The sequence below is a fragment of the Leopardus geoffroyi genome, chromosome A3, assembly GCF_018350155.1.
Source record: "Leopardus geoffroyi isolate Oge1 chromosome A3, O.geoffroyi_Oge1_pat1.0, whole genome shotgun sequence".
Classification (NCBI taxonomy): domain Eukaryota; kingdom Metazoa; phylum Chordata; class Mammalia; order Carnivora; family Felidae; genus Leopardus; species Leopardus geoffroyi.
In genome coordinates this window covers 26,253,674-26,538,196 of record NC_059336.1, presented here as the reverse complement: position 1 = coordinate 26,538,196, position 284,523 = coordinate 26,253,674, and the positions used below count along the sequence as shown (strand labels likewise).

At 49.8% G+C, this 284,523-nt stretch overlaps 3 protein-coding genes and 1 long non-coding RNA gene across 15 annotated transcripts in view; 3 read left to right on the top strand and 1 right to left on the bottom strand.

Moving 5' to 3' along the window:
• KIF3B (kinesin family member 3B) overlaps positions 1–34,367 on the top strand; it is a 41,206-nt gene extending 6,839 nt beyond the window's left edge. The window contains exons 1-9 of one of the 2 annotated variants that reach the window (XM_045444922.1): positions 11,176–11,344; positions 15,840–17,308; positions 20,307–20,408; positions 20,624–20,746; positions 20,865–20,983; positions 26,844–26,957; positions 27,634–27,739; positions 29,859–30,037; positions 30,924–34,367. In XM_045444922.1, the coding sequence (XP_045300878.1) occupies positions 15,905–17,308; positions 20,307–20,408; positions 20,624–20,746; positions 20,865–20,983; positions 26,844–26,957; positions 27,634–27,739; positions 29,859–30,037; positions 30,924–31,020 (2,244 nt within the window). In that variant the 5' untranslated portion in view covers positions 11,176–11,344; positions 15,840–15,904 and the 3' untranslated portion in view covers positions 31,021–34,367. Of the gene's footprint in view, positions 1–11,175; positions 11,345–15,839; positions 17,309–20,306; positions 20,409–20,623; positions 20,747–20,864; positions 20,984–26,843; positions 26,958–27,633; positions 27,740–29,858; positions 30,038–30,923 lie in introns of those variants that run through there. The other variant, XM_045444921.1, reaches the window with a different exon arrangement.
• A 17,416-nt stretch (positions 34,368–51,783) lies between these two features.
• ASXL1 (ASXL transcriptional regulator 1) lies at positions 51,784–128,853 on the top strand. 5 transcript variants are annotated; one of them, XM_045444909.1, is made up of 13 exons: positions 52,360–52,492; positions 58,251–58,333; positions 59,398–59,400; positions 60,751–60,859; positions 117,827–117,947; positions 118,025–118,122; positions 118,711–118,804; positions 119,267–119,419; positions 120,660–120,823; positions 120,919–121,015; positions 122,384–122,489; positions 122,774–123,404; positions 123,930–128,853. In XM_045444909.1, exons 1-13 carry the CDS (start codon positions 52,436–52,438, stop codon positions 126,840–126,842), a joined length of 4,629 nt encoding a protein of 1,542 aa, XP_045300865.1. In that variant the 5' UTR covers positions 52,360–52,435; the 3' UTR covers positions 126,843–128,853. The 5 variants fall into 5 exon arrangements, with proteins under 5 accessions (XP_045300869.1, XP_045300866.1, XP_045300868.1 ...); XM_045444910.1 differs by lacking the exon at positions 59,398–59,400 and having other exon boundaries at positions 51,920–52,492; XM_045444911.1 differs by lacking the exon at positions 119,267–119,419.
• A 3,547-nt stretch (positions 128,854–132,400) lies between these two features.
• NOL4L (nucleolar protein 4 like) lies at positions 132,401–260,310 on the bottom strand. Of its 7 annotated transcripts, none has more exons than XM_045444914.1 (11): positions 259,932–260,310; positions 210,005–210,160; positions 204,124–204,235; positions 195,800–195,909; positions 160,931–161,072; positions 144,845–145,122; positions 142,635–142,820; positions 142,362–142,553; positions 141,955–142,077; positions 141,453–141,654; positions 132,401–137,048 (listed from the first exon to the last, which is right to left on the bottom strand). In XM_045444914.1, the coding sequence occupies exons 1-11, from the start codon at positions 260,250–260,252 to the stop codon at positions 136,828–136,830; spliced, it is 2,043 nt and encodes a 680-aa protein (XP_045300870.1). In that variant the 5' UTR covers positions 260,253–260,310; the 3' UTR covers positions 132,401–136,827. The 7 variants fall into 7 exon arrangements, with proteins under 7 accessions (XP_045300870.1, XP_045300872.1, XP_045300871.1 ...); XM_045444916.1 differs by lacking the exon at positions 259,932–260,310 and adding an exon at positions 216,618–217,311; XM_045444915.1 differs by lacking the exon at positions 259,932–260,310 and adding an exon at positions 212,318–212,418.
• On the top strand, positions 145,378–147,113 carry LOC123580318. The gene is made up of 2 exons (XR_006703245.1): positions 145,378–146,048; positions 146,507–147,113. It is a non-coding gene; the product is annotated as an uncharacterized LOC123580318 (long non-coding RNA).
• Positions 260,311–284,523: the final 24,213 nt, after the last annotated feature.

Sequence of the window (284,523 nt, the reverse complement as noted above, 5' to 3'; positions counted from 1 at the left end):
CTAAGCAAAAAAAAAAAAAAAAAAAAAAAAAAAAAATCTAGCTAGTAAATCACAAAAGATTCCATTCAGGTAAGATAAAATATCAGCTCAGGTTACTTAAGATAACCACAAGAAGATTGTTCTTGGTGGAAATAGTTACTGGTTTTGCAAGATGTGCAGTAACCAGATTCTAGCCTAAGAAATATATCGTGTTTTTCCTTCCTTATTTCTTCAGTTGGCAGCATTTTTTAATAGCATTTTTTTTCCTGTTTATAAAAATAATGAATTTCTGTTGAGGAAAAATGAGGAAAGTCCTGAAAAGATCAAACTTAAGATTCACTTTGGGGCACCTGGCCGGCTCAGTCGGTGGAACATGGGACTCTTGATCTCGGGGTTATGAGTTCAAGGCCCATGCTGGGCATGGAGATTGCTTAAAAATAAAATCTAAAAAAAAAAAAAAAAAATGCTTTGAAAGATTCACTTTAGGTGTGTCTGGGTGCCTCAGTTGGTTAAACGTCTGAGTTTGGCTCAGGTTAAACGTCTGAGTTTGGCTCAGGTCATGATCTCGTGGTTCGTGAATTCGAGCCCTGCATCAGGTTCTGTGCTGACAGCTCAGAGCCTAGAGCCTGCTTCAGATTCTGTGTCTCCCTCTGCACCTACCCTGCTCGTGTTCTCTCTCTCTCTCTCTCTCTCTCTCAAAGAATAAATAAACATTAAAAAAAAATTTTTTTTTTAAAGAGTCACTTTAAGTCCTACTGCCCAAAACTAGCCACTGTAACATCTTACTATCCAAAGGCAAAGATATCCCTAAATATATTTTATCTAGTGGATGTACAATTCTTACCTATTTCCCCTATTGTCATTTAGGCTAGTTTCCATGTTAAATATTATAAATAATGCTACAGAGAACATCTTGATGATTATCTTTGTGTAAACTTTTGTCTGCATTTCTGATGATTTCTTTAGATTATTTAATTAAAAAATTTTAATTACAAAGGCAGCCTCCTTAAATCACATTTTTAACAAGGCAATGTCTAAATAAAGTTGGAAAGGCAGACATTTTACTACAATTTGGTGGAGAGGAGTTGCCTATGAAAATGGTATTCTAACTCAATTTCGGCATTCTTGTCTACTTGCAGATATGTTCTTAGATAAATGTACACTCAAAGCGTTACCTTTCATGTTGCATCTGGAAATGTTCATTTCATATTTCAGAACCATGTTTCCGTGTTTAGTAGTTATAAACTAGTAAACTTTCCCTGGCATTGGGCATTTGTTTCCAGACTTTTACAATGACATAACGGGCTCTAATGAGCATCTTTGATTCTCTCTCTCAGCCTCATAAGAGAACAATTTTAATAAATAAATAGATGGTTTGGGGAAGGTTAGAATTTTCAAAGTTCTAAAGGAGAACCGTATGTTTTCCTTCTTAAAATTTTATTGGGATCCTCCAAAAGTGTTAAAAAAAAAAACCAACAACTTTATTGAGATATAATTCCCATACCATAAAGTATCTTTTCATAGTTTTTCTCAGCCTTCTTTGCTCCTTCTCCTGCATTTTCTTTTTGATACAGAATTCCCACTGTATAAGACCCAGAACACGGGCCTATGTAAACCCTCCGTTCCCTGAGCAGGCTGTTGGCTGGTGACATTGACTGGAAATACTGTACATACATTATCAGGTTTGTGCACTGCACGAGCTCTCACTATGAGAGCAAGCGTATCATTGTGGAATTGGACAGCGCACCATGACAACTGTGGACTTTTGGAGAGGGATTTTTAAAAAACATTTAACTCATCAATCACTGAAATAAGTTCTATGATTTATGGGAGATTCTGCTTCGTCAACTTTGGGAACCGTTTGCTATAGAGGTGGCACATGTAGGGCGAGCTTCTCCAACATGAGTATCCACGCAAATCATCAGAAGTCTCAATACAATGGGATTCTGATTTAGGGGGATCTAGATGGGGTTAGATTCTGCAGCGTTAAACCAGGTAGAACAGGAGAAGATTTTAGGTTGCACTCAATACAGCATCCAAAATTATATTGAATGACATGGATTAGGATGAGGTTGTTAGCGTTATTCCCTTTTAAACTTTCTTCTGGCTATGACAAGGAGAACATTTGTGTGGTTCCCATCTGTTTCTTAACACTTGCTAAGTTGGTTTTCTAACCATGAGAGATCAGACCGTCAGCCCTTAGGTAAGCCGTAGTATCTAGCTAGAATTTAGTGACGTTGGTGTGTGTCCTTATATTTATTTTCATAGTTACCTTCTGTGTATAGTAAGTGATACTGATTTTCTATTCATGCTAGTGATACAAAGTTTCTTTGTGTTAGAAGAAAGTAGATTTAAAGAAAAACCTTGAGTAAATAATAGTACAGGTGGTTCATGGAAATGGTAAAAATTGTGAAGAGACAATCAGATGACTGATATTTAGGGCTGGTGTAGGAAAAAGGCCATGAACTTTGGAGCCAGGCAGACCTGGTTTCTGCGTATTTTGCCACTTATTAACCCGGTGTGCCATGTTACTGCCCTCTCCCCTGCTCAGGGCTTTTCTCCTCCAGACTGGGTCACGGCAGAAGCACCTCCTGTGGGCCAGGCCCCGTAATGCTTGTCTTCTCTGATGCTCAGACAACTCCATGTGGCAGGGTATTGGTGGTCTTCCCATTCCACAGACAAGCAAATAGACTCAGAAGGAACTTGTGCCGGGTTCCAGAGCTAGAAATGGTAGCACTGGGTTTCAATCTCACGTGTACCTGAATGTCTCTTTTCATTACTCCAGGCCACTTCCCTCTTTTAAATGTCGATTTTGCTCTGGCTCTCTACCCAGCTGAATGGCAGTCTGATTAAAATGAAATGTCATTGAGGGGCGCTTGGGTGGCTCAGTCAGTTAAGCCTCTGACTCTTGATTTTGGCCCAGGTCATGATCTCATAACTCGTGAGTTCGAGCCCCACATGGGGCTCCGTGCTGGCAGTGTGGAGCCTGCTTGGGATTCTCTCTCTCTCTCTCTCTCTCTCTCTCTCTCTCTCTCTCTCTCTCAAAACAAATAAACTTCAAATAAAATAAACAGAAAATAAAATTGTTAAAAAAAGAAAAGTCATTGCGCACACCCATGTCCACTACAGCATTACTCACAATTGCCAAGAGGTGGGAGTTGCCCAAACGTCCATGGACAGACCAGAGGATAAAGAAAATGTGGCATATACACACAATAGGATATTATTTAGCCTCAAAAAAACAAGGTGATCTTGTCACATGCCACAACACAGAGGTAGAGTGGTGGTTTGCAGGGGCTGGGGAAAGGGGGAAATGGGGAGTTTCTGCTTGATAGGTATAGAGTTTCAGTTTGGCACGATGAAAAAGTTCTAGAGCTCTGTTACAATGTGGATGTAGTTGGCACTGGATTGTACACTTAAAAGTGGTTCAGAGGGTACATTTTGTATATAAGTGTAGGGTTTTTTTTAGCACAATTAAAAATTTCTTAAAAGTAGAAAAAAGAAAAAAAGCCATTGGTCAGAAGGCATTTTTTTTTTTCATTTTGGAAAATGTCAAGCGTACATAAAAATAGACTAATACAATGAACCATGAACCCATTACCCGCTTCCAGCAGTTGTCAACACACGGCACTTCTGTTCTATCTACAACCTCCCGTGCACCCCACCCCACTCTGGCACACAGTACGTAACTTTATCTGAAAACACTTTTATGTGTACGCCTAAAGTAAGAACTTTTTCTAAAGAGCATCATTTTCACACCTAAAAAAAGGTAACGATAATTCTTTAACCACCTAATATCTGGTGTGCAAATTTGCTCGATTGTCTCATACGTTTTGTAATAGTTGGTTCATTTGGCTCAAGATCCAAAAAGGGCCCCCATCAAGCACCAAATGTTATATTTGGTTGATTTAACTGTCTTACATCAAAAGAGTGTATACATTTTTATTTTCATTTATTTATTTAAAAAAAATTTTTTTTAACATTTATTTTTGAGACAGAGAGAGACAGAGCATGAACAGGGGAGGGTCAGAGAGAGGGAGACACAGAATCTGAAACAGGCTCCAGGCTCTGAGCAGTCCGCGGGGCTTGAACTCACGGACCGCGAGATCATGACCTGAGCCGAAGTCGGCCGCTTAACCGACTGAGCCACCCAGGCGCCCCAGAGTGTATACATTTTTAGCAGAGAAACAACTTCACTTCTTTCCTGGATGAGTACTTGGAATCAGAAGTTCCTGGAAGGAAGGCTGTTCTGGCTTCATAGTCTAGTGGTGGTTCAGAGTGTAAGTTCTGTGTGTTGGGCTGGTGTGGGCAACAGGGTGCACTGGCGGTGGGGGGATTAGTGAGACAGCCCGGGGAGGGGGTAGATGGCGCCCTCTGTCAAAAAGGAACCTGCATAGCTTTTACAGCTCTAGGAATGGATCCTGCTAATTACTCCTACCTGTAGCTAAAGGTGTATGTTCAGGATATTCACTATGGCATCGTTTGCAGTAGCAAAAGACCAGGAACCATGAGAAGACGTCCCGGTAGTGGAATAATCAAACACCTTAAAAATTTATTTTATTTATTTATTTTTTTAAGTAAAGTCTACACTCAACTTGGGGCTGGAACTCATGACCCTGAGATCAAGAGTCACATGCTCTACTGACTGAGCCAGCCAGGCGCCCCATCAAATACATTATAAAGCAACCACACAGTGACGTCTAGGCAGCTGTTTGAAGGAGGGGGGTGGTGGTAATGCAGAAATTGCTTCCAGGATCTATAAAGTAAGAAGGAGAATGGTACGTAGTATACTTCCACTTGAGTTACAAAAAAAAAAAAAAAAAAAAAAAAGATGGGCGAGCAATACAGATACATTAATGCTTAGGTATGCATTGAGTATTTCCCCAGGGGTCGGGGGAAGATTACTTGCTCATTACTGTACAGCCTGAATTGTTTTAATCTATGCATATATTGATGTACACATGTACATATGCATATATATGTGTGTATTAAGAATAAGTTTATAGGCAGGCCTTTAAATAAGATAAGCCTAGTTTTGAATCCTGATTGTTCCACTTAATTGCTCTGAGACCTTGGGCAAATTAATTTCTCTGAACCTCCCATCCTTATTTTTAAAATGAGGCTAATACCTATTCCTCATAAGGTGATGTTGAGGATTAGAAGAGGAATATACGTTAAGCTCTTGATATACTGTGAATTGCAAGTGTCGAATATGACAAAACCTCAGACCTACACTGATCCTAATAAGAAGTAGCCTCTAGATTTAACTATATTTTTATGAATGTATTTTCTGAATGTTTCACAACTGGATTAAAAAAAGAAAGGATTTCTTCCCCACCTTTTCCCTCTAAATAAATGCTTTCTTTGTCTGCCTGTTTGGGTTATCAAATGACAGGGCATGCATGGTGCCAGTTTGAATTCAGGGCAGGAATTAATTTGTTCAGGGTTCTTGTATGTAACCTTTGTAGGTTTCTTTCCAGATAAGTAGCCTATCTTCCTAAAACACTTAATCTGAAATCAAGTTGCTAGACTTTTTCCCCCCAAGGAAACAATAGCTCCATTGCCATCCCCCTTCTTGATTAGAAGAAACAAAATATATGCAGCTGTCAAAAAGGCCAAAGGAAGAAAAAAAAAAAAATCACTTGCAAGCTCAGTCCCAGAGTAAATTAACTTTACTAATCTTGAACTAGGCTAAGCACTGAGCATTAATTTATTAGTTTATTTAATCCTTAGAACAGTTCTTTAAGGTATGTGTTATTAGCTGCATTTTATGTAGGAAACTATGACTTGGGTAACTTTGTCAAGATTTTGTAGCTAAGTGGCAGTGCAGAAATTAAAACCCTGATGTGTTGGATGCTAAAGCTCATGCTTTTAGCGCAGAGCCTGCTTGGGATTCTCTCTCTTCCTCTTTCTCTTCCCCTCTCCAACTTGCACCGTCTCTGTCTCTCTCAAAATAGATAAATAAACTTAAAAAAAAATAATAAAGCTCATGTTTTTAACCATGACTTTACCCTGTTTCCCTCACATCTTTTTCTGTACATGTGCGTGTACACATGTAAACATAAATCACGTCACAGTAGCTCTTCTCTTTGGTAGCCTGCTTTTTTTTTCACTCGGCCAAATGTCACGAATATCTTCCTAGAAGTAAATACTTAGAGGTTTATTGCCATTCTTAATGACTGCATAATTTCCCATTGTAGAGATGTGTTGTAACTTAACCAGTCCTTTACCGATGAGTATTTAGGTGGTTATAGGTGGTGCTGTAATAAATATAAACATGTGTGTGCATCTTGCATATATATTCAGGGATTGATGTCCTCAATTAGATCCTTAAAATAATTCCAAGAAATGGAGTTGCTGTTTGAAGGGAGTGTTACATTTTGACTATTACACTTCAATGGATTGATTGACTGTTTGATTCAAGATATTGATTACTCAACTGTTAGCAAATAATCTGTGCCAGTTTGAGATGCTGTGGCTCTTATACGTACTGTAAGGGACAGTTTGAAAGTTTTTAGACAATTCACACAATTATGTGGTTATAAACAGTACCTGTAATAACAACAGACTGTATTTTATTAACCTTTGGTCTAAATGCCTTTAGGGCGGAGACTACATGACATGCTACAATGACATTAGAATGTTAAAGAGTCTAGTACTGTAGACCTCATGGAAGCTCTTTTAGACACTTCACCATAAAGTTGAGGTAAGTATTTTTACTCCTAGGGCCCTTTGTTCATCAGTTAAAACATTGCTTTTCCCTTCCTGCCTCTCTTTCTTCTTTCCTTCCTTCCATCTTGACACCCAGCCTGGCTCTCAGACCCACGACCCTGAGATCAAGAGTCACATGCTCCACTGACTGAGCCAGCCAGGCACCCCAAAACATTTTTACTACCTTATATTCACGGTGGTCAGTAAAACTGGGTAGATGAAAGGAAGAAAATAATGAGTTTTAACAATTGGATATTACTTTACTAATTAATTTCACAAAATTTTTCCATCTCCTTTTTCCCCTAATTTTATTTTTCTGACCACACAGTATATTCCCACTAGTCAAAACCCAAGAGGTCTAAAGGGTATACATGCAAAGTCTCCCTCCTGCTCTTACCCCACGCCGTATAGCTGTTTCCTTATAGGCAGCCAGTGTTGTTATCTGGCTCATGAACATCCCTTAAAATATATTTTATGCACATATAAGCAAATATAGAACTGTTCCCTCAACACAAATCCAATGTCATTTTTTTTTTTTTTTTTTTTAATTTTTGAGAGAGAGACAGACAGACAGACAGAGCGTGAGCTAGGGAGGGGCAGAGAGAGAGGGAGACACAGAGTCCAAAGCAGGCTCCAGGCTCGGAGCTGACAGCACAGAGCCTGACATGAGGCTCAAACTCGTGAACTGCGAGATCATGACCTGAGCTGAAGTCTGGCTTTCAACCAACTGAGCCACCCAGGTGCCCCAAATCCAATGTCCTTTTAAACATTTTTAAACTTTTTTTTTTTTTTTTTTAGAGGGGGAGAAAGAGAACTTGCACATGCATGTGAGCACAGGGGAAGGGCAGAGAGAAAGTGGGAGAGAATGAATCCCAAACAGGCTCTGTGCTGTCAGCGGAGAGCCTGACTCAGGGCTCAATGTCACAAACTGTGAGATCATGACCTGAGCCAAAATCAAGAGTTCGATGCTTAACTGACTGAGTCACCCAGGCACCCCCCAATGTCCTTTTAAAAGTTCCTCAGTGATGTTATTTTTCAACAAGAGATGAATAATCTTGTTTCAAAAATTGTGTAACTCCCATTAATGGGAGACCCAGAATTGGGCTTGCTCTCTGATACTTCAAAACAGCGCTGGTTGTGAGAGTAGTGTTGATGGTGATGAGGTAGATACAGAGTAGAAAACAGCCACTTCCCCTGAGAGAAACGTGCACAGGGAGTTGGCTTAAGCCTGGTTAATAGGGAGCTGCTTTATCTTCTTGCCCGAGAGTTGCAGTGTTTCTCAGATGGCCCACGTGATCTGTGGCTTCAGCTGCCTTTCAGATCCTCTGAGTCCTTGAACTCCAGGCCAGGGCGGTTGGCAGGTGGTTGCCTGGTCTGATCTTAGAGGACACTGCATTGGAATGCATTGATTAAAGATGCATTAGCATGCACTCTGTGCACCTGCAGATTGCTCCGCCTTGCAGGGCTGTTTCTGGTAAATTGTCAGACCTTTATTTTTTTTCCACTTTGAAGATACCACATGCTCACTAAAGAATAGATCACTATTGATGTTTTGATGGGATTTATTTTTATATAATTGTGATTGCATGGGTTCAGTTTTGTAAACTGCTTTTTCATTTGTGATAAGCATTTTCCATGCCATTACAGACCCTTGGTAAGTGTCATTTAAAAAGATAGATTAGGGGAGCCTGGGTGGCTCAGTTGGTTAAGCATCTGACTTCGGCTCAGGTCATGATCTCTCGGTTCGTGAGTTCGAGCCCTGCGTGGGGCTCTCCATTCTCAGCGCAGAGCCCACTTCAGATCCTCTGTCTCCCTCTCTTTCTTCTGCTACCCTGCTCGGGCACTCTCTCTCTCTCTCTCAAAAATGAATAAAAACATTAAAAAAAAAAAAAGATAAAGGTTTAGGGGCACCTGGTGGCTCAGTTGGTTAAGCATCCGACTTTGGCTTAGGTTATGATCTCGCAGTCTGTGTGTTCGAGCCCTGCGTTGGTCTCTGTGATGACAGCTCAGAGCCTGGAACCTGCTTCGGATTCTGTGTCTCCTTCTCTCTTTGCCACTCCCCCACTCACATTCTGTCTCTCTCTCTTTCAAAATTAAACATTTAAAAACAATTTAAAAAGATAAAGGTCTAAAGAAAGCCTCCTCTTAAAAAAAAAAAAAAAAGACTTGCATGGCAGGCCTTTCTTTTTTTTTTTAAGGTTTTTTTTTTTTTTAATTTTTTTTTTTAATGTTTATTTATTTTTGGGACAGAGAGAGACAGAGCATGAATGGGGGAGGGTCAGAGAGAGAGGGAGACACAGAATCCGAAGCAGGCTCCAGGCTCTGAGCTGTCAGCACGGAGCCCGACGTGGGGCTCGAACTCACAAACTGTGAGATCATGACCTGAGCTGAAGTTGGACGCCCAACCAACTGAGCCACCCAGGTGCCCCCAGGCCTTTCTTAATCAGATCATGTATACGTGAATTTGGTTATAGACAGAGATGCCTATAGGAGCTAGGCAGGAAATACAAATGGGCAAAGCATGCTGGGTGTGACTGTAGAGAACGGGGTTGGGGCAGATTGGAGAGGCTGGGCTCTCCAAAGTGGCAGGTGTTTTCTCAGTTCCCATTGCTACCATTTGGGTCATGGGCTAGGGGCTGTCAGATATTCCTATTCTTCAAGAGAAGCAGAAAACCTGTTTCTTTTTTTTTAATTTATTTTTATTTTTTATTATTAAAGAAATTTAAGTTTATTTATTTACTTTGAGAGAGAGAGTGTGAGCATGTGTGTGCAAGTGTGCACATGAGTGGGAGGGTGGGGTAGGGGAGGGAGGGGCAGAGAGAGAGGGAGAGAATCCCAAGCAGGCTTCACACCATCAGTGCAGAGCCCGACACAGGCCCGATCTCACAACCATGAGATCGTGACCTAAGCTGAAGTCAGGAGTTGCATGTTTAACTGACTGAGCCATTCAGGTGCCCCAAACCTGGTTTGTTTGTTTTTTAATGTGAAATTGGTGTTTTGTTTTTTTTTTTTTCTTTTTGAGAAAACAAATTTTTACATATTCAGAGAATAATATGGGAAACAATCAGGATTGACAGCAGTTAACATTTTCTCTTATTTTCTTCAAGCCTCATTTCCCTGGGGTTTTTGTTTGTTTGTTTGTTTGTTTTATTTTGTTTTTTGTTTGAAGTAAACTCACCTCCCAATGTGGGGCTTGAACTCATCACCCTTAGATCAAGAGTCGCATGCTCCACCACCCTGTTCTGTTTTTTTAAGAGGAATGATAAAATATTACAGATAAAATTGAAATATCCTTCCCATTATTTAAAAATTTTTTTCAATTTTAGAGAGAATGAGCACATGAGCAGGAGAAAGGGGCAGAAGGGGAGAGAGAGAGAGAGAGAGAGAGAGAGAGAGAGAGAGAGAGAGAGAGAGAGAGAGAGAATCCCAAGCAGGCTCCATGCTCCAAGCAGAGCCCTCTGTGGGGCTGACCCCACGACCCTGGGATCATGACCTGAGCAGAAATCAAGAGTCGGACGCTCAATTGACTGAGCCACCCAGGCGCTCCAAAATATCCTTCCCATTTTTAATCCCATTCTCCACCTCTCACCCTGCTCAGTTTGGGCAGCTGCTATCATAAATTGTTGTATATCTTTCTATCCCATTTTTTAATACTTACAAATGCAGTTCTATGAGCACCATATTATTTTATAAATTTTTTGTTGTTGTTTTATAAATTTTTAATCATAATTATCACTCTGTACTTGCTTTTTCACTCAGCCTGTTTATTTATCCATGTAAACATATATAAGTCTAATTCAGGCTTGGCAGACTTTTCTGTAAAAGTTCAGGCAGTAAATATTTTAGGTTTTCTGAGCCAGACTGTCTCTGTTACAGCTACTCAATTCTGATATTTTATAGCTAATGCAGCCATAGGTAATGTGTAAACAGAGGAGGTATGGCTATGTTCCAATAAAATTTTATTTACAAAAACAGGATGTGGGCCGGATTTGGCCCCTGGGCTAGAGCTTGCTAACCCCTGCTCTAATGTATTCCTTTTTCCTACTGAATAGTATAGTGTGTATGATATGATTACACCATATGCTATTTTTCAATTCCCCTGGTTTAGGTTGTTTCCAGCTTTTCTATTTTAACATGCTGCAGGAAGCATCCTTGTCCAGGTTTCCTTGTGTACACATTCAAAGGTTTTTCACTAGGACATACACATAAATAGAAGTGGAATTGCTGAGGCTTTTTTTTTTTATTTAAACAAATAAAATGGACCAAATAAAATGCTTCAGGTAGAAGAATGTAACCAGTTTGAGACCTCTGTCCTAGAATCTCTATAGGAAGCCAATAGTTAGTGAGAATCCAATCCACACTTACTTCTAGAATTTGAGGTAAGAATCCGTGACAACCAGCAAAGATGAGGGTGCATTCACCCAAGTATAAGAGCTGGAGAATGATCTGGAAGCATGTGACCGCCATGAGAAATGCGTAACTGACTTCCTCAGCGGACAAAAGTGGTGAAGTTAGGAAGAAACTCAGCTTTTCGTGGGTAGTGGCCATTCAGACGGTGGTTGTTAACGTCGGAATGATCAGTTCTAACAGAAAAGCTATTCAGGATGAAGGTGACGAGCTGCTGACCTGTGGTTGCTTCTTTCCTGGCAATGCTGTGAGTTCCTTTAAAGATTTATCACTGCAATTAGACCGGCTAGAAGAAGAGTAAGGAAGGTAATAAAGCAAAGAAAGAGCGTCAGGGCATCCTTCCAAGAAAACCCTCTCCTCTGAGGAGGACCCAGAGCAAGTTTTTAAGCCCTGGTGGCAGGAAATTAAATTAGCCCATCTTCCTGAAGCAGTATGGCAACAATACATGACTCGTGCAGTTGAGCTCAGCGAGCTCAGCAAAGAAATGGTATTATTCTGTGTTCTGAGTTGAGATTTAATTAAGAGGACTCGGGCTTTGAGAATTCCTTCTTTTTGAAACATTTTAAGCATGATTGTAGGTCATTATCATTCCTTTGTTTTTATCGTTTGGAAGAGCGCAAAAAATACACGGTCACCCTGCGGTGGACCTTTTCATTTTTTTAAACAGGCTCGGGGCCACCTTGTTTTGATAGGTAAAAGCTGGACAGCTCTGCCTCTTCTGTAATGCAGAAAAATTGGTCTCTCCTCTGACCCATTCTCCTCTTACCCCCCTTATGTTTCCTTTAAAAATTTTTTATTTTATTTTATTTAAAAATTTTTTTTAATATTTATTTATCTATTTATTTATTTTTTTTTTTAATTTTTTTCAACGTTTATTCATTTTTGGGACAGAGAGAGACAGAGCATGAACGGGGGAGGGGCAGAGAGAGAGGGAGACACAGAATCGGAAACAGGCTCCAGGCTCTGAGCCATCAGCCCAGAGCCTGATGCGGGGCTCGAACTCACGGACCGCGAGATCGTGACCTGGCTGAAGTCGGACGCTTAACCGACTGTGCCACCCAGGCGCCCCTTAATATTTATTTTTGAGAGAGAGAGAGAGAGAGTGAGAGAGAGAGAGAGGCAGAGCATGAGCAGGGGAGGGGCAGAGAGAGAGGGAGACACAGAATCCGAAGCAGGCTCCAGGCTCCGAGCTGTCAGCACAGAGCCCGACGTGGGGCCGAACCCACGAACTGTGAAATCATGACCTGGGCCGAAGTCGGACGCTTAACCGACTGAGCCACCCAGCCGTCCCTTTTCTTTCTTTCCTTTTTTTTTTTTTTTTTTTAAGTTTTATTTATTTAAGTACTCTCCACCCAACATGGGGCTCAAACTCATGACCCCGAGATCAAGAGCCACATGCTCCTCCCACTGAGCCGGCCAGCCTCCCTCCCTTACGTTTCTTACTCCAAGCCTATGGGATCTTGTCTAAACCATCCCATGTGCTGCAGCAGAGGCCTCCCCATGGGAGGCTCAGGGGCTTGGGGTTTGAGCTTGGCCCCTGACTTTTGCAGGTCTCTGCTGACATGGAGGTAGAGACAGGCAAGGGATCAGCTGCAGTGGTAGCTTGGGGGCCATTGCCCTGGAAAAGAAAGGGAGACCAGACCGGCCATTCTAACATCTAGTTCTTTCTTATCATCAGACAAAATTGTAATAGCGTATAGAAAGTGATGAACGAGGGGCTGTCTACATGCTTTTCTTTAAATGGCTGGAGCTTCACTTCTAATTGAACATGGATTAAGTATTTGGATCTCAGTTTAATCTGATTTTTTTCAGGGTGATAACTATAAAACTGAACAAGAGAATAAAAGTTAGGGCTCACTAGTCATCTCTGGAATGATCGTTTGACAAAGGTTTTGGATGAATCTGTATTAGTTAATTTTAATTCCGCTTTATGTTAGTTCATAAAGTGCTTCCACCTTTGTAAGTACTGCCTAGTGTCACGATCATCCACCAGGAAGGAGCATTATCCCTCTTTTACCAATTTTACAGAAAATGGGTTCAGAGAGGGTAAGAGGTTTTCTGGTTCTTCATTCTAGACATTATATTTTATTACGGCTAACAACTAGAGAAGTATGAAAAGTAAATTTTCATGTTTCCGTGTGCTTAGCAGCAGAAGAATCTTTTATAAAAGCTTAGTGGGGGAACACGTTGACTCTCTATTAACCTGCAGCACATTTGCCTAGAACGGCCCGTCACTGCTTCACATTCTGCCACTCCTTTGTTGGCAGGGAATAGGTCATCCTCACAACTAAAAAGAAATTGTTGTCACTGTTCTAAGTGTCTATTAAAATTACAAATGCATATATCCTGTGAGCTGGCAGGTGCACACCTAGAAATTTAACTTAGAGCTATACTTGGTCACACATGCAAGGATGTGGTTCCAGTTTTTTAACAATAATACCAGAAACAGCTTAATACTAGAACTTAAGCTGCCGTACGGTGGGATATTTTGCTGCTGTCATAAGGAATAAGGCAACTCTGTGTCTACTGAGCGAACAGACTCCAAGTTATGTTGTTATTGAGGAAGGCAAGGTGCTGGACACTGTTGTTCCTGTGTATAACCTTCTACGCTTGTGTTAAAAAGGAAGGGGGCAAGTGGGCGCCTGGCCGGCTCGGTTGGAGGAGCGCGTGACTCTTGATCGTCAGGCCCCATGTTGGGTGTGGAGATTTGCTTGAATAAAGAAACTTAAAAAAGGGGGGGGGGAGGGTAAGTATGTATTAAACATATTTGCTTGCTCTGCATAAACTGGCTCAGGAAGATTAAAAAGCTAATAATACTTGCTGTGTGGGCAGGGACTTGGGTGGCTAGAGAACACGTGAGGCGAAGGGACCTGTCACTGAAGAGCGATTTGAATCAAGAAGCATGAGAATTACCTATTAAAAAAACCCCAAAAACCCACACCAAGGTTTTTGGGAATTTGAGGTCCTCAATACATACCTCTTTACTCTGATCTGTTTGCTCTCTTCCCCTTCCCAGAGGACCCACTTAATCATCCTTTCTCTTGTTCCCTGAGTTTTCTGGCACCACCAGATGAAGTTACTTAAAAAACATTCTTTTCTTTTTTTTTTTTTTAAACGTTTATTTATTTTTGAGACAGAGAGAGACAGGGCATGAACAGGGGAGGGGCAGAGAGAGAGGGAGACACAGAATCTGAAACAGGCTGCAGGTTCTGAGCGGTCAGCACAGAGCCCGACGCGGGGCTCGAACTCACGGACCGCGAGATCGTGACCGGAGCCGAAGTCGGACACTTAACCGACCAAGCCACCCAGGCGCCCCTAAAAAACATTCTTAACATCTATTTTCTTATTTGCATTCAGATTGTATTAAGTTTGTTAATTGAATAAGTGCTTTCTCTGTTTGAATACATTTCGCACAAGCCATAGTTTATGATTTTAGAGTGGAAGAGAATTATGGGCACGAGATGGGAAATTCAAACAGCACAAACAAGTGCACAGTGAAGTTTTTTCTCTCTCTTGACCTGAGAGTCCTCTACGCCCACAGTCCCCCTGCTGAGGCTGCCACTGTTACCACTTTGTTGTTGTGGTCACCGCTTTTATGTGCATACTTCTAATAATATTGTTTTGCCTATCAGACATAAACATGCATCCACGTATCCCCATGCTTACACAGTGTTAACCATTCTGTACACACTGGTTCCCATCTCCTGTTTCCAGTTAGCAGCACATCTTAGTATAGGGTTACATTTAGATTAGCACATTCTTCTCAGTAACTGCATAGGATTCCCCTGTATATACTATTATATATGTTTAATTTATTTAATCAGCCCCTTCTTGATGGGCGGTCCCAGGCAGTCTGTAGCTGTAGTCTGTCGCTACCACAAATGATGCCACAATGAATATCCTTGTATCTGTGGGATAAATTCTTAGAAATACAACTGCTACATCAGAAGGTACTGCTAGATGGTTCCAAATTGCTCTCTGTAGATGCCATAGTAGTTCTGCAGGATGGAAGATCATCCAGGCTTTGAAAAGGTTTTGAGCTGCCACAACCTGTAGTCTGAGATAAAGTGCCAGGTGGAGGGAGGACGAGCTTGTGCACACTACTGGTGGACTAAAGTTTTTCCTTTCCCGCCGCAGCTCGTTAAGACCTGGTGAAGAACTACAGTGTGCATTCAAGTCATCAAAAAATAAAAAAAAAAATCTTTTTAATGTTTATTTTTGACAGAGAGAAACATAGTATGAGTAGGGGAGGGACAGAGAATGAGGGAGACAGAATCTGAAGCAGGCTCCAGGCTCTGCGCTGTCAGCACAGAGCCCGACGCGGGGCTTGAGCTCACAGACCACGAGATCATGACTTGAGCCGAAGTTGGACGCTCAACCGACTGAGCCACCCAGGCGCCCCTAAAAAAACTTTTTTTAATGTTTGTTTATTCTTGAGAAAGAGAGAGACAGAGCATGAGTGGGAGAGGGGCAGAGAGAGAGAGAGAGAGAGAGGGAGACACAAAATCTGACGCAGTTTCCAGGCTCTGAGCTATCGGCACAGAGCCTGACATGGGGCTCGGACCCACGAACCGTGAGATCATGACCTGAGCCTACTGAGCCACCCAGGCACCCCTTCAAGTCATTTAATGTAGCCATCAGAAGGTTGGTAAGACAAAGGTGATGTGGGTGTGTCAGGTGCTGTTGAGCAGCCCCCGGTGACAACTGTACTGTCCTTACTTACTTTTGCTTTTTTTTTCTAGGACCTTAGCCTCCTGAGACATTTTGGATTCATAGCCCTCAGGGGTTGACCCAGCCAGAGTTCATCATGTCAAAGCTAAAAAGCTCAGAGTCAGTCAGGGTGGTGGTTCGCTGTCGGCCCATGAATGGCAAGGAAAAGGCGGCTTCATATGATAAGGTGGTGGATGTGGACGTGAAGCTGGGGCAGGTATCAGTGAAGAACCCCAAAGGAGTGGCCCACGAAATGCCCAAGACCTTCACCTTCGACGCAGTCTATGACTGGAATGCCAAGCAGTTTGAACTCTATGATGAGACGTTCCGACCACTCGTGGACTCTGTCCTGCAGGGTTTCAATGGGACGATTTTTGCCTATGGACAAACCGGGACTGGGAAAACATACACGATGGAAGGAGTCCGTGGTGACCCTGAGAAAAGAGGGGTCATCCCTAACTCCTTTGATCATATCTTCACCCATATCTCTCGATCTCAGAATCAACAGTACCTGGTCCGGGCTTCTTACCTGGAGATCTATCAGGAGGAGATCCGAGATCTGCTCTCAAAGGATCAGACCAAAAGGCTTGAGCTCAAAGAGAGGCCTGACACTGGAGTGTATGTGAAAGACCTGTCTTCCTTCGTCACCAAGAGCGTGAAGGAAATAGAGCACGTGATGAATGTGGGGAACCAGAACCGCTCTGTCGGTGCTACCAACATGAACGAGCACAGTTCACGCTCTCATGCAATTTTTGTCATCACCATTGAATGCAGCGAAGTGGGCCTTGATGGAGAAAACCATATCCGCGTAGGGAAATTGAACCTTGTGGATCTTGCTGGCAGCGAACGGCAAGCCAAGACTGGTGCACAAGGAGAAAGATTGAAGGAAGCGACCAAGATCAACCTGTCCCTCTCAGCCTTAGGTAATGTCATCTCTGCCCTGGTAGACGGCAAGAGCACTCACATTCCGTATCGGGACTCAAAGCTTACCAGGCTCCTCCAAGATTCTCTTGGTGGCAATGCTAAAACTGTAATGGTGGCCAACGTGGGACCTGCCTCGTACAACGTAGAAGAGACTCTGACCACTCTGAGATACGCCAACCGTGCCAAAAACATTAAGAACAAGCCAAGGGTCAACGAGGACCCTAAAGATGCCCTCCTTCGAGAATTCCAGGAAGAGATTGCTCGGCTCAAGGCCCAGCTGGAAAAACGGTCCATTGGCAGAAGGAAGAGGCGAGAGAAGCGGAGGGAAGGTGGTGGCAGTGGTGGGGGTGGGGAAGAGGAGGAGGAGGAGGGAGAAGAGGGTGAGGAGGAAGGGGATGATAAGGATGATTACTGGCGGGAACAGCAAGAAAAACTGGAGATTGAGAAGCGGGCCATCGTAGAGGACCACAGCTTGGTTGCAGAGGAGAAGATGAGGCTGCTGAAGGAGAAGGAGAAAAAAATGGAGGACCTGCGACGGGAGAAGGATGCGGCTGAGATGCTGGGCGCCAAAATCAAGGTACCGGACCCTCCCTGAGGCCCTTTCCTCTTTCAGTGCGTTCTGTTTTAGCCAAAAAAATGAGATGAGGGATGATGTCCCTTTCAGTTTTACGTTCCCAACAGCTTCCGGTGTCCGGTGTCCAGTAAGGATTTGTGGAACTGAAATAAAAACAATTTCTTCAAATTTAAAACACGAAATATTGAATGCATAGGAAGAATAATTTTTATATATGTGCAGGGTATAGAAACCAGCAATAAAACCGACGCCCATGCCCCCCTCCCCGCCCCGCAGTGTGAGAAATAGAACATAACCTGCATCTTTACGAGTTCTTCGTGTCCCCCTCCCCCAGAGGTAAGCATTGTCTTAGGTTTGGTGTTTTATTATTTCCTTACTCTTCTTTATAGTTTTCCCATTTATGTATATATGTCTAAAAAAATAGTTTCGGTTTCACATAATTTTTTACCTTTATATAAATGGGATCTCACGGCTGCAATTTGCTTTTACTTGCTCAACCTTACGTAATGCGATTTGTCCGTATTGATGCCTGGAGCTGTGATTCATTCATTATTACCGCTCTGAGAATCATGTGGTATTCCATTCTCCTGATAGTGGGTTGTTTCCATTTTTTGCCACAAATGTTTTTGTACTTGGCTCCAGGAGAACGTGTATGAGCAAGAATTTCTTATCTGGCGCCATTAGGTCCTTGGGTATGTGCAGTCCTAATTTTACTAGATAATCACAAATCGTTCTCGGAGGTGGCCATGTGAATTGAAGCTTCTGCCAGCACATTATGAGCTTTGGTTGTGCCTCATCCTTACCGGCACTTGTGACTCTCCGACTTTTAATTTTTGTATGTCTGGTGTATATAAAATGGTATCTCATTGTGGCTTTAATATGCAGTGACCTTGTGACACAAGATACAGAACAATTCCTTATGCCCTTGTAGTCATCCCCTTCCCTCAACCTCCAACCTCTGTGAGTCACTGGCCAAGTAGCATTCTAGAACGCAGGGACTCCTGTGCATTTTCTTTCTGGTGCCAATGGGCTGGACTCTGGGCTGCCACGGGGCTTTAATGGCAGAGGAGGGGACAGAGCTAACCCTGGCAATCTGATGACCATTGCCTGACCACAAGCCAGAACTGCTCTGAGGTGTTGGGTTCTTTCTTAGTGAATTCACGCAAAATCTGGTTTCAACTCTCAAATGTATCCTTGTTTATTAATTTAAAAATGACAGTGACCTCTTCCTCTCCTCTCCTTTCCCCATCGCTGTATGAAGCCATGCTTTATCTGTGGCTTCACAGTAGCCATTTCACAGAGCTGGGTTCTGTTTTACTTCAGAAGCAGGGGTCTTTTCCAGAGCTTTCAAGACCTGATATGAACATGGAGTTCTATACAACACAAATAGAAGGTCACCTTGTCCTGTGGGTTCCTTCACTACAAATGCCACTTCATGCCTCTTCACTCCTGCACTTGAAGTGTTAACAGGATGTGCCCGTGTTTGGTTTGCATGCTGGGTTTTAGGATCACATCTATTAACCAAGCCCAGGAACACCTAGACGCTTTAAGCAACTTGGGTTATTTGGGCGACTCTCAGAGGCCAAGTGTGGCAAGACTCAATATAACCTCAAGGTCACATTTTGTTTATGGCAGAATGGTATTACTTCTGTCTCTTGAGATCTCTAGATGCTGTAAAATCATAGGACAAAAGTACTTTAGAGCTGGAAGGAGTGTGTGTGTGTGTGTGTGTGTGGCAAGGGGATGGTTGATTATCCAGTCCAGTCACTTCCAAACAGGCTCAAGGGCTCACTGAAAGATGGCTGTCATTAATGTTCATAAGTTTCTTTAAAACAAGGTTGTGGAGTTTGTGGATTCCATGCTTTTCAGGAGCAAATCATTCCCATGGCTTCAGGTACCACCTAAATGCTCAGGGTGTCCTATCTGTATAGCCAGCCCAGAGCTGTCTAACATCCAAGCCTGATGTCTCTGCCCGCTGGACATTTCCAGAGATGACCACGGCCACCCAGAGCCTATTCCTGCCTACCTTTTCTCAGTCAAGCCAGAGCCCTAGGAGTTGTCCCTGCTGGCTGTCCCTCAGTCTCCCTTAAGGCCCAGTCAGTCCCAAGGCCTCTGAGTCCTGTGCCATCGGCTCTCTTGGACCCATCATCCTCTTTGTTCTCTCCCACCACTGCTGCCCTAGCCCGGGCCTGGATCCTCAAAATAGCCTCCTGTTCTGGTCTCCCTCCACCAGGCCTGTCCTTTTCCAGTCACCCTTCCTGTGGTAGGGGAAGAATGTTTCTAAAACACAAATCTGACTGTGTAACGTTATGCTTAAAGAACAGTCAGTATGATTTGTGTGCTTTGCAGGATCAAGTTTAGTCTTTGAGGTTTTTGAACCGACCCGTAGTTGCTTTGCCAACTTCACGTATCAGTACTCCCTACCCTACCCTCTCACACACATAACATTTTTGTTTTCTTAGCTAATTCCTATTTTTACCTCAGCGCTCTTGAGACAGGAAGCTTTTCTTGACTCCCTCCAAAAGCCTGAATTCTCTCCCTCCCATGTGCCTCTCCCATTATTATTGTCTTTTCCTCATGATGGCGTCTGACTCCATAGGGTAAGAGCCTGCTTACTTGTCCGCGGCCCTCAGTGAACTCTTTAGCCTTGTGATTTGTATTCAGTTGCATCCCCGGTACCTAGCACGTAGGAGGTACTCAATATGTTTTAGGTAGGGTCAATGCTTGGTCCATACAAACCAAAAAAAAAAAAAAAAAAATTTTTTTTTTTCAAAGAAAGCTGAAATTCCTGTATGCCTGGGGAAGCTACATCTTCAGTGTTTCTAAGGTCAAGCTCCACAGCGGTGATAGTAAGGACACTGCCGAGCACAGTCTGTGTTCCCCCAGAGTTCACCCCTTTGGCTCAGTCCTGAGCTCGTTATGTTTTACAGGCTTCCCCAGGAGGAGATACGTTCTGAGGGAGATCGGTCACGAGACGGATTCTACTTTTTCTCTCACTCAGGCCATGGAGAGTAAGCTGCTTGTTGGAGGGAAAAATATAGTAGATCACACAAATGAACAGCAGAAAATCCTGGAGCAGAAACGGCAGGAAATCGCAGAGCAGGTGACTTCTCATTCCTTTCTGAGGAGAAGGGGGTGGGATACGGTGCATTAACGCTACAGAGAAAATGTCTCTTGTATTAGATTCTTCAGAAGGAGTGGAAACGAGGCGCTTAGCCCCTTCCTAGCGGGAGACTCTGATCTGGAGCCCCCCCAGCCCTGTGTTCTTGTACAGACATTGTCTCTAGGCAAGCTGATGAATTTTGTGATGTTGCTCAGAAACGTCGAGAAAGAGAAATCCAGCAACAGATGGAAAGTCGAGATGAGGAGACCTTGGAACTTAAAGAGACATACAGCTCATTGCAGCAAGAGGTGGACATCAAGACCAAAAAACTCAAGAAGGTATAAAGGAACGAGGCCGGGCAGAGGTGTCTTGAGACTTGGCGGTGGGGAGCGGGTAGGGAAGAACTCTGTTGTCTGGAGGGCTGCCCTCCTCACCGGCCTCTCGCCTCGCTTCCAGCTGTTCTCCAAGCTTCAGGCGGTGAAGGCAGAGATCCATGACCTCCAAGAAGAGCACATCAAGGAGCGTCAGGAGCTGGAGCAGACTCAGAATGAGCTCACCAGGGAGCTGAAACTCAAGTAAGTTCTGGGCCTTTCGTGGCACCCCCAGCCATTTGCTGGGTGGTTGCTTGTTCAGTACGAAACATGTCTCTGAGGACGGGGCCCCTGCCTACTTCTCTCTAGATGATCTCCTGCCACCTTGTCTGTTTTCTGTTTATTCTTGAGAAAGTCACTTTCTGTCTCTGAATCCCATCTGTTAAGTGAATGACTTCACCAGATGATCTCCAGGTTTCCTTCCACCCTACTTCTTGAAGCTTTTAAAGGCTCCAGCCTCTGTTGACAAGAGGGGATCTTTTATTAACTAGAATTGTCTGAATGGTATAATGAATACCCACCACCCAGATTCATTAATAAACAACCTTTTTTCATTTATCTTTTCATTGAAATATTCTAAAACCTCATGTAATGTTAACCTCATGTTATCTCACTCCTGCATGCTTACATATATGATCACAATGCTATTTTAAATTTTTTAAAAAGTTATTTATTTATTTATTTTGAGAGAAACAGTGACAGCATGAGAGGGGGTGGGGCAAGAGAGAGGGAGAGAGCGAATCCCAAGCAAGCTCTGCACCTGTCAGCACAGAGCCCACCGTGGGGCTCAAACTCACAAAACCATGAGATCATGACCTGAACCGAAAGAGAGAGTCAGACGCTTAACCTACTGAGCTACCCAGGTGCCCCCACAATGCTATTTTTAAAAATGCTTTATTGAGATGTAATTTACATACCATACAGTTCACCTATTTAAAGTATACAAGTCCGGGGGCACCTGGGTGGCTCAGTCGGTTAAGCGTCTGACTTCGGCTCAGGTCATGAGCTTACCATTTGTGAGTTCGAGACCTGTGTCAGGCTCTGTGCTGACACATCAGAGCCTGGAGCCTGCTTCAGATTCTGTGTCTCCCTCTCTCCACCCCTCCCCCACTTGCATTCTGTCTGTCTCTCTCTCAAAAATAAATAAATATTTAAAAAAATGTTTTTTAAAGTATACAAGTCGGGGTGCCTGGGTGGATCAGTTGGTTAAGCACCTGACTCTCGATCTTAGCTCAGATATTGGTCTCAGGGTTGTGAGTTCAAGCCCCATGTTGGGCTCTGTGCTGGATGTGAAGCCTACTTAAAAAAAAAAAAAAAAAAAAAAAGGTATATAAGTCTACAGGGTTGTAAAACCATCATCACAATCTGATTTCAGAACATTTTTGTGTCCCCCCTTCTCCCCAAGGAAACCCTGTATCAGCAGTCATTCCTTATTACCTGCCTCCCCCACCCTAGCCCTAAGTACCTACTCATCTACTATCTTATAAATTTGTCTATTCTGGACATTTCATATGAATGGAATCCTATAATATGTGGCCTTTTGTGACTGGTTTCTTTCACTTAACGTGTTTTCAAGGATCATCCTTGAATGTAACATGTCAGGACTTCCTTCTTTTTTATGGCTGAATGGTATTTCATTTATCAGTTGATGGACATTTGGGCTCCTTCCCTTCTTTGGCTATTATGGATGCTGCTGCTGTGAACATTCATGGACAAGTTTTTGTATGGACATGTTTTCATCTCTCTGGGATATTTACCTAGGAGTGGAATTGTTTATGTCGTACAGTAACTCTGTGTTTAACTGTTGGAGGAACTGCCAGACTGTTTTGAATGGCTGCATCGTTTTATATTTCCACCACCAATTTCTCCACATCCTTGTTGACACTTGTCACTGTCTGTCTTTCTGAGTGTAGCCATCCTAATGGGTGTGAAGTAGTATCTCTCTGTGATTTTGATTTGCATTTCTGTAATGACTAACCATGTGGAACATCTTTTCATGTGCTGTCTAGCCATTTGCATATCTTCTTTGGAGAAAAGCCTGTTCAAATCCTTCACCCATGTTAAAATTGGGTTATTTATTGGGTCTTTTTATTATTGAGCTACAAGAGTTCTTTATATATTCTGGCAAAAGTCCCTTATCAGATACGTGGTTTGCAGGTATTTTCGCCCATTCTGTGGGTTGCCTTTTCATTTTCTTTATGGTATTTTGTTTGCGGCACAAAAGACTCATCATGAAGTAGTCCAATCTATCTGTGTTTTCTTTTGTCGCTTTAACTTTGGTATTGTGTCTACATTTTCCTATTTTGGGCATTGTGTATAAATTTATAATGGAATAAGGTGGCCATTTGTTGTTGTTCTTGTTTTTTTAATTTTTTAAAATTTTTTTAAGATTTATTTATTTTTGAGAGATGGAGTGTGAGCTGGGGAGGGGCAGAGAGAGAGAGGGAGACACAGAATCTGAAGCAGGCTCCAGGCTCTGAGCTGTCAGCACAGAGCCCGACGTGAGGCTTGAACTCACAAACCGCGAGATCATGACCTGAGCTAAAGTCAGACGCTTAACTGGCTGAGCCAACCAGGCACCTCATGTTGTTGTTCTTGTTCTTGTTGTTGTTGTCATTGTTGTTGTTTTTTAATGTTTTTTTATTTTTGAGAGAGGGGGAGGGGGAGACACAATGTGAACAGGGGAGGGGCAGAAAGAGAGGGAGACACAGAATCCGAAGCAGGCTCTAGGCTCTGAGCTGTCAGCACAGAGCTGGATGCAGGGCTCAAACTTGAGAACCATGAGATCATGACCTGAGCCGAAGTCGGATGCTTAACCGACTGAGCCACCCAGGCGCCCCACATGTTGTTGTTTTTTTAATGTGGCCATTTGTGGCTGGCTTCTTTCACTTGGTATAGTGTTTTTAAGGATCATACGTGTTCTAGCACATACCAATATTTCATTCTTTTTTATGGTTGAATAATATTGTATGAATATATCACATTTTAGTTTTTCATTCACCAGTTGATAGACCTTTGGACTCTTTCTGTCTTTTAGCTATTAGGAATACTACTGTTACGAACATTTGTGTACAAGTTTTATTGTGGACTTATGTTTTCAATTCTCTTGGGTCATCTTAGAGTCCTAAAGTCTTAGGTCTTACATTTAAGTCTATGATCCATTTTGAGTTAGTTTTTGTGTATAGTCTGAAGTAGGGTTCCAAGTGCATTCTTTTGCATGTGGATATCCAGTTGTCCCAGCACCATTTATATAATTTTTTTTTAAGTTTGTTTATTTATTTTGAGGGAGCATGAGCAGGGGAGGGGCAGAGAGAGAGGGAAAGAGAGAGAATCCCAAGCAGGCTCCACACTGCCAGCGCAGAGCCCGACTTGGGGCTTGAACTCACAAAACGGTGAGATCATGACCTGAGCTGAAACCAAGAGTTGGACACTTAACTGACGGAGCCACCCAGGTGCCCCTCTAGCACCATTTATTGAAAGGGTCTTCATTCAGTGTCTTTGAACCCTTGTTGAAAATCAGTTGACCATAAATGTAAGGGTTTATTTCTGAACTCTCAATATTGTTCCATTGATCTTTTTGTATGTCTTTATGCCAATACCATGCTGCCTTGATTACTGTAGCTTTGTAGTAAGTTGTCCTCCGACTTTGTTGTTCTTTTTCAAGATTGTTTTGGCTATTCAGGGTTTCTTGCATTTCTATATATATTTTATGATCAGCTTGTCAATTTCTGTGAAAAAGCCAGCTGGGATTTTGATAGGGATTGTGTTGAATCTAGACATCCATTTGGAGAGTATTGTCATCTTAACAGTTAAGTCTTTTGATCCATGAATATGGGATGTCTTTTTATTTATTTAGATCTTCTTTACTTTCTCTGTTTAAATATAATTTTAATGTTTATTTGTTTTTGAGAGAGAGAGAGTGTGTATGTGTGTGAGCAAGGGAAGGGCAGAGAGAGAGGGGGGCAGAGGATCCGAAGCGAGCTCTGCTATGACAGCAGAGAGCCCTATGTGGGGCTCGAACTTATGAACTGTGAGATCATGACCTGAGCCGAAGTCAAAGCTTAACCAACTGAGCCACCCAGGCGCCCCAAAAAGATCGTCTTTTTCTGTTAAGAATGTTTTGTAGTTTTCAGTGCAAAAGTCTTTGTGCTTCTTTTTTTTTTTTTTTAATTTTTGTTTTAATCTTAATTTTTTTGTGAGAGAGAGAGACAGAGTGTGAGTGGGGAAGGAACAGAGAGAGAGGGAGACACAGAATCCAAAGCAGGCTCCAGGCTCTGAGCTGTCCGCACAGAGCCCTACCTGGGGCTCGAACTCACAAACCTCGAGTTCATGACCTGAGCCAAAGTCGGATGCTTAACTGACTGAGCCACCCAGGCCCCCCTGCACTTCTTTTGATAAATGTATACCTAAGTTTGTTTTTTTCTTTGTTATTGCATACGGAATTGTTTTCTTTAAAACCATTTTTTTAACATTTATTTATTTAAAAAAAAATTTTTTTTTTAACGTTTATTTATTTTTGAGACAGAGAGAGACACAGCATGAACGGGGGAGGGGCAGAGAGAGAGGGAGACACAAAATCCGAAGCAGGCTCCAGGCTCTGAGCCATCAGCCCAGAGCCCGACGCGGGGCTCGAACTCGTGGACCGTGAGATCGTGACCTGAGCTGAAGTCGGACACTTAACCGACTGAGCCACCCAGACGCCCCAACATTTATTTATTTTTGAGAGACAGAGACAGAGCATGAGTGGGGGAAGGGCAGAGAGAGAGGGAGACAAAGAATCTGAGGCAGGCTCTAGGCTCTGAGTTTCAGCACAGAGCCTGATGGGGGGCTTGAACCCACAAACAGTGAGATCATGACCTTAGCTGAGCCACCCAGGCACCCCGACCCCTGGGGTTTTTCTTTAAAGACCTCTTCAGAGGGATTCTTTTCATGACCAAGTTTTAAATTTGGAAGGAGCCCTTAAAATTAAGTGAGTCTGCCCTCTTTCTGGGTATGTACCCCTAGAAAAAAAAATCAGAACAGGATATGTCAAACTATTAATAATAGCTACCTCTGGATGGTGAAATTATATGTAATTGTATTTTTCACATTTTCTACCGTAAATAGAAGCTTTAAAATCAGAAAAAAATACAATATATGTCACGAAAAACAATTTCTTACATGTGTCAAATAAAACGAATAGAAAATTTAATCTCTCTGAAATATTTTTTCCCTAGGGAAGCCATTTTCATTGTTATTTCTCTTATTTATATCTTTTGAATAAACAGTGAGTCAGCCTCTTTCTCAAGGTCAGTACCCTCCACCTCCACCTCCACCTCAGTGGTGTTTGTTGTGTGTCTCTCCCAGTTAACACCCCTTTGGCATTGTTCTGTCCTGAGGTTTTGAAAGCCTGAATACAGAGATGTGGCAGGGGACAGTTATCACCATGGAGAGACACAACCCAGTGGGTTCCAGCTTCATTGTTTGCCATGTTCCCTGGCACTTCTGAGGCAAAGACTCTTCTCAGGAAGAGGTCTTTATTCTCAGTGGTCTAAGGGACTGAAATCCACTCAGTCTTGCTCTGTGTCCTAGTGATTGGAATAGAGAGCTTTCTAGCTTGGGCAACAACCCATGGGATTAGAAGAAGGCCGTTTAATTCCTAATCGGTTTTCCGTATTTTGGAAGTTAATGTGCTGGGTTGGCAGTCCCAGTGGCCCTCTAGAAGACACTTCAGATAGCACACGTTCCCTCCGATACGGCCCAGGCATGGTCACTTTTCTGCAGTCCTTTCACCTTCTCAAGCCCCGCTTCTCCTCGGGCAGAAGTGGCCTCCCTGTAGTCCTAGGGCAGCCCACTGTCGGGACCTGTCACAGCTAAGACGGCTGCACCATTATCTCACCGAGTGTCATTCGTGTCTGTATGCCAGCTCTCTGTATGATGGTGGGCCCATCGTGCCTGCCCAGTAAATGTTTGCTGAGTGGCTTGACTCTCATCTAATGACCTCCTACACATGGGACCAGGTAGCCAGTACTCCATCTGCATTCTTTCTCTACCTGTGTTCACTCATGTATGTGTGTTCTTACAGGCATCTTATTATAGAAAACTTTATCCCCCTGGAAGAAAAAAGTAAAATTATGAATAGATCCTTCTTTGACGAAGAGGAAGACCATTGGAAATTACATCCTATAACCAGACTGGAGTAAGTCCCTACTGACTTTAAGGTGGGGAGGAGGGGAAGAATGTTGGCAAGCTGGCCTTGGCCCAAGGGGTTTAGTGAGAACACAGTGTGAATCATTTGAATTGGAACCAGCCGCATCTCTGACTCTGTGACTGCCAAGGTCCCCGAAGTAAAAGACGGCAGAGTGGTGTTAGGAATTGGGAGACTATCACAGTGAACTCACACCCTTCCCAAACTCCTGAATTTCCACTTCCCGAGCTGTCAAGTGAAGTGTGCTAGGCCAGGTGAGGGGCAGTACCCAGGTGCCCTCTTGTGTGGCAGTCTGGCGGGGTGTTGAGGGGGATTTTCAGTCTGAGCCTGGGTCTTGCTGGAATCATGGGAGACTGTCTGCCGGGGACATGGGGGCGGGGAATATTGACAGCCATGTTTTACGCCTGCCATCTAAGAACTGGATGATGACTCATCCCTTCCAGCTTAAGAGATGCAGGACACTAAGCATTTGGATCGGAATGTGGCTCAAACAGAAAATAGCAGCAGCTCCTGCCCCATTCGCCTGGCAGCCTTCAGTCCAGGGCTTCACTTGGTTCAGGTTCTGTCTAAATAGGCTCAGTGTCTTCTGAGAGTTGGTTCCACAGGACGATCCTGGGACTGTGGGACACACTCCAGCCAGGCTTTAACTACTGCAGTCCATTTCCAGGAACCAGCAGATGATGAAGCGGCCAGTCTCAGCTGTGGGATATAAGAGGCCTTTGAGCCAACACGCAAGAATGTCCATGATGATTCGTCCAGAGGCCCGATACAGGGTGAGAAGATCATCCATGTGTTTCTCCCCTCTCTCTTTTCGAGGAGTTTAGATTTATGTAAACTCTTACACACCATTCTGCAAAGTTACAGAGTTTGTATCCTGACTCTTTGCAGAGGTTTCTGAGGACATTTATATTAACATAACAATGATGCCAAATAATAAAGCAATATACTAAATAAATAACAACTAAAAAGAACAAATTATTATGAATAAAAAGGTAAAATCAAACGAGATTTAGAAAACTAGGACTAGGGAAGGAGGAGAGTACAAGCACACTGTCCTAATGGCCGATAAACATCAACACTAAGCCTGCAAATGGTTCTGTGCGAATGCTGGAGGGAATGCAGGTGTGTAATGACTGGAGATGAGTTAAAGAACTTCTGGTACGTCCATTTAACGGAATGTGGCTCAGTCAGGTAGTCATTTCAAGTGACATAATTGAGGACTATTTAACGACCCAAACATACTTTACAATAATAATACTGTACGAGCTTCTATTTATAAGTGCTTGCTGTATGCCAGGCATGTACTCAGCATTTTAGTGGTTTCTCTCATTGAACCCTCCCACCTCCTCTATGCAGCATGTCCTGTGGATGAACCAGGAGACACAATGTATTGTTAAGCTGTAAAACAATTGGTGCTAGAGGTTTACATATGAATCAAACCAGCTGCAAAATATATCAAAATGTGAACTGATTACCTCTGGTTAATGGAAGTGCACTCAGTTTAAATTGCCTTCTTTTTGCTTATCTGTATTTTAAATTTTTTTTTTTTCAACGTTTATTTATTTTTGGGACAGAGAGAGACAGAGCATGAACGGGGGAGGGGCAGAGAGAGAGAGGGAGACACAGAATCGGAAACAGGCTCCAGGCTCTGAGCCATCAGCCCAGAGCCTGACGCGGGGCTCGAACTCACAGACCGCGAGATCGTGACCTGGCTGAAGTCGGACGCTTAACCGACTGCGCCACCCAGGCGCCCCTGTATTATTTTTTTTTAATGAAAGATTTTCACTTGAAAACTTTAAACTGTTTTTGAGTCCCTTGGCCGCCAGAGCAAAACAGGTGGGGATTAATTACTTCATCAGGTGCTGTTTTTCCTGGCATCGAGTTATTTAAAATAAAGGAAGCAAAAGCAGAAAAGATACATCTGGTGGAGTTTTCTATAGTGGAAGGTGAATGATGTATCAGGTGGAATCCTCAGAAGCTTTTTTTTTTTTTGTAGCAGTTTCAGAGGGTGTACACCTTGTCCATTATTTCATGTCTCAAAACAGCATGATTTCAAAGCCTACAAATCAAAACATGTGGGTTTCCAGGGGCCTAACCTGATCCAAAGGTAGAATCTGAGAGCAGTGGCTCTCAGATGTTGTTAGCAATGGACCCACTCCATTAAGAGAGATTTTAAGCAGCATCTCCATATATAAAGTGGATCGAGGGAGCCACTCCATCTCCCCACCCTCTCCCTGCAGTGGCAACCTCCTGCCCCCTCTGGGGCTCTGGGGCTTGGACTCCACTGGGTAGGAGGACCTGGAGGAGGAGATGTGTACCATAGGTGTTCTTCCCTCTACACACTCATCTCGGTGTGTGGGAGCCAGGGAAAGGCCTGCCACAGGATATCAGCTGAGGGAATCCAGCCATAAGGCCAGTTATGAGGCAGGACCCAGTACGACTTTTGAAATGTGGTTATATATGCCACACACTCTCCATATATGTGCTCCAGGCCTGTCTCCTCCCCAAAAGGTTCATCAAAGCTGCTGTGGGTGGTGAGATGATCAGTGATTATGATCTTCTTCTTTATATTTCCTTATATTTTCCCATTGTTTGCAGTAAATGGGTTCTACTTTTTTCCCTGATTATTCCCCTTAGGGTATAATATATGTTCATTGTTTAAAAAAATTATTTTTTAAGGAACTAAAGGAAAGCCTAGAGAAGAAGATAAAAATCATCTGTACCATCACCAGGAAAAAAAGTTATAAAACTGTGTGTCTACAGGCTCTTGGTAGGCCCTGAGTAGCAAGAAATGTGCAGTTCTGTTTTTTGGAAGGGGGGCGGTCTAGATTGCTTGTGTTCTCTATGTCTGATCGGAAGCCAGCCTCACTGGTTATGGCTCTGTTTCTGCAGGCAGAAAACATCGTGCTGTTAGAGCTGGACATGCCCAGCCGGACCACCAGAGACTATGAGGGCCCCGCCATCGCTCCCAAAGTCCAGGCTGCCCTGGACGCGGCTCTGCAGGACGAAGATGAGATACAGGTGGATGCATCATCCTTTGAAAGCACTACAAATAAGAAATCCAAGGCCAGGTGAGTGACTTTTGATGACCTGTGGTTAAACAGAACATGTTTGAACAAGGACAAACGAAGGCTGAGGTTTATCGTGGAAGGCTTCACAGAACACGCCAGAAAGTATTGCCATATTGCTCCTGTGTTTATTATTTGTTCCACAAATATTTATGGCTCAGGCATTATGCCAGGTGTTATGAATACCAGAATGCCCGATGTGCCCAGTTCCTGCCATAAGGATCGTGGGTTCTAGTGAAGCAGGGGGCAGTTCTTTGGTCCCCACCAGGTACTAGGCAGTTCTGAGTGCTTAAAAAAAAATTCTCTTCATGATTTCCTGCAAAGACTTAAAAGGGAAATATTATCATCAATCCCATTTTACAGTTTAGAAAACGGAGTCTTAGAGAGTTTGAGAAAGTAGCCACATTCAAGGATGTAAGTACAAAGCCAAGGTTTAAACCTCGGTGTGTCTGAATCCACCCAGGCTCTGAACCTCAGTGCTGAATTGACTTCATTTAAATAACCTGTTGAATAACCAAGTACTTAATTTGATGCTAAATTAGAAATTCTACCTTAATAAATTTTGGATTAGAAGTTTAAGGAAAACAAATGGGTAAAAAAGCAAAAATGGAAGAAATTCTACCTGCACACTTAATATTTTTTACCAATTCGGAGAAGACAGTCTAGATCTGATTTAAATGGAAGAACAGTTTCTGAGAACCAGGTCCCTTCCCTGAGCTGTCACACCCTGGCCACGCACCGAGGGTCAGGCGCTGCCTGACAGTTGAAAGTATACCGGCTCTCAGGCCATTAAGGAAAGGCTCAGGGTCCTTGATGAGGTAAGGCATCTGATCTGTGTCGAAGATAGAGGCAGGGACGTGAAATGTAAACATGTGCTTGACCTTTGCAGGCCCAAAAGCGGAAGGAAGTCGGGACCCTCCTCCTCTTCCTCAGGAACCCCCGCATCTCAGCTTTACCCACAGTCTCGAGGGCTGGTTCCAAAATAAAGCCGGTCCCTCCTCTCCCAGGGTGTAAGTAGCATTTGCCTTCTGAGAGAAGAGACAAGCAAAAACCCGCCGAGAGGACTCAAGCCCAAACTCAGAACCGTGCCCCTGGGGAGAAGCTATGGCCTCTTTGCAGATGAACCACCTGAATCTGGTTGAAATGTGCTGGTCCTCATCTGGCACTCAGCAACTCTGGGAAACGCCCTTTAATTAGCATCTCAGAAATGCATGGGTAAGGTAAAGTGTGATAGTCCAAGTGGAAAGCAAGAGAATGACCAGTGACCTTGCTTCCCCTCTCCCTTGCCTTCTCCTCTCCCTTTGCTTAACCTCCCTTCCTCTCACCTCTCCTTTTCTAGCTTATTCTTTGTACTGAGCTCCTTTCTTAGTGAACATCAGGGCAGAATCGGGAGTCACCTGATCAGGACCAAGTCTTTGGAGCCTCAGGATAAAATGACAGTGAGGTTGAAAAGTAAACGCCCTAGAACTTGAATAGGTGCTTGTTCCTGTAGGTGGAATGAGAATTCTCTTATGGATCCAAGCCCCCGATAGGCATGATCCGAGCACCTCAGTAAGAAGGGGATCTGTCGTTCAGGAACTGCTGAGTAAGGAAACGTTTTCCAAGAATGTTGGAAGCAATAGAAATAACATTCCCTTTGCCTCCTTGGAGAGTTTAGGGAAAACAGCTTCTTAAAAACCTTAAAACCACGACATCCCGTCAAAGATGTAAATCTGTAAGCTGATGCCACATCCATACACTATGTCACTTTACTCTTCATCTGTCACCATCTTTTCCCTTGCACGCATCCTCTGAGTGTCCCTGCCCAGGCCCATCCTCTGCCTCCAGAGCATGCTCAGCCGTGGGCCTGTTTTGTGGGAAAAGGGAGGTTGGCTCTGCTTTCTCTGGTGGGACAAGAACTGGGGGAACGAGACATACAGTGGCACTTTTGAATTCCCCATTTTGTTCCATATTTGCTTAAGGGTGACCAGGCAGTGCAGAGACAGAGACGTGAGACTCGGGGCAGTGGGAGAGGAAGATATAACGGACGGGAGCAAAGGAGTCCTGCCTGCCTGCAGCAGAACACCTAGAACTGTGGCTCCCTGCAGCCAGAGCCCAAGGTGGGGGCCAGGAGTGGCGGCGCGATTGAATAGGCTCAGAGGAGAGAGTTAGGAATTCCCCTTTACATATACTAGTTTGGTCTGTAAGTTTTAGTTCTTTGTATTATTGAAATTCAAAGCTTCATTTTTTGTTGGTCATTAGGTGAATGTTACTCATTTCTGCCCGCGCCCCGCCCCCCGCCCCCAGAGCAGCTCATAAGTGTGTGTGGGTGTGCAAGCACAGTGGTGCCTGTGTTCTTTGAGTGTGTCCATGTGTGTCTGTAAGAGAGAGACCAAGGACTTGTCCAGTTTTAGAAATACACTAATGTGCAGTTGTTGCCTTTGTCTGTATTAAAGGCCCAATGAATGACTAATCCAGGCTGGATGCGCTCCCATGTGAGTGTCTGAGTCCACGAGCCAAGCCTAAGGAGACAATAGGAGTCCCCAGGTTGGCCACCCTGGTGCACCTTGCTGGCACGGTGCCCCAGGAAAGTGGCGACTCAGGTGGGCCTTGAGTTCTATTTTAACTCTGCTGCTGAGTTCCCAGGGCACATTTCTGGATCAGAGCCTGTGGGAAAGAGGAGGTACCAAGTGCAATGTCTTAGCAGTCTACAAATGGAGATCTGGCATCTGGCAGCTTATCTCCTGTTTAGTTACCGTTCTTTCTGAACCTGGGGCCCTTGTCAGCAATTCCCAGAGCATAATGGAGCCTTCCCTCATCTTTCTCGGGATCAAACCCTGCTTCCTATTTATTAAGATTTACCTGTTTGAGTAGGAACCAAATGATGAGGTGGATAGTCTCAGATGGTTGTCTGCCAGTTGCACCTGTCTCTTGCACCACATTCCCTCACAGCTAGTCTGAATTCCATAGGCAGAAAATATTCATCTAGCAAATCTGAGAGCTGAACACCGCAGTTAACACTGTACCTTAATACTGATGTCTCAAGGTGGTTGTTCTGAGCAAGGGTGGTTGAGTGACCGTGGGACTCTTCTAAGAAGGTGAAAGAAGAAAGGCAAGTTGACAGGCAGGATTATTAAAACAAGCTTGCCTTACACGCAGCTGTGTTCGTCTGGCAGCCTGTGAAAACAAAGTAGAACACCTGTGAGGAGGCGAAGCTGTCCCTCCCCAAGCAGTCTCCGGTGCTTTTCTTCTCTCCAAATGGATCCGATAAATATTTGAATAGAGCAGACAGGAGAGTGTCTTATTGCTACCAGGAAGCTGCTGCTTTGGGCTCTCAACTGAGCCAGCTGTGTAGAGGACCGACCTGGTTTTTGTGTCTGTAGTCATGCTAGAATGTTCCCAGCCATCTGAGGGTCTTCACGCCAGCAGCAGCTAGTGAAGTGTGGAAGCAAGTCTGAACAGGATCTAAGAAGATCATCTGGGAGAAGGAGTTTGAGACTGTGTGTGCAACCCCCATCCAGCCCCCTTTTGCTCTGATCAATAGGAATGTATCTGGCTTCATATTTTCAAGTCCCATGTCTCCCAGGTCCCTGGATTCAGAGCCCACGGCCACAAATCATAGGCATGAAGCACTTTCTTCAGACTCTGACCTAATGTTGGATTGTTCCCCGTCGAATGCCTGCATGCTGCTTGAATTGTACCACCCACACCTCCATGACCAAGGGCGTCAGAGAGTTCTGCAGTTCAGGCCTGGGCCACTCTCTGCTTTTCCTGTCTGACTCTTGTAAGTCCTCCCTCACTGAATGTAGAATTGTCGCCAAGTTTTTGAGAAGTGTCGATTCCCTGTGAACATGGGATATCAGTTCTGCCTCACGTTTCCCACTCACGGTCGAGGCTCGCTGTAAACAACACCGTGGGCCATCGCAACACCATCAGTGGACAAAAATGGGGCTATTAATACACTCTAAAAGCCATAATCAAAATGCTCAGAAGGAACTGGATACGGACAGTGGGCCTGGCTATCGTCTACTGCGCAAGGTTTTGCCTGGCACTGTTTGGAAATCTGCCACCTTTCTCCCAGCCCTTGTTTTCTTGAATGAAATGCTTTTGAGATTATTTATGAAAAGAGTGATCCTGGAGCAGGCAGGAGGCAGTGGGCTTTATGGCTCTTTGGAGTTGCTATTGATCTTGACCTTCTCTTTGGCTACCTTTAGACAAAGAATATGCCAATACTTGGGGCTCTAAGTTTTACAATTGATATTTATTTGTATCATCTCTTTGTCTAGGAATGTAAAAGTGATTCTAAACTAAGATGTGTAATAAAAATCAATCAGATTTATTGTACCTACAAAAAGGTGTCCTCATAAATGACTAACACTTTTGAAAATGACAAGCCCTTGGCTGACACACTGCCACTTTCTTTAAACATTTAAAATTTTCCGGTGAAAGGAGGGTGGGAGTGGAAAATAAAGATTGAGTTGGAATGCTGGCATTACAAAAAAAATAGCAACAGGTAAAGGGACATAAAATGAAGAAAGAGCGACAAAGAAATGCCTCACATGGTTTTCCATGGAGGCTCCTGAGATAGGCCTGGGCAATAGGCATGACATTTCTTTTAACTTTTGTGTTTTGTGTTTAAAATTTTGTTAAGTTTGTTTCATATTATATTTTAAAATGTGTCCTTTTTTTTTTTTTTTTTTTAAACACAAACGTATTTTATGTTATTTACCATCAGGTAAAAAAAGAAATACCAGAAATGGGCCACGTGTCGGCTTGTGGTCCGTCATACACTCAGACCTCTTGGAGTGTCCCCCCAGAGGGTTGAGAAGAGGAAGCACAGAACCTGACTCTGAGCTGGGTTTGAGTTCTGGTTGTGTTTGCTTACTAGCTATGTGACTATGAGGAATTTAATTTACCTCTTGGGCTGCCTGGGGGCTCAACTGGTTGAGCGACCAATTCTTGGTTTCGGCTCAGGTCACGATCTCACGGTTCGTGAGTTCGAGCCCCGCCTCAGTTAGCCCCACATCAGGGTCTGTGCTGACAGTGTAGAGCCTGTTTGGGATTCTTTCTCTCTCCCTCTCTCTGCCCCTCCCCTGCTCCTGCTCTCTCTCTCTCTCTCTCTCTCTCTCAAAATAAATAAACTTTAAAAAAAGAAATTTAAAAATCCCGTTAAACAAATAATAATTTACCTCTCTGAACCTCGGTGTCCTTGTCTATAAAATGGGGTAGTAATACCCACCTGCCAGGGCCATTATGAAGATTAGCAGTGCATTTAAAGCAGCAGCACACAAGTATGTGGAGCAGAGCAGCCATTTTAAAATGTGGTTATTGCTGTGATGGGGTCCTGTGTTCAGAAGACACCATGAACAGTGTGTTCAGCAATGACTGGGCATGTTTAGAAAATCCTAGGCCTTTACAGAAAAACTGCTAACCATTTAACAAATATGTGTTAAGTACCTGCTATGTGCCACACTGTTCTGGGCCCTGGATATATAGATGTGAGCAAGACTGTCTTGGTCCCTGGCCACATAGAACTTGTACTTTGATGGAGAGGGAGGCAAGCTGAGTGTTAAAATGCACACAAGTGTACAATTACACATTACGACAGATGCCATGAAGTGATGTTATAGCATATTACAAGAGAGTGATAGGTTTCTAATTGGGGTTGGGTGGGTAAATAAGGGAAGGGCTTTCTGAAGAAATGGCACTTACAGAGAGATCTAAAGGATGAGAGATTTGGGGCGCCTGGCTGGCTCAGTCAGTAGAGCATGCGACTCTTGATCTTGGGATCGTGAGTTCAAGCCCCACGTTGGGTGTAGAGCTCACTTAAAAAAAAAGCGGGGAGGGGGGATGAGAGGTTAGCTGGGTCAGAGAGTTGGGGAGGGAATTTGTGAAGGTCTTGTGGAACAGAGAAGCCGAATTTCACAGGGAGGTATCTGCGTTCCTTTCTTACCCTCACCACAGGGAAGCCTGGGGAACTATTAGGGAAAAAAATTACAGCATGAGACTTTAGAAAAACCCAACAGATTTAAAGAGCATAGAGAGAATAGCGTCCTATGTGACTTATTAGGCAAAGGATTTGTAATTGTGTTTCTTCATGATGCCCTCAAACTATGTATAATGTTCCTGTAACACCCTTTCCCCCTTTTCTTCCAAAAAGCTAACCATAGTTTGGCTTGACCTAAATAATTATTAGTTTAGAATAATTCAAAATCCATTAGCCAGAAAGCAAGAGTTCAAAGTATGATTTGAAAAATTCTGAGTGGGGGCACCTGGATGGCTCCGTCAGTTAAGCGGCCAACTCTTGATTTTGGCTCAGGTCATGACCTCATGGCTGTGGGATTGAGCCCTGCATGGGGCTCTGCACTGGGCATGGACCTCGCTTAAGATTCTCTCTCTCTCTCTCTCTCTCTCTCTCTCTCTCAGATCTCTCTCTCTCTCTCTGCCCCTCTTCCCTGGCTCGCACTGTTTCAAAAAAAAGATGACGAAGAAGAAGAATTATGAGTGTGTTCTTGAAAGTGACAGGATTCTGGATAGACCGGGGCTAATTCATAGGGAGGCACAGGGCAGTGTGGCTGGGCAACTTGGAAATTCCTGTGACTCACCAGGTTGTCTTCTCATCTGCTGGGCTGTTTAAAAAAAAAAAAAATCAAGAAACTACACAAACCCTGTGTGATTCAGTAAGAAATACATGTTTGGTTTTTGTCCCTGAAGAGCTTCTACAACCCTTGGAATTTCTTGAGTGACAGAGGTGAGTGATAGGAGGATTTTGTGGTATTCCTAACAAGCTCCTTTCAGACCTGTCTGAGCCTATGCTGATAAAATGACTCTAAGTGGGCCCCTAGATAGCTTCCTAATGGGGGCTGGTTGCCAGAGGAACCAATCGTGTGTGACTGAGAGGGTGGGAACTTTCAGCCCCACCTGCTGACCTGGGGGGGGTGGGGGGGGGGAGAGGAGCTGGAAACTGAATTAATCACCAATAGACAATGATTTTAATCAATCGTGCCTATGTAATGAAGCCTCCGTAAAAGCCCCTATATGATGAGGGTTCTGAGGGCTTCCAGGTTGGTGAACACATCAAGGTGCTGGGAGGGTGGCGTATCCGAGGACAGCTCAGGGACACCACACCCCTCCCCCCATACTTTGCACTGTGCATCTCTTCCATTTGACCGTTCTTGAGTTGCATCCTGTATAAATTGGCGGTAGTAACTAAAACACTCTCTTGAGTTCTGTGAACTGTTCTAGCAATTATCAAACTTGAGAGGGTCATAGGAACCCCTGCTGTATAGCCAGTTTATAGTTGGGCAGAAGCATAAGTGGCAGCCTGGGACTTGGAACTGGCATCTGAAGTGGAGCAGTCTTGGACTGAGCCCTTAACTTGTGGGGTCTGTGCTGACACTGGGGAGTGTCATAATTACAGGACACCCAGTTGTTGTCCGGGGAATCAAAGATTTGGTCGTCGAATGGAGAGGAAGAAACCTGTCTTATTTGGTTGTCGGAAGTGCTGTGAATAATAAGAACGGTTAGCTCTGGAAACTGTATCTTGAACTTCACACTAATGGCTTAAGTCTTGGGCATGCAATTTTGGCAAGCCCTCTTGTACTAGAGTTGCCCTCTGGTTGAAGTTTACCTCGAGAACCTGGTTTCCAAGGACCACGTGGTGGTCACATCTGTCGACTGGGTTGTCAGTGGCATTTGTCAAGGACATAACTGTAGCTCTTGCAGCTGCTCCTGTTTTCTCCTCTTTTTCCGTCACCAGAATTGTGGTTAGCCATCGCCAGGTGCCTCAGTTAGGTGAGCCATCTGGAGACCTGCTTTTGGAGGTGGGGGAATGGGCAGAGAGGTGGTTCACCCGCATCTTCAGCGGGCAGTGGAGCCCTCGGGAACTTGTTGGGTGCCCATTTTTGTGCCGCGTGTCTTGCTCTGCACTGGAGAAAGGGAGTGGAGTGTACCTGGGCCCTTTGAGGACACAGTTAGGACGTACAAGAAGGCCCGCCTCCTCTCCTTGCACCGCTCTCCCAGCCCTCTGAAGCTGGAGCCACACAAGCCCTCCTTTTGGTTTCTTGACTGTGCCAACTGCTTCCATGCCTTGGCACCTTCACGTGTGCTGTGCCCTCTTTCTGGAGACTTCTCCCCGCTCTTTGGTTGACTGCCTCCTACTCATCTGTCGGGTACCAGTTTAATGACCCCTGTCCCAAGAGACCTTCCCCAAGCATCCATTCTGGTTTCTCCCCATCTTCACCTGGCTGTGTGGAAGCCTCTGTCTTGTTTCCCTCTTAGCCCTTTTCCCAACTTACAATTATGTATTTTTTTGCTTTGGTCTCCCCCCCCCCCACCCCTACTAGACAGTAAGTTCCCCGAGGGCATGTCCTATAGTCTTCTCAAGCTTGACGCTTCTATGAGTTGGATGGTTCAGTATGTACTGACACCTACAGCCGCTTTTCTGTCAGAGGAAGAGGTGATGTGGCACTCCAGGAAGGAGGGGTGGAGAAGGGCTTTGCAAAGGAGGCAGCATTTGAACTGCTCTGTGAAAACGGGTAGGGCTTCACCTGGGAAGGAGGGAGGAGCACGCCAGACAAAGGGAATAATATGAAGGAGCTGCTGGGGAGTTCCTGGTGATTGGGGAACCTGAGAGTGATGGGAGTGAGAATGAGAACTGGGCTGGGAAGGGTCTTGACTCCATGACACAGGCTGAAGACAGAATCCTCAAAAGCCTGTGTTTGTGTGTGTGTGTGTGTGTGTGTGTGTGCGCGCGCGCGCACGCATGCCCATGAATGTGTGTGAAACATGGCCCTATTTACACTTGAGCATTTTCTCCTTAAGCCAGCCTCACATGCTATTATTTCTCTTTGAGATAACAGAAAGCAATTTCACTAAGTGCTGCTTTAAGTTTGCCTGCTGTTCACAGGTTTTCTGGGCTCGGCTGGCAAATTCCATTCTGCAGGGAGCTTTCTCTGGCACAGCGACCCAAGGAATTCCAAGAAGCACTTGAACTTGACTTCAAGGTCTTAGTTTCCTAGGAATGGGACTGAGGCATTTTTCAGTGCGGTGGGCTCGAAGGTGGTCCCTTGGCTGCATTTGGGAACTGAGAAATTGCTGTTGGTTTTGAAATTTCTCCTTGTCCAGTCAACAAAAGATTTATGTCTGCTATTCACTCAAGTCTGCGCTCGGTGTCATGGGCTACAGCTCAGGACCTTGCCCTTCCAGAGCTGCCAGTCCGGTAGGGAATTGCTGCCATTTACAAATAAGTCCAATTCAAGGTGGTCAGTGGCCTCTCTGAGGGGATGCAGAGGGGGTCGAGGCATGAGTGGGGGGAGGGGCAGAGAGAGGGAAACACAGAATCCGAAGCAGGCTCCAGGCTCAGAGCTGTCAGCACAGAGCCCGACACGGGGCTCCAACTCAGGAACCTCGAGATCATGACCTGAGCCGAAGTCGGATGCTTAACTGACTGAGCCACCCAGGCGCCCCAAGTAAGGAGCATATTAAATTTTTTTTTTTTCAACGTTTATTTATTTTTGGGACAGAGAGAGACAGAGCATGAACGGGGGAGGGGCAGAGAGAGAGGGAGACACAGAATCGGAAACAGGCTCCAGGCTCTGAGCCATCAGCCCAGAGCCCGACGCGGGGCTCGAACTCACGGACTGCGAGATCGTGACCTGGCTGAAGTCGGACGCTTAACCGACTGCGCCACCCAGGCGCCCCAAGGAGCATATTAAATGCAGTGATCAGTCTCTTTGCTGGATTATCTGAGGGGTGGCGAAAGAAGCCAAAGGTTTGGTATTAGATTAATGTATTCATTTTTTGAGTATCTACTATGTTCTAGGCATTGTTCTCGTCCCAGGGATCCAGGATAAAGCCCGTGCACTCAGGAATGTCACATTCTAGTGGTGGAGACAGATGGTTAACAAAGAAGTATGTGTTGGGGCACCTGGCTGGCTCCATTGGTACAGCAATGTCTTGATTTCAGGGTGGTGAGTTCGAGCCCCACGTTGGGAGTAGAGCTTACTTAAACAAAAGAGAAGTATGTGTTATGTCAGGTGTCAGAGGTGCTCTGAAGGGAAACAAGGCAGGTCAGGGGTTAGAGCGTGCCAAGCTGAGGGAGATGGTGACTTAGATTGGGAAGTCAGGGAAGACTTCTCTGCAACAGTGACATTACATTTGAGCAGAGCCCTGAGTGAAATGAGGGAGCAAGCATGTGGGTATCTGCTCCGGGAGGAAGAGTATTCCAGAGAAAAGGAACCATGGTGCAGAGGCCCAGAGGTGGGAGTGTGTTTGAGGACAGCAAGGAGGCAAGACTGGCTGGTGGGCAGTGAGGTTGGGAAGGTGGCCATGGCTCAATTCTGAATTGTAAGTGAATTTTATTTTTTAGACCATTGGAAGCTTTTGAGCAAAAGAGAGAAATCTGACAAATGCTTTTAGAAGGCTCTCTCTGGCAGCGTTGTAGAGAACAGGTAGGGAGCAACGGGCAAGGTGAGGGACTGCTTGAAGGGGTCCGGTAGTTGGGGGGAGGGACCATGCCTGGGATGAGGCGCTGGGGGAGGAGAGGAGAGGAGAGGTTGACGCCTCAGGGTGTGGGTTGATTGCTGGTAACTGGATGTGAGCGGTGACAGTAGAGGCAGTGGTGGGACCAGCGGTTCCACGGGCGTTTGATCTGAAGCCAGTGGAAATTCCACCACTGCCACTTCCTTCCGTGTGTCCTCCCCCCTTTCAAAATAAAAGGCTTTATTAAGGTATAATTCACCTACCCATTTCACACAGTGCACCCATTTCACGTGTATAATTCACTGGTTTTTAGTGTATTCACAGAGCTGTGCAGCCATCACCACCATCAATTTTTTTTTAATGTTTATTTATTTTTGAGAGAGAGTGTACATGAGTAGGGGCGGGGCAGAGAGAGGGGGAGACAGAGGATCTGAGTCAGGCTCTGTGCGGTCAGCACAGAGCCCGACGCAGGGCTCGAACTCACAAACCTGAGCCAAAGTCGGACATTTAACTGACTGAGCCACCCAGGCATCCCACCACCATCAATTTTAAAACATTTTTCCTCACCCCCAAAAGTACCCATTAGCAGCTGCTCTGCATCTGTTCCCAACTGCAGAGCCTTAGGCAACCGCTAATCTATTTTCAGTCCAGGTCTGGCTCCTTCAGGGTCTCAGAACTCCATTTGGCTCATCTATAACTTCATGGGGCGATTGTGAGGTTTAAAGGAGAACATGAAGAGAAACATGAAGACATGCCTAACGGGCCAAGCCAACTGGTCTAGCTCTTGGTAAGTCCTCAGGAGATGCCAGTCCTCCCCGCTGCTCTGGCTCCTGGTTCATCACCTTATGGAAGCAACATGGGCAATGATGAACAAGGTGGGCCCTGGGCCCACGCTGCTGGATGGTGAATTCTGAACTCACCATTTACTAGCTTTGCTATAATGGCACAGTTTCTTAACCTCCTTGGGCTCTCAGATTGCTCAACAGTCAAAAAGGGGTCATTGCAAGTACTTTCTAGGTTGCTGTGAGTCACTGGGAACAGAACCTGGCACAGAGCAAGCGCTCAGCCAATGGTAATTGTTGCAGCGTTGTTACCATTGTTAGTCAATTCTAAAGTCAGGCCAGGAGTGGACATTTCTCTTTCTTTCTTTCTTTCTTTCTTTCTTTCTTTCTTTCTTTCTTTCTTTCTTTCGTTTATTTACTTTGAGAGAGAGAGAGAGAGAACCAGCAGGGAAGGGACAGAGAAAGAGGGTGACAGAGGATCCAAAGCCAGCTCTGCACTGACACTACAGAGCCCAATGTGGGGCTTAAACTCAGGAACCTTGAGATCATGATCTGAGTGGAAGTTGGACACTTAACCAACTGAGCCACCCAGGCACCCCTTTATTATTTTTTATTTTATTTTTTTTTATTTATTTATTTAAAAAAAATTTTTTTTTTCAACGTTTATTTATTTTTGGGACAGAGAGAGACAGAGCATGAATGGGGGAGGGGCAGAGACAGAGGGAGACACAGAATCGGAAACAGGCTCCAGGCTCTGAGCCATCAGCCCAGAGCCCGACGCGGGGCTCGAACTCATGGACCGCGAGATCGTGACCTGGCTGAAGTCGGACGCTTAACCGACTGCGCCACCCAGGCGCCCCCCCTTTATTATTTTTTAATATATTTTTTTGAGAGACAGAGAACTAGCGGGGAGGGGCAGAGAGAGAAGGGGACAGAGGATCTAAAGCAGGCTCAGTGCTAACAGCACAGAGCCCAAAGTGGGACTCAAACCCATGAACCGTGAGATCATGCCCCGAGCCGAAGTCCGATGCTTAACTGACTGAGCCACCGAGGCACCCCTTTAAAAAGTTTTTTTTTTTATCATGTTTATTTTGAGAGAGGGAGACAGAGACAGAGTGTGAGTGGGGGAGGAGCAGCGAGAGGGGGAGACAGAATCCAAAGCAGGCTCAGGCTCCGAGCTGTCAGTGCACAGCCCGACTCGAGGATCGAACCCACATGTGTGGGTGTGAGATCATGACCTGAGCCGAAGTTGGATGCTCAACCAACTGAGCCACCCAGGTGCCCCGGCACCCCCCCCCCTTTTCTTTTAGAGAGAGGGAAAGAGAGAGACAGAGAGAGACAGAGAATCCTAAGCAGGCTCCACGCTGTCAGTGCAGAGCCCAATACTGGACTCAAGCTCATGAACTGTGAGCTCATGACCAGAGCCAAAGTCAGATGCTTAACCAAAGGAGCCAATGGACATTTCTGAATCCAGATGGTTGCAGAGCTAATGGAGAGAGAGAGAATCCATGGGTCTATTTTTAATGTTGTCTTCTTGTTGGATCTGTACCTTTGCCAAAGTCACTTGTTTCGTCTAAGCCTCCAGTTGCTTATCTGTAAAGTGGGGGTAAAAGTCATTCTTACTTCACAGGGCTCTGTGGAGAATTTAGTGACCTACTGAGCACCTATTTGCCAAGCACTGTTGTGAACACAACAGGGAAAAAACCTTGCCCTCCTAGAGCTGTGTGGAGCTAGAGGAGAGACCCAGAAAGTAAGTAATAATCACAAGGGTCATAATAATCACAATAAATAAAATATACATGAAGAAGAGTATATGTAAACCACCCGGTGCCTGGCCTGTGGCGAGCACTCCGTGAATGGTAGCTATTACAATCACTAAGTGAAAGCACTTTGTAAAGCAGGGCAGCACAGCAGAGAGGTAGGTCTCCTTGTGACAGACTGCGTGAGCATGTTGCTTCATTTAAGCTTTACCTCATCTCTGCCCAATTAAGTTTCATTCGGCTCCAAGGCCCCTCTCGAATTGCCTGCTTGCCATCCTTGTCTCTTATGGCGTAGAGCTTTCTTCCCTCTTCTTTTCAGCCAGCATTTAGCGAACGCCACTTTTGCTGGATGCCGGGGCTGTGAAGCAGTAGGGGTGTGGTTAGGAGGGAGGTGGGGTGTGGTTGGGGGGAGCCCAGAGACCAGGCAGAGGAGAGCCAGGCTGTGTAAGAGTATGGCTGCCTCGGTTTTATGCTGCCAGGAGAGACCCTGAAGGCTTCTAAACTAGGTGATAAAGTTAGCAGATAGACTAAGACTTCACATTCTTGCTTAAATACATTTCAATAAAAGTAGACATTTGCATTATGGTCAAAAGCATAATCTGTATTTAAGCCCCATCAAGCGTGGAGATATGAGGACGTGTGGAAGTGCAAAGACCTCAGGGCAAATAATGTCTCAAAGTGAAGACGGTATGCTGCTAGATCAGCGAGAAATGCAGCAGAATGGAGCAGGGAGGTTTCGGAACTGGGTAAACCTGGGTTAGCACTTTTTACCAGCAGCAAGGCTATTCCACCTTGGTGAGAGGGTAAATATCAACCCCGCAGCTTTCAGAGTTGCTGAAAGGATTAAAGAAAACATCCACCAAGTGCCTGACACTTACTAGGTGCATGATAAGAGGCATACATTATTATTATTATTTTACATTTACTTATTTTTGAGAGACAGAGATAGAGCACGAGTGGGTGGGGGGCAGAGAGAGAGGGAGACGCAGAATCCCAAGCAGGCTCCGGGCTCTGAGCTGTCAGCACAGAGCTGGATGTGGGGCTCGAACTCACAGATCCTGACCTGAGCCGAAGTCAGCGGCTTAACCGACTGAGCCACCCAGGGGCCCCGAGTTTCTTTTGTTAACTGCCTGCTTAAGCCATTGTTATCTGACCATTTTCCTGTAGAGGTGTTTCCTATTGACTTTTTAAGAATTCGTTTATTAAGGGGGCACCTGGGTGGCTCAGTTGGCTAAGATCTGACTTTTGATCTTAACTCGGGTCCTGATCTCAGGGTGGTGAGTTCAAGCCTCACTGGGTGTGAAGCCTATTTAAAACAGAACAAAAGAAAACAATTCGATCAGGAATCTTAACTCTTTGTCGTATATGTGACAAATATTTTCCCCACTTCATTGTTTGTCTTTAACCTTGTGTGTGATATTTTGTTGCTGTTATATGCACTTTTAATTTTATGTAGTGAAATCTATCAGTTTTACCTGATGGGTCTTTTTTTTTTTTTTTAACTTTTATAACATGCTTAGAAATCGTTCCAGTTCCCGAATTATAAAAATAGCCACTTTTTTTTTTCTCTCTCTCTCAATACTTTCATTGTTTCTTTCATGACATATAAATCTTTGATTTAGATGGAAGGTAGATTTAAGAAGAGGGGCGGAGCTCCAGTTTCATTTTTCTCCAAATGGCCACCCAGTGGTCCTGTTCTGTTTATTGCCTTCCATCTTTTCTCCATCAATTTGAAATGTTACCTTTATTATGCACTGCAATTCCTTGTACACTTGGTTCTATTTCTGTAGTCTATTCAGTTTAGTTGGTCTATTTTTTTCTTTTGTAAAAATTGCACTTAGTTGGCATAGCTACTGAATGCATTTTAATATGTCCCAACTCATTAATCTTCTTCAAATTCTTTTTGGCAGTAGGGCCGAATGGCTAAATTCGTAGAGCTTGGTTTCATTCAGCCAGCCTGAACTTTAATCCCAGGCCAGCCGCTCACTAGCTGTGTGATCTTGGGCAAGTTATTTTTTTCTCTCTGAACCTGTGCTTCCTTATCTGTATAATGTTGATAGGAATGGTACTACCTTAGGGTGTTTTTGTGAAGACGGGCTGAAATGATGCATAGCAAGCTCTTGGGATAGGCTCTGGCACGTGGTAAATGGTCAGTAAATGTTGCGTCCTTTTTGTTATGAAAATGGTGCATCTGTTTTTCCAGTTGAATTTTAGGGCAGGGCGGTAAATAGGCCTACAATCCCTGACCTCATCTGCCTTACAGTCTAATTCAGGAGCAGACACTGAAGAAGTCATCGTCAGTGTCAAGAATGAGTTCTATTTTTCCCCATTATAATTTGAAAGAAGCATAGGGAGTATATCAGACTCCATGAGTTTAGGGCAGCAGGGAAAGCCTTGCTGAAGAAATAGGTAAGGGGGCATCCAGGATGACTCTGCACCCCTCTCTTGCTCCCCCTCCACTGCAGACCAGTGTTAGCACCCAATCCTGCTTGAATGAACCCATTCAACAACCTAAGAGCTCCCACTCTTGGGTCAGGCCCAGTGCTGTTGTGTCTGCGTACAATTTATCTGGAAAGAGGGTCCCCTGCTTTTCAGTGGACTTCACAAAATTTAAGAACCATTCAGAAGGAAGGTACTATGTCTGTATTAGTTATCTACTGCTGTGTAACAAATTGTCTCAAAACTTAGTGCCTTAAAACAGTAAGTATTTATTATCTCATACAGTTTCTGTGGGTCAGGAATCCAGGAGTACCATATTCGGGTGATTCTGGCCCTGGATCTTTCATGAGGTTGCAGTCAAGAAGATGTTGGCTAGGGCTGAAGTCATCTGAAAGCTTGTCTGGGGTTACTGCCATGTGGACCTCTCCATAGGGGCTGCCTGAGTCTCCTCATGACATGGTGGCTGGCTTCCCCCAGAGGGTGAAATCCAAGAGAATAAGGCGGAAGTTGCCATGTCTTTTATGACTTAGCCTCAGAAATCATACAGTTATTTCCAAATGTCCTTTTGGGTCTACAGTTCAGCCCTCTTCCAAGTGGGGACTAAAAAGGATGTGAATAATCAGGGTTGGGAATCATTGGGGGCTGTTTTGGAGGCTGGCTACCAGTGGAGTTTGGAATGAGGGGTTTGAGTCTAAGTCTTGACTCTAACACAGCTAACTATGGGATTTTGAGAAAGTTCCTTTGATTTATTGGCCCTGATACAGCCAAGGCTGTGAAAGCCACTTATCTAAGCCCTCAACTTCACATACAGACATTAGCAATTATTGAAGAAGGGGAGGAAGAATAGCCATTTGGGGCAGGGTGTAAACTGTTTTCATTATAAAACATTGAAAAGGAAGAAGCCATCTACCAATCATCACATTAGTACCAGCACTCTTAGAATTTTGGTGTTAAAATGCACTTTAAACTGACACAGAGACCAGAAAGATTTATAGTAGGAAGGAGTATAGCTCTCTGGCATTAAGAGAGATTAAAAATTGGGATGGGCTCCTTAATGAGGTCCTGAAATCTTCACTTAAAAACGTTGAAGAATCTGGCAGGTGGCTGATATTTCCCACAATTCTGGTTAAAAAAAAAAAAAAAAAAAAAAAACAACTAGGTCAGATCATCCTTTGAGGCCATTTGGTGGGGGGGGGGGGTCCCACTTTTGTTTTTTTGTTTTTTTTTATAGTTTATTTATTTTGAGAGAGAGAGAGAGCATGAGCAGGGCAGGGATGGAGAGAGAGGGAAAGAAAATCCCAAGCAGGTTCCATGCTGTCAGCGCAGAGCCTGACATGGGGCTTGATCCTGTGAACTGTGAGATCATGACCGAGCCAAAATCAAGAGTTAGACATTTAACCAACTGAGCCGCCCAGGTGCTCCCCACAAATCTTTTTAAAGTAAAATTAAAGGAGGAATTTTTATTGAAGATGTTCCCTCACAGGGCGCCTGGGTGGCTCAGTTGGTCAAGCATCTGATTCATGAGTTTGAGCCCCGTGTTGGGCTTTGTGCTGACAGCTCAGAGCCTGGAGCCTGCTTCAGGTTCTGTGTCTCCCTCTCTCTCTCTGCCCCTCCCCTGCTTACACTCTCTCTCTCTCTCTCTCTCTCTCTCTCTCTCAGAAATAAACAAACATTTTAAAAAATTAAAAAAAAATAAAGGTGTTGAGCATGAACATTTTAATATTTTCAACATACTTGTATATGAGTAGCACATATTCATTCTAGGAGATTTGGAAAATACAGACAAGTATAAAGAAGTGAAAAACATTACATCTGCCACCATAATCTAAATGCTTTGTTTTGTGGTTGAGTTAAAAAAAATACTTTTCAATTAAAAAAATGTAATACTGGGGCGCCTGGGTGGCTCAGTCGGTTGAGCGGCCGACTTCGGCCCAGGTCATGATCTCGCGGTCCGTGAGTTTGAGCCCCGCGTCGGGCTCTGTGCTGACAGCTCGGAGCCTGGAGCCTGTTTCAGATTCTGTGTCTCCCTCTCTCTGACCCTCCCCCGTTCATGCTTTGTCTCTCTCTGTCTCAAAAATAAATAAAAACGTTAAAAAAATTTTTTTTTAAATAAAAAAAAAATGTAATACTTCGTAGAAAAAAAAAAGATAGGAAGAAAACCAAAATCTGACCTCAGTCTTACAACACAGAAGTAATCATTATTAACATTTTGGCGGAATAAAATGGAATTTAAACACCTTTTTCAGCCTCATGGGAGACTGAAAAACAGGAGTGGATTTGAACGATGGTGAATGGCAGGTAAACTGAGTTAGGGCTGCCCATGATGTGGGCAGATTCTGTGCCTAAAAAATGCCAGTGAGGTCATGAAGTCTGATCTTTACAATTTGCATAAATACGTGTGGGTGAAATTTTGCCTGGGTCTTTCCCAATTCTGCTTGGCACATTCCAGATAACTGTTTAGGGGAAGCAGTTCAGTGGGAAATTAATCCTCAGGGATTTTGTCCAATAAAGTAATTATTGAGTAAGGTCATTTATTCAACAGACTGAGTGCCTACCATGTGCCAAGACTGTGCCAGATGTTGGGGGAGTGATGATGGACCCAAGAAGATGCTAAGAATACAGACAGTAAACCAAAAGTCATACAAATAAGTGAAATGTGGGAGGAACCAGAGAGATACACATTTGCTGATCATCTGTTACTCTGGAAGTTTAGTAAATGGGGTCTCACTTAATCATCTGGAACCTAGCAGAGGTAATTTGACCTCTGAACCTCAACTTCATTTGAAAATAGGGACAGAATTACTGGGAGAGAACGTTTGTTTGAGTGGAAAACTGTTCCAGAGCTTGGTTCACTGAAGTATAAAAAGGAGGCACTTTTTATACTTTAGGCTCTAAAGGTTTTGTGAGGCAAAGAGAGCTGGCATTTAGTGAGTCTCCTGTGTGCAATTCACTTTAGAAAGATCCTATTTAGGGGCACCTGGGTGGCTCAGTCGGTTAAGCGTCCGACTTTGGGCTCAGGTCATGATCTTGCCGTGTGTGAGTTCAAGCCCCACATCAGGCTCTGTGCTGACAGCTCAGAGCCTGGAGCCTGCTTCGGATTCTGTGTCTACCTCTCTCTCTGCCCCTCCCTCCATCATGCTCCGTCTCTCTCTCAAGAGTAAATAAACACTAAAACAATTAAAAAAAAAAAAAAAGAGAAAGATCCTATTTAATCCCAATTCCACCTTTTGAGTTAATGAGAAGTTTCAGAACTTGACCAAAGCCAGTCAGCTAGAGAGGAACTGCAAAAGAACATTCAGACCCAGGCCAGCTGATGTCCAAAGCTCATGGCAATGCATTATCTCACAGTGGGGTTCAGGGGTGTCCTTTTGGGAGTTCCTGAGTCTGCTGGTGCTGTGTGTTATTCAAAGTCCTGAATGTGTGCTTTGCTTGTAACTGTGCAGTTTGAAAACAGTGACTCATCCCCAAACAGAGCAGGGTTGAATACAGTCCTGTTTATCTTACACTGCCCTGTGGCACCTGTGTTGACTTAAAAGCTGATTTGTAATAAAAGCACTGTTATAAAATGGAAAACACACACACCAAAACCAAAATGTATAGGTTGTTTTTTGGTGCTTCTGACAACAGAATAAACGTGAGTCTCATTTGCTTTAAAAAAAAAAAAAATGACAGCTACTTAAGGTTTAGTGACTCACGTCCATTTTCAACACAGCATTTCATACAGTCCTCTGAACGTACTCTTTTCACACTTAACTATGATGCCATCAGTTTCTGTTTAATTCTGTAAGGGCAGAGACCTTGAAATAGTCACATCTGGATTCCCCCCCGTGGCTTGACCGAAATGTGGAGCCAGTCAGTATTGGCTGAAAGAATTAAAGTCATTTCCAGTGTATTAGCTTTTTTTTTTTTTTTTTTTTTTTTTTGGCCACTGTAAGAAGTTACCACAGGTTTAGTGGCTTAAAACAACATTCATTTATATCTCATGCTTTCTGTGGGCCAGAAGTCCGTGCATAGTGTGGTTCAGTTGGTTCTCTGATACAGCTAAAATTGAGATGTTGGCAGGACTACATTCCTTTCTGCAGACTTGGCAAGAGGGGGTTACTGCTTGTGAGCTTATTCAGGTTGTGAGAATTCTGTTCCATGACCTTATAGGACTGAGGTCCTGTTACTTGCTGGCAGGACTTGTTCTCAGCTTCTCGAGGCTGCCTACATTCCCTAGCTCATGGCCCCCTTTAAAGGCAGCAACACTGGGTTGAGTTCTCTCAAGCTTCAAATCTGATTCCTCTGCTGCCTTATCTTTCCAAAGCATCTCTTCTGCCTTCTTCTTCTGCTTTTAAGGGTATGTATGATTACACTGGACTCACCCAAATACTCTGGGGTAATCTTGTTGTTTTCCAGTCCTCAATTCTATCTTCAAAGTCAATTTTGTGGTGGAATGTAGCATATTCACAGGGGCCCGGGACCAGGGCATAGAGAGTTTGGGGGCTGTGTGTTGGGGTAGGCATTATTCTGCCTACCACAGGGCCTGTGATAAACATGTAAATTTTATGTTTTTAATGATTTTTAAAGTTTATTTATTTTGAGAGAGAGAGATAGAGAAAGCATGAGCAGGGGAGAAGCAGAGAGAGAGAGAGAGAGAGAGAGAGGGAGAATATCCCAGGCAGGCTCCACACTGTCCACACAGAGCCCGAAGGGGGGTTTGAACTCATGAACCACCATGACCTGGGCTGATATCAAGAGTCGGATGCTCAACCGAGCCACCCAGGCGCCCCTAAACATGTAAATCTTAGAGTGCATCTTCTCTAGTTACTCCTTGGAGATCAAAGGAGGGCGAAGCTACTCAAGAAGAAAACATTTGAAACAAGTCAAATGACTTGTCAAAGGTTACTGTTGTCAGCTGTAGATTAAAAAAAACCTTTGTTAAAAAAAAATCAGGTCAAACAATTTTTTGGTGGTGGTGGTAGGGGTTTGTTCTTCCTTGTCCCCTTCTTGGGGTGAAGTAAGAAGGGGAGAGATTTCATTTCACCTTCTATAGTCTATTCCCTTTGCAGTATTTCGTTTATTGGACACGAACATCTTCTGTGTGAGGAGCATTAAAGCAGGAGCACTGAATTCTGTGGTGCCTCTTAGCACCGGCTCTCCCATGTGCTAACATCAGGGGATGGAAGGTTATTTTGTTACCCAGGGAAACCTTTCAAATTGTGGGCATTGACCCCGCCTCCCTAATATTTAAGGCCTGGCTGCTCATTAATCCAGTTTAGGACTGATTTTAGGAACGTTTCCGGACAAACTGGTACAAAAACCCTATGTGCTGGGCACTCTGAACCAAATTTCATCTCATATTCAGCAACCAAGGCTCAGAGAGGCTACATACATTGCCCACTGTCTCTCAGCGTGTACTAATTATTAAACACTTGCTCTATGCTAGGAATCAAATTACATGGAAGTCTCCCTTCATACCTTCTTCCCAACTGCCATGTGTTTTATGCTCATTTTAATCCCAATAGTGCTCTGAGGTATTATTAGACTAATGTTGTAGATTAGAAAATTTGAAGCTCAGAGAGGTTGCGCCCCTACTTTTAGGTCGATACCCAGGGAGTGACCTAGCCAGAGTTCCAGCGTAGGAGTGTCTACTTTTGACTCCAGGGTCTGTGTTCTCTCCAGGGTACTGCCTCTAAGAAGGCCTCAAGTGCATTGCGGTCAGTATGGCCCCAAAGTCCAAGTTCTTTACCCCTCATTATCACGAAGTTCACCAAGTGGTAACATTCTAGGCTGCGGGTGCAGCTTCTGCAAATATAGCTTCTGCAAACACATAGCGGCATTAGGGGCATGAGAGCAGAGGAGGAAATGGGGAACTGCTTAGGTCCATCAAGCGTGGAATAACCGTTTTACTGGTATGAGTGTCTCATTGTCTCATTATTATGCGGCAGTGAGTCATTCAGGGAAGGACCAAAAGGGAAAGTCCTGCCCCTTGTCATCTTTTTGAAGTGTCAGTGAGAACCGTTTAGGCGGGGAGAGGCATAAAGTGGGCCCTGGGAGTCGAGCTACCAGTTCTCCATCCTCACCCTTAACCGCCCGGGGGCCCGGAGGCGAGAAGCGCCGAAGGGGTTAAGTGTGGCAGGGGAGCCCAGCCACCGCCCCTTCCCAGCATTGCCTCCCAGAATGCCTCAGGCTCGCATCCAGTTCCCGCACCTCGCGAGACTCCGCCCAGTCTCTTCCCCGAACGACTGCCCGTCCCCCTTCTTTACCGAGGTTTGCGCGAGGCGGAGGAAGGGAGGGGAGGGCGGAAAAGACGGGCCGCGAGAGGTACGCCGGGAAGTGTGGTCCAAGCGCTTCATGCAGCCATATTCTTCCGGAGCCGGGGAGGCCAGAGAGGCAGTCGGGACTACAATTCCCAGCCGCCTTTTCGGTTTGTTTTTGTTCAAAAAAAAAAAAAAAACCCCACACTCCCCCTCCTCACTCTTCACACACACTCACACACACACACACCCACGGCAGACACGCACACACCCGGGCGCCGAAGGGAAAGCCGCGTCTCGCTTTCCCGCCCCGCCGGCAGTCCTGTCTCGGCCCCTCAGCAGAGCGGGAAAGCGGAGGCTGGAGCCGTGACCTCTGACCCCGTGGTTATGCGGAGCCGCCGCATTCCTTAGCGATCGCGGGGCTGCCGCCGCCGCCGCCGCTGCTGCCGCCGCCGCCGCCGCCGCCGTGGGCGACTGACGCAGCGCGGGCGCGTGGAGCCGCCGCCACCCCTCCCCCATCGTCGCCCTCGCGCCGGGTCTCGCGCCAGCCGGTCCCCGCACGCCCGCCCCCTCTGCCCGGCCGCACCCGAGTCCTCGCGCGCCGCCGCCGCCACGCGCCCCCCGCCGCCGTCGGTGCCCCAGCCCCGCGCCGCCGCCACCCGCCCCGCCCGGAGGTCCCGCGTGGAGCCGCCGCCGCCGCCGCCGCCGGGGAGGAGGAGGATGAAGGACAAACAGAAGAGGAAGAAGGAGCGCACGTGGGCCGAGGCCGCGCGCCTGGTGAGGCGGGTCGCCGAGGGGGTTCAGTGGGGGACGTGGGGGGTGGGCTCGCCGAGCCCCCTCCACCGGGAGGGGGAGGGGCGAAGCCCTGCCCACTGCAGGAGGGGGCGGGGCCACCAATTCTCTAGGAACGGGACCCCCTCCCCCCACCCCCACCGCCCGGCGTTGGGTGGGGAGAGGTCCCCCGCCGGTTGGATGTGGCGCCTTTTTCTGCGGCTCCCCCCACCCCTTAAATTCCTGCGGAGGGGCGAGCTGGCAGGCCGACTCCTCCCCCTCTGGGCGGCGGGGCCCCAGCCTCCCCTCCCTCCCCTCCCCCACTATTTGGCAGCGTCTGGGGGTCTGGGGAAGCTTCGTTTACGCTCTCGGGGGAGTTAGGTTTCCGGGAAGGGTCGGAAGCTCCTCCCTCGCTTCCTGGTGGGCAATGGGGTGGTGCGTTTGACTCCAGGGGTGGGAAAACACCCCCAATTTTGAGGACGCGAGTGGCATTTTGAGCCTTCCCAATCTAAACCAGGTGTGTGGAGGGAAGCAAGTGCTTACTCCCTGCTGGAACCTTGAGTAGTGGTTCTCAAACTTTAGCGTCTTGGACATCTGGGAGGTTTTTAGGAATGCTCGTCCTAGGGCCCTACTTAAGATCCTCTGAGTCCGAGGTTCCGGAGTAGAGTCTTCATTTTAACCAGGTTCCTGTGTTGCCTGTAATGCAGGTGGCCCCGGACCACACTTTGAGAAACGCTGACTAGAGTGTTTTACTTCCTAAGCCAGACTGGAGCTAGATAGGCACTGTGCACAGAGTGCCTCTACTTTGCAAAGAATGTATGTGTGAGTCCACTCCTTAGCGTACTGGTGCATGTAGACACGAAGTGTTGGACAAAGACCAAGTACCTCTGTTTGAAGATACTGCTCGCTGAGAACTTAGCAAAGGAGAGAGTAATTTGAGTGTTGGAAGCTGCCTGGTGAGGAGGGTTGTGAGTTTTTTCACAGCGTCAGAGGACTTGTAAGTGAAATACCTTCCTTTTGGAATTGCACCCACAAAGCTGAGATACTGTGAGACGTGTTCTCATAAAATCTTGCGGATGACAATAGTAATAGTTCATACTTCTCCCAGAGATGTCACTTCCTCAAGTGTCACATAGCAGGGTTTTAGTGTGGATAGCATACATTCCTCTTGGCACCCTGTAGTTGATACGTAATTACTATAATTGACTTTTTAATGGTGAATGAAGCTTCATCTTGTAGTCTTTTGCTTTATTTTGGGAAGTGAGGTTCCTGCCTCAAAGCTGTTGTGCAGACAGAGATGGCTGTGTGTTGAGTGTTGTTACAGGTCTGTGGTAGGTACGCCTTTTTCTTACCTGGGGCGAATGAAACTTGGTTACTGACTTACAAGAACTAAAGCTGTTGGGCTTATAAGAGAGTTTTCACTGGTGTTCCTGGTTGTCTTCCCCAGGCACTTGTTGCCCAGTGAACAGAAATAGCAGTTGTTTGTGTGCTCAAGTTTCATGCTTCAGTTAATTTGTTTTGGTTTGGCATGTGAAAATTGGAGATTTTGAAGTTCCTAAATATTTTTTTGATTCGGTCAAAATTGAAAGCTGTGGCTGGCTTTGAGATCTCTTGGAAATTTTAGGATTTCTCCAGTGTTGCTTCACTTGGAAACAAATTTAGGCCTGAAGGAGAGTCGGGGAGAGCCAAAGGATGTGCTTGCTGTCTTTCTCCTCGAGGTTGACTCTTGGGTGTTCATTGGAATTCTCCTCCGAGTCCCTGTTATGTAGGTGTTTATGACTCTGGGCACCAAGAGGAAATTTGCTTGCCAGAGTTACTTGTTAGAGGTAGGTGAAAGTACCTTTAAATCCTGTGTTATTTATGTTCTGATGGAATTTTAAAGTTTGTCTCAAAGCTCTGTTGGCTCTTACTAGATGAAAGACTTCAGGAACTTGGGGTCCACTCTTCTGTTAAGCCTCTTTAGGTTCTTGAACTTAACTGTGATGTGATCTGAACTCCAGTATCCAGATTGCTGCTTCTGTTTTACCATTGGCTCAACCGCATGCCAGATTATCCAAGTTCTTTCTCTTTTTGTTCTCTTTTTGTTTTATGGCTCTTCGTTAAAGAATAATATGAATGGGAGTTACTTTGTAGTGCCCTTGAACATGTGAAAGAGGACTTTTGGAAACATGGTGCATAATTGTGCATATCTGTATTGTTTTTCTGTTAGAATTTTCTATCCCTTTGGATGGGACCACTTGGTGGGTGAGGGGTAACTTTTTAGCGTTCTCTCCCCACGTAAAGAAAATTTTTGCAACCTGGAGTGCTAGAGAGTTTGTGAGAGCTTATGCTGGACAGAGAGCATCTTGACTAGAGACAGCTGTAAGGGTAGGGAGGTTGATTAAATCTACTCTTTGGACAGGTGAATTTGGACTGCTTGCCATGGCAATCAGAGGCACTTGCTTTGGGGCGGTTTCATATTGCTCCTGACCTTGATTAGATTCGTGGCTAGAGTGATACTGGGAACTCTTTTAAAAACTATTTGGGTAGGAAAGAAGAGACTCCTGGAGAAGTTCAGTAGGGTAGTATACCTCAAGAGATTGATTTTTGCAGATGTTAGTAATGTTGTTGAGAAGTAGATACTCCTCTTTGAAACATTCTGTAGTATTGTCTTTTCTAGATACAAGAGGTAGACTTTAGACGGTTGGATAGTGTAAATCCTCTTGCTTGTTAGGAACAATTTGTTTGGGAGAAATAGCCAAGGGGATTTCCCTTTAAATTGAATGTCCTTAAATGGATTCTCCCTGGCTTTGAGACACTCTTCATTGTACGCTTTATCTTTCACTTTGATTCATGACTGACCATTCTTACATCAAACATTTTTTTTTCTCTTTGAAGTAGGAGAAGAGATACTTTTTTTTTTTTTAAGTGTGCTAGAAAGAGACTAGGAATAGAACACTGCTGAATTGTTCTTGTACTAAAAGCTGGAGGCATATACAATTATAATAAAAGTGAATACTTTGTATCTTTTGATGTAACTTCCTTTTAGAGATTTTGTTTTCTCTCAGATTCTCAGGCTCATCCTGACTGTTGCTTAAATAATTGGTAACTGATTTTTCAGAGTCATGCTTCTTTTTAAAAAAAATTATGGTACAGAAATTGACTAGCTCAACTCACATTTAGTATCAAAGAAGTGATACCTGTGGCAGTGAGCATTAGTAGCTTGTAACCAGGGTTTGTTGTGGATTTGTTCAAGTCAGCACTGCTTAACTTGGCTCTTAGTCAGGTTCTTAGAATACAGAGGTGAATAAGGTTTGCCCTTGGGGAGCTTATGGTCTTCTGGGAGTGGAGAAGGTCTAGACCCATGAGTAGCATTTTACTACTTGCTAAGTGCCATTGTAAATGTACAAATGATAAACAGACATCCTGGTTCATGCTTATTGTCCAGGCATAATTATGACTACTTTCTCTCTTTCACTCACAAGTGCCCTACTTTGGAAGGTAAATTATGTGTTGTGGACTAGGAGGACACTGAAAGCAGGCATTTAACTCTGCTTGGCAGGGATCAGAGAAGGCTTCCTGGAGGAAGGTGCTTTCCAAACTGAATCTTGAAGGGTGAGCGGAAGTTAGGGCCATCACAGATGATGTTAGCAGGAGCTAGTGACAAGAAATAGCAGTCGTGTGTGTGCGCTCGCACGTGTGCTTGTGCACAGGGTGGAGAGTGTGGGAATTGGGTAGAACTACACACAGTTGTTGGAACGTGAAGCTTGTGGATTATCAGTTTGGCAGTGAGGTAGAGAGACAGGCAGGCACCGGATTCTGAGGACCTCGTGTGCCAGGCACCATAGGCACTTACTTCCATTATCTCTAATCTGTTTAACAACTCTTACAGGAAGACATCAGTATCCTTCCATCACAAGTGAGGGAATTTAGGCTCAAGTTGGGTAGATAAGGTGCCCAAGTTTAGCAGGCAAGAATTTGAATCCAGGTCCGTCTGGTTCTATGCAGCCTGTACTTTTCCAGTGAGGTGGTGAACTCTTCAGAAGCTTCAGCTTTTCCTGTATATGATTAGGTTGCTTTTGAAGGAGTTTAAGGTGGGAAAGTGATGAGGGCAGATTTGTTTTGTGGGGTTGACCTCAGACTATAGCAGGTAGCTGGGATTTGGTCTTGTTTATGTTGAATTCCTAGAATTGTCCCTGGCACAAGTAAATATTTCGTGTATTTGTTAAGTGAAGGATGGCAGAGAAGGAAGAATGCATTTGAAGAAAGCGGGGCTGGTTATGGGAGTATTAGTGAAGGGCCTGTGTATCGGGTCAGGGAAGGAACTGGGGGACAGGCGAGAGTAGGAGTGCTGCCTAGGTTTCTGCATTAGGTGAGCAGACAGGTTGTCAATCAAGGGCAGAGATATGGAGGAAGAGGCACGATTAATTGGAGTTGCCAGTTAGATTAGAACAGATGATCAAGGGGGGAATGTCAGTTCAGACCTGAATGTTTGAGTCAGAAGCTGGGGGAGAAACCCAGGCCAGAGGTAAATATTTGGGAGTTAGCAGAATATAGGTAGTAGTTGAAGCTACCAGAGGTGCTAATGCTACCCGAAGAGAATGTAAAAATTGAAAAGAGAGGTTAACAATGGGACCATGGTAAATAGGGGCTTTATTTCAGCACCTGCTTCTCCAAAGCATGACTTACTTCCATTAGTGCTAGGGGCTCATGTTCTTCCATAGGGAGAACCTTTAGCAACAGTCCTGTCAGACTGCTTGGTTTTATTTGAGACAAAGTAGTACTTAGTTGTTACAGTTGTTACAGTGACTGCAAGGTATTGGTGTGGTTTGGAGTTACCTCAGCAGCTACTGGTAGAGACAGTACAAAGCTACTGGCAGCCTCTTTTTTCTCCCCGAGAAGGACAGCATTTCCAGAACTTCCCTGCACCTTCATGTGAGAGAGATGCGGTTGCTCACTAAGAAACTGCTGCCACGACCCTGTTGCAGATGATGCCAACGTAAATGGGATGCTCAGTTTCCCATTGCTTTGCCTGCCCCCATCATGCGGAATCAGAGCATCATGTTGCCAAATGGCAAAATGTACCGTGGCAGTTAACACCAGGATTTCACAACACAGTGGCAAAAACCATCACTTAAAAATACGGCTACTAGGGGCGCCTGGGTGGCTCAGTCGGTTAAGCGGCCGACTTCGGCTCAGGTCATGATCTCACACTCCGTGAGTTCGAGCCCCGCGTCGGGCTCTGTGCTGACAGCTCAGAGCCTGGAGCCTGCTTCACATTCTGTGTCTCCCTCTCTCTCTCTGCCCCTTTCCTGCTCATGCTCTGTCTCTCTCTGTCTCAGAAATAAATAATCATTAAAAAAAAATTTTTTTTAAATAAAAAAAAATACGGCTACTAAACAGACTTCCTTGGGAAAGAAAATCTGAATGCATTTCTGTCTTGTCATTTATTGTATAGCCCTACATATTCTGTGGTTTAGTCATGTGAACAACGTGAGGTTAGGCGGTAACCAGGGTTGCTGAGGCCCCACCCACGTACCAGAGCATGTATGCTAAGAAGATGTGTGTTTTTAGAATTAAGAATTAGACTGTTTATGCTAATTTCAGTGACTTTTAGCAACTAGATAGATATATACGTAATTTGGTTCCTGAAGCAGTTTTAACTATGGAGGGACCAAATTGTCAGCAGTGGTATCTCACAGCAGAACTGTAGCCAGTGATACAGACTGATGGATATAAATGGAAATTACACACTGAAATCAGAACATTTGTATTTCTTCTTCAGGTACTAGAAAACTACTCAGATGCTCCAATGACACCAAAACAGATTCTGCAGGTCATAGAAGCAGAAGGACTAAAGGAAATGAGGTTTGTATTGTTCTTTTTTTTTTTTTTTTTAACAGTAGCAGCCAACATTTCTTAAATAATGTATTGTTCTTGCTGCTCAGCATGACGATTTCATAGGACTTGTGTCTTTCTGTAGATACATAGGGACATGAGTAAGTGCACATATGCCTCCTCCCCCCCTCCTGCCCCACGCCTGGCGTGGTATGGAACTATCTCCCAGGCTGTGTCTCCTCTGAGTGGAGGGTGAGAGTGGGTGAACATCCATTTGTTTTCATTAGAGATGCAGCAGTTTCCCTATTCTTCTTGTTCTTCTTTAAATCTTGACACGGAATGTGTTCTTTGTGTAAGGAGTCTGCACATTTTCTTTTGTATTCTCTATTGCGCATTTTAGTAATAGAGAAGGGGCAGACCCTGATAGGCTCTGTCTTGTTTAAAACTTCCTTCTTTTTTTCCCTTCTGTATTTTTCTGCCCTTCTTTCTATATCTCTGAAGTCCTTTATTTTAGGATCAAAGAAGGGTGGTCTCATCACTGTAACAGCCACTGACCTTTTTTTCCTCCCTACTGATTCTAGCCATTTATCGTAGGGAATATACTAAATTTTAGAGTGACCTTGATTTTAGTCTCCTGTGATGTAGTTTTCCTAAAGCAGCAACAAGTTAGAAACCAGAGGAGTCGCAGGCATGCAAATCAGCAGCTGTCTTTAATCCTTTTCTCTCTTCACTCTCACCCCAACCTGTTTTTTTGATTGTTTGTTTGTTTTGTTTTTAATTTAAATGAAAGAGGAGAGCACAACACAGTGTCCCTTCTTGGGACTCAGAACAAACAACGTACGTTTTTGCTGGTTCAGCTTTATCTGCTTGAAATTGACCTTTTAGGGTCAAAAGATGCTCACTTTCCAGTCATCAGTTCAAATCTTCTCGAGTTGACAGTTTGTGGGGAGGGAAGACCAGGATTACCTAGATCACATTCATTTAAATAGTACCTGTGCACTGTGTAGCGTTATAATTGTGCTTTATTTTTGTTTTTACGGGCTATTTCCCATCATGCTGCCGTCTGCACTGCTGTTGGACCACTATACCTATAGAAGGTAAATTAGTCCCTTTGGGACAGATGGAACTGAGAACCTTAAATTGTTTCTGCTCCTTGCTCTTATAGGAATTAGGGAAGCAGTCATGGTAGCTCGTGATGAGTGAGCAGCTCTGTAATTTGTAGACAGAGGTCTAGTGTGTGGGAGTCACTGTTCTGCTGAAGGACTCTGCCGGCATGCCACGCCCCCTCGTAGCAGAGATGCTAGCACACCCACCGGATACTCCAGATTCTGCACAAGGTTCCTTTTAGAGATTGGTTCTTGGTGAATTTTTTTTTTTTTTTTTAGCATCCAGTGTGTTCCAAAGCAGAATAAGTAATAGGTTTTTTTTTTTTTAATGGCTTTTTTAGACTCAGAATTTATTTTTAACACTGCATAAATTAAGGCCTCTGGTTCCGAAAAATCTTAAGAGGCTTTACTTAAGATCTTTATATGTTTTCTGCATACTGGGGAGAGGGAAGAGAAGGTGCTCAGGTGAACCCTAGCACTAACGTGCAGGTGCCACACTCCGTTAGTATTAATAATGGACGTTTGTCTGTGTTTTTGACAGCTGTTCTATTTTAAGATTCAGTAAGTAGCCTCCAACTCAGTTATCATTGTTTTGGAAGCAACTGTTGTAGCAGGGCCTGTGAAATAGCTTAATAATTCTTTTTCCCTTTTTATCTTTCTTGGTTTAATGTTTGAACATTGTTGGGTACCAAGTCCATTTGACTTCCTTTTCTTTTTATGTTCCAACTTAAGTGATTGCTCCTGGGTAGATGTAGAATAAAACCCATCCTTTCCCCTTGAGAATAGAGGAAAAGCAAATGAAATATTCTTCTTTTGTGTGCTTATTAGAAAATATTTAACTGGGGATGAAAAGGTATGCTTATTTTCTTGGACGCTGGCATTGATTCTGTGGTCTTTGTGTTGATAATATGTGGCAGCTTCTGAGCATGATACAGGTTGGAATACAGAGGCAAGGAAACACAGATTTCTTTTTAATTAATATTAAAATTTAATAAAAATACTGGGTAATGTGTTTTTTAAAAAGACTCGTTGAACTTCAACAGTCATTGTGTGCTTTTTCTAAGTCTCTTGAGAACTTGGTTGGTATTGTCAAAAGGCACTAAGGAAGTGTCAGGTGTGGAACAAGGGAATCACATGACATGTCTTATCCGGGTGTGATTGATGGGAACTTCATTCGTTGCTGTTTTACTACTTTCAAAGTGGAATTGTTATGGGTCCTTTTCTGCTATATTTCTTGCTCTTTTCTTCTTGATTTAAGAACGAGTTAGAGGGTATTAGATCTTTGAGTAAGTAGGCATATAGATTTATATAGCCCTCATCCATCCTTGTATGTTTTCACAGTGGGACATCCCCTCTTGCATGTCTCAATGCCATGCTACATTCCAATTCAAGAGGAGGAGAGGGGCTATTTTATAAACTGCCCGGCCGAATCAGCCTTTTCACACTCAAGGTAAGTAATAGCAACTCTGTTCTTAAACTTTTAGTGTAAGTCACCTGGTAGGTCTGATATGAGGCCCATCAATTTACATTTCTAATAGGCAGGTGATTCTGATTCTGTTGGTGCTAAATGGCACCTTGAGATGTTCTAGGGTGAACAGGGTTTTAGGAATTATTTAGTCCTATCAGCTATTTTGTCTGTATTCATCTTTTCTTTGTCTATGTCTTTGCAGATTGTGTGCAATGGAGGGATAAGTATGTGTTAGGATAACTGCAAATGTGCTTTAATTAGGGTTTTGTTTGTAATAGTATTGTGAAAGATAAATTACCGGGCAGCTAAAATAAGACCTACTCTATGGAAAATAACTGACGTGTGAACATACTTGTGGAAATTCAAAAACTCATTAGTGTTTTCTAAGTGACGCTGATTACAAAGGAAGAGAAGTTAAGTCAGGTAGAGTTCATAATAAAGCTTAAATAGAGCTGAAATGAACAGGCTAATTATTTTCCTATTACTTGTGATATACATGGCTGTCATTTAGGAGACTGACATGCTGCCTGCTGCGCTAAGGAGGCTAGCTTATATGGCTATCATTTAAACCAGGGGTTGACCTACTTTCTGTAAAGCGCCAGATAATAAATCTTTCAGGTTTTGGGGATCATACTGTCTCTATCGTAGTTCTTCACCTCTGCCATTGTAGCAATAGAGCAGCCATAGACCATTCATAAAGGGATGGACAGGTTGTGTTCCAATAAAACTTTATTTTCAAAGACTATGAGAGGGTCAGATTTGGCTTGGGGCTGTAGTTTGCTGACCTGATTTAGTCATAAGATGACCTGTTGAGGAAGCTGAAAATTTGATGCTGACCCTTTTACTGCGTCCATAATGTGGTTATAAATTGCAATAGTCTATATACAGACTTTTCCCTTTTAGTTTCCTTTTCTTTCCTTTTTAAATGTTTATTCATTTTTGAGAGAGTGTGAACAGGGGAGGGGCAGAGAGAGGGAGACAGAGGACAGAAGTGGGCTCTGCGCTGACAGCAATGAGCCAGATGTGGGGCTCGAACTCACGGGCTGTGAGATTGTGACCTGAGCTGAAGTCAGACGCTCAATCGACTGAGCCACCCAGGCGCCCCTTGTTTTATTTTCTTGATGGACTTATTTTCTTTAATTCAAATTAAACACTTGAGCAAATACCAGTTACATCACCTGCTATCATATTTGATCTTTATGTATACTTTATGTATATTTCAGATGTATTTTATATTCAGATGTCTGTGCTGTTTTCTATATTATTTATAATATTTTGGCTTTTTTTTTTTTTTTTTTTTTTTTTTTTTGTTAAGAGGCAGCGTAATGTAGGGTCAGGAACCGAGCCTTGGTAGAGACAGAGCCCTGAGTTCAAAACCTAGGTTTATAACCTGGGACAGATTTAACTCTTCTTTATGGTAGTGTCTGCATCCCTGCTACAGAACCAGTCCTTAATAAATGCTAGCTTTTTTGGTGTTTCTTTAGGTTATCTTCAATTGCTCGTTAATGGCATTTTTCTATTATATATTGTTGTATATAACATAATGGTACATAGGTATGTATAATTATGATTGTATTGCATATATAACAAATATGCATGTTGATGGCATATTTCTATATTGGGAGGAGAAATACCTTTTTCTATGAACACCTTGAGGGTAAGAACTGAGTTTTGTCTTTATAACTTGACCACATTTGCTTTATCCCTCTCTACATATGCATGCCTTTCCCTTACCCCCCCCCCCCGCCCCCAAACTATTTGCAAGTATTAGCCAGAACTGGTACTTCATTATTCTACATAACCATAATTTTATTATCACATTCAAGAAAACTAACATTGATACAGTAGTATTTAATATGTAATCCATATTCAAATTGTTCCTACTTCCCCAAATATTCTTTTTATTTTTTTTACTTAAAAAATTTTTTTTCAACATTTTATTTATTTTTGAGAGATGGAGACAGCAGGAGCAGGGGAGGGGCAGAGAGAGAGGGAGACACAGAATCCAGAGCAGGCTCCAGAGCTATCAGCGCAGAGCCTGATGTGGGACTCGAACCCACGAGTAGTGAGATCATGATCTGAGCTGAAGTCAGATGCTTAACCGACTGAGCCACCCCGGCGCCCCTCCCAAATATTCTTTATAGCTTATATTTTCAGTCCACTATCCAGTCAAGAATCATGCATTTCAGTTGGTTGACATGTCTCTTTAATCTTTATTAATGTAGAACAGTTCCCTTGCCTTGTTTTGTCCTTTATGGCATTGATATTTTTGAGCAGTTCAGGTCACTTGTCTTGTGGAATTAAATACATTTTTGAAGGACTAATAAAAGTGTAGAAATCTTGGTTATTTCCAGAGCTTTTTGTTTGCACTGTCAGATCACGTCCACTGTTCCCAGGTTGTGGTACAGAGCCACTCAGCAATGGAGGGTGGAAGTGATGGGATGTGTGGTATACTAGTGATGGGTCTGGGTCTTGCCTGTAATAAGGGACAGGAAGGCCCAACTTATTTAATTACGTTTCCCATATTTTCTTTGGAAGATTTCTAGTGATACCTCTGAAATCCTGTGCCATTTACTTTGCCTAAGTTTTATGTGTCAAGAAAAAGCATGTGCAGAATGGCTTCTAGATTTTCTGCCCTCTGCTTGGAAATATCTTCTAGTGGGGCCGTCAAGGTCAGAATTCTATCCATCCATGTGATTTTGCTACTTCGTGGAAAACAGGAATTTTTTTCAGTTCTGGATACATTTGTGTGGCTGTATCTATGATTACCAAAGGTTTACTGATAAGCTGGAGTCCTTTTGGGTATGCCACAGGGTTTCTTGTCTGATAAAAGTTAGTTTTGTGTCATGTGATGGTACATTTGACACTTTATATATAGATGTTTACATCAGTCCCCAGAGCTAGTCCTCAAGGATGGATGGGATATGGATGGGATAGATGAAATCTATCCAGGCTTTGAATTCTTTTTTTTTTTTTTAATGCTCATTTATTTTTTTAGAGACACACACACACACACACAGTGCGAGTGGGGGAGGGGCAGAGAGAGGGAGACCCAGAATCCGAAGCAGACTCTAGGCTCTGAGCTGTCAGCACAGAGCTTGACACGGGGCTCGAACCCACAAACCATGAGATCATGACCTGAGCCCAAGTCGGATGCTCAACTGACTGAGCCACCCAGGTGCCCCATGTTTTGAATTCTTGATTTGAATTGCTTTCCTTAAGCCTTTCCTGAAGTCAGCTGTCAGTGTCCATTATTGGTTAGAGGTAGGATTCATACTGTTGTTTACACTTGGGATTCCCTGTTCTTATAAAGCCACTCTGAGCTTCTTTGTAGTATTCTACATTTTTGGACTTTGATGCTGAACTACTACTATGATTTTGTGACTTGGTGGTTGTGTCACTGGTGAGTGTTGCCTATATTGGACTTCACAGCACTTACTGTCAGGCATAACTGCAGTCACGTGAACATCGTTCAGTTTTGTTTTTTTTTTTTTTTCGTGGAATGATTCTCACATCGATACATCACTTTTGTTACTTAGGGCTATTTGCACTTTATTATACCTTGTGTAAGATATAGGGCTTACCCTTCAGGGTCTTTTAACCCAATTAACAAGCCCAGTTGGATCTTTATAATATGTAGAGCATTTTTTTTTTTTTTAAGTATAAAAAACATCTTTAGGAAATAGGTGACCGTACTTGAAGTATCCATCCATTAAAATCCACAGTTTGCAAATAAAAGAAAGGGAAAAGCAAATGGAGGAAGAGAGAGCAATGATTATTGCAGCCTCACAATGTTATTTATATAACTACAATTAAAATATTCAGGTACAACTCCACACTTACAGCAGTTTCAAAGCTATTTATGTTACTGTTAAATACCGAAAGAACAAATGAAGTAAGCCTAGACTTAGATACGGTGAAATCATGGAGACTGTCATTTGAAAGGCAGTATCAGGGGCGCCTGGGTGGCGCAGTCGGTTAAGCGTCTGACTTCAGCCAGGTCACGATCTCGCGGTCCGTGAGTTCGAACCCTGCGTCAGGCTCTGGGCTGATGGCTCAGAGCCTGGAGCCTGTTTCCGATTCTGTGTCTCCCTCTCTCTCTGCCCCTCCCCCGTTCATGCTCTGTCTCTCTCTGTCCCAAAAATAAATAAACGTTGAAAAAAAAAAAAAAAAGGCAGTATCAGAGAACATTTTGATTTGACTTTTGATACATGCACAGCAAGCAGAGTGGTCTCTTAAAAATGCAAATCACAGGGCATCTGGGTGGCGCATTTGGTTAAGCGTCAGACTCTTGATTTCTGATGAGTTCGTGAACCAGGGTTGTGGGATCGAGTCCCTTGTCAGCTTCTGTGCTGAGCCTGCTTAAGATTCTCTTTCCCTCTGTCCCCCGCCCCCTTGCACATGCATGCTTATGTGCTCTCTTTCAAAATAATAAGTATATATAAAGCAGATTACATCATGTCACTATCGTGTCTGGCTCTTGCCTATTCTGTGATGTGTTGTCCTGGTACTTTTCCCTTGGTCGTCACTAAAGCCGTCCTGGTCTTTGCTTTGTTTCTCAACCCCTCAGACTTGTGTCCACCATAGGGCCCTGCACTTGCTAGCCCTTCTACTATAAAGCTCTATGGTGACTTCTTGTCCTTTGTTTTTTTACTGTTTATTTATATTTGAGAGAGAAAGAGAGAGACAGTGTGAGAGCATGGGAGGGGCAGAGAGAGAGAGATGGAGACGGAATCTGAAGCAGGCTTCAGGCTCTGAGCTGTCAGCACAGAGCCCGATGCGGGGCTCAAACCCACAAGCTGTGAGATCATGACCTGAGCTGAAGTTGGACACATAACTGACTGAGCTACCCAGGCACCCCTTTGTCCTTTGGTTCTTAATCCAAAAATATCTGTTCAGTGAAGTTATCTCTACCCATCTAACGCTACAACATTAGGAGGGTTTTTGTTTGTTTCATAGCCCTATCAGTTTCAGAAATTACCTTGTTGGTTTGGTTACTTGGTTATTGTTAGTCTCTCCGTACTAGTGTATAAGTGCAGCGAATTTGTTTTCATGGTATCTCCTGTCTCTGGCACATAATAGGTACTTAGTAAGCATTGGCTAGATGAAAAGTAGATCATGGTATCATCAAAACCTTAGCTATCTAGTTCTCCCTGTAATTCACCTTTCTTTTATATCAGTTTTATAATAGAATATGCATGTTTTGGGTTATATTTTCTTTTGCTCAACAAGTCGACTTCTAAGAACCTTTTTTTCCCCCTTGCCCTCTTTAGAGCAGTTCTACATAAATCTGTGAAAGAATCTGCTGACACTAGAAATAAATCTGTCCCAGACAATGGCCATAATCTGGTTCCTCTTAATTGCGGAAGGCAGAAACTGAGCCATTAGAAACAGTTTAAACATTTTAGGTATGTTTTAGATACGATGTTATTATTCCTTTTAGAGTTTTGAACTTTGATCGTCTTGGCTTGTTACAAAAAAGAATTTCTACTTTCATTTAAAATGGTAGTGACATTTTAAGACCATGTCTTTGATAGTCTGTGTTAGTCTTATCAAATCTATGATCTTTTAAATGCTTAGAATCTTAGAATTTTAGTGTAGAAAAGACTGTCAAATCATCCAGTTCATTTTCATTTTGCGGATAGAAAACAGAGCATCTAACAAATTAAATAATTTATCCGTGATTATACATCTGTGTGACAAATTCTTGTGGCCAAGTTGGGAGTAGAACCCAGGGTCCCACCTTTTGAGTTTAAGTTCTTTTCATTATGCCAATTTAGAATAAAGAATTTTTCTACAGGTTTTTTGACCTTTGGTCATTTCATCTTTTTGGAGCAGTTTGTGAGTTCCTTGATACTTCTTGAAGTGTCAGTTTTAGTGTCTTTAGTGAAAATCCTTATAATTGTTTGCTTACTAAAGTAGCATTTCATGTTTGGAATGTGAATTTTTAGTTATGGCTGGTTGAATTTCTGCACTCTGCATTAATTACATTGGCATTTCTGATCATAGGTGTTCTTGTCTATGCTAGGATAAGTGATACATGGTGACAGTAAGAGCACCAGACTAGGAGTCAAGGTCTAGGTTCTAGTATAAAGCATCTCAGGTCTTACTGAACATGTCCATTTATCCTTCTTTGTCTCTAACACTCAGGAGTTGAAATGGATTGGTCGTTTAAATACTTCAGGTGTAAAACCCTTTGATGTCGTGAAATGGAGCTGCAAAATACAAATAGGTGGCTGTGAAACTGCTCTGGTTGAAACAAGCATGAGGGCCCATCTTCTCCGTCTCTTGTGGGTTGTAGTGTCCCCACCCATGCCCCAGGCACTTAAGGATCTTTCCCAGACCCTGGAACTCTGTTGAAAACTTCCTAGAGTAAAAAATCTGTCAAGATCCTTCCTGTGCTCACATTCTAGCATCTAGACTATTTTGTGTGAAAAGTAAGTCGGCATGGAATAATTTTTTTTCTTGTTCCTTTGTGATGCATTTGGTATTTACTGGAGGCAGACCGTTTTATTGCGAGCCTTGTTCCACTCTGAACTGTAGGAGGTCTGCACAGAAGGCCCAGTTGGTAGAGCAGTGCCATTTGCTCTGGTTGATAGTAGCAGCAGTTTGGTTTCGATGGAGGCTTTGACCCCTGAGTTGGTAAGAGGTTCCTTATTTGTTTGAGTAATTCTCAAGGGATGTCTGGATCTGCCTGTGGAACAGGGGGTATTCTGTTGTTAGGATTCCAAGCCAGCTCAGAGAGAAGAGAGAACTTGATTGTTTTTGGAGCCCTGGTCACACTCTGGTTTTATGTCTAAGAGATGAACTACCTTTTGTCCTTCTACTTCCTGAAGTTCAAAGCCCTGTAATAATAAAGTGTGGTAAAGGTCAGCTACCACAGGTTTCGAAAGCACTGCCACCGGAACGGTTTTGTGGTCGCTCAGCGGGTGGGCAGGATGATAATTTCAGGGTTGCTAAAGTGATGTGTATTTTTGAAACAAAAGAATTATACTTCTAAAGTGTGACTGTAAAGCACTGGGGTTCTAGGAACATGAGGAAATTGTGCATGCTCCAGACTTCCGTGGGACTGTGTTTGAAAATACACACTTTTCTTTGCGTCGGCCAGGATGAAAACTGGGAGTATGATCTCTTCTCTCAGTTGTTCAGATCAGACTTTTTGGGAGAGTTCTTTGAGGAGCTTGTTCAGGCTGACAAAGTAGCTGCTTCTAGTTTAGCGAAGTCTGGAAGAAAAGCTGGAAACTGACATTTGAGTGCTAATTGTATTGCCGACAGGCATCATACTTCTTGCATTGGCCTCTTGCATTGAAACGTAAATACTTGTATTCCTGTACTAATGGGGAAGCAGTCCGAGAGAGTTTAAGTAAATAGAACCAAGTCACCTTTGTGGTTATTTGAGAGATTTGTATCAACACGTGGGGGACAGGCTTAAGAGGTTTGAAGTTTTGACTAGATGAGTTGGTTCTCAAATGGGGAGAATCTTTAAATTCTTTGTGCATCACGAGGCGGGAAAGGAATGGGGAGCAAAAAAGGTCTGTGTTTCTGTTCTGGAAGGTGCTTTTTTGATTCAGTTCGACTAGATGTGCTTTCACATGTGTGCCTTTATGCGTCAGCGAATCCCTTCTGTTTTAGTCTTTGACTCTGTGTGCCAGTTTTTCTTGGGTAAATTAACTCGGGACAATTCTCCTTCTACTTCTAACCTCTTGTACTTTTTTTGGTGTCCATCCCCATTGCCCATCACCTGAATTTAAGCTATCCTCATATGCCGGATGCTGAAATCGCTCTTGCCTGGGCCCCTTGCTTTCACTGTTGTCCCCTCAGCGTCCACTTTGCTCCTTGATAATCCACACAGTAGCTGGAGAGACTTTTTATTTTATTTATTTATTTATTTTTTAATTTTTTTTTTTTTTTAATGTTTATTTTTGAGACAGAGAGAGACACAGCATGAGCAGGGAAGGGGCAGAGAGAGAGGGAGACACAGAATGTGAAGCAGGCTCCAGGCTCTGAGCTGTCAGCACAGAGCCCGACGCGGGCCTCAAACTCACGAACTGTGAGAGAGCCGAAGTTGGACGCTTAACCGACTGAGCCACCCAGGCGCCCCAGAGAGACTTTTTAAAAAACATAATTTGACCACGACATGTCTTTTTCGTGCCTGTCAGTGGTTTCCCATGGCATTTACCAAAAAATCCAAACCTTGCTCAGCCATACTCCCCTTCTTTCTGTTCTTTGATCTTCTTAAGTTCTTTCCAGTTTTATGGTCTCCCATTTGGAACTCTTTTCTGCTTTTCCCTGGTTGTAGATCTTAAATGTTTGTTCCTCAGGACCTGTATCTCTAAATTGGATTTTCCTCTTGGGCCCCGAATTTTATTTAACGCTTACACATCTATGATTCTATAATTATTTAGGTGATTGTTTACAGAGTGTCTCCTGACTAGGTGTTGAGGGTAGAGAATCTGCATTATTTTGTTCTTGGCCTCAAATATCTTCACCATCTATCATAGGAGGTGCTCAGTAAATGTTTGTTGGATAAATGTAGTGGAAAAACACATAGAAGGAGGTCATTACTACTTGACTGGTAGTAGTTCTCTATGCCAAACAGTCAAATTGGTTTAGGATAGTAAGTTTTAGTATCAAAATTGAAATATATAGTATGGAATGTTTATCAGGATCTCTTTTCCATGGAATGAAGGATTTGAAAATCTGTGAAATGTAAGCTTTCTTTTCTCAAAAAAAAAAGGCGCAATGTTGCTTTTTAAAAAATTTATTAAAAAAAATTTATTACATCTATTTGTTTTTGAGAGAGTGAGACTGAGCATGAGTGGGGGAGGGGCAGAGAGAGAAGGAGACATAGAATCCGAAGCGGGCTCCAGGCTCTGAGCAAGCGGTCAGCACAGAGCCTGATGTGGGGCTCGAACTCACGAACCGTGAGATCATCACCTGAGCCGAAGTCGGACACTTACCCGACTGAGCCACCCAGGTGCCCCAGCAGGCCCAGCGTTGCTTTTGAAAATTAGTGCCATATTTATTCCTGATCATCTGTATGTGCCTCCTCCCGCCACCCTTGTTCTACTGCCTGTCTCTGGAAGCTTTTAGGCTCTTGTCCATGGGTGTATACTTTAGTGTGTGTCATTTTTCACCCCATGTGGCTTACTCAAATGTCTGATGACATGGGTTGAGGGCTTATTCTTTATTTAAGAGCCAGGCTAGTGGGGAGTTCAGTGTGGTGGTTTTGTGGCTTCACTCGTCTCCTGCAGCAGTGGGAGCAGTTGTTGCTTAAATGCATGGTACCAGATTAAGGGTATCTGTCTCCTCCTAATGCAGACTTTTAACAGTTCCTCATCCTTGTCTGCCGTAGTACCTGGTTTAAAATCTGAGCACTCTGGAATTTAGAGGATGAGTCTGCTTGGTTCTTTTCAGTACCTCCCTCTGTAACACTTAGATTTCATCTTTCTTTGCTTTGCTGACTTGTTTCCTTTGCTTCTCTGTTTTTTTCTCACCAACAACTTCCAGATTATATCTCCACCCTGGGTATTTCCCCCTGAACATCAAATTTGTATCTATTAAATTGCTTATTCAGTATCTCTGTTTGGATACTAATGGCATCTCACAATTAACATGTATAAAACCAATCTCCGGATTTTCCCACCTGAAACCTGTTGCACCCTTTTTTTTTGCCTAAATCAGTTAAGGGGAATTCCATCTTTTACGTGGCTTAGGTTAGAAATCTTGGAGTTGTCTTGACTCCTTTCTTATCATGGCACATGTAATCATCAATAAATCCTGTTTGCTTAACTTTCAGAATGTATCCCATTTTACCTCTATCCCTCACCCACACCCTGCTTTAAACCGTCGTCTTTCCCCTAGATTATTATAATAACCTCCTGGTTGTCTCCTTCCATTCTTGCCACTCTCCTCAGCACTGGAGCCAGGAAGATTTTCATTTTCATTTTTATTTTTTATGTTAGATCATGTCATTCCTCTGCTCAGAACTCTCCAGGGTTTACCCTCCCTCACGTTCACTTCGGGTCAAGGCCAAAATCTTTGGAGTCATTTGCAGTGCTCTTACAAGATTGGCCTGCACCCTCACTCTCATCCCCTTTCTTCTTACTCTGCTCCTGGGTCTCTCTGCTGGGTAAACACAGTGGCCTCCCTGGTGGTCCTTGAACGTGCTGCCACTGTTCTCTCAGGGCTTTTGTCCTTACTGTTTCAGCTGTCTGCCATGCTTTCCCCCCATGTATGTGCATGCCTTGCTCCCACAGCCCCTTCAAGTCTTGCTCAGATTGTACCCTAATCCCTCCCCACCCCTTAATACTCCCCTGTTCCCTGCCTTTTGTTTTTCTACTTTATATTTATATCTACTCGGTCTGATATTAGGTGTGTATTTTGTGTTTTGCTATCGTTTGTCTCCTTTGAGTAGAGCAAACTTTGCTAGAGGACGGGTTTTTAATTTTAGTTACTGTTGTCTCTCAATAAATATTTGTGTAAATGTATCATAGTTTATTTCTTTTAATTTGATAATATAGTAAATTCTGTTAACATACTTTTTTCCAGTGCTCAAACGTCCTTGTATTCCTAGTCTTTTTAAACATACGTTGCTGGATTTAGTATGAATCATTTATTTAGGATTTTTACATCTGTATTCATAAGTGATATATCTGTGATATTTTGATTTCAAACTTTGTTCTGTTTTGGTATGAAAACAAGCCATGCTGTTTTCCCTCTCTTGATTCTTTGTAGTAGTCTAAGACAGAGATTTGTTCTATTAGTAGAACATGTATAAAACCTACTGGGCATGATGTATTTTATTTTGCGAATATATTATCTTTACTCTTTTCTTGTGAAATGCATAATTTTTAAAACAATTTTTTTAATGTTTATTTTGAGAGAGACAGACACAGCACGAGTTGGGGAGGGGCAGAGAGAGAGGGAGACACAGAATCTAAAACAGGCTCCAGACTCTGAGCGGCCAGCACAGAGCCCGATGGGGGCCTCGAACCCATGAACCATGAGATCATGACCTGAACTGAAGTTGGATGCTTAACCAACTGAGCCACCGAGGTGCCCCTACAAATAATCTTCATGTGAATAGAATCATGTGTTTTCCTCTGAGTTGTTGCTTTTTATCATTTCTGAGCTTGAAATGTGTGGATGTGTTTAATTGACACACATATTTTCTGCTGTGTGCTGTCTTACAGTGTGAATATACCATGATTTATGTGTCCATTTTCTTCTTGGTATGTTTTTGGGTTTGTAACACACAGTGCTGCACTGAGTACTTCTGTACGCGTCTCCCGGTGTGCATGTGGAGGAGCTTTCCCTACGGTGTGTGTGTTGCTGGGAACAGGACTGACAAGTAGGCCTTGCACCTGATGGGCATTACTAGGAAGTACAGCTGCTTTTCGGAGTGAATATGAATTCCTGTTGCCTGACAGCCTGAGTATTGTGGATGTAAAATAGTATTTTGTGCTTTTCTTCCTGTTTTTAAATTATGGCATAATTTACATACAGTAGAATTAACCCGTTTTGATGTAGTAATATGCAATTCTGTGAAGTTTTTTAAAAGTTCATTTGATTTTTTTTTTTTTTTTTTTTTAGTTCACATTCATTTTGACATTTTATTGGGCTATTTAAAGAAATGCTGTAGTGGCTTTAACGCAGTTGCTCCAGTAACTGTTAATGCTAATGTGCTTCTCCCTCCCCTAAAAATTCAGCTTTACATTTGTATACAGTAAAATTCACCCTTTTTTAGGTTTATAATCCTTTGAGTTTGACAAACAAAATTACCATCATAATTAGGATACAGAGCGGTACCATCACCCCAGAAACTTCCCCCGTGCCCTTTTGTGATCTGCTTGACTCTCCACCCTAACTCCTTGGCAGCCATTGATTTGTTTTCTATCCTTGTAGTCGTATAAATGGAATCATATGTTATGTAGCCCTTGGAGTCGGCTTCCTTTACTTTGTACGAGGTATTTGAGATTTAGCCATCTTGTAATGTGTATCAAATCAACAGTTTGTTTCTTTTTTATTGCTGAATAAAGTCCCATTGTGTGGATCTACGACATTTTGCTTATCCATTTCTCAGTTGATGACATTTGTATTGTTTCCTCCTTGTGATTACTTTTTTTTTTAAGCTTATTTATTTATTTTGAGACAGAGTGTGCGGGGGGGGGGGGGGTGGGCAGAGGGATAGGGCGACAGAGGATCCTAAGTGGGCTCCATGCTGACTGGCAGCGAGCCCGATGGGCTCGAACTCACAAACCGTGAGATGATAACCTAAGCCAAAGTCAGATGCTCAACTGACTGAGCCATCCAGGTGCCCCCACAGATGACCTTTAAAAAATGTTACAGCATTTCACGTGAAATGTAAGATTCTTATAATACTGTTCTTCCACTCACCCATTCCTAGCCTTTGTGCTGTTGTTATACATTTTACTTCTTACATTTTGCAAAACATTATTATTACCTTTGCTTTAAACAGTTCTTTTTAAAAAAAATTTAAGTGGGAGAAATGTTATTTTTATCCATGTTTACCATTTCTGGAGTTATTTATTCCTTCATTTTCTAAGTTTCCATTTGCTACCATTTTCCTTCCTCCAGAAGAACCTCCATTCACACTTGTCCTGCAGGCCTGCTGTGACAGGTTCTCTGTTTTTCTTTGTATGACAGTCTTTGTTTTGCCTTAAAGAATATTTTAGCTAGATACTGATTTCTAGGTTTAAAGTTGTTTTTGTTTCTCCCTTTCAGCATTTCAAGTTTTTTTTTTAATTTATTTTATTTTTGTGAGAGAGCGTGAGCGGGGCAAGGGCAGAGAGAGAGAGGGGGTCAGAAGATCTCAAGTGGGCTCTGTGCTGACAGCAGAGAGCCCTATGCGGGGCTCAAACTGACAAACCCTGGGAGCATGGCCTGAGCCAAAGGCAGACGCTTCACTGAGCCACCCAGGGGCCCCTCCCTTTCCACATTTTAAAGATACCAATCCTTTGTCTTCTGGTTTGCATAGTTTCTGATGTTTGTGGCAGTTCTTATGTTTGTTCTTCTCTTTTCTGTTGAAGGCTTTAAAAATTTTCTCTGTATCTTAGATTTTGACAACTTGATGGTCAGGTACCATGGTGAACTCAGATCTGTGGGTCAAATTTGAAATATTTTTAACCATAATTTCCTTAATTTTTCCCCTGTTGTCCTGTTTCTTCCAGGATATATGTATGTTTGACCACTCTGTATCATCCTACAGATCACTGAGGATCTGTATCTTAAATTTTTCCAATCTTTATCCTCTGTGCTTCATTTTGGATACTTTCTGTTGCTACTGGCCTTTTTTTTCCTGCAGTATCTAACTTGCTGTTAATCTCATCCAGTGAAATTTTCATTAGAGATAATTGTTTTAGTCTTTAGAAATTCCACTTTTTAAAATATCTTCTGTTTTCTTTTCATGTTGTCTCCTTAGATTTTTTTTTTAAGTTTGTTTATTTTGAGAGAGAGACAGCGAGCAAGGGAGGGGCAGAGAGAGAGGAAGAGAGAGAATCCCAAGTAGGCTCCATGCTGTCAGCGTGGAGCCTGTTGTGGGGTTTGAACTCACAAACTGTGAGATCGTGACCTGAGCTGAAAACTAGAGTCGGACGCTTAACCCACTGAGCCACCCAGGCACCCCCGGTTTTTTGGTTTTTTTTTTTAAGCTTATTTATTTTGAGGGACAGAGTGAGCAGGGGAGGGGCAGAGAGAGAGAGGGAGAGAGAGAATCCCAAGCAGACTCCACAGTGTCAGCGTGGACCCCGCTCATGTTGTTGTTTTTAATTCTTGGTCATGTTGTGTGTGTTTAGACTAGCTGTTTTAAGTCTTTGTCTCTTAATTCCATCTTGTCTGTCATAACTTGGTCTGTTGCTCTTGGTGGACTATTCTGCTTATTGGTCACATTTTCCTGCTTACTGGCATATCTAAGTAGTTTTGTTTGGATGCCGAACAATGTGAAATTTACGTTGTTGGGTACTACAATTTATCTTCCTTTCAAGAGTGTTGGGCTTTATTTTGGGAGGTAGTTAGGTTACTCTCTTGGAGGCTTGATTTTAAGCTTTCTCAGGGCAGGTTTAGCCTTTAATGATAGTTTAACTCTATTAGAAGGTATTTCTCTTCTGGGGTCTCTACTATAAATGCCTCAGATGTTTAACAATGTCCCTCCCCTTTGGCTGGCTGTCAACCCTCCCTCCCTAGGCTTTCTGCTCTGGGAATTATTCGTCATTCATTGCCCTGCCTGTGGAGTTTGAACCTGCACATATGCAGACACCCCATGCAGATTTCTGGAGGTCTTTTTCTGTATAGCTTCCTCCTGTCTGTGATTCTGCTTTGCAACTTTCAGCCACCTCAGCCTCCCAGAACTTCGATCTCTGTCTCAGCTCAGGAAAACCACTCTGCTCTGCGTGGGATCCCCTGTTCTTCTCTGTTATCTGCATTGAACCCACAGGCAGAAAGCCAGGGCAGTTGTAGTAATCAGTTTATTTGTTTTTCTCGTCTTAGGGATAAGTCTTGAGTGCCTGTTTTCTAATGTTGAAAACAGTTTTTTCATGTATTCTGTTCAGTTCTTAGGTCTTTATAGCAAGAGGGAAAGTTTGGCAACTGTTAGTCTATTGTGACCTAGAGCAAAAGTTTGCTTGCTTACACATGTACGTGTGTGTATGTGTGTGTATTTTTTTTTCAGGCATGCAAGATTGTTTTATTTTTATTTATATTTTTTATTGAAGTGTAGTTGACATACAGTATTATATTAGTTTCAGGTGTAAAATATAGTGATTCTACAATTCTATACATTACAAAGTGATCACCCTGATAAATCTATCATCTGTCACCAAAGGTGTTACAATATTATTAACTGTATTCCCTATGCTGTACATTTCATCCTAGTGATTTTTTTATTTTGTAACTGGAAGTTTGGTGTGTTCAAAGACAAAATATTTCATGAGTTCTTACTGATAATTCCAATTCAAATTCAAGACTGTAGGTTTTTTACTTGAACTTTTTTAGTCTTGTCTGTGTACCTCCTTTCTGTCATGCGGAAATTATGGTTTCCTGTGAAACCACAGAATTCCTTGTTGCTTCTTCCAGCAGTTTCAGAACAACAATACCAGTAGCACCAACACCAGCAATATGATTGCTCTAAAGTGGTTTTGTTGTTGTTGGCCTTAGGGCATATCTCCTGAGGCTGCAGTTTAAAATCACTCGATATAATTAATTTGTGGGTATGACATCAATTTGATACACAGTTTGGTTCCTTACTTTTATGTGTCTTTTTTGTTTTGTTTTGTTTTTTGTTCAAGGTGGGAGGGATTGCTTTTATAAATTTTAATTTTGCTTTATACTGACATAAAATATGTGTGCTTAGATATACTGCATGATGTTTATTCAGTGAAGTCTAGCTCCTGTCCTGTCCCCTGTACACGTTCCTTCTTTCCCCTGTGGGTGGCTAAGTGTTTTATTTGTTTTTTGTTTTTTCAGTTTCTTTCCTTTTTAGAAAGGTAAACAAATAACATATCTGTAGTTATATCTTCCTCCTTTCTTAGAATGGCATTGTAGGAGAAAAAATAAATTTCTCTTTACCCTTTAGGTTCTTGGCTGAGACGTTCTCTGTAGTAAAAGAGAGATTAACAGGAGAAAAACAAATTTAATTTAATTTCATACATATGAGGACCCCCACAGATATGATACCCAAGAAAGTGACCAAAGGGTGGCAGCTTTTTATGCTTTTTAGATACGGAAGCAATGTATTTGTGAAGAATTGACAAGACAAAAGTTTGGGCTTGGGGTAGCAAATTAATGAAGTAGAGTACCATGGTTAGTTTATGTACCCTCTGTGCCCTGAATTCCGTATCTCTGGCACTAAGGGTGCCTTCTACCCTCCAGGTGCCAGAAGGGTGCCCTTCACAGAAGGAGTTTATTTCCTGCTTTCAGGGGGAGAGGAGGTCAGAGTGTCCTTGTACCAGCTGTTTCTCGAGTATCTTGAATTCAGAGTAGTCCACACGCCCCAGTGGCACATCCTAGGCTGCCTGCTGTCAGCAGCACACACATTTTTGCTCACTTTACTTTTTTCACTTAGCAGTATGTCCAGATTACCCCATAGCCGTATATAGAGAGATTCTTCATTTTTCTTCCAGTGGTGTAATGCATGTGGATTTACCACTGTCAGTGCTAATCAAACTGTGACCATAGACCAGTGTCAATTTGTGAACTGTTGTTCCTTTCTGTGGTAGGTACAGGACTTGGGAGTGTGTAGAAACTTCTATCACAATTTGATATTGCTGCAGCATCTAGGAGCATGATTGGTAGGTCAGCTTGGGTAGTTTTCAGGCTTGCACAGTGAGTTATGTGGGCTGATCATTTGCCAGTAGCACCACATGTGGATCTTTGATGGGTTGGGGAAAAAATCCCAAACTGATTCTTAAACTCAGATGGATTGAAGAGGAGTATATGCACTCTGTGTACCCTGTTGGTGAACATGACCCCACGAGGTTTTTAAAAAATTTTTTTTTTGTTCTGTTTTGTTTTTTTTAATGTTTATTTATTTTGGGAAAGAGAGACAGCACATGCAGGGGAAGGGCAGGGAGAGAGGGAGACACAGAATCTGAAGCAGGCTCCAGGCTCTGAGCTGTCAGCACAGAGCCTGACACAGGGCCTGAACTCATGAACCACGAGATCGTGACCTGAGCCAAAGTTGGATATTCAACCGACTAAACCACCCAGGCGCCCTGACCCCACAAGTTTTGACATGTGTGCTTTTATACTTTTCCAGTTCTAAATATTTTGGAATTTCTCTTATGAAATATCATTTAACTCATGAATTGTAGTGGTTTTAAAAAATTTTTTTCTTTTTTTTTTTTTTTTATTTATTTTTTTTAACGTTTATTTATTTATTTATTTATTTATTTATTTTTAACGTTTATTTATTTTTGAGACAGAGAGAGACAGAGCATGAACAGGGGAGGGGCAGAGAGAGAGGGAGACACAGAATCTGAAACAGGCTCCAGGCTCTGAGCTGTCAGCACAGAGCCCGACGCGGGGCTCGAACTCACGGACCGTGAGATCATGACCTGAGCCGAAGTCGGATGCTTAACCGACCGAGCCACCCAGGCGCCCCAACGTTTATTTATTTTTGAGACAGAGAGAGAGAGAGCATGAACAGGGGAGGGTCAGAGAAAGAGGGAGACACAGCATCTGAAACAGGCTCTAGGCTCTGAGCTGTCAGCACAGAGCCCGATGCAGGGCTTGAACTCACGGACTGCGAGATCATGACCTGAGCTGAAGTTGGACGCTTAACCGACTGAGCCACCCAGGCGCCCCTAAAAAATTTAAATATATATTGTATCCTCCCATTTTACCCCTTTTACTAAATCAGTGTCGAAGAAGTGTTCTGTGTGTTTTGGATTCTGTTGAAACTTCTTTTCTGGCTTAATATATGGTTAAGTTTTTTTTTTTTTCCCATTAATTAATTAATTAATTTATTTTTTTTAAATTTTTTTTTCAACGTTTATTTATTTTTGGGACAGAGAGAGACAGAGCATGAATGGGGGAGGGGCAGAGAGAGAGGGAGACACAGAATCGGAAACAGGCTCCAGGCTCTGAGCCATCAGCCCAGAGCCTGATGCGGGGCTCGAACTCACGGACAGCGAGATCGTGACCTGGCTGAAGTCGGACGCTTAACCGACTGCGCCACCCAGGCGCCCCACCCATTAATTTATTTTTAAATTTACATTCGAATTAGCATATAGTACAACAGTGATTTCAGGAGTAGACTCCTTAATGCCTCTACCCATTTAGCCCATTTCCCCTCCCACAACCTCTCCAGCAACCCTCTGTTTGTTCACTATATTTAAGGGTCTCTTATGTTTTGTCTCCCTGCCTGTTTTTATATTATTTTCCTTCTCTTCCCTTATGTTCATCTGTTTTGTCTCTTACAGTCCTCATATGAGTGAAGTCAATGATTTTTATATTGCATTTTGAGACTAGCTAAAAGAGCAGATCTAATTTCATTTAGCGTAATACCCTCTGGTTCCATCCACGTAGTTGCAAATGGTAAGATTTCATTGTTTTTGATTGCTGAGTAACACTCCATTGTGTGTGTGTGTGTGTGTGTGTGTGTGTGTGTGTGTGTGTATGTATATACGTATATGTATATGTGTGTGTGTGTATATATATATATATATATATATACACACACACACACCACATCTTCTTTATCCATTCATCCATCAATGGACATTTGGGCTCTTTCCATACTTTGGCTATTGTTGATAGTGCTGCTATAAACGTGGGGGTGCATGTGTCCCTTCGAAACAGCACTCCTGTATCCCTTGGATAAATTCCTAATAGTGCATTTGCTGGGTCGTAGGATAGTTCTGTTTTTAATTTTTTGAGGAACCTCCGTACCGTTTTCCAGAGTGGCTGCACCAGTTTGCATTCCTACCAGCAGTGCAAAAGAGATCCTCTTTCTCCCAATCCTTGCCAACATCTGTTGTTGCCTGACTTGTTAATGTTAGCCATTCTGACAGGCTATATGGTTAGTTTTTTAAGTCTTCAGGATACACTTTAATGGTGTTTATATTTTGTGCTTATCTATTTTTGTATCACAGTATTCTGTATACATATTATCAGTCAAGTTTTTAAGTTTTAAAATCTCCTCTTTAATTTTTTAAAAATGTTTATTTTTGAGAGAGTGAGAGCAAGAGAGAGCGAGCGAGCAAGCATGAGCAAGGGAGGGGTAGAGAGAGAGGTAGACAGAATCTGAAGCACGCTTCAGGCTCAGAGCACTGAGTACTCATGTACTGTGAGATCATGACCTGAGCCAAAGTTGGATGCTTAAACGACTGAGCCACCCAGGCGCCCCTAAAATCTGTCTTTAATTTTTAATGTGCTTTATGTATCAGTTTGAGAAATAGCTCTAATTGTGGATTTGTCAATTTCTCCTTAAGATCAGATAATTCTTCCTTTCTCTCCCTCCCTCTCCCCCCCCATATGTGTGTATATATATACACATACATATATATATATATATATATTTTTTTTTTTTTAAGTTTGTTTATTTTGAGAGAGAGTGCAAACAGGGGAGAGGGGAGGGACAGAGAGAGAGGGAGAGAGAGAGAATCCCAAGTAGGCTCTGCACTGCCAGCACAGAGCCCGACGTGGCGCTCAAACTCCCAAACCATGAGATCGTGACCTGAGCAAAAATCAAGAGTCAGACACTTAACCTACTGAGCCACCCAGGCGCCCTTTTCTGTATATATTTTGAGGCCAGGTTATTTTTTCTTTAGTCATGTGTTATAGTACACTAACCACATGAAAGCTTAGTGTTTTAAAACAATAAGCATTTTGATTGTATCTTATGAATCTGTGGATTGACTGGGCTCAGAAGAGTGGTTCTTTGGCTCTGTGTGTTGTCAGGCTGGTGTTGCAGACACCCACGGGCCTCTATTAGCCTGACATGTCTGAGACAACTCACACGTTTGGCAGGTTGGCAGCAGTGACTAGAAGGCAGGGCTTAGTTTGGATGCTGGGATGGCCGGGCTTTCTCTCCACATGGCGTTGGGGCTCTTCCCTTTTTCACAGTCTTTCCTATGCTGTTTCCCTGGCAGGAGTAGCCAGCTTCTTTCCGTGGCAGCTCAGGGCTCTCAAAAGTACAAGAGCAGTGGTTGCTAGGCATTCTTAAGACGTAGGCCAGGACTGGCATTGGGTCACCTCCATCACATTCTGTTGTGCAAAGCAAATCAGGGATCAGCTCAGATTCAGTGGGAAGGGACTATCCAAGGACAGAAATACAGGGATACTTCATTCATTGAGGTCATTTTTGGAGAATAGCACAGTGTACATTCAGGTTTTTGATTGTTATAGCTTTTTGGGTTGCTTTTGTGTTGCTAAAAAAAAATCCCCTCTTTGTCTTTTGCTTTATAAATTCTTTTGTCTTTGGGTGGGATATGTTTGCCATATCCTCTTCAAGTCTTTCACTTTGGACCTTTTTGTTAGTGTTTTGGTGTTGCTTTTATTTGTTTATTTTTTAAATGTTCATTTATTTTGAGAGTGTGTGCACACACAGGTGCACACACGGGGGAGGGGCAGAGAGAGAGGGAGCAAGAATCCCAAGCAGGCTTTGTGCTGACAGTTCGCAACTTAATCTCATGAACTGTGAGAGCCGAGATCAAGAGTCAGACACTTGACCGACTGAGCCACTCAAGACACCTTTTAAGAAGCTTATAGCTGAATTGGGGTGCCTGGGTGGCTCAGTCAGTTGAGCGACCAACTCTTGATTTTGGCTCAGGTCATGGTCTCAGGGTTCATGGGATTGAGCCCCTCAGTGGGCTCTGTACTGACAGTGCTGAGCCTGCGCGGGATTCTCTCTCTCCTCCTCTCTCTGCCCCTCCCCCACTCCTGTTTCTTCTCTCTCGAAATAAACTTAAAAAAAGTTCTTATGACTGAATTAAAATATTTAGTCTAGAATTTCTATATTTTAATAAGCAAATTGTGATTGGTAATACTGTATTTTTATCTTCTGTCTTTTAAAAAATACTTAACTGTGTTTTTTCTTGCATCGTTGTTCCTTTTCTGGCTTGTAATAGACTCGTTTAAAAACAGTTATTGTCACTTTCTTTTCTTTCTTTTCTTTTTTTTTTGTTAATGGTGGGAAGATATACATAAGATTTACCATTTCAACCTCTTTTGGGGGTAGATACCTTTTTTTCCTACTTTTATTTTAATTCCAATGTAGTCAAATACAGTGTTATATTTCAGGTGTATAATATAATGATTCACCAATTTTGTTATGTCAGTGATCATCAAGATAAGTGTACTTTTCCAGTGCCTGGCTCGTTCAGTTAGAAGAGTGTGTGACTCTTGATCTCAGGGTTGTGAGTTTGAGCCCCATGCTGGGTGACTTAAATAAATAAAAACTTAAAAAAAGAAGTGTACCCTTAATCCCCTTTAGTATTTCACCCATTGCTCTACCTTTCCTCTGCTAACCATAAGTTTGTTCTCTAGTTAAGAGTCTGTCTTTTGGTTTGTCTTTTTTTTTTCCTTTGTTTTGTTTCTTAAATTCCACATACGAATGAACTCATATGATATTTGCCTTTCTCTGACTTGTTTCACTTAGTGTTATACTCTATAGATCCATCCGTGTTGTTGTTGTAAATGGCAAGATTTCATTCTTTTATATGACCGAATAATCCATTGTGTGTGTGTGTGTGTGTGTGTGTGTGTGTGTGTGTGTGTGTGTGTGTATAAACACCACATCTTCCTTATTCATTCACCTATCAGTAGCCTTTTGGGCTGCTTCTAAAATTTGGCTATTATAAATAATGCTGCAGTAAGCATACGGGTGCATATATCCTTTCAAATTAGTGTTTTTGTATTCTTTGGATACTCAGTAGTGGGATTACTGGATCATATGGTAGTTCTGTTTTTAATATTTTGAAGAACCTCCATACTGTTTTCCACAGTGGCTGCACCAGTTGGCATTCCCATCAACCGTGCATGAGGGTTCCTTTTTCTCCATATTTTTGCCAACACTTGTTTCTTGTGTTTTTGATTATAGCCATTCTGACAGGTGTGAGGTAATATCTCATGGTGGTTTTGATTTGCATTTCCCCAGTGATGAATGATGTTGAGCATCATTTCATGTGTTTGTCAACCATCTGTATGCCATCTTGAGAGAGATGCCTGTTCTTCTCTGCCCATTTTTTAATTGGATTATTTGGGTTTTTGGTGTTGAGTTGTATAAGCTCTTTATATATTTTGGTTACTTACCCTTTGTCATACATGTCATTTGCAAATATCTTTTCCCATTCAGTAGGTTGTCTTTTAGTTTTGTTAATAGTTTCCTTTGCTGTGCAGAAGTTTTTTTACTTGGATGTAGTCCTAGTAGATTATTTTTTGTTTCCCTTACCTCAGGAGACATCTAGAAAAATGTTGGTACAGCTAATGTCAGAGAAATTACTGCCTGTGCTCTCTTCTAGGATTTTTATGGCTTCAGGTCTCACATTCAGGTCCTTAATCCATTTTGAGTTAACTTTTGTGTATGGTGTAAAAAAGTGGTCCAGTGTCATTTTTTTTGCATGTAGATGTTCAGTTTTCCCAGCACCATTTGTTGGAGACTGTCTTTTTCCCATTGCATATTCTTGCCTCCTTTGTCAATGATTAATTGACCATACAGTCATGGGTTTGTTTCTGGGCTTTCTGTTCTTTTCTATTGATCCATATGTTTGTTTTGTGCCAGGACCACACTGTTTTGATTACTGCAGCTTTGTGGTATAACTTGAAATCTGGAATTGTGATACCTCCAGCTTCGTTTTTCTTTTTCAAGATTGCTGTGGCTGCTCAGGGTCTTTTGTGTTTCCATACAAATTTTAGGATTGTTCATTCTAGTTCTGTGAAAACTACTATTGGTATTTTGATAGAGATTGCATTAAATCTGTAGATTGCTTTGGGTAGTAGGGACATTTTAACAATATTTGTCCTTCTGGTCCATGAGTATAGGATATCTATTTGTGTAATGTCCAGTTTCTTTCATCATTGTTTTGTAGTTTTCAGAATACAGTCTTTTACCACCTTGGTTAAGTTTATTCTAGGTATTTTATTGTTTTTGGTGCGGTTTTCTTATTTTCTCTTTCTGTTGCTTAGTGTATAGAAATGCAAGATTTCTGTACTTTGACTTGGTATTCCTGTGACCTTAGTGAATTAATTTATCAGTTCTAGTAGTTTTTTGGTGGAGTCTTCAGCGTTTTCTATAGTATCATGTCATCTGCAAATAGTGAAAGTTTTACTTCTTCCTTACCAATTTGGATACCTTTTATCCTCTTTCTTGTATGATTGCTGTGGCTAGGACTTCTAGTACCATTGAATAAAAGTGGTGAGGGGTGCCTGGGTGGCTCAGTCGGTTAAGTGGCCGACTTCGGCTCAGGTCATGATCTCACGGCCCGTGAGTTCGAGCCCCACATCAGGCTCTGTGCTGACAGCTCAGAGCCTGGAGCCTGTTTCAGATTCTGTGTCTCCCTCTCTCTGACCCTCCCCTGTTCATGCTCTGTCTCTCTCTGTCTCAAAAATAAATAAACGTTAAAAAAAAAAAAAATTAAAAAAAAAAAAAGAATAAAAGTGGTGAAAGTGGACATCCTTGTCTTGTTCCTGACTTTAGGAGGAAAGCTCACAGTTTGGTTTTGTTTTGTTTTTTTACCAGAGTGTGATGTTAGCTGTGGGGTTTTCATATATGGCCTTTATTATGTTGAGGTGTGTTCCCTCTAAACCTACCTTGTTGAGAGTTTTTGTCATGAATGTTATACTTTGGCAGATTTTTTTTTCTGCATCTGTTGAAATGATCATATGGTTTTTCTTCTTTCTTTGTTTTTGAAGTTTGTTTATTTTGGGAGAGTGAGCGAGCGTGCATGAGCTGGGGAGGGAGAGAGGAAGAGAGGAAGAGATGATCCTAAGCAGACCCCATGCTGTCAGCACAGAGCCCGATATGGGGCTTCACACATGAACTGTGAGATTATGATCTGAGTGAAAACCAAGAGTTGGATGCTTAACTGACTGAGCCACCATGGTGCCCCCTCCTTTCTCTTATTGATGTGACATGTCACATTGATTGATTTGTGAATATTGAATCACCCTTACATCTTGGGCATAAATTCCACTTGATTGTGGTGAATGTTTTTTTTTTTTTTTTTTTTTTTTTTTTTTTTTTTTAATGTTTGGTTATTTTGAGAGAGAGAACAGGGGAGGGGTTGAGAGAGAGAGAGCGAGAGAGAGAGAGAGAGAGAGAGAGAGAGAGAGAGAGAGAATCCCAAGCAGGCTCTGCACTGTCTGCACAGAGCCCGACTTGGGGTTCAGTCTTACAAGTAGTGAGATCATGACCTGAGCCAAAATCAAGAATAGGACCCTGGGGCACCTGGGTGGCTCAGTCAGTTAACCATCTGACTTCAGCTCAGATTATGATCTCCCGGTCCATGAGTTCAAGCCCTGTGTCAGGCTCTGTGCTGACAGCTCAGAGTCTGGAGCCTGCTTTGAATTCTGTGTCTCCCTCTCTGCCCCTCCCTCCCTCTCTCTTTCTCTCTCTGTCTCTCTCTTTCAAAAATAAATAAACATTAAAAAAAATTAAAACAAAAGAATAGGACCCTTAACTGACTGAACCACCCAAGGTGCCCCTGGATCTGTAAATTATAAACTACTTTTGTTTGTGTATCTTCAGGCCTCTGTGTTTTACTCTTCTTCTTAGATTGCATTTTAGCTGTGTGATGATTTGTAGTTGACTATTATTTTCCTTCTTAGGAAGAGGTTGTTCTCTTGTTTTCTGGCATGTGTTGTTGCATTTGAGAAGTCTGATGTCCAATTGTTGCTTTTTAATCATTCTTTTCTTTTTGGTTGCTCTTACTATATTTTGTTGGTCTTTATTGTTCTGCAGTTTTGCTGTAGTGTATATTTGAGTCCCTGGCAATCTGGAGACCCCTGTCAATTTTGGCAAATATGTCTTCGAATATTACTTTTCCTGCTTCCTCTTCTGACACTGGTATTTCACCGTGTTAAAATTTTTCATTGTGTATTCCATACTTCTCTTTCATATTTCCATCTCTTTATCTTTTTGTGCTAAATTCTGTGAGATTATTTCAGAATCAAGAATATAGTTCCCTAATTCTTTAGTTTTGACCATTCAGCTTTTATTTTTATTTTATTTATTTATTTATTTTTGAGAGAGAGGAGAATGAGAATGAGAGAGAGCACATGCTAACACGGGACTCGATCTCATGAATGTGAGATCATGACCTGAGCCACAATGAATAGATGCTTAACTGACTGAGCCACCCGGGTGCTCCCAAACAGTCAGCATTTTAATTACATATTTTTATTTCTAGATTTTCTACTTGTTTTTTAAAATTTGCCTATTCTTTTCTCATTCTATCCTGTTCTTGTGTTTTTTTTTTTTTAAGTTTTATTTATTTTTTTAAAGTAAATTTTACACCCAATGGTGGGGCTTGAACTCACAACCCTGAGATCAAGAGTCGCGGGGCGCCTGGGTGGCGCAGTCGGTTAAGCGTCCGACTTCAGCCAGGTCACGATCTCGCGGTCCGTGAGTTCGAGCCCCGCATCGGGCTCTGGGCTGATGGCTCAGAGCCTGGAGCCTGTTTCCGATTCTGTGTCTCCTTCTCTCTCTGCCCCTCCCCCGTTCATGCTCTGTCTCTCTCTGTCCCAAAAATAAATAAACGTTGAAAAAAAAAAAATTTTTTAAAGAGTCGCATGCTCTACCAACTGAGCCAGCCAGATGCCCCTGTCTTGTGGTTTTTATTTCTAACTTTATTTTGGCACCTTTTTTTTTTTTTTTTAGAGAAAGCTAGTGCGTGTTAGAGGGGGAGGGGCAAAGAGAGGGAGGGAGGGAGGGAGAGAAAGAGGGAGAGAGAATCTTAAGCAGGCTCCATGCTCAGTGTGGAGCCCCATGTAGGGCTCCATCCCATGACCCTGGGATCATGACCTGAGCCAAGATCAAGAGTTGGACGCTCAACTCACCAAGCAACCCAGGTGCCCTTGCACATTTTTAAAAAAAGATTTTATTTTTTAAAGTAAGCTCTGTGTCCAACATGGGATCGAACTCAGTGCTGAGGTCAAGAGTCCCATACTCTACCAATTGAGCCAGCCAGGCATTCCTGTACATTTTAAACATGATTATTTTAAAGCTTGTTTATTTTACCTATATTTTGAGGTCTGAGTTTGCCTATTTGTTGTGTCTGCTAAAAACTCCCCTTCCCCTTTGGTGGTTCATTTCTTCATATACTTTACAATTTTGACTTACATGCTTATATCATCTGTAGAATTTATTTTTTTAAGTGAGTCAGGAAGTTTTGAGTTTCTGCTGAACCTAACAGGTTTTCTTAGTGCCATACCTGTTCTTGGGCTCATTTCTTGGCTTGGGGTTTATGGACCACTTGAATAGTGTGATTTTGGAAGCCATACCTGTGATAATGGAGTTTCATTTTCCCAGAGGTGAAACTTACTCATCATGGGATGGAGATTGGAGTTCACGTTATGTGTAGTTCTTTGTGGCTTTTTGGTATTTTAATGCAACTAACTCATTTCCAATTTCTTGTCTCTTATTCTTGCAGTCCTGTCCCAAGCTCTAAGACCTGCATCTGGTTTAGGTGGCCCTGGGAGTTATTTGGACTTGAGTATCTTAGTTGTTTGTTGCATCAGGGAATTTCCCTTTCTTGCTTTCAAGCTTGCCTATGTGCTGGGGTTATATTTGCCCAGCTTTTCTATATATTTGGGCTTGGAAATGAGTGCTTCTGTGTCTGGCCTGTCTGCTATATTCCCTGCAAGATCTGTGATACATTTGCTTACTTGTAGGTACCTCCTGTAAAACAGCTTTAACTCACTAGAAACTAAATGTTCCTGAATTCTGTCAGAATTCATGTGCTGCTGGTGGTACAGCTGTGATGTCCCTAAGATTGTTTCACCTTGCACATAAAGCATTGTGTCAAGTTGCAAGGATATGTCAGTTGACATCACTGTTGGGTCCTTTGCAGCTTGATGGATCAGAGTGCCCTTACTGCCTTGTGCTGAAGCATAGTTCTTTCTTATCAGCAGTTCTTAGGGGAAAAAGTCATTGCAGTAGCCACTCTGTTTTTCTGAGGAGTTTGCTGTATCTGGGCATAGAGAAAAGACCTCATCGTTTCCTGTAATGTTCTAGTATTCAGCTGTCCTGCCTGAGTAGGCAGATGCCTAAATCTCTAATTACAGAACTCTATATCTGCATATCCAATAGGACATTTCCACTCAAAGATTCCACTGTTACCAAAAATCCACCTCTTCATCTGTTGTCTAATTACTGATATCACAAGTTGGCCTTCCTCTTAGATTTCTTGTTTCTGTCCATTCCATCCTTGTCTTCTCAGCAACTCAGACGAAAAACCTGACCTACACCAGACTTTTTTTCCCCCTCCTGCATGCATTCAGCTGTTAAAAATCATGTTACTGCTTTCTGTAGAAGTCCTATCCTTTCTCTTTCCAGGACAGTATCAGGGGGACATATTCCAGATTAAAATCTCATTCTCTCTCTTCTTATTCCCTTGTGATCAGTCTGTCTGTCTACTATATCTGCTTAGCTTAGACCAAGATCCCACCTCCACACCCTCCTTTCTCCTAAACTTTTGGTGGAGTTCCACAGAATGTGTGTCTGTGGCTGTTTGTGTGCTGGGGATATTTTTTCCTTGGGGATATTAGGACATAACTAGAAACAGAACCAGAAATGCATTACCCCCTTTTCTTCTGTTTTAAACAAGTTAGTGAGTTCTTACTAAATTGTGTGTGTGGTGGTTGGGGTGGGGGAAGGGCTGGTCTTGAGTGTTAGTCTTTAACAGAATGACTTTGAATAAATGAATGATACTTGTGAGCCTCAGTTTCACCATGTACAGTAATATCAAGGGGTTGAATTGGCTGATGATTCTAGTTAGCATTTATTGAGCTTTTAATTTACTGGGCCAATTAGTAGTTTTCATGTATTGCCAGTTTTTCAAAACCCTTTATTTGGAAGTAATTCTGAACTCACAGAAAAGTTTCAAGGATAAAATAAGTAGTATAAAAAAGAATGCTTATTCCATTTGCTCAGATTCAAGTATTATTAACACATAACATTTGTTAGCATGGATGTTGTATTTTTTCAAATGCTTTTTCTGCATCCACTGAGATGAATATGTTTTTTTTTCACTTTTAGTCTGAACATTAAACTAACTTTTGGGATAAAACTCATTTGATCATGATCTATTATTATCCTTTCTATAAAATATTGTTGGGGGCGCCTGGGTGGCTCAGTCGGTTGAACGTCCGACTTCAGCTCAGGTCACGATCTCACGGTTCGGGAGTTTGAGCCCCGCGTCAGGCTCTGGGCTGATGGCTCAGAGCCTGGAGCCTGCTTCTGATTCTGTGCCTCCCTCTCTCTCTACCCCTCCCCCGTTCATGCTCTGTCTCTCTCTGTCTCAAAAATAAATAAACGTTAAAAAAAAAAAATGTAAAATATTGTTGGATTTGATTTGCTAAGTTTATTAACAATTTTTACGTTTATATTCATGATGTGTATTATAGTTTTCTTATAAGGTATTTGTCTGATTTTCATGAAAGTAAAAGTAATACTGCCCTTCTCTAATGAATTGGTGTCTTAGTCTTTTTGGGTTGCTGTAACAACTGAGCAGCTTACATACAATGGAAATTTTTTTCTTGCAGTTCTAGAAGCAGGAATTTCACAGTGGCCCTCTTCTGAGTTGCAGACTTTTTGTTAACTCACTTTAATTGTAAACTTTGTGGGACTTTTTTTTTTTTTTAAGAGCACTAATCTACTGGGGCGCCTGGGTGGCGCAGTCGGTTAAGCGTCCGACTTCAGCCAGGTCATGATCTCGCGGTCCGTGAGTTCGAGGCCCGCGTCGGGCTCTGGGCTGATGGCTCAGAGCATGGAGCCTGTTTCTGATTCTGTGTCTCCCTCTCTCTCTGCCCCTCCCCCGTTCATGCTCTGTCTCTCTCTGTCCCAAAAATAAATAAACGTTGAAAAAAAAATTAAAAAAAAAAAAAAAAAAAGAGCACTAATCTACCTTCATGACCTGATCACCTCCCAGAGGCCCCACCTTCTAACACCATTACATTGAACATAAGGATTCCAGCATGTGCATTTTGTGGGGCACACATTCAGACCATAGCACTTGGGAAGTATTTCTTCCTTTTAGATTTTCTGAGTATTTTTTTTTTTTAATGTTTTTTCAATGTCTGTCTATTTTTGAGAGACAGAGCATGGGGGTGGGGGGGGGGGGGCGGGGAGAGGGTGGGCAGACAGAGAGGAAGACACAGAATCAGAAGCAGGCTCCAGGCTCCAAGCTGTCAGCACAGAGCCCAACGTGGGGCTTGAACCCACAAACCATGAGATCATGACCTGAGCTGAAGTCAGACGCTTAACCGACTGAACCACCCAGGCGCCCCTAGATTTTCTGAGTTTTTATAGAATTGTTATTATTTCTTCCTTTAATGCTTGATAAAATTCACCAGTGGAGCATCTGAGCCTGGAAACTTTTAATTACAAATTCAGTTCTTTTATACACATATGGACATTTTTAGTTTTTCTACTTATTTTGATGTTTTTGTTTGTGTCCACTTCATCTAAACTGTCAATATTTAAGGATGTTCATAATACCTGCAGAGTCTGTAATAATGTCTCTGCTCTCTTCCTGATATTGGTGATTTGTGTTTTCTGTTTTTACCTGATGACTCTGATCCATTTTAGAGATTATCTCAAAAATCAGCTTTTGGGGGCAGCTGCGGTGTCTCAGGTAATTAAGCATACAACTTCATTCAGCTCAGGTCATGATCTCATGGTTTGTGAGTTCAAGCCCTGCACTGACAGTGCAGAGCCTGGATTCTCTTTCCCTCTTTCCCTCTGTCCTCCGTCTCTGCACCTTCTCTCTCTCAAAATATATAAATAAACTTAAAAAGAAATCAGCTTTTGATTTCATTGACGTCTTTTGTTTGTTTTATTGATCTCTCTTTTTTTTTTTTTATTCTTTCTTAGGCTTGAATTAGGTTTAATATATCTCTTCTTTCCTTCTACTTTCTCATGATGGAAGCTGAAGTATTTGAGACCTTTCCTTTTTTCTAAGATAAGCATTTAATGTGTACAACAGAATTCAATATATTGTGTTTTTATTTTCATTCCATTCAAAATATCTTTATAATTTTCTTTTGATTTTTTTCTTCACTGGTTATTTAAAAGTATGATCATTTAATTTCCCTATATTTGGGAGACAGAGAACTTTCCTGTTATTGATTTCTAATGTAATTCCATTGTGGTAAGAGGATATATCTTGTATGGTTTGAATCCTTTTAAATTTTCTGAGGCTTGTTTTATGGCTCAGAATAAGGTCTATCTTGAAAAATTTTCCATATGTACTTGAAAAGAATGTGTAGTCTACTGTTGTCACGTGCTGTGTTCTGTAAATGTTGAGGAGTTTATTGGTTGATAGCCTTGTTCAAATCTTCTGTATTCTGACTGATTTTATATCCACTTATCCTATTAGTTACAGAGAGAATTGAATCTCTAATTGTGGATTTATTTCTTCATTTAGTATTATCAGCTTTTATTTCATGTATTTTGAAATTCACTTAAAAATACATAAACATTTAAGATTGTCTTCCTCCTTTTTTTTTTTTTTTAATGTTTGTTTATTTTGCGGGGGGGGAGAGAGAGAGAGAAAGGAAGAACAAGCCAGGGAAGGGGCAGAGAGAGACAGAGACACAGAATCTGAAGCAAGCTCCAGGCTCTGAGCTGTCAGCACAGAGCCCAACTTGGGGCTTGAACCCACAAGCTATGAGATCATGACCTGAGCCAAAGTTCAAAGTTGGATGCTCAACTTACTGGCCCACCCAGGTGCTCCAAAATGGTCTTCCTCCTGATGAACTGACTCCTTTGTCATTTTTTTTTTTTTTTTTTTAATGTTTGGTTATTTATTTTGAGAGTGAGAGAGAACGAGAGTGAGTGAGCAGGGTAGGGGCAGAGAGAGAGGGAGAGATAATCTCAAGCAGTTGACCCGATGTGGGGCTTGAGCTCACAAACCATAAGATCATAACCTGAACCGAAATCAAGAGTCAAGTGCTTAACCAGCTGAGCCACCCAGGTGCCCTCCTTTGTTATTTTGAAATGACTTTCTTTAGCCCTGGTAATATTCTTTGATCTGAAATCTACCTTCTTTTATAACGACACAACCACTCCTGCTTTCATTCAGTTAGTGTTTTCATGCTATGTATATTTCCATCCTTTTATCTTTCCAGTGGGGTGGGTTTGTTTGTTAGTTTGCAGGCATCATAAAGTTGGATCTCACTTTTATCCAATTTGATAATCTGCCTTTTCTTTGGGGTGTACAGACCATTTACATTTAAAGTGACTACTGATGTTGTAGAGTTTTTTTTTTAATTTTTTTAATGTTTATTTATTATTGAGAGACAGCATGAGCATGGGAGGGGCAGAGAGACGGGGGAGACACAGAATCAGAAGCAGGCTGCAGGCTCTGAGCTGTCAGCACAGAGTCCAACGTGGGGCTCGAGCCCATGAATTGCGAGATCATGACCTGAGCCGAAGTCAGACGCTTAACCGACTGAGCCACCCAGGCACCCCTGTAGAGTTTAAATCTACCGTCTTGTTAGTTGTTTTCTCTTTGTCCATCTGTTCTTCATTCCTTTTTTTTAATGTTTATTATTTCTTTTGTGAGAGACAGAGTGAGTGGGGCAGGGGCAGAGAGAGAATCCCAAGCAGGCTCTGCACTGTCAGTGCGGGGCCCGACGTGGGGCCCGAAGTCAGAACCGTGAGATCATGACCTGAGCCGAAATCAAGAAAGAGTCTCATGCTTAGCTGACTGAGCCACTCAGGCACCCCATGTTCTTTTTTTTCTCTTCTTTTTCTGCCGTTTGTTGGATTAAGAATTTTTAAAAAGTATTTTCAGTTCCCTTTTTGTCTCTGAGTTGTACCTGTCTTTATTTTGTTGTTTTAGTGGTTGCTTTAGTGTTTATTGTATAGATATTTAATTTATCACAGTATATCTTCAGATGACATCATACCACTTTACCTGTATTCTGAGAACCTTGTGAGTAGTTCACTTCCACTTTCCCTGCTCAATCTTTGTGCTGTTGTCATATACTTCACTTCCATATGTTTTAAACCCCACAGTACATTGTTACTATTTTTCATTTAATCCATTGTCTTAAAAAACAAAACAAAACAGTGCACTGTTTTTTCAAAATATTTAAGAAATAAGAAAAAAAGTCTTATTAGTACCTATATATTTCTGGTGCTTTTCATTGCCTGTGATTAGGATAGATCCACATTCCCGTCAGGTACCATTTTCATTCTGGTAGAAGGACTTCCTCAATGTTTCTTGTCATGCTTGTCTGCTAGTGATAGTATTTTAATTTTTTTTAATGTTTGTTTATTTTTGAGACAGAGAGAGACAGCATGAACAGGGGAGGGGCAGAGAGAGTGGGAAACACAGAATCTGAAGCAGGCTCCAGGCTCTGAGCTGTCAGCACAGAGCCTGACGTGGGGCTCAAATTCATGAGCTGTGAGATCATGACCCGAGCTGAAGTTGGTCACTCAACCGACTGAGCCACCCAGGCGCCTCTACTAGTGATAGTATTTTAAAGCGTTTATGTATCTGAAAAATGATTTCCCCTTTTTTTTTAAAAAAATTTTTTTTTTCAACGTTTATTTATTTTTGGGACAGAGAGAGACAGAGCATGAACGGGGGAGGGGCAGAGAGAGAGGGAGACACAGAATCGGAAACAGGCTCCAGGCTCTGAGCCATCAGCCCAGAGCCCGACGCGGGGCTCGAACTCACGGACCGCGAGATCGTGACCTGGCTGAAGTCGGACGCTTAACCGACTGCGCCACCCAGGCACCCCGATTTCCTCTTTTTAAAGAAATATTTTCTTGATACGGAATTTGAGGTTGACAGTTTTTTCTTTCTGTACTATAAAGAATTTGCTCCACTGTATCTAGCTTGCATTATTTCTGATGAGATATATGCTGTTATTTTAATCTGTGTTCTTGGATCAAATTTGGTAAATATTCAGCCATTAGTTTTTCAAATATTTTTCTCCTACACCTTTCCTTTCCCTTTGGGTATCTGGCCACGTGAGGTTGTAGCTTACTGATGTGCTGTTCATACTTTATCAGTCTTTTTACTCTGTTTGTTTTGGGTAGTTTCTGCTGGTATATCTTCATTCTCATTCATCTTTTCTTCTGCAGGGTTCAATTTGCTATTAATCCAGGCATTGCATTTCTTACCTCTAGAAGTTCTGTTTGGGTGTTTTTTGTATTTCATACATATCTGCTTCATGTGTTCAGTGTTCAGCACATGAAATACAGTTAGAATAACTTTTTATCTCTTCCTCTAGTTCTGTCATCTGTATCAGTTTTGGGTCTGTTTCTATTACTTTTGTCATTATAGGTCATTATAGATTTTTCTGGTTCTGTGCATTCCTAATAATTTTTGATTGAATGAGAGCCACTGTGATTTTTACTTTGGGTTGTGTATATTTTTGTACTTAGGTTTTGAGCTTTGTCCTGGAATGCAGATAAAGTTACTTGGAAATGGATCCTTTTGAGTCTTGCTTTTCAGCCTGTTAAGTGGGGTTTATCCTTTCGGTGTTTATTTTTACAAAGCTATACAGATATATATGTTCTCTTATTTCCTTTTCTTTCTTCTACAAAAATAGCTTGGATATGTTCTTCTCATTCTTTCTTACTTACATCACAGTCTTTCCTTACAGTTCTGACATTCTTACTCAGGTAGCAGTTACTTCTGGCCTGACTACTGCCTTCGTCTCTTAATATTTGTCTGGTTTTCAGATTTTGTCCATCTCTCATGCAGTGTTCAGATTGTTGTCAGAATTATTCTGAAGCACGCTCTGATCATGTCACTGCAATGCTTTCCATTGCTGACGGCAGTGCGATTCACACTTTAAAAAATTTTCCCTTAATGGCAATAAAAACATTTTGAGTTTACATCCTAAGTGTGTGTGTACTTGTTTATACCCTTGTAACTGGATAGAAGTTAGCATGTATTCTTTCATAATATGCCCATTGTGAAATACAGTCTAAAACAAATTTGAGAGTATTTAAAAATTATAGTATATTGGGGCCTGAGCCTGGGTGGCTAAGTTGGTTAAGCATCTCGCTCTTAATTTCAGTTCAGGTCATGACCTCACAGTTGGTGGATTCAAGCCCCGCATTGGCCTCTGCTCTGATAGTGCGGAGGCCATCATTGATTTTACCTCGTAACATACCTGATGAAAAGTTTATATATTCAGTGTAAAAACGTCAGCCCTACTGTTTTCTTGGTGTCCCTGTACTCACATTATTATTATTATCATTATTGTCGTTGTTGTTTTTGGTATTCACATTATTAGTGTAAAATCTATCTAATGAGGCATATGAAACATGTTGAGAATAAGTATGTGAATTTCAGAATACTGAAATTTTTTTTTAATGTTTATTTATTTTTGAAAGAGAGAGAGAGACAGAGCGTGAGTAGGGCAGGGGCAGAGAGGGAGACACAGAATCCAACCAAAGTAGGCTCCCGGCTCTAAGCTGTCAGCACAGAGCCCGACGCGGGGCTTGAACTCACAAACCGCGAGATCACGACCTGAGCGGAAGTCGGACGCTTAACTGACTGAGTCACCCAGGCACCCCGAATTTCAGAATACTGAATATGACATAAGACTTACATAGGAATTGAAAAAGGGCAGCAGTGTCAATCCATATACTAAATGAGTGAAGCTTAATTTGTTTAATTTTTATGTTAAAAATATGTACGTTTCCTTTTGGCATTACTGGCCCCATCGATAGAGACATTTCTGCCTGATCATTGAGTCCCGCTTGATTATTCCGTATGGCTAAGTATTTCATGTGTGTTGTATCTGTTAGCTTTTACTGTGTAACAGACTGTCCCAAAATTTAGTGCCTTAAAAACAATTGTATACTTAATTCACAATTCCTTGTGAGAATTGTTGGGATAGGCTGTATTTTTGGTCTGGCCTGGTTTAGATTATCTGCAATTATCTGGCCTGGGCTCTTCTGTATGTGGTCAGCTGGAGAGATGGCTGGAGGCTGGATGCGTTAGGCAGAATTCTAAGATTATCCCTGATAACCTATATCTGTTATCATTTTTTCTGTCATAGGGGTGAGAACTGCAGTTTGCTTCTCACAATAGGATATGGCAAAGGTGAGGGGTGCCTGGGTGGCTCAGTCGTTTAAGTGCATCCTAACTGACTCTTGATTTTGGCTCAGGTCATGATCTCACAGTTCGAGAGGTATGGCAAAGGTGAAGAGATTTTACAGGTGTAATTAAAGTCCCTAGTCAGATGGCTATATCTTGAGTAGGCTTGACCCCATCAGGCAAGCCCTTTAACAGAAGATCTGAAGGTCTGAGATGGAAGAATTGAGCAATTCTTCCTGACTTTGAAGAAGCTAGCTGCCATATTGTGAGAGGGCCACATCACAAGAACTGTGGAGATCCTTAGGAGCTGAGCACAGGCCCCGCTGATCACCTGGAAAGAATTGACCTTAGCCTTACAACCACAAGAAATTGTTTTCTTCCAATAACCATGTGAGCTTGGAAAAGGACCCTGAGCTCTAGAAAAGAAAGCAGTTCAGTTGACACTTTGATTTGAAACTTGTGAGCCCTTGAGCAGAAGACCCATAAACCGTGCTTAGGCTCTTCACCCCTAGAAACTTGAGATAATAATAAATGTGTGTTGTTTTAAACCACTAAATTTGTGGTAATTTGTTACACAACAATATAAAATTAATCTGCTAGATCGTATCTAGGATAGCCTTATTACAATTTTATCCTTTCCAGAATGGAATAGAATCATATAATATATTCCCTTTAGAGATTGGTGTTTTTCACTCATCATGGTACTTGGGATCTATCCAAGTTGTTGTGTTTATCAACACTATTCTTTTATTGTTGAACTGGTATTCCATTTTATGAATACCAGGTTGTTTATCCATTCTTCCAGTGAGGAACATTTAGTTGTTACTAGTTTGGGGCTGTTACAAATAAAGCCACTGTGAAAATTTTCTTACAGGTTGTAGTATGAAAATAAATAGCTATGAGTGGAATTGCTGGGTTACAGGATATGTGTATGTTTAACTCTGAAAAACTGCTACACTTTTTTTCCAAAGTGGGAGTACCATTTTTCATTCCCACTAGCACTGTTGTGAGTTGTTGTGCTTTCTCAACAGCACTTAGTATTGTTATTGTTTTTCCTTTTCTCTCTCCTAATAGATGCACAGTAATTTCAAAGACTTAATTTGTGTTTTCCTAATGGCTAATGGTGTTCACTGTCTTTTCATGTACTTACATTCCATTTCAATATCTTTTGGTGTAATTTATTTTTAAATCTTTTGTCCATTTTCTAATTGGGTTGTTTTCTTACATTTTTTTTTAATGTTTATTCCTTTTGAGGAGACAGAGGGCAGGGGCAGAGAGAGAGGGGGACACAGAATCTGAAGCAGGCTCCAGGCTCTGAGCTGTCAGTATAGAGACTGACGCGGGGCTCTATCCACAAGCTGTGAGATCATGACCTGAGCTGAAGTTGGACACTTAACTAACTGAGCCACCCAGGCGCTCCTAATTGGGTTGTTTTCTTATTATTGAATTGTTTTCTTATTATTTCTTATTATTGAATTGAATTGAATTATTGAATTACTGAATTGCCCCTAATTGGGTTGTTTTCTTATTATTGAATGTATAGAGTTGTTGAGATACAAATTGTTGGATATGTGACTTGCAGATATTTTCTCAAGCCTATAGCTTATCTTTTTATTTTCTTACGCATGTCTTTTACAGAGCAAAATTTTTAATCTTGATGAGATCCATTTTATTGATTTAAAATTTTTATTTTATATATTTTTTGTGTTTGTGTGTATCATGTCTAAGAACTCTTTGTCTAACTCTAGATGATACAAATTTCTCTTATATTTTAAAAGTTTTATTTTATTTTTTTAAAGAGTTTATTTTTAAGTAATCTCTATATCCAACATGGAGCTTGAACTCATGGCCTTGAGATCAAGAGTCACATGGTCCACTGACTGAGCCAGTCAATGCCCCTAAAAGTTTTATGTTTTACAAATAGGTTTGTTATTCCTTTTGTGTTAGTTTTTGAATTAGGTATAAAATTACATCAAGGTTCATTTTTTGCATTGGAATGGCCAGTTTTTGAATTACCATTTAATTGTGAAGACTATCTTTTCTCTGTTAAATTGCTTTTACAGGTCTTCAAAAATCCATTGGCCATATTTTGTAAAAGGGTCTGCTTTTGGACGCTATTCCATTTACCCCTATGTTTGTTCCTCTGTCAGTACCATACTATTTTGATTAGTGTTACATAGTCATGATAGGATGTAAAATTAGGTGGTATGATTCCTTCAACTTTATTATTTTTCGAAATTGTTAATAGCTATTCTAATTTATTTGCCTCTCTGTGTAGAATCATCTTAACTAGATCTACAAAATTTTTTTTTTTTTGCTAAGATTTTAATAGTAAATAATACATTAAACCAGTAGATCAGTTTGGGGAGAATTATTATTTTGACTGTGTTGAGTCTTCCAATCTATGGATATGGTATGTCTTTTTATTTTCTTAGATCATCTTTGATATTTTAATCAACATTTTGTTGTGTTTGTTTCTGTTTTGTTTTTGTTTGTTTTTTTTTAGAGAGAAAGTGCATGCGAATGTGCTTGTGCAAGCGGGGGAGGGGCCGAGGGGGAGAGAGAGAATCTTAAGCAGGCTCCACACCCAGCACAGAGCCTGTCTCAGGGCTCGATCTCACAACCATCACATCATGACCCGAGCTGAAATCAGGAGTTGGATGCTCAACTAGTTGACTGAGCCATCCAGGCACCCCCAGCATTTTGTAGTTTTTAGCGTACAGATTCTGTATGTGTTGTTAGATCTGTACCTCAGTATTTAATTTTGGGGGGGGGGGGGGAAGTTATTATAGATGGTATGGTGCTTTTAATTTTGATTTCTAATTACGGATTGCTAACATATAGACAGTAATGATTTTTGTGTGTTGACCTCTAGCCTGTTGAATTTGATAAACTTAGTTACTAGTTCTAGGAATTTTTTCCTCTAAATTCCTTGGGATTTTCTATATAGGCCATCTTGTCATCTGTGAATAGGGCCAGTGTTATACATTCCTTCTGATCTGTCATTTTCTTCTCTTGACTGATTTCACTGGCTAGGATTTCAGGCTCTGTGTTGAACAGCAGTGCTGTAAATGGATATCCTTGCCTTCTTCCCAGTCTTTGAGGGAAAGCATTCAGTTTTTCACCATTAGTAGGATGTTAGCTGTAGATATTTTGTGGGTATTTTGCTGTTTATCAAGTTGAGGATGTTCCCTTCTGTTCATAGTTTGTTGAAAGTTTTTATCATGAATATGTGTCAAATTTTCTCAACAATTTTTCTGCATTAATGGATATGATTGTATGTTTTTCTTTATGTCTCATTGTTTTAATTTACAATTTTCTGATGATAAATGATGAATACATTTTAATGTGTTTATTGGCCTTTTTTATCATCTTCCTATTTGAACGTCTAATTAAATATTTTGCCCATTTAAAAAAGAATTTCTTTTTATTTTGTAACATTGATAAGCTTTCAGAAAAGTTTTTAAGTACAGAACAAAGAACTTCTTTTTTCCTGAACTGCTTTAGAGCCTCATGTCTTAATTCCTTACTGTTAATATTTCAGTTAAAGATATCTGTTGCACTGGGAGAATTAATATTGTTAAAATGTCCATACTACTCAAAGCAGTCTACAGGTTCAGTGCAATCACTATCAAATTACCAATAGCATTTTTCATGAAACTGAAATAAATAATACTAAAATTTGTATGGAACCACAAAAGATCCTGAATAGTCAAAGCAATCTTGAGAAAGAAAAGTAAGCTGGAGGTACCACAATTCTAGATTTCAAGGTCTATACTGTAGAGCTGTAGTAATCAAAACAGTATGGCCCTGGCACAGAAACAGATACACAGATCAGTGGAACAGAATAGCCCAGAAATAAACCCATGATTATATGGTCAATTAATCTATGACAAAGGCAAGAATATGCAATAGGAAAAAGAGTCTCTTCAATAAATGGTGCTGGTAAAACTAGACAGCTTCATGTAAAAGAGTGAAACTGGACCACTTTTTCACACTATGCTCAAAAATAAACTCAAAATATATTAAAGACCTAAGTTGTGAGACCTGAAACCATAAAAGTCCTAAAAATGTCTCATATGGCAGAGGAAACAAAAACAAAAACTAAACTATTGGTATTACATCAAAATAAAAAGCTTTTGCACAGTGAAGGAAACAAAAAGCCAGCCTACTGAATGGGAGAAAATATTTGCAAATGATATATCTATTAAGGGGGTTAATATCCAGAATATATGAAGAAGAGCTCAATACCAAGAAAACCAATCTGATTAAAACATGGACAGAGAACCTGAATAGACATTTTTCCCAAGGAGACATACAGGTGGCAGACAGATACATGAAGAGATACTTAACATCACTCATCATTAGAGAAATGCAAATCAAAACCACAGTGATATACCACTTTACACCTGTCAGAATGGCTAAAATAAAAAAGACAAGAAATAGTGTTGATGAGGATGTGGAGAAGAAGGAACTCTCCTACACTGTTGACGGGAATGTCAGCTGGCACAGCCACTGTGGAAAACGTATGGAGGTTCCTTAAAAAATTAGAAATACTATATGATTCAATAATTCTACTCTAGGGTATTTACCCAAAGAAAACAGAAACACTAATTCGAAAAAATAACGCAACCTTATGTTCATATGTTCATTGCAGCATTATTTACAATAGCTAAGATATGGAAGCAAACTAAGTGTCCTGTCAATAGACAAGTGGATAAGGAAGACATACACATATATATACACACATATACAATAGAATATTATGCAGCCATAAAAAAGGATGAGATCATGCCATTTGAGACATCATGGATGGACTTAGATGGTATTATGCTAAGTAAGTCAGAGTGAGAAAGAAATACCATATAACTTCATCTCATCGAAAAACACCCAAAAAACATGAATAAACAAAAGCAAAATCGAACCTATAAAAATAGAACAAAGTGATGCTTGCCAGAGGGCAGTAGAGTGGGGAGCAAAGTGGGTGGGTGGGGGGGGAGTGGGAGATCTAGGCTTCTTGCCAGTTAGGGAATGAATCAGTCATAGGAATTAAAAGCACAGCATAAGGAACATTGTGATACTGTAGTAGTGATGTATGGTGACAGATGGTAGGTACACTTGTGAATATAGCATAATGTATAAACTTGTGGAATCACTGTTTTATACATCTGAAACTAATGTAACGTTGTCAACTAGACTCCGAAAAAAAAAAAGGGATGTCTGTCAGCTACATGTCCAAAATGCATCCATCAAATTCAGAAAATTACATTGAGAAATTTTTATCATCAGATTCCATTAAAGTTTTGCTAATTGTCCCTGTAATATCCTTTATGCCTAAAGGTTCTAGTTCAGAATTACATGCCACCTGGGGTTGTCATAAAAGTCTTTGGTCTCCTTCAGTATAGAACAGTTTTTTTTTTTTTTTTTTTTAATCTTTCTTTGACTTTCATGACTTTGACCCCTTTGAAGCTTACAGACCAGTTATTTTATAGAATGTTGTTCAGTTTGGATTTTCTTGGGTTTTCTTAGGTTTTCTCATGATTAGATTCAGATACGTGTTTTCATCAGATGTATCAGAGAAGTGATGCTATATTCTTAGTGCATCCTGTCAAAAGGCTCATTGTTTCAATTTGTCCTATTACTAATGTCCACTTATATCACTTAGTTAAAGTAGCATTTGCTAGGCTTAATCACTGTAAAACTCTTTTTCTCCTGGGGAGAAGCTTTGAAACTCTATTATCCCATTCTCCTTCTAAATTTCAGTTTATTTATTTATATCTGTATGAAATCACGGTTTTCTGTTTTGTTCAGTGGGTTGTAATCTATAAACTATTTAAGTGTTCAAATTGTTCCTAATTTAGCTGGTGGGGATTTTGTCAATCTGGCTTCTATGTCCCTTTGACAAATTCCCATCAGTCTTGGGGTGCTGTTGCCAGAAAGATGATGTAGGTTCACTGTGTACTTTCCCTGCCCTCACCCTTACTATTAGCCATTTCTCCATGGAGCCCTGGTTCTTTTAGTATATAATGGTATCGAGAAACCAAGATTTAGGTTCTAGTGTGCTTGCTGCTATTGGGGTATTGCTGATACCAGTTCCTCTCAGTAGGAGGAGGCTAAGGAAAATCTGGGCATATTTACATACACATATATGCACTTACATCTTATATGTCTAGCTTCATCTGAACATGTTAAAAACCATGAATTTACGCCAATACCACAAATTCTAATACAAGTCCAGAGGATTCATTCTCATTTTTCTCTTTCCATATTTGTAACTGCCTTCACCAACAGTAAGAAATCTAGCTCCTGTTTTTCCTGTTACTTAATATATTTTTACTTGTTTAACCCTCCATCCCCTTATATAATTTTATCTCCTCTCCCATCACTATTGCTGCCTTTCTCTGACAAAGATGACCTCTCTACCCCTCATGGACTCCCAACACCGTATATTGCATTGGTCTCCCAGGGATGATTGCTTCATTTGCTTCATGCTCTGATTGCCTACACCAGTGCCCTCTCATATAAATGCCCTCCTCACCCCAGCTGAGCTTTGGCATCTTGCCCCTTGTCTTGTCATACCTTCTTTGGGCATTTCACCCTTCTTGAGCTTTGACTCCAACACCATGCCATCCTTGTGCATGGAGACTTTCTGTGCCCTACTCAGGCATGGTACCCTACTCTTGGCTTCCAGGGCTCTTATCCCCACCCCCCCCCATCCTCCCCCTGCCCCCAGGTAAGGAAAGATTAGTTTGGGGAGGAAAGTGGCAGCTTTTCCTTTTAAAAAAATAGTTTGTCTTTTTATTTTTCATTTGTAGAGTTGTTGTTTTTTTTTTAAAATACACTTTGGATGTAAGTCCTTTGTCAGATATATGTGTTGCAAATATTTTTTGCCAGTCTTTTGGCTGCCTTTTCATTTTTATTAAAGTGTGATTAGAGGTTTTCAATTTTGAGAAAGTCATTTATCACATTAAGAAACATATAGTTAATGTTTTTAGAAATCTATCCAATAACACAAATATTATATTTCTTTCTAGAAACTATATTTTTGGTTCCTGTATTTAGGTCTGTGATCTAAATTAATTTTGTTTTTCAAGTTTTTTTTTATTTAGGGGTACCTGGTTGGCTCAGGTGGTTAAGTAGGCATCTGACTCTTGATTTCAGCCCAGGTCATGATCTCACAGTTAGTAAGTTCGAGCCTTGCATCCTGCTCCATGCTGATAGCATGGAGCCTGCCTGGGATTCTCTCTTTCTGCCCCTTCCCTGCACACGTGCTCTCTCTCTCTCCAAAAAAAAACAAAAAAACAAAAAAAACAAAAAAGCCTTAAAGCTTGCTTATTTATTTTGAGAGAGAGAAAGCATGAATAGGGGAGGGGGCAGAGAGAGAGAATCCCAAGGAGGCTCCACACTCAGCACGGAGTCCTATGCAGGACTCAATCTCATGACCGTGAGATCATGACCTGAACTGATGTCAAGAGTCAGACAGACACCCTACTGACTGAGCCACCAGGCCCCCATTCCAAATTTTGTGGTGTAATTTGAGGTAGTAGTTCAGATTTGTGTTTTTGTTTATTGTTTCAGTCTTATTTATTGAAATGACTTTCTTTTTTCCCCATTGAATAGTCTTGGTGCCTTTGTCAAATATCGGTTGAACCTTATATACGTAGATATGTTTTGGTATTCTATTCTGTTCCATTGATCTATTATCTTTATACCAGTGTCATACTCTCATGATTTTTAATAAGTCAAGAAATCAGGTAATGTTAGTAGTATGAGTCTTCTAACTTCTTCTTTTTCAAGATTGTTTTGACTGTTCCTGGTCCTTTAAGTTTTCATATAAACTTTAAAATCAACTTGTCGGTTTTTGCCAAAACAATGCCTGTTGGGTTTTGATTGTGGTTGGGTTGAATTTGTAGATCAGTTTGTGGAAAATTAACATTTTGATATTGATTTTTTTCCAGTCCATGAATATGGTATATCCATTGATTTAAGTAGTCTTTTTTTTTTTTTTTTTTTCCCCAGCAGTGTTTTATAGTTTCCATTGGGGTTTTGCCTGTGTTTTGAAATTTTTAAAGTGTTTTTTAATTTTGGTGCTATTGCAAGTGGAGATGATTTTTAAATTTTTTTCAGTTTTTTCTTTAATATATTCAGTTGATTCTTTAAAAACCTTAATTTTACATACTTTATCACATTATCATATTTTCTCTGTCATTCTCTACATATTTTTTTTCCTGTATCAGAGTAAGTTGCAGACATAATGTTCCTTACTAAACAAGGAAAATTCTCTTTCATAACCACATTGCAATGATCAGAGTTAGAGTATTAATGTTGATACAGTATTGCTTGCTGGCTCATTTGCATACTTAATTCAAATTTCTCCTGTTGTTTTATTAATGCTAATTATGAAATTCTGGTTCAGGATACATCTAATCCTGGATCAGATGGTGCATTTGTTTGTCAAGTCTCTTTCATTTCCTTTAATCTGGAAAAGTTTCCACAAATTTTGTCTTTTGTGACCTTAGTAATTTTTAAGAATACAGGTCATTCACTTTCTAGAAATCTCCCCAAGTCTGGGTTTGTCTAATGTTTTTTCATTATTAGATTTAAGTAGTAAGCTTTTGACAGGAATATTTCAGAAGTTATGGCATTCTCAGTGCATTGTATTAGGATACAAATGATTTCTATTTGATTTCTCCTAATGGTAACTTCAGTCACTTGGTTGAGGTGGGGTCTGCCATTTTCTTCACTGTAAATAATAAGTACCTTGTAAAGAGATACCTTGAGTGTATATAGTCTCATCAAACTTTCATCCATTAGTTTTAGCATCCCTTGATGAATGGGTCTTACCTGAAAGTTACTAGTCTGATGGTTGTCAAGTGGTGATTTTAAAACAATGTTTGTTTATTTTGAGAGAGAGGGTATGCATGTGAGCTGGGGAGGAGGAGGGGGAGGGGGAGGGGGAGAGGAAGGGGGAGGGGGAGGAGGAGGAGGAGGGAGAGAGAGAGAGAGAGAGAGAGAATGAGAATGAATGAATCCTAAGCGGGCGCCTCGCTGTCATTGCAGAGCCTGACATGGGGTTCAGTCCTAGAGAGAGAGAGAGAGAGAGAGAGAATATGAATCCCAAGCGGGCGCCTCGCTGTCATTGCAGAGCCTGACATGGGGTTCAGTCCTAACGAACCCTGAGATCATGACCTGAACCAAAACCCGAGAGTCGGATGCTTATCTGACTGAACCACCCAGGCACCCCTCAAGTGGTGATTTTTAAAATTCATTTGACATTGTAGAATGTATTGGAATTCTACAGTAAGAAAGAGCCTTCTTTTCTCCCTCATTTGTTTATTCATTATGAATTTATGGATTGTTATTTTATTATTGAGTTATCTGTTACTGTTATTAACTTTTTAAAAAAAATTTTTTTAAATATTTATTTTTGGGAGAGTATGAGTGGGGGAGGGGCAGAGGGAGAGAGGGAGACACACAATGTGAAGCAGCCTCCAGGCTCTGAGCTGTCAGCCTAGAGCCTGATGCGGGGCTTGAACTCACGAACTGTGAAATCATGACCTGGGCCAAAGTCGGATGCTTAACCAACTGAGTCACCCAGGTGCCCCTACTGTCATTAACTTTAATGCAGAAATTGTACAGAAGTGGCCAGCAGGACTCCCTTCAGCGTGGCTTTTGTGTCCTTCTAACAGGTCCCCCTCATTCTGAACTCTTTTTCACTTCTTTGTTTTCTGGCCCAGCCATGTGTCTGGGCTTAGCTTGTATTTTCCAGCCCCAGCTTTGGTATCAGTCATTTTCCCAGGGAGCTCAGGATCCTCAGGAGCTATACATGTACACATCTGTGTCTTTTTCTGTATTTGTCTGTTTTTACATATGTTGATTCATACTGGTACCTCTGATTCCAGTCTTTTACTGCAGGTTCATTCCAGCTTCACACCTTTCCGTATTTATAACTAGCTGCTCCAACAGTGAGAATCCTGGCTCCCATGATCTACTTTATTATCAGCTCGTTTGCTTAAGTCAGAATACATCTAATGGTTTCAGAATTGCCATTCCATTCCACTGTGAAAAGCAAATCTATTAAAAGGAGAGCTTACTATTTGTTTATCATTTATTTAGTTCTTTAGCCCGAGTGTACATAGTTAAAATAGTGTGTTCAAAAGTTACTTGGGTTAGATCCACCCCTGCCCTTCTTCAGTGTGGTTCTGTTAGTCATTTGAACTACTTTAAAGTTTTCTGCACATATGTATCACAATAATTTCTCTTTTCAAAGCTGTGGGAAAACAGGCACTCAGACATTGCTGTTATGAACACAAATCCACTAAACTTTTTCCAGGGGAATTTGGTACTGTTAACAAAATTTCATTTACATTTAACCTTTGACTCAGCATTTCTACTTTAGGAATTTACCCTGAAGAGGCACCTTTAATAATACAAAAGTACAGAGTCATGAGGTTATTCAAGACAGTAATATTTCTTTGTGAAATATTAAAAGCCACCTAAATGCCAGTACATGGGGGAATGTTTGCATAAATTTTGGTACATGTGTATGATGGAGTTTTATGCAGCTGTGAAGAGAATGAAGGTTATCTATGTAGTGATTGAGTGATTTCCAGGATATATGGTTAAGTGAAAAAAAATATTGTCTGTGGCATACAATTTGATGATAAAAGGGGAATAAAATAGATGTGTATATTATCATTTGTTCAGAAAAGAAACACAAGAGAAATAAACCAGAAACTAATGGGATTGATTCCCTAACGGGGTGGGTAAGAATGGAGTGGAAAGTTGGTGGGGTGGGAAGAGAAGGGGATGAGGGTAGTGTTAATTCTCTGAGTGTAACCTTTTAAATAGTTTTGACTTTTATAACCGTGCTGTGTTTCATATACTTACAAATAAATACATAATAAAGATGAGGGATAAAAACCAAAATGGATTACAAATAGAAAAGATGAAGCTAATGCTTTTTAACAGCTATGAAGTTCTTCCTGATGTGGTCAAACACATCAGTTTCAGTCTTCCTTCCTTTTTTTTTTTAAGTTTATTTATTTATTTTGAGAGAGAGAGAGAGAAAGAGAGGGAGGGGCAGAGAGGGAGAAAGAGAATCCCAAGCGGACTCTGCAGGTCCCGACTCAGGGCTCAATCCCAAAGTTGTGAGATCATGACCTGAGCCGAAATCAAGAGTTGGATGCTTAAACGACTTCCACCCAGGTGCCCCCTCAGTCTTCTTCTGAAGGTTAGTCCTGGAACTGTTCTTTCTCCTATTCCTGGTATGTTTGGGGAGGGGGGGCAACTGTCCTGAGAAATTTCCTGGGGCACAGGACTTTTAGTGCTGAAACTGGGAAAGTCCCAGGCATATGGGGGTAAGTTGGTTACCCCGTTTGACATACACATAGCTGTTTACCTGGGCTTTCCCTTCATCATCACCTTGGAAATTCTTTTCACCTGTATTCTGTGATATATTCTCTTTCCTAGATCTTGAGCAGGTATCATTTTTGTTATGGTTTAGTTTGGTTTGTTTTTTATTATTTATTTGTGTAATATAGATTCTCCAGTTACTTCCTGAGAACAGGTGCATAGGAGGTAAAAGTATTTGAAGCCTTACATATCTTTATTCTGTATTCCATACTGGATTATTGGTTTGACTTAAGAATTTTAGAAGAGGGGTACCTGGCTGGCTCAGTCAGAAAGGCATGTGACTCTTGATCTTGGGGGTCATAGGTTTGAGCCCCACGTTGAGTGTAGAGATGAAGATTACTTAAACTTAAAAAGAATTTTAGAAAATATTACATTCTTCAAAACGGCTCTTGAAGAAGCATGATACCATTCTGATTCCTTTGTATGTGATGTGTTCTCTCTGAATGGAAGATTTTAGGATCTTTTTTTCATTCATTGTGTAAGGGCATTTTGCCTTATTAAACCTGGAAACTCGGGTCTTTTCATTTTGGGAAAACTTCTATCTTTTCTATTTTCTCTTGGAACTTCTATTTGAGGTGGGACTTTCTTGATGATTTTCTTTTTCTTCCGAGTCAGTTCTTTGGGAAATAACCTATTTGTTGTTGCTGGGGGGTTTGTTTTGTTTTGTATCATTTTATATTTCTAGCAGATTACTCACATTCTCTGATGTTCCTTTATTATTATTTTTTTAAATAGCATTCTGGGGCGCCTGGGTGGCTCAGTCGGTTGAGTGTCCGACTTCGGCTCAGGTCATAATCTCATGGCTTGTGGGTTCAAGCCCCGCGTTGAGCTCTGTGCTGACAGCTCAGAGCCTGGAGCCTGCTTCAGATTCTGTCTCCGTCTGTCTGTCTGTCTGTCTGTCTGTCTCTCTCTCTCTCTCTCTCTCTCTCTGCCCCTCCTCTGCTCACACACTTTCTGTCTCTCTCTCTTCTCTCTCTCTCTCAAATATGAATAAACATTTTAAAAAATTAAAAAAAAAATAGCATTCTGTACTTTTTGTTTTGGGGCTCTTTGAGAACATTTGCTGTGAAATCTTCATTATCTCTGCTTCCTTTCAAGTCCTTTTGTTTTTGGTGGTTATGTTTCATCTGACAGTTGTGCTCAGATCTCTGGTGGCCCTTGACAGGTCATACGTGGTGAGAGGACTGGCAGATTCTGTGCTTGTGGACACTATTTGTTGGCTGGGATGGAGAGTGGGGACCCAGATGCTTTTTCGAGATCCATAGTTATCTACTTGAAGGTATTTTCTCTTAGGCTAGTCACTTTTTCCAGGAAGAGAAATCCTCTCCTCTCTTACCTGCTAGCTGAGAGCAGGGCAGGGCTGGGATTGTGGGGCCGCCACTGTTCGGAGAGCTTTGGGAGCCAGGTTGGGGAAGGGAGCTGATGGTATCACTGTTTTGTATGTGGTCTTTGACTTACTGCTCCTGTTTAGGGCGTGGCACCTCATTTCCTCCCTGACTCCTTGAGCTGGAGTCTTCTATTCTGGACCCTCCATGGTTGAATCCAACTAGAATATAAATCTGTTTTCTTCTGAAGCCGGAGAAGACTATTGCCTGACTGGGGACAGAGAGGGGACCTGAGGTGTCCAACTTCTGGTTCAGACTTCCAGCTAGTTCTCAAATCTTAGTTCCTATGGCTCGCCTCTGTGTGGAGTGGTTCCTGGTACTTTTAATCACTGTCCTCTTGGGGGTTTTGCAGTACTAATTGGCGGCTTTTTGGATTTTCCCTCTGCAGCTTCAGACTTCAGCTTTCTTTTCCCTGCTGAGTCCATTACTTCCTCTCTTCCTGCTATCCATCTTCTAGAATTCTGTTGACATCTCTCATCTGCTGCCTTTTTCCTCCCCCTTTCCCTTTGTCCATTTATACCTTTATTTTTTTCCCTTATAGTCATTCTAATGGGGCTTCAGGAGGATGCAAAGAATTGTGTCCATTTTTGCCATGTTTAAATGGAAGCTCAGGTCTTTGTGCAGAGAAAATGGGAAGTGACCTTGACTTCCATGCCTCCATGCCAGAACGGACCCCTATCCCTCCACCTGCCACCCAGGACCTATGACCCTTGTTCCTTCCGAGTAGCAACCATTGTTACTAATGTGTGTCCTTCCCATTCATGTGGATCCATTAAAAATGTGTAGTCTATTTATATAGGTGTATTTTTTCTTTCAACTCCTGTTGAATAGTGTATCATACCAATATACCTAATGTTACTTATCCAGTCCCTTATTATGGATGTTTATGTTTTTTACTATTACAAATAGCACTGCAGTAATAACCTTTTTACTTTTGTATTCTCCATGTGCAAATGCATGAGAATTTTTCTAGAGGACTACTTACCTTGACATTTTAATGGGTAAAATGGAGGTGATTTGGAGGCTTTCTCTGAGGCTTTGAGGAAAACATTTTATTTAATTTGCTTTACATTTTATTTTATAACTATGGTGAGAAATAGAATTATAAAACTTCCAAATCTTTTAAAAAAACTGTACTGAGAAACATGCTTTCTTTACTGTCTGTATTATTAACAATTCTGAAATCTAAAATATTTTGAGAACTGGAAAATTTTTTTCCTAACTCATTTGGCAGTAAACTTGACCAGTCTTAAACTCCTTTGGTAGCCAAACTCTGATCCCGACTGACAAAGCTATTTATTTTAGTTGGTATGAGCATACATGTTCTTTCGAAAAATATTAATGTGTGTTAATATATGATACATTAAAACTATATGCACTATATTACCACCCAAAATTCAAGAAATCTTGAATTCTAAAACCTATCTGAGGGTTTCAGGGGAGGGATCATGGGCCTGTGGTCAAGTCATAATCAATTGCCAGCAGTGGTGGGTGGCAAATCATAGATGAGAATTTATTTCTCGTTGATGGAAACTTTTTTTTTTGTCTTTAAGAAGAACTCAGTTTTTTTTTTCTCTTTAAACTGTGTTCCAAGAGTGTTCATTTTTAAAATAACAGCTCTTTTCTTTCTTTGACAGCTATAATACTGAAATTGCTTGTGATAATGCAAATGGATTTCAAATTCAATAGAACTTTTTTTACATTAAGTATTTTAAAAAATGATGAAGCCTTTTTTCAAGCATACAAGGAGTTTACTTTGCTAGCTTTAATTCCTCTTTAGGATTCATATAACAAAATTAAAACATCGTTAACAGACCATTTTAGCCTCCGTTGTCTAAAGTTGGATTTTACCTTTGGATCTATAAACTTTCTGTACACATTAATAGTTTTTATGTGGTATTTACAAATTCTCATTAAATTCATTCATGTTTTCAGAACTGTTGGTTAAATTTAGTAAGACTTTTTTTTTTTTAATGTTTATTTTTAAGATCGCGCAAGCAGGAGAGGGGCAGAGAGGAGGACAGAGGATTTGAAGCGGGCTGACTGTAGAGTCAAGAAAAATTATGTTTTTTTGGAATTTTATTGAATCTACAAATCTGGGGAGAATTGACATCTTTACAATGTTGAGTTTTCTTAATATAGAAGATAGTGTGGCTCTCCATTTTTTTAAAGTTTATTTTTGAGAGAGAGCATGAATTGGGGGAGGGGCAGAGAGAGAGGGGGACAGAGGATCTGAAGCAGGCTCCACGCTGACAGCACCGAGCCTGACACAGGGCGGGGACTCGAACTATGAACTGGGAGATGATGACCTGAGCCAAAATCCAATGCTCAACTGACTGAGCCAGCCAGGAGCCCCATCCATTTTTAAACCTTTCTCCATAAAGTTTTGTTTTCTTCATTAGATGATTGTATTTCACAAAATTCTTTTGTGAAATTTGCCCCTGATTAACTTATATTCTTTGTTCTTATAAATTACATTTTTTTTCATATAAAAAATTTTAAGTTTATTTTTGAGAGAAAGAGAGAGAGTGGGGGAGGGGCAGAGAGAGAGAGAATCCCAAGCAGGCTCTGTGCTGACAGTGCAGAGCCTGATGTGGGGCTCAATCCCACAACCATAAGATCATGACCTGAGCTGAAACCAAGAGTCAGACGCTTAACTGACTAAGCCACCCAGGCACCCCTATAAATTCCATTTTCTAATTGGTGATATTACTGCTAATGTTGGAATCGCTGGAGTTTTTAATATGATCTTGAATCTTAACAACCTCGCTAAATTTCTTACTGGTCTGAATCTCTTGGCTCCTCAGTGAGAACCTAATCTTGGGCAGTTAAAACTTCATCCGTTTTGGGGTGCCTGGGTGGCTCAGTAGGTTAAGTGTCCAACTTCAGCTCAGGTCATGAAATTGTGCTTCACGAGTTCGAGCCCTACATCGGGCTCTGTGCTGACAGCCCGGAGCCTGGACCCAGCTTCAGATTCTGTGTCTCCCTCTCTCTCTGCTCCTCCCCCACTGGTGCTCTGTCTCTGTCTCTTAAAAATAAACATTAAGGGGCGCCTGGGTGGCGCAGTCGGTTAAGCGTCCGACTTCAGCCAGGTCACGATCTCGCGGTCCCGGAGTTCGAGCCCCGCGTCAGGCTCTGGGCTGATGGCTCAGAGCCTGGAGCCTGTTTCCGATTCTGTGTCTCCCTCTCTCTCTGCCCCTCCCCCGTTCATGTTCTGTCTCTCTCTGTCCCAAAAATAAATAAACGTTGAAAAAAAAAAAAAAAATTAAAAAAAAAAAAAAATAAACATTAAAAAATTTTTAAAAAAACCAAAAAACTTCATCAGCTTTTTTTTTTTTTTTTTAAGCAATCTCTACACCCAACGTGGTGCTCAAACTCACGACTTGAGATCAAGAGTTGCATTGTTCTTACTGAGCCAGCCAGGCGCCCCAAAACCTCATCAGTTTAAATTTTAGTGTTCCATCTTATTCATGTTTGGGGCTTGTTATATTCACGGTGCCTTTTATTTTTTTAAACTCTGACTTGGGGCACCAGGCTGGCTTAGTTGGTAGAGTGTGACTCTTGATCTTGAGGTTGTAAGTTTAAGCCCCATGTTGGGGGTAGAGAGTCTTTAAAAAAAAAAAAAAAATAAATAAAATATCTGACTTATAGGAAAATATTCAGGTTTATTTATTTATTATTATTATTTTCACCATTAGCCTCTTTTCTAGTTGCCTTGCCAAACTAATACACTTCCCGTGTTTTTATTTTATTTATTATTATTGTTTTTTTGTTTGTTTACTTGTTTGTTTATTTGGAAGAGAGCAAGAGTGGGCAGGAGAGGGGCAGAGAGAGAGAGAGAGAGAGAGAGAGAGAGAGAATCTTAAGCAGGCTCTAGCAGAGCCTAACTTGGGGCTTGATCTCATGACTGTGAGATCATGACCTGAGCTGAAATCAGGAGTTGGATGCTTAACCAACTGAGCCATCCAGGTGCCCTCATACATTCCATGTTTTAAAAACCCTTATTTGTGTTAGGAGGTGAATATGGGTAAAAAGTATAGGCAAGTATTCTTTGTGCTGTTTTTACTATTCCAGCTTTTTTGTATATACAAAATTATTTCCAAATGAAAGTGTTTAAAATGTATTTGTAAAAGTAACACATGCCCATGATCAGTATTTAAAAGTATCTGGAACAAAGAATTCCTACAACTATAACAAAAAGACAACTCAATTTAAAAATGAGCAAAAGACTTGAACAGACACTTCAAAAAGGAAGATATGAGAATGGCCAATAGCATATAAAAAAGTGTTCAATGTCTTTAGTCATTAGAAAAATGAAAAACTTAAACCACAATGAGGTACCACTGCATCCCACCAGCATGGCTAAAGTAAGATTGACGACCCAAATGGTGAGGATGTGGAGGGTCTGAAACTCCATACAGTGCTGCTGGGAGTGGAAATCTGTGGAAATATCTGGAAGTTGTTTTTCTTTTTAATCATTCATCCCATACCAAGCAATTCTGTTCCTGAATATTTACTCACAAGAGATAAAAAACCTGTCCAGAAAAAGGGGTGTGCAAGAATGTTTGTGGTAGCTTTATTAATAATTGCCAAAATCTGGAAATAATGCTGATGTCCTTTGATGAGAGAATAGATAGACACATGGTTGTATATGACCACTACTCTGTAATAACGAATAATGGCCTGATGCCTGTGGCCACACGGATGAATTTCATCAACATTAGACTGAGCAAAAGAAGCCAGGGACAAAAGAGTATGTACTGTATGATTCTATTTCCATGAAGACCACGAACAGGCAAAAGTAATTTTTGGTGATAGAAATAAGAATAATAATTGTGTCAGTGGGTGGGAGAGGCAATGTAGAGTTGGGGTTGGCTAGGAAGGGGCACAAAGGAACTTTCAGGGATGTTGGACATGTTCTGTATCTTGATATGCATTTGTCAGACTCATCAGATAGTATATGTAAGATCTGTGTTTTACTCTGTGTAAATTATATCTCATTTTAAAAAGTAAGAAAGGACACACAGGGTGTATACATTGATCCAAGAACATTCCCGTATATTAAAATGCATTGCAGTTATCATATTCAGAAAATGTAACATTATTGCAGCCTTGCTGTATGTACTATGCAGTCACATTTAAATACCCCAATATTGTCTTTTATAACTTTTTTTTTTTTGAGAGAGAGTGGGGAAGAGGGGGAGAGGGAGAGAATCCTTTTTTTTTTTTTTTTTAATTTTTTAATGTTTATTTTTGAGAGACAGAGCATGAGCAGGGGGAGGGCAGAGAGAGAGGGAACACAGAATCAGAAGCAGGCTCCAGGCTCTGAGCCGTCAGCACAGAGCCCGACGTGGGGCTCGAACTCTTGAACTATGAGATTATGACCTGAGCCGAAGTCAGATGCCTAACCAACTGAGTCACCCAGGTGCTGAGAGAGACAGAGCGAAAGACAGAGACAGGAGAGAGAGGAGAGACAGAGAGGGCCGGGGGGGGGGGGGGGGGGAGAGAGAGAGAGAGAGAGAGAGAATATGACTCCTAAGCAGGTTCCATGCTCAGTGTGGAGCTTGATGCAGGGCTTGATCCCACAATCCTAGGATCATGACGTGAGCCAAAATCAAGAGTTGGACACTCAACCAACTGAGCCACCCAGGCGCTCCTTTCATAACACTTTTTGTTTTTAAATGTTTACTTATTTATTTTGAGAGAGCAAGCATATGCATACACACACGGGAGAGGCAGAGAGAAAGAGAGGGAGAGAGAGAATCCCAAGCAGGCTCCTTGCTGTCAGCACAGAGCCTGACATGGGACTCGATCTAATGAGCCTGAGGTCATGACCTGAGCCAAAATCAAGAGTTGGATGCTTAACTGACTGAGCCATCCAGGCATCCTACTTTCGTAACATTTTTAGTATTCAGGTTTCAGTGAAGGATCACTTATTACCTGTTAATTTCTTTAAACACAGTTTCTTGATAGAAAATATCCTTGTGAAAAAAAAAAAACCCAAAAACAAAAAAACAAAACAGTCTTGAGTCCTAAGGCATATTATCTGATGCCTATAATTCTCAGCCCATTTCATTTTTGTCAGACATCTACAGTTAATGTTTGGAAAGTTGTGTCAAACATGTAGTTTATAAAATGGAAAGATTAAGGATTTTTGAAAAGGCAGAATTAGAATTGCTAATCTTTCATTTTCTTAAAAGTTTTTCTGTTTGCATTTTACAGAAAATATGGCTTTAGAAACTTGGGATGGTAGTTTGAATTGCAAACAAATGGGCAGTATTTCTGTTTGTTTAATTAATGAGATTTGTAATCAACACTAGGTTCCCCTAGACTCTAGGGCCTCTGGAAAGGAAATTAGCTTTTAGTGACTTACTTGCCAGAGAAGCATTTAGCATTATAATTTTTCTTTTTTAATGTTATTTTCTTGATCACAAAAGCCAATATACATTAATTGTAGAAAATACCTCGTGTCAAAAAGAAAGTCCTTACAACTCTGCCACCTAGAGGTGGCGATGACTAGCATATGTAAGGAATATCATTAATATCATTGTTCTTGTCTCTTGTTTATGCAAACACATTCACACAATTTTTTTAAAAGCAGGTGATGGAATCATACCGTATGAATTTGCTTAATTCACTTGCTGTATCATCATTTCTTGTCATTAAATACCCTGCAGCTTTATTTCAAATGACTGTCTATGGTAGTGTTCCTTGATGAAAATACTGGAATTATTTTTTTGTTTTAAAACTTTTTTATTGTAGAAATATAAGAGTAAACTGATTACAACATAAATGTTCAGCTTGATGAATGTTGTAAACATCCTTGTAACTGCCACACAGATCATCAAGACATCAAGCGTGGCCAGCAGCCCCCAGAACCCTTTCCCACTCACAGCTCCCTTCTTCCCCTCAAAGGTAGTAGCTACTATCCTTTTTAGAGGTTCTATTTTTGTTTTTCCTTATTGTTTCCCACCTGTGTTTGCATCCCCAACAGTGTAGTTTATTTTTGCCTGTTTTTGGAACTTCTTACAAATGGAGTCATTACAGTATGCTCTCTTTTGTGACTGGCTTCTTTCATTCAACATTTTGTTTTTAAAATTCATCCATATTGTTGTAGTGGCGGTAGTTCATTCATTTTTCATTGTATACTACCATGTTTTGATTCTACTGATGATGGGCATTTTGGTTATTTATAGCCCAGGTTACAAATGTTGCTGCCATGAACACTGGATCTGCTTCACGGCGTGCGTGTGTGTGTGTGTGTGTGCGCGCACGTGTGTATTTCTCTAGAGAATCACATGTAGGACTGACATTGCTGTGTTGTGGGATGTTTGTACCTTCAACTGTGCCACATAATGCCAAACTATTCTCAGATGGTTGGATCAGTTTTCATTGTGCCCATTCCTCATCCTCATTAGCACTCCTTGGTATGGTTAACTTTCATTTTAGCCATTCTTATGGGTGTGTTGATATCTCATTGTGGCCTTAATTTGCATTATAATGTGTTTTCCTTATTGTTAGTGAGGTTAAAGAGGTTTATGTGTGAATGTTGTTCATTTGGATATCCTATTTGGGACAGTGCTTTAATTCATGGTCTTTTGCCTATTCTTTTCCTGGGTTCTGTTTTCTTCTTGATTTATGTAATCTAGATACATGTTCTTTATTGGTTGTATCTTCTCCAACTCTGTAGGTAGTTTGCCCTTTTTACTTCATTAATGATGTCTTTCGTGGAATGAAGGATCTTAATTTTAATGTAGTTCAATTGATTGACTTTCTCTTTTTAAGGATTCCTGCTTTTCATGTCCTGTGTAGTCTTAGAAATGGAAGCGTTGGGTTAAGAGGACTTTAGATTTTCGTTTACAGCTTACTCTCCCACTGGTAGCATATGAACCTTTGATACCATTTTCACTCTCACCAAGAATGTAGGCACGATTCCTTCACACTTACTAGAACTGGAGTTCTGGGGTCAGTTTTGCCCTTGTAACAGACCTCCTTGATTTATTAATGAGCATTTTATCTTCGTTTGCTCGTGAGACTCAAAGAGCAGGTTTGGTTCATCATTCTATGCACATGGCAGCCATTAAGCATAATTCCAAGATTAACACTAAAAATATTCTTTAGCTTTTGATTCTGAGGAGCATTTAGAGCTGGCAGGAAAAGAAATAAAGATCTAAAATGCCATTTTCTTTTTTATTAATTTAAGGCAACATGATTTTGGCTTAAATTAATGGAAATGATGAAGATTTAATACAAGGGGTCAAGGGACCCATGAAATTGATGAGTTAGAATTGTGTAGATTTCCTTTATAAATTTCTGGTGTATTTGTAAGAGGTAGAATCATGATTTTATCTGCTCTTCTTCACACACTTTATTCAAAGAAGAAGACCTCCTCGTCCTGATTTATCTCTGTTCCTCCTCTCCTCAGCCCCCAGTATTCATTCAGAGTCCTTCCTAATTGTGAGGTGGAAGGTGGCCCCTTGGTGTTCCCTGGGTTAGCGGTGGAGTTGAACTAAGACTCTGCCACAGAGCCCGTTCTCCATTAGGAGAAGAAATCAGGAGTGGAGCTCTCCTGCACTCTGGCCTGCTTTCCTTGAACTCATGGTTTAGGTGGCCAGCACTTTCCCTGGGCCTCACCACAGTCCCAAGTCCTCTTCCTGCCTGCAGACTTCCCATCGTTGCCAGAATGAAATTCCTGCGGCTCACATCGCGCCCCTCTCAGCGCCCTTCAGAGACTCGCAGATAGTCAGAATCTTGGTCCCGCAGCGCAGCGTCTCATCATTTACCTGGCTGCTCGCTCTTGAGCCTTATGCACCCAGTCCTCCAGGTGCTTGTTGAAATCTGTGCTTTCCTTGCATTTGGAATCTTCTCCCTCCTGTCTCCTACTGCCAAACCATCCACCTGCTAGCTTAATGCTAGTTTAACTTTTAAAACTCAGCTTAAGAGACACATCTCCCTGCAGGCCTTACCTCCGTGCCCTCTTTCCTCCGGCTCACTGAGTTAGGTATCCCCTCTTCCGGACTGCCCCAGCTCTCTCTGTACGTCTGTTGCTGTGCTTTGTATTGTAGTAGATTTCATTTTCTTTCCTACTCCTTTGAGTTCCTTGAGGGCAGGACCCTGATTCTCCCTTCTTATACACCACCCCCCACCAGGAACTAGCATGGTGTAGCTTATAGGGGGCACCCCATAAATGTTTAATGAGTGAGTGAACATGAAATTGTGTCTAACTTTCGTGACGCATGTATGAAAAGAACTTGCAGAGAAAGAGGTCAGTTAGAACGGGATAGGAACTTATCAGTATTCTAAATCTCTCTTCTTCAAAAGCAGTGCGCATTTAGGAGTGACTGCTGTGCCTGTAGCATCTGTCGGGTTTTGCTCACCTGAGTTGTGCCTTGCTGTCACAGAAGGATGCCCTGCAGTGGTCTCGCAGTCCGGCTGCAGTGGAGGGAGAGGAGCCAGAGGACACAGCCGACGTGGAGAGCTGTGGGTCTAACGAAGCCAGCACTGTGAGTGGTGAAAACGATGGTAAGTACCCTTCACAGGATGGGCCAGGAGCTGCAGGCAGCTTGCTAGAGACTAACCTTCACTTCCCCTTCTTCCAGTTTCTCTTGATGAAACGTCTTCGAACGCATCCTGTTCTGCAGAATCTCAGAGCCGGCCTCTTTCCAATCCTAGGGACAGCTACAGAGCTTCCTCACAGGTAGGGAGGAGAGTTGGTGGCTAGGCTGGGGCTAGTTGGGGCCAGGCAGGAGATAGGACTCTTCTTCTGTGTTAACTGTGAGCGTGTAGGGAGAGTGGAGCGAATCGGTTTGGTCTTCACCTGTTGGTACAGTTCAGAGTGGGCCATAGGAAAAGTGGGCTGTGGATCTGAGAGCAGAGTGGTTTGTTTTTCTTTATTACCACAGATAATATAGTTTGCCTCCTACTTCTGACAAACACAGGAATATCTGGGATGGGGAAGGCACAGTGTAGAGTGGGGAGCAAATGAGCTTGGGAGTCAGCACTTGGAATTATGGCCCTGCCGCTCACCAGCTTTGGGACCTTGGGCAAATTCCTTATCTGTAAAACAGGGTAACAATACAGTACACTCAGCCTGGAGTGGTAGTTGGCAAGGTGCTGGCCACGGCTCAGTAACACGAGTCAGTGCCGCTCCCCCATCACATGCCTGAGCTGGTTGAATATATGAGCTCTGTTGTACGAGATGGTGGGTGGAAACGTGGTGGAGAGGGACCACTCTTGTGGCCCTGCAGGTGACTCGGGCTCCTTTTGTAATCCCTCGGCGATACAGGCAAACAAGCAAAAGAAAAAGACTGGGGTGATGCTGCCTCGAGTTGTTCTGACTCCTCTGAAGGTAAACGGGGCCCACGTGGAATCTGCATCAGGTATGTGCAACCTTGTGATATGATGCTCCTTCCTCAGGTCTTGGGGCCTGCCTCCGTCTGGCAGCAGTGTCTGACCTAGGTGGTATGGTGCCCGTCGAGGCAGGAGGCCCTCCTGGTGGGCAGCACGCTGTGGTGGTGAGGCCTGAGCTAGGTTCCGGTGCTGAGCTCTGCCGTGCACACCGCCTTTTGGTCTCCCAGGGCGGCATGAGGGTCCGATGAAGGAGTGTGCAGGTGCTTGGTAAAGGTGCAGTGCTGTGCAGATGAAGATTGGCGGTTTGGCATTCTTTCGTGATACCATAAAGCCAGACCATGCGGTGGTGATCTCTGACAGCCCAAGGTTGGGCCACGGAAGCACCCGCTATTGCTGGCAGTGTCTCAGGGAGAGCTGGGAGAAGTAGGCTTGTCTGAGAGCCCTGGGCGCGGCGGGTGATGCTTTTGACCAGTGGAATGCTGTGCCTTCAGGGTTCTCGGGCCGCCACGCCGATGGCGAGAGTGGCAGCCCGTCCAGCAGCAGCAGCGGCTCTCTGGCCCTGGGCAGCGCTGCTACTCGTGGCCAGGCCGAGGTCGCCCGGGACCCTGCCCCGCTCCTGAGAGGCTTCCGGAAGCCGGCCACAGGTGAGTGGCTTGGCACTCATTTCTCTGCCTGTAAAGGGGGCCCCTGCAGGCCTAGTGAGGAGAGGACATCTTCTGTTCCACTTCCTGTACCAGTTTATTTTGATTTCTTGGGTGGACCTCTAATTTTTTTTTTTTTAACCTCGTATTTTGGTTATTGCACGTGTAGATCTCTGCTAGACTAGAGAGAACTCCTTGTGGGCAGAGGTGACACCACGTTGTTCCTTGTATGTCCCTGTAAGGGCGTGGCCCGTGCCTGCCATGGTGCTGCTTAGCAAGTGTTGGAATGAGTGAAAATTGCTTTTGAGCTTCTCAGGGAAGAATTCCAGCATCTATTTTCTTTCTTGGGTAGCATCCTGTCACGTTTGTTCTCAGCACCCAGAGTTGCGGTCAGGACCCCTTTTTGTAGCCTAGTCAGCATGTTGCGGAAGGAGGCCTATGTTGAATTTGGAGTGCTCCTCCCACCCCTCGGGAGGGCTACAGGCTATTTGCAAGGCCACTATGCTGTTTGCGATTTCAGAATTTACTTCTCAGAGCCCACATGCTGGTTATTTGTAGACGGGCCACATGAAACCATTAAGAAGACTAGCCTTGGCTTCTGAAAATTCGACTAAACCGTTGCCCAAGTGGGACCTGGGTTTGCTGTCTTGCTGCTCTTCCAACTCCTCCGCAGTGCTTAACCTTAAGGTCTCATGAGTCTCTATTCTTAGTGATTTTCTCAAATACAAGTGACATTTGCTGACGCTTCTGTGAGAGAGATTGACAGCTCAGCGGCTTTAAACGGCCCTTAGTACTTTGCCGTGTGGAGATCACCTCTCTCTGTCCCGTTGAAGGAAGGCGTCTGCAGAGTCGTCTGTAGGACACTCAGTAGATTCACTTTCAGACAACCGCCATCATGTCTCCACTTGGCTTTGTGGAGCCTGTTCTCCAGCTTTGGAGGGAAGCTCGCAGCCTGCCCCCTGCCTGCTTCTCTGTGGGAAGAGTGTCCCTTTCAGCCTGTGTCCCGGCATGGCACAGAGTCTCGTCTGAGGATGCAAGCCCAAGCGTTCTCTTAGGTTTGGTGGCAACATCAGTGACCTGGACAGAGTGATTGTGACGTGCAGGTTAGGGCGGCCTGGATGTATGTGCGGATCAGTTCCGCGTAGTTTGGGGGCTGCCGGTGAACGTTCTCCCTCAGTTGACATTTGTTCCTTCGCTTTGAAAAGTCGAAAATCTGTACCTTCTCACTGCTTTACAATCACAGGTCAGATGAAGCGCAACAGAGGGGAAGAGATAGATTTTGAGACGCCTGGGTCTATTCTTGTCAACACCAACCTCCGGGCCTTGATAAACTCTCGGACCTTCCATGCCCTGCCAGCCCACTTCCAACAGCAGCTCCTCTTCCTCCTGCCAGAAGTGGACAGACAGGTGCAGAGGGGCGGCCTCCTCTTTGCTTTCCTCTGGGTGGGCTTCTGTTCTCTCTCTGAGTTTCTTTATTGTGCTTTTCGCCTCGATCCCTCTAGGTGGGAACAGATGGCCTATTGCGTCTCAGCAGCAGCGCACTGAATAACGAATTCTTCACTCATGCGGCTCAGAGCTGGCGGGAACGCCTGGCTGACGGTGAGTAGACGTTCTCAGACGGCTTGAGAGGCGCCTGCCGTGTGTGGTGTCGCTTATCCTTGGTATTTAAAACCCAGACATTCATTTTTCACCAGTCTCTTCTTTTTCTTCAAGGGAGTATTCAGTGTAAGGTAGGCTTTCCTTGCAATACTAATGAATGTGGTGGACGTTAATGTGCCCTATAGCTTTAAAGAAGGTACAGGGTGTTTTGGCTTTTGCCATGTTGTGTGTATATATCCACCACGTCAGCGTCATTAAAACTTTCAACTCCTGTCTTTCTGGTAATCCTGGCATTGTCTAGCTGGGTGGAGGAAAGTGCACCATGGCGTTGACCTATACGCTGAGCTCTTTTTGGACATTGCCACTTGAAGTGATTGTCAGCTTCTCTTAATTTAGTTTCATGGGAGAGCTGCACGGGGAGTGTGCTGGGAGGTCCCCAAGACTCCCTCTGGGTTTGATGATTCACTAGGAGGACTCATAGGACTCTGCATGTAGTCCTACTCAGGACTCATGGGACTTCGCATATAGTTGTACTTGTGCCTGTGATTTATCACAGTGAAGGAATATAGAGCAAAGTCAGCAAAAGGAAAAGACGCTTGTAGTGAAATCCAGGGAAACCAGGCGCAAGCTTACAGAGTCAGTCCTCCCAGAGGAGTCACACAGGATGCGCTCAGTTCTCCCAGCAGTGAGCTGTTGACAGCACATGTGAAATGTGATCTGCTGGGAAAGCTTGTTGGAGACTCGGTACCTAGGGGTTTTTTTTGTTTTTTTTTTTTTTTACTTGGAGCTGATCATGTAGGAAGCCTCTGCCTGGCACATAACTACATTCCAGATTCCCTGAAGGAAAGCAGGTGCTTGCCATAAACCATCTTGTTTGCATAAACAGTTTAGGCACAGTGAGCCATTCATGTCAGTTAGCGGGGGTGGGAACCCTCCTGAAATCCAAGTTCCCAGATGTCAGCCAAGGGCCAACCTTGTAAGCAGGCCTTTCCAAAGATAAGCAGTCAGGCCTGCCCTGTTAACTTTTTTCTGCACAGGGAGTAAGAATGGTTCTTTTATTTGTTTCTGTTTTGCTTTTTTGATCCATGTGTTGCTTTGCTGTTGAATGACTTGATTATCTGTGGGAAGAATAGATTTCCCTAGTAATAGACATGTTAGTTCTGTCATGAGTGAGAGCATGGTGTGGCTCTGGAGGAGACAGAAACCAGCATGAAGAAGATAGGGTTAAAAAAAAGATCTCCACACTGAAACCAAAGTCATGTGTATTTTGAAAAGTTCTGATGTGGTGGAATTGCAGGATTTACCTTTCCATAAGATAGACGTTAATATCCTGAATGCACACACTCAAAAAGCTTTATTTCTCTGTAGGCGAATTCACTCATGAGATGCAAGTCAGGATCCGACAGGAAATGGAGAAGGAAAAGAAAGTGGAACAGTGGAAAGAAAAGTTCTTTGAAGACTACTATGGACAGAAGTAAGGCCCTCGGTGCTGTGAGTCCTGGTCTGGGCTTTGGAGGGCAGAGAAACAAATACTCTCGAAGTTGTGCATACCAGTGTGCGGGGTGAGGACAGGTTGACTGCAGTGGCTTGCTAGGCTCACTTAGCTTAATGCCACTCTTGAGAAAGCTGATAATACATTTTTCTATGGTTGGTATTATGGACCATGCACATTTATTTTGTTCTGAGATACCTAACATCTAGAATAAAATAGGCATGTCCTCTCTGCCCTGTAACTGATGGTATGAATTTGGTTTGCAGATTGGGTTTGACCAAAGAAGAGTCATTGCATCAGAACGTGGGCCACGAGGAGGCTGAAATCAAGAGTGACTTGCGTGTCCCAGGAGAATCAGTGCGGCCACAGCGTGGTCCAGCTACCCGGCAGCGAGATGGGCATTTCAAGAAACGCTCTCGGCCGGATCTCCGAACTAGAGCCAGAAGGAATCTTTACAAAAAGCAGGAACCGGAACAAGCAGCGGTTGCCAAAGACACACAGTCTGTGGTACCAGACATCCCCCTCTACAAGGACGGGGAGGCTAAGAGCGACTCAGAGGCAGGTGGCCCCCATCTGCCTGGCATGGCCTCTGCAGCACCTGACCCAGAAAATCCTGAATTCCTGACCCAGCCTGTGGCTTCCCGGACCCAGACCGATCCAGGCGACCTGGCACGTGCTTCCGCGTCTCCAGACAGGATTCCCAGCCTGCCTCAGGAGACTGCGGCTCAGGAGCCCAAGGATCAGAAGAGGAAGTCCTTTGAGCAGGCGGCCTCTGCGTCCTTTCCCGAAAAGAAGCCCCGGCTTGAAGACCGTCAGTCCTTTCGTAACACAATTGAAAGTGTTCACACCGAGAAGCCACAGCCCACCAAAGAGGAGCCCAAAGTCCCGCCCATCCGGGTAGGAGGCTGTTTGGTTCCTGGCTGTCCTGGAGCCAGGATCCCTTTGAGGGCCAGGAGATGTGCAGAGCCCCTTTGTAGAGATGGAAGGCTCTGGGCCGTCGTGTTAATTACACGAGCGTAGAGCCCTCTGCCAGAGAACCATTCTTGAGACTGGTAGTCAGGGGGATGAGGTTCTTTTTCTTCCTCACTTCTTTGTTACTCTGTTGAAGTTATCTCTGGAGGTCAGAATCCTTTGGGGTTTTTAAATCTTGTATTAGGTGGTGGTAGATTCTTTGTGCAGTGACTCACACAGTCCCACCAGAAATTAAATTTAGAAGCATGGCATACAACAGCCCTGGAGCTGAATCTTCTCAGAATGGGGTGGTGTCATGGACAGCCATTTTACCACCATTATTTCATTTGTAAAGAAAATTATTTGATTCTTTAGGCCATGACTCCTAAGCTACTAGAATCCCAGTTTAGCCTTACAGTTGCTAGGTCAGGCCACCCAGTCAATAAAACTCTTCCAATTCTTCTCTTGCAGATTCAACTTTCACGTATCAAACCACCCTGGGTGGTTAAAGGTCAGCCCACTTACCAGATATGCCCCCGCATCGTCCCCATCACGGAGTCCTCCTGCCGGGGCTGGACTGGTGCCAGGACCCTCGCAGACATTAAAGCCCGTGCTCTGCAAGTCCGAGGGGCGAGAGGCCACCACTGTCATCGAGAGGCGGCCACCACTGCCATCGGAGGGGGGGGTGGCCCGGGTGGAGGTGGCGGCGGGGCCACCGATGAGGGAGGTGGCAGAGGCGGCGGCAGTGGTGATGGTGGTGAGGCCCGTGGCCACCCTGAGCCCCGCGGAGCCCCGAGCACCCCTGGAGAGTGTGCGGCAGATCTACAGCGAACACAACTACTGCCGCCTTGTTCTCTAAACGGGGAGCATATCCAGGCTGGGTCTGCCGTGTCCAGAGCCAGGAGAGAGGACCCGATCGCTCTCAGAAAGGAGGAGAGCTGCCCGCTACGGAGGCTTCCAGATGTCCTCACAAGTGGTCTGGAAGATGCCTCCCAGCTCCCCATTGCTCCCACCGGGGACCAGCCGTGCCAGGCTCTGCCCCCACTGTCCTCCCGAACCCCAGTACCAGAGAGATTAGTTGAGCAACCTGCGTTGCATCTAGATGTTAGAACTGAATGTGAGTCTGGTACCACTTCCCGGGAAAGCGATAATGAGGATCGAGGACCCTCTCTTCTCCGAGAGAATGATCCTGTGCAGTCTCTAGCAGGGGGTGTTGTACTGGAAGGAGGACCTGGCCAGACCCTCGACCATGACAGTGACCCCACCATGAAGCATCCTGTGAATGTGACCCCCACTTCCACCACTGAGTTGTCTTTGGCTGGTTGCCTGCAGGACAGACAATGTGATGATGAATTAGGACTTGGTGATTCATGCTCACCCACGAGGGAAAGTGCTACTAGACAAGAAAACCTGACAACTGAGGCCCTCGTCTCTGATGGTGCTGCTCCTTGGGTGCCCGGCCTGTCAAATGGTGAGGCGGTCGGACGGCCTGAACCAGACTCCAGAGGACGTGTCCCATCTGCTGAGCCCCAGGCTGTGGAAGAATGGGAGAAAACTGCCCCCCTCATTCCTGTGTCAGCTGGGGAGTTGACTGAGGAGGGGCTAGTTTCCCCGGAGCACTTCTCTTTGGTCTGGACGGTGCCGTTGCAAGGGTGTGCTGACAGTGCTGGTGGCCACCGCAAACCGGTGGCAGGTGAGAAGATCAACGGAGAGTCTGAAGCACTAAGTCCTCATGGCGAGTCCACAGACACGGCCTCTGACTATGAAGGCCACCTGTCTGAGGACAGCAGCGAGGCCGACCCCAGTGAGGCCACAGTGGTGAAGAGAGCCTTGGTGGCGGACACGGATGAGAAACACGATTGGAACCACTCTGCCTCACTCTCCAAGGTGAATGGTGATCGGAGTCTGGTTATGAGGACAGACAGCATGGCTCCTCCTCAGAGCTGGGTGTCTCGTGTATGTGCAGTTCCCCAAAAGTTTCCAGATTCCCTGCTGCTGGCCAGTACTGAGTACCAGTCAAGGCCCACATTGCTGGGCAGGCCTGGGTCCTCCATGGAGGCCACTAACCCGCTTGTGATGCAGTTGCTGCAGGGTCACTTACCCCTAGAGAAGGTTCTTCCTCCAGCCCAAGGCAGTAGCAAACCTGAATCCCCACGACTCCCGCTTATGAAAGAGCAGGGCCACGGCGGCTCCCTGGGAGTGGGATCTTTGCAGGACCCTTTGGTAAACAGCTGTGCAGGTAGCAAGACCAGCCCCCGTTCTTTAAGAGCTTCAAAGGAGCTGCTTCTACCTGAGATCTGTGAAGTGAGCACTGGTCTTGCCAGGCTGGAACCCACCCAGGCTCCTGGAGCTCCCCAGAAGATTGCCAAGACAGCCCCAAGTTTAGACTCCCTGTATTCAGTGACAAAGTTGATGGCTGCCTCTGGGAAAGTGGAAGAAGTGGATTCCAAAGAGCAGTTCTCTCCCGTTAGTGTGGAAGATCAGAAGGAAGCCCGTGACCTGTCCCAGCGCAGTAATTCAAATGCTGCCCCAGGCAGAAGTCCAGGAAATCTCACTACCTCGAGAGTCCCTTGTTTCTCATCTCCAAACGTGATCTCCTTGGATCCCGACCAGACAGGTCAGGCCCTGGGTAATCAGAATGGTGCTGGAGGTCAAGGGAAGAAGCTCTTTGGCCCTAGGAATGAGGCCACGGCCCTTCAGCGCCCCAGACCCGTGGAGCCGACACCACTGCCCGCTGATGCCCCTCCTGGGTTTCCCAGTAGGAAGTTGGGGCCAAGCAAAAACTCTGTGTCCGGTGGGGTACAGACTGCCAGGGAAGACTGGGCTCCGAGGCCACCGCCTGCCTCTCTTGGTGGTGTCAAGAACGAGAAGACTTTTGGGGGCGGTCCTCTCAAGGCAAATGCAGAGAACAGAAACGCAGCTGGGCCTGGTCCTCGGGAGCTGGTGGATCACTTGCAAGGGATGCCCTTTGTTCTTGACCTGCCCTTCTGGAAATTACCCCGAGAGCCTGGGAAAGGGCCTGGTCAGCCTCTGGAGCCTTCCTCCATCCCCTCCCAACTCAACATCAAGCAGGCATTTTATGGGAAGCTTTCCAAACTCCAGCTAAGTTCCACCAGCTTTAATTATTCCTCGAGCTCCCCCACCTTTCCCAAAGGCCTTGCTGGAAGTGTGGTGCAGCTGAGCCACAAAGCAAACTTTGGTGCGAGCCACAGTGCATCACTTTCCTTGCAGATGTTCACCGACAGCAGCACGGTGGAAAGCATCTCGCTCCAGTGTGCGTGCAGCCTGAAAGCCATGATCATGTGTCAGGGCTGTGGTGCGTTCTGTCACGATGACTGTATTGGACCCTCAAAGCTCTGTGTATTGTGCCTTGTGGTGAGATAATAAATTATGGCCATGGGAAAAGTTGTATAGTTAGTGTGTGTATTTTGATAATGATTGATCTTCCATCTGTGTACAGAACCCCATTGATATAACAGACTCTGTTTCTCTAGGCAAGAGCACTCTTGCCCCTCCCTAAAACTTGTAGTGCTAAGGCCCCTCTGTCGCTTACCAACTCTGCTGGTCTTGCTGCAAGGGCTTCCCGCGGGGCAGCTCATTGGGCCGCCCGAGGCCGGCTGGCCAACTCAAGCTCTCGTGCAGACAGAGCCTGGTGTGGCATGGGGAGCTTGCTTGACACCCAGAGGGACTCGAAACTGAAGAAAGAAGGTTGTGTTCTCCATCGAGGGAACTAACCTACCCGAACTGAGTAAAAATGTCAGTCTTCCACTGCCCCCTCCCTGCCGTGTTTCCTTCTGCTTGCTACTCCGGTCCTGGGGGAGTTAGTTGATGGCTGGGGAAGCCAGCACAGGGTTAAAATAACTCCCAGCAGTGCCCACCAGGGGGCCCAAGCACCTGCTGACCTCAGGGTCACAGTTCTGGCATTGGCCAGTTGACAGGAGCCGGTTTGACCTTTGGTTCTGTTGCTGAAGCAAATTTGGGACTTTCCTGTCTCGGTACAATTCACTGGCCCACAGGAGCTTTTGGAACCTCGAATAGACTCGCTTGGACAACGGGGTCGGGCATAGGGTTGTCTTTCCTCTTAAAATGCCATCTGTAGACCTTGTAAGTCAGATGTCCAGATATTTGGCAGGTGAATTCCTCTGCTTGACACCCTCCCTGTCACTTTGGACTCCGTGGGAGTGGGCATCTCCACGCACCTGTGTATGTGAAAGTCATTTTACATTTCAAAGCAGTGTGTGTTTCTTATTTTTATATTTTTAACTCTTTATCCTTGGATGTATAAAGTGAATTTTTTGGCTTCTGTAAGTATGCTCTATGCACCTCTAATGTTTTATCATGTATTTATATGTTGTACACAGTACTGGCCGATTCTGTAAATGGATGTATTGTACAGAGAACACAAGTGTCTCTCCCTTATTTTCCGTCTTCGGCATCATTGCATTAAAGTGGTGTACTTCTCTCCACCTGTGTCAGAGCCACTGCGCGCTGTGCTGCCCGACACGAGGGTGGAGTGACTGACTTGTGATCTGCCAGCGTGGCTCGGTCGCCTAGTGGACCTGCTGTAGCCTGCAGAGCCACAGCCAGCCCGCCCGCCCGCGCTCAGCTGAGCAGACGTGTCTCGCCCCTCACGTCTCTTCTCTTCCGACCTCCCACTGGCCGCTCGCTGCCGCTGCCGTACGTGACAAATCACCGCCACGGGCGTTAAGTGCTCTGGAGTCCAGGGTGAGTGCCCTGGGTGGCCCCAGGCAGGCTTTCCAGATCTGGCTCCAGGGTTACCACCTTCAGCAATAGCTGGGGCCGTGTTCTCCTGGGGCCCGAGGGCTCCATCTGATGTACTTCTGACAGCAGGTTGCTGAAGAAACAGCCACGCTCGTTGCCTGCCTCTCTCCCAACACATTAACAGCGCAGACGTCTCCATAGTTGTCTTCCCTCACCCTGCTTCCTGCCTTACTTCTTACACCTCGACTGGTGGCAGAGTTCAGAGCCCTCATTTGACTTAGGTCTCCCTATGTGAGTGCTTCTGTGTAAAGTAGAAAATTGGTGTGACTTCAGCAAGTGTCATTTCACCCGAAAGGTCTCCCCCCACCCCACCCCACCCCACCCGGGTTCATCCACTGTGGCATTTTTGTCATCTGAAGCACGAGTGAGAAGTTGGCAATCATGTGACTTAAATGCAGTATTGGCCAAGTCCCGAGTTGGCAGCTTCAAGAGTCTGTTTACCAAAGACAGGGAGCAGAGGCCCAAGTGTGTTTGATCCTCTTCTTCCTTCTGCTGTGACCTTTGGCGGCCTCTAGGCTACAGGCAGAAACTGGTCTGGTCCATGGGGCTGCCCAGGGACAGCACTGTTCTTGTATGTCTCGTGGTTTTGGAAAAATAAACGTGTACAGCCTGCGCTTGTGGTCTCCGTCCTCTTGTGTGGCCGCCCCGCCGGGCTGGAAAGGAAGGCCAGGAGTGCGAAAGCGGCACCGCAGGAGCGAACGCCGGCTCGCTTCACCTCAGCTCCGGCTCCAGTGCTGATGTCCTCGGGCTGGAAGCTCTTCTGTGAGGTCAGTGCCGAAGGCCCAGACTCGCCGCTTTTGCTGGGTCTTTAGACTCTGGGCGTGACTGCGTTGACTGGAAGCCAAAATCGAACGAGGAGAACAGTGAGGGCGCTCATCCCAGCTGCCCTGCTGAGACACACTCGCCGAAGAGCTTTCTGGTGGCTGGTGGCCTAGGGGGGTGGTGACCAGTTCTGACCTTGAAAGATCTGTAAACACGAGCGCCTCTCTGCATAGCGGGCAGCCAGCAGGTGCTAGTGGCGTGGGCCTGAGGGTGACAGGCTGCAGGACGTCCCAGTCCGTCCCCAGACATATCTGGAGTGCTGACACGCGCGAGTTTGTGCTGCTCAGAAACAACCTTAGTATAGAAACAAGTCAGAAGTAAAAAGACACACGGCGGAAGTACAGATTGACTAAAATGTGTATCCGTTAGCTCGTTTCCCGTGAGTTGGTCGAGGTAGGCCTTCCGTGTGGTGGAGTACCTCCTGGGGCAGTTCAGGCTGCAGTTCTGTGCTGCTGCTGTGGATGGAAGGGCAGGTGGAGAAGTGAGGTCGGGTGGCCCTGTAGTGACTGGGCGGCCTCCTGGTGGTGATGATGTGTGTGTACTTGTGCTGTCGGGGCACAGCACCCGTTGGCTTGCTTAAAGGCCGCGGGAGCTTAGAATGCTTTAGAAAGCAGGCCTGGGACCTGACCTTGCGATCGCGTCTCGAGTGTCGTGAAGGAGGCAGCCGAGGATGGTGGGTTCAGCACGCGAGCCCTGTTCCCCCTACTGGCTGTGCGGTCTCCGCGTCCGTCTCCACCTGCACTCCGGCGTCAGAATGGGGACGGCGATTCCTTCTTTGTAAAGTCGTTAGTGCCTGGCACGCGGGGAGTACTCCGGGCTTTTAGCTTGCACCCGGCAAGACAGTGGCAGCCTGACCTTGGAGCAGAGGTCTGTGTGACACCTGCCACCTGCCCGATCCTTGCCCCAGAGGGGGACTGTGGAGAGGCGGGCCTTGTGCGCTGAGGGGTGGGGTGGCGGCCTCTCACCGGACATGTGGCTTCTGGCCTCACGCTCAGACTGTAGTTGCTGAGTGCACAGCCCTAAGTTCAGAGACTGGGTGTCTGGCAGAGGAGACCGTTTGTACTCATGATCTGAAGGACGAGGAAACCTAACGTTTCAGGATACGGAGAGACGATTATTGTACTGGCCTGGTGAGTATCGTGACTGTTTTATGTCCATCCTGCTCTAAAGGAAGTCAGAAGCTGCTCGAGAGAGGGATGGGGAGTATGTGTGTGCTTCATAGAGTAGCCTGCCTAAAATCAAGGGCCCCGGGGACCAGAGCATCTGCCTGCTTGCCTCCTGAGAGGAGGTGGCACAGGCTGTGTTGCCCTTGTGTGTGGGCACCGTTTAAACTGATGGGGAGAGTGGGCTTTGTGACCCTGGAGACTAATACTTGAAACCAAATGTTGACGGTGACCATACTTCCTCCTGTCTCCGTGCATCAGTTTGAAGGCCTGGACTAACTACTGAAGATGCAGGCAGAAGCTCTATAGGGAAAATAAGAGCGACTAAAAGAGCTGTCTGTGCAGTGGCTTTTAACCTTGCTGGGGACACAGACCCCTCGGAGAGCCCGATGGAGGCTCCAGACACCCTCCCCCAGGAAGGCACATCCACACCAACTTGTGTGAAGGATGTCATAGGACCCATCAGCTCCTCAGGCAGCTGGGGACCCCTCATTTAGGAGCCCCTTGACTGCCGGGAACCCGAATAAAATCTGGGTTGATACAAAAGATCAAGGAGGGGAGAGAGGACTTTGCAAAGGATTCTTGGGTTTCTTGTAAACTGGGCTTCCCCAGTGCATCATCGTTACTTTTAAAATGCACTTCTGTGCCTGTTCTCCCCTTCGCTCCCCTTCCCTGAGTAAAGGGAGGGTTGCCTGTTCTGTCATTGAGTAAATTTTAGTTCACTGTTCCGTGGGGGCGTTTCCTATTTGACGTTGTCCTGTACGCTGTTAACGACAGTGGTCCTGGGGCCCCAATTAAAGAAGCCAGGCTGGGATCAAGCAACGCTTCTCCGTCCTTGAGTGACGATGTCTCTTCGATCTCCGTGCCGCCGTCCTGTGGAGCTGTGTGGCACTTCATCCGGAGGTAAGCGCGTTCCTGGTCTGCGTGCGTGGTCTGCGTGCGGTGGGCCTGGGCCCAGGGTATGCCGTCCCAGGTGGTGGGGGTTTCAGGTCCCTTGGTGATTCTCAGCAGTGGTAGTTTTGGTAGGACAGGGGTTTTCATGGTATCACTGAAGCATTGCCGCCGTTGGTCCCTTTGTTGTGTGAAGAGGGGCACGTAGCTGCTGTCTTTGGCTTTCACCGTCCCTGCCGTCCTTGTGACAATCGCCCTTAGGAACAGACGGGGTTCCCTGGGTGCAGTGTCTTTCAACTCTTGTCCCCTCTCTTTTCATCTTTTTTTTTTTTGAGAGAGAGAGAGAGAGAGAGAGAGCACAAGTGGGGGAAGGGCAGAGGGAGAGAGAGAACCTTACGCAGGCTCCACATTCGGCACAGAGCCCAACATGGGGCTTGATCTCACAACCGTGAGCTTGTGACCTGAGGTGAAATCCAGGGTCGGATGCTTAATCGACTGAGCCACCCGGGTGCCCTCCCCCCCCCTTTTTAATGTATTTTATATATTTGGGTTTTATACAGAATTTCAGCTTTTAAGATTCTTCTACCATTACAAAATATAAATGTTTTAAAAACTGTCACGTGTGTCTGTGTCTGTACGTACACACACACACACATTATAACAGTAAAACTGACACTTACGCTTGTAATTCAGAATTTTTTTAAGAACTCATGACAGGTTAGCCCCAAGCCATATTCCTGCAAGTTTTCCTCCAGGGTTAGCCTAAATGATCTATGTAGGATGAAAAAAAGACTGCGCACAGGTAAACTACCCTTTTCCCTTAAAGTGGGATTGGGAGTTTGGGGTTGAGTCGGACGTCAAGTGCAGAAGGTTCAGGATCAGGGATGGTGTTTCCTCAGGTTTCCAAGCCAGCACTTAGCGGGGCCGATCCGTGTGAGTTTGGTCTCGGCCGGCGAAGAGCTGCGCGCTGGGGCGAGGGCAGAGGCCACGTGTGAGGGACCTTGCTGGGTGACTGGTGTGCACCCCCGGGAAGGTGCCTCCCGCACCTGATACCTGATGAGTACCAGTAAGGTTCGTTTCCTTCTCTTTCTGACCGGCTAGCTGTTGAAATGACAGGATTATTTGCTCGAGAACAGTTGACTGAGGGCCTGCGGTGGTGGGCTAGGGCGTGGGCCGGGAAAAGGTGGTCTCCTAGCAGAAGGGCATGTCTGTCGGTGCCGAACTAGATTTGCGGGAGAGGGTCGGCTGGCAGGGCCGTTGAGAGGACACGGTGGGAATGAAGCGTCTGATTTGTTATTCAGTGTTTATTAAGTAGATTCAGTCTTATATATGATATACAGATTCAAAAGAAAAGGGATTCCACATACTTATGAAATCAGTGCATTTAGCAAGTAATACCATGGAGATAACAGCTCGATTAACAGCTCATTGGTCTTTTGTTAAGTGAGGGAGAGGGACTTGGCCTGTGCTAGTCATTCCACAAACAAAACAGAATTTAGTTGCATCACATAAAGAAGACACAGTCTAAGAATTAAAATATTAAGCCACATTTACTGGAAAAAACTCACTATATAGAACACAAATAATTTTTATAGAGCGTTGAGGAGGAAGTCCTCACCTGCTTAGAAGAGCCACGTTAAGTTGCATAGGTGCATATCTGTAAAAATATAATTTAGAGGTGTAGCCATTGATTAAGTAGTAAAGAGTCACCTTTAAAAGTTGGTGCCGCCCGCTGTTTGTCTCAAGTGCCATATGCTTACCGTCTGGAGCCCCCTGCCCCTCCTCAGAGGGTGATGCCTCGCGAACAAGCTGCCTCCAGGGGAACCCTGAAGAAATGTTTGTACCATCTGCACTGGCAAGTCCTAAAACCTCATCTCGGATGGGGAACTTGCGCTCTTCCGAAACATGTCTAAATTATGCCAGAGGATTGACAGCCTCTTGGGTCGTCCCTGAATCCTGGGCGGCTTGACCCTGAAGGTCACAAGGGTCATCTTGACCTCCCCACTTCCCGGGCTGCTGGAAGAACTACACCGGCCCACAGCCCTGCAGTCAAGTCCTGCTCGCGCTCTCCGAGAGGCCACGCAGGTGCCCCGCCGGCAGCCCCTGGGAAGTGTCTGCTCTGACCCCTGCTCCTCAATGGACCACGTGACAGAGGCCTGTGGGCCATCTGACGCACGGAGATTTTTCTGAGCTTAGAAAAGTATTTTTCAGCAAATCTGAGTTCTATGTGGCGTAGGGTTTTTGCTTTTGTTTTTAGGTGGAAACACAGGTAAAAAGTGAGAGGTTTTTGTTTTGTGGCTTTGCTAAGCAGATGAGCTTAGTGAGGTGCCCCTTCCTCCTCAAGAGCGAGTCTTGCGGAACACACAGGGACGGGGGCATCTGTACATGTAAACAGTACACTTTCACTGAGTCCAAAATTAGGAGCAAAAATACAAAGGTTCACATTGGTCTTAGGTAGATACAGGCGAAAAAGGATTGAGCTGTTTAGCTCAGAAACAACAAAAACAAAGTTTCTAAAGCACCACTAAATTATATAAAAATCAGACCATGGACGGATTGAAACTGGTATTCTGGTGAAATACTTTACTATCTTGTAAAAAGTTTTACAAAAAATTACAAATTAAAAGTATCAACCCTCTGAGTTCAAAGCAGCATTTTGAAAATGAACTGGTAGTTAATCCTGTAACCACCCCTGGAGTCGTAAGTGGCCCTTGGGAATAGGGATGGCCGGGTTCCACCTGTTTGAAATCCTTGAAAACCCTGCTCGCCCCCTTGCCCCCTTCGGTCCCCCTCCCCCTCAACACTGCCCTTGGGTATAAACTGTCCTGGAGGTGATGGTAAAATGAATTTCAGATGGGTCACACCATTACTGGTCTACTAGTTATCCACCACTAAGACCAAATTCCCATTTCTCCTGATTCTACTCTTCTGCTGGGATTAGCCCCCTGCAAAGACTCTGGAATTGGTGTATTCTAAGTCTTGAGTTACCTTCTGGCTTAGGATCCCCCATGATGAATCTGCGCCCCCGAGGCCCTCCGTCAGAATTTCAAATGGCTGCGGGGCAGGGCCTTGGAAGCTCCCTTTAGGAGAAGGCAGTCCCTGGGGTGGGGGGTGGGGGTGAGGGTGAGGGTGTGGGTGGGACGGCAGGGACGGCAGTGAGCTAGGTCCAGCCGAACCAGCTCTTTGGTGCCCTCCAAGTCAGGAGTGGGGAGGGGTTGAAGCTGCATCTTTGAAAAACAAACGCAAAACAGAACAAGGTCCCTGACTGAACTAGCTAATGGAGTCCTGTTTCCACACAGTGACTTGCTCCTGATTTTGCCATGACCAGGGCTTCAGGCATAGCTTCACGGAGGGGCCCACCCAAGCGGTGGGGTCACCGCGACGGAATCCACTGTCCCGGAGGGGCCGCGGGGAGCCCCTGCGGGCCTTCACCACGAGCACCCGGGGCCTTCCTCTCACACGAGTGTGCCTGCGCTCTTGCCCAGTGCTAAGGCAGGCCGAGGTGGCCGGCTGAGGAGAGCTGACTTCCAACTGGAGCTTATGCTGATCTTTAGCTCTAATCCCTTGCGTGTGGGTGGCGGGCGCAGCCCCTCCCAGCCTGCCTGTCTCCTGTCTGTGAGACAAGCGCTCGCGCGCGGTGCCTGGCTTGGGTCCTGCCTCCGGGAGGGGAAATGACACGCAGTTGGTATCAAGAATTCTAAGGCGGCGATTGTCTCTGCCAGTTTTCAACTTTAGGATTTTCGCAAATTGCCTGGGGGAACGTTTTGCAAAAGACCTGCTGATTACTTTGTAGTATTGTTCACTCACAAAAATATTTACACAAATTGAACCGGGAATAGCACTGAGCAGGTGGGGCTGGACATGTGGGTGGCCGGGTTGGGGGACAGGCCTCGGGCACTGGAGCTTGTGCTGTGCTAAGGGGGAGTCTCGGGTGTCCTGGCCCTGACCGGAGGCCGGGGGATGGGTCCGATGGAAGGCAGAGGTGCTGTGGCTGGGTAGGGCGTTGGAGGCCACTGGAGAGAGAAAAAACCACCCTGAACTGCTGGGGGCTGGAAGTAAGCAAGGGGCGGGGCGCGGGGCACCCTACCTTTCAGGGTTCCGGATCCAGGGCCCGCAGCTCGGGCCTGGATCCGAGGCAGGTTGGGGCCTCCACGCTGGAGCCCCTCCCTGGCGCTCCTGAGGGTGGTCTGCCGCTGGTGCCGGGAGGCGGTTGGCTGCAGAAAGCTGGTTTGGGAAGGGGCGCCTGCTCTGGGGTCGAGTGGCTCTCTGTGGCCGTCCTAGGGTCCACGCAGCCCTGGCTCCCCTGGGGCCTCTCTGCTCTGAGGGAGGAAAGGCAACAGAGGGCTTCTGCCGGCTCTGGGCAGGGGCAAGCAGCAGAGAGCTGCTGTCATGGCTACGGAGTGTTGCATGGAGAGGCCCCTTGGGCCTTCTGAGGTCTGGGTGAATCCCTGGTTTTAGCAGCACTGGTAGGTATTGCACTGAGCAAGAAGAAGTGCCTATCGGGGAGGAAGGAAACCGGGCCAGCCTTTTCTTTTTGTCCTTTTTCACACTCCAGGGATTACAGGTTTCTTCTAGGACTGGCCCCTTGACGAGAAGGGTGCGTCCTAGGTGAACCCAAGTGGCTTCTCCACTTCTGATGGTTCCTTTACTCCAACCACGGGGACGGAGGACGGGAGCTGCCAAGTCCAACCAGGGGCTCGCAGCTGCTTTTTCCTGTTTGGTGGCTACCTGACAGCTGAGGGCTCACCCTGAAGAAACAGGCCCTTCCTGGCAGGTGTCTGAGGGCTCTGGGCCTGTGTGGAGAAGTGTTCAGACCTGGCTCCCTGGGGGCAGGTGCCCGCGAGCTGCTGCTCATGAGGGTCCAAGCCCTCTCTGGGCTCTAGCTCCTGGCCACCCCTCTGGACTTACCTCCCAGGCGGACACATGGTGTGGGGGAGTTGGGCGACAGCCATTCAGAACAGGCTCAGGGCACATCCTGGAAAAAGCCCACGCTGGAGTGTGAGGTAGAACACAGGTGACCGTGTGACGGGGGCTTCTGTGGGGTGGGGGTGGGGGAGCCATTTTTGCCTTTGCTTTGCATTGGGTGTGGGCGAGGTCCTCCGGCTTGGCTGTGCGGCTTGGCTGTGCCGGGTGCTCAAGGGGACAGCCAGCCCGGCACCTGCCCCACCTCACCCCGCCCTGCCATTCCCCCAGCCCGCGCCAGTGTAGTGATATGGAATGTTAGGTCACAGGGATACATCCTTCTGATCAGACAGACACAGACTGGCAATCTGTACAAACACAAAAGAATCCATTTTCAGAAAAATAAATTACTAAGGGGAGAGGAAGAAAGGGTCCACTTTGTTTTTCTCAATAAATATGCAATTCTGCTCACCTAAGACTTGAAAGGTAATTATCTGGGGGTGGGATTCTAACATCAGGGTCCACGAAGATGATTCTAAATAGAGCTGCGTCCCCAGCGCCTCGTCAGGGGAGCCCCAGCCCTTCCAAAGCTGCCCCATGGCCTCTTCCAAGCAGGTCAGAGCACCCGTGTGGTGAGATTCCAAAAAAAAGTGTCCTTGTGCCCAAAGTCGCAGGTGCTTGGCGTGTGGCTAGAAACCGCTCTTTTGGATCCCACCTCTTTCAAAAACCAAAATGTACCAAGTGGTGAGGCAGGAGGCCGGGCCGGGCCGGCCTCCTTCCCTAGGGTAGTGCGCTTCAGGTGCCGCGGGTCAGTTCTGCTGTAAAATGAGGTTTTCCAGTTCGTCCGCAGAGCGCAGCAGGAAGGCCGCGGACTCTCGGTAGCCGGCGATGAGCTGCCGCACAGCGCTGATCTCCGTGGGGCTGAGCTGGGCGGTGGGCATGGTCCTGCTGGTGCTGTTGCTGGAGGGCGTGGGTGTGGGCGTGCTGGAGGCGGTGGCGGCCCCGCCTTTCATGCTGAGGTCGGTGGGCCCTGCAGAGGGGAGAGTGTGGGTGAGGAGCGGAGGCGACACCTCCCATGGCACCGGAGGCCATCACTCTGTGTTGTCTTGGGGGCTTGCTGTGACTCAGGCACTTGGGCCTCTTGACGGGTGTATGCCAGTGCCCGGAATGGGGCCTGGTGCCAGCAGACGAAACATGGGCTTCTCTGTTAACCCTCGGGGCGATCCTCAAGGAAGGGGACCTCGTCGGTGATGTGGCCCGGCGGGGGGGGGGGGGGGTGTGCTGGGAAGCAGAGACCTGGAGGTCGAGGTTTGCCAGAGATCACATGGTGAATGTGGGCCCTCGGCTCTGCCTTTAGGGCAGGGTGGGACGTGGTGGGGGCACGGGCTTTTACATCAGCCAGCGTGGGGCTCTGACCCTCTCGCTCCCCAGCCCGGCTCCCACCTGCACGGCTCTCTGGGGACCCTCAGGCGGACAGCGCTCCCCTACCGCGCACATATCCCAGCTCTGGCAGCCGGGCGAGGGGGAGGCCTCAAGGCAAAGAACTGCCCTGCCTCTCTGCACTGTGGTGAAGCAGAGCTCCCCCTGGAAGAACGGCCGTGGGCTATCAGCGTCTGCGTGCGCCGGAGAGGTGTGCTGTTCCTCCCAGCACCGGGAGGCTGTCCGGGAGAGGGTACCTTTCAGCAGGCACCCGACACCCTGAGAGGCACGGGTGTGTGGAAAGCCCTGGAGTCCAGAGTGGAGCCGCGCGGGTGCTCAGACCGGAGTGGGACTTCTGTCCAGGTGGAGAAGGCCAGGTGCCCTGCTTGGCTGTGGGAGAGGTTGAGGCCAGGCCGGGCAGATGGTGCCTTGCGGGGGCGGGGTGCCTGGCATGGGGTGCCTGGCACGGAGTGCCACGTGGAGGAAGGTGCTGTGGGTGCTAAGCCTGTTTCCGAGGAGCTGCAGAATCCCCCTTCCTCTGAGGAGGTGTTCTGTGCCTGAGCAGGGGGAAAGTCCATGCTGTGGGGCAGGTGTGCAAGGGTCGGAGTGGTCAGGACAGGACCTAGGGGTGCTATCTGGAGAAGGCCCCTTCACCCTCCAAACGGTGGCGGCAAAAAAGGAGACTGAGGTTTTCTGAAACAGACGGGAGGATGTGAGGCAGGGGCCACCAGGCCCTGTCTCCTCTCTGCCTTTCCCAGGCCACTCCATGGGTGCCTGAATGCAAGGCCTGCTCTGCCACTCTGCAGGCAGCTCAACGTCCCTGAGCCTCGGAACAGGAGGAGGCTGCTGGGAGGCTGAGCCCCGCCTGGGAAACACTCCGCGTGGCCGTGAGCTGCCAGGCCCACTGGGAAAGGGCTTCCAGACAGGTTTGGGGGTGGGGGGGGGCGGCTTTCTGAACGGGCTCCCAGGAGACGTGGAGGCTCCTGGGAGTTGAAAAGCATTCTTGAGAGGTGTTGAGCGAGGAGGAGGAGCAGCATACCTGGAGCCTCCTCGGGGGGCCGTCTCCCCGCTCCTGCCTACCCACCCTCCACCCCGGGTGGTCTCACCCTGGCAGGCAGGCATGTGAGGCTGTCCTTGGCTATCAGCCATTTCCCCACTACCCCGTGGGTTCTGACAGCCAGCTTCACTCATTACTGCATCTGCAGTGGCACTTTTTATGCTGCTGCAGAGAGAGATGGACAAGCTCCAGTCTGTGGAGACGTCGTGCCTGGAAGTGACCTGCTGGTTGACACTGGAAGCAGGACCTGCTGCTAAAGGAAGCTGGTGCAACCCGAGGGGGGGGGGGTGCACCTGTCCCACGGGCTGCTTCCTCTTTGACCGGAGCACGTGGACATCAAGAAGCAGGTCCTTGGAACTGGCTTGCTAAGGACCGTCCTTGGAATTGAGAGTCAAGGGAGCAGCTAAGTCTGTTCAAATGAAATGCAGGAGGAAGAAGGAGGGCTGCGACTTGCTGGAAACAGCAGCCAAGCAGGTGATGGGCTCCCCTGTTGTTGGCCAGAGGGCTGCAGGGGACACGTAGCAGGCAGGGGTGCCTCCGCAGACTCCTGGAAGCTGCAGGGCTGCCTCCGGGCTAGGGGAGGGTTGGTTTCCCCTGGAGCGGCTCCCAGTCTCTCCCAGACAATGAAGGCGAGAGCCGCCTGTCACAGTTGGTGTGACCGGGCCCTGGGGTTCCTCTCTCTCCCATTGCTGAGCCTTGTCCTCTTGTCTCTCTTGGACAGTAGCTAGAGCCCAGAGAGGAGAATGTCCCTATTTCCTGCAGCCAGTCTGCTCTGGAGCCATCCTCCCGCAGGCGCTAGTGCTGACACTCAGGTGTGGTTGCTGGAGGGGCAGGAGTGGGCCTGAGATGCCCAGCACCCCAGGAGAGGGGGCCAAGCGGATGTTATCTAAGCTCATTTGCATCTCCCGATGACAACCTGATGAGCAACTCGAGGAGCTCCGAGTGGCTAACACATCGCCCTGCCAAGGCACCGGTCTGACTGAAGGGTCCCTTGCAGGGCTGGCTGCTGCCAGGGAGGGCGGGAGGGCGGGAGGGCTGGGGCGGCTGCTTGTGGACAGCTGCTGGACTCCAACCCAGTGCTTGCAGGGCATGTGCTGCCCCAGGCCGGGAGGTAAACGAGCAGAGCTCTGCTACAGTGACCTCGCCACCCACCTCTAAGGAAGGAGGGTGCATATGGAAGGGAACGGAGGCCCCGGGAAGCACAAAGGGCAGAGCCAGTTGCCTCCCTCAAAGGAAGATCTGGCTGCTGCTGGAGCCTCTCTGGCAGGTGTGAATAGGGCACAGAGGGGAGCAGGCCCAGCACCCTCCCTGGCAGCTGCAGCCCGGAGAGGGGTCACACTGCATGGACCAGGTCGGGGCTTGTCACCATTGCCTGCTGCCTGGAAAGGACTGGCCTCACGCTCCTCATGTATATCTAGGGGGTCCTAACTTCTCTGCCCTGGGGCCTGTCTTCAGATACTCTAATAGAGTCCCTACTTAGAGGTCAGATGGCTCTTCTTCCTGGAAGAAAAGCCACCCTTCTGGGACAGTGGTCCCACCTCTCACTGGGGCTGGCCACTCCGGCTTCAGCTTCAGGGATTAAGGCCAGGCAGCCTCTTATTTTAGGTTAAGAGGCATTAGGAAGGGATGAGAAGTTAAGCCCAGGCAGGAATCTTCCGGGGACCTGCACACACTTCCTGGTGGTGGGGGGCAAGGTGAGCAGAGGGGGCTTGGGCTTCCTGCCGTGGGTATGGGCCAGCCCCTCCCTTGCTGCCCGGGGAACGTTGAGGGGTCTCCTGAAGCCAAGGACAAGGGCTTGAGAGCAACTCTCAGGCATGTTCAGCCAAGACCTAGAACCAAAGTTCCCTGGCCTATGGGCAGTACTTTCCTCCAACCTACTCCTCAAGCAACTTGGGGTCACCCTCAGTTTTCCTCCTCCCCCCTCTGGCTTTGAAGGACCCTCACTGCACACAGCCGCTGCCTCCTGCCCTTCTGATTCAGATCTCACCACGAAGACAGAGCAGAGTTCACAGCCCTGCTTTGCTTAAAACCTATCAGTGGCTTCCACCGCATACACAACCAATTCCAAGCACCCAGCCCTGAGGTCACCGCCCCCCCAACCTACTCCCCTCTCATTCCCCGAGGCCGCCAGGCTGCTCTCCACCAGCCGAGTCTGCTCTTCCCCTGCTGCTCCCACCCCGGCTTCAAGTGGGGCCCAGCGTGAATGGGCCTCAGGTCCCCACGCTAGTTCCCACTCAGGGTGATGCCTAACTCCACAGGGAGGTCTGCGTCTTCTCAGGGACCGTTTCTCCGATACTGGGCTATGTCCTGTCTGCATCAGAGGCCCCTGGGAAGTACTGCAGGGGCACCAAGGGAATCACCAGCTTAAGGGGTTGGAGTTGGGGGAACAGAGAGTTAACTGTCACCCCAGGTGACCTAGATGGGGCTCCTAGATGGGGCAGGGGCAAGGGCTGAGGCCTGGGGAAGGCGAGGACCTGCCCAGAGCCACTAGACAGGCCCCCCGCAGGCCACAGCTGCTGAACTGGGCCGTGCCCGGGCCTGATGCTGGCTCTGCTACCAACTCCGAGTGACCTGGGCCAGCGGCCACCTCGCGAAGCTCTGGTCACTGGGGGTAAAGCAGGTGTGTGGAGAGGATTCAACTCAGAGCAGGACCTTGGCTGCAACTCAGTGCTTGCAATGGCCTGCGAGGAGCCGGAGCTGGGAGAGGCCCAGCAGCGCATCCAGTCGAGCGCTGGGGCAGCCTCCTCGGAGGCGAGAAAGGACTGGTATGCTCTGTTTTAACCAGCTGAGGTTTCCTCACCGTCCAACCTGAGGACTGGCCAAGACTGTGAAACGGGGCGGGTGTCTGTGCCACGTGGCCTCTGCCTCCCCACCTGCCCTGCCCCCTTCTCCAGGCTGCGATACACACAGACCTGGGTTCTGGTCAGGGAGCCAGAGAGCCCGGGTCCCCCCACTCACCGTTACTGTGATTTCCTGTTTGGAGGGAGGCAGGGGGCTGCAGGTTGCTGCCCAAGGCCCCGTAACCGCGGTAACTGTAGTTGAGGCCACCGTTGACATACACGGGGTCCTGGGAGTAGGAGGAGGCTGGCAGTGAGTAGGTGGAGTGGGTGATGGCTGCAGAGTCCCGGGAGTGCTGCTTGTCCAGGGCAATGGGCTCATCCTGCAGAGTGGGAACCGAAGGGGGCTTTGAGCTATGGGCCTCTGCTCATCTCTCTGGGGGGCAGATTCGATCCGTTCCTGCCTGGCTCAAAAACCCTCTCAGAGGCCGGGCTCCCGAGGTCTGTGAGGCCTGTGTGACCGGGCCCTCTGACTTTCCACATCTGCCCCACTGCAGCTCCGTCTGGGTCCCAGGACGGCCTTTCTCTCTCTCCCTGTCCCCAGCTGTCTCCAGCATGACTGTCACCCTCTCACCCCTGCCACGCCAGGAACAACGCCTGGGCAGCTGTGGGTAAGCAGGTACCTGGGAGGACTGGTAGATCTCCAGGCGCATCCTTTTGGCTGCTTTTCTCGTCTCGCTCTCGCAGGCTGCCGCCAGGATGTTTTCTGCCATGGCCGAGGTCAGGTGGGGAGGTGTGGGTCTCGTCTGCAGGCAGAACGGGGATGGGGCCGGTGCTGGGGCTTACCGAGACCCTGCCCTGGAGGTGGCTGGGACAGGGCTGGCGTGTGCGCTCCAGGACCGTGATCTATGGAACCGCGTAATCTTTCTGGGCCTCAGCTTCCCTCCTCTGAGAATGAGGGATCGTGGTTCCTGCTCCCAGGGGCATTGGGAGGGTCAAGGGGAAGTGTCTGGCCAGGGGGGCCACCCAGGAGTCCCCGGGGGGGGGGGTGGCGCAGAGGGAGCAGGTGGACCGGGGACGAGGGGCTCACCATCTCCATGCCGTTCTTCTTCATGCGCCGGCAGGACTTGAGGTATGTGCGGATGCGCTTGCGGGCCCGCTCCTGGAACTCAGGAAACTGCCGGCTGCAGGACTCGATGATGGCCTGGATCTTCTCCTTGGGCTGCTTGGAGATGGGCACCATGCGGTCCAGGTTCTCGTCCACAAAGAGACGCACAAACATCTGTGGGAGACACCGGCTGTAGGAAGGGCCGCCGCAGCTGTGGCCCCGGCCCCCACCCCGCCCATCCCTCACGGCGCTCACATTGAAGGCCTTGAGGCGCTCAGGGTCCATGCCCTCAGAGTCGTTCATCTTATCGTTGTCCTCGTGGTCATCGTGGTCGTCATCGTCGTCATCCGCCGTGGGGGCCCGGCCCACCGTCAGGTCCTCAGGGCAGCCACTGACCTCGGTCTTGATGGAATCGTAGCTCCCGGAGCTGTAAGGGGGCGACTGAGAGAGGGCAGGGGCCGGAGGGTCAGACCAGGCCCACTCGTGGTTTCCGACAGCCACGGAGAGCTCGGGCACCGGGATGGTGAGCGCACCTAACCGCCACGCTAGCCACAGTTTCGAGGTCCTGTGTCACTTCCCCTCTCCACTCCCTTCCTCCGCGAATGGAGATGCCCAGGGGCAGCAGCAGGCAGGGCAGCAGAGGTCTGGGCCCGTGTGAGTGCTCTACTCGGCGACAGCGCCCACAGCACGACCCGCCGCATCGTGTGAGGGACGGGCACTCGTGGGAAGGGTTCCCAGCCTCTTCTGCTTCTGCCAAGACTGGGTCTGGTTTTGGGGTTTTCCTCCCCGATCCCCAAGGAGCCGCAGCCCGAGCCGGCAACCGAGCTGTCACACAGGCAGCGAGTAAGCACCGTCTGTCAGGGAGGAGGAACAGACGGGCTGGGAGAGGGAACCAGCCAAGGCGACAGGTCCATCAGGCAAAGCGCATTCCCGAAACTCCTGGGCTGGGGTTCCCCTGTCTGCTGCCACTCCTGGGGAGACACCGTGAGCCCCATCACGGGGAGGGGGTGTGTGCAGAAAGGGGGAGTGGGAACCAGGCCCAGCTCCCCAGGCAGTCACCGTGTCGTTCAGCAGAGGAGGGACCCAGCTGCCTACTCCCACCCCATGAACACCTCAGAGAATAAGCCTCTTTTTGCGGGGATCACAGCTCTCGCTGAAGAACAAACGGATAAAGATGGACACTGACCGGCGCCCGGTCCTGCATCGGCTGCGGCCACTAGGACTCTCTGTGACCATCCCACGGGAGATGTGACCCACCTCCCAGGGCCCCCGGCCTGGTGCCCAACTCTTGATCCACACACAGACTTTAACGGGCAGAGACACCTAGGTCCTCCGGCCGGGTCACGACAGACTCGCAGTGGAGAGTCGAAAGACCTTCCAGGCCCCGGGCCAGTCCCATTCCCAAGCTGCTCCTCGGCCAAGTCCTCTGCCAGGGCCAGGGGAGACAGAAACCGCGAGACACAAGCTGCTGGTGGCACGGGTGCTCCCATCTCACTTCCTTGGCCCACACACGTGGCCTAAGCTCACGGCGGCAAACTCCCCCTCCGCAGCTCTTTGCTCAGTGCAGGTGGCAGCTATGTCTGACCTCCGTGGCCTGAGCTCAGGCACACAGTGACAACCGAACACCTGCTCATCTGTACAGAACCTTCCCGTGAGACAGGCCATCAGAGGCAAGCACTGGCACCTGCCCTACGCCCTCTGCAGAAGAGAAAGGCCCAGGGAGGGGAGGGAAGCTGTGTAGGGGTACCCGGCTGGAGCGGAGGGGCGTAGGGCTCTGATGAGTCACTTCTGGCCCTCCTCCGGCCCCGGCAGGAGAAAACGCTCCTGCACAGAGAGAGTTCAAGTGCCCAGTGATGCACCGCACCACTGCAGGAGACCCCCGTGGCCCAGAGGCAGCAGGTGCAAGCGGAGGGGGGTGGGGGGCAGAAAGCAGGAGGGAGTTCCCGGTGGTGGGGGCACCTGTACTGGCCAGCCTTCCCTGGTGGCCACCCCCGCCTCCCATCAGCTTGGCCTACTGAGTTGCAAACGTTCACATCCCTGGGGCTTCAGAGGCCTCATTCTTTTTCCGCACCATCTGTAAAATGGGGACAGGCGTGCAGAGTAGCCGAGAAAAGTGGGGACTTGGTGCCGAAAGCGGCCACTTGCTGCTGTAATTTGCAGCAGACTCTGTGCTGGGGGTTGAGGGAAATAGGCCACACGTCACCCGCTACCTTCATTAAGGTGGGGCCCACCCCTCTTTACAGATGGTGACACAGGCTCAGAGGAAGGAAGGCCTTGCTTGAGGTCACACACTGTGTGATTTCTTATTCCAGAGCCTTCCCAGGAAAATGACAGCAGCCACAGCCTCCTCCCTGACTTGGCATCACAACTCTGGGGACACACAATGTCATTTCAGCCTCGTGCAGCCCTGACGTGTACAGGAAGCAGGGGGCTCACATCTCAGGCGGGCCCACAGCCCCACACACCTCAGGGGTGGTCTTCACCCCGTACTTGACGCGGCTCCGCAGTCCATCAGTGCCACAGCCGTCCGAGGGGTAGGATGGTGTGCCGAGTGCTGCGCCCGGCGGGAGCTTGTCACACAGGTTGATGGGCTGATCTTCGGAGGTGGCGGTGAAGTCCATGGGGGCCACGGCGCCGTTGCCATTCATCTCGGGGAAGGCGGGGTCGCCCTGCGTGCTGCTGGACGTGGATGGGTTCAGGGTGGAGGAGCCATTGCCGCTGCCACTCTCAGAGGAGGAGTCATCTGGAACAAGAGGCCTGGGTGTGAGGCTCCACCTCAGCCCCTCCTGCCCCCTAACGCGCCCTGGGGGATCGCGGCCACGGCAGCCACAGGGAATACTTGCCCCGTCTTGTCCTCACAGGCGTCTCTGGGCAAGAGGTGAGCCCTGCTGTCGAAGAGGCTAGCTGTGCCCCTGCCCGATGGAGGGGCAGAGCCCCTCTGCCTGAAGCAGGCCATCAGGAGTGGAGCGCCCGTAGTGATCTCCTGCACTCCACACCCGTGACACCACATCCAGGCTCGAGGGAGGCCCAGCCTCAAGGGCCTGGGACCGAGGGGCTGCAGCCTCAGGTCTGACCAGCCTGCTGCACGCTAGAGGTGCTTGGACACCCAGAGCTGGCTTGGGGCCTGACCGGCATCCCCCTCTTCCTCTAACTCGCCACTGCCCTGCCCCTTCACACCCTCTCCCCACAGTGGGCTCTCAGCTTCCTTCATCTGCCCAAGGAAAAAGGGATAATGCCTCCATTGTGACCTCCCCCCCCCTCAGTTACCCACTCTTCCCACATGTGGGCCCTGCCTAGTCCTGGCAGCTTACACACACACAGTGCCCCCCCCCCCCCCCCGCTCCCCCCAGAGCTGCCTTCTGTGCAAGGTCAGGTGGCCTTGGACATCCTGAGCCAGGGCTGCAGGCTCAGGGGGCTGCATTCCTGGCATCTCATTAGGCTATCTCTGCTTTCCAGAGGTGACAACCCAACAAAGCTCTGCCGAGGGCGCCCCCTGCTGCGGAGAGCACAATATTGCCTGGGGGACCTGGGAGGACAAACTTCAACCGAGGGGCTAGACATTTTCAGATAAAATTCCAGGCCCCTCTCCCCAATCCAGGCCCAGCCTCCTGCTTGATCAACTGAGACGGCGGAGGCCAAAGCAGGTTGAGCTCCCGGGGTCACGGCCAGGTGAGTACAGAGCGGTTCCCGGTGGCGCCCAGGTGCCCCCGGGGCTCGGCACCAGGACCCAGAGCTGGTGGGGGAGGGGGGAACCACAGTGAGCCTAGACCGCATCCCAAGCCACCCCTTTCCCCAGGCCAGGGTCGCGCAAGACCCCACCCCCACTCTCCCAGCCAGCAGATTATGAAGATTTAGTCCCCGGGGCTGGGCATTGGGCACGCGCACCGCCAGAGCGTCCCCATGGCGACCGAGCGGCTCTAGCGCCCCAACCAATCGCTGGCCTCCCGGCTGCCCGGGGGCGGGGCCGGGCTGCCCATCAAGCAGCCGAGCCGGGGGCAGAGGGGGATGGGAAAGGCCGTGGTGAAGTGGCACCCCTCCCCCCCTGGCTGCCGCAGGTCCCCTGGGCCAGGCTGCCCCTCCTTCTCCTCTTCCTCCGGGCAGCCACGACTCCCTTCATCCTCCTGCAGGTCAGCTCCAGGCTCTGCTCAAAGCCGCCCCACAGCTCCCTGCTTGCTGAACGACACCCCAGAGTCCCTGGGCCTGCGTCCTTGCAACCTCCAGGACCTCACCACGAGTCCGCTACCCCCCTCCTCCTCCATCACAGATGGGCCTGGTTTTCCTCCAGAAGGATCTCCAGCGACCAGCGCAGATGTTGGCAGAATGAACAAATTGCCCGGCAGTATTTACTGAGCACCTACTGCATGCCCGCACAGTCCCAGGCTGAGAAACAAAGTAACAATGACAACCAAGGTGCCAGCCCTCCCGGAGGGACAGATGCTCATTACCAAACCACAGGAAAGTGGCTGCCCTCCTTCCCTTCATCACACCCACCTCCACCCCACCCCTTTCCAGCACCAGCCTATTCTTGTTCCATAACCTTCCTACTCTCCAAAGACCCCTGAAGACTATCCTCCAGACTCCCGCTGGGTGTGTTCTCAGTCCCCTGACTTCTGGAGTCCAGACCCCACCCTCCTGGCCACCGCGGGACCTCACATCTCCAGGCCTTTGCTTGGGCTCAGGCTCTGCTGTCTGCCTGCCATGTTGCTTCTAACTCAGAAAATTTCAGTCTACCTTCGAGGCCTGGCTCAATGCGGCCTCCTCAGGGCAGGCCTCCTCTTCCGCTGTCCCTGGGAAGGAGTTACAGCCCAATGCCCATCCTTCCTGGGGATACTTCGTGCCTCCTTTGCCCAGCCCAGGGTGAGTTCTGACGGCTGCCTAGAAGCCCCCACACATGCAGGAGCCTCTTCTGGAGCTGAGGAGCTGGAAGGCAGGGATGGGCCCCCATACTGACTGATCACGTGAACCCCTGTTTGCTCTGGCAGGTGCCCATTCTCAGCCTACCTTATAGGTGAGACTTCACACCCTGGCATCATTCCTAATAGGCCAGCTGCTTGACCTTGGAGGGCTTTGGCTTTCTCTTCTGGAAGGAGGGGTTGCTAGGAAGGCACCATGCTCTGCACACAGTGAGCCCACTGTCCCAACGCAGGGGCGTCGGGCCCACGGGTGGCACCCCAACCACCTGCCTCTCTGACTAGGTTTCGTCGTGGGAGGACGGACCTCCCTTGCCTGACACCTATGGTGGAAGGGGGAAAGGGGATGCATGCCTACTCCCAGCCTCCCACAGCTCAGGAGCCCAGGGTGGCCCCAGGGCTGTGCATCCTTGCTGCTCAGCCAGACAGCCATAGGCACTGGCTCTGACTACAACGCAGCACCCTCTTCCCAGGACTCTGAGGCTGCTCTCGTCCAGTAAGGGAAGTGGCTGCGCAGGTGGGACCAGGAGGTGCCAGGAGTCCAGACCAGGCATCCTGAGTTTTTAGAAGAAACCGGAAATCTGCACCATTATGTAAATATCCAGATTTTAAAATGTTAATGACTGACTTACATTATTTCCATTTTGAAAGACCTTGCCAAACCAAATGTGGTCTATCCATGCAATGGAATATTGTTCAGCCCTAAAGAGGAATGAAATACTGTCACACGCTACAACACGGATGAACTCCGAGAGCATTATGCTGAGTGAAAGAAGCCAGACACAACGGGACAAATACTGAATGAGTCCCCTTCCACCCAGTGTGTGGATTAGACACATGCATAGAGACAGAAAACGTATCAGGGCCTGGAGGAGGCGGGACAGGGAGCTGCTGCTTAATGGATATAGTTTGGGGTGAGGAACACTGTATTTTGGAAATAACGGTGCTGGTTGCACAACACTGTCAATGTCTTTAATGCCGCTGAATTGTACGCTTCAAAATGGTTAAAACGTAACATAAGATTTTAATGTTATACATATTTCACCACAAAAGTCCCCCCAAAACCAAAAGAACCCCAAAACCTTGAGCAGGCCAGCGGGCCCCAGTTCACAAGCTCTGTTCCCACCTCCTCCCGCCACAGGCCAAGGCCCTCCCACCTCCGCACCTCGCCCGGGGGGGCAGGGAAAGCCAGCCACACACACAGCCCACCTCGAGCGTGTGCTCCCCGTCATCCTGCCGGGGCCACCCTCAACCCACGTTGCCGGACTGCCTCCCACTCGGGTCCGTTTTTTGCCAACTGGAGAGGCTGTGGGTTTTAGGCAGAATGCAGAGGGGCCGTGTCACCTTGAAGATGCCACTTTACCTCCTTGAGCCTTGGTTTCCTTTCCAAATGCGTCTCCTGTCAGTAAACCAGGATGCATGAGGTGTAGACAATACTGGCGTAGAGAGTAGGTGCTAAAAAAGAAAAAGCTGGTTCTCTATGCCCCGCTGTCTTCCTTCATAACGCACCTGCTTCCTACACACAGGGGCTCCGAGGGCCCCGCCAGAGCCCGGGTGCGAAATCTGAGGTGGGCCAGGGAGGAGGAGGGGGAGGCCAGTGCCCGCAGGATGCTCTTCCCACCCTTGTCCCTTCCCTGCCTGAACACTTCCTGGTGTCAGGCCCATGAGGGGCACTGGGGACTCAGCAGTGAAAAGAGAGGGTGGTCGCTGTCCTGGCGACTCATACTCCAGTGAGCAAAAAACCAGACGCAGGGCTCCAGAAGAGACTGGGCCCCAAAAAGACAGTCGTGAGCTTTCTGGCCCTTGAGCCCCGACGGCAGAGCCCCATCTCCAGAACTCCTCCCAAGAAGGGAGGGACACCAGGAGGGAGGGAAGGAGGGAAGGCTTTTTGTAAGAAGCAGCCCATGGAAGAAGCCTCACGGGAGGAGGCTGAGAAGGCCTTGGGACTAGGGAGAAGGCCCCTGACCCTGGTGGAGGCAAAGGTGCTGCTGGGAAGGGGGTAAGTGTATCCATCCGTCAGCCCCCCCACCCCCCCCCCCGCCCTGCCCAGGCAGCGGCAGCTGCATGAACAGAGTTCAACCCCCTAAGTGGAAGCCAGACTCCCTCCAGAGGGGGCCCCTTGCTGCCACCACTGCAGCTGCGCCAGCTGCGTACCTTTTCACTTGCTGTTCCCTCTTCCGACACTCTGTCCCCAGCTGCCTCTCCCCCTCAGGGATTTGCTTCAAGGTCACCTTCTCAGTAAGACCTCCCTGCCCCGGCTCTGACAGGCTGACCCCTTTACCTACTTTTCCCAGACCATTTTAATCACCTTCTGACATACTACGTCTGTGGCCTGTGCCCAGCACCCCTTCCCCACGTAAGCTGCCCCAGCCCAGCAGACCCAGGGTCAGCAGGGCTGTGCTGGGTGGGCCCAGATCACTCCCGCCTCTCCAGAACCCATACCCCTTCCTCTGGGGAGGGCACCCCGAGTCTTCCAGGGGGAAGTATGTGCCCCACGCCTGGCCAGTTGGCACAGCCCATCCCGGCGGTCAGTGGGCATGTGACCAAGCTGGACCCGTGAAAGTCAATCCTGCGGCTCTGGCTGAAATGTTTGGAAAGAAGTGCTCCCCCAAGCCCCCAGGGCTGCTGAGCCCGTTTGGCAGGGCTGAATAGCTGTCAGGAATAAATCCCCCTTATATCCATCCCTGCCTAAAGCCAAAGAAGAACCTAGACTTTTCGGTTACAGGAGCCAACAGTTTCCTTACTGGGGAAGGTAGCCGGAGTCTCGGAGCGATCCACAATCCTCCCTCTGGGAGGAGCCCAGGGACTGGAGCCCAAGCCAGGCTGTCTCCTCACTGTGGCCCACCACAGCCCCACTGGGTCGGTCCCCCTAGCTCAGTCCTGAGGTGGCTGGTACCCGCCCCCGCAGAGCCTGGCACCGTTTGGGGAAAGAAGGAACAGAGAGAAGCGTCAGCACCCCAGGCTGAGGCAAGCTGGGTTCCGGTCCGGTCCCAATTCTTCCCTCCTCCCCACTCCCTCCAAAACAGTGTGATTTAAAGGAGATATAGGCACGTACTCAAACGCGTGCCCGAATGAGGCCGGCAGGGCCAGGGCAGGGGGAGCAGGTGCGGGCCTCGCTGTCTCCCGACCTTGGGCACAGCCCGCCTCCTTGGCTCCTCTTATCTGTAGTCCAGGGAGTTGCCGCTGACGCCCTATTGGGCTCTGACACTTTATGACCCTGTAAAAGAACCCAGCTGGCCCCACGGGCAGCAGGGGCCCTGACACACGGGGTGTGGGAGTCGGGCCCTCCAGGGCGCAGGCCTCCGGCCACGGGTCTCCCCGGGCGGACACGTGTTCTGGTCCAACCCGTCCCAGACCTGGCCGGAAGTGACCCTCTTGTGTCTACCCGGTCCTCATCCGTGCTGCTGTGGCAGGACGGGCATCCCACCCAAGGCCAGGCCGCCGGAGCCTAGAACAACGCCAGCGGGGTGAGACTGCCCCCAGCCTGTGACTGTGTGTGAACAACAGACAGAAGGGCGCCCTGAGTGGCCGCAGGGGAGCCGCTGGGGGGTGCACCCCTTCTGAACGTTTCCACAAAGCCAGGCCTCCCCGGCTCTGGCAAAGGACACCTCCCGATTCGGGCAGGACGCGGAGCCCACCACCTGTGCCCGGAACGCCTCGGGCAGGGAAGGGCCGAGGTGCCCATCTATTTAACGTGGGGCGATGTGCTGCTATTCCAATGGGGGAATTAGCGATGAATGGGGGAAATTGTTCCTCCCTCTGTCCCGTCTCCAGAAGGAGACAAAAACCCCTTTTACCTCGGCAAACAATGCCCTTATGTGGGCGCCAGCGCCCCGCAGCCCGCACAAGCCCGGCTCTGTGCGAGCCGCCAATCGCCACACCGGGCTCTGGGGCCGCAGCCAGCGGCACCCTCTCCCAGTGGGTGACCCGCACCAGCTCCCAGGGCGGGCTGGGAAAAGGTGGGAAGGTACCCCACCACTGAGACCACGGGCCGGGCCTGTGGCCGCGCCACCCGGCATGCCCAGCGCGGGCTGCCTTCTGCGGCCAGAGGGGCGGCGGCTGAGGCAGCGCCCCCTCCTCCGTGGGCTTCTGTCACAGTGGCGGCCAGGAGGGGGAGAGGAGGGGGCATCGATAATTCACACACAAAAGAGCTGGGCTGGGGGGAGGAGGGGGGTAGAGGGCTGGAGCCGGCAGCCCCACCATGGGCTGGGAGGAGTAGACACCAGGGCAGGCGCAGGGAGTCTGCAGAGCCGGCCCTTCCTCCTCCTCCGCCTGCGCTCTGAATTTGGGTGTGCACCTCACCAGGGCCGGTCCCCGCCTGCTCTGACAAAGGCCAGTGGCCTGGGCCATGTTTACATGATGCATAGTTCCCAGGAGCACCAGGCTCCTGGCAGGCTACCCTGCTCTTCCTCCCGGAAGGAAGGGGGAGGGCCTTGGGGTCAGACGGGGGACACAGAGGAGTTGGACCAGGCGGTCTTGCTGGGATCCCACCATCCTGGGTGACAGGGCCACACGGGGTGCCCGCCCCGCGGTCTGGCCGTCAGGCCCCCGGCTGCCCACCGAACCGTCCCTTCGAAGCATCCCATCCCACCCTTGTGGTTCCAGGGGCAGGCCGGCCCCTGCTCCCCACCATGCTCTCCACCGGCCTCCGCTCTTGCCTCCTAATGCCATGGACCCAGGGACGCCGGCACCTCTACTCCACGGCATCGCCTTCCTGCCCGGCCTTTTGCAGGTCGTTCCTTAGGCAGGCACCGACGCCCGGGCCCTCAGAGACTAGAGCAGTGCTGTCCAATAGAAACAGAACGTGAGCCAGCCATGCACTTTCCCGTTTTCTAGTAGCCACATTTAAAAAGTGAAAAGAAACAGAGAGAATGAATTTCAATAATCTATTTTATTTAGCCCAATATAGTCAAAATCTTATTTCAACAAGGAGTCAATACTGTGTTAAAACTGAGCTATTTTACCTTCTTTTTTCATACGACGCCTTTGAAACTCAGTGCGTATTTCACACGCACAGCACACCTCAGTTTGCAGGAGCCTTTCTAACAGCCATCTACAGCCATAGTATCAGACAGCGCAGACCTAGATTTCCCCCTCAAACTGAAATCCTGTCTCTCAGTGCAGGAGCCCCTAGTGAGGTGTCTGACCCACAGAGGAGTTGGGTCTTGGGGGCAGGGGGCCAGAGCAGGGCTGGCATCAGGGCACTGGGGACGGGTGCCACCTTCAGTGGGGGAGATACTAAGTGTCAGGCGCCAGGCACACTGTTCCCGATCTGCGCAAGCACCCCACAGCAGGCATCGGGGAGGAACCAGGGGCTCCCCGAGGGGAGTCATCGGCGATCACACCGCGTGTGTGGCAAAGCCCAGACAGGCCCCCGATTTCCCAAGGCACCTGCCCTCTTTCTCCTCTAGGCCTCCATTTGCCCATCTGTACCGTGGGACGGTCCCCACCTCTGCCGCCACCCCACTTCCTTCGGCTTCTCCCCCAACACGCACTGGTCAAGTATGCCCAGCGGGAGGTGCTCCCGCTATGGACAGGTTGGGTCTGTGTCTTCCCAGGCCTGACATCTCCCTGGCCCCACCCTCTAGGTCAAGCACGGGCAGCGAGAAATCCATGCTAACTCAACGTACAAAGCTCCAGCCAATATGCCCACTGCACCCCTACGACCCCCCCTACCAAACAAATCATGTGTTCTAAGAGCAAACAGAGCCACTTCAGGTGACCATGTGTGGATGATTCATGGGGCAGGGCCCGGGCCCCAAAGCCTGTGCGTGCGTGCGTGCGTGCGTGTGTGTGTGTGTGTGTGTGTGGCATCTGAGGGCCCTGGAAGGTCCTCCACCAGCCTTCCCGGAAGCCAGCCTGGGTTCGGTGCACCTCAGTCCTTAGGTCAGAGTGATGACGCCACCATGGCTCCGGTCACTTCCTGGTTCCCGAGAAAGCTGCCCTTCGACAGGCTGGGGTGGCAATGCCTCTCTTGCACAGCCCCCACCCACCCTGGGTATGCTCTCCAGCACAGCAGGGCTGTGTCTGCAGAGGGTCAATGGAGAACTGGGGTCTAACGCATCCTAGACCGAGGGGCAGGAGCAGCAGGACAGCTCTGATCTCCCCGACAGGCCGGCAGATGCAGGCTAATCTCCCAGGGGTGTGTGGGGGGTCGCCCTCTCCCTTAGCAGGTCAATCTCACCACCCCAGGCCAGGGAGTCTGTCCTGCTCTAATGTCCTCACAGGCATCTGGGGGCCTAAGACCCTGGCAGCCCACACAAGGCCAGGGCTGTGCAGGCCCCGCCTGCTCCTGGGATAAAGGGATCCCTCGGTGCTGTCTCCCAGCCTCTCTCACCCCTCAGTGGCTGGAGGCCAGGACAGCCTAGCATTGTCTGTGCAGCCAGCAGCCCAGCTGATGATGGACACTTTCCTGTGACCCAGGACTGCCAGGGTGGCCCATGGCCAATCCCCAGAAAGACTTGGGCCCCAGTTCTCTGTTCCTTGGGGGAGGGCAGGGCAGAGGGATCATTCCGTGTGGATGTTTGGAGCCTTGACTAGGAACAAACAGCTCGTGCTCTGGAAGGAGGGAGTGTGACCTGTAGCCAGAGAATGGGGCCCAGACCCGGTTTCTAGCCTTAGCTTAGACAAGTAGGGTCAGGGGTGGCCAGGGCCAAGACGACAACAGGTGTGAAAGAGAGAAAGCCCAGTTTAAAAGCTCACTGCAGGACAAGTCCCTCAGAAGCCATCCCCAGTTGGCCACGGTGAAGGGGCCACAATCCTCCCCCAATGTGACAGTGACCAGGGCAGACACCCAACCATGAGCGTTGGGGTCCCCAGGGAGTCAGCTGTAAGCAAACCATAAAGCTCCAACCCCAGCAGTGGGCCTGCCAGAGGGCGGGCACCATCCACAGAGCACACTAAGTATCCGGAGCACAGGGGTGGTGTTGGGGACTGTCTGAGCCCGAATGGCCTGCTCCCAACTCCTACTGAGCCCTTCCCCACTAGCAGGGCAGCCCCTGTCCTCTCCCTTGCACGAGCAGCATCCACCCCTTGCTGGGAACCCTCCCGTGACATCCTCAGTGCCCAGGAGCCTTCTCCTTGGACAGCAGAACAATCTCACAGCTGCCTGCCTAGCTACCTGCCTGTGTGGAAGCTTGGAGACAGGGTCAGCCGGATCCAGAGGCAGGGGCTTGAAGGACTCAGGGTCCCTGGCACATATGAGCAGGGTGTGTGACAGGAGTTCACAAGATGCCAGGACAAGCTGTGAGTACCTGACCTCCCATCCCAGCTCTTTCCAAAGAAGCAAGGCTCTGGGTGGGTGGGTGGATGGATGGGTATGGGTGTGTGTGTGTGTGTGTGTGTTGTACAGCAGGAGCAAGGAACACTGGTGTGACGCTGTAAGGGAGCTGTGGTCAGGACCACATGGGGATCATGTGGCAGATGGGACCCAGAGGGACCTGAACAGATAGAGAGACTGGACGGGACCAAGTGAGGCTGGTGAAGAGTCTGGAAATTGGGACCAGTGAGGAGAACCCCTCAGCCTTTCAAGGGAGGCCCTGACCTGCCAACAGCCCCTCAGCCCGCGCGTGCCAGTTGGCAGTGAGCCCGGGCGCCCGGCCCTCCAGCACAGCCCCCTCCACCAGGCTGGCCACTTATGAGGAAAAGGCCCCACACCCATTTGTTGAGCCTCTCCCGTCCCAGGCTTGCGCTAAGCTCTGTCACTGCCTCACCCAGCTCTCATCTCTCTGTCCAGTGAGGGCAGATCACTGCCCCAGGCCCCACAGCAAGGAGCGAGGAGTTGCGAGTGGAGGCAGGACTGAGCCTGGGGCAGGGCAGCAGGGCTACGGCCGCCCCCTTCCCCTGCACACTGCGCTGCAGGGAGGTGGGGGAGGCACACTGGGAGAAGCCCCAGCTGGTGAGGAAAGGAGGGACAACCCCTGCTGCCCGGGCTGCGTTTCTGGGCGGTGGAGGGCCCTACTTATCAGCAGGCAGGAAGCCTTGGTCTTCTCTCAAAGAGCTCCCAAGGACCTCAGGGCTAATGGTCACATTAGCCTGTCCTACGTCAGCAGAAGCCAGGAATCAGAGCCAATGACTTGCTGAGGACCACCGGGCAGGGACGGGACTGGCCAGAACCAGCTCAGGAGACCCATGGCACAGTGCCAGGGCCTGCCTGCAGGGGGCCACATCCAACTGAGACCTGGCCCACAGACATGGCCCCAACTCTCTCCATCCTCCTGGCTGCAGCCTCCCTGCCCCGTCTCTCCTGTTTGGAGGCTGGAGTCCTGGGGAGCTTCTGGAGACATGTGACCCAGGAAACCCCCAGCCCTGGCATTCAGCACCTTTTCCCCTGCCCAGCCTCCTCCCTGGGAGGAGCACAGACGTGCTTGCTACCTGAGCCTCCCAGGCACGCCTCAGGCCCCCTGTGCCTGCCTTCAACATCACACCAAACACAGCCTGCTTGCTCCCACGGGCCTCCTCTGGTCCCCCATCTCTGCCACTAGCTGCTCAACAGCCATTAGTTGAGCTGCTACTCCATGGTCAGAGCTGGGGGTAATGCCCAGAAGAGGACACTCATCCCGGTGCAGGGCCCTGACCCTGAGGATGCCCCCCGTGGCACTGTCTGAAACAATGAAAAAGAGGAACTCAAATGTCCTTCCCCACAAGTGGCCCAAACGCTGGCTCCAGAGTCAGAGAGACTTGTGGTCTGGGCAAGTTACTTCCCTCTCAGGAGAGGACATGTCCTTCCCTGTAGGAAAGGCATGGTCATAGCTCTGAGCACCCAGCAGCCTTGGGAATGGGGATTCCAGTCACTAGGATGACTGGACAGTCTTCAAAAAATGCCACATCACTGACAGGAGAGGCAAATAACATTAAGAAGAAAAAAAGGTGGCTGCAACACTACATAATCCCCCTGCCTTTTTTTTTTTTTTTAACAAGACTTTTATTATATGCAAAGAAAAGACTGAGAAAAATATGCCCCAAATATTGGTATTTTTTTCTTTTCTTTTGCTCCATTTTTCCCCCTAAAATTTCTACAATAAATGTGATATTTGTGAAACCAGGGGAAACCTAAGATAGGTTTCTACAGAGGCACACCTGCCCTCAGGAGGCTTACAGCCTGGCAGGGATCCCACATTCTTGTGCCTGCCCCTCTCTGCCTGACTCCTCAAAGGCAGGAACAGGGGCTCAATCTTCCCATGACCAAACTGATAAGAGTCCTGAAAGAACTGAAGACCACCCCCCGCCACCCCCTGCCAGTGCCTTTGGTCATGGGCACCGGAGGGGAGGCTCCAAACCCTCCCCATCTGCAGGAAGGGAGTGCCGGCACCGGGTCACCGGAGGGAGGGAAGAAGAGAGGTCCAGTGTGGTGTCCTGTGGGCCTATAGGAGCGGTCTCGTCTGAGAGGCACATACGAGGGGCCCTGAAATGCCCCAGGACACCACACAGCCCCTGGCCGGCAATCCCCACCCCCACAATCCTGCAGGAAGACGACCATGCAGGAAGAGGGAAGCGGGACCCTCTGCTCTCCCCTGGCGCTGGCTTCCTGTCTGCCGGAGAGGTGAGTAATGTCCGCTCCCCACCCCCTCGCATCCCTTCTGGAGGCCAGGCCTCACATTTTCCGTTCAGGAAGGGGCAGAGCAAGAGGCCAGTGAAGCACATCAAGGAGAAATCAAGGAGTAGGCCCTGGCCTGGCCCCGCCCTCTGCAGCCCAGACTGCCTGGCCCGCCCATGGCCCCCTGGGACCCTGGCCTGGCCGGCATCTGAAGCCTGGGGGGCCTGCCTGCGGGCTTGCCTTGCCCATGTGTGTGCTCTTGTTCACCATTTCATTCGCGCATCCATTTGACAGACCATTACCCCCACCTGCTCTGTGCCAGGCTCTGTGCTGGGTTCTGGGGTCCTAGCTTTCAGGGTGCTTATGCTCTCTGGGGGAGAGATGGACATTAGGCAGATAATCCCACCGACGGGACATGACTACAGACTGACAAACTGGTCCCAAGTCAACTCCAGACTACAGTGTCTCTGGACAAAGTCTCAACAGCTAGCTTCTCCCAGGCGTCTTCTCTCTACCCCAGAAGGCACCCCCTGAACCAAGTGTCTTTCCAGGCACCTGTGATGTACACAGAATTCCATTTGGACTCATAGGCCAAAGCCTCAGATAGCGCCTAGCTGCAGGTCTGGAAAAGACTCGGCCACGTGTGGGCAAGAGGCCGCAGCGGGAACAGCCTGGATCACTCTGGCCCCAAGAAGCCAGTGCTTGGAATACGTGAGGGGAAGCTCCTCTGGTTCCCAGGCTCCCCCCTACACCATCTTCTGGGGAACTTCACACATGGCCAATACCTGCCAAGGCAGAAACAGGAGGGCAGCCTCCTTCGGCACTACCCCGAGAAGGGTCAGATCACCCAAATTCTCTTCATCATCTCCTACGTCTCATGAGGTGGGACAAGACTGTATGCTCACCCACGGCAGTGACAGCCCCCAGCAGGGAAGCACCTTGTGCGTGGTGTGCCCGTCCCCCACCCCGGCCCAGTGTCTGCTGCTGTGATTTCAGGGAGCCAGGAACAGCACCCAGAAAAGAGATCCGTGAAGTACATCCTTGCAGGCAGTGGCGGGCTTGGGGGAGAAAGCACAACCATGCATGTTTCAGGGCGAGTGCATTCCCACTCCCTGCACATCTCAGAGGCAAGCTCCCAGGGGTGAAAGCTGGTGTGCTAATTCACTTCTGGTCTCGGCACGGCACGGGGACCTGGCCCGCCAAGACCCAGTCTTCATCTGCATTTGTTAAAATTTGAAAAGGGAAGGAGAGAAGAGGGGGTGGTGAAGGCAGGCGGGGGCAGGGGGGAGGAGGAGGAGGGGAAAGAGGAGGGCCCAACACATACACCTACAGGTGTGAATGTGTGCAAGCTACCTAGCTTCCCGAAATGGTTCTGGGCCGCATCACTGGCCAGCACGAGTGGTGCGCTCCCTGGGACAGCCTTGGAAGCCCCCACACTTTCTGGCTAAGGGAAAAGACCCAGGTGCTCAGATTGGGGATATCCTCAGGAACAAAGAACCCAACTGGTCCCCAACAAGGGTGGGCCTATATCCCCTCCGGATGGTGTGCTCAGAGGTAGGTCTTGATGAATGTCTGTTTCTTTATTCATTCAGGCAACAAATATTCAGCAGGCCCCTATAACGTGCCAAGCATACAGCTGGAGTCACTGGGGACAGAGTAGAGAGCAAGATTGACATGGTCTGTGCCTTGCAGGACTCACAATGGGGGCTTTAGACCTCATCTTTCCAATTTGCCAGCTCCACGGAGGACCGAGGGCCGGAGACCACACAGCAAGCCACCACGGAGGGTTGTGGCTAGGTTCGGAGTCCAGGGTAGACCAGAGCCTCTGCTTGGCCTGTCCCCACTCCGGTCCTTCGTTAACAACAGGGGATACGAGAACACCCCATAGTCTGACGGTCTCCCGTTGATTCACTGATGGGAGCAGGATCTCGGCTTGTGTCTGCACTGTAAGCACCTTCAGAGAGGGGAGCTGGCTGCGTGCCACTGTGGGGGCTGGGGGGCTGGAGGAGGGCTCTAGGCCAGGTCTGTACCCAGCCAAAACCCTATGGGAACCCACTGCTCTGGAGAAACACAGCAGTCACCAATAGATCCAGGACCAGCAGGGGCAGCAGAGACCAGGCCAGACAACTGGGCCTTCTCGAGGCCTGCGACCCCCCGCACTGGGTCTAGGTCGGCCTCCGGCCAGCACATCAGCCCACAGCCTCCAGACACAGCCTCTGATTAAATAATTAAATTGATGGTATCACAGTCAACACCGTCCTCCCTGTCTCCAGCTCGGGCTGCCTGCCCTGATAAACACCCTGGCACTGTCAGCAGGCCAGCCTGCTTCAGCCCAGTGCCCACAACCAGGAAGGCCTGGGGCGGCGGGAGGGGCAGGGGGACTGCAAGACTACACCCAGGCCGGCTCCCCCTGGGAAGCTCTTGTGGGACCAGCTGCAGGATGTGCTGACCCCAGTCTCTGCTTTATCTTCGTAACCGGCCAAGCCCCGGGCAGCGGGGCAAATGATGCTGAGGAATCCCTGCGACCCTCACAGAAATACTCCCTTCTGCTACCTGAGCCTGGAAACTGCCCACAAAGTGCCAAGTCTCCCTGGGAGATGTCTCCAACAAAAATCAGACTCCTAAAGGACGGTTTTGAGCAACAATTACATAAGACTTTTTCAAGAGTGAGTTGCGGGAATATGGCCCCCATTCAGTCCTACTACTCTGAGTTTTTAAAAAAAATGTTCTGGATCCTTCTTGGGAAGGTATAACCCTATGCCCTTGGCTGAGCTCTGCTGGCACAGCCCTTGGTGTGGCCTTTGGGCGTGGCCTTTGATCGGCTCAGATGAGGAGGGAGGTCAGCTGCTGGGCACTTCCGAGCCCCAGAACCCCCAGCAGCATGTGGCTGCCCCCACCCTGTGGGAATACTGGGAGGCGGTTACTGGTCTGGGAGGCTCTGGTGGGGAGGCTCACAGCACGAGGGGGTCGTGCCGACCTCACGAGGTGTCAGGGCACAAAAGTCTTTTCTTTCCCAGCAGCCTTATACTCCAGGCCCGGCAGAACCACCCTCTGGGCTCCCCAGCCCCTAGCCCAGCTTCCCCAGCTGCCTCCAGGCTGGGTCTCCTCCCAGACAAAGCCGGATTCAGGCCTGTGAGGGCAGTCGGGAGGCAGGCGCGCAGGGGTTCTGCCATGGAGACGAACTTTGACCCAAACTGCAAGGCTCCTACCCCTTATTTACTCTTTAAGGCTAACCCGTTTCACAGAGTTAACATTACACCCCTTTTTAACCCTGCACTTCCCTCCCGCATTCCAGGCCCGACCTTTGACCCTTCCTAATTGCTGGCTCTACACCCCAGATCTCTGAGGCTCAGCCCTGGGCTCAGCCCCCGCCCCCAATCACCTCCCCAGAACCCAGAGCCCCACCAGAGACACTGACCACAGGTGCCACCCGGGTCCCACAACTGCACGTGACTGACACAGGCGCTGTCGTCTCAGAGCCCCAGCCCCTTGGGGGTTTCACACAGGTGCTCCAGAGTGGACCCCTGGGATCTGACTTCTGACCCCAAGACTCCCATGCCAAGAAGAAGGCCTCTGTTCTGAGGGAGGCCACAGGAAGCTGCCTGGCTGGCCCTGGAGGGCAGTGGGGGCCAGGGAAGAGGCCAGACGGCTCCTGAGCTGGGCCACTTCTTATCACAAGGGCCTGGGGACACACAGTGGACAAGCTTATTGCCTGCTGGCTCACAAGGTGACAGGCAGGGACCCTGTCCTATAGCCTCATGCTGAGTTGCAGAAGCCTAACTCTTGCTTTCACTGCTGAACTCTTCCGGGTCAGGCAACTATTAGCCTTCCCAGACCTGAATCACGGTAACTTCGACATCCATATCCCACCAGCCTGTGAGCGTCAGGGCAAACAGACAGGCAGGACGGCCTGTCAGGCTGCCAGCCCCTGAGAGCTCTCTCCGTTTACCTTTGGGAGGACTTGCTCTCCCTGCAGCCAGGGGCTGGAGTGCTGGTGGAGATGCTGAGGCCCTCCAGTAGGACCCCTCGCCAGGCCCCAGCCCAGATTTCTAGGCCCCTGCAGGCAGGCACAGCCCCTTCCTCACTGGCCACTCAGAGACACTCACCGTCCTCTTGGCTGTGGAGGTTCTGAGGGCTCCGCATCCTCTCGTCCTGGCTGGGACTCAGGCTGGAGGCCAGGTGTGGGTCAGCTGACATCCATGTGGAGTCGTTCATATCAAAATCTTCACTGCTCACAGAAGTTTCATCCTGATCAGGGACAAAGAAGGTGGATGTTTCAACAGGGACAGGCTCTGTGCAGCCCCAAGGCAGCATTTTGGGTGAACCCTAGGTCCTGTGGGCATTTGGAAGCCTCCAAAGGCCACAGGGAACCCCCAAACCTTGCCCCCCGTGCAAGTGGTTCGGGCTCTGGTTCCTGTCGGAAGCCAGGGCTGAGGGCCGGCGCTGTCTGTAATTGAAGACAATTATGAGGTCTTGCATCCTGGAGGGGCGGATAGCAGGGCCTGGCTCTTACCCTTGTGAGCCAAGGTTGAAGCAAGCGCTGTAAACAAGGGCCACCACTCCCCGCCCGCAGCCCCGGGAAGAGGGCTCGCTGTGCACAGGGACGGGTGGCCAAAAGCGGGTAGCGAGACATGCGGACACTGCTGAGGCCAAGCAGACCGCCCCCACTAGGACTGCCTCCGACTCCAGCTCCCGTGGAGCATGCATGGAATTCCTTTCTCCCACTCCCCCAACCCAGAGGACATTTCTGTCTTCCTCCTTCCTAACCTTTGCTGTGCTTCAAAGATATGCTCTTGGGCAGCTTCCAGGGCTGAAAAGGCCAGCCCCAGAAGTGCAGAGAAGGAAGGGGGTGGGGCAGGCGAGGAGGGTTCGGATCAGACCGCAAAGGGGGTTTGGCTCCGGGGCCTGGGGGGCCGCCAGGGCCTTCCAAACAGCCGGAGGGCCTGTTAGAGAGGACCACGCCTGCCTCCTCTCCCCTTGCTGGCTTCAGTGAGCCCCTGGCCAGTCATCTGGGAACCCCCAGGGCGGGGCCCCTTCAATCCAGCCCTCCAGTGGGAAGGGACCCCACCTCCTTCTGGCCCAGCCTCTTTCAGGAGCAGCAAGCAACTGTGTTTGGGAGCTGGCTGTAAAATGCAAGAAAGATGGCCCAGCAGCTCCCCCCCCCCCAACTGGCTTTGCCCCCTCCCCTCTCCTCTCTAGCAGGATACAATGGCATCTGTGGGCCCCCAGTAAGGACCTCTGGCAGAGCCCCCCCACCCCCCAAAAAAAGCCTCTCCAGGGCCCCCTCACAAACGACTCTTTTATAATGAGCAAACACACTTTGGTTCGAACTTTCTTCGGAGGCTGTCCCTGAGGCAGACACATCTGTTCTCCAAGTGCTAGGGAACCGGCGTGGATTATCCACCCCTCCCCCACTATGGCAGGCTGGCAGGGAGTTTCCTGGAATTTACAGCTTCTGTGCAGCCAGTGTGTGCCCTCTGCGGCCGAATCCACCACACCAGCTCTGCCCAGCTCCGGGGTCCCCACGAGGCACACCCAGAGCCTCAGGGGACAGAGACCAGGTGTCCTCTTGGGACTTATTCCCCTCCCACCCGCTCCCACACTTCCACTCACCCTGCCTCCCTCCCACTGGCCGCCCTGCTCCTTACGCACAAGCACATCCACCCAGTCTTCCTTGGGTGAAAGCCCACTCACTCACATTCACTCAGACTATGTTCTCACACCCAGAGGGACACACATAGTCAAAAGGCTCTCTCTGCACAAAAGGCACAAAGGGACAACAAAACTCTCCCGTGCGGCCCCCCAGGATGGAACCTAAGAGTGAGAGGGGTGGTTGGCCAGAAAGCGGACCTTTGGAGGCACAGAGCCCATCGAGGCTCTGGGAGCCAGGGGCAGACACATCCTTGCTTGGGCCGCCTGCTCCTTCCCGGCTGCCCAGAGCACACTGTGCTCAGGGTCTGACCTGAGGTAGGAAGGCCTTTCCTGGCTCTTGGGTGTTGTTGAAACACCCATGATTTACAAGGCTGAATCTATTAACATCCGGAAGCGCCACCTACTCAAAACGCTTCATGCATTCATTCAACAAGCATTTATTGAACACCTACTATGAGCCAAGCACTTTCTAGGCGTTGGGAAGTTCAGCAGTGGACAAGACAGAGTCCTAGTGCTCCTGGCACTCCCTGTCCCGCAGGGGAGGAGATGGATAATCAGCAGAAAAAACACTAACAGCTGTGGTGATGAGCAAGCGGGAGAGGGGCCCGTGGGGCCGTGTTTGTCAGGTGGCCAGGGAGGGCCTCGCCAGTTAGGAAACATCTGAGAGGAAGCCCACAGGAAGTGAGGAAGGTTACCATGCAGGGGTCTGCACAGGGAGCCTTCCAGGCACTGGCACATGTTGGTGGGTCCAAGGAGCAGCCAGGAGGCCACTGTGGCCGGAGGAGAGGGGTAGGCCAGGGGCGGCGGCGCCACACAGGAGTGTCCCCTCCCAAGGTGCGCACAAGCCTGGGTGGGGCTGTCTGCAGCTGGTCCACTAAGCACACGGTGTCCTCACCCAGGAGCCAGGAGCGGGGAAAAGTCAGAACCGCTGGGCGCAGCGCTCAAGGTGCCCACACTCTACCCTCGCTCCACCAACTTGAAAACGTGAACAGACGCCAAAGTTCATTAGGCGCCAAGTGCTCCCCTTTGATCGTCTCATGTCATCCTCCCCACAGGCCCACCTGTGGGCCTCATGAGGCAGGTGTAGTCATCAGCCCCATTCTACAGATGAGAAACGGCCGCTCAAGGGGTTAGGGCGACCGCACAAGGTCGTGAGCTTACAAGCGGCAGAGCCAGACGTGCGCAATCCTGGAGGCCCAGACGCGCCATCCTTCCCACCTGCAAGGCTGCGCCCAGGCTGTCCCCCTCACCCGGAACACCCACCGGCCTGTGGCACCGCACAGCGCAAAGTCCGAACGCGTACCTGTCTCACCCACCAACTCTGGCTGTCTCCATCACTCTTACACAATCTGTCCGCACCAGCAGCCCCCTGCAGTCAGGCACACGCCCCTCAGCTGCGGCATGTCAACATACTCTGGGCTTTGCCCTGACTTTCCCCAGAGAACCTGAAGTCCTTCCGAGGGTGGGGACGAGGCAGCGTGTCTCCTGGACCCCCCCGCAAGGCCTGCGAGACGCGGGGCACTGGCTGAACTGCCTGGCGGGATCCTGGCGTTTGAGGAGGATGCGGCATCAGCTCGACAGTGGCGGCCTCGGTCCCGCCACACACGGTTCTCGAATGGAGACCATATGAAACCCGGATGGTGGCTGGCAGGCTGGCGGCAGCACACAGCCCCGCAACGTCTCCCCGTGGCACATGCCAGCCACCCCACGCAGGGCCTAGGGTTTCTCTGACTCAGATCGCTTAACTGTCCACCAGAATGACCCCCTCCACCCTTCCCTGCCCTGCCAAGTCGAAGTGGGAAGAGGTGAGCGAAACTTTACACTGAAGTTGACTGACAGCGAAAACCCAGTGCCCACCGTGCCACCGGGGTCTTTGGGGGCAAGGGTTTCACGAGATTTCCCTCCCATGGCTCCATTAAAAAAGCAGGCACCCACGTCAGGCCTGTCTCAGGATGTGGGACCCGCCCCTCGGAGATCGACCCCAGCTGCCCAAGGGCACCACAGCTAGCTGCAGAGCTGGGCTCTGAACCCAGGCGGTCTGTGCCCAGAGCCCACATCACAGAGCCGCCACACCGCGCTTCCTCTCTTCAACTGAAAGAGCCAGACTCCTTAACGACAAAGTGTCTCAGGATGAGACCCACAGGAGACTCATGGGAGATGGAGCTATATTTACACATACTCCCACACGCGCTCCCTCTCTTCAATGAGTGGCACACATTTTCTGAACATCTACTATGTGCTTGTGTTGTGCCGGGGGCACAGACGACGAAGGCTCCTTTCCTTCAGGACCTTGTTATCTACGGAGAGACACCAGCCAAAAATTCTGCCCCGCTTAAGTGCCAGGAGAAAGGGGCTACGGACCCCTCCCAAGCCACTGATGGACTGCCGAGCTCTCCCCTGGAGAGTGTTCTCACAGCCCGCGGGGTCTGCTGCACGACCCCTGGCTCTGAAGGCGGTGGCTCCGTGCAAGGTTCCAACACCGCTGCTGTAGCCGCTTTTTAGGAGGAACCAAGCGTCGTCAACCCGGTTGAAACACAGAAAACGAGTACGTTCTGACGGAGCTGCCACAGCTACTTTTGTGGGAGAGAAGCCTTCCCAGACCCCTTTGCAACCTGGCTGCTACAGCGCAGCCCCCAGCCGCAGAGGGCAGGCCGCGACCTCGCCCCCTCGATGGCTCTAGGAGCAGGCTAATTACACAGGCAGTCGCCGGTGCACGCGGCTCTGAGACCGTCCATGACTGTGCGGGGCGGGCGATGCACTCCTTTCCCGAGGGATCAGCAGGAGGTGGCCAGCGCGGCCTTGTGAGCCGCAGGCTCTTGGGCCTGTGGATTGACTTAGGGTGTTCTCCCCCTGCTCACCCAGAGGTCACGAGTTAGGCCCCTCTTGCTTTTCCCTTCTGGACTCTCAAGGGAATCTGATCTACTAATTTCTCTCTGTAAACAAACTTCAGTGAAATTTTCGTTAGAGAATAAAAGAGTGTATACAATCCAGTCTTTCTGGGCCACCTCTTCCCAGACCCCATGAGAGTGACGAGCCAGCTGCCCCCTTCCCCCAGCTCCTCTTACCTCAGACACCTTGAAGCCTACAGCCTTGCCACCTGTTGATAAAAGTCCATCATTCAGCACCAAAGGGCCTGAGCCATTGTGGGCGTCAAAGTGATAGCACCACTGCCTTTCTGAAGGGGGGGACCTTAAGAATATGTGGGGAGCAGGTGAGCAGCACCCAGCCAGCCCCTAGGACACACCCCAATCCTGGAGCCCTGACTCTGGGCAGAAGGAGAGGAACCGGACCAAACCCTCCCTGCTTATCTGCAGTCCAAAATTCATGGGCAGGTTCAGTTTCTCTCCACCCAGGTTCTGAGGCCCTTCCTCCTCTGCAGGCAAACTAGCACCAACCACTGCCCAGCCTAGGAGGAGGAGAAAACGGGAGAGCAGAGGGGAAATGGTGGAAACGCGCCTGTATCCATGGCGGGTAACTAGGAGCAGGTGCTATCAGTAACCTGATTATTTTACAACTGGGGTCAATTTCTTGGGAACTAGGTTCCTGGTGCCTCTGAAGTTGAGCCATTTGCATCCTCCAGGACAGGGATCCTGGGGTGTGCCTCAGACAACATTTTCCAGGCCTTTCCTCTCAGCTGTAACTCTATCTCTACCACTTGCTTTGAGGAAAAAAAAAAAAAAAAAAAAAAAAAAAGAGGAGGATTTGCTGAGAATTTAGTGCAATTGTAAGCCATAAGCCCTGACCAGGAGCCTTGGGTGTACGTTTCAGAGAAGGGGAGTGGGGGAGGGGAGGCAGGGATGTGCCAGAGGTGTTTCTGGGCCAGGCAGGAGACAGACCCCTCTGTCTAGACCCCACAGTCTGTTTGATGAGAGGCTGAAGCTCCTTCCAGAAAGATCGCCAGGCTGGGACAGTTGCCCCAGCACTAGCTCTACCCCAAGGAGGCGGGCACCAAGATGTAGAAAGTGAGCACCTCCTTCTGGAACACCTGCACGTTCCTTCTGGGCCCTGGAATTCTTCAGTAAGAGGCAACTCTTCCCCTTGTCTCCATGTCAGCGAGCATTACACACACAGCCTTCTGAGCATGCCAAGAAGGTACTGAACCGCATTTGACCCCAACTTAACCCCTTCGGTTCATCAGATGGCTTATTAATGGAAGACGAAAACCCCCCAGGATTGAAAGTAGTGAAGGGATTGCACAAATGAAATCTTAGGGTGGTCTGAGCCGCAGCTCCTGAGAGCTGTGGGGTCCCAAGGCTGCCACTTCATGCTCCACACTGAGCCCACCTGGCCACCAGGGGAGGAGGCCAGCCTCCTGGGGACACTCCCTGCACAATTCCACTCCTTCCTGCTAACATACCTTCTCTGCTGACTAGTCCTGTGAGCGCAAGCCCTTCTGGGAAACGTGGAGTGGGGAGGGCTGAGGCAGCCAATCCCCTAACACCTTTCAGGTGTTCTCGTACACACGCATAGGGTCCGTCAGAAACATACATACACACATAGGGAGATGCTCTGTTGTCCTTGCAGTCACGAAGGCCTGAATGCTGGGAGTGAGCATTTTCAACACCTTCCTACTAGTGTGTCGAGTGTAAAATGGGCTTTTGTTTCCTAGGCAAAGGCAACTGGCTGTTTTCCCAGCACTCCTCACCACGAGGGCCTCACTGACACCCCAGGCCCTGGCATTAACAGGGGTCTCTTTAAGAGGGTGGCTGGAGAGAGGAGTTGCAGCAGACGGGGTTCTTCCAGCCAAAAGGAGAGCTGGAGAGGAACCACTCTGAGCTAATACCCTGCAGGAGTTTCCTTCCAAGAAAAGGACCCAGACAAGACAAAAAAGTTCTTGAGAAACTCAGGGCAGCCCAGCTCCACATGGCCCCCACGGTGGCTGAGGCCACAGAAGTTTCCCCAAATCCACCTCCTCAGCTGGGAGGAAAGTTCTGGGGTGTTCTGCTCCCGAAAGGTGCTGAATGGGGTCATGCCACACAGCTGAGGTAAAGTGGGTGTGGGAGGAGGTGCTGTCTTAAAACCTACTCTATAAAACAAGCCCAGTTTGAGATGGGATTAGACAGGAGCTTGATATTATTTAAAGACACATTTGGGCCCTAATGGTTTTCCAACGAAGGGGTAATTTACTATGTAAGGACTAAACTACCCCCCAGGCCTGGGCCATATAGGGGTCTTCCCCCAGACCAACCTCCACCCCAGAAGCAGGGGGCCAGACAGCACCCCTAGTCCCATCACACAGATGGTTCTCCCCAGAGGAGCTGTGAGAGCCCCTGAACACCTCTCCCCACACCCCCACCTGGTAGGCTGGGGGCCCCAGGCTGGGGTTTCCAGCTGATTCTGGGATAAGTAGGGCTTTATCTCAAGGGAGAATCTATTTCAAGCCACAATCCTTCTCAGAAAGAGGAGGAAATCACAGAGTCCAAACACCATTTCAGGTGAAATCAGGAGGTTATTAATCTCCCCTCAGAGCAGACAGAAAGAAAAATCAATGTTTTAGAGGGGGGGAAAAGGTTCCATTTGAATTAATGGGTTTGTGGCTTCTCCATTGATCTGCGCCTCTTCACACTTTCTTTTTGTGCTTTTGTGCTCTTGGGGAGGGGGAAGGGAGAAGGGAATGGGGAGGAAGGGGGTGGGCCTCCCGGTAAGGAAAAGGACGGTCTAACCTTAACCTTTCTCCAGGAATAATGCTAATTAGCCAGGCTTAATGAGAACTTCCCCCAGGAAGCGCGGCCCAGTAGGGGCGACCGGACTCGGGCAAAACGCTGCTCCAGGTGGGAGCAGGGAGGGGGAGTCATTTCTGAACTCGAGCCGCTGGAATAAAAACTGTGGATGGCACACCCCCACCCTGCGCCACGAGAAGTGTCCGGTCCAGGAGGGCTAGGTGGAGAGCGGAGAGTGGCCGGCGGAGGCGTAAATTCAACTTAACGCGGTCGCGCGCCCTCACTCCGGCCGGCTGCCCCCGCCCCGTGTGTCCCCTTCATTTAGGGATGCCCCTTCGCCAGGAGCCGCCGCCGCCCCCCGGCTTCCGCTCTGACGGTACACCTGAGCAGGGCACCCGGTCCTCTCGGGGGAGGGACAGGGGCCTGCCGAAGTGGGCTCAACTCTGCAAACCTCATCTCAACTCCCCGCGCCGTGGCGGGGAGCCCCTCCCTGCCACTCAACGCTTCCCGTCCTCATATCCCCAAACAGTCCACTTCCCTTCTCTCGGCAGCCGCGGTGGCGGCAACCCGAGCCCGGCCCCCACCCCGCCGCCTGCGAACGCCTTCCTCCCCGGGACGCGGTGCCGAGCCCGCTGCAAACGGTGTGGCCGCAGCACAATACCGCGGCGCGGCGCAGCGCAGCGCACACAATCACCGCCCCCCAGGACCGGCGGCGCGCACGGCCCGGGAGTGGGGTGCGCCCGGCGGCCCCCCGGCACTCGCCGCCAGGCACACCTCTCCGGGACCCCAAAGCCCCTAGAGTGCACCTCCCCTGCCCGTCCCCCCCCCCACTCGGTCACACTCACCCGCCCCCCGCCCCAGCCCACTCCGCCCAGGGCGCAGCCGCTTCCCTGCGCCCCCCTCCTCAGCCCCGGCGCAGGAAGCTCCCCCGCGTCCCCCTCCCCAGAACCCCCCAGCTCCCCCACCCCCTTAACCGCAGCTCAACGGCCGGCGGCATCGGCGGGAGAAGGGGGGCGGCGGCCGGGGGCCCGGAAACGGCCCGATCGCGGGGATCCGGGTCGGACTCCGTACCTGGGCGGGAGGCGAGGCGGAGACCGGCGGTCGGGCTCGGCGAGTGAGCGGGGCGGGCGGCAGTGACAGCCCCACAGCTCCAGCTGCTGCTGCTGCTGCTGCCGCCGCGGCCGCCCGGGGAGAGGGGCTGGCACCGCCGCGGCGCGTCACTGCCCGGCCCGGGGGCGGGGGTGGCCAGGGGGAGGGCCCAGGCGAGCGGCGGCGGCAGCGGCGGCGGCGCCGCGGCCGGGAGGGAGGAAGAGGGAGGGGGGCACCGGGCACGGGGAGGCGGGGGAGGGGGGGCGGGACCGGGCACGGGGCGGGGGCCGGGGGGAGGGGAGCGCGGGGAGGGCGCACGCAGGGGGAGTAGGAGGAGCAGCAGGAGGAGGAGGTGGAGGGGCTGACGAGAGGGAGGAGTGGGCACGGGGGGAGGGGGAGAGAGGAAAAGGAGGCACCCAGAGAGAGGAGAAAGGAGGGAGAGGCCGGGGGGCGGGGAGGGGGGAGAGGAGGTGGAAGGAGGGGGTGCTGGGCCAGGTAGTGGGGGAGGGATGAGGGCGCACTGGACGCGCTGCCGTGCGCTCCGGGGGGAGAGCGCTCTTAAGGGGGAAGCGCTTCGAGGAAGATTCTTGCTGGGGGCTGAGCCCCGGAAAGAAAGCGGTGGGGTGTGTGCCCGCCCCTCGCTCCTGGAGGCCGCAGTCTTCGGGTCTGGGGGTTGGAAGGGGAGGCACCCGGCCCGCCGGCTCTCTGCGTTCAGGCCAGGAGAGGAGAGACTTGGCCCAAAGAAAGTGACTCAGGCACCATTAGGAACTCTCCGCGCCCTGGGGCCTTCGGGCAGCCCTGGACCTCCTCGTGTCCCCTGGTTCCCTGGGCACGCGGGTCCTCGCTGGGCGGGGCTGCTGGGTCCCCGGGCGGTCTCAGCGAGACCCTAGTCTGGGAGAATCAGGCACGTGGCCGGCTCTCTCCCGCCCCCCCCACCCCTATCTCAGGGCCCCCCTTTTCTTGATCAAGTTCAAGATCGGGGTCCTTAGCTTGCTGCCCCCCCTGCCCCCTCCTCTCCCCTCCCCCTCCCTATATTCCGTACCATCTCGCCTCTTCACTCTTCCTTTGTCTCTTTCCCACCACTTAGTTTACACCCTCCCATGCTCCCCTTCTTCCTCCCTGGCGGGCGCCTGGGACTCCAAGATGCGTTCACCTGTCCGACCCAAACATTTCTGCGATCCGGAGCGCTCGCCGCCGCCTCGCTCTCTGCTCCCTCCCGGCCACCCCCACCCACTCCTCCCGCCGGTCATTGTGCTCCTCTAGACCACACGGTACCGGCTCCTTACGGCGCGCGAGCTACAGTTGTAAAGTAATAGGATAACATCACGAATGCTGCTCCATCCCAGACCTGGGCGCGTACTGTCCGCGGAGACACAGTGTGGCAGGAGAGGGAAGACCCAGGCGGAGCAGAGACGCCGTCCTCCGCACAGGCGGACCTTGTCCGCCTGGGGTGCTGGAGAAGACCGCGTGGGGCGTCGCGGGGTGGGGGGTGGAGGACCCTGGACCTGCGAGCAACCTCAGACTCAGCCTAGAACAGAACTCGCTCGTCCCCAGACAGCACAATTAGACCCCAACAGACAAGATGGGTCAAGGGCAGACGTCCCCCTCCTCAGATTCACAACCTCCGTTACCACGCATCAGCTTTCAGGAAAAGCTTGTGCTTTAACAGGGATGAGGAGCTGCCCTCGTGGAATTCTGTGAGGAAATGGCCAAAAAACAAAACAAAAATACCAACAACGATCCCACCTCCTGGTCCCTCTAGTCGCATCCGAAAAAGAAGGGCAATTTCTACTGACTTCACGCTACAACTCATTCACAGTAGAACAGCAAAGAAAAAAAAAAAAAACAAAAACAAGACAGCCATCTCGATTGTTTGCAATTTTGAAACAGACTGCCTTTAACCCTCCAACTTTTTTTCTCTAAAAGCCTTTTTCTTTCTTTCACTGAAAGCTTTGCATTGTGAACAATCCGAGGTAAACAAGGCTCCCTCTACAGGTGTGAGTGGGAAGTACAACACAGGTTCAGAGCTCAGTATTCACCCCTTAGAAAAATAGGATGGCAACATATCAAATTAAAGGCAGACAGGCTTGTCCCACACGTGCTAAAGATTTATTGTCAGTATAGAACTTACACTTTATTTTTAAAAGAGGGTCTAAGCATGTTACTCATTAGCGCCTTTTATTCCTAAAATCCAATGTGTTTTCAAACCGAAAACTGCGCCCTTCCCAGTTTTCTCTAATAGATCTTCTTGCCCATTGTCGTGGGGACAGCCTGGAGGCTGCATCACCTGAATGTCCACACGTGTTGGTGCCCAATAATGATTTTTAGAATTTTAATTAGTGGCCATGACTCTCCAATTCATCCAGGGAAATGCGGGCGTTTCCAACATGGGAAATGCCCTTCCTCACTTTGAAAATGAGATAATTCAGGCCCGGATTTCCCATCTCTTCCCACCACATTTCTAGAGACCTTTGACTTCTCTTGGCCTGATTCACTATTTCACAGCAGTGGTGGACATCTGGGCTTGAAATATAAAGCCAAATCCAGCTGAAGTTCAAAGGTGGAATTGAACCCAGATAACCCACCTCCTTTCTGACTAATAAAAGAGAGCCAGTACCGCCCAGGAGAGCAGAGCAGTGATTTTCTCTAGGCATGAAATGTGAACTCATTTACCATCCCTGAGATAAAACAGCCTCAGCCCCACTCAACCCACAGAAAGCAGTTGGGAGCCCTAGAGAAACCTGGCTGTTTAGCAGCACCGAAAATTAGGTGAATTTTCATGTGTGCTGAAGCCTGCAGAAATCTCCCAGATCCTTATTCCTGCAGGAGTGGCCACTCCTTGAGTAACCTTGTGCTGGTTGTTTTCAGTGTCCTTGTGCCTTTGGACACCTCCCTCAATCCTTAAAGTGGCCACAGCACGGGTCCCAACAAGGAATGGCATGACCTAGTTTCTTGACCACTAATTCTCCCAAGGATGCGACCTTCCTTCTTTTGGCCCCAGTCTTGGTGGGAGAGTATGGCAGGGAAGGCTGCTCCCATCTGCTTCAGAGGGCAGTACTGCCTTCATGTCCCCTTCATGTCAGGCTCTGCAAGCAGTGGGTGCTTTTTTTTTTTTTTAATGTTTATTTATTTTGAGAGAGAGAGAGAGAGAGAGAGAGAGAGAGAGAAAGTGGAGGAGGGGCAGAGGGAAAGGAAGACAGAGAATCCCAAGCAGGCTCCACACTGAGCTCGAGCTCATGAACCGTGAGATCATGACCTGAGCTGAAATCAAGAGTCGGATGCTCTACCGACTGAGCCAGCCAGGCGCCCCAACAGTAGGGGTTTTTGTAAGTGGACAATTGGCAGGGCATTTGCTCTATAGGGCAGTTTCTTAAGCAGCAAACTCCTCCAGACAGACTCCTATATGACATGAGACATCCCCCCCACAAGTAGGGACCTGGCCGAGGGGATCAAGGGTTTGTTACTATTAGGAAAAACAGGAGCTTAGTCTGATCAGAGAGGATACTGTTCAAGCATCACAGAGCATTTAAAAACCCATCTATCCCTATATATTACTTACTTATGATGGAAGAGAACATGTACCTGCACAATGGACAGACTGGCAGGCACCCATAACCATGCGATCAAATTCAGGAGCCCCCTGAAGTGGGGCCACCTGACATGATGTGCTCACCTCCTGAAGAGATGCAATCATCACCCATGTTGTGTTCTCCAAAACGCATAACCTGAATCTGATTATGAAGAGACACCCAGACAAGAAATCTAGAGAGACTCTCTACAACACGACTGTCCTGGACTCTTCAAAAAGATTCATTGTTATTAATTCGGGTGTTCTAAACCCTGAGAGTAAAGAGAAATAACAACTAAATGCAAAGTTTGAATCCTGGTTGGATCCTGGAAACAAGGAGTAAGATGGAGATGGGGTGAAGGAGAGGCACAGGAAGTCGGGGCGAGGGATCGAGTGGAGATGGGTTGAGGGTGGAGACAAGGGTGGGCTCTGGGCTGAGTGGTCAGAGAAGGACCCTCTCGAGAGTAAGCCAATGTGTGCCCTGACCCCAGGGTGGCTGAAGTGGACAACTGGGTGAAGACCTGGGGGCACAGTCTTCCAGGCAGAGGGAAGAGCTGGTGCCAAGGCCCTGAGGTAGGAAGGGACTTGGCATGTTTGAGGAACAGAAAGGTGAGCAGTGTGACCAGAGCGAGATGGGCCGGGGTCGGGGGGATAAAGGTGAGAAGGTATTCAGGGCCAAGCATGCAGGGCCATGTACACCACTGTAAAGTACGTGGATTTTATTCTAAGAGTGAGGAAATGATGCAATATGAATTACGTTTTTAGATCAGAGGAGATGAGATTATAAGGAAGCAAGAGCGACAGCAGGGAGACCAGTGAGGAGGTCCAATAGAATCTAGCCAAATGGGACTGGTTCAAATTCTGGTTCTGACACTCAAGTGACTTTGGGCACCACACTTAAATCTCTTTAAGCCTCAGTTTCCTGATCTACAAAGTGGATAATAAGAGTGTGGTTAATGTAGTATTTGACACCAAATTTCCCCTTTCAAATTGGACACTGTGGTGGCCAGCCTCCAAGATGGCTCCGTGTGATCCTCACCTCCTGGTATCACACCCTAGTGCCCTGTCACAATGGTCACAATGAATAGGGCTGTGCAAGCTATTAGATATTGTGGAAATGAGGGTGTATGACTTCTGAGGTTAGGTCATAAAATGCAGCTGGATATCCTCCTGAGGGGTAGTATTTGGCAAATGGTAGCTTTTATCATCATCATCAGGATTCTGAATTTTCACAATGATAACCCCCCAACCCCCTGCACAAATGCTGCACTGGTTTACTCAGCCACCAGTGACGGGTGGCAATTCCCATTTCATGGCATGCTTGTCAGTGCTTAGTATTAGCAATCTCTTCTGTCTTTACCAATCTGAGAGGTGAAAAATAGTATCTCTTATTTTCCTTTGCCTCTCTTCATTTGTCAGTGTGAGTGTATATTTATGTGTATCATGTATTTATCGGTCACTTGCATTTCTTAGAACAACCTGTTCATATTCTTTGCCCATCTTTCTATTTGGGTTGGTGGTATTTTTTTTTAATTTTATTAAAAAATGTTTTTTGACATTTATTTTTGAGAGAGAGAGAGAAAGAGAGAAAGAAAGGAAGAAAGAAAGAGAGAAAGAAAGAAAGAAAGAAAGAAAGAAAGAAAGAAAGAGAGAAAGAAAGAAAGAAAGAAAATGTGAGCGGGAAAGGGGCAGAGAGAGACAGAGACACAGAATCCGAAGCAGGCTCCAGGCTCTGAGATGTCAGCACAAAGCCCAATGCACGGCTCAAACTCCTGAGCTGTGAGATCATGACCTGAGCTAAAGTTGGATGCTCAACCGATTGAGCTGCCCAGGCGCCCTGGTGGTCTTTTTTTTTTATGAAGGAAATTTAATCTTTTGTCATATATTTTGCAAATATGTTGTCCTTTTGTTATCTTTTTTATTTTATTTGTGATGAGATTATTTTGCCATATGGAAAATTTTTATTTTTATATCCTCTCAATTTTTTTTTCTGAAAGGGCTTAAAGGTTTCAGGCCAAAACAAAGGTTTTTCCCACTCTAAGATTATAAAAGTAATTCACCCATATTTTCTTGTAGAGCACTTATAGCTTCATTATATTAAATCTTTTTCTTTCTTTTTTTTTTTTTTTTTAAATAAGCTCTATGCCCAATGGGGGGCTTGAACTCAGGACCCTGAGATCAAGAGTCACATGTTGTACTGAGTGAGCCCACCAGGTGCCCCAAATCTTCATTCAAATCTGTAATTTATCTCCATATAAGTAGTGAGGTCTACTACTAAACCTAGTTTGTATTTTTTTAAGTGGTTCTCCAAGTTGTCCCAATACCATCTTTTAAATAATTCATCTTTGTCCATGGGTTAGAAATGCCACTATTATAGTACACTACACTAATTTTCCCTTATTTTTAGAATTGTCTATTCTATTTTATTGATCTATTCCTGTCCCAGTATTATAGCTCTAGAATATATTTTAATATCTAGTAGGACTGACATCCACCTCTATCCCCCAAGAGCTGTCCAATTAAACCCAGGCCGTAACAGAGAGGTGCCCTAGGTGCAGACAATCATGGAGAAAGGAGGGGCTTGGGGTAGGAGGTTCTTGGGAGAGATGCCATCCATCTGAACCAAAGAAGGCAGGAGGAATGTGACAGGTGGCAAGTAGGGAGGGCATCTCAGCAGGAAGAGGAGCATGGATGGAACCACCAAGGGCTTCACACATGCCTGGATTCAAAACACCTGATCTGTGGATTGGGGCCTAGCTTGGCTTCTCCATCTATTCTTGGCATTGGCTGATTTTTGCACAGCTGGCTGCAACCTCATAGTCAGTTTGACCACTTTGCTGAAATCTAGAAGAACCGTCCAATACTGTGTCCTCATTCCTTCTCTATTTAGATAAATTTCCCATGTGAATATAACTAAAAGGGCCTGGCTTGTGGAAATGTACTTTCCTAACAACCACAACAAAACGTAGAAATTACACTTTCACCCAATCTCCTTTTCAGTGATGTGTTGCTTTAAAGTGTCATCAGTTAATCTCTGTTCATGTCGCTCTCCTACTCCAAAACCTTCAATGGCTCCCAGTTGCTGGCAGAATCAAGTTGCAGCTCAATGGCCTCGTGTTCGAGGCCTTCCACAGCCCTGCTGGCCTTGTATCCTTCTGTTCCAAGCGGTGAACTCTGCTTCAGAGAGACTCACTATCTTCTGTTCCCCAATTACCCATGTGTGACCCCTTCCTTCCTTTGATCATGCATGCTTTCAGGCACATGTTCTTTTCACAAATATGTATAGACCCCCTATCACATGCCATGCACCATGATAAGTATGGGAGACCCAGCAATGAACAATACAGATATAAGTCTGTCCACTCAGAGCCTGCAGGCCAGCAGGAGAGAGAGAGAGAGAGAGAGAGAGAGATTAAACAAATGACCACATGGTTTCTGGTCACAGGATGTACATTCAGTTTGTACTTGACAGTTGTGGGGCCTGTTGAGAACAAAGTCCCCGGCATGAAAGAAGGACATACTGGATCCTGGAGGGATCCACTGAGGAGGTGACATTTAAGTTGGGCATTGAAGGATGCATGCTAGAAAGGTGCTTTCGGCCATCAGCAAAGACCCCCTCCACCCTTGCCAAATCTGGAACCCTCTGAACCTGGAGCAGCCAATTTCGCAGACCACACAGCTGGCTCTTGTGGCAGGTCTCCGTTACTCCCGTTACCTAATGTGCTTGTACTTCCTGTTTCCTGCTTTATACCTCCTTTCCCCAACTGGACCATGAAAACTCTCAGGGCTAGGACAGGCTCTTAGGCGGCACAGTCCCCGGCAGAACTCCTCACTGCATCACTCAGGACCCCGTTTCGCCCTCCGCCCAGTACAGCTCTGAGCTCCACGACGCAGCTCTGAATTAGGCACACCATCTGCAACCCAGGCCGCACTTTGTAACTCCCGCAGAGCACGCGCTCCCCCCTCCTCTCTCTTCCTGCGTTCTAGCACCTTTGGAGAGGCTCAGCCAAAAAGCCAAGGCCGGCTGCAACCCAGCACTTCCACTCCTAGGTACGCACACAACAAACCAAAGGGGGACGCTCCCTACAGAACACATTCTAGAAGGATCACAGAACACTATTCGCAGGAGTCCCAACCTGGAAGCCACCCGAGTGAACGCTAACCGAGACCGGCTGGCCGTGGCTCCACACGTGCTGTGGAATACCCCTCGGCGACAGAGGGAGCACCACACAGATGATGCTCACAAACTCAGGCTTGTGAGTGAAGATGCGCATGTTATATGATTCTGTTCATAGTCACTTCTAGAATAGGAAAAACCAATGTATGCTATTAGAGGCCAGGGTGGTGGTCACCCTTGGTGGGGGTGGTGACTGGGAGGGGGCACAGGGGGTCTCTGGGGTGCTGACAATGTTCTGTTTCTTGATCTGAGAATTGGTCACAGGAGGTGGATTCAGTCTGGAGAAACTCACTGAGCTGTCCACTTAAACGATGTGTGCTCTTTTCTGTTTGAGTGGTATAGTTTAATGAAAGTTTGAAAAAGGAAAAAAAAAAAAAAAGCTGGAGCCAGTTACCATGGTCGAGCAGCCTGGAGCTTGGTGTGCTCAATTACTGCGACCCACTCTGTGCCAGGCACTTACGCTGGATGGTAGTATATGTTACCTTATTGAATCAGCCAAACAGCAAGGTTGGTATTAATTGCCGTCGTGTAATGACAAGTAGGGGCTCTGGGAGGAAGATTAAATGACTCATCCAGTCACCCAACAGTGAGGAAGCTGGCATTCAGAGGCCAGGGGACATGCCCGCAGTCACAGAGCTGGAAGCTAGTGGCCGTGCTGGGGTTCGAACCAGGGTATGTGGGTCCCCAGAGTGTGGGGAGTGCCCTGCTGAGGCAGGACCGCTGAGTCGGACCATGTGGTGTCATACTTCACCGACCTGCAGCACAGAAAGACAAAGCCCCAGAGCAAGTCTGGGCCCTCAGAGGTCTCCCTCAGGCTGAGCACTGGCAAGGGGCTGGGGCTGCTCCCCCCGGTGGGACCCCAAGGCTTCTCCATGCAACCCCTGAGGGAAGCTGGGCCTGGGGTCTTTCCTTAGCTCTTCAGCAGGTGATGGGAGGAGAGGCCAGGGCCCCTCTGCCAGATGCTGCAGCTACCGGATGCTGCTCCAAGGAAGACAGGCTCGGCTGTGGGGACAGGTTGCCAAGAGAAAGGGGCGGGTGGCACTTCCCCTTTTCGGCCTGCACCCTCCGTGGCAGAGCCTGAGGCTGGGAGGTGTGTGGGTCATGGCCAAGGGTTCTGGGGGCAGAGCTACAGCACGGAGAACTTTCTGACGGCTGGAGTCCTATGCCTGGTGGGCAGCGCCGGGGTGGGGGTACAGCCGGGGAGCAGGTGACTGGGGTGTGTTCTGTTTACATTCAGGCCCTTCCTCGACGTGACCTCAGGCAGGCAACCTAACCTCTTTAACTTTGTTTTCTCATCTCTAAGATGGGGGGAAAACAGGGACTCGCTCTGAAGGCTGCTGTGAGGTTTAAATGCAGTGATGCATTTAAATAAGTAGTTTGTAATAAAGGCATCAGCCAAAATACTTTCACCGAGTCCCTGCTGTGTGCCGGGTCCTGCCCCACGTGCCAGGACTGCGGTGCTGGGATAAGGGGACCCAGACCCATCCCTCTGAAGCTGTTAGTGCTGGTGCCACTGGGGGCCTTGGCCTGTCTCTATATTTGCTCAATCTCACCTTCCTTTTCCTTTCTCTCCTCCTTCCTCTTCCCTTGGGAAGTAATAGCATAATGTTAGAGGGAACAGGGCTCTCTCGCACTAGCTCTATGACCTTGGATAAGTTACCTGAGCTCTCTGAGACTGAGCCTAGTTTCCCCAGCCACGTGGGGGACCTGGCACACAGAAGGCCTCCAACAACCATTCCTTCTCTCTTCCTTCCTCTCCTTCTTCTCTTCTTCTCCCTCCCTGCTTCTCCTCTGTTTCCCTCCCTTCTTATTATTTTCTCCCACCCGATCCTTTGGCATCTTAATAACCCAAGTGCATTATCAAGCTCAATTGATCGCACCCAGGCCATGGGAGACTCTGTGGACTAACTTATCTGATACCCAAACTCGACATTTCTCCTTTCCTTTTCTCAACTAGAGAGGGTAGAAAAACAAAATTCTTTCTCTCAAAGCCTCCCCTGCCGCTGGAGGTAGCCACGTGACACTGGCCGATGTGATGTCAACAAAAGTCTATTGGCGATTTTCTGGGAAAGCTTTTGCTTTGCTGGACTAAGCTTACACCACCCCTTCCCATCTTCCTCTCACCTTGAATGTGGACAAGATGGTTGGAGCAACAGCAGCCAACTTGCAAGCATGAGGAAAAGGTCAGCAACATCAGAGGCATCAACAACATTGTAGACATTAACCCCAACAATGGCTCCTCCGCTCGTCTTGTTTCAGCAGTAAAAAAAAAAGCTTCAAGTTTGGCTGTACAGTCAGCTGACTTTTTGCTCTTACAGTCAGGAGCATGCATCTCTGAATGATTCATGGGATTTCTGTTTGTGGTTGGACTGGACAGCAAGGACCCCACTCCTATGTGGCTTTTTCTCTAGAATGTAGACTCCTTAAAAAGACTGAGGAAGGCGGCTATGTCCAGGCACCTGCTGTGCACGCGTGGTGCCTGGGAGAAGACAAGTTCTTATTTCCCTTCCCTATGAACTCTGCAGGAGGGGACGGTGCCAAGGCTATTGCACGGTTGTGCCTGGGCACTTCCTGAGCCACAGCACTGCACCAGTTAAAACATATCTTCTGTTTCTATGCTATTTTTTTCTTGAGGCACTTAAGAGACATTCCAAAGATCCAAGCCTTAAAACACCATGGGGCTAGCATGGGCTCAGTTACTCATTTCCACCGAGGAGGAAACTACAGGAGAGAGAGGAGTCCTGGCCTGAAGCCAGGCTGCTTGTGGTTATGCTGGGCTGAGCCCTTCTGCCTGTCTTTAGCACCTCAGCCCAAAGCTTTCTAGGCCCTGTTATTGGGGTCCTATGGAAAGGTGGAGGGGGTGCCGCCTGGGCATAGGAGAGGAAGGTGGGCGGAGCTATGGGCCCCTCTGCCAGCTTTCCCAGCAACATGCCCGCCTGTTGCTGCCCCTTGACATGCTGGACTTCCTCCCCAAAAGAACTTCCTTGAAGGAAGGGGTTCCTCTGTCAAAAGGCAAACTTTGGAAACCACTAAAGCCTGGCCTAAATCTGCTGTTTCAGTAACAGGGAAACTGCAGCACAGAGAAGTGAAAGTCAGATAGCTGGTCAGGGGCAGGGCCACACCTATAACCCGAGTCCCCGGACACCCTCTTGGGTGCTCGTCTCTGCTCGTCACCACCCCCAGTAAAGCCACCAGTCTCCTCTGGTGGAGGAAAATGCAGCCTAAGGTTTCACACTGAACACGACAAACTTCATATCCAGCTGGCGGGCCCAGAGGGGGCTGTCCTCTGCACACCGCTCAAGGTTGTTCAAGCGTGTCTCCACCTCACTCCCTCTGTCCTAGCCCCCTTGCTGTTCCACCCCAGGGCCTTTGCACTTGTGTCTGCTCCACCTGGCAAGCCTTTTCTCCTTCACTGCCCCACGTCTGGCTACTTCTTACCATTCAGGTCTGACCACTTCATATCCATCTGGGCTTGGACTGCCACCTGTTCAGAGAGGGCTTCTCACCCAGAGGTGCAGTCTATCAACTCTCCCTATTTTAATTCTCTGCCCCAAACTTCTCACTTTTGTGTATTTTTTCTTATTGATTTGTTTATCATCCCTACAGCCTGGGAGTTCCCCGAGAACAGGATCCTTATCTGTCTCTTTCGCTGCTGTATCTTCTTTGCTCAGAACATAGTACAGAACATAGTAGGAACTTCAGTGACGTTTGAATGAAGGAAGGAAGAAAAAATATTAAAGCTGTACAAACACAGGGTCACTGGGAGGGCACGGGTCTGGTGGGCTGTGAGCAGAAGCCGCGGGCCTGTGTCTCTTCCGTCTGAGTGGAGGTGGGGGGACGACCGGCTGCCAGGGGTCCATGCCTGGTCACCCTGAGTGACACAAAGCAGCCGGCACAAATTCACAGTGCAGCACTGTGCCATCCCACCCTCAAAAAAGAAAAAAAGAAAAGGCTGCTAATGAGGTAAACACAATCATAACCAGGAAAATCTTGGCCATGCCTCTTTGCGTTCACCCAAAGCCATTATCTCTAATTGATCTCCAGACATCAGCTGCTGAAGCGTCTGAACTCCTCCCGCATCCCCCAGGTCTGGTTACAGAGCCCTGGCTCACCCACCCACAGGCCCACCCAGTGGGGTCACATCTCCCCCAGCAGCTCTTTGCTGGGGTGCCGGGACCCATCTGCCCCCCATGTGGGAAGTAGCAATCAGGGCGGTAAGAGTCGGGGGGGGGGGGGTCAAGAACCTATGGAAAACCACGACCCACAGATGCTCAGCTGCCAGGGGCCCAGAGACCTATATTTCAGGGCCTTCAGTGGGAGGCTAGACAAAGCCACCAGGGGACTTGCCCCCCCACCAAATGTGACAGAAAACAGGGAGGGCTGGAGAAAGCACGCTGCCCCAAATAACCTACTTGCTCTAGATGGAAGATACCTTGAAAGCTGGGGTTAGGAGTTCAGTTGTGAAAACAGCAACGACAATGACCCAATGGGACTTGGTCACAAGACAGGGCCCCTCTGGGCCTCAGTCAGGCTGGGCCCAGAGAAGGGGGGGGGTGTCACAAGGTCAGCTGTCGGTTCAGTGACCATCTGGATGTTTTGAGTTGCTCCTTCCTGGCCCAGCCCAGCCCAGGAGAGACACCTCCTTTCCTGCTGGATCTCTCTTGTCCTTAAAGACAGAGCAGGAGTCAGCTCCCCAGGGTGCCTCCCAGGGGCGGTTTACAGTCAGAGTCTGAGGAGACAGAGCTGCTTCCCATTCAGGAGGCCCAGGTAGCAGCTCCTGACCTTGCTCCCAGCTTTTCCCTTGACACAGATAAAGCATCCCCGGGCTAGCCTAGCATGCAGGATTCTGCTCGTGGTACCAGGCGGCTCTCCTGCCTGTACCAGTGAATTATGGGCACTGTGTACATTTTTTTCCTGGATAATGAAGTTGAAAGGCCAGGTCGGCATCTTCACATGTCGGGGGTGGATGTCAGCAGCCTGGAAGGGGACTGAGCCTTTAAAAACTGATGGGGACGTAGGGCGCCTGGGTGGCTCAGTCAGTGGAGCATCTGACTCTTGGTTTCAGCTCAGGTCATGATTTCACAGTTTGTGGGTTCAAGCCCTGTGTGGGGTTGTCATGCTGGTATTCTCTTTCTCTCTCTCCCCATCTCTCTCCGCCCCTCCCCCCACTCACTGTCTTTCTTTCAAAAAAAATACAATAAATTAAAAAAATAAAAACTGATGGGGACAATGAGCTGTTTAGGTTTCAGGTATCTACTGACTCCATCAGGCAACTGGCTTTTGAGACAGGATGTTGGTTGTTTTCTGCTTTTTTCCCACACAACTTCAGGGAAGCAGGAAGACAGAAGAGACACAGATCTCTCTGAACCCCAGGCTGTCCTAGCAAAATAGCCATAATGCTCATTTTCTTTGAGCACCTGGAAACTGCAGCAAGTTTCTAGAAAGTACCTGAGTATCCTCAATAGTATGTATTAATCTCTAAAACAATGCCCTATAACAAAGATGTTTAGGGGTACCTGGCTGGCTCAGTCAGTACAGTATGCAACTCTTGATCTGGGGGTTGTGAGTTCACATCAGGCATAGAGCCTACTTAAAATAAAATAAAATAAAATAAAATAAAATAAAATAAAATAACGTTTGGGAGTGGGCTCTTCACTCCCTTATTTGTCCTCTCAAAGAGAGGTTGCCAAGAAAACCATCCCTCTCAAATTTAGAAATGCCCTTTTTTGCTTGACACCATCCTTAGGAGGATGGGAATGCTGGGCTGTCCATGTTTATAGCCCCCAGATAACGCTGGGGTCATGATGCTCCTGGCTCATAGTCCACCCCTGTTTTTTGGTGAACAGAAAGGCCTGCAGTAAAAGTGTCTTGACTTAATATTTACTTGGTTAGATCAATAGTGCCTTGGGCATCTGGGTGACTCAGTCGGTTACGTGTCCGACTTCATCTCAGGTCATGATTTCATGGCTTCTGAGTTCGAGCCCCACATCGGGCTCTGTGCTGACAGCTCAGAGCCAGGAGCCTGCTTTGGAGTCTGTGTCTCCCTCTCTCTCTGCCCCTCCTCCGCTCATGCTCTATCTCTCAAAAATGAGTAAATGTTAAAAAAAAAAAAAAACACAAAAAAACACCAAAACCCAGTGCCTCTGTTATCTTTCCCCCACCAAGAATGGGATACAAAAATTTTCAGGCATTAAACATTTTTTTTTCAAATAACTTTCTTTTCAAGCCAAGATAACTTGGAAAAGATGGGCAACAGGAAGGGAACCATTCCTACCAGATATTAAATAGACAAAGAGTCCAATGGGCTGAATAGAAGTAGATTCTGTTTCAGATGGAAATTTAGTAAATTATAAAGGTGGCGTCTCAAATCAATGGGGAGAAAATAGATTCTTTAATAAGTGATGCTTCCACAGAAGGGTAAAACAGGATCTGTGTCTCAGAATATACCCGGATAAGCTCCAAATGGATCAAAGATTAATTGAAAAATAAAAACGTGCTTATTTTTTGCTCCTTCTGCTTAGATGGTCTAAAAGGAAGGAAACTCCAGTAGCAATAAGCACACCTAGCACCCAGATCATGGTTTTTAATACAATTCTTCAATAAAAGGAACCAGAGCCCCTTTGAGATATGGCCGATCTAGGATTGGGGCAGGAAATATACAAGATGGGCCTGGAGCATCTCATAGTGCCAGAAAGTAAATGAAACCCTACGAAGAACAAACCCCAAGACGCCTCCATCAGGGTTTGTCAGAAGAGCACAGGAGCCAACTGAAGGAGCTCCCAGTGACTAAAGTTGGAACAGTTTCAGCATCAAGATAAATAAAGTAGTATTGGATTATAACCCAAAGTATAAAATAAATAGCCATATAAATTACTGAACGATTAAATAAATTTATAAATGAGGTAGAAGGGACAAGTGTCCCATGTCAAAGAATTCCAAATGATATATGTAGATACCTCACCCTCAAGTAAGGAAATTATAACCCCCACTCCTTAGGTATGGGCTGTACATAGTGACTTCCTTCCTGGAGAGGGGGGAAAAGTGCAGCTTTACAGTTTTGAAACCTGACAAACATTATCTCAGCAGGTGTGACCAAGGCCAACAGCAGTGGTCATGAGTCATGTTGACAGTATGTACCCCTGCTATAATGTGGTAAAAATCACACTCTATGTCTGTGGTCTTCCTCTTAATAGCCCATAAGCTCAGCTTTATATGGAGAAAAATATCAGACAAACTCCAGAATTCTACACAATACCTGACCAGTAGGTCAAAACTGTCAAGGTCATCAAAAACAAGTAAAAGCTGAGGAACTGTCATAGCCAAGAAGAGCTTCAGGAGACACAACAACTAAATGTAAAGTGGTATCCCCAATAGGATTATGGAACTGAAAAAAGGAAATTAGGTAAAAACTAAGGAAATCTAAATAAACTATGGACTTTAGTTAACAATAATGTGTCAGTATTGGTTCATTAGTTGTGACAAATGTATTGTAACCACGTAAGATGTTAATAGTATGGGAAACTGGGTGTGCGTGTGTGTTGGGGGGGTGGGGTGTAATGTGGGAATTCTATACCATCTTCTCAATTTTTCTGTAAACCTAAAACTTTTCTTTTTTTTTTTTTTATTCTTTTTTTTTTTTTTTAAATTTTTTTTTTCAACGTTTATTTATTTTTGGGACAGAGAGAGACAGAGCATGAACGGGGGAGGGGCAGAGAGAGAGGGAGACACAGAATCAGAAACAGGCTCCAGGCTCTGAGGCATCAGCCCAGAGCCTGACGCGGGGCTCGAACTCACAGACCGCGAGATCGTGACCTGGCTGAAGTCGGACGCTTAACCGACTGCGCCACCCAGGCGCCCCAAACCTAAAACTTTTCTAAAAAGCAGTCTATTAAAAAAATGAAAACATGAAAGTACTAAAGGAGAACATGGAAATGGAGTTACTTAGCTTTTTAAAGAGTCAAACGCAGAAGCCATTAAAGAAAAAAAGATAAATTTGAGCACATAAAGACAAAAATAAAAATGACAAAACACACACATCGTAAGCAAGATCAAAAGATAGAAGGTGAAGGTTGGAAAAAAGAGGCAATGGCTAACTCTGGGGAATCAAAAGAAAGAAAATGTAATCACAGTATGCTCATAGGCTTAGCTATGAATAATCTATGCACAGTCATAATAATATAGATAATGAAGTGATTTATCCAAATAGAGAGGTATGGAGAATATTGAGGGATGCAGGAAGGGGAAATAATATATGTATTTATGAAAGGGTATAATAGTATAAATATCTATCTTATACAGCAAGAAATTGAACAACATCAATCCAAACAGCCCAAATTAAAAAACCAAGAACGAGCAGCACAAGCATATGTTATTTAGAAATAAAAGGTAAAACCAGAAGAGAGAGCTAAAAGATAACTAAGAAAAGAGGCTGTCTCTGAAAAGAAGAAATTAAAGTGGGAAGGCCAGGGCAGGGTCTCCTGTTTTTCTATCTGATTTTTAAAATATATATTCTTTTGATAAAAATAAAAATGAATACAAATAAACAAAAACAAAAAAAGATAAAGGGCCACCTGAGATGCTGTTTCTGAAACTGAACCACCCTGGAATTATGGGGGAGGGTCTGAGGGGCACAGGGCAGAATCTGAGGACAACTACCCCACCTGCACATCATCTCACAGCAGAAATGCTCTAAGGATCATTCTTTGCCTGGAAAAATCCAAACAGCAGCCTTGGTCAAGGTCAATATTTCAGTTGCTTTTTGTTTTTCTTGTCGCAGCACAAACCTTCCACAGTGCCAGGGATCTACTGAGACAGGAAAAAGTTTGGGCTATAGCTTCTCAGATCTTGAAAATGGAGCCAGGGCCATTTCAGGTCCTTTTTGGACTCTCATGGAGTCAAGCTGCACCCCTTCAGTTCAAGCACATAACAAGTCATAGGTGGGCTGATCCCAGAGGCTTGTTAAGGGTGTCTGAGAGGCGGGAAGCAAGAGATGAAGCAAGAGAAGGAAGCCAGGAAGGCCAGGACTTGGGAGGAAAGGAGGAGGCTGGGAACTGAGAAAGCAGTCCAGTATGCCTTGGTGGATGAGCCCAGTCGGGAGAGGAGGAGAAGGACTAAAATCCAGGTAGCCAAGGAGCAGATCCACATTCTTACAAGTTCTTCAGGGTCCACGCCACATTCTGTTACATGCACATTTCCAGAGAGCAAACAGAGATGCTCAAAGTTTGAAGATACTGGTCTAGAGAAGTGGCTACAGCAAGACAGTACCACAAATGACAAAAGGTGAAGAGAATGATGATGGGGACACAGAAGAAGGATGCTGCCTCTCATGGTGAAGCCTAAAGGCGCTACTTATGTTCCACAGGACCAACCACCTCCTCAACCTCCCCCAAGGGCAGACTTCCAAGGTCAAGAGGCTCTGAAATCTTACTGGGAAACTGCCTTTGATCAACATGAAATATCTCACTTTACCCTATTTAATGCTTTTTTTTGCCTTAAACATTTGCTTGTTTGACAGGAGCAACACTGCCTTCTCTTTCTCTTGATTTCATCTTAGTTTTTGTGTCATTAAAAAAATGTCTTTTGGGGGCGCCTGGGTGGCGCGGTCGGTTAAGCGTCCGACTTCAGCCAGGTCACGATCTCCCGGTCCGGGAGTTCGAGCCCCGCGTCAGGCTCTGGGCTGACGGCTCAGAGCCTGGAGCCTGTTTCCGATTCTGTGTCTCCCTCTCTCTCTGCCCCTCCCCCGTTCATGCTCTGTCTCTCTCTGTCCCAAAAATAAATAAATGTTGAAAAAAAAATTAAAAAAAAAAAAAGTCTTTTGTTTGCCATTAAAAAAAACAAACAAACCTTATCTGAGCCTCTTTTTTTTTTTTTTTTTTTTTTTCCAAATTCTCTGCAGTGGAATTTAACCCATTTACATTTACTGTGATTTACTGGCATTTGGTCTTGTTCCTACTAGCTTATTTATGTTTTCTACTTATTATATCTCTTTTTAGTTGTTTCTTCTTTTATTCCCTCATTTAATTACTCTTGCTGCATTGGTCAAGTTTTCTTTATTTCTTTTATTTTCTCTAGGGATTGAAAAGTTCTAAATTCTAGTTCTGTTCCATGGAGATTACTGTTTAATTTTAAAGAAATACTTCAGAACCTCTGCTTTCTTAAGAGACCACCAAAGGTTACATACACTGAGCCACAGCAGGGGACATGGAAATGATTTTTTTCTGTTATTTTCCCCCTGAGTTCACATCTTGCCTGGGCTGCAAGACAGCCTGAGAAGGGGGAAGGAAGAGATTATTTGATCATTATTGTTATTTTTTTAAAGTAATCTCTACACCCAATGTGGGGCTTGAACTCATGACTGCAAGATCGAGAGTTGCATGCTTTTAGCCAGCCAGGTGCCCCAGAGATCATGATTGTTACCAAGCTCTTAAATCTGGATCAGAGTCAGTGCTCATGGGTTCTCCACAGGTAAGAGCCCTATGAGTCAGGCACTGTTTAAGTTAAGCAACAGGCTCTCACTTCTTCTTTGGGTCCCCCCATTTCTTGGGGTCCTTCTGAGGTTGAGAGTGTTCATGAGAAAAGGAAGCCACAAAGAGGGTTAAGGACTCAGGGAGAGAAGGAACAGAGCCCTGATTTAATTCTTCCTTGTCCTGCAACCTGGTCCAACAGATTAAAAAGTGAATGTGGTTAGCCAAAAAGTGGACACAGCCCAAACGTTCATCAGTGGGTGAAGGGATACATAAAATATGGTTTGGTAAGTAATGGAATATTAGTCAGCCATAAAAAGGAATGAAGTTCTGACACATGCAACAACATGAGTGGACCTTGGACACACATTACACTAAGTGAAGTCAGCCAGACACAGAAGGACAAATATTAATTATGTGATTCCACTTATATGAGGTCCCTAGGTGGTCATATTTATAGAGACAAAAAGTAAAACCTAGGTGGTTACCAGGGGCTGGAGGAAGGGAGAACGGGGAGTTATTGCTTAATGGTTATAGACCTTCTGTTCAGGGTGATGAAAAACTTTTGGAGATAGTGGTGCTGTTCACATAACATTGTGAATGTACTTAATGCCACTGAACTGTGCATTTAAGAATGGTTAAAGTGGGGGTACCTGGGTGACTTAGTTGGTTAAGCGTCTGACTCTTGATTTTGGCTCAGGTAATGATCTTGTGGTTCTCGAGTTCAGGCCTCTCATCGGGCCCTGTGCTGGCAGTGAGGAGCCTGCTTGGGATTCTCTCTCTCCTGTCTCACTGCCCCTCCCCCCACTCTCTCTCTTTCTCAAAATAAATAAATAAGCTTAAAAAAATGGTTAGGGCTGCCTGGGTGGGTCAGTCGGTTGAGCATCTGACCCTTGATTTCAGCCCAGGTCATGATCTTATGGTTTGTGAGTTCAAACCTGGCATTGGGCTCTGTGCTGACAGTGCAGAGCCTGCTTGGGATTCTCTCTCTTCCCTCTCTCTCTGTCCCTGCCCCAGTCCCACACACACATACTCTCTCTCTCTCTCTCTCTGTTAAAATAAATAAATTTTTAAAAATTTAAAAACAATGGTTAAAATGGCAGAGCGCCTGCCTGGCTCAGTCCAAAGAGCATGCAACTCTTGATATTGGCCAAGGTTGTGAGTTAGAGCCCCACACTGGGTGCAGGGATTAATAAAAAAATAAAAAAATAAACTTTAAAAAATGGTCAAAATGGCAGACTTTAAATTACAAATATTTTATCACAATTAAAAAACAAAGTGAATGTGGAGAACTTTTTGGAGTGGGCTTGTTTTCTCCTGCACTTAGGGAGGTTGGGACCTGAGAAAGTTCCACACTTGGATTGTGCTCACTTCCTGCCCCCATCCGTGCCTCGCTCCCCAGTGCTGGCTGAGGAAAGGGCTCTCCTGTGGCCTCACTGCCAAGAAACACCCATGCTCTGAGCCTCCTCCTCCTCATCTGTCTCCTTTCTCCTACTTTCCCCAAACTGGCTGTGGCCTTCACCAGCTCAGCGTCTCCTAGAGCTGTTGACTCTCAGCTTCCCTCACCCGGGCCCTCTTTGCCAGGTGGGCTACAATGAGAGGCCTGAATCTCATTTTAAAATAAGCGAATGTCCCCTGAACCACCTGGCAGATTCCTGGCCCCTTCTGGCCTCTGTTTTCTGTCTGGGTCACAGTTCCATGGCTGTTGTCCCGTCTGTTAAGAAGAGTTCCTTGAGAACAACTATACTTCTTATTCAACTTTACGGCCCTGGTCTCTTGCACAAGGTCATCCACTGTGTCTATTAAACAGGAGGTGCATTAACAGCAGGAGAGGTCACTCCATAGTTTTAACGTGCCAGGCGCTGTGCTAAGCACTGATCTTGCCTCGCATCATTTACCTCTTGGAATAACTCTATGAGCTAGGTGTATTATTACTACTCTCGAGTAATAAAGCACAGAGAGTGAAGCAATTTTCCCAAAGTCACATAGCTGGTAGGTGGTGGAATTGGTGCCGTCAACCTGCCTCTAGGGTGTTTGCATACGTGGGGGGCTGGCGTCCTGGCTAAGAACAGTGCTGCTCCAACAGGCCGGCGGCAAGAAGCATGAGGGCCCAAGCTCTGGAGACTCAGGGGGCTGTGGACCTTCCAGGCCCCACATGTTTGCTGGGGCCTTCAGGGTCCTCCCACACCCTCTGGGACCCAAGGAAAACTGTGGGCCGGGAGAAAGGCCGTAGAAAGGGAGGCAGAGGTTAACGGAGACAAGTAAGAGCTTCCATCACTGGGGCTTAAACAATGGAGCAGCACCACTACACAGGCTGCTGGGAGAATGATTAAAACCATTAGTAGGACATTAGAACAGCTCCAGGAACTGGAGAAGGTCTGACAGCCTTCCCACTCCGGACAGAGCAAGAACAGAAACCACCACCACCACCACCAACAACAAATAGTCCAGGGGTCTCAGCCTCCACTTCTATAAAATGGAAGTATGTGTCAGAAGAAAGAATACAATCTGTCTCCCTCCTTCCAGATCGGGACGTGATTTCTACAACAGGGTCTTGGGTCAAACACTGGGATCTAAGAAAAGATCAGGATAACATCACCCGTAATGTGCATACCAAATTATACACGTACCCCTGCAGATAACTGAGCATACACGAGGTAGGGGTAACCTTCCTCCCAACCCCAGCCCCCTGCCAAATTCCTCTTGTGATAGTTCCTTAAGCATCATGTGTTTATTTGTTTTTCAAAAAAATTTTTTAACGTTTATTTATTTTTGAGACAGAGAGAGACAGAGCATGAACGGGGGAGGGTCAGAGAGAGGGAGACACGGAATCTGAAACAGGCTCCAGGATCTGAGCTGTCAGCACAGAGCCCGACGCGGGGCTCGAACTCACGGACCGCGAGATCATGACCTGAGCCGAAGTCGGCCGCCCAACCGACTGAGCCACCCAGGCGCCCCAAGCATCATGTATTTAAAGCAGATCCCAGTTCCCAGGCCAAACAAAAGACCCCTGACGTGCTCTGCCAGAATCTCTGCCGAGGACATTTTCCCCCCTCCAACCCCATGGGCGACACACCTGCTTCAGATTCTAATGAGCACATCCTCATCCAGTAAGTGTGGAGAGAAGCAGGGCTTGGGGCTCTGGCAGGTGCACAGCTTCAGGGATGGAAGAGATCTGAGTTTCATTCATGTCAGTGGCTGTGTGACCTCGAGCAAGTGCAGAACCTTTCTGAGCCTGAGCTATGGAATCTGCAAAATGAGAATGATGGGACCCTGCAGGGCTGTGAGGGCAAAGGGTAAAGTGTGAAGTGCTGGACACAGAACAAGTGCCTAAATTAATAACCCAGTGCCTACAATGGCATCCACCTGGCTCACTTCCTTGTCCCTCCTCCGTCCCTCCTCTAAAACCCCAGTGTTGATTTGGGTTTTCCTTATCTCTATCACTGAACTCTGAGAGCCAGCAGGGCATAGACTCGCCTCTGTTCACCACTGTTCCCTTAGCGCCTACAACCATGTCTGGCTACAGTGTGCAATGGATAGAAGGATGGATGGATGGGTGGGTGGGTGGGTGGATGGATGGGTGAGTGGATGGATGAGTGGGTGAATGGGTGGATGGGTGGATGGGTGGAAGGATGAGTGGATGGATGGGTAAAGGAGCGAGGGAATGGCAGGAAAATTATATAACCAGTTTATTTGGTAGGTGGGAAATATCTTGGCCAAGAGGGTAAAGAGACTCTGCTAACTTGGAAAATCAGCATCAGAAAAGTAAAGCACCCACCCACCCTGCTCCTGGGTGGCTCAGTTGGTCGAGTGTCTGACTTCAGCTCAGGTCATGATCTTGCGATTTGTGGGTTCAAGCCCCCACCATCAGCTCTGTGCTGACAACTCAGAGCCTGGAGCCTGCTTCAGATTCTGTGTCTCCCTCTCTCTCTGCCCCTCCCCCACTTGCACTCTGTTTCTCTCTCTCTCTCAAAAATAGGTAAACATTAAAAAAAATTTTTTTTTGAAAGAAGAAAAGCAAAGCACGGTGTTTGTGCGGGATAATTCCCTTTCTGTTCAACAGTCTGGAAGGTTGGACCCCAAAATACTCAGTGACTTGAGTGGTGGGATGGTGGTGATTTTTATCACCACGCTTTTGCTTTTGACTACTGAGGTCAGGTGCTACCTGTGTAATTAAAAGAAGTACGGGGACACCTGGGTGGCTTAGTCGGTTAAGCGTCTGACTTCTGCTTAGGTCATGATCTAACGGTTCGTGAATTCGAGCCCTACGTTAGAATCTCTGCTGTCAGCACAGAGCCCACTTTGGATCCTCTGCCCTCTGCCCTTTGTCCCTCCCCTCTTTGTGCTCTCTCTCTCAAAAATAAATAAACATTAAAAAACATTTCTTAAAAAAAAAAAAAAAAGAGGGGGGTGCCTGGGTGGCTCAGTCGGTTAAGCGTCCGACTTCAACTCAGGTCACGATCTCGCGGTGTGTGAGTTCGAGCCCCACGTCGGGCTCTGGGCTGATGGCTCGGAGCCTGGAGCCTGCTTCCGATTCTGTGTCTCCCTCTCTCTCTGCCCCTCCCCCGTTCATTCTCTGTCTCTCTCCGTCTCAAAAATAAATAAACGTTAAAAATAAATAAAAAAAAAAGAGGTATGAAACCAGTGGCCACATAAAGAGGAGACCCTAGCACTCCTCTTCGGTGCATCTTGCACACAGCCCTAAAGGGGGATGTGCCAGGCCAGCCGTTGTGGATGGCACTTGTCCTGTGAGTGTGGCACGTCTCCCTGAGACCTCATCTTATGACAGAATGCTACAGAGCATTCTCCGAGAGACAGTCCGCAACTTATGAAATCCTCCTACCCTGCCCCCATAAGAAAACGTTTTCCTCATCAGTACAACAAAATGTGATTTCAGTTTTATGTCTTTATTAGAGTTTTCCCAAGCAAGGGGGAAAAAAGATTTTATCAGACTACAGTCCCCTATTTTCAGCTCAATGTGGCCCCTGCGATGATAGCTCCCAGGCTCTGTGTCTTAGGATGGAGGTCCTGGAAGGCTGGTGTCTGATCCCCAAATGTCTTGCATGTTGAGCACAACATTAATATTTGCTGCATTGAATCAGACCTCAAGAAGAATCTTTTTCCTTTGTGTGAATATTGTTATTAGATTTTCATATTACCTAATATCCTCTGTGGAGAAGGGCCTATTTCCCGGCATATTAATTTGACACAATTGGACAAGTAACATGATTCTGTCCAGTTTGCAAGTAAATCCCACCACCTGTTCATTGTCTGCTAGAAGCAAAGTGAGGGCAACATGTTCTACCTGCCTTACTGTTTGTCTCCTGGATATCGAATGCTGGAAAAAATGAATTATTGGGATTTTTCTTACCCGGAGTTTTTAGATGGAGGGTTTTGTTTGGCATTAATAAATTATCACTTATCCAGCTCCTGTTACATTAGAATTAGGTTTATTTTCCATAGGGCCTGCAGGAGTGACCTGCAAACACTTAGGCCCTCTGTCAGCATTTCAGGGCCAGAGGAGGCTTCAGGGAATGAAGCCGCTTTCAGAGCCTCGGCGGCGGCACACGAGACATGACAGAGGCAGAGGCAGGCCCCTGGCTGCGTGTTCGCACGGCACGCCATTCACTGGCCCCGAGGGGAGCCCGACTCCCACTCCCCCCCGGGGAACAAGCTACCAATTCCAATAAACGTATTTTTAGTTCCAACTCAAACCGAAGAATCAAAGACTTCTGGGTCCTTGGCCCTTCCTTGCTCCTACAGATAAATAATCTGATGAGCAACGCGATTTCTGGTTTCACCATGTGCCCAGCCATAGAACAGGGATGGCTTGAGAGAGTGAGGCCTTGCGAGCTCACCGCTATGCGGGGAGTGCTGGAGCCCAGCAGATGCCAAGCCCTAGGCTTGAGGAGGGACGCTGCTTCTCCTGCCCGGTGTATGCAAGGAAGGTCGACACCTTTGATCTCTTGCAGCACAGGGGACAGGAGAAGAGCAGATACTGTCCCAGGGCCCCCACCTGGGAAACTAGGAACGGAGGCGAGGAAGGCAGAGTCGACTCTGAGACACTTGCCGTCAATTTCAGTCCCAGCTGGACTCTCAGAGCACCCTGGAGAGAAACACCTTCCCACAACCTGCCTTTCCTTTGTGAGTGGCCCAAACCTCACCAGGGTATTTTATCCATCTTGTTTCATGAACTTTGGTTCATTCACAGATACCCAAGTGCTTCTTTGCCCAACACTTGTGTCTTCCGCCTCTTTCTTGAGGAATAGAATACCTTACACTCCTTGCACCGGCCACATCAGCCTCTCAGGTTCTCAGAGGCACTGTCCTCCCTCAAGCCACAGGGCCTCAGCACAAACAGTTTCCTTAGCCTGGAGCTCTTCCCTTCGGACCTCCACCTCAGCTCAAGCACCCCTTTCTGAAGCAAAGCCCTGCCTTGGTCCACCCCTCATGCCCATCTGAGAGTACTCATGGACTGTGTGTCCTCCCGTGTGGCACTTGTCATAGCTGCCCTGTGATAACCGATTCATCTTTCCCTCCAATTATTTATTGTTACCTCCTCTGAGCTGGGCCCTTGTGTGTGATTCTTTTTCATTAGTGTCTGTTTCCCCCAAATCATAAGAAGGGCTAGTAATGGTAGCTCCGAAGACTTGCACATCCCTAGATGAGCTCACGGGGCAGGTCTCCATAAGTATTTGCTGAAGGATTAAATCCTTGCAAATGCACCTGGCCGATAGTTGTAATTCCCCACAGATAGCAAGAATTCGTATCACGAAGGAAAATAGCACAGCATCCAATAATGGGGCTACCCTGACCACTACTGGTCCTGGTGGCGATCTGAATCTAGCATCGTTCTGTGGGAAAGAAAGAGGCATGAGGCTGTACCGCCAGCTGTCTGAGTGGCTCTGCACTTCATGGTGACGGATGGGAATGGTGAAAAGAAGGTGAGAGAAGCCAGGTGCTTATGACTGCGTGGATGGTTATGGGAAAGGAAATTACTCTTCAACGTAGTCAGAGGTCTCGCACTGAACCTGCATGGTGGTGTTTAGATTCTGTAACTATTAACAAAAACACTGCCATATTATTGGCATTCCTGAACAGAAACAATTTTACCGTTGTGAGTTAGAAACCCCCACATCCTTTCCCCCACTGACATTATTTTTGAGTACGTGAAGCTTCTTAGGGATGTAACCATCATAGAGGAGACTATGTCAGGCGAGAAGATGCGGGAGGCACAGAGACACAAAACAGCCCTAGCATCCAGAACAAGGCTTATTTTGTTCAACCTTTATGGGCCGGGCACGGCACGGGGCTGGGAGGACATCCCTCCTCCTTGGGGGAGGGCAGAATGGGTCATGCTCAAGCAGGCCAGCTCAAATCCTCCAGTGGGTGCCACAGCCCCAGATGCAACCTAAACATCCTGCTACATCACCTTGGAGCTGGCTGTGGAGCCATCACCCACTCTGCGTACACACACTCAGGTTGTCAAGGAGACCAGCAGTACGCGGGACAGCATGCACCCAGGGCCGGAAGTCAGACTCTCGGTGGGGGTGGGGAGGAAGAACCCATTCCCCTAGGGAGGCCTCAAAGGTCTAGTAGGTTCATACGTCACAACAGATGAGAAGATGTGAAGCTGTGTGAGAAATTATTACTCTGATTTTAGGCAGTGGTGGAGGGAGGGAGTGGCATTCACCTAGTCCTTCCTTGAAGGACAGTCATGCTACTTGCTTTGCAAAGGGCTAGAAGGTAGACTGTGTGGGGAAGCTGGCAAGAGTGGTTTTCTTTTCAGAGCCAGTTTCCATGGTGCCTGACAACACTTGGCAATCCACAGCTGGGGAGTCTTGGACAGCCAGGGGGGCCCAGGGCCTTATCTCACCCGGGCCACCCTCCAAGGCCTCTGGCCTCTCTGGGCCCCCAGAGGGAGAGGCCACAGGTGAGCAGCCAGGGCACCTCTCTCTCTCTCTCTTTCTCTCTCATGCCTCCCTGGGGAAAGGAGGTAAGTGACACAGCAGACAAAGGGCGAAAAGCAGAGAGAGAACAACCTAAGAGCCAAGGTCTACAGCTCATGCACACCCCCTCCTTCACCCCTGCCCTTGGGGAAAGTTCTGTGAAGCATGAGCTTCCTGAGTTTCACTGAAGACCTGGCAGGGCTGTCTGCCCAGCAGATCCCTAACTAAGAACACATTCTTTCCACCCCCACACTCCTCAGCCTGGACTGCAAGGACCAGATAACCACGTACGGTCCCCTTCGATTCCCAGTGTGTTTACACCTGCTGTGGTCCCCACATCCTGGAAAGGACCAACCGCACCCAGACAGGTTGGGACGCTTCCAGGCGGGACGAGGAGAGGAGAGACATGCGCCTTACCTGTTCCTGGGAGTTCATCACTCGCAACTTCATCTGCTTCAGGTACGTGGAGGTAAGGGGCATGTTGTAATCGATAATCCCGGAGACCAGAGGAGAGGGAGGTTCGTTTTCTGGCAGGAAGAACAAAAGGAAGCCACTTTCAGTCTGGGCCAGGGGCCCCCTGGCAGGCATCACACCCTGTCACCCACACAGAGCCTAAGGAGGAGGAAGGAACACGCCAGAGCTCACAAGCTGGCGGCTCACCTACCACATCTGGCCTGTGGATGTGGACTGCGAGGCCCTGAAAATATTGTTCAGTTAGGTGCCGGTGTTTAGCAAGCGTTCACATGCTAAAAATCGGGACTATCTGGCTTCCTTGGAAGCTGGAAGGTCTGGTCATACAGCGCCCATGCTCCCACCTGGCCACCTACCAGGGCAGCCTTGCAGCAGCCACTTTAGCCAGCGTGTGAACTCTCCATTTTGCCACAGTCCCTACCGGTTCCTATGCGCATTTTCACTTGATTATGACACTTGCCAGGCCCTCAAAGGCATTTTCGTTTCCAGCTCTGGTCTACGCCAGCTTCCTGGTGCACACCTGCCACCACCACCTGACCCCATCTCCCACCCCGACAGCGTCCCCCAAAAGCACTGTCAGGTACCATATGGCTCACAGGTCTGGGCCAGGTCTCCACTACCCCCTCCCAAATTCTGGTTCTTCCTTAATCACACGGAGAGGAGCTATGTTCCCCCCATTTATTGCTTTCTTGTCCTGAAGATCAAAGTCACGCATGTTCTTTTTGTAAAGCATTTGCAAAATGTGGAAAAATGTAAAGGCCAAAAAAAAACAAAAACCAAAAAAACCACCCAAAACCAATAATTGCACTGAGCAGCTTGACATATGCTTCTGTTTATTTTTTCTCTGTGACTTCTCTTCTTTACGCACTTGATATTAAAATGCATACAGAAAATTATAGTTTGCTTAAAAACATTTTTTCCCACTTAACATTGTCACGGTCATTTCCCCCACCATCAAAAATCTTGTTTTGCTTTGCAAACGGTGTTTTTATGGCTGTGTACTATTTTATCATAACTTGCTCAAGTCATTTGCTTATGATTGGCCATTCAGGTTGTTTCCTATTGGAGGCTATTATAAACAGTACTACAGGGAACATCTTTATTCATGAATATTGGTCTGTATTTCTAATTGTTTTTCAAAAAATGGAATTTGGGGGCCGAAGGGTAGGACTGTTCCAGAACTCTTAAAATCTCCAGCTAAGCTGCCTTCTGCAGAGGCTGCTGCAGTGGACGGTGCCCAGCCACTGTGTTCTGCGTCTGAGGCCCCACCGTGGGCGTCATAAGGGACAGACTAAAATGGCACAGCAATAAGTCAAGGAAGACGGGGAGCAGGACTGAAAGGGAGCCCAGCCCGTTGCCCCTTTTCCCATTCCAGCTTTCTCTGCAGATGCCCCCTGCTATGACCCGTTTCAAAACCCTGGAGTCACCTGCTGGGACCTTTCACACAAAGCGGGGCCTCCTTTGGTCATTTAGTCACTTGACCCAGCTTCACCCTCCGCCTGGGGCATAGTCTTGGTTACCTGTTCTCCGGCCTCCTCTTCCTGCCTCCAGGACTCCAGGCCTTTGGCCCAAAGCCCCCCCTGGTGCTCAGTTCTGTTCATGGGCTGGGATTTGAGCAGTGTGAGGAGAAGGAGGAGAAGCAAGAGCCACTTGTGGACTTGCCAAAGCTTGCCCTCCACCACTGCCACCACCACCATCGTGCCGGAGAGACGGGCTCAGGGGCAAGCGGGTGCTGGGGCCTCGGTGGAGGAATGCGGGAGCCAGGGCCCAGGCCAGGAAGGTCCCTTCGACCTTGGAGACACTATGCTGAGTAAAAGAAGCCAGCCACACAAGGACAAATACGCTAGGATTCCACTTAGCTGGACTATCGAGAGCAGGCCTGGTCACTGAGACAGAGAGTTGAACACAGGTTATTGGAGACTGGGGGTTGAGAATGGGAGTTATTGCTTCATGGGCACGTGGTTTCTGTTTGGGGTGGTGAAAACGTTTTGGAAACACACAGTGGTGAGGGTGGCTGAGTGGTGTGAATATCATTAATGCCACTGAATGTACACTTAAAAATTATTAAAATGACAAGTTTTAGATTATGTTTTACAATAAAGAAAAAAGCCCCTGCAAACAAGGGGGTGAAGCTACCCAAAGGGGACAAGGGAGTCCCTGCCTTGACAAGGACAGAAACAGAGAACGGGGTCCACAGAGACTGGGTCTGGGGCCGACGGGTGTCATTTTGAGGTGGTATACTTCTGGTGACGGCACAGCTTGAATATCATCAAGGTTTATAAAAATGCACAACTGTGGTTTGCTTTTTAAAGCTATGTTGTCACACTCACGGTTTTTGTGCCCCTTGAGGGAGGTCTTTGCTCTCTGAGGAAGAAGTGAATGTCACTAATAGAATATCTCAGAAAACTGGCTTAAAATGAGCTGCACTTTCTTTCCGTAGACACTTCCTCTTGGTTCCGTGGCAGAGGGTTCTGACACCGCTGCACGTTGGCGCCTTCGCACAGACGACTGGCACGGCGAGGGGACTGAAGTTGGTTTCAGCGTCCGTTAGTCCTCTTCTTGCTGCCCCACCCTCAACCCAGACTTGACCTCTTTAAGCCCAGGAGCACATTGGGACCTCCCTCCCCCACAAAGCGACAGGGTTGGAGGCCGTATGTGAGGCAGACATTTGAGCAACCACATTGAGAGGGCGTCACTCAAAAGAGCCATGGTTCCTGTTTTCTGATCCTGGGTCTCCAGACAGAGAACTCTGCCATTTCCGTTTCATTTCCTCAGAGACATGGTTGTCTGGTGAGAAGCTGTCAGACAACATGGTGCATGAGCAGGGCCATCCTCGTCCTGGAGATCACTGGTCAGAGCCGCAAATGAAGAATTCATGGAGTGTCATGGCAGCTCTCCGTGTTTGGCCATCCGGGGAGGCCAGGCACTGTTTTTTTCCCTGATGGTCACCCATGTCCTGCCTAAAATACCATGACTGCTTATGAGAAGGCACCTCTAATAAAGCCGGGTACAGCTTGGCTTGAGAAAGAAAACAGAAAACCAATGGCTAGGATGGTACTCCTGGGAGGAGGGGTAAGGGGTTTTCCTTGGCCTGTTCCATCCCCGGCAGGTCCACAGATCAGAAACCACTTCCAGTGCCCAGAGGTGAGCCAGGAGGGCTCAAGAAGAGGAGGTAGGATGCCCCGTCTGGGGGGAACCCAGATGCCTTGAGCATGCACGCACAAATCCATCAGAGATCCAAGTGCAGTGGAATGCTCGTGCCTGCGGCTCCAGAAGCGAGAGTGCTGGTGGGGAGGCGGGACCTTGGCGGGCAGTGGGGAGGCATTCCAGGTGAGAAAACATGCCAGGGAGCTGGCTGTGGGACCGCAGTGAGGAGAAAGGCAGGCAGGGTTTCTGCCAGCCAGGAAGTTCCAGAGGTGGTAAGTGGCTCACATCAAGAGGATCAACTTGGTAGCAAAGAGGGGAGGTGCAGAAGCCAGTGGTAGCTCTGGGAACTCGGTGGAGTCACGTGCTCACAGGCCAGACGAATGCCAGGATGGGCATAAGCTAAGGTGGACGCATGAACGGGTTACAAGTGGCTTCCCTGGGCTCTGCTGAGGCAGGTCAGCCCCCGCTGGGGTCAACACATACAGTGGCCGCGCTCAAGCCACTAAGCGATACTGCTGGTGAGTTAGGAGATCGCCACGGTCACAGAGCCACCATAATCCAGCAGGCTGCTGGTGAGAGAAGCAGAGGAATCACTCAAAGAAATGTCTCAACATGCTTTGCCAAGGAAAACTGACACCCGCCCAGGAGCTAGCCCTGGCTTTATCGGCCTCGAGAATAACCGTGATGCGGAGGCTTGACCCAGGCCAAGCCAAGTGCTGGCCTCCACAGCTAGGCTCCAATGGCATGCATCAATCGAGGCAAGCTTCAGCGGAGGCAGTGGCCCTCGCTCCTCCACGTAGAGCAAACGCGGGCAATTCTCCTGAGCTTTCACCTACAGAACAGAACTCAGTCCAGAGAGGCCTGTGGCTTCAGCTGCCAGTGGCAAGAGCTCTCCCAGGCAGGGCTGGATGTTGAAGGATACGTGCGTGATGAGGGCCCAGAGGAGCCACGAGACCAGCCAGCCTGAGTGGGTGTTCAGATCTGGAAACAGAGACCCAAAGCCTGGGGCTGGCTCAAAAGATGATGGAAAGCCTCTTTCCCAGGGGAGTGAATCAGTAGGCCAACAGGTATTCGAGGAGCACTGATGTGTGTACCTTCGGCGGGAAAGGTAGGGGGGACTCTGTAGGTACAATCCCTGCACTCGGCGGGGTGGGACTGATGCGGAGTCCATTAGAGGTCAGAGGAGGAAGAGTTCAGAGGCTCTGGAGTAGTTCAAGACAGCTTTGTGGAGGGAGGATCTGAACAATGTTCAATCACTTAGCTGACGGCTACTCAGCACCCGTTAGGAGCTCCACGAAGACCCTCCTGCTCCAGGAGGTGGGTACTAGTATTAACAGCCCATTTTACAGATGAGGCACCCTCCCCATGTCACACAGCAAATGAGTATGAGAACTGGGCCAGGCCAAGCCAGCAACCAGGCCAGCATTGGAAAGACTCTGCACGGGCCTAGGAACCAGCTGCAATGGGGTCACGTGAAGGGAGGAGAGGAAGGAGGGATGCGGGGGGGTGGGGGTGGGGGCGGGCACAGAGGGGGTTGGACTGAGACAGAGGAGTCTGGGCCTGGCTGTGAATGAATCACCACCTGAGTGGACAACTCTGTCTCCAAGGCAGGGACCCTTCAATAGGTAACTGGGTTGCCCACTGCTAACTCCTAGTTTGCTGCCTTGCAAATAATATTTTGCCACATCGGATCGGAGAAAACCGGAGCATGCCTCCAGAGGCCCTTTCCCTAGGAGCTAGGGCTGGTCTGAGGGCACACCCGGTTCTCACTCTGTCCCATCTCCGCCTGGACTTGCTGTGGGTGGTGGAAAAGGAGTGTGGAGCCGGGAGGCCCTGGAATTTCCCATCCCTGGACTTCCTGATCCTCAGCTGCCTCCTTTGTTTGTGCTCCTGGCGTTGGGGGGAGGGCACGGGACTGTCCAGGCCCCCAGGCTCTGCCGGGGACAAACTGCTGAGCAGCGGAGGCTGCTTTGCTTCCTTTCTTTCTTTTTAACACGAGGCCAGGAAGCCAGGAGTTTTCCCAACAGCCCCTTGAGAAGTCTCCATCCTGTTCCCTGTCCCCCTCCTGCCCCACCTTCCTGGGACAGGAACCCAGGCCTGCCTCTGGGGCCTGAGGCAGGAGAGGGAGGGGGGAGGGCTGGCATGGCAAGGGCGCCTACGAAAGAGTGAAAGAGCGAGCAGTATGGCTTCATCCAGGGAGGCCAGCACTGCGGGAGACCAGCTCTGTGGGCTCTTAGCTGGGGTAGGAGAAGGGACACCCTGCCAGCTGGCAAGGGTGGCCCAGGCAGCTAATGCCTCTGGCCATTAAGCAGACAGGGGAACCTTTCCCACTCCAGAGCTCTTCACTGGCAGCTTCCAGAACCAAGCTCTTCCCTTTTGCTTAGCGACCAGGTTGTGGACCCAGGGTGCTCACCTAGGTAGGCTGACTGACCAGAGGTCTCCCTGTGGGGCCACCTGAACATTGGCATTCTTGTGTCTCAACACCATGGTGCACACACCTAATAGGGTGGGAGAAATGGGCTGATGTGCCCCAGGTACCTGCCACACCAGATGTCCTACAGAATAGGCTCCTTTAATTCAGCTCCAAGAGGGAGGCATTGCTCCCATCTTGCTGATGATAAAATAAGTTCTCCTGCCTTCTGGTAGGGCTTGGACAACTGATTTCACCAGGACACTTGTCTGTGCCTCATTTTCTTAGCGGCAAGGTGGGATGGATACCTCATAGGATCATACAAGCTGTTAGGAGCAGGGAGGTCCCCAGCCTGCCACAGGACACACAACAGGGACCAGGCACCACACCCAGGTCTGCCGGACCCCCAGCCCAGGCTTTTCCGTGGGTCGCACCGTCTCCTGCTCCCTCAGTGTCTCCTCTTCTCCCTGCATGGGAAGCTCCTCTCCCGGGGGCAGAGAAGTGGCATTCTGCCTGAGGACCGGCAAGGATGGGTACCACGCAGCTTTACGCCTCCTGTGCTCCGTCCTGCCTGGAGCACACCCCTGGGAAGGGAGGCTCCAGCACAGAGCACACGGAGCTGGTTTATATTCTAGGCGGTTCCCTCCTGGCGTGAGTACGCGCGCGCGTTCTTTCTCTCTCTCTCTCTCTCTCTCTCTCTCTCTCCCCCTCTCCCTCTCCTTCTCCACCTCCCTCCCATCACTCTCCTCCCTCCTCCTCCCTGAGGGTGGGGGCCTGATGGTGGCAGCCTGGAGAAGAAACCGGCTGCCGCTGTGCTCAGCATCGCCCTCTTGGCCGCGCTGGCCATGCCGAAGCCCACAGATGAGGAGAAGCGGAGCTGCAGCCTGGAGACGAGACCTTGCAGCCTTCACTGAGGAGTTGGGGGGCAGGGGGTGAGGGACGTCCTCCACACCGGCAGAGAGCAAGGGACCAGAACAGAGGGAGGCTGCAGACACCCCAGAGCGGCCCACAAATGCAGTCCCTCTTGGCCTGGCCTCTGTTCCCCTAGGCTAGTGCTTCAGTGTGACTCTGCCAGTTGCTATGGAAACAATTAGGCCAGAACAGGAGGGGACAGGCAGCCACCACCAGGGCACGTGCCCCTGGGACTCAGACCCTGACAGGGTGGGGGTGCAGCAGGGAAAGCCCTCCTGGCCTATTTGCAGGGACCAGACACTGCCCTGGCCCAAGGCTGCGGCCACTCAGCCAGGGCCAGGCCCAGTAGGGCGGGGGCCTCTGAGGCATGCGCGTTACCATAATTACAACTGCCACGGTTCTCTCCTCTTGTGCGGCAGCCGTGTGCCGGGGTACAGGGATTAACTCTCCAACCTTAGCCCCCTGACGTAGGTCCCATGATTCACTCCACTTCACAGATGAGGAAACTGAGGCTCAGAGAGACGAAGTCACTTGTTTAGGATGCACAGCTGCTGACTGGCAGAGATTCAGACCCACCCAGTGTGGCCTTGGGGGCTCTGCTCTTAAACCAGGAACCCAGCGTTTGTGAGGCATTAACCACGCTTGTTCCTGTCCCCCATACTTTAGAAGCTACCCAATGTGCCTGGTGAAGCAGCCATGGCCTAGCGACCCCATGGACAGGAAGGCTTCTGGATTTGGTGAGTCAGCAGAGATCACCAAAGTGAGAAAACCCCAAAACACTTGATACCTAGGCTCCAATTTCTTTGTTGTCATCTACTTTGCTTGAGCTTTGTTGTTGATTTTTCCTTCCCGAGAAATGGGGGGTGCCACTTGAGTACCACCCAAAGTGAACAGCCTGCCCTTCAGCCTGAGTCTGTTCCCATCCTCAGGCAAAACGCCCACTGACTTCAGCAACCTTTACAGACCTGATGCCCAGGAGCAGCCTAGAAGCCCTGATAAATCGCCCACCTGAGCACCATTTCTCAGGGCAGAGTTACAGTCACACCGGCCACATGTATCGGCCGACCTTGCTGTGCCAAAGCCACCCGCGAACAAATGAGCCCCAGGCTTGCTGGAGGCCTCTGGGCGTGCTCAGGGTGAGGGGCTGAGGAGGACTGAAACGGGGGTCCTTGCTGCATCTCAGGGGGCAGGGCAGAGCTGGAGAGCATGGACGCTGGCCCAAGGAACCAACTTTGCCTGGTCACAAGTGCTCTGGGCATTTACATTCGAGGTAATTCCCACAGATTTCCTGGACGTTTGCAGCGAGGGAATAAACACTGAGGGAGGACCGACTACTGGTAGGTGTGGGGCTACAGGGTACAGAGGTACCCGTGGCGAGGTGGGTGCTCCTGTCTTCAGAGAGCTCACAGTCAGAGCGGTGAGACCAGACCCATGAGGACACTGCCCCGAGTGAGGCTTGGGTGGCAAGTATTCAGGTGCTCAGGGACTAGGGCGAGGTGATCATTGCCACCAGGAACCTCAGTGGGAGAAGAGGGTCTTAAAAGGAGGTAGGAATATACCATTGGTTTTTTAAATGAAACCTGACATTTTTTTTAAGCTGAAAAAAAAAACCCCAAAAAACCCCAACCAAACCAACAACGAAGTTCTCTGGGCATGGACCCACATTGGCCTCTGGGAATTGTGACAACTGCTGGCCATGCACTTTTCCGTCTGTGCCAGCAAAGGGCAGGCCCTGCTGGTGGGAGGGCCTTTCCCTGCACAACCTCCCCCAAGGCACCAGCATGCCTGCCTTCTCCCCTACCTTTGGGCTCCAGGCCATTGGAATTAAAGTGCATCCTCTTCTGACACTCTGTGCAGCTCATCAGGAATCGAGTCACGGCTTCTCGCGGAAGGAAGGCATAGGTCTCTGCAATCTGGGGGAGAGAGGAGGTTTGCTCATCATATGGACCCAGGGGGAGGTCACTTGATCACCAGGTCACCGAGGTCAGTGCTCAGATGGCAGGTGGTTGGCCCTTGCCAGGAAGGGAAGGGATTCGAGGAGCAGGTGGCAGGTGCCCTCAATTCTTAGCCATGGAAATGAGTGAGGACTCTTACGGAAAACCATTTGTTCTAAAATTTTGAATAAAGGAGCTTAAAAACTGAGAAAGCAAAACATGTAAACATTATCTAACCTATGTTTTAATAAGTAATACTCCTCTCAGAGCATTTTATTGTTGCTACTGAAAAATTAGCTTATAAGCATTGTTCTAGGGGAGGAGGAAAAATTTCCGTTCTTAGAGATGGGTAAACGGAGACCCACTTACAAAGCTACTGGCTCCGGGCCTATGAACAGAGCCCAAGGTTCTATAAGCTCTTCCTGCAATAACTCACAGATCAAGAACATTTTTAGAGAGAGCTGTGAAAGTCTGATGCCAAGGGATCAGGTTTTTCAGACTGGGCTGCCAATGACCCCTATGTTCCAGGTGAGGTCACAAGGCCCAGAGAGGTAAACCAACTTGCCCAAGGTCACACAGCTCTTTAGAGGCAGTGCTGGACCAAAAGCCTGTCCTCCATAGTTGCTTCCAGAGGGCCTCCCCTAGCTAGGGAGGAGAAAGCAGGTGTGGGAAGGAAGTTGGAATAGATGGGAAGGAATACAAGAAACAAGCTGGGCAGGGGAGTGGAGAAGTGGGTGCGGTCCAAGAAGCCCAGGCCATCTCCTCTCGCTCTGGGTTTTGGGAAATGGACTGGCCCTGGTTTGGCCGCCTCTTAGGTCCAGGTTCCCTAGGCTGAGGCCGGTAGCTGCCCAGCCGCTGGTGTTTGCACGTTTCCCAGAGCCGGAGCCCTTCCGCTCCTCTCCACTAAGGGGCAGCATCACCCCAGCATTCCTCCCTCCTCGCCGCAGCCCAGCCGGGAAAGTTGGCGGAGGGCTCTGGTCAGCCCTCAGGGGGTGGGGACTCCAGGACCGCACCAGGTCTGCTGCTTGGAGGTGCACGAGCACCCTGTCCCATCTCTGTGGCCATCAGGAGGCGGAGTAGGGTAGGGCAGAGCAGATGGGGCTGGGGGGGTGGGCAGGGTCCCAGCACGGGGAGCCAGGCCGTGCCCCCTGCTCAGCTGGCCTGTGGACCTCCGGGGCTACTCCTGCTCGGTGGCCGGCTGCAAACGCAGAGTTAATTTTGGTGACACAATTGTTATTTCTCAGCTGATTTGATGCTCTGCAGAGCAGGCAGTCTCCTTGATGAGTTATCTCCCTTCCAAATTCCCTGTCTGATTGCCTTCCTCTGGAGGTCAGGGACAAGGGCAAACCCCAGCTCTCTGATTGGAGCCAGTGGATGGGAGGGCACGCAGCCCATCCTCCTCCGGTCTCAGGGCTGCGGGATGGGGGCCTTCCTGCCACACACGTGGACATCTTCATTCTCAGCCCCACCTGCCTGGAAGTCTTATGGGTGGCGGGTGGTGTGCACCTCTCAGGCCTTCAGGGTTGGGAGGGGTGGGCCCCACTGAAGGGCTGCCGGCTGCAGGAGTAAACGGGCAAGAGGGAAGGGCATCTGCTGGACAAAGAGGGGGGTGTGGCTGAGTCGGGCAAACAGGTGACCTCCGAGGTGCCGCAACAGAAGGGGTGATATCCCAGGTCAGACCTAGGAGAGGTGAGCTGAGGGCTTGGGGGAGGAGGGTCATAGTCTGCTGGGAAAGGAGGAAAGTTCCAGAGGGACAGCCCGATTCACTATACAGAGCTCACCCGCCGCTGGGCAGAGAAATCATTTTCCCAGCGCTCAAGGAGAGCCCTCCCCGCCTGGCTGCACCTGACCCACCGAGGGCTCAGGGATAGTTCCCAAGGAGGGCCCAGCCCAGGGGCCAGGATGGTGGCCACAGCTCCCTTGGCCTTGGCAGGGACCCCAGCCATACGCAAAGCTGGCCAGGGGGCACGGGGCGCACACCTTCTGGACCTGGGTCCCACACAGGGGTGGCTGGGGTGGAACCAAGAAGTATAGGTGAGGAGTCCTTGGAGCCATCTGAGGGCCAGGAGGGAGCCCTGCTCTGGGTGGCTGGAATGTCTGCAGCCTCACTAAGTGCTCCATGGGGAGTCAGTGAGGTGCAGCGTCTAGCCCAGCTCCACGCTGCTGTAGGGGCTGGCATGGAGGAGGGGGCAATGTGTGGCCTTCGGCCTCCTCCGGGCATCTTTTGGTTCACTCTCCTGGCTTGTCCACGTGAGAAATGGGACATCCGTTTCTGTTCTACAGCATGGATGCCCAAGGCCACAGGACTCGGGATGAGCTGAAGAGAGGAAGACAATCCTAGCTCATGCTCTAGTCAATAGGGTGGTGGTTTTCAGATAGTTTTAGAGCTCCGGACACAGTTCTGGAAGTAGTCTCTTATGCTGAAGGCCAACGTGTGAAACAGAGGTGGAGCTGCTGTGTTTAAGGAGGGGAGCCCAGGACCACTGTCCCCACCCAGCTTCCCTCGGCTGCCTGCTGCTGCCTTGCTTTCAGGGCTTCCTGCCTGGACACTGAGACCCGTAAGTGCATTTGCCTTTTACGTTTTCCCTCATGGTAAAAAGGAGATTTCACTGGCAGGGAGAGCAGAAGCTATTTGCAGAGTCGTTGACTTGTAAGGCCCCATTTCGCTCCCCAGCTCAGGGGCCGACAAGGACAGATGAGGCCAATTGGGGGGATTTGCACCACTTTACAAGATCGTGCCGCTGCCCTGCGGTGGATTAGCACGCGGTGGGCCTGGAGCAGCTGCTGACCACATCTGGCCCCACCTCCAGAGTGGTCAGGGCAGCCAGATCCGGACTCCGTAGCTTGATCTAGCTTACCAGCACCCTGGGAGAGAGGAAGGAAGCAAAGAGTTTGCTCCAACCCAGATGGGTGCGGACACCAGAAAAGCCCCCTTGAAAGAGGCCCAGTCCTCCATGTGGGCTCAGAGAATTCTGTAGAACCACTTGGAACCCTCCTCAGACCCTGGCATAGGCAAGTCCCCCTGCGAAGCCTCTGGATCCTCTGGTCACACTGCATCAGAGGCAGCATAAGGCAGGAGCTTCTCTTCCAAAATGGGAATCCCCTGCATTATCCATTTAAATGGCCATCTATCCCTGGCTCATATACCTTCAGTTTCAGAAAGCTCATTACCTGCCCTCTCTGATCTATTGCTGGATAGTGGTAGGTGCTAGAAGCTTCTTTTTCCCACAGAATAATGTGCCTCCTTCAATACCCTTGAACAAGTCTGCCCATCTCCCTTCCAGCCCCCTGCTTCCTGCAGGCACCCCAGGCCTATAAGAATCTGGAAGGTCTCCGGTGCCCTAGAGATGATGGCAAGTAAGTCCCAGGATTCAGGTTTGGCAAAACACACAGAGACAGGTCCAAAAAACCCTCAGCCGGGGGCCTGATGTAAACCCCACTGTGCCAGGCTGTGCCTCTCTGCAGTCATCAGCACAGAGTTTCCTTGGGGGCTCTTTCCCTGGCATGGATGGGACTGAAGAGCTACGCTTGGGTTGAGGAAAATGGGAGCAGATGAAAAGCAGGGGGACAAAAGCATCCAGGCACCACCCCCACCCCCCAAAAAGGAAAGGGTGGCAAGAGAAGGGTGACAGATGGGGAAGAGGAGGGGGAAGGGAGAGGAGGCACACGGTGGGGAGGGAGGTGCAGCAGCCCCCTTGGCCTTCACACCCGCTGCAGGAGGGCCCTGGCCTGCTCCACTCAGCCTTGGCCCTGCTGCTGAAATTCCAGCTCTGTGCACAGCCCAGCTGGCCCACTGCCAGTCATGTGCCAGCTCCAGGCTGGGCAGCGGGAAGTGGGGCACGCGGCGGGCATATGGACGGGAAGCCAGGAAGTGCAGAGCAAAGGGCTGGACACAGGGCCCAGGGACACAGAGGCTGGCGGAACCAGCCCAGCCCAGCCCTCTCTACAGCAGGGAGGCCGCAGACCCAGCCTTCGTAAATACCCAGGGAGTGCCTGTGGGTGAGGCTTGGTGCTAGACACGAAGGGGACCAGGGAAGTCACGTGGTCTGGCTGGCCCAAGCCCATTTACCTTGACCACAACAAGTCTTGGGGCTTACTAGCTGAACACGGGGCGTTTGTGGAGAGGCAGGATGTGTACCGGTCAGGGCACAGGCTCTGGGTCCAGCTGCCTGCCTCCAAGCATCAGAGGGGTGACCTCAAGGCAGGTTATGTGTCCCTCTAAGCCTCATTTTCCTCATCTGTAAAATGGAGGTAACATTAACATATACATATGTGTGTGTGTGTGTATACACACACACACACATACACACACACACACACACACACATATATATATATATATATATATATATATATATATATATACATACATGACCTCCATCACATATGTATGTATACATACACACTCTTTGTACTAGTGAAGGCTCAGAGAGCTGGTGCACAGGAAACTGCTGAGTGCAGAGCCTGGCACACGCAAATGGCCCAGCACTGACAAATTTAATGCTTAGAAAATGTGTTGGGTCTCAGTAATACCAAGGGGCCCACAAAGGCCCTGGCTTGGCTGTCCCTCCCTTCGTCTATGACCCTCTGGGGGGAACACCCTCAGAACTCAGGCCGTATAGGAAAATTATAGACTTATACAGGCTACCTCCACAGCAGTCCAAGACTATTTATATGAAGAATTTGGGGTAGGGGTGGAGTTCACAGCTGCCTTGGGTGGGGAAGTCCAGTTACAGAGGGGCAGGTAAGAAGCCAGAGAGAAAGTTGACACACAGGGGGCATGAGGACACCAGCTGTCTGTCACATAAGTGCTGTGTGACCTTAGATCAACTCTTTGGGTCTTGGTTTCCTTAACTGCAAAATGGGACCATAGTGCCTCCATCACAAAATTGCTCTGAGACTTGAATGAACGTATAGTGTTTGGCTTTACTGGTTTAGTGGTGGGTCTTGGGTTCAGAGCTGTGCATGATCCGTGGCAATGGCAGTCAACAGGGGGATGGGACCAGAACGCAGGCAGGCTCCTCCTTCTCTAGCCACTGTCTCCCACACCTCCCCATGTGTGACGTTCCCTAGCCCTAGATCACCATCTCTGCTCCCTTCTGCCTACCCAAGCTTAGAATGCCAGCTTATGCACCATCTTCTCCATGAAGCCCTCGCTGGCATAGCAATAATATGAACGTAAGGGTTCTGGAGGTGCCTTTGCTGAATGCCCTCAGGGTTCTTGTTCCCTCAAAGGTAGGGACCAGGTCCTCAGACTTCCCCTGGGGAACTTGTACTGACTTCACAGGGTGGTGGAGGACCGGACGAACTCACACAGGAAGCATTTAGGGCAGGCCTAGCACACAGTAAATGCCATGGAAGCATTTGCTCTTTCGATTATTATTATCTAGCCACCCCTACCCCCACAGTCCCAGAACAGGCTGCAAGGGGCTGGGGTGGGAGGTGGGGAGGGGAATGAGTGAAGCAGAAACCAGGAAGAGGGCTTTGCTCCTGCCCTCGTCCCTCTCCTTCCCTCCCTCACTCCCTTCAACCTGCCTCTCCTTTGTGCTCAGACCACAGAACCCGCCCCCTCGCCCCCCTTGAGCCATCTCTGGCTGCCATGCCCTTGCCCTGTGCCCCCCTGGGTCCCCAAAGGCCGTTTCATCACGCCTCAGCTCCCTGCCCCGCCCCCGCCCAACATGTGCGGAGCCCATGGCCTCCTGCCAAGGCCTGGGGCTGCCCACAGAGGCCCAGAGACAGAAATCTCACCGCTCGGTAGGTTTTCTTCTGCCCAGCGTGCTTGGGGGCTTTGCCTGGCTCCGCTGAGCTCTCCACATGCATCGAGTAGATGATGTCAAAGAAATCTTCCACCACAGCAACCCGCTTCAGAGAGATGCCCTCCGGCTCCGACAGGCCATCTGCCCCCTGCGACAGGGTGGACAAGCTGTGTTAGTGTCAGGGATGATGGCAGGGTGAGAGCTGGGCCCTGAGGCCTGGCAATGGGTCGGGGGCAGGGACGGCGCTGCTCCCTGACCCGCAAGGCCTCCAGAGGTAGGTCTGGAGGGTTGGGGGTGGAAGAAGCCTGCCGAAAGGGCCCCAGAGACAGGGGCACCAGAGTCAGGGCGGCTGCTGCTACCAAATCTACCAGAAACAATGGGAAGAGAACGACAACAACGAAAATACAAATTAAAAAACCAAGAGGCTCCATGTTCACAATTTCAGACAGATTGTGCCAGACTCAGGCGGGGAGCTCTCGAATCACATGCTGTGCCAAGACCATCCTGGAAGTCTCTGGGAGGGGGGGGGGTGCTAAATAGATGCAGCCCCATCAGGAGCTCGCCAATTAGCAGTAACCTTTCACTGTGGTCCCGGGCTGGGGTCCCAGGGGAATGGCTCGGATCACCTGGGTGACTCCTGCCTCCACCCTGGCCTTTCTGAAAAGCTTTTCACCGCTGCCGGCCCTCCCCACTCCAGCAGCTGAGCGCCGGCAGCAGACCCAGGCTCTTTGTGTGTGGAGATACAGAGAATAACAGACACAAGGCCACGTGGAGGTGGCAGGGCCTCATGAGCAAGGTGGCCGTGGGCCCCTGAGCCTCTTACAAGGCTGGCAGGGGTGCTGTCAGCTGGTCCTGAAAAGGTGTGCCAGGATTGAGAAGGGGGTCCTGCTGCTGGGCAGACACCTGCTGTCTCCCACCAGCAGGGATGGGAGGGAACCAGGAAACTGCAGGGCATGAGGCTGGGGCGGGGGGGGGGGGGGGGGGGGTAGTGTGTGGCCGGGTCCATAAGGGAGCAGACTGCAGTGTGAGGTCTTTATTCATAGGGCACAGGATACACACATGCTCGGGGACACCCGGCTCCTAGCCATCATCTCCCTATGGGGAGACCTGGAGAGCTCTGGAGAGCTTCACAGATTAAGAGCAACCAGGTGTGTGTGTATGTGTGTGTGTGTGTGTGTGTAGGGGGAAGATGGGGGAAAAGGAGATAGGATATTCTCTAAAAGTGTCCAAAACACAAATCTCCCAGAGAATTCTTTCCTAAAGGATCTTGCTCACGGCTCAAGAACATCAGCTCTATGAGGATGTGCACTTCATCTCTTGGCTCTTGCCTGTCTCCCTAGCACCTAGAACAATGCCGGACACATACTAGGCTCAGTAAATAACCGAACGCCTGACTGACTATAAGCAACAGCCAGGCAGGGTAGTTGAGACATACGCTTCCTCGGTTTGCGGCCCATCATCGAAGTGGCTGTGTGACCCTCAGCAGTTATTTTGCTTCTCTAATCCTCAGCTCCTTTATCTAGAAAATGGGGATAACAGAAGCACCTTTCCTATGAGCTACAGAGAGGAAGAACTGAGATGCGTGTGGAACACTTAGCAGCAAGCCCAGCCCATAGGAACTGCTGTACAAATACTATAATTAAGAAGGGCTTTGTCGTTTGCAAAGTTTCCCCTAGCTATGATAGGGCTGAACATTGTGACAAGCCTGGGAGGTTGTTGGGGTCAGGACCTGCCTGTGGTATGGTGCCTGGTAAGTGGCAGAGCTGGTTTAAGACCTCGGTCTTTGCAGTCCAAGGAAAACAGAGGCGGTGCTAAATGGGACACTTGCTCACAGAACATTCTGGCCACAGACGGGGCTTGGTTTTGTCCAGCAACTTTCCCAATATGCCATGATGGGCAAATAGGGCTGTCTCTTTGCCAGTGGCCCACTTGAGAGCAGATGGGCATCTGGAGTGGAGGGTGCCAAATCCTACAGCCAGTGGGCAGCATCCGTGGGTGGTGACCCTGGGTGGTGACCCTATTGGCCCTGTACAGCTCCTCTTGCCAATGGCTTCCTTCCTAGTCAGGATCCATTTCAATGGGGACTTCTCAGATAGCATGCATCTGGTGTGTGGTGTGTGGTGTGTGTGTGTGTGTGTGTGTGTGTGTGTGTGTGTGTGTGTGTAGGAGGAGCTGCCTGCTGGTCCTGCTTCCTTGCTGTGAGATTGTGGGCAAACTCTTCAGCCTCCCTGAGCTTCACTTATGAGCTGAGCTGTAAAATTCCATGACTCTTCTTTTCTTAAACTCTCTCAGGAGTTACCGTTACCTCTTTCCTGGGGGTATCTGAAGTCCCCTCTGACATCCTGGGCCATCTGTAAACGGGGCTCATCAGTGACAAACTTGATCATTAGCTGACTTGTAACTACCCAGCATTTTGGGGATCTTCAAATACTGCTGTGACAGAGTTGGATGAGACAAATATTATGACAGTCCAGTAATAATATCCTTCTAACCAGAGGTTCGTGTTGGCAAAAACTAACAAAAGGATCATAAGAATAAAAATATAACTGGGTTTCTATTTCTTGAGCTGGGTGGTAGTTTTACAGGTGTGTTCGGTTTGTAAAGAGCCATTAATCTAAACTTTACAATCTGTGTACTTTTCTATATGTCTGCTAAGCTTTAATAAAAAAAAAGTATATTAAAAAAATATAATGAGGTGGGTAGTTCCACAACATTTTGATAATCTGAATCTAGAGGCATATTGAGGGGCTTAGCTGCTTAAAAGTGAATAGACCTCTCTGCTTGTAAAACCATTTCAAGCAAGAATGTAGACACCTCTGGAAAATGGAGATAAAATTTGGTGGGAAGGAATGTAGAAAGAAAATAATCTGATGAAAGACAGTATTTCAGGTAAGTGAAATGGAAAGTGTCCCCTAACCAGCTTGGTGACCTTGGGCAGGTTCCTTCTTGACCTTTTTTTTTCTTTTTTTTTTTTTTTTTTTTTAATTTTAAGTAATCTCTACACCCAATGTGGGGCTTGAACTCACAACCCTGAGATCAAGAGTTGCATGCTCCACCAACTGAGCCAGTCAGGCACCCCACTTCTTGACCTCCTGAAACTCGGTTTCCTCACCTGTAAAACGGGCCTAGAAAGTCCTTGTTGGCTGTTCCAAAGATTAGGCTAAGAGTGTATGTCAGACATCTGGCACATATAGGCTTGTAAATGTTCATCTCTTCCCTCTGGACCCACTGAATTTGGACATTTTGTGTTTAGGAATTTGCTCTTATGTCCTGTCCCTCTGATCCATTCAGGTTACAGCACGGGTCCCCCAAGGCAATACCCACCATCAGAGGAGATGCATAGTCCTATGCAATTCCTAAGTAACATGCTAAGGCTGTCACACAAACTTAAAATAAATTTTCTGAAAGTCAAGGTGTAACTAACCAACCCAGATTAAACAGCAAACCTCACTGCCCAGTGCCTGGCCCATCTCTGTCCCAGCCTTTCACCCCCATTCTAAGGCAGACATGAGTACCCAACAGCTTGGTACCTGGTCCAATGTGACTACAAAATTGTCCCAAAGAAACTCTTCAGGGATCATTTTTAGTAGCTCCCGCTTTAAAGATCTATTGTGATCTCCCCTGATGTTCAAACCTGGGTCCTATAACTGGTCTCTCTCAACTGCAGAGATGTACACGGGAAAGGAAAGGGCTTGTAAGCAACCCAAATTCAAACCACACAAGGTCTGCAGAGCCCCACCTTGAACTGTCCTCTGGTGAGCTGTGGCCACCTGGACACCATGTGTGCTACACCCTAAGGGAAGAACACCAGGATATCTGTCTGTCCTTCAAGGAGAACCCTGGGAAGAGAACAAAGGGATCCCACGGCAGTCACGTGCGAGACATCTCTGCCATGCCCTGCATCCATAGAGGTAATAACCTTCATGCTAAGTGCTGCAGGAGAGGCATGCCTTCCTTAGCTGAGAATCCAGACACAGTGCTATAAGGCAAGAGCTGGTAATTAAAGGAGCAGAAAGCACCTTCCCCATAGCCTTGGGATGGCCCTGCCAACCACTTCTGCTTTGTACCCAAATTAGCTTAATCTGATCCATGGCCCTAAGCAAGCTGGGCCTTGGCTTGACAAAGCTCACTTCATTTACAGGCTGAATGAAGAGGGGGCCCAGAGCCTCCTGACTCACCCTGGCTTCCTGGGACCGCCAGCCAGGAGTGATGGAACGGAACCCTGAAGCACCTCAAGGGAAAAGCCATGAGAAATACACGGTCAGTTGCGCAGGACCAACCTCTGGGGCCTTCCTGCTTGGGGAAGAGTATTGCCATGGCAACATACTACATCCTTTCGAACCAGCCAACTCCAAAACAGCCAGTCAGACCCAGGCCAACAAAAACAGGCATGGCAATAGTTTTAAAGATTTCACAGAGCTACGACCTTTCTTGGACATCACCATCTTCCTTTAAAGCAGTCCATGTGGATTCTAAACTAAAGGCCAGGTTGTGAATTATGGAGGAAATCACCAAACGTCTGTTTATATACTGCTCGTCTGTGTTTCAAGAATATTTACAGCAGTGGCCCCAAAGGGTGGTCCCTAGACTGTTTGAGTTCGCATCACCTGGGGACTTGATAGAAATGCAAATTCTCCGGCCCCACCTCAGACCCACCAAATATCACTTTCTGGGGGTTTTAATAGGGCTTCCCTGATGATTCTGACACATAACAGATTTTGAGGATTGCTGATTAGAATGTCTCCATGATTCAGACAGGGAGGTAATGAGTAAAGAAACTGGTATTGGCTCATTCAATATATGCTTGCTCTGTGCTTCTAGGCCTAATATTATTTTCTTCTCCTTCACTGAAGGCCAGTTTTCCTGATGGTGAGAACAAAAGAATCTTCCTGGGCAACGTTGGTATAAATTCAAAACACCTGTCCAGAGACTTCATGCAAATTCTGAGTAGAAAGGGCAGGAGTGCCCGGCGTCCTGACATCAGATTTTTAAGTCCTCCCTGGCAAAAGTAATTAACACTTCAGTGGGTCACCCCTTGACAGGTCTTTTCTGGCTTCCTCAGTTTCCTCAACTGATCTGAATGCTCAGGACCAGGAGGATTGTGACACCAGGACTGCACACCTACCCAGAAAAGACGAGCATATCTTGCCAGGCCATTAGGTCCCTGGCCAGGGTGGCCTCCCTCAGGTGAGCTGCCGAATCTGCCTGAGCCTTGCCTGTCTTCCCAGCAAGCCAATTACATAGACCCCCGTCCAACGGCTGATGGATTTCAGGTCTGTCATCTCCACTGGAACTTCGAAGTCACTCGCTGGTAATAAGTCGCACACCTATCGAAATGGGCTCACTGTTTCCGGTCATGAGGGTGCTGGCTAGTGCATCACCACAATAAGAACAGCGTGTGCCTCCCAGCAATGAGGAGGCCATGGCTGAGGGGATGTGGCTAAATAGCACCGACATGTCTCAACTGGGTTCCTACAGCAGAGGAAGAAACCACATAGAAAGTCCTTAGGATGTGGCTTTTTGGTGCATTTCAGGGCCGGCTCTTGACAAAGCGTACAAATCAACAAGATCGCCATCAGAGGAGAAAGTCAGTCAGCAGAAGAACCCACCCCGGGGGAGACACCTCTGGCTACCACTTATGTGGGACTCCAGGACTTCAGGGGGTTGATTGCACAGGCAAGTGTGAGGATGCTGTGCCATCCTATCTCGGCCAGCCGGCTAAGTGGCTGCCATTACAGCCAAAGTTCCTGCAAATATCAGCTGCATGCTACTTTCAACTTCTGGAACTGGGGCTGTTCCTCCTGTCCCCCAAACCATACTTTAATAAATTCAGGAAGGGCTGAGGTTTTGCAAGTGGGGGTAGCAGTTTGGGGACGGGGTGGGGGGGGGTTCCTACAAAGTCTCCTTCCGGCTCCTGGCAAGGCCGAAAGAAGACCCGAGGGGGTAGAGTCAGCCTCCTGCAAAGGGTTCTCAGAGGCAAAGGAAAGAGGTGGACGGGAAATTTATAAGCCACCCTAAACTGAGAGGCTGAAAAGAAGAAAACTGGAATGAAGACCCGCACCCAGAGAGCCAGAAATTTTCTCAACAGAACCCCCACGAGAAGCCAGTCATCGTTAGTAAAGCTAGGCATTCAGGTGATCGAGGGGAGGGCATTGCCTAAATGGAACAAGGACGGCATTTGAATATCTCTCAGTTATAAATACTACCTACTGTGGGCTGGAAACCAAAACCAAAACCAAACAAAACACCAACCCTCTAAAACAAAGATGCACCAGAATTTTAGGACCCACAGTTGCAATGAGCTCTGGGGGCCTGGATGGTGAGGGAGGAGACCACACCCCTGATAAATAAATAAATACGTAAACAAGGCGCTGAGGACTCAGTGTAGCACCTGCCTCCTCTCCACCCCTTTGCACAATTTCCAACTGCTAGTGCGGGCCGCCACGGCGGCGCACCTGCCATCTGGAACAGGCCTCACATATTTCCAAGACCTCCTTTCTGCTTCGCTGAACCTCCATCTTCTTTCAAATCACGCCGGGGACCAAAATGCACACCCCAGGCCACAGAAAGGTGCCTGGGATCAGCCCCCCGAACGACAGCGCTACCTTTGAGGGATGCCATATCCTTCAAGCAGTTCTGAATATTTTTTTCTTTTCTTTTTCCTTTCCTTTCTTTCTTTTTTTCTTTTCTTTTTTTTTTTTGGTTAGCTCTGGGATGTCTGGAAAGGATGAGGGAGAAAGGGTGGGAAGGGAAAAGTGTCAAAGGGTCCCCCTTTTGGCAGGAAGGAGCAATGACCCCAGGTTAAGGGACGGAGGGAAAGAGCAGCCAAGGGCACTGTGGGGCAGGAGGAGGGGAATGGGGGGTGGGGGTCCGGGCCTGACTCCGGGATTCTGGGCTGGGGGTGCCCTTGAGGCCCCAGTGCCCTAGGGGTGAGGTCACAGGCCTGAAGACAATGCAGCCCTGACCCTGGCCAAAGAATTGGCCTGCCTGGGCCTCAGTTTCCTCCTGTGTCGAGGCGATACAATGTGACAGGACGGCTGTTGGAACGCGAGTGGCGCACAAATAGCGCCTACCCTGGGCGAGACCCCCATAAATGGCCGCTGTCGCGACCACTCCGAAAGGGTGCGTTCCAGGACTCTGGGGACCCGCCTCCCTCGGGCGCCGCGGCCAAGGACCGGGAATGGGGTCGCTGAGGGGGGGCTTCTAGGCGGAAGGGGGCGGCTCTGAGCCAAGCAGGCCCTGCGGGCGGGTCCCTCCGGGGCCGCGGCGGGCGGCCTGGCGCGCTAACGAGCGGAGGCCCCAGGTGCGGGCCCCACCCTGCGCTGGGGTGGGGGGTAAGGGGGAGCTCGAGGGGGAGGGGAGGGCCCGCGCGCTAATGACTGTTGACAGCGCGCGCAGGGGCCGGCCGGGCCGCGCGCGCCGCTGACAGCTGCTCGGGAGGGGGGCGGGGCGCGGGGCGCAGGGCGGGGGTGAGGCCGCTCTCGCTTCCCCCCACGGCGCACGCGCGTGCGCCTCGGCGGGGAGGGGCGGGGAGAAGCGGGGAGGGGCGGGGAGGTGCGCGCGCGCCGGGCCCGGGTTCGGAGGGCCTGCTGGAGCGGCTCGCGCGGGCTCCTCGCGGGCAGGCAGGTAATGAGAGTAACCATGGCAACCCACCAGAGGAAGTGTATTCTGCAGGAGACGTTAATCCCCTCTCCCCGGAGCTGGGACAGCCTGACTTTCCATTCTCACACAGTAATTAGATACCAGCTGTCAGTGCAGGGGGGACGGCTCCGCGGCTGCAGCCCGGCTGGGGGGGGGGGGGCGCACAAAGGGGGCGGGGGGGGACGCGGGGAGGAGGGCGTTAAAGACACAGGGACGCTTTCGGGCTATGGGCCAGGGTGACGCGCCTCCCCCCCCCCCCCGTCGCCAGCCTCCAGGCGCGCGTCCGCTCACCTGGAGACCCCGCCCGCGCGGGGCCCCGCCCACTCCACACGCACCTGCTGCGCGCCCGCGCGCCCGCCAGCCCGCCCTCGCGTTCCCCCCTCTCCCAGCCCCGCCTCCCCACTCCCAGCGCACCTGCCCTGCGCCCGCTCCCTCCCCCGCGCCCCCGCCAACCATCCCCGGGACGCTGCCCACCTGTCCTTTGTGCGGGCTGGTACCATTCGATCTGGCCAGCTCTCCTTCAGGGAGCGCCCGCTATGTGCCAGGCGCTGTGCCAAGCCTGATCTGTGTAATCCTCACAGACCCTGTGCGGTAGGAGCCTGTGCTGTTCCCCGCCCAAGGCGCAGCGGGGTGTGGCCATTTGCCCGGGGTCACGCAGAATTGAACCCCCATCCCGATGCCCATTTAACCACCAAGCTACAGCGCCTCCCCATCGCCTCCACATCCGTTATAGCTTTTGGGGGCCTCAAGGAGACAAAACAGTCACACTGGTAGCTGGCATCGTGGTGCACTTAATGTGTGCCAGATATTCACTGCCTCATTTCACTTTCCCAGCAGCTCTGGGAGGTTTATTACTCTCATCTCAGAGGTGAGGAAACTGAGGCACAGAAAGCTGAGGCGACTGGCATGCCCACGGTCAGGATGAGCAGAGTGGTGGAGCTGGGATTCAAACCCAGGCAGTCGGACGCCAGGATCCATGCTCCCAGCTACTGGGCACTATTAACTGCACCCCCAGGTTCCTGGTGGCTGGAATGCAACCCAGGTCTTTCACTGTTCAGCCCACCCACATCCCACATCAGTGAGGAGCTGTCTCTTACATAGCCATACCTGAGAAATCTAAGAAGTTCCTAGGCCTAAAGCTACTGCCACATCCCTAATTTCTATCAGGCCTCCCAGGAGCCGTTGCTGTCTCCGTAGGTAGACACTGGGAAATCATTCTAGGCCAGCCTCTCCGTTTCCCAGGTAGGAAAACCAAGACCACCAAGGCCGAAGTCTAGCCCGAGGAGGAGACATCCTGGTGGAGACTTTGGGGGGAGTTCAGTCCCCAAAGGCCCAGCTGTACCTCCTGCCTCCTACCCCACAATCAGGTCTGTGGTGGGCACATCAAGGAGGGGCAGGAAGTGCTGAGAAGCAGAGCAGGCTCCTGTCCCCAGTGGCAGCCGGTGTCTGGGGCTGGAGGAGGCTATCTGATCCCTTCCCCACTGCCCCGGCCATGACCTCCTCCCTCCCTCCATCTCTCCCTCCTCCCTCAAGGCCAGAGTAGCCAGCACCCTGGGCTGCAGCTGAGAACCCTGTGTTCCCCAACCTGGCCCGCATTCCTGGGGGAGGAGGGGTTGGGGGAGGCTGGGCCAAGGGCGTTAGGGACAGGGGTACCCCTGAGGCTGCCCCACCCTATGCAGGCCAAGGCAGGGCTGCCTCCAACCTCACCGTTTCCTGCCTCCGCTCTCCCCATCTCTCAGTAGCGGAGCTGCCTAAATTTGGCTCCAGGAGGGAATGGGGGAGGCGGCAGCAGGCGGGTGCTGTCAGAGGCCAGGGCGCAGCTCCCTGTCTAGCCGGCTGGCATTTTTGCTGTCTGGAGGAGGGCGGGGGGGGGGGGGGGGGCAGCAGCTCTCTCTGGGAAAGGGAGATGTTCGTACCTCCTGACATGCACTGAGTAATGTGCAAACGACATACAAACTGAGCTTCAAATCAGCATCCTAGCCAGGGAACAGCTTGGGTGCTGCTTTTGGGATGAGAACAGAAGGACCAGTGGCCCACTCCCTAGGGGCTCCAGTTGGGGCTGAGTGGAGGGGTACAAGAGTGTCCAGGGCTGGGAGTTGGGAGATTCAGTTTCTCACCAGGTATAGCTTTGGGGCTTCAGCGACTGGACCCGCTGGGTCCCAGCCTGAGGGCAGAGCTGTGGCTTTCTCTGCCTGCTCTGGCATAGTGCTTGGCACACCCTGGCACACGGTTAAGCACATGAGTTCTGCATCCACTTTGTGCAGGTTTGAACCCTGGCTCTCCACTGGTGAACTCCTCAACAGTGTACCCAGGTGAATAGGTAGTGAGATTGCGCATCCCTTTTAGTACAGCCACTTCCCTTCCCGGGAAGTTGGGCATAGGGGCGTGGCCTGAAGGAACACGGGCTTTGGAATCAGACCTAGATTCCAGGTGTGGTCAGCCAGCAAGGCTCTGTGGGTCTCACTCCCCTTATCTGAGAAATGGGTTCAGGATCTCAAGGTCAGTTGGGATGTTCCGGGGGGGGGGGGCCTGGCACACAGTGGGCAGGCACCCCAGAAGTCTTCCCACTGGCCTCAAGTCATGGCTCTCTGCATTCATTCAACTAATTTCTCTGTCCTGTCCCCATCTCCCCTCTCCTCTTTGCCCTCTATCCTGGTTTTTCTCTTGTCTCTAGATAGTTATAAATTTCTCGCAGTCTCTCTCCTCCCTTTCTCCTCACTTGTCTTAGTCACCTCAGACACGTCACTGCCTCTTAGAGTCTCAGTCTGCACATCTGCTAAATGGGGTTCATGGGAGGTGGATGATGAGCTCTGTCTGGAATCTGGGGTGCAACGGGCACTTGACAGGTGGCAACTCTTCTTTACGAGGCCTCCCCTCCCCATGCGTCATCCCAAATGACCAGGAGGGGTGGGCTGTGCCCTCAGCTCTATCGGGTACAGGGCGTTGGGGCCCTGCTTCTCAGTAACTCTGTTTAACCCCAGATAAGTGCTCTCCTGCCCCTCGGCCGGGGCTGATATGAGCTGAATCCAGCTTCCTGCCACCCAAAAGCCACTTCCTGCCAAACTTGAGCTGATACCAGAAGAACTTGTTTTCTGTGCACAGAGCAGTCCTTGGTGGGGCAGCCATCCGCCTGCCCGCCCCGGGTGTGAACATTTTTTCCATTTGCCTGTCTGCCTGGTGGGGATGGGCTGGGGAGGATGAGGACTCTGCCCTCTTCACCTCTGAACCCTAAACCTGCCCGTCCTGCCCTGCCCCACAGTAGCCGCCTATCCTGCCAGCCATTCCTGGAAGGGTGCCAAGTGCCCCTTTGGACCCAGACAGACATGTGTAGGCACATGTGATATACAGGCTGACACAGCCACACACACACCCAGTCACTTTGACAGAGTCCCCACAGCCATGGGCATTTGGGGAAGGGCTCCAGGAGACATGTGTGTGACACCGTCAGACATAGACTCGCACCTGGTCACTGGAGAGAATTCCACACAGCTATACCCAGTCTCAGAGCCACTCACACACATGCACACAGATAGGAATCTCCCATGGGGCTCCCCACACTTGCCCAGCACCCCGCTTCCAGATGCGCTCATTGATTCAACAAATACCCTTTAAGGATCTGCTCTGTGCCAGGCCTTGGGTAACCCATAGTAAGAATTATTGAAATGGTAACAGATAATTAGGTGACCTGTGGTGCTGCCTCAGTTGCCTTATCTGTGCAAGAAGGAAAAGAGCCCTACCCCGCAGGGCTGTTGGGAGGGTTACTGAGCTAACGCATGCCATGGCCCTGGGCTATCGCCCCAAGTGACCAGGAGGAGTGGGGCTGTACCCTCAGACATAGCACCATCTACGTTAGGCTATCTTAGTTAGCCCGGAGCATCCTGTACCCAGCACCATGCTGAGATCCCACGTACGTTACCTCCTGAGTCCTGGCCCCAGCCCGGGCGGCTAAGGTCACTGTCCCCGTTTTCACAGATGAGGAAACTGAGGCTCAGGGGAGAGGCCCAGAGTCCTCAGGGTGCCCCCATCGACGCTGTCCCCTGCCACACTTTCACTTTGCTGCTCCAGCCTGCCCCGCTACCCACCCACATGCCCACCCCCACCCGCACACACTGTTGCCTCTGCCTGGAATGCCCTTGCCACGGGTCTTGGCATGACCAGCTCCTTCTGAACTTTCTACTTACACAGCAACTCCCAAAAGCCCACGTCAGCCCCTGTTCACTTCCCTCAGAACACTTATCATTTGTGAAACAGTAACCCCCCCCCCCCACTGGACATTAAGGGCCAAGAGCAAGGACCATTTTGTCCTGTCCTCTGGCACACGGTAGGTGCCCCCAACTTCAGAACTAAGTGAATAATCCAAGTAGCCTTCTCTTCACAGCTACAGAGGGCAGAGCCTGGAATCAAACCGAGGCTACTCTGGAGCTAGAGCTCACTTTTCTGATACTGTACTTCTCACACCGCCAGCAGGCACTTCATAACCTGTGAATGAATGAATGAATGAATGAACGAAACCAAGATCTCGGGATCCCGGTCCAGTGCTCCCTAAGCTAAACCTCCTTCATTTCATGGCAGTGTGGACATGAGCCAAGCTCTAGCTGCCTTGGATGGTGGCAGGGCTGACGGGCTGCCTGAAGCCGGCTGTCAGGAGCTCGTCTGGCCACGGCCGCCAGCAGGGGAGACCAGCTGGCGGTGCAGGGTCCATCGGCCCAGGCCTGGAATCTGAGCCGTCCTGAGAGGCCCAGCTTCTCTCCAGGCCCCCACAAACTGGCCTTTGTTCCCCAGGCCGGCCGAGACCCAGCAGCTTGGGCTTTCTCTCTGCCCGCGGCACCCGCGCTGAGCCGGCAGGGTAAATGGGCCAGCCTCCCCTCTGTCCGTGCCCAGGACGTCGCTTCAGGACTAAATGGAGATGTAATTTTCTATACAAATCCATGACAATTTAGATGGAGTGATTGTAATTGGCTTTTCAATGGGGGTTTTGTCCAGCGCTGGTGGCTAGAACTGGGTGGCCTGTTTAAGGCAGGCTCCATTTAAATGACAATAAAGCAATAATATTGAGGACTTGTACAGTGCCCAGAGCCCCTCCTGGGCCCAAGTGGAGCCTCATGTTTATGGATCTGGTCCTTCCCCGGGGCTGTCTGGACAACTGGATGGGGGGAGCGCTGAGCCTGGGAGACGGACTGCCGCATCTTTGAGCTTTCAGATGCGGCTCTGGGACGGCTGGGGCAGGGTCCCCTGTCCACCACTTACCTACTCCCTCATTCATTACACACTCACTAACTGGTGCCGCCTGGGGGCTGGCTGCTATTCCAGGTGTTGGGGATGCCAGGATACAGAGAACCCTCTAGGCAGGTCAGAGGGAGGACAGTACAATGGCTAGCACAGCGTGACCCACAGCCAGACAGCACGGTTCACATGCTACCCCTGAGCTCCAGCGCGTCGCTTAACCTCTCTGTGCCTCCGTCTCCCCAGCCGTAATGTGGAGTTGCCATAAAAGTTACCATGAGGTCGAAGCACCTGGCTAGGCCTCAGCAGCATGCCTGGCATAGGGAAGGTGCTGTACGGAAGTTACTGCCCTCGTTGATGAAAGGCTCCAGGTCTGGTGTCAGGCTTGCTGGGTGACTGTAGGCACGTGACCGAACCCCGCTAAGTCTCCACTGGCTTGTCTTTAAGGTGGGGCTCTTAGGTGAGCCAGCCCCACAGGGTTGTGAGGATTTACGGAGAGAATGCGGGAAAGGGCTTAGCACAGAGCCAGCGCTTGCTTGATAAACATTAGCTCTCTTCACTGTGACGCTCTTCGGCCTTGAGGAGCTTGCCATCCAGTGATAATTATAATGTTGAATGTGGGAGACAGAGAGGGAGAGAAGAACGCTCGAGGGAAGCCAGGATGGGGCAGTGTCTGCCGGCAGGGGCTGGCCCGGGAGGGGATGATCCCAAGGGGCCTCGGGAACAGGGTGGGGCATGGGGCTGTGTTAAAGAAGGAAGGCTTCACCGAGGACTTTGGGGCTGGGCCTTAAAGGATGAGTGGCGTTTTTGTCCACAGAAAGGGCAGTTACCAGTGCCAGGCTCTGTGGCCGCAGAGTCCCAGGCGGATCCTTGCGGCCCGGCCTCCTGAACAAGTGATCTGCACCTGTGGGGAAAGCTCAGGTGGGGGAGATGTGGGCAGGTGGGCAGGGAGGCCCTCCTGAAGGAGTGACGTGGAAAGCATCGAGGAAGGGAAACAGCATGTGCAAAGGCCCACAGGTGGGAAGGTGGCTGGCATTGTAGGCGGTGGCGAGTGGATAGCGTGGAGAGACGGGATGGGGGTTGTGGCTTCACTCACAGTGAAACAGGCAGCCACGGAGGGATTTTAAGTAGGCAGGCGACACCATCCAAACTACATTTTTTTTCAGGATCCCTCTGGCTGCTTGTGGAAAATGGGCTGCAGAGAGGAAAGGGTAAGAGGGAACGTCGGGAGACCGTGGAGAAGCCATCGGTCACTGTGGGAGGGAAACGGCTGGATCCAGGAAGTGGCAGCACTCAGGAACTCTTGGATGGATGATGGGCGGACAGAGCTGGATGCGGGGCCGGTACATAAGCGGGGTTGGTGGAAGGAAATGAGAGAAGAGAAATGAGGGCCGCCTCCCACCTCCTCATGCCAGGCTAAGGTTCTTGGGCTTTTTCCTAAAGGCAGCAGGAAACCAACATGGTTTTTCTCCAGGCAGGGAAAGACCATGCTGAGATTTGTGCTTTTGAAAGATCACTCTGGTGGCAGGCTGGAGGGGTGGGAGGTGGTGGGTGGGTGAGGCTAGAGGGAAGAGGGCAGGGGGCGGGGAGCGTGGTGGGTGGGGACTCAGAGGCCTCAACAGGCATTTTGGCCGTTGCCCAACTCCAGAAACACACACTTCTTTCTCAGAGAGATCTAAAACTTAGTCCTAGGTCACAGAGCTTGTCAAGAGAGAGATGGGCTCTCACCCCAGAGCCCAGTGCTCTTTTCCCCTTTGGCATCATCTGCCTTGATTGCCAATAAAGTCCATCATGAGTAGTGCTTCAACCTCATTGTCAGCTATAGAGCCCCTACTATGAGGCCAGGAGGTGGGTACTATTATCGTTCCCATTTTACAGATGAGAAAGCCAAGGCCCTGAGAGGCTAAGTCATTCGCCCAAGGGCACACAAGCTGGGAATGGAGAGCCAGACTCAGACCCAGGCAGTCTGACTCCAGACCCACACACCAGATGTCCTAACCAGGCCACAGGCCAAATGAGGCCCATGGACATATTTTGGGGGGGGGGGGGGCATGTAGAGATTTATTATAATTTTGAATTTATTACTAAAACATTGGAAAATTTCATGGACGGAGAAACCCTGAACTTTGGACGGAACTTCCCGATGTTGGCAGTCTCAGGACCCAGTCCTTGAACCTCATCCATCTCGTAGCCTCCATGGGAGGTCACACCTCCAGCCTGCAGCTCTCCTCTGCCTCCATGTGGCTGGCTGGCCAAATCTGAAAGCGACTGAGTAGGGCCCCTCTAGATGGCCAGGGAAAGGCATCCATCCATTCATCCAACAAGTGTTTGGACCACCACCCCCTCCACTGCCCAGCCATCCACCAGCTCTCCTCCAGCAGAAGCCTCCTCCATCCCCACTCACTCAGGCCAAACCCTGGAGCCATCCTGGGTTCCTCCTGCTTTCTCCCACGTGCCCCACGCCCATTCCATCCACCAGCAAAGCCTGTTCGCTCCACCTTTAAACTACATCCAGAATCCAACTGCATTCTACAACTCCCCGGGCTCCTGACCTCCTGGCCCAGGGCCTGTGGGGCACCTGGGAAAGGCATGCACTGGCATTCAAGGGCCCTGGGGCCTGGCTCCCGTCTCCCTTCTCTGGGTCTCAGTTGCTTCATCTGTAGGAAGGGTGAGATAAAGTGTGTCATTTGACTCCTATTGTCCGTTTGTCCAGATTTTGGAGCTAGACACTTCATGTTAAGATCCTAATTCCTTTCTGGCCTAGGAAGGACACCCTGATGGCAGGTCAGGAGCTCTCTGGGATAGAAGCTGTCTTGTTTACCGCTGACTAGATCCCCAATATCTACCAGAGCCCAGCACAGACTAGTTACTCAGGAAACATTTATTGAATGAACAAAGAAATGAATGAACTCTCAAGTCACTCCAAAGGAACCCTGGGCATTTGCTCACTTGCAGAGACCTTAATTTTCCCATCTGAGAAACAGAGTAATCTAATGCCTTGCCTTTCTTCTTGTAAAAATTAACATTTATTGAGCACTTATTATGCACCAAGCGCTGGTCTAAGCATTTTACATATTAACTCATTTACTCTTTTTTAAAGATTTTTATTTTTTTTAATATTTATTTATTTTTGGGAGACAGAGAGACAGAGTCCAAGCAGGAGAGGAGCAGAGAGAGAGGGAGACACAGAATCTGAAGCAGGCTCCAGGCTCTGAGCTGTCAGCACAGAGCCTGATGCGGGCTTGAACCCACGAAGCATGGGATCATGACCTGGGCCGAAGTCAGAAGTCCAACCAACTGAGCCACCCAGGCGCCCCTTAATTTTTTAAAGTAATCTCGACACCCAATGTGGGGGTCGAACTTACAACCCCAAGATCAGGAGTTGCATGCTCTACCGACTGAGCCAGCCCACTGGTTTACTCTTCACTGTAACCCTGGAAAGTATGAACAGCTCCCTTTTATGATTGAAGAAACTAAAGCCCAGAGAGGTTAAGTGACATGACCAAGGTCACACAGCTTATAAGTGGCTGGGCCAGAGACCACCCTAAGCAGCCTGACTTTAAGAACTCTCATTCTTAAACACTCTTTCAGGCTGCTTTCAAGAAGAAATGAGGTTTGGGGAATCCTGCCCCAGGGAGGCAGCCCATGTTGCAGATGGGGGTATGTTGGACAGGGATGCCAGCAGTTTCGTGGCTCCTTATTGCTGGTCACATGAGACCCAATACCCGCATCTGGACTCAAGGTCCCTGGATGTAGCCCCAGCCACATCTCCTCCTCACCCCGGCCCCAGCATAAATCTAATGTGCCAGCGGTCCTAGGTGCCTCTCTTCCCCATCAGACCAGGGCTGTCCTGCCTCTGTGCCTGGACACACACTGTTTCCTCTGCTTGAAATGCCATCACCTGGCTCCTGAGCCATCCCTCCTCCAAGTTTCATTCAGTGCCCTTCTACCCACTCCCCCTGCCCCATGAAGACTTCCCTGATCCCTAGCCATATGTCTTGCCTTTGATTTCCTGTAGCACTTTGCCCACAAGGATAATTAGTGTATCTGGATATGCCAGTAGGTATATGAACAAGGTCATTTTACAGATGAGGAAACTGAGGCACTAAGAAGGGAAGTGGGTTGCCCAAAGTGATATGGGATGCAATCAGGACTGAACCCACATTTGCCTGACCCAAAGCTAGACCTCTGAGTCAGACCATGTCTCCCAAAGTCTGTCTTTGAGCCTTAGCTGCCTTCCTTACGAGGGGGGACGCAGCCCGAGGGCAAAGGCCACTCTGCACTTCTGGGACAGTGCCAGGCATATAGTAGGTGCTCACTCAAGACTTCCTAGTGATGGGATGGCCTTTGCCTTCTGCATAAGTAAGTGCGGTTTTAGAAAGAGATCTTCCAGAGACCACGTGCAGAGTTGGCATTCTCTCAGTAATCATCTGGCAGGGGCTCGAGGCACTCCGGAGGTACAAGGGGGATAGGACGGTGGGAAGTTGGCTGGGTCAGGAGTTGGAGAGACCATATGACCTTAGGTCACTGTAAAGTGGAGATTTAAATCTCACCATCAGCGTCATTGTGAGGAGATGCCTCTATATAGTGAGCAGTCAGTATACAGTTACCATGGTTATTAATTAATGGTTCATATTCTGGACATTGCCACCAGGAGTGGGGGGCACTATTAAAGACCACAAAACAGGGGCACCTGGGTGGCTCAGTCAATTAAGCATCCAACTCTTGGTTTCTGCTCAGGTCATGATCTCAGTTTGTGAGTTCGATCCCCACGTCAAGCTCCACCCTGACAGCACAGAGCCTGCTTGGGATTCTCTCAATTCCTCTCTGCCCCTCTCTTGATCACTCTCTCTGTCTCTCTCTCAAAATAAATAAATAAACTTAAAAGTAATTAAAGACCAAAAAACATATCATCCCCGGACCCAGCAATTCTAGTCCTTGATATATACGCTCACACGTGTATGAAATGGCCATCTACATTCAAGGATGTTCATTGAAGTATTTTTTATGAGAGAAAAATATTGGAAACAGCCTAAATGTCCATTAACAGAGGACCAGGTAAATAAATAATGGTACACCCATAAAATCGAATACTACACAGCTATAAAAAAGAATAAAGAAGTTCTTAATGTTCTGACCTACTTATGCATTGACAGTACATAAATTTACTGTTTAATGGAAAAACAACCTGAAGAATGTAAGTGTTAAAACTATCAAGCTCCTAGAAGAAAACATAGGGATAAATCTTTGTGTCCTTGGATTAAGCAAGGGTTTCTTAGATATGACACCAGAAGAGCAAGCAACAAAAGAAAAATTAGACAGGGGCCTCTGGGTGCCTCAGTCGGTTAAGCATCCGACTTTGGCTCAGGTCATGATCTCACGGCTTGTGAGTTGGGCTCTGTGCTGACAGCTCAGAGCCTGGAGCCTGCTTTGGATTCTGTGTCTCCCTTTCTCTCTGCCCCTCCCCCACTTGTGCACATGCACTCTCTCTCTCTCAAAAATAAACATTAAAAATTTTTTAAAGTAAAAAAAGAAAAATTAGACAAATTGGATTTCATAAAAATTAAAAACGTTTGTGCTCCAAAGGACACCACCAAGAAAAAGAAAACAGGGGTGCCTGCCTGACTCAGTCAGTGGAGTGTGGGACTCTTGATCTCAGGATCATGAGTTCAAGCCCCATGTTGGGTATAGAGCTTGCTTTAAAAAAGAAGAAGAAGAAGAAAAGAGAACTCACAGAATGTAAGAAAATACTTGCAAATCCTATATCTGATAAGGGATTTTTATCTACAATATATAAAGAAGTCTTATAACTCAATAATAAAACAGCAAATAATGCAATTAAAAATGGTCAAAGGAGGGCGCCTGGGTGGATCAGTTGGTTAAGCATCCACTTTGGCCCAGGTCATGACCTCACGTTCGTGGTTCGTGAGTTTGAGCCCCGCATCAGGCTCTGTGCTGACAGCTCAGACCTGGAGCCTGCTTCAGAATCTGTGTCTCCCTCTCTGTCCCTCCCTGGTTTGCGCTCTGTGTCTGTCTCTCTCAAAATTAAATAAACATTAAAAAAAATTTTTTTTAATGGTCAAAGGATCTAAACAGACATTTCTCTAAAAAAGACACACAAACAGCCAATAAGCACAGGAAAAGATGCTTAACATCATTCACCATCAGGGAAATGCAAATCCAAACCACCATGAGATACCATTTCACATGCACTTAGAATGGCTTTAATCAAAAAGACCTACTAGTAAGTGTTGGCAAGGATGTGGGAAAATCAGAAGCCTCACGCACAACACTACTGGTAGGATATTATAAAATGGTGCAAACGGTCTGGCAGTTCCTCAAAAGGTTAAACATAGAGTTACCATCTGACCCAGGAGTTCCACTCCTAGGTGGAAGATAACTGAGAACATATTCCCCAAAACTTGGACATGACTATTCGTAGCAGCATTATTCATAATAGCCCAAATGCAGAAACAACCCACGTGTCAACCGACTGTTGAACGGATACATCAAATTGCTATATCCATAACAGGGAATTTTATTTGGTAATGAAAAGGAATGAAATACGTGCTACAACATGGACAAACCTTGAGAAACTATACGAAGTGACAGAAATCAGACACGAAGGACCACACATCGTATGATTCCATTTAGAGGAAATTCCAGGTAAGGCAAATCTACAGAGAAAGAGGCAGATCAGTGGTTGCCCGGGACTGGGGGAGCAGGGGCGGGGGAGTGAAGATTGATTGCTGATGGGTATAGAGTTTCTTCCTGGGATGATGATAAGCTTCTCAAACGGATTGTGGTGATGGTTGCACAACTCTGAACAGACCAAAATCCATTGAATTGTATTTTATTTTTTAATGTTTTTTAAAATTTATTTTGAGAGACAGAGCACATGTGCATCAGAGAGGGGCAGAGAGAAAGGAAAGAGAGAATCCCAAGCAGGCTCCATGCCGTCAGCACAGAGCCCGACACGGGGCTTGATCCCACCAACTGTGAGATCGTGACCTGAGCCGAAATCAAGAGTTGGACGCTTTACTAACTGAGCCACCCAGGTGCCCTTGAATTATATTTTAAATGGGCGAGCTGTGTGGTGTGTAAAATATATCTCAAAAAAGCCATTTTAAGAAAAAAAAGCAACCTGCAGAATATTTGTACAACATATTTTATGTACAAATAGAAAGAAACCCCACAAATATATATGCATATGTGTGTGTGTGTGTGTGTATGTACACACACACACACACACACACACACACACACACATCTCTGGAAGGACACTCAAGAAATAATAATGGTTGCCCCTGGGGAGGGGAGCTCTCAGTGGCTGGCAGGCAGGAAGGACTAGGAAGTAGACTTTTTTTTTCCCCCTATACATGAGTACCTGATGAACTGTTTTGTTTTTGTTGTTGTTTTTTTTTTAAGAAATGAGATTCTAGGGGCTCCTGGGTGGCTCAGTCGGTTAAGCGGCCAACTTCGGCTCAGGTCATGATCTCGCCGTCCGTGAGTTTGAGCCCCGCGTCGGGCTCTGTGCTGACAGCTCAGAGCCTGGAGCCTGTTTCAGATTCTGTGTCTCCCTCTCTCTCTGCCCCTCCCCTGTTCATGCTCTGTCTCTCTCTGTCTCAAAAATAAATAAACGTTAAAAAAAAAAATTAAAAAAAAAAAAAAGAAATGAGATTCTATTACCTTTGCAAAATGTTACACTCTAAAACAAACAAACAAGAAAACAAATGCCCGGTGGTTTATTAGTGGCCCTCAGCCAGAGGATGGGTTGGGCCAGGCGGCTCTGAACACAGGAGATGGAGAAGAAAACCCAACCTGACAGTTTTCCAAGCCTTACCAACATCTAGCCTCTCTTATTCCTCACACAAGCCCTGCCAGAAGGTTTCAGCACCAGCCCCAGTTCCACCAGCAATTCCTGTGGCTCCTCCCTCAACCAAACCTAGAATCTGCCCACTTCTCACCATCCATGGGCACCATTCAGGGCCAGGCTGCCATCCCTTCTCACCTGGCTCGCTTGGATCATGGCACCACCCTACTCCCAGCTTCCACCCTTCCATCTGTACTCCACACAGATCTGTCCTTGCCACCCGCCCCCACACCCTGGGCATCAGCCCACTGACTGTTTCTCCGACTCCCCAGGCACTTCCTGCCTCAGGGCCTTTTCACTTGTTCTGCTGTCTGTCTAGATACCCACATGGAGGCTCCCTCACCTCCAACATTTCTCTGCTCTGATGTTGAACCCACGAAGCCAAGAGATCATGACCTGAGCCAAAACCAAGAGTCAGATGCTTAACCGACTGAGCCACCCCAGGTGCCCCTGTACCTTTTCTAGAAATCTAAAATTGTTCCAAAATAAACTGTTCATATAAATGTTTTAAATGTGTTGAATAAAAGCACAAATATACAAACTGAGGCTCAAACTTGTGGGCACTTGCCACAGCTACATAGCCAATGAAAACCAGGGACTCGTGGGCAAAGAGACCCAGCAAACAGCCCCCAAGAGAAGGAGGCTACTATCACCGGAGATCTATTTATTTTGCAATGAAGGGCAATGTTGTATTGGGAGAGGGGGAGTTTTTCTTTCCACATATCACAGGGGGCTCAGGCATTCTACTGAGAATCCACACCCGGTCTTATAGAGCTCACAAGTGAGGCACACTCAAACAGGCACCTCCCCAGAAAATTGTCCTTTTCTCCTTGGTCCCCAGGAGGCCCAGACAGCCTCTCCAAATCATGATAAAGTTTGCCAAGGCTCTTCTTGGGTCTGTTGCTCAGGATCTCAAGCTGGGTCACACAAATCAGGGTAGCAGATGAGGAAGGGCTAAGAAAGAACAAGAGTGGTCTGGGCAGGGAAGAGAAAAGGAACAACTCATTTAAAAAAAAACGTTTACTTATTTTTGAGAGACAGTGAGAGAGAGCACAAGGGGCAGAGAGAGAGAGACAGAGAATCCCAAGCAGGCTCCGCACCATCAGCACAGAGCCTGACACGGGGCTCGAACCCACAAACTTCCAGGGGCTGCCATCGGACAAGACGTTTCAGGCTTACGTGACCTCATTCCAGGCTCCCCAGCCCTGCAAGGATGATTTGGTTACTCCTCTCTCACCAGCAAGGAACCCAATGATTGGAAAAGGATGCAGAAGGGGGTTATGAAGCAGCCGCAGTAGGACGCCATCTCTCCACACCCTCCCTGCACTCTAGCCACGCTGGCTCCTCTCTGAACCACATCTAGGCCAAATGCTCCCTCCTGCCACCTGGCCTTTGACCATGCTGTACCCTCTGCCTGAATCACTCTTTTTTCCCCAATTACTAAGCTAACTTCTTTTGTTTTTGTTTGTTTGAGAGACATAGCGAGGAGGCAGGGGCAGAGGGAGAGAGAGAGAATCTTTTTTAAAAATTTTTTAATGCTTATTTTTGAGAGAAAAAGAGACAACACATACGCGGAGGAGGGGCAGAGAGAGAGGTAGACACAGAATCCCAAGCAGGCTCCAGACTTTGAGCTGTCAGATGCGGGCTCGAACTCACGAACCACGAGATCATGACCTGAGCCGAAGTCAGATGCTCAACCGACTGAGCCGCCCAGGCGCCCTGAGAGAGAGAGAATCTTAAGCAGACTCCATACTCAGCATGGAGCCTGACACGGGGCTTGACCCCACGGCCCCGGGATCATGACCTGAGCCAGTATCAAGGGTCTGACACTCAAACCAACTGAGCCACTCAGGCAATCCTACGCTAACTTCTATTTGACTTTGAGGCTTCAGCTCACGTGCTGAATTGTGTCTCTCCACTCCTCCCCACTGCAAATTCCTATGTTGAAGGCCTGACCCTGTACCTCAGAACGTGACCGTATGGAGACAGGGTCTTTAAAGAAGTAGTTAAATTAAATGAGGTTATTAGGGTGGGCCCTAGTCCAATACGACTGGTGTCCTTTTAAGAAGAGGAGCCTGGGACACAGAGACATAGGGAGGGAGGCCCAGGTAAAGACACAGAGAGAAGACAGCCACTTGCAAGCCGAGGAGGGAAACCGCAGAAGAAACCAACCTCCAACAAAGCAGCCTTCGATGCACCGCCTCCAGAACCGTGAGAAAATAAACCTCTGTTGTTTGAGCCCCCAGTCTGCAGTATGTGACTATGCAGCCCGAGCAAATGACTGGGGCACCTCAGAGAAGCCCTCCCCGACGCCCTAAGCCTACGTCAGGCCCTTGTGAGCACCACTGCCTTCATGGCACCTCTCACAATGGCCACGCTGTTTACTTGTGCGACTATTTAGTCAGTGGCCATCTCTCCCGGTAGATGGTGACCCTCACGAGGGCGCCGACGGGGTCAGCCATGGTCTCCACCAGGGTCCAGCACAGTGCCTGAACACAGTAGGTGCTCCATAAACAGGTGCTGAGGGAATAAGGGATAAGCAAAGCTCCGTGGCCCTGGGGAGTTCTCTTGCCCCCCCTTTGTGCCCATTTCCCTGATCATGAAACAGCAAATCCAAGGCTTCTGGAACTTTTAAACTCCATTCCCCTTCTGAAGCAAATATTAATTTGTGGAGTGGGGGTCTGCCCTGAGGCCCCTCTGCTCTGCCAGGCTTGGTTCTGCCCAGCAACTTTAAATCAAATCCTTGCTGGAAAAGGGTAAAATTAATTCGCAGAGTCTCCAGAAGGTTCCTCACCCTCCGCTACCTGTCCCTCTGTCTCCTTGAACCCCGTTCTTCCTTGCTCCTCAGTTCTGGTGCTGCCTGAATCTGGCCACCTCCCTGGGGTACATCCAAAAACTTCACTCCCCCAAAACCTCACCCCTGGAGAACCTGGAGACGTGAACTGGAGGCTCAGAAAGGGAAAGACAGTGGCCCAAAGTCACACAGCCAAGCAGGGACTGGTGCATCTGTGAATCTCTGCTCAGGGCCCAGTCCCATCTCACAGGGCATCAGCCGTGGTATCTGCCCACAAAAGTGTCCTCAGCCCTGGGGACACTGCCCTGCCCCCTCCCCTCCATTCACCCCACCCAGCAGATCTGCTCTGGACTGAGCAGAGACTGGCCAGAGCCAACCTCAGGCACAGCAGATGTCCTGGGGCACAGAGAGAACGCGGCCTGCCCAAGCCCACACAGTCAGGAAAGAGTGGGGCCAGATCTGGGTTGTGTAATATTGATCCCGCCCCTGCTGTAGGACAGAGCGGGAAATCTTAGGACTTGGGCAGTCCTGAGTTCAAATCTAGCCATGTGGTCTTAGGCAAGGGACTCCATGGCTCTGGGATGTTTTTCCTCAACTGTAACATTGGGGTTCATGGCATCTACCTGGTGGGATATGAGGAAGGTTCAGGGAAACGATGTTAAGGCTAACATTCATTCATGCGTGTCAACTTTATTTTTTTTTTTTTTTAATTTTTTTTTTTCAACGTTTATTTATTTTTGGGACAGAGAGAGACAGAGCATGAACAGGGGAGGGGCAGAGAGAGAGGGAGACACAGAATCGGAAACAGGCTCCAGGCTCTGAGCCATCAGCCCAGAGCCCGACGCGGGGCTCGAACTCACGGACCGGGAGATCGTGACCTGGCTGAAGTCGGACGCTTTACCGACTGCGCCACCCAGGCGCCCCCATGCGTGTCAACTTTAAAGGTGAAGAAGCCATTAACCCAGAGCCTGTCTACCACTCAAAGTGGGGTCCACCCACTCAGTCCACTCCGTAAAGTGGGGTCCACCCTCACCCCCCGCCCCCCGCCCCCAATGATGGGCCCCCTCGCTGCTGAGCTGCCCCGTGGTCCCATCTGCGGGGTCACGGCACCGACTCTCTTCGTTCCTCGGTTTGTGGACAGTGCTGAAGGTATTCAGGGTAGCCAGTTAGAACTTCCTTAACTTCTCCTTGGTGTCTACTTACTGCTTCTACAGAGACAGCCTCTGAAAGTAGGACCCTGGGCCTCCTCTGCAGGGACTTCGGGAGCAATCCAGCCAGCTTCCCAAATCTCTTCCCATTTGGGCATGCCCAGTGCTTGGACAGTGACAGGATCAGGGGAGGCTCTGCTCCCTACCAAGCTCTGTGACCTCTGGCAAGCCCTGAACGACTGACAGGGAGCAAACTCTTGACATGGACCAGTTCTCTCTAGCTCTAGAAACAGGCTCTGTACACAAGCATTTGCCTCTGTATGCATGAGCTGGCTCTGGAAAGACAACGGGCTGGTCACAGCCGTGCCTTGGGAGAGGGGAACTGGGCAACCGGGGAAAGAAAAGGGGCAGGAAGGGAATTTTTACCGTAATTTTTAAAACGGTCAAGTTTCAGATCATGTGAATGCACTGTGTATTTAAACGAAATTACAAATATAACAGAATCTAGGATTCAGCACCCCAAGTTTGCACGGGCCTCTGCCATTACTGCAGGTAACTGGCAGCCGGCCAGAGAGGAGTGGCTGATACACAGCGAGCTGAGAGGGGTCATTTCACCTTACGGGCCTCGGTGTCTCCTCGGGATCGAGGTAGCTATTGAAAGCCATGCCATAATCTAACCCCAACTTGCTAGTCTCTCGAGATCAGCTCTGGGGGGCGGGTGAGAACCAGTCTATCACGGGAGCCATGGGCTGAGGGGATGAGCTCGTGAAAGCCCAAGTGGCCCAGCACTGTGAATGGGACTATCAGGGACATCACCCAGGCAGCCCCCTTGTTTTACTGATGGGGAAACTGAGTCACGGAGCTGGAAAGGGACTATGTGTCTAGATGACACCACCAAACTGGGCATAACACCACCCCACAGCCCAGCACCACGTGTCTCCTGACAGAGGCATTTGGCGGGGGCTCCGTCTATACTAAAATCACCCCTGCCCCCTCAAGAGGCCACATGGGCAGGTGGAGAATCTGGCCGTACACGGCTCCTTCTGCAGCCCAGGGAGGATGGAGGGTCGGCTGCACTAGGCCTGGCTGGGCCTTGCAGGCTGCAGTATGGAGTCTGGTCTTTGTCCTAAGAGCCCCTGGGGAGCCACTGAAGGGTTTTAGGCTAGGAACTGATGCTCTCTGATTTATGTTTCAGAAGATTGCTCTGGCTGCTGGGTGGAGAATGGACTAGAGGGGCAAGAGAAGGAGCAGGAGACTGATGCACAAGCCGACACAGCCTGGGCCAGACACGGAGCAGTGGGAGAGCTTGAATGGGTCCAAGGAAAGTGAGCTGATCGCAAATGGCAAAAGTATATTTGCCCCTGGGTTGTAAGTTCCCCGGCCCTGGACATGTTTAACTGAGCCCAGGCCACAGCATGACAGAGCTATTATAGTAGGGACTTGATAAGTTGGACCATAATGCCAAGATTCCAGGTCACCTCCTCCAGGAAGCCATCCCTGACTTCCAAGGCTGTGTCGGCAGTCCCGAAGCATCCCATATCACAGCACTAATTATCCTGGGACACAATCACTGGTTTCCAGATCTCTGTGCCCTTTCCCACCAAGAAGGCAGGGGCTACTTTGCTTCTCTCTGGATTCCCAGTCGTCAGCAAAGAGCCTGGCACACAGTAGGACCTCATATATCACTCCCCCTCCCTTTCTTTCCCTTGTCTCCGCAATACCCCTTCTCTCAGGTCTTTCATCTGGGTATCCTTAGTGTCCAGCCCAGATGCTGGCACACAGTAGGTGCTTGGTAAATGTTTCTCTCTCTTTTTTTTAAGATTTTATTTTTAAGTGATCTCCACACTCAACACAGGACTCGAACTTATTACAACCCCACAAGTAAGAGTCACATGCTTTACCAACTGAGCCAGCCAGGCGCCCCTCAGTAAACATTTCCTGAAATGGATCATCTCTCCAGCAGATGTAACACACAGTAGGAGTTAAATGTTCAGCCCCTTCCTCTTAAGGGCAGCCTCTTCCTTCTTTGTTCAATACTGCACTGCTCTAAGTACTTGAGGTAGGACTATTAGCTTTATTTTGCAGACGAGCTAATGGAGGCCTAGAAAGGTGTGGGGATCTGCTCGAGCCACACAGCTGTCCAACAGTAGAGCAGGGATTTGAACCCAGGCTGTCAGGCTCCAGGACCGTACCGTGTGGTCTCATTCTGAAGGCCCAGCACTCCACTGTTCCTGGCACATATGAGGTGCTGAGACGTGTCTGTAGCGGACCTCAGAAGGACACAGTCATCCCCAAACCAGCTGCTATAGAGAGCTGCAGCGTGATCCCACTCTCCTCCCAGGCTTGTGTCTCCCTCCCGCCCAAGTGGGCCAGGCCGTCCCTGGGGGCTGCTGCCAGCCCAGGCCTGTCCAGGCCCCACCGCCCACGCGGCCTTCCCTGAGCCGCCAGCAGGCCGGCAACGTGGCCTGCCCCGGGGGACTGAGCCTGGGCCGCAGGGCAGCCCAGACAAAGGCCGGCAGCGTGCCCAATCCCCTGGCACTCCGTCTGCCTCCTCCTCCTCCTCCTCCTCCTCCTCCTCTCTCTCTCTCTCTCTCTGTCTCTCTCTCCCTCTCCAGGGCCCAGGTTGGGGGCACTGGCAGAGGTTATTTTCAAAAAGGAGGTGGAAGGAAGGATGAGGGACTGGACTGGACAGCCCTAAGGGCAGAGGCTGGAGCAATCAGAACGATGGTCCGGGAACAGGGCAGTCCCGCAGGGCTGAGCCGCCCAGAGATCAGGTGGGTGGGGGGCTGGCACCCAGCAGGCGCCAACCGAGGTTTGCTGAATAATGGGTACAGAGTACTGTCAGGATCGGGCCCTGGCCACACAGCAGCACTGAGCCTTCCAACTAGATGGGGCTTCAGGCTTCTACCAAAGAGAGCAGGTATCAGACTATGAATTCTCTCCCCAGTTTAGCTGGGAGGAAACTGAGGTTCAGAGAGGCAAAGTGACTTGCCCAAGGTCATAGTTGCAAGTGGGGCAAATGTGAGCCCCACCCAGGTCCATGTGATGGCAATAGACCTTATGCTTCCCACTGCCCTTATTGTCTCTTTACAAATAACAATAAAAATAGGGGGCGCCTGCGTGGCTCAGTCGGTCAGGCGTCCAACTTGGGATCAGATCATGATCTCACAGTTCCTGAGTTTGAGCCCCCATGGGCCTCTGTGCTGACAGCTCGGAGGCTGGAGCCTGCTTCGGATTCGGTCTCCTCCCCCCTTTCGGCCCCTCCCCCCTTCGCACTCTGTCTCTGTCTCAAAAATAAATAAACATTAAAAAAAGACAATAAAGGGGGGCCTGGGTGGCTCAGTCGGTTGGGCATCCAACTTTGGCTCAGGTCATAATCTCACAGTTCATGAATTTGAGCCCCTCATCAGGCTCTGTGCTGACAGCTTGGAGCCTGGAGCCTGCTTCTGATTCTTGTGTCTCCCTCTCTCTCTCTGTCCCTCCCCCTCTCATGCTCGCACACTCTCTCTCTCTCAAAAATAAACATTAAAATTTTTTTTTTAAAAAACAATAAAAATAGAAACAATAATTACTATTTCCTGAGCATTTAATATGTGCCAGGCACTGTGGCTAGGGCATTACCTATATTGAATCATTTAATCCTCATAACAACTCTATGAGGTAAGAGCTATTATTACGCCCATTTTACACATAAAGAAAATGAGGCCCAGCAAGGTAAAGTAATGTGACCAAAATCAAACAGCCAGGATGTGGTGGAGTGGGGTTTCAATCCAGCCATCTGGAGCCTGCACACTAAACACCGTTCCATTCCGGATGGATGGATGGATGGATGGATGGAGTGGCTAATGGATAGGAGCCCTGCTTTGTGCACCAGGCCTGCAGCTGGACACCCAGTAGGTGCTTGGCTAGCAGTTGCCATGACAACGCTGTGCTTTCTCCTGCAGCCCCTGTAGAAGGGGCCTCGTGTCCCCAGCAGAACTGGAGCTTGGGGGCCATGGGCCCCGTGCCCGGGCTGCCGGGGCGGCCCGAGCTCCCTCACTGAGCTGAGCTGCGGCATGACGGATGCGCCCGCCGCCGCGGGGAGCCCGGGGTAGAGCAGTTGCCTGGAAACAGGCTGCTCTGGCGGCCCACACTCAGACCTTTGTCACCATCTCAAGGACCTTTTATTCCTCCTCCTTTCTCGCTGGAGCCAGACCCGGCACACAGGTGAGAAGCTGCAGCCAATGCCACCCGCACAGGGGACCCATGAGGGGCCCACGGCCCCAGGTGGGGGAGAGGGAGGCAGACGCAGGAGAGACAGGGGAGGCCAGAGGCCGAGCCAAGGCGGGGGAAATGGTGCTCCGCAGGCGGCCCAGCCACGGCCTGGAAAAATCCTGATGCTGGGATGATTCTCTTACTGGCTTTATTTCTCCCAGTTTCTCTGACAAGAAATGAGCTCTAGTCCTTTTTCTTGCGGCGCAATACTGGGAACATTAGCTTTTGGAACTGAGGGTGGTACCAGAAGAGATCTGGGCAGAGCTGAGCCTCTGGGGGGGGGGGGGGTGCCCAGGGCAGGCGGACAGGTGTAGTGCCCCCCACAGAGCAGGTGCTAATTGGCCCTTGTGCTGGTGGGCCGGAGAGGGATTAGTGGGGCCCAAGGGAACTGGCTGGGGACTGAGCCACACCCAGCCAAGGCCCCCGCCTGGGGACAGGGCGTGGAAGGGCTAAGAGCAAGCCCTGGGGGGCCAGACCAGTCTGGGCTCAGGTCCCAGCTCTGTCCCTTAAGCGAGTCATTTTTCTGTGCCTCAGTTTCCTCCTAAGTGAATGGGGACGGCCTGCCTAGAAGGGCCGTCATGAGAATGAAATGATATATTCCTTACAAGACACCCAGCATAGAGTGAGCGCTCCACGAAAGATCACGGGTGCCTTCTGAGGAGGACCGGAGGGTGCCCAGACCCAGCCGTGTCACAGGGACGATCTCAGTCTCCCCCCAGGCACTCGTGGAGGCAGGTCTACAGCCTACTCACTGGACACACACAGTGCTCAAACTCCAGGAGCGATGCGGGGTTTGCCTGGGTCGGACACCCAGGGAGGAAAGACGCCAGGCTGACCCCGTCAGGTTCCCAGGTGGCACAACCACCATCTTAACCTCCCCCAACGAATGGGGCTGCGGCTAGACTTGGAACATCAGATCTCAAGCCTCCTGCCCCAAACCTTCCTTGGCCCTCCATGGCCCGGATGGAAGCCAGGCGTATTTGCTGGGCATCAGAGGCCTCAGCGAAGTGGCCCTGTTCACTGCAGCTTTGAGCAGTGCTTCGCGCCTCTGCAAGTCTAGCTCCTCTGCCCAGGACACCCACCCTCTGCTTAGCTCCAAGATGAGTTGAGCCTTGGCTCTAGGATTCACTATTCCCGAAAGCCTTCCCAACATGGCATTCTTCAGACCAAGCCAGGGGCCCCTTGTCCTGTGCTGGGAGACCCTCTATGAACCTCTACCCACAGCCCTGAAAGATGTCCTCTCTGGACTCCAGGCCAGGGGGGAGAACGCACCTGGCCTGACATCCGAGTCCTAGCGGGCAGAGGCCACCTCCCGAGTCTCTGCCCCACCTCAACCGGCCACAGCTACCTGGTGGCAGCCTCTGTCCTGGGCCGTCCGCCTCATAGTCTCGGCCCCTGAGCAGACCGCTCATTTGTGCTGTCCTCCTGCGCTAGGCCCCGCCTCATACATACAGCCCCGCCACACAGGCACAGCCTGCCACACTGCCCTCCCCGTGCTGCCCAGCAGCCTCCTGTCCCTCCAAGTCCACTTCAGACCCTCCCTCCTCTGGAGCCTTTTCCTGACCACCCAAACCACAGGCAGTCCTTCCATCTGCTTTTCCTGCCTCCCTTCTGTGTGCTCCTGAGGCAAAGGGAGCTAAGACAGGAGGCAGGGGGAGGGAGGGAGAAGAGGGGGAAGAGGAGAGGGGGGGAAGAAGCTCCACATGTATCAGCACCTACAGGCCCTGCACTAGGCACGTGACCACACAGTATCTCAATTATTTCATTGCATCACTTAGAGGAGCGAAATGAAGTTCAGGCTCAGGGAGACTAAGCCTCTCGATCGCCTGAGGGCCCGAGGCCTAGCTGGGCTTCTCCTGCTGCCTATGAAGCTAGGGTGGCCCTACAGGGTCCCCAGGGGGGTGTCACTGGGCTTACATTCCTTGTGTTCTCTCACCTGAGCCAGCACAGACCCAAGGCCGTGGCAGTGGTGACAACAATAACGGTAATAATACTGCCTGCTGATAACGACACCGTTCAGGTGCCGGTCTCCAAACCCACACAGTCCTACAGTTAAAGGTGAGGAAACTGCCGCCCAGAGAGGCAAAGCAACTTAGCCGAGGTCACACAGCTAAAAAGTCACAGGGCCGGGATCTGAACCTCATGGCTGAAAAGGCCGTGACGTCCCAGAGCCCAGGACATTGCTGGGTCTCCCAGCTGAGCCGGCACCAGCTGTAGGCAGCTGTAGCCCCAATTCTGGCCACCAGGCCCTGAGCCTGTCCCTCGTGGCCACCCGCTAATTAGCCAGGCGGCTTCTGCTTGCTCAGTGGCTGCTTTGGATAATTCTCCCAGGGAAGGCCGAGCTTGCAGGAGCAGGAAAGGTAATTGCTAATTTGCACGAGAGGAGACAAAGGGGACAAAGGCGCCCTTGGCCGCCCAGCGCAGCCTGAGCGGGTCCCACATCCTCCACCTCACCCACTACCCACCGGGACAGACTCCCGGGACGTGTCTGTCCGCAGGACACATCCACACAGCCCCCAGCCAGGCTGGGTCACTGGACCAAGCCCCAGGAAGAGCCAAAGAGTGTAACGGCCCCTGGCCTCCTGTCGAGCCCTGCGGGGAAGGGGTAGACAGGGAGCTCAGCGATTTCAAAACAAACGACCCCTGTAAGTGTTCTTCCATTTTCTGGGCACTCTGTACTGCTGCCCATGAATCTCACAACAGCCTGGGGGTGGTACTCCTCTCGGCTCCGTTTCCAGGTGAGAAAACTGATGCCCTGGGAGTGGTAGTGACTGCCCAAGGCCACCCCGCTAAGAGGTGAGGGAGGCAGGAGGCGCCCTCCGCTGTGCCCTCAATGGGGACTGTCCAGTTCCCCTCTCCCATCTTGCAGCTGAAGAAACGGAGGGCTGGAGTCTACGTTACAGAAGAAGTACAGGCTCTGGAGTCCCCGCTCTGCTCTCACGGCCTGTGTGCTTCAGGACATAACCTTGCCTCATCGCGCCTCAGTTTCTTTGTCTAGAAAATGGGCCTAGAAACCCCCCAGTTGTGTGGGCACTGAGGAAAGGCACGGGGGCCTTAAAGGTGCTGAATACAGAGGGGCTCCCTGACCTCTCCTTCAGAGGGTCACACGGTCGGTCTAGTGCCCACAGCGGGCTGGTGCAGGGTGGCGCCAGAACCCGGGGCCCGTGAGATGAGGGTTGGGGCTGCAGCAACGGAGGAGCAGAAACTGGTGGGCAGAGTCCCCTGTCAAGGGCTAGGCGGCTCACTCGCGGCCAGGAAGGTGGGCCAAGGGACGAAGGGGCCCCTGCACAGAGCCCACCTGCTGGTACCTGGCTGAGCCATGGCAAGCTCCCTGGGAGGAACGGCCTGGGCTCGGGCTAGGTCGGGAGCCACTCCAAACCAGGGCTCCCCCATGCCAGCCCGGCTTGCACTCCCCGCAGCTCAGCTTCCTCATTCATGATGCTCCACCCCCCACCCCCCAGAGCTGTCCTGAGGCTCAGGCGCTGATCTGGATGAGATAAGGCACTGGCCAGGCTGCTGGGAGACCAGTCTGGGGACCCAGCCCTCCCTGCCCAGCAAGGCCAGACACCGGATGGACAAACAGGCCGAGTGGACAATCACATGAGCTCAGACCTCTTCCTCTTCTTGGGGACCCCAGACTCCGCCTGCCTGCGGCCTGAGCTTCCCCACGCTCCGGGCCTTTCGACACCCTTACAACAGACCTCCTGACCCACCAAGCCATGCCTTACAAAACCTGCTCGGGGACCACAAATCTGAAAGTCGCTATTATTTCGTGGTGCCAGTGATAGGTAAGCACGTGTACACGCACGCTCATCATGCTCGTGGGGTCAGGCACGGGCTCTGGACAATCTCCACTCCCCTGGATCCCCAGGGTTCCCTGAGCCAGGAGACCCACATTTTAGCCTTCTATCGGCCCTGCCTCACTGTGGCCCTGGGATCGCCCCTTCTAGGCCTCAGTTTACCCCTTTCTAAGTTGGGACTATTCCTTCTGCCCCCTCTTCCTCATGGAGTTCTTAGAAGACTCAAGTGACAGGACAGATTCCAACAATGGTGAACATAGTTCAAAGTCATACACATGTTAAGTTCTGGTTTTAAACATTTACTGAGCTCCTCCCACAGGCAGGCACACAGCTGGGCAGTTCCACACATGCTTTCTGGGATGTCTCCCGTCTCCCATCCCATCAGCCCTGTTATACAAGCATCATATCACCATTCTGTAGATGACGGGGACACTCCGAAGATGATTTTCCTGAGGTCACATAGCCAGAAAGGGGTGGGCCCAGGATTCAAGCTCAGGGCCATCTGAGAGTCAGCCACACGGAGTGAGGAGTTAAGACAACGGTGTTCTCTTTTCCAAGGACCCATGGGTCTTAAAATCCACCCTACAGGTTGAACAAATGGGTATCAAGGCCCCTCTCACTAGCTCTCACTGGGACAGGCTATGAGAGCTCAGAAATAATTCTGTTCTGGGGACTAAGGTCCTGAGGGATAAACTGTGGTCTTTTGACTCCCAAATACAAGGAGTGGGGGGAGCTGGGGACAATGGCCTCCTGGCCTTTCCTCAAACCCACTTGACATACTCCTGCCTCAGGGCCTTTGCACTTACTGTTCCCTCTACCTGGAATGTTTTTCCCCCAGATACCTGCATAACTTGCTCCCGCACCTCCTTCAGGGCTTTGCTCAGAATGTCACCTACTCAGTGAGGCTCTCTCTGACACCCTGATTAGAATTCTAATACCTCCCTCCCCAGCACCTCTGATCCTCCTAACTCCGCTTGGTTTTTCTCTACAGCGCTTAGCTGCATCTGACAAGCTGGGGAGCTTTCCTCGTTTATCATGTGGTGTCAGCCCCCACTAGGCTGTCAGCTCTCTGAGGGCAGAGATTTTCATTTGCATCTCCAGAGCATGGCACACCGCCTGGCACAGCAGTCGTTGCATAGGTATTTGAACAACTGAAGAAAACTGAGGCTCTGAGAGGGACAGCATTGGGCCCCAGGCCACACAGGGAGCACAGAGGGGCCTGTGTAGGGGAAGCAGCAAGGGGAGGGGGGCGGTACGTACAATGTGTCTATCCAAGAGACCCCGGCTCCCTGCCTGCACCCTCCACATCTCAGATCCCAGAGGCAGGATTCAGAATAGAACCTTCGCTGCCTTCTTGACTCCTGATTTAGGGAACGGGGTCCCCCTGAAAACATCAACTGCTACAGTGAGGCTGGTGGTTCCTTGCCTTTCCAGTGGCCTCCATGGGAGACAGTTCTCCCCTTTCACATACAGGGTGCTGGGGGCAGAGGAGGGAGGGCACCACTCGCTCAAGGTTGCTGGAGCAAAGCCAGACTTCAAGCCCTGCTCAGGCAAGTCAGGCTCATGTACCTTCCCCCGTGTGGGCCCCGTGCTGGGTGCTGGGTCCAGGAGGCGAGGAAGGGACCCGCCTGTGGCTAAGGGAGGGAGCTGCCTGCTGGAAGTGGCAGGTAGCCATAGCTGGGAGCAGCTGCTGGTCAGTCAGCCTGCCTGGGCTTACATCCGGGTGCCGCCCTTTGCTCACAGCAGGCCTCGGGCAAGTTGCGTAAGATCTCTGCCTCGCAGGGCTGTTTCAGGAGCCCAGTGTGCAAACACACAGGAAGCACTTAGTGCAGGCCGGCACCTAGCGGGCACTCCATAAATGTGTGCTGACACACCTCCAACCACACTATCCCCATCTCACCCTCATTACCACTACCCCTGCCATCACCACCATCACCACCATCATCATCATATCACCGTCACCACAACCGCCTGTCCCCTGCGATGCATCCTGAGCCCTACCAGGGCAGGACACACATCTGTGGGGCTCACCACTGTACCCCAGGAGGCTCTCTCCAAGTTGTTGAGCAAACTCATGAGTGAATGGATGAATGAATGATGAATTGGCTTTTATGGAGGACAAAGCAGCTGACACGAGGAGGAGGAGACAGACCCATTCCTGTAGCCCCTCTCCAGCCCACCCCCACCCCCACCTGCCCCCTTGTGTCCGTAGCTTCTGCTCCTGTTTAGGCCATTGTGCCCTAGAACCCAGACCCATCCTGGGCCTGAGACTTCAGTCTCTGCTCTGCACACACCAGACCAGACTCGGCTCCCTAAATGCCTCCCTCCCCATGGTCCCCTGTTCTGCAATGTCCAATAGTTCCCGCTGCCTGAGATCTGGCCTTCTGGGGTCCCATTAAGGGACCGGCCACCAAGCTACATCGCCCCAGCCCCAGACCTCCCATCAAAACAGCATCTCTCCCCCTCTTCCCACAGCTGTGTCTCTGTTCCACCTGGGCTTCTCAACATGGCCAGGAGCGAGTCCAAATGTCTCTGTGACCGCCTGCTGACCCTGCCAGCCTCCTCTGCCTCCCTCAGCCCTAAGACTGGAGGAGCCTGCTTGTCAGGCAGGTCAGACGGCCCTAGACGGGACCCTGACCATTGCACCAGCCCTCATGTCAGCCCCGCAACAGCCCTGGTCCTTTCGTTCTGCAGAGGAGGCAACTGAGGCACAAAATGGAGAATGAAAAGGTTTGAGACATTTGTTTAACAAATATTTACTGAGTGCTGACTAGGCACCAGGTGCTAAAAACACAGCAGTGAGCAAGATAGCCGATATCCCGGTCCTCACAAAGCCCAAGAGGAACTCACACACAAAGATGGCACTGGTCAGAGGTTAATAAAGGCTCCAAAGTTAGAGGAAGGGGCAGAGAACATGGGGACAAAAGGCATTTTGGAAAGGCAGTCAGGGAGGGCCTCACTGCAGAGGTGACAATGTAGCAGGGCCCAGTGAGGGCTGGGGGAGCAGCCTGGGGGACAGTGTGGCTAAAGGTAGTGAGCAGGAGCCCACAGGTAGAGAGAGGGGCCACAGCTGGGCCTGGTGGGTCCTGGTGTCCTTTGCTCAGAGGCTGATGGGGACCCACAAGAAGGTCTTAGCAGAGAAGGAACATGGTCAAGTTTGCCTTTTTAACACAGCCATTTAGCTATTGTGTGAAGAGGGAGGAAATAGGAGGAAGGACAATGAGCTAGTGCTGGGGACGGGGTGACAAGAACTGGGGTGGGGGGTAGATATGGCCCTGCGCTCCCCACAACCCCCAGAGGTTACCTCCCTGGGAAAGGGGGACCCAGAGGAGCCAGACATGAGGATGGCAGGGCTAGCTTGGGGCCACCAGGCAGAAGCAGCCCCCTTAAGCTCAGCAAGCCTGGTACAACAGGGCCAGGGGTTGCCTGAGCCAACCAGCTGGATGGCACATCAGGCCCTAGGCTGCCCCCGGCCACCAGCCCATGTGGGTACCTGGGACTCCCAGCTCTGGGAGGTCAAGGATCATGTCTGTCCCGTTCACCACTCCCAACACGTAGTAGGTGCTTAGTAAATTTTTGAATGAATGAATCGGTGAGTGAATGGATTGCCTGCAGCCCCGTACTGTTTGCCAGTGGTTTCTTGTATTAGGCTGAGTTCCTTAAAATAATCGTAACCGCCGCTGATCTCAGAGCTTTGCTGCGAGCCAGCCCCGACCCCCCAGCTCAGCCTCTTACGCTGCATCCAACACAGCAGGTTCTATTGTTATGTCCGTTTTACAGAGGAAGAAACCGAGGCCCAGGGAGGTTAATCAATTCCCCCAAGGTCACTCAGCTAGTAAACAGCACAGCTAGGATTTGAACCCAGGACTGGGTTATCCTCAGCTACATGTTAATACCTCCTACCTGGGGATCTTATAAATGACACCATCAGCTCAATTGTAAATCCCCTGAGGGCAGGGGCCCCACGAACAGCCTCAAGGCCCTGTCACATCTGAAGGGTTGCCTTGGATCCCCACCACAGGCTGAACTGCCATCCTGATAAGGAGCCGGGAACTTTTTCAGCAACGGTAGGGCTGAGCAGTGGCAGAGGAGGGAGGCAGGATCACCATCTTCTGAGCCTGGACAAGGGCTCTCTCCACAGCCTACCTCATCCTTCCCATCCCCACCGCCACTTCATGTCCCCAGCACAGGAACGGGGGATCAGGTCCCCAGGCCCCCAGCCCTGGATGAGGCAAGTGGCTAGTTCCTGGGGCCCAGTCAATGTCAGAAACCCCTCCGCATCAGAGGCCTTTTTGAAGACCCAGGGCCATTGGGCTAGCCTCTCACCTCTGCCTCTTGCCTAAAAGGGCAGAAGCCATGAAAACCGAGCTTCAGGACCTGCAAGGGAAGCGGGGCGTTAAAACCACACGCATGGGGGCGCCTGGGTGGCGCAGTCGGTTAAGCGTCCGACTTCAGCCAGGTCACGAACTCGCGGTCCGTGAGTTCGAGCCCCTCGTCAGGCTCTGGGCTGGTGGCTCAGAGCTTGGAGCCTGTTTCCGATTCTGTGTCTCCCTCTCTCTCTGCCCCTCCCCTGTTCATGCTCTGTCTCTCTCTGTCCCAAAAATAAATAAACGTTGAAAAAAAAAAAAAAAAAAAAACCACACGCATGGCGTGCACAGCTATGGACACGCCACAGTGATCCCAGCCACGGCGGCAGCAGCAGTAGGGACGGTCGGCACTCATGGAGCCCTCAGCCACGGGCCCACCTCAGCTAGGCTCGAAGAGCCCTGAGCCTCACAACAGTCCAGAGAAGCAGGCCCTCATATTACCTCCATTTTAGGTGTAGAAACTCAGGCACAGAGAGATTGAGTAAGTTGCCCAAGTCACACAGCAAGTGCATAGTGGATTCAGGATTCAAACCCAGGCAGCCCAGCTCAGAGCCAAGTATACCGGGGAGAACACTTAAGGGACTGGATCCCTCTGGGCAGGGAACTAGGTGGCGTGCGATGGGGTGGGCTGGGCACTTTGTACCCCCTTGGTGGCTGCTGTTTTGTGGTTGTTGCTTTAAGTCACGTATGCACATTACCTCGAAAACATACCTCTCTTGCACCCCTTTGCCCACAGCACGCTTTCCCCTGTCCCGGGAGGACATCTCCCATTTCTTGACTCACCTCCTCGTAAGAGCCCTCCTTAGCTCCTCCCTAGTCTCCATTGACCCCCCTCCGTGCCACCCAGATTAGGCACTGGCCATCCACCTCCTCCCGGGGCTGCTGGTGGCTGCCTGTGGCGCTGGCATTGAGCTCTGCCTTGCCTCGTGCTGGTGGGCACAAGGCTCCCCCTGGGTCAGCTGCAGTGCAGCATGCCGGCCGACCCGCTTGCTACGTGGCCCCATGCCATAACCTGGCTCTCCCTGAACCAAATAATCCCTCGGTGACCCTGAGAGTCAACCCTACCAGTAGATCCTGTTTGCACCTAAACAGGGCGTCCCAGGGTCAGTACACTCTGCCAGACAGACTCACGGCCGCCTCTCCGTCCCGGGAAGGGGTGCTGGGCAAGCCTGTGGAATACCACAGGGACCCCAGGATCTGAGACTTGTTGTCAAGAGGCTGAGTGATATGGGGAGCTGAGGACACAACAACCTCACCAGCTCAAGTCCCTGCTCTGCCTCTTATCAGCTGTGTGGCCTCGGGCCCGTTACTCAACCTCTCTGAGCCTCAACGTCCTCATCAGCAAGAGGAGGATCACAAAGGGAGCCACGTTTGGACAAACCCATGGAGTCATGTGCAGACGGTGCTTAACAGAGTGCCTGGCTCTTCGTAAGCGGGCCACAAATACTAGCTGTGTCACGACTGTCATTGTTTTTGCTCAGCGGCAGACGTTGCCTGCGTCCTTCGTGTATTTCAAACTATCCTCACAGCTCTGAGAGGTGGTCGATATTAGTATCCCCATTTTATAGACGTGGAAACAGAGGCTCAGAGAGGAGGGCGGGGTGTGTCTGAGGCTGCACAGCTGGTTGGTAAGGCAGGATTCGAACCCAGGGCTCTCTGGCCCAGGGAGCATGCTCGCTCTCAGCCCCAAAGTGGGCAGCCTGGACCCGGTGAAGCCCACTGCCTCTCCCGTACCTCTCCGCTCTAGCTTCTCCCGGCCCTGCCCCAGACCCCGTGTCCCAGGTGCAACTGGCCCCAGCCACACTGCAGGTATAAGAGACAAAAGCTCCTGTTTCCTGTGCTGAGCACCTGACATGGAGTCTCTCTGCACCTCCCCGTGGCAACCCCGTGAGAGCAGTCATACCACTGGGCCCATTTTACAGAGGAGGAAATTAAGGCTCCAAGAGGGAAAGGGACTTGTTTCAAGGCCGCCCAGCTGGTGAGTCGCAGAGCTCAGTTCAAACCTGGGGCCAGTCTGTGCTCCAAAGCCCCACTCAGCAGCACCGCTTCACCGAGTCTCATCACAGGCTCTGGGGTTATTGATTCCATCACAACCAGAATCCTAATTATAGCTCCCTTTCATCGAGGGCTCCACTATGTCCACACCCCGGGATAGTTGCTTCTGTATCAGACAACAGAGTTTAGAAGGGAGATATAAGTGAAGCCACAGCTGTCATCACCCCATCCTGCAGATGAGGAAACTTAGGCTCAGAGAGGGGAAGTGACTCGCCCAAGGCTGCACAGCGGTGAATGGCGGAGCCTGGACTCAGCCCCTGCCTCCACATGCCCCACTCCTCCTGTGACTTGCAGGGGCCTTACATTCAACATAAAACCCTCTGCCCCAGCCCACTCCTGTCCCAGCTCCAGAGCTCCCAGAGAGGCCCCCCCGTCCATGGGCCTTCCCAGAAGGAACCCTCTGAGGTGCGAGAGCTCTCGTCTCTCTTCCCCTTGGCCTGGCATTTCCTACTGCCCCACAAAGTGCTTCTTAACCACCCGTGCTATGTGGTTTGGGGGTCTTTGCACTGGGAAGAGGGGTCTTCCAAGGGCCCTGGAGTTGGAGCGGCAGGCCTTGCTCTGTGGCCTGCCTGCCAGGCTAGGCTTTAGGACATCTTCCCAGCTACTCCACAGGATGTGGGTTATCAGCCACTTCTACACAAGGGGGGCAAGAGATCGGAGCAGGCAAGCCGTTTGCCCAGAACCAGAAGCTGGCGACGGAGCTGGGATCCAAACTCAGGTCTATCGTTGGCCATGTTACTCTCTGGTCTTCCCTATTTTCACTCTATCCGTAGACAGCCCCTATCGCCTGGGCAGACGCCTCTCCCTGTCCCTAGGAAAATGACAAGGCCGCTATTTAAGCATTTCACATGATTCCCTCCCTGGGTTTTCCCAATAAACCTGTTGGAGGGAGGGGCAATCATCAGACCCATTTTTCAGGTGGAGAACTGCAGCACCAAGAGGTTACTTAGCCACTCGCCCGCACAGGCTCTGCCTGGGATTGCTAACCTGTAGAATGGGGTCATAACCGCCTCCCAGGGTGGCTGAGGACCGTGCAAGACTGTGGAAGCCAGGGGCTCTTGGAGACACGCCCTCAGGACGCTTGGAGATGAGGCCCCAGTGCGCTTTTCTCCACCCGCCAGCATCCAGTCAGGGCCTGGCCTGCCAAAGGAAGGGCCCCATGTCTCCTTGAACATTTTCTCAGCCCGGGGATGCCGAGAAAACGATGAGTCATCCACCCAAGCATAGGCCTCCCAGGAGCCTGCAGTCGGGTCCCAGCCGGGGCGCGGGAGGTTCCAAGCTGGGAAGGGGGCCCCGTGGACACAATGACTCCCGAGCTGGCCCCCCGGAGCCCTGAGTCACCAGCTCCCCACAGCCCCCCACTGCCACATGCTGCTGGCCTTAAGGACAGCTCCCGGACTCCACCCACTGGCCCCTGAGCCTTCACCCCAGATCTGTACATCTGTCCACATTCCTGGTGTCTTAACCTCCCCTGCTTCCACCGAAGAAAACTGGGTCAACCCTGACCTTCGAACAACCCTTGCTCCCCACCTTCCCTGTCACTCGGTCCCAGTCACTCCACGTCTTGTCCTACGGGGGAGGCAACCCCTCTTCTTCGTCCCAGGCTGGCCTTCCCTCTCTGCACCTCACAACTCCTTCACCTCCTGTTTCCCCGACATGGAATATGTCTCCCTCCTGCCCGGCATTCCAAGGGTTCCTTCTAGAACCCAAATCTGACTTTATCTCCCTCCGCTAAAAAACCCTCCTGTGGACTCCTGGCTTTCCGTCACGATGACACAAGGAGATAAGGATACCCCAGCTCCTCTGAGTGGCTTTCCAGATCCTTCTCTCCCATCTGGCTCCAAGTGATTTCACCAGCTCATCCCCTCAGGACCCCACAGCGGTTCTCGAGCTGATCTGACCATTTGCCCACCCCCACCCCATGTGCAATGTTCTGCGGAGCACGCTGCTCCAGGAACGTGGCCCCAGTCGCCTCCGTCCACGGCCTGCGCTAACCTGTGAAAACCTGCCCCACCTCCGAGCTCTTGCTCGCATTCCCACCCCCTGGAATGAGCTCCTCCGTGTTCTGCTCTTGCTGAAAAATGTGTTCGGGCCCTCCAGGTCCAGCTCAAATGTCGTCTTCCTGAGGACTCCCTGGACTCTCTCGGGCAGGAGGGACGGTCTGGGCCTTGGGGCTCCCGAGGCCCTCTGAGCGCAGAAGCCATGCTCTGCTGCCCCCCACAGCGGGCAGTCCCTTTGGGCAGGGGCTATTCTATGTCCTGTGGACACAGCAGCGAACCAAACAGGCTGGTCTGCCCTGGCAGAGCTCACAGCCTTGTGGGGAGACAGGTACTAAACCTATAAACTAAAAAACATACCTAATGTCGGGGGCAGGGGGGATAAGAGCTATAGAAAAAGATTAAATAGAAAGGGGGGTGAGAGGGCAGCCTGGGTGGCTCAGCTGGTTACGCGTCCGACTTTGACTCAGGTCGTGATCTCAGGGGTTTGTGAGTTCGAACCCCACATGGGGCTCTGCGCAGACAAGGCAGATCCTGCTTGAGATTCTCTCTCTCCCTCTCTCTGCCCCTCCCCCACACTCATTTTCTCTCTCTCTCTCTCTCTCTCTCAAAATAAATATAAACTTAAAAAAAAGAAAAAAAAGAAAGGGGTGAGAAAAGGGTCCAAGGGACCTAAAATGGTAAAATAATTCTGACTAGGTGATTGGGGAGGGCCTCTCTGAGGAGGTGGCATTTGAGCAGAGACCCAAAAGAGGAGAGGAACCAGCCACGTAGAGATATGGGAGAAGAGTATTCCAGGCTGGGGGGAGACAGCCAGTGCAAGGGCCCTGGGGCAGGATTGTGTTTGGTAGTGTTTGGAAGAGCAAAGAGGTCGCTGTGGCTGAGACCCAATGGGCAAGGGGAGAGTGGAGTGAGGTGAGGGCAGCAGGCAGCTGGGGCAGATCATACAGGGCCTTGGAGGCTTCAGGAGAGACTCTGGCTCTCGCTTTGAGTGAGACGGTTGTCTTGGAGGGTTCTGAGCAGAGGCAGGTGAGAATCTGATTTCCTTTCTGCAAAGTTTTCTCTGGCTGCGTGAGCCAGAGGGGCTACGGGGTGTGTGGGGGGGGGGGGGTCAGAGTGGATGCAGTGGGGAGGCTGGAGGGAGTGGAGGTGGTGAGAAGGTAAAACCTGAGATGTATTTGCAAGGTGAAACCAACAGAATTTGCAAATGAGTTGGATGGGGAAGGAGGAGCAGGAAGAGAGGAGTCCTCAGTGGAGTGTGGGAGCAGGGGCAGGATGGGGCTGCCCAGACGGGGACAGCAAGAGAGCAAGTGAAGGGTGAGTGAATGAATGTGCGACCAGCCAGGTTTGGGGGCCTGCCTGTTCACCCCCAGCTCTGGCACTTTCTGGGACCTTGATCTCGTTCTGTTCACTCTCGGCCTTAGTTTCCCCCCTTCCCAGGCTGGTGAGAGGACTGGATGCTGAGGGAGTAGATGACTTCGTGGGGAGAAGGGTCGGGTCTGGAGCAACAGTTGAGGTGAGGGGGTGGGGAAGCCAGCGGGGAGGGGAGGGGTGCCATCTGTCTCCCACTAGGCTGGGTCTGGGCAGGTGGGGGGATGCCTCGAGCTCTGAGAAGCTTTTGTGGCTTGCCATCAGACGAGGGGGCACCATGAGCCTGGGGTGCAGAGAGGGGGAGAGCTACGGCCCCTGTGGACCCCTGCCTCCACGCCCTGTAGCTTTTAGGGTCGGATAGCCATGGAACCCAAGCCCTGCCACTTCCTCACAGAGGGACTCGGAACGTTCCCTGACCTCCCTGATGTCAGGTTCTCACCCACTTCACAGAATCTAGGGACAATTAAGTGAAATAAAGTATCTGGCACATGGCAGGGGCTAGAAAACCCAGGAGATGTGCTCAGACCCCTGCCCAAGCAGCCTCACTGTGTTCTAAGATCCCAGAGCCGACCCAAGTCGAACAGGACGGGAGCAGGGGTGGGGATGGGGGGTGGAAAGGAGAAGGCCTCCAGAATGCCCATCCTACTACCTTTCTACCCGGGAGATGCCTATAGGCCTTGGTAGAGTCCCCACCCTCACCCCTCTACACCCCTCTCCTTGACCTCTGGGACCCAGCACCCAGCACCCAGCACCAGGAAGGGACTCAGGGGCAGGAGGGACCAAAAGAGCAGTCCCTGTGTAATAAGCAGGGAAACGGAGGCTCAGAGCAGGGCAGGCGCCGACCAGAGCAGAGAGACCCTGAGCTTTTAAGTCCCCAGGCCTGGGGGTTCGTGCCACGCCTATGCCCCTCATCAAGGCTCTTCCGGTGTTCTGTGCAATTCAATACACTAACCAACCCCGAACGGCACTGGAGACATAGAAATGACTCAGATACAATCTCCAGGGAACTAACAGTTACTGCCCACCAACTATGTGACAGGGATTTGGCTGGCTGCTTTATCTCCACTGTTCCATCTAATATCCATGACGTCTTTCATCACCATCCCCATTTTCTGGATGAGGAAACTGAGGCTCAGTGAGATCACAGAGCACCTAACATTTCCTAAGATATGCACATTCTTCAGGTTCTGCATTGATTCATGCATTAATCTTCATACCAGTGCTATGAGGGAGACAGAATTACCAGCTCCATTTTGCAGATGAGAAAACTAAGGTCAAATTGGTGAAAGGGCAGAGCTGGTATCTGAATCCAGGGGCCTGGGTCTTGAAACCCCAGGCCCTTCCCCTCCCGTGTATGTCAGGGTGGGGTAGGGGCAGAAAGTGGACTCAGGAGTCCTTGTTCTAGTAGGCTAAGCCCTCTCTCCCAGAAGGGCATACCCACCCTCCACGGTGCTTGAGGAAGGCTGGAAACAGGGAGGTGCCTTGGCCACTGTCATGGGGACAGGGACAAGGCATCATTTCTCCTGTCCACTGCCTCCCTCACACTTCACTTCCGCAGCTGCTGAGACTCCGGGGGCAGCGGGGGCCAGGACGGCAGCTTGGGCCGATTCTGTTATGATGAAGGACACCCCTGTCAGCACTGCACTGCCAGACTGATGGGGTTTCTTCCACAGGAGCTTGAACATGTGTGCACGCACACACTCACGCTCGTGCTCTGCCAATGCCCACACCCCAGGTGCTTGCACATCTGCCAACACAGACGCCCACGGTCACACACACTCACAAGCACGCAGTCTCCCCTCCACCTGTACACACACACACACACACACACACACACACACACACACTGCCCCGGGCACACGAGCATGCCCAGCCTGCACATGGACAAACACACTCACACCCACACAGTCACACTGCCACACACACACACACACACACACACACACACACAGCCTCCTCATGCACACACATGCTCTACCCCATGAGCACACACGCACCTGTGCACAACACTCAATCAATCCCACAATCTCTAAGTGGAGAGCTGGCTTGGAGAAGCCCAAGTTGGCCTGGGGCTGAGTCAAGCTCTCGACCTTCGTCTCTGGGCAGCCCCAGACACAGGCTGCCCACCCCCCAGTCTTTCCAGTAGCATTTTTAGAGTCCCAGATGGGCCTCCTGACTTTCAGACACCCCAGGACAAGAAGGCAGTCTTTGGGGCCATGCCAGGTTTTAGCCAGGGAAGAAGGGGGTATCCTGTCCTCATGCCCAGCAGAGAGTGACCCAGGACCTGGAGGGGAGACCCCAGGAAGGCAGAGCCTGATCCTCCAGCATCACCCAGGCTCCAAAATGAGCCCCCAGAGTGCCTGAGACCACATTTGCCCAAATCACCGAGGCTTAATTGACAAAATTGCCCACTTCTGACACTCAGGAGAAATCTGAACAGGGCCCACACCAGATGCCATTGTCAACCTTCTCCTCAAAAGTCCCCCAGGACCCAGGCCTCCTCCCTTCTTCTCACCCCTTCTCCGTCCTAGTGAGCCCCAGGAAAGTCCCCTGACACCTCGTGTGGAGCCAGTCCTGCCTCAAGCACTAGCCTGTGACATCTTGAACAGAGGGATTCTCATAAACTATAATTCAGATTAAGGTGTAATGGAGTGAAAGCTTGTCACGAAGGGACCTGTGCTTTCCAATGGATCAGGCTGCAAGACCCCTCAGATGAGGTAAGAATGGAGATGTGTGCAAGCAGTCCCCAAGCTCAGGGCCTGCCCCTGTCAGCAGCATGGCGCTAGGGAAGTTCTGAACCTTGCTGAGCCTCAGTTCACTTATCTGAAGGATAGCGAAAATAACGTCATTGACCCCCAGGGGCCATCCTGGGAATCTGACAAATTAGTGTGTGTCAGCACCCCGGCACAGTGACAGGCACATAGTAGGTGACTCAGAAATGGTCAGTGTGGTGATAACTTGGAGAAAAGCAAGAAACATCGAGGAATTCAAGCGAAGGTCATGGCGTATATTACACTGTGCGAAGTCAGAGGCCATTTCCCGCCCAGACCAGTGGCCGCAGGTGCCAAAGGTTTACACAAAAGCTCTGGGGAGAAAGACCGAAGACTGAGAAAACGCTCTCCACTAAATGAACGTTGTCTGCAAACTGGGAAAAGACCACCATTAGTCAATTTGGCCAGCGGAACACCTGGGGTCCGGCTCGCAAAAGCCTAATGTTGACAGTGGGGTTTGGCAAGCTGGCGTTTCCCCTCGGGGGAATGGGGCTCTAATGGGGGGATTCATGGCCTGTGATGGGCCCACAACGCCCGCTGCGGAGCACAGAAATCTGCATTCCAGTCCTGCCCCCTACCAATGGAAACCGCCTCTCTCGAGGCCTCAGTCTTCCCATCCGGAAAATGGTAGAGTTGAGCTGAGAACATCTATCTCCAAGGAGGTCCTGGGAGTTGACAGATGGCCCGGGACCCTGCCCCAGTCATAACCTGTGGCCCTTGCAGGCCCCAGGGACAGCCCCACTCAAAGAGACCAGGGGAAAAGGAAAGGGGCTGGTTCACTTTGTGGTCGACGCTGGAACGAATTTAGAGGGTCTCGCGTCCAAGGGGTTTGCTTCCCCTGCGTGGCAGCGCACGGAGTCTGGAGCAGGCCAAACACAAGAAATAATAAATCCTAACCAGGCTCTGCCCAGTCAGGAGGCCCCGGCTGGCTCTTGTCATAAAAAGATCTTATCCCCAAGAGCGCCCCGTGCCGCTGGTGGAGGACTCCGCCCTCCTCCCCTCAGCCCTCAGCCCTCCGCCTCCACTTCTATTTCCTGTGACAACCTGCAAACTGAAGACCAACTTGCCTCTCCCCCGCGCCCAGGCTCTGGCTCGACCCCCGCCCCGCCCCGCCCCCGCCCGGGCCCCAGCTGCAGGAGGCCCCGGCACAGAGCAATTCCCCTCGCCCTCCTCTCCGCCCTGGGCCCGTCCGGACAGATTAAGCCTTTGTCACACACACCCAGAAAAGCTCAGGGCCAGATGGGACAGGACAAGTGGTGTCAGATCATCGACCCGCGGCCGGCCGGCCGGGACTAGGGAAGGGCCCGACCATAGCACCGCATATGGCTGTGGGAGGAGGAAAGGGGGCCCAGGGAGGGGGCAGCCAGAGAACAACATGGAAGAGAGATGACATACCATGGCCACCCTTGGGACCGCACACCGCGCCGGGGGCCCTTGTTCAGCTGCTGGACGACCCAACTCCCACACCCCCTCTTGCCTGAAATCGGTCTGCCTGTCCGCCCTCCCTTGGTGGCTCCGTGCGCGGGCTTCTTTATCACATCCTTCGAGATGCCCACCTCCCCCACCAGCTGGGCGCCCAGGAGCAGGCAGAGTCTGACCCGCCCCAATACCCAATACCAGGCCTGTGGGCACTGAACAAACGCCTCAGACGAAGGTTTAAGGCCCAATGACCTTCACAAAAACCCACCCAGGACAAAACTACAGGATGTCTCCCAACTGCCACCAGAGGCAATGGCAACTTTGTGTGTGTGTGTGTGTGTGTGTGTGTGTGTGTGTGTGTAGGCCAGTGAAGGTAGGGGATGTCCTTTGCACCTTTCAAAGAAGGTCCCATTCAGCCTCTCCCAGGAAGAGGCCATGGCTGGCCCAGAATTCCCAGCAGGATTTGTTCCTCTTAGATCAGTGAAAAGAAAAATGGAAATATAAAAATAATAATAACTGAGCTCCAGGAAGGTGCTTGGAGACGGGGGGAGGGGGGGGGTGGTGGGGGGGGTGGCAGGACCAGGGGCATCTCCTGCGGCTGGCTCCAGTTGGCTGGGCGAGTGGCAGGTAACTAACAGGCTCTCTAGGGACCAGCAGGCCAGGCAAGAAGGCACAGGGAGCTGGAGGGGCAGGCTGTCAGAGGAGGGTACGTCTGTTCTGCTGTGTTCGTTGTTCCCCCTCCCTGCCCCCCCCTCAGCCTGGGCAGGGAGACTTGGGTCCCCTTTCCCTGCCTCCCAGGCAGGTGGTCCCTTGGGGAAGGCTTATTATTGGTCTGGGAGTCAGGGTGGAGCCTCATGAGGCCCCTGATGCCAGGGGCAGACAAGGCAGGTCAGCATGGGCCTCATGAAGGGTCTGAAGAGACTAGCTGGGCTTCGAGGACCCGGAACCCAGGCCTAGCACTGAATTTCTGCGTGTGGCCTGCATGGGTGTGTGGGTGTGTGTGTGTGTGTGTGTGTGTGTGTGTGTGTGTGTTGGTTCGAAATCACCCCTGCTCTGCCTAGACAGCAGTATCGCTAAGAGGATAGGGAGACTGCCCCAGGATGCCCACTCCCTAGGGAAGAGGTAAACCCACGCAGAGAAGCAGTGAGCCAGCTGCCAACTCTGAGGGTCACCTACCTCCCAACTTCAGGAGTGGGTAGAGTGGGGGACCCTGCTGCCCGCTAAGAAGATTGAGCCAAGACTCTCAGCTCCCTGGGGAGGGATAACCAGGATGGGGTAGGAGGTGCTAACTGGCCTGGATGGCTGAGGGCACTGTCGCAGGGTAGGGGGCACAGATCCAGTCAACCACCTGGTGGGCCACTGACCTGGAAAAACCACACTTAGATTGGGGGCACTAGCCCAAGATGGGGGAGAACCCAAGGGGGTAAGGAAGGCAGGGTGGGGAAGACCGACCTACGCTGGGGAAAGGCACTGACCCATACTCCCCTTAAGGGAAGGTGGGCACTGATTTGGGCTGGGGGGGGGGGGGGGGTCCCTGCCTCCATCAGGGGAGGGGACAATGATCCAGACTCCCTGGGTTTGGGGGAGAGCACTGATTGGGGCTGGGGGGGGTCCCTGACTCGCGCAGGGTGGGACACTGCTCCAGCCTCCCCCTCCGGGAATCCCGCCCCGGCGCACCCCTCGGCCCGGCCCCATGCTTCGGGTCCGGCCGGAGGCGGCAGCGGCGCAGATGGGCTGCTGGCGGCCGCAGCGGCAGCGGCGCGGTTATCAGCGCTCCTCGCAGATGGGCCGCCCGCCCTCCGCGCTCACGGCTCCCCACTCCCCGCGGCCTGCAGCCCCGTCCCCTGGGCGCGGGGGGGAGGCGCCTCCGGATCCGCTCCCCGGCTCCCGCCTCCCTCCCTCGCGGCCCCCTCACCCCGCGGGCCGGGCCCGGGCGGCCGCCGGAGGGGGAGGGGGAGGGGACAAGTGCACTTTTCGTAACGACCGAATCAATTGTGTGTGAAGAGCCCGCTCCGGCCGGGGACGGGGCTGAGCGCGGGGCGGGCGGGCCGGACGGGGGAGGAGCACAGAGGGGGGAGCGGGGGAGCGAGGGAGGGAGGGAGGCCGGCGCGGGGCGGCCCCGCTCGCTCGCTCGCTCGGGCCGGGCGAGGCCGGGGAGGGAGCGAGGGGGGCAGGGAGGGAGGCCGGCCGGGCCGGGCCGGGCCGGGGGCTGAACGCACTAATGGAGGGTCTCCACGACGGAAAGTTCAAAGCTCAGCAGCGCCCCGGGAGCAGCCGCCCCCCCCCAGCCCCCACCCGTTGCAGAACAATGAGGTCCCGGCGGGGGAGCCGCGGGGCCCGCGCCGCACGCCCTCTCCAGGGCGCCCCGGGCCGGAGGGGACGCCCCCGCCCGGCCGCCCGCCTCCTCCCTCCCGGCGGCTGCGGTTCCCCGCCCCCTCCCCCACGCCACCCCGCCCGGACCCGGCCGGCCCCGGGGACGGGGGAGGGGAGGGGATGGATAGGTCAGGCCGCCCCCGTCCCAGGGAGGGGGGGAGCTAGGGGCCCGGGGGGCGGAGGGGGCGCCCCACCCACCCGCGCGAGGCTGCTCCTGCGCCAGGCTGCGGCTCGGGCCGCCCCTCCCCGGGCCAGCCCCGGGTGGGGTCTGGGAGACAGTGCCCTGGAGGGCCCCCCCCCCCACCCTGGCGCTGGGGAGCCGAGTGGACTCCCCGTCCCGTGGCTGCCCCTGCCCCCCCTCCCGCAGCACCACCCTCCACACACACACACACACACACACACACACACACACACACACACACACACACCGCCCAGCCGGCCCGGGGGCGGGAGCGCGAGGCGCCCGGGACAGGCAGCCCCGGGGCGGGCGGGGGGTTGGGGGGAGGCTCGGGCTTCGGAGCAGCCGCCTGCTGGCGGGGGGAGGGGACGGGAGGACGGAACATGCTGGGGTGAGCAGCCCGGGACAGCCCGCTCGGCAGGGCCACGGCCCGGGCAGCGGCGCAGAGGGGGGCAGGGACGCCCCGAACCCGGAGCGCTGCCTGGGCGGGCCGGGGCAGGCGGGTGAGCAGAGACGCGTGCGCCCCGGGCGGGCCAGACCCACGGACAACCTCAGGGACACACGTTCGGACACACATCCACACCCCCACACCCCGCCCCCGCCCGCCCCAAGCCCCGCGGCGGGACCGGCCCGCGGCCGCCGCGCGCGCACTCACCGAGCCCGTCTTGACCGGCACATACACCACTTGGCCCATCTTGGGTTCCCGGCCGCTGCCCAGGCGGAAGCCCTTGGAGCGCACCCAGAACTGGAACTTGCCTTTCTCGCCGGCCGCCGGGCCGCTGCCCGCGCCGGTCCCGCCGCCGCCCTGCAGGACCTCGGCGATCCGCTGGTATTTGCTGCGTGTCACCGTCTTGGTTTTGGCCGAGTCGCCGTAGGTGCGCAGGCACCAGTCCCGGAACTGGCGGCCCAGCTCCGAGTCCCCGGGGCTGCGCTCGCGCTCCCAGCCCCCGCGCAGCAGCAGCGTCGGCTTCGGCATCCTCCCGCCGCGCCCGGCGCCCTCGGGGGCGGGCCGGCCGCCGGGCCGCCCGGTGCCGGGACTGGGCTGGGCTGGGCCGGGCCGGGCCGGGGCGCGCCGCGGCCCGGGCTGTCCCGCGGTGTGGCTCCGGCGCGGCTGCTTGATGGGCACGGGCGGCGGCCGGACGCGCGGGGCTGCGGCGCGCTCTGTCCTGCTCGGGCGGCGGCAGCGGCGGCGTTGGCGGCGGCGGCTCCGGCTCGCCTCCTGCTCCGCCTCCTCCTCCCCCCCGGCCGGGATGCGGGAGCGATGGAGGCAGCTCCGGGCCCGGAGGTGCAGAGGGGGCGGGCCGCCCCGCGGGCGGCCGGGGGAGGCGGGAGGCGGGGAGCGGCTCCGGGCGCGGGGAGCGAGACCGAGCCTGGGCGCGGGCGGCGGCGGCGGCTGTCAGCTCGCGCGGCTCATCCTGCTCCTGCTCAGGCTCCCGCTGCCGCTGCTCTTCCTCCTCCTCCTCCTCCCGCGCCCGCCTCCACCACGCCGCGGGATCCCACCTGTTAGAGCGTCGCAGCCTTCGCCGCCGTCCCCCCCCTCCCTCCCGCGCCCGCCCGCGGGGCCCAGACCCCGCCCCGGCCCGGCCCCTGGGGGCGCCGGGGCCGCCGCGCCCGTAGCCGCGGAGAGGGCAGGAGCCGCAGGCGCGCAGTGCCCAGCCCAGGGACCGAGTTCCTCTGTCCGGGCCTGGCCGGGAGCCTCGCAGGCCGCGCTCCGCCCGGACCCGGCGGTCTCGCAGGGAGTAGGGCGCAGACCCCGCCTGGCCACACGCGTCCCTGCCTCCCCGGGCGGCCCCGCCCGATTTTAGTCCAGCGCGGGCGGTACCGGGCAGGCGCCCTTCCCTCCCTCCCGCAACTGGCCTGATTTCTCCGGTGCGAGCCCGGCGCCAGAAGAGCAGTGTTCCCCCTGGGGAACCCCGAACCGCCGCCCTTTGGGGCCCCCAAACTTCCTTCCCTCTCCCCTCACCCTGAATTCCCCCGAAGTTTAGCCGGCCTTACTTCTGGCAGTCCCACTGCTCTGGGACAGCCCCAGGCCCCAGGAAAATCGTCAACATTGGCCCGTGGCCTCACTCAGGCCAGCTCCACCAAGGCTTCAGGCCACGCTCAGCACACCCACAAATTCGTTCCCAAGACACCCTGCTTTCATGCGTGCACCTAGAAGCTCTTGCTGAGTAAACTGAGGTAGTCCCCTATCCTCTTCCTCCCTGGGCAGGACTGACCTTGGGGTAGAGCTGACCCTCTCCCCCTTAATGAAACCACTAACACAAATAAAGGCCCAGGCCAATTCCCCAGTATTTCTGCCCTCCTTTCCTAACAGGTTGTGAGGAATTACTTGTTTTCTCTCCTTAGTGTTCCTTGGCGGCCACCCCCGTATTTCCAGGCCACTCCTGTAAGTCACCAACTCAAACCTGAGGCCCAGACTGTGACCTGTGCAGGGCCATTTTCTTCTTCTAATAGAAACCAGTGGCTACCCCTAGCCAAGGTCCCACACCCTGAAACCTACAGTGTGCCATGTACTGGCATCTCAGAGGCAGAGAGGATTGGCCCATTTTACAGATGAAGGCCTAGGGCCTGGAGAGGTAGCCTGACCTGTTCAAGGTCATGCAGGGAGGAGGGGAAGGTTGCAGCCCAGCGCTGTCTGTCTCCTGCTACCACACCCCACATGAAGTCTCCCCCCGCCATCCCACTGGGAGGAACCCCCCGCAATGTATGTGCCTACCCCACTTCTCCCAGTAGACCAGGGAGCTCCAGTCCAGCACAGGACCCATGTCTGACTCATCCTTTTATGCCCAGGCCCTAGCACAGTACCAGGTACACAGTTGGTGCCAATAAATGCTGAAAGAACCGAAGAGGTCTCCCAAGTCCCAACCTCGCACTGCATTTCACATAGAAGATTTATTTTTAGATAATTTACATTTCCATGTTACTTTATATACACCAACAACTCCACAGTCATTTTTCTTCTTCATCTCCCCAAAAGCTCTTTTTGGTTCCATGCTGGCGTGTCCATTTTTCGGAGATTACTACTGGGGCTCAGAGAGGGGAAGGCACCACCCAAAGGCCACCCAGCCCCGGAGGTATGCTTCTGCATGACTTGGAAGCCCCACGCCCTGACTTTTCCAATATACCCGTGGACACTTACCCTCACAGCTGACTTCCTTCCGGAGAGGAAAAGTGCCCTCACTTAGCGCTGTGAATGACCACCCTCAGCAAGGGTGCCTTGGTGCCTAGGTGGTGGGGCCCCCCATTGGAGCCTAGGTCTCTCTCTTCAGTTCCAAGACCCAGTTGAGTAACCACTAAGCCAGACCACCTGTCCATGACATCTGGGTCTTTGCCCGCCTTTCAGAACCTAGAAACCTGCTTACCAATCTTGGGCTGGGTTCTATTGTGGCAGAAGATGTAACACAGTGGAAAGAACACGGGCTTCGGGTAGAGTCAAACAGACTTGGGATGGGATCCTGACCACTCTTTTCCAGGGCATTCTTCATGTCCACGGGTCCCAGGTGGCTGCTTCCCAACTGAATAAGCCCATCAGTCCACCCTTCACCGAACCCCAACTTCATCAACTTCATTACCTATTTAATGGCATGGGTGTCGTGGATGTAATCATATACACGAGAGCGCCTGGTATATAACAGGTGCCCAATAAATGCCATTTTCTCCTTCATACGGTTGCAAAGTATTCAAGGAGGAAAATGGGGATTGTTGATACTTTTTGTGTTTCATTCATTCAACAAACATCTCTTGAGCAGTCATTATGCACCAGGTGCTGGGGATCTAGCCAGGGGATTCTGAAGGTCCTTGCCCTTGTGGAGCACACTAATGGGTGGGGAAGATGGCCACTGAACAGATCAGCCATCAATAATGACAGCTTTGGGGGGTGCACCTGCCTGGCTCAGTCAGTAGAGCATTCAACTCTTGATCTCCGGGTTGTGAGTTTGAGCCCCACTTTGGGAATAGAGATTCCTTTTAAAAAATTAAAGAAGAAAATCTTTAAAAAAATAATTACAGCTTGAGGAAAGGGCCTTGAATGAAATAGGGAGTGTGATAACAAATGGACACAAGGGACGGCTTTCCTTAGGGGATCAGGGAAGGCCCTTCTGAGGTGGTGTATTTGAACAGTGAGTTAAATGACAAGGAACCATCTATGCTGTGTTCTGAGGGAAGAGCGTTCCAGGCAGAGGGAATAGCATGTGCAAAGGCCTTGAGGTGGGAAAGATATTGGCATTTTCTAGAAGCTGAAAGAAGGCCAGGGTGGCTAGAGTGAAGTGAATGAGGAGGCAGGAGACCCTAGACTCTGGATTGCATTCTAAATGTGATGCAAAGCCACTGGTGAGTTGTAAAGAAGGGAGAGACTGAGGAGCAGAGGTGGAGTGAGGAGTGGAGGGCAGCCCAGCGGTCTGTGATCAAGGTGCCTGGAGGTCAGAGGCCTTGCCCTCTCCTCCCGTGTGTCAGCTTACTCTATACGAGGCACATCTCAGCCTCATGCCCCAAAAAAGTACCGGTAAAAAAGTAGAGGTGGCCGAGCAGAAGAATGAGCCCAAAGCAAAGCCCCTTCTGCTGAAACGGATCCCTGGACTTCTAGCCTGTTCATGTCAGTGGCATTCTTTAGCAGAGGTCCTGCCCCAGAGCATGCTGGGGGCGGCGGGGGCGGGGGGGAGGTAAGCTTCTCACAATGTCCATCTCAGGGAAGGGGACGGTCATGGTCCTAGGGGACAACTGCTCCTCTTTTCTTCACATTCCAGCCACCTGCCAAAAGGACAAAGTAGGCTGTCCCATTAATCATAGGTCAGTAGATCCCCTGGAGTTTTTCTTTAATGCTGACAGTACTATCCTGGATCACAAGAGGCCACCGATGAAGGGTCTGTAGAGAGTATATAATACAAACTCTGCCTTTTACAGATGGGTAAACTGAGTCCCACAGAGGGGAAGAGGCTCAGGGCCACAGGCATAGCCTTTACCTGATTTGGCCAGATCACCTGTTTTTCACTGAGCTCTGACTCTGGGCCTGGGAATGGGTGGGGGGAGGGAGAAGGGGAGAGTGCGGCGGGTGGAGGGGGGAAGGTGATGGGGTGGGAATGCCTACAACTCAGAGGTGAGGTGGTCCCTTGCTTCCCCCTGGCCCCCCGTAGTCTGCCTGGGCACACCCCCCTGCTGTTCCAGGGCCACCTCACCCAGAAAGGCTTCCTGACCCCTCAGTTTGGCTCAGGGACCGCCACGGTTCCTCACCCTCCGACCCCTGGGCTTTCCCCATCCCGGCTCTGACCACACAATTTCACATTTACCTGGTTTCCTGTACTTACCAGTGCCCAGCACAGGAGCTGAGGTTTAACAATCACTGAATAAATTTTTGAAAAGTGAGTGAATGAAAGAGTAAATGGGCTGGTCCTAAAAATGCACACCTCGGATCAAAGTTGATGGCATTTTTCACCATACTACACTGCCTCCCTCTTAACCAGTCAGTCTAGCAGCATTTAGTGTCTCCTCCCGGCACGCTCTGCTGCTCAGTGACCTGACGTGGGTTCCTTGCCGTAAGCCTCGGTTTGCAACGCTGGTAAAGTGGGGATAAAAGTTACCCCTGACTCACAGGCCTATTGTGAGAATAAGCCCTCGATAAGTATTTGCTCCTAGCGTGACTATGTCTGCCTGCCATTTATTTATGTTTATGTTATATTTATGTTTATTTATGTTTTGAGTGCCCTCTGTGTCGGATGCCACGCCCAGTGCTGGGATGCACGAGGTGGACCTGGCCCCAGCCCTCATGAAGCCCAGGGAAGAGCTGACTTTCCAAAGATTGTGACAAATGGGTTGAGAATTAGAAAACAAAAAGGTGCCCCGAGAACATATGGTAGGGGGGCTCGGGTGAGCATCTCTGAGAAGCCCTGCCTGAGGGCTCCTTGGACAGAAGCACTCGGGGCAAAGAGAAGAGGAGGGAGAAAAGTGTCTCCACATCTCCAATGGCCCATGGCATGGTGCCTGTGGAAACACAACCCAGTGGGAAAACATTCTGTCCACCTCACAGAGTTTGAAAACCTTTGGAGTCCAGTGTCTCCCTTTTCCAGAAACGAAAGCATAAAGAGACAAGGAATTCCATTCAAATGTCACCTCCCCAGAGAAGCCCTCCTTGACAGCCCTTTTCCAAATAGTCCCCCAGTGATTCTATCTTCCTGCCCTGCTTTATTCACGTTCCAAGACTCAGCACCACCTTCTAGTATATGTATTTGTTTCCTTGTCTCTGTTCATCTCAGTACTGGAATGTATGTTCCTAGAGGGCAGGGATTCTGCCTTGACTGCAGTATCTCCAAGTCCGGAATGGCCTGGCACATAGTAGGTGTTCAACAAATAGCTGTTGAATAAATGAATGACGAAACCCCAAGTGTGTGTGTGCGCGCGCATGTATTGTAACTAAAAATTGAAATGAGATCCAAGATTTATGTCGAATTAGAAAGGAAGGGGGCTTTTCTTTCTGTTATTAATTGTGTCTTTTGCCAATCGCCTCCCTTCCTCAAGCCTCAGTTTCCGCGTGTGTAAAATGCAGCTAGCACCTGCTTTGCAGAATCATTGTGAGGTGCCAATCAAATGCGGTGCAAAGCGCCCAGATGGGGCCTGGCGCACAGTAGGTGCCCTGTGAGCAATTCTGTTTTTCTGATGGCGCCCTTGGCGGGAGAGGCTCATGGAGGGGAATCCCCTGGGCCTGAGCCTTCCTGCATGACACAGAGGAAGCTGACACTGGATCTGTCCCGTCACTTGAACTTGCCGGTAATTTATTGATGCTGGATGCTGGCACCTAGTAGCTTGCCGGGTCAGCCTCAGGGAGCAGGTGTGGGGCCCCCGGGGCCTCCCCCCAGCCTCAGCCAGGTGAAGCAGGATGGGGAGAACGGATCTGCACGGCCCAGGAAAGCGGATAGCCCTTACAAGCCCCCTACGATGTGCCAGACACTGGGGGACTGGGAAAAAATCCAGGTGTAGTCCCTGGCTGGCCTGAGCTCATAGAGGAGGAGAGGGACATAATTCATAATCTGAGCAATGACGAAACAGTAGTGAGGGCTGCATGAGAGACCATGTGCCAGGAACTTTTTACATATAACCACATTTAAGCCTCATGTGATGCCTTGTTCACATTTTATAGGTCAGAAAAGGTCTTCAAGGAGAGGTCAAATGATGTGCTCAAGGTCACACAGCTAGTGAGTGACGCAGGGAGAATTTGAACCCAGATCTGACCAGCATCCAAGGCCCAGGTACATGTGACTTGCCACCCTGCCCCCACCAGGCTGGCTGGGCTGAGGGGCACGTAAAAAACAAAACCAAAAAACCCAAAGAAAGAGCTCTGGGAGTTCAAAAGTGAGAAAGGAGGGGAGGCCCGTTCCTCTAGCTGGCTGTCAGAGGATGGGTGGAAATACCAGAGAATGTGTTTCAGGGCAGGGAAACATCCAGAGCAAAGGCTTAAAGGTGGAAGGGGAACGGTGTGTTTGGAGTGTGGTTGGCATGGCCCTCCAGATGACCATGTGTGCCCCATGAGGGGGCAATGGGCACGCTGGGGCCTTAAATTCCTCATGGTTGGGCCATAGGGAGCCATGGGAAGCTACTGAGCAATGAAGCCACTGTTTCGCCCCGACCTGTGTATCCAAGGAGGCTGTCCAGTTAGGCCAGAGGGGGCCTGGCGTAGAAGCACCTCTGACGTCCCTCCACCCCCTTTCATCAGCCCTCTGGGCCTGCCGTGCTCACCGGTTCCGGAACATCCTGCTCACTCTCACCTCCGTAGCTTTGTTCTCCCAGGATCCTTCCTCCCAGAGTGCCCACTCTACCTGCCCCAGTCCTTCGCACTGTGCAAGTCTCCCTTCCAGGCCCCTTTCCTCCATGGAGCCCGCCCTGACCACCCCAGCCCTCAGCTGCGTGCCTCAGTCTCAGAGGCAGGGCTGGGCAAGGGCCCATCCCCCACCAAAAGCCGCAACAGTCGCCACCCACAGAGGCCAGCTATTGCTTTCACCTGCCTGGCAACACCCTGCTGCCGGTCATCCGAAGTTCCTTTGAGAAACTGCCCCTGCCCCATATTCAGAGCATGTAGCTGGAGCATGACTGACCTGAACACTGGCCATGAAAAAATCCCATCCCCACTGTGGCTGGATTTCTGACAATATCATTCGAGCCTCTGGATTCAGTCATGCTTGAAGGCCCTTTTCATTTTCACCTAGGTCTCCTTGTGCCGGATTTCTTGCAAACCAAAGATCCTGGTCAGATGTGCTGTCTGTTCAATGCAGTTTGGGCCTCCTCTGGTCTGGCCTAGACAGCAGAACCAGCTTCCTCACTGGACTCCTGGCCTGTAGGTTTTCCCTTCCACCCCAATCCAAAGGGTTGCTCCTCTCAATGATGGCCTCTATTATTCCCCCAGAATACAAACTGAACTCCTTGGCTTGGCATTCAAGGCCTTTCACGCTCCTATTCCAGCCCACCCCTCTCTGCCAGCCACGCCGTATTTTCCAGCCTGTGGAACAACGAACCCTTCACACGACTGACTTGTACATGCTGTTCCTACCCCTGGGGCTGCCCTTCCTCTCTAATTCTCTTCCTGCAGAACTCCTACTCGTCCTTTAAAACCCTATTTGACCGTGAACTTCTCTGCCATACTTCCCTTGACCCTCAGGCGGGGCAAGATGCCTCTTCCCCTGCCCGGTGCTTCAGGCTCCCTGACCGGTCTCCTTCAGAGCAATGGCCACACAGTGTGGTCACCGTCTTCCACTTGGCTACCTTCTCTCCAGAGAAGAAGCACCTCAAAGGCAGGATCATGTCTTGTTCACTTACCTTCCAAGGGGCCTGTGAATAGTTGTCAACTTACCAACTTACTGATAGGAGTTCAACTCAAGGTTATGAATCATTAGGTGACGATTTTTGCTGGTCAGGTCTTCTAGTTAAGCACTCACTGGCTTTTCTTTACTTCGGGACTTCTCAGAACCTTTCATGTGCTAATGGGCACTGGGAGCCTGGGTGCCAGCTTGAGATCACCTTACCCAGTTGCTGCCTTTCAGGAATGACAAGGGGCAAGAGAGGGACAAGGACTCATCTGGGCGGTTGACAGCAGAACTGGGCCTGGGGCCCAGCCCCCTGCTGCCTCAGCCCGTGCTCTCCCCCGTGCGCCTCTGTATCTCTCTCCTTTATGTCTCAGGCCCCCGCTAGGTGCAAGTCACTTTTGTAGTGAAATGTTAAGAGTGGGGGTCCCTGGAGCCAGACTGCCTGCATTTGAGTCTTGTACCCCCTCTCCCGAGCTGTGTGCCCTTGGCCAAATGGCTTAACTTCCCTGAGCTTTGATCTCCTCATCTGTGGGGTGTTGACAGTAACAGCACCTACCTCATGGGGTTGCTGTGAGGGTTCAGGCGAAGTAATCCACATAGAAGCACTTAGCACAGGGGCCGGCCCACAGTAGGCCCTCAGTAAATCGCCACCAGCATCCCTATGAGCTCAGCTTTCTCCAGAAGTACTGGGCACACTGAGCCCTGACATTTTGGGGGAGCCGTGGGTCTCTCTGGAGAAACCCAAGTAAATGCCACGTCCCGACTCAGCTCCCCTCCGCAGGGTTCGGAATCCGGATCTTAGCACCGGGCCTACTCATCCGGATGTCCAACTGCCAGGCTTTCCTCCTCCCTGATTTGAAAAAAGACATTTTTTTTGTTTAGAGGAATTTTCCCCCACTTCATATTGGCTCCATAAATTGGATTTTGTTGAGTGGTTTCTGACAAGCAAGTCGAACAGGCATGTGTGTGGAGGAAACGCAAGGCCGCCTCTGGCCACGGGGGTGGATCTGAGGCCTTGGGTTCTGCTGGTTGCTGGCCGCGAGCTCAGTTCCCAGGCGGCTGCGTCCCGGGGAGCGTGTGTGTCCTTGGGGTGATCCAGAAGGACTTCTTCCCCAAGGAATTCTTTCCAGAGTTTTCCCAGAACCTTCCCCTGGAGGAAAGGCCCTAATAGCAAATGGCCTGTCTACCTCCCCCACCCCATCCAGCAAATGAGCTCCTGCATTCAGATGCATGGCGGGGAGGGGGAGGTGTCCCTGAGTCTCCTACGCCCAGCCCAGTCCCCTCCACAGTAATAGTCAAGGACCATGAGGTGGATGTTGGTGCTTCTCCACTTCTTCAGGCATCCAAACAAAGGAATGCTGGCACAGTAAAGCAGGAGGGGTTTCAGTTAGACAGCAGGAAGGACTTCCTCCTGCCAGCTAGCTCAAACCTGGGCTGTGCATGACCTTGGAAAGAGCACTAAACTACTGCTTGACTAGAGTCAAGACAGCTTTAACTGATGCTTGCTGTGGGAGTTTAGGTCAGTGCTTCATTTTCTACTCTTGGCTTGCTCATAACAAGATGGGGTTATAATTTCTGCTCACTACAGAGGATTTCAATTGAGACAGTGGGATGAGGCCTTGAGGCCAGTGGCAGGAGGCTGGAGCAAATGACCTTCTAGGTTCCTTTTCCTTTCTTGTTTTGAAGGGATTCCCAGGGCTATGGCCGGCCCTGGCCTAAGGCCCAGGGACCCACTGGTAAAGTGTGTGTGTGTGTGTGTGTGTGTGTGTGTGTGTGTGTGTGTTACATAGTAGGTGCTAATTTAACATTTTATATTCTCCCTCTTCTCTTGGAATACTCACCAGATGCAGAAAGAGCCATGGGCAGGGGCTCCTGGGTGGCTCAGTCAGTTAAACGTCCGACTCTTGATTTTGGTTCAGGTCATGATCTCCCAGTTGGGTTCATGGGATTGAGCCCCACATCAGGCTCTGCACTGACAGTGTGGGGCCTGTTTGGGATTCTCTCTCTCCTCTCTCTCTGCTCCTCCCCTGCTCATGCCTGTGCTTACTCTTTCTCTCAAAATAAATAAATAAACATTAAAAAAAAAAAAAAAAAAAGAGCCATGGGCACATGTTAGAAAGTCCAGGTTCCAACCCTGGGTCTGCCCCCAACTTGCTTTGACCTTGCCCATGTCCTTTACCCAACTGAATCTCAGTTTCCCCCCTCTGTATCATGAGGATTTTGGGTGGTTTCTGAGGTCACTTCTGTCCTGAAACCGTGAAATCCATGACTGACCCAGCAAGGTCTGACCCCCTGCTCTCCCATCTCCCTCAACAGCCATCACTGGACGTTCCAGATACACTGACTTCCTTTGCTTCCTTGACTTTACCAGAGCCTCGGGAATGAGCTCAGGCCCCTCTTACAAGCCATGTGATGCTGGACATGTCATTCCCTCCCACCACTTTGCCCAAACCCTTCCCCTCTTGCCATGAGTTCACCTAATTAAGTCCAACTCATCCTCCGAGCTGTCAGCCTGGGTGGAGTCCTTGAGGGAGGCCCGGGGCCCAGCCTTGCAGGCTGAGGAGAACCCGGTCAGCGGGTGCTGGTCGAGCATGCAGCTTGAGCCCCCCACGTCCCCTGGGGCAGGACCCTGGGTGTGTCCTATTTAGTAATCACATCATTTGCCTAGTGCCCACTGGGCAAGCTCTGTGAGGGTAGGGCTGGGTCTCTCACCCCCACTATCAGGGCAGCTGGCTGGGCCCTGGGCCAGCGCTTAGTGAGTGCCTGTTGAACCTGCAGTGCGCCGGGCACTCTGCTGTCTCCAGACCCCCCAGCAACCACGAGCACCATTCTGCAGGTGAGAAAACAGAGGCTCTGAGCGGGGAAGGTCTTGCCCCAGGCCACACAGGTCTGTCCGATATGTGACTCCTCCAGGGATGGGATCCCAGGGCCTACGTGTCCCTCCTTCAGCAGCCAACACGTGTGACAGACCCTGGAAGGCAGGTAAGATGGAGGGGGGTGGGGAACATGCAGCATCTTGCCCAAGGTCTCACCAGGCATAAACAGCGTGAAGAAGGGTAGCTTCTCTGTGGCCCTAAAAGTTCCAAACTTAAGGACCCGCATTAGGGCTCAAGGAGTCCAAGCTCCCCCTTTTATAGATGGAGAAACTTAGGCCCAGAAAAAGGATGAGCCTAGGGCCACGTGGCAGGTAAGGCGCAGCCCCGTAAGTACAAAGGCCCTGTGGCTGGCACAAAATATGAACGAGGCCAACAGGCTGAAAGAAGATGAAGCTGAAGTTTGGCCGGGCTAGGGGTTTGGGCTCTAGGCCACAACAGTGGGAAGTTATGGGACTGGAAAGGTCTATCTGTGGGCTGGCCTGCAGGAGGGCAGGAGGGGAACAGGGAGGCCTGGGAGGCAGACACGGCCACTGCACTCAGCCTGCTCCTGTTCCTGACCTCCAGACCTGCTTGCCCACCTGCTGACCCCCTATCACCACTCCAAGCTCCCCATTTCCTCTCCGCGTCTGTCCCTCCCACTGCCTCCTCACTTTAGCACACCCCAACTCCATTCTTCCCACTGCTCAGCCAGAAAACTTGGAGTCACCTTTACCCTCCCCCCTCTCTTCTCTCTCACTGCCACCTGACCCGGCAGCAAATCCCTTCGGCTCCACCTTCAAAACAGAACCAGAATCTGACCGCTTCTCCCGGCCCTACTGCCACCCCTGGCCCCACCAGGATGGCTACCTCCACCTTTTCCTGCCCCCACACTGGCCCACAGTGTACCTCTGTGTACCTTCCAAAGGCAGTGGGAAGCAAACCGTCCCTCCCCTGCTCCAAAGGCTCTCACCCTCTCTCCTCCTCGCCGCTGAGGTAGTATTCGTGCCTCAGGTATTTGCACGTGCTGTGCCCTCTGCCTAGAATGCCCTTCCCGGGGTTCTGCAGGACAGCCAGCTCCGTACACTCCCCCAGGCCATCAGATGTCACCTTCTCGGGAGGTCTCCTTCCGCCCTACTTAAAATGACAACTCCTGTGGCACCTGGGAGGCTCAGTCGGTTGAGCCGACTCTTGATTTTGGCTCAGGTCATGATCCCGGGGTGGTGGGATCGAGCCCCGAGTCGGGCTCCACGCTCAGCATGGAGCCTGCTTACGATTCTCTCTCTCTCTCCCTCCCTCTGCCCCCTCCCCCGCTCACACTCTCTCTCTCTCAAATAAAATAAATAAATAAAAGTTAAAAAAAATAAAATGACACCCCTCCTCCCAACACACATACATCCCTTTCTCACCTTTGTTTTCTCGGTAACTCACCTGGCTCTTTAAAATTCTTAGTTATTTACTTTTGAGAGAGGGAAAGCAAGAGCATGAGTGGGGGAGGGGCAGAGAGAGAGGGAGAGAGAGAATCCCAAGCAGGCTCCACATGTTGGTGCGGTAACTGATCATCGTCAGTTTCGGTAACCAGCGGAAACCACCACACCTAACCAACTACACCACCCAGGTGCCCCAATTCACCTCGCTTTCTAAGACACCACGTACTTGGCCTATCCCGTTGCTCAGTCTCCGCCCCTGACCGCCTCACCACCCCCCAGAAGGGCTTCCGCTTCCCCACAGCGAGGGTCTTGGAATCACGGTGCCGAGGGTGGTGTCTGGGCCACAACAGCTGCTAAATTAGGCGGACTCTCGCTCGGTTCTACCGAGATGGGAGGCTGCCTCAATTTCCTAGCACGGAGGAGGAAACGGGGGGCTCGGGGAAGGCAATGATCTGCCTGAGGCCGCAGGGTCCGGACACAGTGGGGCTGGGACTTGGACCCCGACAGCTCAGGCTGAGCCAGGGGCCTGGAGGGAGCGGGCTTGGGGCTTGGTGGGGGGGAGCAGCTCCTGCCAGCCCCCTGCGGTCGATGCCCTCCCCGAGGAGCCAGGGCGCCCGGTAGGGAGAAGGCTCCAGCGCGGTGGTGTAAGAGGGGCATTGGGAAAGGCCCGGGGGCACCGGGTCCATTCTACGGTTGCCCAGTCCTCGGAGCCTGAACGGCCATGAGTGAGAAAGGAAGTCAGCAGGATCCAAAATAGGTCTGTGTTTTGGGAAGTGAAACTGGGTGCTGGGGACACTCGGCCAGGGGAAGACCTGGGCCTCCTGGGTTGAGGCTGTCGGGGTAAGGAGTCTTTCCCTGCCTCCTCAGCCCAGGGAGGGTGCGTCTCCGGAATGGGCTCAGGCACCTCTCACAAGCCACGTGACCTTGGGCCTGTCACGTCGGCTCTCTGACCCTCACTCTTCTCATCTCTAAAATGGGACTGAGGTAACAGGACCTGGAAAGGTGCGGCAAGACCATGCCCTGAAGCGGGAGGCTGTTGCTCAAAAGATGGTAACAGTTACTGTTGGTGTTCCAGAACCATCTTGGTGCCTCCTCCTCCAGGAAGCTTCCCCAGATCATTGGGTCAGAATGAATCTCTCCTTCTCTTTAACTTCTCTGTGTTTCTGTTCGCATGTGTCTTTTCCACCAGAGGACGCCCGTCTTTTCTAGGCGAGGACGCTATCTGAGTCCTCTAAGTGTCCCCAGTGCCCAGTACGAGGCCCGACATGTGGGAGATGCCACAGATTGAGACTGGGGGAACCAGAGCGGAGGCTTATTTATGCCCTTGAGGGCCTGATAGCTGGACCCTGAGTACCAGCTCCTTGGGGTGGCCTGGAGTTGTGGCAAGAGGAGGGCTCTGAGGGTAGGTGAGTTATGTTTCCTCCGAGCCTCAGTTTACTCATCCATAAAATGGGGACACTTGGAAAATATGCCAGAGCTTCTTTGTCCTGGATCAATGAAACCCAGGCCACCCGAGATGCCACCCCAGACACCTCAGAGTGTTCCTGGGGCAGGGCTGCCCCAAAGTGGGATCTTTCGGACCCAGGAGGCCTTGCATTCTCCTTGCTCTAGCCCCTGTCCTGCTCTGATGAGAAGCAGGCCTTCAAAGCTAAGAAGCTCCCCAGGTATAGTTGTGGACTTGCCTACTAATGAAATCAAGAAGCTCTAAATAATGATGGGGTCATCAGTCTGCAGGAACACTTACATCACCCCGGTTTTATAGACAAAGCCCAGAGAGGTTAGGTTACTTGTCCAAGGTCACACAGCAAATTAGGGCAGAGCAGGTAGAGTTCCCAGTCCTGAATTTTGGTCCCAGGACTCAGTCAGCACATCTTACAGTTACCGCGTCTCCTCAAAGTGAGAGTCAGGTTACTCATCCTCTAGATGAAGACCTCAGGCTTCAAGAAGTGAAAGCTCTTTCCCCCAGAGGCTCTATCCTTGGAGCCTCTTTAAAAAAATTGTTTTTAAATGTTTATTCACTTTTTCTGAGAGAGAGACAGAGAGAGAGAGAGAGAGAGAGAGAGAGAGAGCGTGCGCGCACAAGTGGGGGAGGGGCAGAGAGAGAGGGAGACAGAATCTGAAGCAGGTTCCAGGCTCTGAGCTGTCAGCACAGAGCCCGATGTGGGGCTCAAACTCACAAACCATGAAATCATGACCTGAGCTGAAGTCAGACGCTTAATGGAGTGAGCCACCCAGGCACCCCTATCCTTGGAGCTTCTTAGGGGCTCTTGAGGTCCCTTGAAGGCCGAGCCTTCAAATCCAGGGACTAACTCAGGGCCAAGGCTTCTCCTGGAGGGACTCCGAAGGGTCTTTGTGGCCCCGAGTTTCCCATCATCCTCTTGTCCTGCCAAGCTCACCCACAAGCCAGCTGCTGGTACACGTTTCTGGGTGGAAGCCGCCCTGCACAGCCAACCGGACAGACTCAGACTAATGATCACAAACACACTACATGACATTTATTGGGTGCTGAGCCCTAGTCCAAGGGCTTTACCTGTATTTACTCATTTGAGTCTCAGTGACTTGGTGAGGTCAGCTCCGTGCCCCATTTTGTACACGGGGAAACTCATGCACATCCCAGACTGAGCTCTTCTGAAAACCTGCTCCTCTCCCGGTTCCCAGCCCAGGGAGAAGTCCCTGGGCAACTGCTCTGGGTACCTGAGTCACTCCTAACACCTCCTACTGCCCCTCCCTCAACATCTAGTCAAATCCACCTCCTAACCTGCTCTGTGAGCTGTGACTAGTGCCTGAACCTCTCTGGGCCGAATCTGTCAACTAGGACAACAGCCCCGCCTATGAAGTGTAGGGCAGAGTAGTGGGGATCCGCCATCACTCCTGGCTGTGTGACCTGGGCCAGGAGAACCGACCTCTCTGGGCTGCGGTTTCCGATTCTGTAAAGCAGAAACGGTAGCCCTGCTCTCCTCCTAGGGTGGAGGGGCGGGGGATGATTCAGGGACCTCTTCCCTCTGTCTTCCCTGAGACATCGCTCTAGCAATTCTCCCCTCTTAGAACCCGCCAGCATTTCCCCGTCTACCTGCTCAACCCGAGCAACATACAAACCGCTGGGTTTTCTCCTGGAGCCCGCAATCCCTCCCCTGCTGTCCCGTCTCTCTCCCACCCTGCACAGGAAAGTGAGTCTTTCCTTGCGGCCCCCTCTCCTCCCTTGAACCAGCGCCCCTCAGCCTATCGCCTCCCCTCACAGGAGACCAAGGACCTCCGCATTGCCAAACCCGTGCTATCTCTCATTGCCCTTGACCCACCAGCAGCATCCGATGCAGTTAACCCTCCTTCGATGCCTTCCTTGCTGGCTGTCAGAATGTTCTGGTTTGCCTCCTGCTCCGTTGACTGCCCCTTCTCAGCCCCTTTTCGGTTTCCTCTGCCCTCTCACCCCCACCTCTGAGGGTTGCCTCCCCCCCCCCATCCAGTGTCTTCCAACTACCTTCCTCCCTGGCTGACTTTAAAGACAGCTTCTCCACGGGAATCCACCCCCAACACCAAGAGCACACTGTACACACTGCATGTTAGCCAATTCGACAATAAATTATATTAAAATAAATAAATAAATAAATAATAGAATACAAGAAGTAAAAAAAAATAAAATAAAATGAATACGGCTTCTCTGCGGGCGACCGCCTCTCCGAGACCGCCAACCTGGACGTCTCCCTGGAGCCCCCCGCTCCTCCCGGCCTCCCCAGTTTACTTGGCTCCCATCTGATCTGATATTTGCACGTTGACCTGTTCCACCCGCGACCTTCCTCATCCCAGTGAATGGCAACTCCGGTCTTCCCACGGCCCACGCCAAAACGCTGGCTGACGTCCTGAACTCCTCCCTCTCGGACTCGGGCTCTGGCTCCGTGTGCGTGTGCATGTGTGTGCGTGCGTGTGTGTGTGTGTGTGTGTGTGTGTGTGTGCGTGTGTGTGTGCGTCTCATCCCGCCCGGGCAGCACCAGCAGGTCCTGCTGGCGCCAACCTCTCGATTCACCTCCGTTTCCAGCGCTCCTCGCCAGTCCCTCACCTCCCCCTGGATCAGCCTCCATCCGGCTCTTCCCTCCGCCAGCAGCCTCCCCAGCCTCCCACGGCCCCGCTTCTGCCCTGCTGCCTGCAGTCTATTCTCCACGTGGCAGCCAGAGGGACCCTGCTCCGAGGAGAGCCCCACATGGCCTGCGGGGCTCGCTGCCCGGCGGGTGGCGGGCCCTCAGAGAAGCCTGGCTCCTTATAAACACCCTTAGGCCCCGCAAGCTCCACACCCCCTCTGGCTGTCTCCCTCCTCCTCCCCAGGTGCCTCCACTCCAGCTCCTGCGTTAGGGGGTTTGCTTCCCGGAATGTCCTTCCCCAGCAGCATTCAGGCACACAGAAGTCTCCTTTTGGGGAGGCCTTTGCTGGCGCCCTATCCACAGTTTCGACCTGCCACTTCCTGTCTCCTTCCCCATTTTCGTTCTCTCCCCTTAGCACTTAGAACAGTCCCGCATACATGTATTTTTACTTACCGCCTTTGTAGCCGGTCTCTCCCAGGAGGGCACCGGTTTGTCCTGGGTTCATGTGCTCCTGCCTCCTCCCCTGAGCCTTGAACAGGGCCTGGCTGGGCAGTCAGGGGGCTCGTTTGGGCCTGGGCCTGCTGGAGGCCTTCCTGCTCCCCCACGGTCTCCCTGCCTCCAGCCATCCCCTGGCACACTCGGATCTTCCATTCTCCTCAGTGGGTGCCGGAAGGGCTTTAAAAAGCCTGGATCTAATCATGTCCTCCACCCACCCTAGCCTTCAACGGCTGCCCTTGGCCCTCAGGATAATGTCCATTCCCTGCGTGGCACGGGAGACCCCTGGAGACCAGCCCCAGCCACCACCCTGCCTCCCCCTTCCCTGCTGGCTCTCGCCACCTCCCTGTGCCCGCAGGAGGGTTCTCCAGCCGGCTCCGTCAGACCCTGTGACGGTGAGCGTGCTCCCTGAGGGCCTGGGTGTGCAGGCCCTGCGTGGGCCAGGAGCTCGGCAGCAGTCCACGCTCCTCCAACTGCCCCCCACGACAGCAACGCCAGACGTCTGTTAAGCACCTACTGTGTGCTAGGCGCCAAGAACAGAGCGATAACAAAGACATACCTCCTCAGGGCCTCTGCCTTGACACATTTCCCACCTGCCATCGCTTCTTGAGGTCTCTGCTCCTCTGCTGCTGTCTCTGTGAGCCCCCCCCACCATAGGCCCCCCGAATTCCCCACCCTCTCGCCATTTGCTTTATCTTCGTCTGTGTCACCCACTAGAATGTGCCCTCTGGGAAGGGCAGGCAAGGATTGCCTCTGCTCTCTCCCCAGCACCTAGGACAGTGCCAGGCGCCAAATGAAGGAGTGCCATCTAGAAGCACTTAGGAGAACATCAAGTGCCACAGAGAGGCAGAGAGATGGGGTTGCTCTACATTATTTCATTTAAAAATGTTTTTTAATTTGAGAGAGAGAGAGAAAGTGTGCATGTGCATGCAGGAGAGGAGCACACGGAGAGGGAGAGAGAGAGAGAGGGAGAGAGAGAGAGAGAGAGAGAGAGAGAAGGAATCTCCAGGCCCTGCGCAGAGCCTGATGCAGGGCCTGATCCCACGATCAGGGACCCAGGATCGTGACCTGAGCCAAAATCTAGAAGCCGATGCTCAACCGACTGAGCCACCCAGATGCCCTGGGGTGACTCTATGCTAGCCAGGGGGGTCCCGGAGGCCTCTGTGAGGAGGCAGCAAGAGCAGATACTCAGGCCGTGAAGACTGAACCTGAGGAAGAATGTTCCAGGTCGAGGAAGCAGTAAATTGCAAAGGCCCTGAGACAGGCAGAGCTCGGGGTGTTACAAAACAGCAAGTGAGGCCAGAGCTGAGTGAACCAGGGAGACTGGGCTGGGGAGGCCCTTTCCCACGAGGGTCAGTGGAGGCCCGAGGAAACTAAGTGACTTACCCAAGGCCACAAAACGAGGAGGTGGCAGAGGTGGGATTGGACTCAGGCCTGCTGGGATTTGGGGCCCCTCCCTAGGTGGGGCCCCTCCTGATCACTCCTGGGGCTCACCTGTGCTCTGCTCATTAATAGCTAACCCAGGTGGGGCCCTGTTAGGTCAGGAGCCAAGAGGTATTGGCTCAACCCAGTCACCTCTGGGGCCAAGCTCAGTGAGCGAGTGGGCAGGCTGGAGCCACTGTCCCCTGCCCCCTCGAGAGGCCCAATTTGCTGGAGTCAAGGGTGACTGGCTGGCTGGGATGGGAGACATCACAGCCAAGGCCTCGAGGCTGTGCAGAAGTCGGACCGGGGGGGCCGCCGCTCAGAACCTCCCCAGGGCAGGTGGGCCTACCAAGCACTGTGGGACCGTCTCCGGCTGGCACCCCAACTTTCCCCTCCCCATGGCTCCTTGCTGCTCCCAGACAGTGGAGGCCTGTCTCACTCATTCCCCCCACAGGCTTTAGCCCTTGCTGGTCCCTCTGCCAGGGACTGTCTTCCCCCGGTGCTTACAGCTGGGCCGTGTGTAGCCTCAGGCCTCAGCTCCAGCGTCCCCTCCTCAGAATCCTCCCCCGACCACCTGTCTAAAGCAGGCCGGCGCCCACCACTTCTTACCCTCCGTCAGGGGGCACTTTCAGGCCTTTCACGGCACTTAACAAAAATGCCGGTCAGCTTATGTGTTGTTTGCTTCTATTGTCTGTGTCTCCATCTCTATATTGGGGTGTGAACTCCCCACGCGTTCCCTGGAGCCTCCTCGGGGCCTACCATAGGGCCTGGCGTGCAATGGATGACCAATGAATATTCGTGGAATGAGAGCCTACCCCCTTCATCGTACAGAAGCAGAGTTGAGGTTCAGAGAAGGCAAGTCACTTGCCCAAGGTCACACAGCAAACCAGAGGCAGAACTAAAGCAGGTGCCCAGCTCGGCTCACCTGACACCATGTCCAGGGTTCTCCAGCCTGCACCATAGCTAGCTAGTCCTCAAGGCACAGCCGGCCCGTCCCAACCTTTTATACAGAGCCTCTATCCCTCACCACTCTCTTTCATTTCTGGGGAGAAGGGAGAAGCGGGTACAAAGGGTGGGAGGGGGCAAACAGGGAAGTGACTGTCTAAGATGAATGGGTCCTCAGGAGTCACCTAGTCCCACAGGGAGGGTTCCAGTGAGGTTGAGCGTCTGGCTGGGGCCTCTGGGCCCACAGTCCACTCTTGCCCTTGCCTGCCTGAGCTGGAAGGGGTTAAATTTTGTGCTGCCTCCTGGCTCACTGTGGACTGTGGCTGGGACAGAACATCTGTCTGTTGCTATGGTTGCCATACATTTGAAGGGGACGGCTGGATAATTATGGCAAACGAGGCCGAGTGAGCGAGCAGGTGCCCAGAAGTGGCTCAGGACCCCTGCCTGCCCAGCACAGTGGCAGGCTGCAGGCCCCTCGCCTGGCCGGTTTCAGCATCAGCCTTGTCCCAGGGTCCCAGCTCCTGGGCCAAGAGGAGGGGAGTCAGCCAGTGCCACCTTGGCCTTTGCACAATGAATGGGCTTGGCCATGGGGCTTCTGGGAACCCTGGAACAGAGCAGGCGCGGGAGCCGGAGGGCAGTGGGCCAGCTAGTGTGGGTGGTAGGCTATGATAACGCCCAATGTCTCTGTGTCCTGGGGAGAAGCCTGCCATCTGTCCCTGTCCCCATGGGTCCCGTGGAGCCCAGGAAGAAGCAGGTAGAGACTGGGTGCCTAAGACCTGGCCTCTCTGCTCTGCCTGTTCACTGGGCAACACGGGTGACCCACTGGCTTCCCTGAGCCTCAGTTCCCCATCCGCCTCTGGAGGATAAGAGCGACAGAGCTGAAAGAGCTCTAGGTGGGACAGGGTCGGGGCAGAGCTGGCCCTGGGACAGCAAATGGTTGCCCCACCCTGGCTCATCAGGTAGCTGGTGAACCTTAGCTGTTGTGGATTCCTCACCTGCCAAGCGTAGTCTCGTGGCGAGGCTGAAGACTGCCCGGCAGCGACGAATCGTGTGACTTGTCCTTGGACCCGACCCCGGCCCTGATGAGGTGTGGACAAGGCAGAAGGGCTTCTGCCAGAAAGGACACCCCCCCCCGCCCCCGCCCCGCCTCCCCCACCCCACCCCCCTAGTCAGGGATCTCAGCTTCCTGAAGACTGCAGACTCAGACCAGCAGACCCCAGAGGCCTGAGAGCTGCTGCTTCCAACTTCTTCCGTGCCGGCTGGAGACAGAGGCTAGGCGCCTTCCCCAAGGTCACCCATTTGGGTTCCTGGCTCTCCCCTTGCCACTGCCCCCTCCTCCTGGCAACCTCTCCCCTCTCCCCCATCTGCCTCCCCCACATCATGATTGCAATAATAACCACCATCGTGCAGGTGCTGGGCGCTACGTGCATTTGCTTGTTTACTTCTTTCAACACCTGTAAGGAAGATGCCATTTTGAATGCTGTTTTCAGGTGGGGAATATTGAGACACAGAGCAGTAAAGTGATCTGCCCAAGGTCCCCTGGCCGGCAGTAGTATAACCCAGAAGGTCAAACCGGGGCCACTCTGGGCACTGCCTCTTCTTCTGTCTCCCCTCCCCGCCGAGATGACCTCCTCGTGTCAGGGATAGGTCTGGTTCTTCTGTTTTGCCAGCTCTGTGCACGGAGGAGGCACAAATGTTTCTGTCCGCTCATTTATGCACGCATGCATTCATTCAGTATGCACTGAGCACCTCTTATGTGCCAAGCCCTGTGCCCAGTGATTCCACGGATCCCCTTCCTCACATCGGCCAATCCAGAAGTCCCCAAGGACAGCTGACCCCAGTGCACAGAAACTGACTCAAACGAAGCATCCAAGTCTGGGCAGCCTGGAATCTCTCACTGGCCTGAGTGGGGCAGAGCAGTGGCCATGGCCTCACATTATAGCTGAGGAGGAGGGAGTATAGAGACCAGAGGATCTGCCCAAGGTCACACTTGTCCCAGGTGGGGCAGCCCCTAGGACCCGGGAATTTTTCCACCCCACAGGGCTATCGGCATGGGGATTGCTTTGGCCTTGATAGAGTGCTCATAATAGAGTGACCGACACGTCCTGGTTTACCCCCTTAGCCTCAGACAAACTGAACAATAGTTACCCTTGCTCAGGACCTCCTAGGTGCCACAGACCCAAACTTTGGAATCCAGCTGCCTGATCTGGGATCCAGGCTCCCTTCCTTCCTGGGAATGTGATCCTGGGAAAAGGATGGCCCCTCTGAGCTGGGGGGTGCCTCCCTGCCCCACCCAGGGACCTGTGGTCCCGCCCCAGGCTGCCTTAACAGGAGTCACAAGGTCTATACCCAGGAGACACCAGGCCTGCCCGGTTCCTGTTCCTCAGGGAATGCTGGTTGGGTAGGGAGCCCCAAGCCCGCCTTAAAGAGACAGGCACAGGCCATAGCCAAGCTCTGCATATTTAACAGGCAGCTCCTTTGAGCCATGAATCAGCAGCCCAGGGGCCCTCTGGGCGGCACAGAAGCACTTTCTCAGACAGGCCCCTCCTGCAGCCATTGGGGTGGGGGTGGGGGGGGGGTAAGACAAGGATGTCTGCAAGGAGGGGCTTGTGGGCCCAGGAAGGCTACTCCCCATATGGCTGCAGGGCCTCCTTAGGGATTGAAGGGTCCCAGGAAGGACTTCCAGGAGACCCGCGAAAGGGCTGCAGTGGGAGGTGTGGGGGCTCTCTGATTCCAAGGCCCATCCTCCTGCCTCTCGGCGATGGATGGGGACCTGCACTTCTCCTGGCCTCAGTGCCCCTGGAGCAATGGCATCTGGCCTCTGACCTCTCGGGCCCCTTCCAGCCTTGCTAAGATTCTCTAACTGAAACCAGACTTCCGGATTCCCAGTGAGAGTGGGATAAATGCTCGGCTTTCTGGTCCCTGGGTCTCAACACTCAGTCTTATACACAGTAGGTGCTGAGAAACACAGAATAGAAAAATGGATGGATGGATGGGCAGATGGATGGACGGATGCATGGATGGATGGATGTGTAGATGGATGGATGGATGGGCAGGCAGATGGATGGATGGATGGATGGATGGATGGAGAAGGGGACTCTTGGGCCAGTGGACTACTCAATGCCCAACAAAGGGCAACTCAGTGGGTGAATGAATATTTGACTCCTCCCTTGCTCTTAGCCTCACATCCACTCCACCCTCGGGGCCATCCATTTGACGTTTCACTTCCTCTCCATCTCCCCTGCTACCTCCTGGCTGAGGCCACTACCCTCTTTGGCCTGGACAATCATAGCACCCTTCTCACTGCGGTCCCCTTCATCCCCTTTCAGATTATTCTCCAAGAGCAAGAGGACCCAGGATGTAAATTATCTCCCACTTCCCCCTGCTTCAAACCTCCCCCTGGCCCTCCTTACCCTGGTCCACAGGCCTCACATGATTGAGCCCCCGGTTACCTCTGGACCTCACTTCCTGCCCCCCACGCACCTCCCGACCTCTCCAAGCTCTTCCACGCTGACTGGCCTCCAGTGTCCCCACATGCACCATGCTCCTGCCCACCCCCAGCCCCCTAACCAATGCACCCACACTTCACCCTCTTACCTCCTACTGCCTTCCAGACCTCAGCTCAGCGGCCGCTTCCTCAAGGAAGCCCTCCTTGACCCCAGCCTGTGCCAGGCACTCCCATTGTACACTCCCAAGGCACCCGAACCTTTATTTTACAACTCTTCTTATAGCTGCAGGCATGTGCTTGTGTGACTAATAACACCTGTCCTCAGTGGACCTGCGTGAGTGGGGCCCTGTCTGTCTCGTTCCCTCCTGGGGCCCCCGCACCCAGCACAGGGGCTGGCACATAGTTAAGACTCACTGAGCATTTGTTGAACGAATGAATAGACGGAAGGAAGGATGGATGGGAGGATGGATAGAAGCAGAGGATGGAGCCAGAAGGTGAAGGACGAAGTGACAGCTGTTTAGACAGGGCGGCTGGGGGCCAAGGGAGCCTCGGTAAGGCGGTGACGTTTGAGAAGGGTCACAAAAGCAGGGGAGTATCTAAGCAGAGGGAAGAGCATAGGCACCGCTGGTGGGAGGTGAGCACACCCCAGGTACATCCGCAGGCCCGGAGACAGGGTGCGAGGGAGCGCAGGGCCGGGCAGGGCGCAGAGGGGCCAGGCACAGCCTGTGGACCCGGAGCGCGTCCCAAGTGACACGGGAGGAGCCTTCTGCACTCTGCACAGAGCAGTGGCTCCGTGCCTGTGTCCCCGCCGCTCCCCGAGTGGAATGCACACCCAGCGAGGGCAGGCCCTGGTCCGGCTTGTCGGCTGCTACCTGCTACGTGAGCAGCACCCGGCGGCTGCTCCCAGTAAAGGAGGGTTGGGGATCAGTGGCGTCGTCTTTGTGCGGGCATCTCAGGGGACTTCGGCCATCCCTCTCCCCCATACAGCCCATTTTCCACCCAGTCACATCACGTCTTCCCTCTGCCTGAAACCCTCCCGTGGCTTCCACCTGGAGTACAAGCCAAAGGCTTGGCAGTGGCCCATGGCCCCATAGCAGGGTTCCTCCCCTCGGGACTAATGACGTCCAGGGCCTGGGCGTTGTCCACTTTAGGGCTGCCCCCTGCGCTGAGGGAGGTCAGCAGCACCCCACCCCCAGGGCAGCAACCCCAAATCTCCAGACACTGCCGAATCTCTGTCTCTGGGGCTTGGGGGGGCACACTCTTCCCTGCTGGGGTCTGGGATTTGCTTCATTCCCCCCATCCCACCCTGTCCTGGACCTCCTTCTGAAAATCACACCTCCCTACGCCAGCCTTCTTTTCTCTTTTTTAATTTTTTAAATATTTATTTTGAGAGAGAGAGAGAGAGAACGTGTGTGCAAGCAAATAGGGAGGGGCAGAGAGAGAGAGGGAGAGAGGATCCCAAGCAGGCTCTGCACCGTCAGCACAGAGCCCCACGTGGAGCTCGATTCCACGAACTGTGAGATCATGACCAGAGTCAAAATCAAGAGTCAGGTGCTCAGCCGACTGAGCCACCCAGGCGCCCCCAGCCTTATTTTCTCCATAGCTCTTACTAGCGTTCCACATTTCTCTTGTTCACTCGTGTGTGTAGCTGGTCGGACCTGCCACCTGGATTGAGCTCCGTGAGGGTGGGCGTTGGCTTGGGTCCCCAGTGCCCAGCACGAGGTCGTCTGTATATTTGTTGAGTGGATGCCTGAATTCGGACCATCACCTCCTGCTTTAGGGATGAGAAAACTGTATCAGGA

Bases quoted from the DNA above. Each gene is read 5' to 3' on its own strand.
- ASXL1 (XM_045444909.1), top strand. From the start codon at position 52,436: ATGAAGGACAAACAGAAGAGGAAGAAGGAGCGCACGTGGGCCGAGGCC. The intron at 121,016-122,383 runs GTGAGTAGACGT...ATTTCTCTGTAG, and splicing joins GCGGGAACGCCTGGCTGACG to GCGAATTCACTCATGAGATG. The intron at 122,490-122,773 runs GTAAGGCCCTCG...TTTGGTTTGCAG, and splicing joins GAAGACTACTATGGACAGAA to ATTGGGTTTGACCAAAGAAG.
- NOL4L (XM_045444914.1), bottom strand. From the start codon at position 260,252: ATGCCGAAGCCGACGCTGCTGCTGCGCGGGGGCTGGGAGCGCGAGCGC. The intron at 195,910-204,123 runs GTAGGGGAGAAG...TCTTCCTGCCAG, and splicing joins CAATGGCCTGGAGCCCAAAG to AAAACGAACCTCCCTCTCCT. The intron at 141,655-141,954 runs GTACCTGCTTAC...CCCACTCTGCAG, and splicing joins AGATCTACCAGTCCTCCCAG to GATGAGCCCATTGCCCTGGA.